The following is a 288,358-nucleotide window of genomic DNA, read 5'->3' as shown; positions in this document are numbered from 1 at the left end:
TAATATTATTTCAACGTTAACGTTGACGACAAACTGATAATTAAAAAAAAAACTATATATATATATGCTAATGAGCGGTTACTTACCTAATAATTACAGTATATTATATTACAACATTTTTCTTAGCTCGTATTCTTATTTGCCCGAACAAATCTAGCAGTCGATTCTCGACTAGCTAGACATTTGAAACTTTTAAAATATATCAGAACACGATGCTGATGCAGAATTGAATTCATTTTCAGTTAATTCTGTTATGTATGAAAAAATATTTATTGGTTGCTAGGATCCTAGGGTCCTAGCAACTAAATTATAATATATACGAGCGTTACTATGGAAATCAATATTACATATCAAGTATATTTTTTTTAGATCGTTTAAGCTAGTCAAGTCAAGTTTATATGGTTCAACAGAATTTAAAAACGTTATACCTACATAAAAAGTTCTTTTTATCTTGTAATTATTTGTATTATTTTCCTTTTCTTTGGCCATATGTTATGAATCCTACATGGCCCAAGGTTTATTGTGAAGATTTTTTATCACCAACACTTCTTGAATATGTGTGTATACATTTTTATTATTTTCATAGCAATCTATATTTGAATGATTTTCCTGGTTAAGATTTCCTCAAACACTGACAATAAAAACAGTATTTTTATTTCTATATAGTCAATAGCTTTTTTAATTACAATGCCAAATCTACAGAGTATTGAAAAGAATTTGTTGTGTATAATTTATATTATGCATACAGTATAACCCCTATTTTACGTTTTTTAAGAAACTGGAAAAAAAAACCTAATTGGAGGGAAAATGTAAAAGGGGGGTATTGAAAAAAAGAACATTAAAATTTTACGTTTCTAAAAAAATAGCGTTTTATTAAAAAACAACATTCAATTTAAATTTTTATTAAAAAAATCATGTACATATGTATACTAGTTTGTTGCATTTTTGTTTTTTTGTTTTGTCATTCTCTTTCTACTGTATAAACATTTAAAAGTGTCATCTTGGATATCAGCAAAGTTTGTAAAGTAGGTTTTTAAACCCTCGGTGAACCTCATTGCTTCTTCTTTTGTTGGAATATCAACCTCGTCTTCATCAGACAGTTCTTCAGAAGCGCGCGTAACTCGCATATTTTTAATATTTCCGACGTAAATCGCGGGAAATAAAAACGTAAATGCGGGTATTAAATGTACTGAAATACATCGGGACCGAAAAAATTACACGCAATTGCCGGGAAAACGTGAATACCGGGCACGTAAAAACGAGGTTATACTGTATTTAACTATAAATTCTAATGGTTTTAAGTTTTGTACTTTTCCATTTGAGTCGTTTTTTGTGACCCGGGTTTCGCCTCTCGGCATCTTCAGGTGCTGTGTATAGGTACTCACCAAAAGGCAAACACACACTGACAACGAAAAATATTTTTGAATAATTCATAGCTGCATGTGTTTTATATTTATTTAAAAAAAAACATCATTTTTTCTAAAAAGTACTTGAAATTTTATTTTATTTTATTTTATTTTATTTATTATTTTTTTCCGGTTACTAATACCACTGAGTATATAAATACTTTGAAATAATTTATTTTTAGTGAATATCGGCGTCAATTCGATTTTCATTAAATTGTTTATGCATATTATTAGAATTATTAACGAACTTATTCGACAATATTCCAAGGTGGATACGTTGTCTGCTTTTCCAAAAAATAAATTGTTTTAGAAGTTAACTAGTTAGCAAGTAAATTCGAGAGTTGAAACTTATACCTTTTTACACAATTACATTCTATTCCACAAACAACAATAAACCTGCCAACTCCAATTTTTAGACACAATATAAGTTGTGTGGCTCACTAAAATATTCCAAGTGCCTACATATTTCAATTATTGAAAATAGGATCTTTAGTTATTTTGACATTTGAAGTTGAAGTATTGTTGTTTGTAAGTCAAATGTATCAGTGATTCTCAAATTATGTACATTTTATAAATCATAAAATTTAGTTTTTTTATTACCAGATCTAGCAGTTTTTAATGGTATTTAAATCACAAATTTTTCATGTCGACTGCTTCATCTATAAACCAGCTAACTGCACTTTTGACCAAAAATGAAATTTTTATGGCATTTTGTTATGAAGCATGTTTTCTATGCTCACACAAAATTTAAAATTCGTAAACTTATAAATAAATGTGTTATCATTCTTTTCACAAAGGTAGGTGCCAAATTTCCAATATTATAAATGGAACAACTCCGCTCTTTATATAATTTTTCTTTACACATAAAGGAGAAGCTAAAATAGTACATATTATATTAATTCATAGTGCAGATTATTTGTAAAAATAAATTATATTCCAAATTTATTTTGGAATTGTTAAATTCCACTCGATAGTTAAATTATTACGTTTTTCTCCTTCCTGAACAATTTGCCCAAGTGGAGTTAGTGGGTTTGCGGATTAAACAGTCGATATGGCGTATGGCGTATGGCGTGAATTCTAGTGTTAGACACCTGAAATAGCTTAAAACTTGTTGTAAATAGAACTGCTAACCACAACTTACAACTTTACTATACCGATTTATTTTGTTTTTGGCACGTCATGTTGCCAATAATGGTATTAATGGTCAGTAGATCACTCTGCATGGGTGCCACGTGCAGGCTCTTACCATGTCCATTATTTACGAACCGGGTTTACTAGGATCAAAAACAATAATTTGATAAAGTGAAGATAATTCGATGATCCTTCAAACTGCGAATAGGGCGCCGAGACACGTTTACGGAACATGTGATTATTTGTCCGCTCGTTCCAACCATTTGCACCATATGTTTGAAGCCAATTATGCGACCATCACAGTGGTCAAAGCATAGTTGGGAAATGTTTAAAAGCATATCTCGCATGGGCATAAGAGTCACTCAGTGACTCACTCTAGGACACGATGCACGAACCTGTAAATGAAAACCACACAGTTGGTTGAAACATAAATATTTCGAAGGCAATAGTTATGATAAACTGCTTCAAAAATGTTCTCCCGATGTGTCTTAAACATAATCAAACAATATGTGCTACCAGTGCAACATGGTGAATGAATATGAATGCTCCAACTACCGGAGGCATTAAGTGACTATCGCAGTAGTCAAAGCATGGTTGGAAAGAGTCTATATTATGCATCTCTCGCAGAGACACGACAAAAAAATACGGCTTATTCAGGCTTAAATAAAGCAAATGTATCAACGACAATAAATAAATAAATTATGTTAATCGCATGAAAAACTTTTAGGGGCACAAATTATGTTCATCTATGTTCACGTAGTTGGTACAATGAGGTTTTGCGAAAATGATTTGTAAATTTCAAGGGTGTCTGGAGCGTCGATCGCGTATCGATTGTTCGTGCGGCTGAATAATTAGACGTAGGCCACAATTCAACGAAGACAACAATCAAAAGGGCCGCCTTGAAGCGTAACAAAGCCCTTATAACGGCTCCCATCACGTTCTGAAAGGTTACACATATCATACAAACGTATTTTACTTATCAGTCCATTATTTGACGTAGAAGTTATTCTGCCACACAATACTCGTTACTTGAACACACAAAATAGCCTCAGATATCTAGCTTTGTCTATGGCCTATTGGTTTTCCCCATTTAAAATTAAAACATTTAAACAATGTCAATTGAATATCAATAAAACTCACTCAACTAATACTATTTAAAAATAGAACAATTCACTTTTCTATGTTATAATCACTAAAATTGATATTGTGAAGTTTTATGTGTATAATCTGCTTATTTAACTTCGTTTAGTTTTTATTTTCTTTTTATGGAGTGACCAGGAGAATACCTAACAACGTGATTAGTAAGGATCCGAGAGTAAAGAACCCGTTTCTAAAATTGTGGATCCTTTGAACGACCTCTCTTGCTTTAGGTTTCCACGCAAATACGGCGTGTGTCTGAACTGATTACGGTGTGGGCATTCCAAATATTTCAATATGAGATACATATGTTTGAAAGAGTCCCGACTTTGCAAGTGTTCCGTGGATCATGTGGTGGAGTCGTGTAGCATGTATGCCTTTTCCGAGGAGTTTCAACTATATACCAGGCAAAACCGGAGGCTGTTGCGTGAATTAATGCCTTACTGATAATATTGTGATCGTGACTTGTTGTGTGATCTTGTGTTTGTTGTTTTGTTTTCTAGTGTAATTTTCTTTCTGAACTAAATATTTCTTTTACTGTCATATTATATGCATATAGTATTATTCGTTAATTTTATAGCCAACCACTCTTCAACTACAACTGATGCCACAATAGCGACCGGATTACCTGGAGAGACTTATTGTTTTGCATAGCCTCCAGGGAATGCGAATCAGAGGAAGAGCGTCGACGTGCTGGGGCAATCTAGTGAAAGAGCTTACTACGAGCAGCATTCGCTCTGCCTTAAGGCTATAACTTCAGTTGAGGCATGGTCTCGGAGCCCCCGGAAATTATCATCATCAAAAAAACAGAGACCCCGGAAACAGAAAATCCCACAACCGAAGTTTCCGAGTCACTGGAAACTGAAACTCCGGCAACACGTAAGACCGAAAACACAGAATCCCCGGAGATCAAATCTGCAATAACCGCTGAAACAGAAACAAAGACCCCGGAACCGGAAACCCCGACATCCGAAGCAACAGAGACCACAGAAACGGAAACCCCGACAACACCGGAAATCGAAAATGCTGAGACCCCGGAAAGCAAACCGCTGCCGGAGGCTGACAACAGCAGCGAAGACGACGAGAACATGTATACTACACCGGAACCGGACTATACCACCCCGGAACTGGACTTACCTGAGTCACAAGATGACAAATGGGAACTTGTCTCCAGAAAAAAACAGACGACGACAGAGGAGGATGACTATGAGCCTCCCAACAGAACACAACAGATCCACAACAATTTCAAAATCATGAGAGAAAAACGATATAAAAGTCAAGACGAACATTACCTAAGGTATGAGAAAACATACATAAAAGAGGAAAGACACCATATCGACTCCAAAGGCTACTGGACCTCAGAATGTTCCCTAACAATGAAACTTCTCCAAGAATACGAAGAAGAAGTAAACACCCGCCTACTTAAACTAGGCAAAAACCCAGATGAAGCTCCGAAAAAGAAGAAAGAAATACCGAAGAAGACGAAGAAAAACACAGGAAGAAAGAAGAATAATCGCCGATGAGCAACCACCTACGGAAGAGAAGATTGGAAGATCCATGTCGCGAAACATGGAAGCTGTGTCAGTCGGCGGACGCTGCCGAATGAAGAGTGCTCCAAGCTTACTCTTATAAGAATTAATTTTTGAAATTGCAAAATTTTAAAAAATTGAATATTTTTATATACAACACTTGGACTTGAAGACAGCAGCCTCGCCCGGTCCTCATCAAGAACCGGGAAACTCACATCGCCACCCGAATGGATTGTACGGAGGAACAACACTTGACCTTGGAGGCTGCTGCATCCCCCGGCCCTCATCAAGGACCGGAGACTAACATCACCACGTCGAATCACGCGAATCCTTGCCAGCGACCTAATAATAGAGATGAAGGGGATGAGGCTAACTGCCGGAGTGCCCCATAAAACACCAAAGGAAGATCAAAAGTCAAGTCAAGAGGCATGGTCTAAAAAGATCGTGGCTAGGCGATGCGCGGATTGTGCAAATTACGCGTGCCGAACGAAATATAATTTGTCATATAAATCCAACATGCGTCCATTTAATGTTCTGTTTATTGTTCTATTAGTAACAATAATAATATATTCATTGACATTTTTTCTTTTTCAAGTAAACGGGTAACGTTTTTCGTCATCTTTACACGATTTAAGAATACCCCCGTCGCCATCACGAAACAAATTGACGTGTTCACAGCTTGACGTTCGCTCTCCGATTGCCAGCGAGTCCAAAATTTCGTCGCACCTATAGTTGAAAATTATTTGCCGTTTCACTGAAGTACCGTCTTAAGAGAAGCAGAGGACCGATATGCGTAGAGTCTTGGTATTAATAAGAATCGTTTATTTTTGTTTATCTCCGTGTTCCCCTCTCTCATGGGCACTGTTATTATAAAATCTCTGTATACTCAGTCAAAGCACACTTGAGTGCGTGGAGACCTCATTTTTGAGTATCTGCTCCTGAGACATTCCCAGATGCTACACATCCAAACGTAGGGCCTCGTGATGTGCTCAATTAAGACTGAGTGTGGTGCGGAGCGGGTTGGTTTAGACTTTAGAGGGAAGTTAGTCTTGGTCGCTCCGAAGATAACTGAATGTCAAAGTGATCATTATCTTCAGCCATGAAGGAAAAACCAGTAAGACTGTTCACTGTACCCTCTCACTAATTTTCTTTAAGGCTTGCTCGCCTTTCATTCTCTTGAAGCTCGTAGGTCACTTCTGCTTTTAAAGCATCTTTCCCTGCTCTCACGGTGTATAGTTCCCAATCCTATTATTCCGGAAAATTTGAATTTTTATGCACCCGTCAATTACATGCGTGGTCGCAGCCATGACCTATTTTGGGTGAAAGCTGTTTCCTCATGCCAGGCTCACCAGGCACCAATAGCGAGGGCTGTGTGGCTGGTCAATGCACTCCCTAGAGATGTAGATATTTGTATTTTTCTTGAATTATTATTGTTTTTTTATTTTATTTCTTTTGCTTTGTTTTGTTCTTTACTAAGTTGATTTACCTGTACTTTTTATTTTAAATGTCATGTTTTGAACGTCTTGAATTAACAATTTTTATTGTGCTCAATGCGTCTTTTTCAAATAAATATGGTAAACTTTTGTTGCTTTATGCATACTTACTTGGGAAATGTTAATTTTAAATAAAATTTGTAATTTTATACAAAAGTTTTCAGGACCCAAAAGAATTATAATAATATTTTATTAATTATTCCCATTAATCGTACTTCTACTATTGTACGTTGATGACACTTTAATAATTATGTTTTGACAGCCAGTTGCGGATGATTCCTCAACTGAACCCGTGCGAGTGCACATGTGATTTTTTTTAATTCTCTGATATGACAAATAAAACAACTCAAATATTAGTATTACATATAATATAATATATTTCACGGCCAAACCTGTCTACACTGCCTTTAGTAAGTATTTGCCTAATGATTTATTGATATATTCAACCAAGCGCTCGCTCTGCTTGAAAATGTTAAAGATATTTCGGCCGGGACCGGTCAAAACGAGGCGAGAGCTTTTTACTTAAACATTCCAGCCACTTACTTATTCGCCTCAGTTCACAAATAAGTCAATGGCATGATGATAATATTAAGAAACAAGCGCCATTACGTTGAAGTTTTACTAATAATTATTTCATTTTCGTCGATACTTCATGACTGACGATCGCGACCTAGATGACCGTTTGTAATTCAGCACCAAGCAAAGCCTATATCAGAAGTAAACCCTTGGCAGTTCATCTGGAGGAAACTTGTCATCTCTAACCTTTTGGTTTTATTTAATTATTCTTGAATAACAACTATAAATTACGTTTGGTTGTTAAGACGATACATCAGTGAAACGGAAAATAATTTTCAACTATAGGCGCGACGAAATTTTGGACTCGCTGGCATTCGGAGAGCGAACGTCGAGGTGTCAATACGTAAATTTGTTTCGTGATGGCGACGGGGGTATCAATTCTTAAATCGTGTAATGATGACTAAAAACGTTACCCATTTACTTGAAAAAGAAAAAGAAAACATGTCAATGAATATATTATTGTACTAATAGAACGATAAACAGAACATTAAATGGACGCATGTTGGATTTATATGACAAATTATATTTCGTTCGGCATGCGTCATTTCCACCCGCGACCCGCAATCCGCGCATCGTCTAGCCACGATCTTTTTAGACCATGCCTCAACTGAGGTATCGCCTTAAGGGGACGCTCTACAGAATTGCCCTTGAGAATTGAAAATATGGTTTTTTTACATGTGGTCCGGAATTGTTGCTCTACTGGTAATATTCAAAGGTCGCCGACAATGCTTTGGTCTAAAGTAAATAATGATCTCTCATAACATAACACTGTCAACGTGAATAAAATATGGGGTGACCAAAAAATGATATCTTCTAATATACGTAAATGTTACTAAATTCAATTTGTTAATCATCTGTTTGGTGGGAAATATTGTAACCAATATGATGGATAGCCACGATATAAACTTAATAATATATTAATAACGTTTTAACCAGAAATTGTCCGAGAGCTAAACATACGAAGGATGTTGAAATACATATCTACCTACATTTTTATTTCATGTGCTATCCAAAAAACATTATTATTGAATAGTATTTATTTTGAATGTGTAAGACCTATTACATAATTATTAAAAAAATAGGTACACATTGTTTAATTCTAATGCATATTTTTAAAAAAAAGTGTAATATAGTGATGTCTGTTTATTATAAAAAGAAAGTGACTTTTTATTAAAAGAAATGAAAATATAATTAATTATATTTTCATTTCTTTTAAAATGGAATTCTACCATTTACTTGGTTACTACTGCTAACTCAATTAATGACTTTTTATTACTTACCCGATTAGTTTAATTAATTTAGTCTGACACTTTTACAAACAAGTAACGCAATTTTACTTTTATAAAAATAGGTAGGTACAATAATTATTGTTGGTAAGTAAAGCCACTGCAAGAAATAATTTATATAAAAAATTATTATTAACGTAGAGACACCCACACATTTTTTTATTCAAAGCTAGCGTCGCTGAGAAGATAGCAAAGTTACCGACCAGGGCTGTCGAAGACTAATTACTTATTTTTATGATGTGTTTTTAATTGTGTGCAATTTGGCGGAAAAATATAATATATAGATACAGTTGCTTACCATTCGGGTATCCAATGACCTGGGTTTTGTTTAATCTTTTGCAGACATCCTACAGTTTTATTTTTTATCTTGCCCATCTCACGTAAGGATATCTGATATTATAAAAGTTACATAGTACAACAGTGTTTAAATCTAATATGTAATTGTACAGGTTTAATTAAAAACTATAACAAAATTAACATTTTAATGATTTACAGATTTTCCTATGCTATATCAACTTAATATCAATTTTAATGAGACAAGATACATATTACGATATATCCAAAATACACATCATCAGATAATATGTGAAATATTTTGATAAGCAAAAAAATAAGAACAATACAAAAATAACATAACATAATCAGCCAGTCTTTTCATAATTATTTTAGATAAATATTGTATGCCGTTTGACGCTTGGAATTATGTAATTATTCCATCTGTTCAGTAAGCTATTTTTAACTTTAAATTTGTAACTTTTTAAAACGTAAAATTAGATTGATATTATTTTGACAGCCCTGTATTCGTTCGGCCGGCTTTAGGTTAAGTCGCATACATGTTATGTTTGAAGGGAATAATAATAATAATAATGATATTCATTCGCCCGAGAATTGTAATTAATAATTATTGCGTTTCTTAAAATAAATCCCCGATGGTTAGAGGTTTTTGAGGTTAGACTGAATTAAAATGACGTCCTTTCAGCTCTGAGATCATTCTCTGAATGAACTATGAATGACCTTGTTCCTGTTCATCGGGCTCTTAAGGTAACGCATCAGTGAAACGGCAAATAATTTTCAACTGTAGGCGCGACGAAATTTTGGACTCGCTCGCATTCAGTGAGAGACCGTCGAGCTAGAAACACGTCACTTTGCTTCGTGATGGCGACGGGCCAATTAATTCTTAAATCGTGTAAAGATGACTAAAAACGTTACCCATTTACTTTAAAAAGAAAACATGCCAATGAATATATTATTATTGTTACTAATAGAACAATAAACAGAACATAAAATGGACGCATGTTGGATTTATATGACAAATAATATTTCGTTTGACAGGCGTCATTTGCACCCGCGACCCGCAATCCGCGCATCGCCTAGCAACGATTTTTTTAGACCGTGCCTCAACTGAGGTATCGCCTTAACTCGTGATGCTAGGTTATAAACCTTTTTTAATTCACTCACTTTTCAATGTGTATGTTTAGTACTAATACATAAATAACTGAATATCTTCGTTTTATGTAATCTGAAATTACATTTTTAATTAAATATAGCTTTTTATGCACATTTTTTTTATTTTCAAGATATTTTCAAATTATATATGTTCAATAAAGAATGTTACATTCTCAAATCCTGTGAAGTATTCGTTGCATAAAAAATATAGTTTATTAAATTATTATCAAGTGCAAGTATGTAATAACTAAATTTAAGAGAGATCCAGGCGGCGGCTAGGATTCATAACCCATTATTGGTAAGTACCTCGATTCAAACCACGAAATATTAACGCAATTTGTAAAGCGCTTCAGTTGTATGAATACGAGTTAATTTCGTCGTAATTAGGTAGGCAATTGGTGAAACTTGCTAATAGATTGCGCGCTCGTGTCCCGCCCGGCATCGTATTTTTTCAATGATTTTTTTTCAGTAGGTAAGTATAGTATCCTCCACATAGCTTTGCAATTGTACACAGTGACAAGATTTGTGTGTAATACGCACTGCGTAATAGAGTATTAGTAAATACCAGACGCCTGATTGGTTAACTTCATCAAATAATTCAAAATAATTTAAAAAATCTATTCCAAATTGCAAGGTTACGTGGAGGGTGGTCTATATATTATATCTGAGATGTTTTTAAATTATATATATTTTTATTGTTGTAATTATTAATGTTTTTTGACATTTTCCTGATTATTTACAAACAATAATGCTTTTATATTTTTTTCAACTATCAGAACATTAAAAAAAAAAATTTTTTACTTTTCTGCAGCTATTTACGTGTACCTACTTGAAATCCTCAAATTCAAAGATTATTTTCGACGAATCACCGGAATATCCATGCGAAACGGAGATGGTGCTGAAATGTCAGTTGCAATCCCACATCACAAGCAGGATTGGGGACAAGAGAGAACGAATGAAAAGAGCATTTCAACATGACAAAGTGACGATCGTATCCCGGCCTCTGTGTGACAAAGGAATGACCAAAAGGGTGGATCCAAGAGTCAAATTGAATAAAACTACCTCAAAGAATTCATCAGTCAAAAGTTAAAACCAGACTTCTATGTATCTCAAAAAGAGCATTGATAAATCTACATTGAAAAGATATTGTGTTCAAATTAATTAATGATCATTTATATACAGGTAGGTATTAATTTATTATAAATAACCACCATAGTTTTGAAACAAGTGCTTTGTAAACTCTGCGATATTTACATTTTTGTATAATACCCCGTCATCGTAGATATAACCAATTCAAAAACGAATCTAAAAATTCAAACAACGATTATTCACGCTCAAAAAATCATGTCAGCTAGACTGTTAAAACCAATGTACAACCGCTTTCTAATTAAACCTATCTGTACATTTCGTTTGATTGAATCCAAATGTTTATTAGAAGTATTATTTTTTTTATTCTATGATACATTAGTTTTTAAAATTCAAATAAACACTACCTAATTCAAGCCATAGTAAATAATAGGCAATAAATATTCGTTTATCTGTAAACTATCTAAAAGTATGCCATTAAACCATACATAATTTTAGATATTTTATAGATAGGAGAATATGTTTGGGCCCATATGCTCAGCGTAGGTCAAAATGGAGCTTTTGAATGGGCTTCAATAATTATATGGGCTTCAAAATTATATAAATAGATCATCTACAACGTTTAAGGAATGTCCAGGGTTATGCTCTGAAAATACTATAAAAGAGCATGTGGGCCGTTAATGAATTTTAAAAAACCAACCAACACTATCTGTAATATTTATTCCTAATTCAATGAAAACAAATACGTATGACAGAAAAAGTGTGCACTATTTTTGTCGCATCCCCCATAGCATACCTAAACTATTATGGTTTGGTTTAGGCAGGGTTTAAATGAATTTTAAAAACTAACTAGCACCATCTGAAAGTTATATTATTGGTTCAATGGAAACAAATCAGTATGACTGACAAAGTTTTGCGTGCACCTTTATGTAAAATTTTAACAGCTTACCTCCACCCCTCACCACTGCTATGATAGCTATGTTAAGTACTGAAGTAGAGCAAAGTTATGGTAACCAAAAATATTTTATATTTCAGTCAGAATATCCACTAAATACACTTTTTATTTTGGCCGTTCCTTGTTCATAAAATAAAATATCAAAATATAAATATTACTTTATCCCGTTTCGATTTTAAAGTACGACTACTATCATACTATAAAACTATAGGTACTCGATATCATTTAGGATGGCAGATACCTGGAATAAGCATGCTGTCCCGCTTTGACATTTCTCTAGCCAGTACTAAAGTACACGTGATATCTGATATCTACATTTTTCAGTACCACATAACATTATAGGTACATGCGTCGTGATATTTTTACTTCAACGGCTTTTATTGTTTATGTTTAGTCTTCTTATACAGTGTTCTAATAATATTTTCAATTATAATAATTACAAGATAAAAAGAACTTTTTATATACAACGTTTTTAAATTTTCTGTTGAATCATATAAACTTGACTTGACTAGCTTAAACGATCAAAAAAATTGTGTTTGATAGATATAATACTGAAATGTCATTTTGACATGTCATATTGATTTCCATAGTAACGCACTTATATATTAATAATTTAGTTGGTAGGACCCCAGACCCTAGCAACCAATAATGGTATAAAATAATGGTATGGAAATAACTGTTCTTTCGAAACAGAATTAACTGCGAATGAATTCAATTCTACTTAAAGATGGCTAAAAGTATTTAAAAAAAATTATTGGCATCGTGTTCTGATATATTCTGAAAGTTTCGAATGTCTAGCTAGTCGGGAAGTTAGTTAAAAATCGATTGCAAGATTTGTACCGGATAAATAATAATACGAGCTAAGAAAAACGTTGTAAAAATCAAGTTATTAACAAGTTTAACTTCTTGATTGACGTGTTTATTGGTGGGGCATACGTCATAAATACGTAGATACAATGGTACATACACCAAAAGACAGGGACACCATGTAATAATATTTAGTACATGACATAAATTATGATGACACAGGATGGAACGGATATTTACTACTGTAAGAGAAAGGTTGATAAGATAAAATATATACCTAATTCAATATTATAATAACGTGTTAGGTGGTCAATTTTGTAGTGTCAATTTTTAATTTGCATGTAAATTAAATTTAAGATGTCGCCAATCAGATAAAATGTCAATGAACTGGACAACCGCTTGACAAAATGCCGTCATACATTGCTACCCAAGGGGCACTAAACGCCCACAGAAACGGCCTAAAACCCGCTGGATAGACGAACTCTTAAAATTCGATATATGTATGTGGCAGCGAAGAATTAGGGACCGAGAAGAGTGGAGAGAGCAGTGGCGAAGACTCCATACTAGGCGATTATTTAAAGCCTACCTTCTTAAGAAAAATATATTTTAATTGCATATTGACATAGGTATTTGTATACTGAATCACTTCATTATTTTGTGTTCTATTAAAATAATTTATTTTTCCAAGGAGAGATGTCGTATATGTAGGAATGTATTACAGTATTACACAGTGTCATGTTATTTTATAACATAACACACTAAGCCAAGGAAGTCTTTACGAGGGCAACACTACGCAAAAGTACGACCGGATCACGCCTGCGCACGGGATAGTTTGTACGGAGTTCGTGATACGATTTCCGGCGCTAAACGAGATAGCGGGCTTTGTACATGAAGGTGAAGCAGGAGTCGAGCTCTCAGTCTTGATCGTTCGAAGGAAGCAGACGTCTTGGCCAGTTCCGAGCCTCGGACCCGGGGGCACAGGGCTTTCGATTTCCTGACGTTTTGGAGACGTGGACGATGGCCATCCGAAGGACGTCCCCCCCACGCCAGGAGATCGGAGGAACTCCACGGTCCCCACACGTTGACATAATTAAATGAAAAGCAAGTAGAGAAATTTCAACAAATGTATATTAATAAATGAGATAACTTGCGGGCTACAGTGTATAAAAATGTATAATTACTCAAGTGAATCACGAGCACCTAATGCGATATAATATTTAAACAAATTAGAACAAAAACCCAAAAGCTAGGTCGAAACAAAGACTAATTCGGTGGACCTTAACATAAAAGAACAATAAATACCAATTACACAAAAGGATCTTCAGCCTCTTTGCTGCCCTCGATTCCTTCCAGGACGGAATCGAGGAGTGCGTCTTCAAACGTGTGGGGACCGTGGAGTTCCTCCGATCTCCTGGCGTGGGGGGGACGTCCTTCGGATGGCCATCGTCCACGTCTCCAAAACGTCAGGAAATCGAAAGCCCTGTGCCCCCGGGTCCGAGGCTTGGAACTGGCCAAGACGTCTGCTTCCTTCAAACGATCAAGACTGAGAGATCGACTCCTGCTTCGCCTTCATGTACAAAGCCCGCTATCTCATTTAGCACCGGAAATCGTATCACGAACTCCGTACAAACTATCCCGTGCGCAGGCGTGATCCGGTCGTACTTTTGCGTAGTGTTGCCCTCGTAAAGACTTCCTTGGCTTAGTGTGTTATGTTATAAAATAACATGACAACAGTTACAAAACAATCTGCAAAGGTATAAAAAATATACCACAGCGCGCCATATATCTTGACGTAAATAAAGGTCCGATTATGTGTGAAATAATTCTGAATTTTTTTCGTATGGACTTTACGTTTCGTAACCTTCGCAAGTCTGTCGAATTGTATGAAATAAGGTAAGCTCCTCTCGCAGAGCCTAAAACATTCGCGCATAATATTGTTGTCATGACTGCGCTCTTTGTCCAAAATTATTAATAATTAGATAATTTAAAAAAATAATTTCTACGGCGTTTAATCGAATATTAATAAATACGTTGTTTCTAAAAATGAAAAAAATTTTATCTCATGATTTTTGATGGGTATAAATGTGTTGAAAAATACGTAATCTAAGCACACCGCTCATTTTTATGTCGTCAGTGAGTTTTTGAAGTTTCATTGAATTAGTGTGTCGTTGTCATTTATTAATGTATTCATTAGTAGTAAATATCGTATTGTCTTCTTATTTCTCTATAGTCTTAGTATAGTATACCTGACAAGTGTGCTCTTTCTATCAGATGTCGACAGCTTACCTCTTTCCAAAAGTCACCCTTCGCCACTGGGAGAGAGCCAGGGTGGCCTTCATCGAGCAGTGATTCGACTGCGGTTAATGATGAAATTATATATAAATTATTTCTATATTATTTTATTAATAATTCAACTGTCTAGTGGTCAACATCTACTACTTGTACTCCACCCCCTTTTAAGCTGACGTCCAGTATGAACCATCAATCATCCGTGAGGCTTCTTTTCTGACCAAACCCTGTCCTCGACCCTTCTTGTAAATACCTACACACAAACCCCTTCACGAACATTCTATTTTCGCTGAACTTCGATAAATATTTATCCGGTCTCCATGTTTATCCGATACAATGTATCTAATATACATGGAGACTTATCCCTATAAGCTGTTTAGTAGTTTCTTTTTCTTGCTGGGCATAGAGAAAACTCTTTTACATATTACATACCTAAACCAATGAGAATCAAAAAAACAAGCACCCCTAAAAGGGATTTTTAAAATGGCGTATGAGAGGCATTAGCCTTATTAAGTTTAATATTATATTATTTCATACGATTTTCAATGGGAAATATGCATTAAATGACCGGACAATCAGCGAAATAAAAAATTAGCTAGTATCAATAACAGTATTTGTACCCAGATACATTAAATTCGGTACCTACACTAATGCGATGGCAATGGATTAACACAATTCTGATATCAAATTTTGTTTATATTTGAGTTTGGGAATGGGACAACTGGGCGCGAGGCGATTGGACGCCGCACTGTCGAATGAAATAAATAGACTTGTTATTAGATTAGAATTAGATCTTATACAGAAAGTATAAGAGGAATTTCTTTAATAATTTTGTTGCTAGGACCCCAGACCCCTAGCAACCAATAATGGTGTTGTAATAACTTTTCATACAAAACAGAATTAACTGAAAATTAATTCAATTCTACTTAAATATGGCTAAAAGTATTAAAAAAATGCGTTGGCATTGTGTTCTGATATATTCTAAAAGTTTCAAATGTCTAGCTAGTCGGGAAGTTAGTTAAAAATCGATTGCAAGATTTGTACCGGACAAATAAGAATACGATCTAAGAAAAACGTTGTAAAAAAATAACTAGCACTACGATCGAAGTTTACAGTTTTATGTCACGGCCTGACTATAGTGAAAGATTAGTTCTTGTGAGCAGTGTGTCAGGTAAAGTGATTAAGAATAAAGTGTAGTGACTACAAAAACAAATTCACAAGGTTAATAATTATTAGTACAATATTTTTATGTTGTTTTAAATTGTTTTAATATTGTTTTAAATTTTACAGCGTACGGCGCAGAAGCTTTAAATCAGTAAGATATTATTGTCCATCGTCCATTCATTGTTCAGATACATTATTCGCTGAAGCTCAGAAGACTCAAAAAGGTTATTTTTTATAGTAAATAGCAAGCTTGCTGAAGATAAGAAAACAGCTGATGATCCTCGAGGTGAGATTAATCCAACGTGATCTCAACAAGATTAATTTTCAAAAGCTTAATGTGTTATATTTTAACTATATTTTAACTATATTTTAACCACACTATCGTGATAAAAGTAACATCTACAAAAATAATTATGGTGATAAATTAAGTTTTTATAGATAATATCATCAATCAGTGGTCGATAACCTAGATAGGCTTAAGTGCCATATAATTATTATTTTGAAAATTTTACATTCCGTGTGAAACTAAAATCCAACTTTTATAAATTTGTTGACCATAATAATACACAATTTATAAACTGTAATAAACACATCATAAAAATTCAATATTGAAATATATGTGACCCCATTGAGGTTCATCTATTGAAGAAATATTTGGTTCATAGTTTGAAATAAGAATAATTATTAATTCAAATGAAATAATCGTTCATTACCTATGTTTTTAAAAGACTGTCATAAAACAATTGAAGTACCTACTGACACACGTGCTAATTCTAAACAAAAACAACACTATAATTATTTTCCTTTTAACACCTTCTCAAACGAGTATTTTCCGACTAACTTTCTTCAAGGCATGCTCGTCTTTCATTCTCTTGAAGCTCGTAGGTCACTTCTGCTCTTAAAGCATTTTTCCCTGCTCTCACGTGGTATCGTTTTCAATCCCGATATTCTAGAAAATTTGAATTTTTTCGCACCCATCAATTACATGCGTGGTCTCAGCCAAGACCTATTTTGGGTGAAAGCTGTTTCCTCATGTCTTTATATATCTCTTATGTCTCTATATCTTCTATTATGTCTCTATATCTTTCCGCATGAGGGCTGTGCGGCTGGTCAATACACTCCCTAGAGATGTAGATATTTTTGGCGATCCATTATATATTCTGTTTTTTTAATTCTATTTTATTGTTTAATTTGTATTTTTTTTTAATTATTGTTGTATTTTTTATTTTATTTCTTTTGTATAAAACTATTTTTGCTTTGTTTTTTTACTGATTACTTGAAATTTTTATTCTAAATATCATGTTGTGAACGACCTGACTTAATAATTTGTTATGTACTCAACGTGTCTTTTTCAAATAAATAAAATAAAAAATAAACACGTTCCTTTTTCTCCTCATCTGAAGAAACTATATTGTTTTCCCAATCTTGTTGTTGTAATAGAAATTGTCGAATTTGTTTTGGTCTTGACAGTTTTTAGACCAGAAATCTCTTATTGAAACGTTTGACTCTCACTGCATACACATAATATGTCAAAATATGATTATAATTTTGTGTAAATCCTAGGTACTCGTCCGATTTCAGCAGAACATAAATATGTCACTAGGAAAATAATTAGAATTATCCAATCTACAATAACTATCTAGAATTTTAAAATCGACACACCATCAAATGGTAACCGATACGCATGACGGGAAATTTTGCTAATCTTGAAAGTACTTTATATATAGGTACCTACTTATTAAAAAAATAAATAATCATCATTTTCTAAAGTCTAGACTAGACCCTGCCAACAAAATACTTTCCGCATGCAATGGGTTGCCGATCACTGGATTAGTTCATAAATTTAGATATATTTATTTAGTTATTTCGAAAAGGTACTCCACACTTTTACATAATTCTGTTTCGAGTTGAGTTTAATTTAATATAGAAATTCCATTATAGTTCACATTATTTCTGAAATAAAATACCAAGTATTTAATATTCTGGTAAATAAAATGGCTAAAGCACGTAAAGCTATTGCATTATTATATTTTCTCGGAAAACTTAATTTTCATTTAATTATGCTGAATCGCACGGGAATATAGCTAATTTACTAGTAACTGGTAAGTAGATACCAAATTATACAGTACACGAAAACTTATTTTAAATACGTACTATCTAAAAAGTGGCATATAAAATATTATTCAAAAATTCTCCCACAAAATAAATAATATACCTATTGTATTCCATAAAATAGAATGTAACTACAAATAAATTATTAAACATAAAATTATCATAGACATCTACCGATAGTTGGCGTAACTTTAATGAAAAGTTTACATTAATTAAAAATAGTTTTCCCGGAAATCAAACCATGCCATCTGTTGGTGTAAAATTTTGCTAATATTTTTAAATGAAACCGAAATAATAATAATTATTTTCTAATAAATATTACATACATAATATTATTATATCAAGAGTATAGGTATTTTTTATTTTTTTTAGTTTAAAAAAAATAACACAATATGCATAATAATAATGAAATAATTATAATTTTTACCCACTGGTACTACCGTATGGGTGCAAAACATCGTTGCAACAAAGGTTGAAATATTATTAACAGTAAAACAATGTATATAATGATAGATGTTGGACAAAACGTGCAGAGATCGGTCAATAAATAAATAGGCAAGGGAGTAAACGAAAGTGTTATATATCATACAAAGCGTCTTCGAAGTGGAGGTGGGTAGGCAATACTAATCAAAGAACAGATCATTGGTCATCCAATCGCGTTCCAGAGATAGTTAATACGATACAAGAAGAAGCGCGACCAAGAGTTCGCTGGATTAACGAGATCATCAATTTTAATGGAAGTACGTGGAAACAAAACACTGAAGTCCGAGAGCATTGTGAACATCAAGAAAAGGTCACATTTTTTTTTTGTTTTTTGTATTTCGTGGATAGATCTGGATGGTGTGATTTGTCCAGAGATTATCTATTCATCGAGCGATATAGACTGCATATCTCCAAATCGAGGTCTATATGCATCTTATTAGGTCCGAATTTTTACCTGTTTATTAATTTTTGGATCTCTGCGTATTATGTCCAACATTTAACTTTAGGTAAGTATATAAATAAATTCATGTTAGGTACCTACCAATAATTAAAAACATTCGGGATTTCGTCCAGCACCCAGTACCTAAGTAGTTTATCAATCAAACTACTGAAACATTTATACTTAGCAGATAACTTACATAATATTTTGTTTTTAATTTCATACTATCTTAAAATACGCATTTATGCATAATAATATACATGTTTAAGCTTTATTATAATATTAAGTCGATAAAACGCTGAAATATAATGTAATTTTCATTCTAACATCTAACATTATTTTTAATATTTGTTGTAAATATAAATAAGTACCCGTGTATAGACAATAAATTAATTGATTATGCACATCTTTAAGTTTTAGCGAGGGAAAACTTATTTTCTTTTAATAAACATCATAAGGCATAATAATTATTCTCAATCTATATTAAAAATGTGTCAAGTGCGAAATGTATAAGGTACAACTACTGAGAAGATAGAAGCATATTAAACTGACTTGCTTACTTACTCCAACAAATCGTAACGTACGTCTATTCCTTTGCGCATTTAATTCAACTGTGCGGCGTCCAATCCTCCCGGAGGCCAATTGGGTCGGTGTCGAATTGGGTCGGCGTCCAATTGGGCCGGCGTCCGATTGTACCGGCGGCCAATTACCGGAGGCCAATCGGCGGAGGCCAGTTCGCGGTGCCAAATCGTCCTAGACCCGTACCAGTGGCACCACCACAGTAAGAATAAAGCGCGCCGGGTCGGAGACTTTTTTCCAGGCCGAAGCATGCTCAGGTAATTCTTCAAACAATTCTCATGAATATGTAACACACAATATTTGAGAATCACGTAAATATTGACAATTATATCACGGGCGTAAATATACGAAATAATCGATTAGACAGTCCACTTATATACCCCGTTTACATTAATTCAACAGATGTCTAATTTCGTTTTAAAATTTATAAAACCGAAATCAACATTAATTATTATAATACGTATTTTGACTGGCCTTCCGTTCGTTAAATATTTCATCAGCAAAAAATTCTGGGTCATTAATTTTAATATTGAAAAGATGAGTGGTGTAGGTGTTCCTTATTTCAATTATATTTTTATTTGATATTACCTACATCCAACTGCTAAGTTTAGTTTTTTTTATATCGATATATGATTGATTAATAAATACAGAACTGTTTTTCTTCTTCTTTGCCCATATCCGCCCCTTAACTGGAGCATATGGACACCACGCGGCGCCTCCAAGAATTCCTGTCGCTTGCCAGTCTTCTTGCTTCGTTCCAGGTCAAACCAGCATCCCGTAGCTCCGCCGTATGCACTCTGTAGATTGTATTTAGCGGCCTTCCAGGACGCCGGAATCCGGTCGGCTTGAAGAACAGGCAAGCCAGGTTAAAGTTCTCTTCTGGCATCCGCAGCACGTGGCCGAGCCAGGTCCAACGTCGCCTCTTCACTTTCAGCGTGATGAGAGGCTGCTTGGTGCGTTCTTTTATCTCCTCGTTGCTCATAAAGTCATACCACTGCACACCCAGTATTCGTCGCAAACATCTGTTTTCGAAGCTCAGTATACGATTGCTCTGAGCCTTCGTAAGGTGCCATAATTCGCTACCGTAAAGCAGCACCGTCAGAATGCAAGCGTCGAATAGGCGGCATTCGGTTTTGACCGAGTACAATCGTGAGTCCCAGACATTTCGCATCGAGTTGAATGTTGCTCCAGCCATTCCCATTCGGATAGTAAGCTCTTTCTGCAAAATGCCATCTCCCGTGATGTGTACCCCCAATTACTTGAAGCTGTCGACGCTCTCGATGTTTTGTCCATCGCTAATCAGAGGGAAATCTGGATCAGGACAGGTACTATTGCACAAGAAGTTGGTTTTCTTCGCGTTGATTCTCAAACCAACGCGAGAGGAGTTGTTATGCAACCTGTCGGTTGTCTCTTGAATGCCCTCGATTGAGTTTTTACGGTTATTTATTTATTGTTTCGTTTTAATATCACATTACAGCGTGTCTTTATTATTTTGATAGTTTTCTACCTATTACGGACAAACACAGTATGCGAGGAACGATTATTCAATTTAGAGATTATTTGTGAACAACTTGATTGAATGGTTTGATATTGACTACTCTTTAGTCCTTATGTTGTGGCTTCATTATTGACTGAAATCGTCAGTTTTATTTTATTTCAATGGATGTTACTATAGTGGGAGGTACTAAAAACATTATAAATAATAATCGCTCCAGGACTTTTATCATTTTGGCAATACACCGCTGGTTAGTAGCAGTGGCGAAGACTCCATACTAGGCGATTATTTAAAGCCTACCTACTTAAGAAAAATAGTTTTTATTTTCATATTGACGTATTTATATAATCACAAATAATAATATATTCAATATGCCCAAATACATAATATATCGTATAATTGTCATAATTTTACGATCTTTTCCTTTATTTCAATAAGCACCATCTATGGCATCTCTCGAAAGTTTAAAAAAATAAAGCACACCGCGTTTCGCTTCATATATTGTATAGGATTATTTTGGCGTGAATCGTCGGGTTTTTCAATATGAAGTTTTTTTCTCATAATTTTAAAATGTCTGGCGTCCCGTCAAAATAATTAATAAGAAGATAATTTAAAAAATAATCTATGGGATTCAATCACATAAATATGTATTGATCTTTGTTAAAAATATAAAATAATTTATCTCGTGATTTTTATTTATCTACTAGTTCACTCATTAGACAATTTATATATCTGATATTGTACCTATTTAAGTCTGTGTTTTAAATATAGAAGTATTTTAAAATGTCTAGTTTTACGGGTTAAATTATAAATTGTTATGGAACATAATATATACACAACAACGGATATTTTCAAAGATGATAGGTAATATATTTTGGGCGTATGTTACGTTTATAAATGTTTAGGAAAATACATAAGTAATTCAAACTAATTGCTTATTTTTATAAACTAATTATAACAAACCAATTAAGCTTTTGAAATTTCTTCGTTTTAGCGTACCTATTCATCAGTAGTAATATTGGGTTATCTTCTTATTTCCCGTAAATATATCTGACAAGCATGGTGACTCCCACAGCCTACCTCTTTCAAAAAGTCACCGTTCGCCACTGGTTAGTAGTAGTCATTGAATGAAAACATTGATTAACCACGTTACGTTTCAGTAATTGTGGAAAACCATTCATGAATATTTTATTCAAACATCTACTAAATATTTTACTAAAACTATTTGTAGTACGTATGCGAGATATATTTTGTCACGATCAAATTTTATTAAGTAGTTTGTCGTTATACAGAGCGTATTGAATTATATGAATTGTATTATCTGATAAGGTATCACATAAATAATGTATAAGGTGAATTGGATTCTGTTTTCAGACTAAATGATATTATTATTTAAAATTGGTAGACAGGATTTTATAAAAAAAAAAAAACACAGATTCACTTAAGAATTTCATTTAGTGTTTTCATTCAACTGTGGTCGTATTATATTAACATATAATTGACAATAATTATTCACTGAGAGTAAAGAGGCGACTTTGGAACTGCCCTAGCCATGTGCTGCGGATTCCAGAAGAGAACTTCAAATTGGCTTACCTGTTCTTCAAACCAACCATATGCCGGTGTCCTGGAAGGTCGCTAAATATTATATATAGCAGCGATTTCCAAACTGGGAGGCGCGGAGTGTTGCAAAGGGAGGCGCAAAAAGTTTAACACAAATGTATCCACAGGTTTGCAGTTTGCAAGTGCATATTTTATACAATGGCCGCTTTAAGCTTCAATATTGGGACCATACCTAAAATAAAATTTGATATAAATAAAATGGATTTCAAGTTATACACATTTATATTTTTATAAAAATCGATGTTTTTTTAAATAAACATAAAAAATATTAAAACTATAAATTAGTCAAAAATCTACACGTCGAAAATTGAAAACTTAATAAACTAAATTTTAATAAGAAATATGACCATAAAATACCATGTAATAATAAGATGTGACCCTGCAATGAATTCACATTTTATTACATTTTTTTACAAATTGTAAGTTTATCTTTGAAAAAAAAAATCTTTTTAATGTTTTCAGATACATATTTTTATTAATTAATACAGTTTAAATTGTAAATTATCAAAAAAAATCTCAAATTGCAAGCTTCGTATTTTTCCGCTAGGTTCTCTGTTGGCATATAGGATCCCCCTTAATATATTACTTACCATAATTGAAAATAGTAAACACTTTGACTCCATTTTGTCGGTGGCTTTGTTGAAAATTATACGGCTAATATTGTCTTTTATTTTTAATCACACTATCTTTATAATTATGACTTTCCTACAGGATTATTGACCTTACGGCTACCGTGCCCATGTCCAAACACTCACAGTAATGAACACCTAGTATACGAGTTTCTGTTATCAGATTCAACATCTAATGGTTGTAGTGTGAAATGGCTTTAAAGTTTGTTCAATAGCTTGATCCAATGTTCTAATTTTTCTCCGAACTGAAAAAAATCAGCTAAATTCTTTGCAGTCAATGCTGGTTCTTCTGAATCACCGTTTTTACGTTTAAACGATCTTAATACACTCGAAATAGAAAGCGAGTGTATCAATAATAATTAAAATCACTATTTTTATACATACATAATAATATAATATATTATTGTCAAAAAGTCTTTTTTAACAGCATCTTTCCTGGCTGCGTTAACTTTAGCGTTAGCTTCTAACTTATTGTTACGATTATAATACCTCAATACATAAATATAATAAACTACCGTCGATAGCCGCCTTGTGTATAGAATAGACCCACAGGGATCGATACATTTTCTTTCGAAATGATGCCTCTAATCGTAGGTCTCGGGTTTGAATCCGGGGTCTGACAAATTCACACGTTGTTTTTTCAATTCAAGTTTGACCCAAAGCATGAATATAATAGGTTGAGCAAGTGGCTAACATTTATTTCTCGAAAACAATAATCAGTAAGAAACCTCTTCATAGAGCGGCCCATTTTTTTTTTTACCACGTTTTTCTTAGCTCGTATTCTTGTTTGTCCGGTGGTTGTTTGTCCAGTACAAATCTTGCAATCGATTTTTAACTAACTTCACGACTAGCTAGACATTTGAAACTTTTAGAATATATCAGAACACGATGCTAATGCATTATTTTAATACTTTTAGCCATCCTTAAGTAGAATTAAATTCATTTTCAGTTAATTCTGTTTTGTATGAAAAGTTATTTCGGAAGAAATCCGTAATCCATTCCACTATTATTGGTTGCTAGGGACTGGGGTCCTAGCAACTAAATTATTAATATATACGTGCGTTACTATGGAAATCAATATGAAATGTCAAAATGACATTTCAGTATTATTTCTACCAAGTACAATTTTTTTTGATCGTTTAAGCTAGTCAAGTCAAGTTTATATGATTCAACAGAAAATTTTAAAACGTTGTATTTATATAAATAGTTCTTTTTATCTTGTAATTATTATTATTTTTATGCCCCGAGCGATGATATAATAAAAATTAATAATATAATTCTTTCGCCTCTGTCGATATACATTATATAAAACCTATTGTTTACCGAATAATAGGATAACGTATTTTTAACTCGGCCGGAATTACTACGTCGAACGTAGTTAAACCTACTGAAGGAAATATATCCCGGATATAACCAAAAAGGACTCCCCTTAATTGGGGTGGGTAGCAAAAAGTATTTTCGGAACTAGAGCATGACCTTATCATCTTCAAACTGTTTTCCTTACCATTTTATTTACACATGGATTCGGGATAAAATAAATGTTCGTTTTGAGATGCTACAAATAAAATTCTTTACGTTCAACAAATAAATATTATAATCAAATAAGTAAGGGAACCGAATGTTGGATAGGTTGTTTATACTGGATACTCGACTTTCTAAAAAAAATCAACGGAGTTATTTAGCTTATTAGCGCCTGTACACATGCATGTATTTAATGGCAGAAATAGTGCGTATTTTAAACTATCGTGACAATAACTGTTTACACATAAAAGTGCTGATTGTCTCTCTAATCTCATTCTTCAAGAATTTAGAGTAAGCGAGGCGCGATGTTGTTATTTTAAAGTACTATTTAACAGGACGTATTGAAAATCTGTTAACCTCAAATTGAGGGTACTGTTCGGTTATGAGGAATACAGCGGAAAACACGTTTTTAAAATACCCGATATACTGGATTATTTGATAGTTTGGGTAAGTTTAGGTTAGGGTAGGTTGGGTTGGGTTGGGTTAGGTTAGGTTGGGTTGGGTTAGGTTAGGTTGGGTTTGGTTAGGTTACCCTAATAAATAATCCAGTATATCGGGTATTTTAAAAATGTGTTTTCCGCTGTATTCCTCATAACCGAACAGTACCAAATTGAGTAGTTCGTTTTTTTACCCGCAGGTTCACCATTATCGTTCTACTGCGCAGGCGCAAATCTTACATGGGTATTAAAATTAAGAAGCTTCCAAACTATTTTGATTCATACACGCAATCTTGACAACTGCAGGATAATACATGTTTATCCATAAATTTTCTTACTATGAACAGTAAATCAATGCACGTGTAAACGGGGTATTATGCATTATGATATGCATAATATACTGGTTATAATTAAAGTAGGCCAAGAGATCCAGTAGGCAAAAAAATATTCAAGACGCCGAAACTCGATCACGATAATAAATTTGTATGTTTTTTTTTTCAGGCAATAACTATTGTAAAATGCTTTTCCTTTATCGTTACGATTACGTTATATCCTTTATTTTAACTTTGTGTGGATTAAATCTATTTTTCTTTCAAAATTTCACATTACTTTCCTTTAATACACAAAAAATAGCTCTCATAGATAAAACCTCCAATGGTCTGGTTATGATAAAGGAATTTTCTATTTGCAGCTCAGAAAACTAATAAAAAAAGCTGACGGATGTGATGTGAGTGTATAATTTTCAATTGACTTCTTAGATCACATATTGTATAGTTCCGTCAAAGAATCTTGAAAGAGCTGTCAAACAAAAACGTTTGAAAACCACTGATATACACAAAGGGTGCTGATTTGATTTTTCCAAATACGATAAAAGGTACCTACGTAATAATATAATCGTGCGTCTTAATGAATTGATTGTCCTCAGGTACGCGCATAGGTCCTGGAATCCAGGCAGTCTCCTTATTCTGATTATCCTGGCTAATAATGGGAAGGGACATATTTTTTTGTTTCGTTTTAAAATACCTCAAATACTTTAAGAGAAATGAATATAACAGTATTTTTTATTAAAATAATCATTATATATATAATATATATATATATATTTATATTCTTTATAACATTACGGCAGGCCAAGAAGCCCAATGACAGTAGTGTATTTAGTAATAGAAGTGAGACATTCAGGCTTTGACAAAATCACATAAATATAATTATTATTCGACCGTGTTTAGGAAAAAAGGCGTAACCCTCACAGAACAAATTTTACAGGAGAGGCAAAAAACGTTTTTTGAATGATTTTAGTTTAATATTTTTTTTAAAATAGGCACAGACATTAGGTGCATGATGGTTGATGATTTGGTGTAATATATTTTCGTTCTAATAATAATTAAAGAAGTTATTACAGAAAAATCATTAAAACTGAGGGTAAATGCTTTTTTCCTTAGAATAAAACTTAATACATCTCAATTAAAACCTGAATTTAGACAATATAATTCGGCATTTGCGGCTTACTTCCTTTTTATAGAACGTGTATTTAGTTGTATACATTGGTAATATATAATAAAAGCACTTTTCGAAAAATCGAGGGTTACGTCCTTTTTCCTAAACGCAGTCGTATTGTAACCTCACCGGGAATCGAACTCGGCAGCCTCCAGACGAAAGGCCAGCCATACGCACTAGACCGTGAGTATAAATTTTTCTAAGAGCTACTAATATTGAAACCTTGATCATTTCATACACTGATAATCGGCACCCGAATAATCGAGAATTTCCAAAAATAATAATTTTATATTCTTTCATAATTATTATTGAAATAATTCTGTCGTTACAGCATAGTTTAACATAGTCGATTTTAAAATTTGGACCGCCCCCGTGTAATACATTTATTGTTTGCAACTTGTAAGGCATAATAATATTATAATGTATGAACTCAAATCTGACTTGACTCATAAAAATATTTCAACAGCAAATCGAACACAGTCAACATTTTAATTAACACATTTGATGCATGGTCAAAAACATTACGAAATAAACCAAACTAGATCCAGTCTCTTCTAGTCTTTGGTTATACAGGTGACTGACACTTGATTATTAAAAACTGTACACGATATAGTAGAGGTCATTTGCTTTAAATAAGTCATATTAATAAAATTTACCATCGCTTTAGTATAGCTATAGCAAATATTGTTCAATTTTGTATAATTTTCCAAAAAAAAATCCTCTATCATATTTGTTCACTCAATACAGCAATATTATGGAAATCAAAAGAAAAGCATTATTATAATTTATATACCTCCGCTACCTGGAAAACATTTTTATATTTAAAAATCTCTTATAAAAAATATTCCGATTTTGATCTCCCAGACAATTAATGGGTTAATTAACGTGCGCTTCAATAATTCTTCCACTACATTAATTATTACGTAGTAAGTAAAAAAGGATTCGTCATTTTTTATATTGATTTTTTGTGCGTGCGGTGTATTTTGATATTGGGCATGTTCTTCAAAAACATATTCTTATAAAAGAGTATTTTGCGATATCGACCCGGATAGTCCAATTTTGAAATACACTTTTTTTACTAAACACTCGATGACGGATTTTCAAAACAAATTAATGTCGCGATACTGTCATTAGTTGCAAATTAAATTATACGTTCAGGATCATGGCCCCCACATCCTGATACGGCCCCCCAGGCCATAATGTTTGGCCTGGGGGGCCGACCTACCTATCGCTAAGGCTAAGGGCAGTGTGATGTTCTACAGTAATGTTCCCCAACTGGTATTCCGTGGAACCCCAAGGTTCCGCGAGGTAAAATTAGGGGTATTTCGTCTATTTTTAGCGATAATTTGTATTTTTAAATAAACCTAGAATTATTGAGTTGTCGGCACTTGGCATCATAAATTATGAAGCATTCATTGATCACGGCTCCCTTTTGTTTTAGTCAAGTAACTTGCAAACCTTCATCATATTGGAAAAATAGTCATTGTCATTAGTTAGGATATACAGTAAAAATAACTATAAAATAAAATTTTACACTTAAATTGTCATTTATTTATTTCAATCATCATAATATTACACTTAGTTGCATCGCATAGTCATTTTAAATGGTAGTATTCTTTAAGTAAAATAGCTCCGCAGGCGACTTTCTTTCAATATTAAAGCAAATCTGTGGTGTATGGTTATCTTACTTAACTGGTCGAATCACCACGCTAGGCCCCCTTTACGCCCGGGTCCCTAGGCTAGAGCCCTGTCAGCCCCCCCCCCCCTCCCTTTTGTGGGGGCCATGTTCAGGATGCTGTCTTAAAATAATGTAGAGTAATGGGGAAAAATATCATAGAGCAAAGTTCCACATTTACTTACATTATGAAGAAGTACCGAGCAATTACTATGCCATGAAAATTATTTTTTGGTTTATTTAATATATTATACTGGCATAATTGATGCATGCGCCGCAACCACAGCATATATGCACTGCACGCCACTGATATATACATATTATATTCTTTTTTAATACTACAACAGGCCACTATGCCCAATAACAGTAGTCTAGTAAACAGTAGTAGAGGTGAAACATCAAACACCCAGGTTTTGAAAAATTCACATAAATCTATTGTGACCTCACCGGGAATCGAACCGAAAGCCTAGGCACCACTAAGATCTAGGGTGACTTCTCCTCGTTAGCTATCCTAGATATATATTATACCTAATACGCAAAGTTGCTAAGGTAATTAAATTTTATTTCCAATTACATAATACAACCAATTAATGGAGGAGGTAATAATATATCGTGTTTTGACTTGATTAGTAACCAGTTGGTCTTTCTACCCTTATGGTCTTACTATATACCTACTATTTTACATAATATATTACTCCATTATGTGCTATTAAGTCCATTAAGAAGTCCGTAACTAATTAGTTGGTCTCAATTACAACCACCTAAACATGTATTGGGTTTCATGGTTATAGGTAATCATAATGCCTCTAGCGAGAAAACTTCAATAATATACAATATTTTACTGATAATTGTCATTTTAAATAATCAATACGCATCTAAAACATTAAAATACTTTTTTTAATTTAAAAATAAACTTATAATTTAAAAAAAAAACCTATTAACGGCCCACGTGCTCGTCGTAGGTCAAAATTGAGTTTTTATTGGATTTTCAAACTATGATCCTGGACACTCCTTAAATGTTGTAGATAATCTATTTATATAATTTTGAAGCCCTACTATCCTTTATAGTTATTTTAAACATTTGATGACTGCATAAAGTATTTTTGTTACATAAAATAGTATTCTTTTAAACCTCTCGCTCTAATGTTTAAGAATATAGTCATATTTCGGTACATAACTGTGCAGTGGTGTTAAGATTTTTTACGTTTATTAATTTTTAAACGCATTTATAAAACCATTAGTATAATTTATTACGAGATAATTTTTGTAAAATATTCACGATAAAAAATTATATTCATAATCTCTGTGATCCCAAATTTGACAAGAATTAGGCATTTTATTATTCAAAAAATTGGCAAGATTAACATATTTCAAGATAATTCTAAAGATAGTAATTATAAGGTATGTCTTTGACCATTCAAGTGTGATAAACATCATATGAATAATGATTGCTTTATCATAATTATTGACCTAAGAATAAGGTAGTGTTTTTTTGAAATACGCCATTTCTTTTGTCATTCCCTAGTGGTTAAGCTACAACATGCGGCCGTAGCCATGAATTGACAAACTATAATTAAAGTAGGGAGTAAAATTATGTTAACGCGCGTGTTTGAACATGTACCTAACCGAATTTTTTTTTATTTTTTTTTTAAACGGTACATGTTCAAACACGCGCGTCAATATCATTTTACTCCCTACTTCAATTATAGTTTGTCAATTTATGGCTACGGCCGTATGTTGTAGCTTAACCACTGGGGAATGACAAAAGAAATGGCGTATTTCAAAAAAACACTACCTTATTCTTAGGTCAATAATTATTATAAAGCAATCATTATTCATAAGATGTTTATCACACTTGAATGGTCAAAGACATTGCTTATAATAAATATCTTTAGAATCATCTTCAAATGTGTTAATCTTGCCGATTTTTTGAATAATAAAATGCCTAATTCTTGTCATATTTGGGATCACAGAGATTATCAATATAATTTTTTATCGTGAATATTTTACAAAAATTATCTCGTAATAAATTATACTAATGGTTTCATAAATGCGTTTAAAAATTAATAAATGTAAAAAATCGTAACACCACTGCACAGTTATGTACCGAAATATGACTATATTCTAAAACATTAGAGCGAGAGGTTTAAAAGAACACTATTTTATGTAACAAAAATACTTTATGCAGTCATCAAATGTTTAAAATAACTATAAAGGATAATAAGGCTTCAAAATTATATAAATAGATTATCTTCAACGTTTAAGGAGTGTTCAGGATCATGGTTTGAAAATACAATAAAAACTCAATTTTGATCTTCGACGAGCATGTCCCCCCGTAAGTATAAATGTCTGTTCTTTAAATTAATTCACCTTAATAATACCTTTAATTACCGTATTCCAATTTTACCACGTTTTTATTAGCTCGTATTCTTGTTTGTCCAGTACTAATTTTTTCTTGTGTGTCCAGTACATATTTTTCTTGTTTGTCCAAGACTTTTATTGGACGATTGAAGATTTTTAACTAACTTCCCGACTAGCTAGACATTTGAAACTTTTAGAATATATCAGAACACGACGACAATTTAAGTAGAATTTTCAGTTAATTCTTTTTTGTATGGAAAGTTATTATTCTTGGTTGCTGAGGTGGTCCTAGCAACAAAATTATTAATATATACGTGCGTTACTATGGAAATCAATATGAAATGTCAAAATGACATTTAAGTATTCTATATTTATTCAGTATTTCTATCAAGTACAATAAAAAGTTTCTATTAATACATAGAATTGTCAAGTTTATATGATTCAACAGAAAATTTAAAAACTTGGTATAGGTATAAAAAAGTTCTTTTTATCTTGTAATTATTTATCTGTTTGTTTTATTTTCATGTTACTTATCTATTCTAAGGACCCAATGGGTTGGACAGATGGCTGAAAATAGTTCCATGTAAAAAAAAAAAGTCTGTTAAGCGGGATGCTTCTACCTACCAGAGGCACTTAGCGGGAAAATACGAATCTTGTAATTTGAGACATTTTTTTGATAATAATTTACAATATCAACTGTATTAATTAATACATATGTATCTAAAAACATTAAAAAGAAAAATATTTTTCTTTAAGTCAAAGATAAACTTGGGTAAAAAAATCTAAATTTGTTACATAATATTTAAGTCCACAGTTACGATATTATTACACAATATTTTATGGTTATATTTATTATTAAAATTTAGTTTATTAAGTTTCAATTTTTCCTCCTACAGATTTTTGGCTAAGTCATAGTTTTAATATTTTTATTTTTATTTTAAAAAAAACATCTATTTTTATTAAAATATAAATGTGTATAATTTGAAAACCTTTTTATTTATAATATTTTTTTCATATTATGAAATCTTATTTAGTATGGTCCCAATATTTAGGCTCGTAAAAGTAAGTAAAGTATGATTTTCACACACAAGAGCAGCATATGAACCTTAACAGAGTGGAGATTATATCAAGAGATTATTTTGAAATGGTGAAATGGTTGTTAGCCATTTGCCAGCTCAGGGGTACAGAGAACACTGTCACTAAATAAAAACATTAATGTCAGGGGAGCAAAACATTTATATCATGTTATATACTGTTTCCTTAAGCACGACAGTTTTAATTATTACAACAGTCCCGTGGGGCTGCATCTTGGGACAAGGACGTGAGACACGAAAAACTTTTCATTCCGATTCTAATAGCTTTAACAATCTCACAAAAAAGTTGCAATATTGGACCATATTTGATTGAAAATCAACAAGCTGGCGTAAGTATGTCAGCAATAAAATAAATGTACCATACGATATTTAAGTTTTCAAATTAGTATACATTTCTAGTCGTTTGGATTATTCTGTTAGTTATGAATATGTAAATTAATGGCAATGATTTATTTTTTTTAATTCTCCATACTCCTCTCTCCCATGTGCGCTTTTTAATTATGTCTCAGTAAACTTAGTCAAAGTACACTTGAGTGCGTGGTGGTCTCTGTCTTGGGCATTTGCTCCTGAGACATTCGCAGACTGTCCCAGACAAACAACAAACTGCTGATTATTCACAACCAAACGTAGGACCTCGTGATACGCTTTATTAAGACCGAGTGTAGTGTGGATCGGTTGGTTTGGAGGGAACTATTAGATACTTAGTTACGAAACATTAAAATGTTTTACAATATTTTGGTCTCGTGAAAACCATACAACATGTCCATAGTAATAATTATGACTTACTTTTACAAAAAAAATCTGGTTTTTAGATATTCTTAGTTATGTAAAAATCTAGTATTTATATCCGATATAGCATTTTTGGTGAATGACAGTTGGCAAGACTAATTATTAATCCATAGAGACTGTTACATCAAGTCTAATATACTGGGCACATTTTTTATTGATAGACAATTAATCAGAGGGTTGGAGCGGACCTTTTTTGAGTTGCTCCGCTCCAGCTACTCTCCGGGACCTAATACTTGCTCCAGCTACACTCTAGGATCTACTATGCTCTGGGTAAAATGTTTATTATGTATTATATGTATACAAATGTTTTTTTTTTTAAAAAAAGTAGTTTTAAAATAAGGTTCTTTATTGGTCATTTTCGTTATTAACCCATAGCTTACGGGCCGCATAAAATTGTGTTTTTACTAATTACTTTTCAAATGCAAATTAACACGTTAATTACAAAATTAATTAAAAGGGGGCCCGTAAGCATTGTGTTAATACAAATAAAAAAAACATACAGCAAATCGTCTTTCATTATCTTCCTGATATGTCAAAAAAGTGAGGTTATTTATCACTATGCAGTGTTGCCGTATTTAAAATAATTCCAGTGTTGCAAAGTGTCAAATATAATATTTTCATTGGATTTTAGGACGAAAATTTTATAATAAAAAAACATCTGGACCAGTGGAGCACTACAAATTGCTCGGTGCTCCCGGTAAAACCCTATTGCTCCACTCCTCAGAGTTCCGCTCCATCATTCTGCTATTAATTCTTAGAGGAGATATTTTTACAAAAAGGTGGCTGTATTCTTAGCGGCGGCCCTGGATGAATGTTTTCAAAAAAAACCAATCTCGTGAATATAAATAAAACTAACATAACTTTATCAAGCTTTCTTTCGGTTTTATAATATAGAATCTAATTTTTTTATGTGAATAGACAATTTTAAAAATACGGCATAGCATGCCTATACATGGTGTATTATTTATTTTGTACAGGCTTCGGAAAACAACGCAAAGGTTGCAGTGTCGCTAAAGCCTTCGGCCCGGGCAGACGTAGTCGTTTTGACGTTAACATGGGTTGAATGTTTGCGTTTCCCATTACTTAGTACGGGTGTTTATTTTATCTCCCGAACATAACAACGTATTTTTGGAAACGGGCCGTTCTCGTGTGGGATAAATAGACGCGAACGTTTTTAGTGTGCGGTGTGTGAAATATAATAATCTCTGCGGAAATACAGCCTTATAATAATAAATATACGTTTAACTATAAACTATTATTGCGAGTGTTGTTTATTTACTTGTAATAAGTATACATAATATTATCTATGATATCTGGAGTATAGTGTTTAAAATAAGAATCAACTAAATTGTGAAGGATTCTTTAATAATTGTTTTGTTTTTGGTAATGGTAATTTTATTTTATCATTCTTCTTTTAATGCCACTTAGGTACGATTTATCTTCAAATTTCCAACCAGTAGTTGCTTATTTGTTACTTACCTACATGATAACTTCAATTCAATCAATTAGACCAGTAATGAGAAACCTTTTTTCCCAATGTTTAAATTAAATACTAAGAACTCATTATCCAAATCGATTATTTTACAAAACAATATTGTCGTATTCATTTTTTGATATATTATTATTTTTAAGAAGACCTAAGGTGGGCAGTAAAAAAATATCTCGTATGCCACATGTGGCCCGCGGGCCGCAGGTTTCTCACCACTAAACTAAACATTGTAAGCTTAAAAAAATCTTCTCATAATTGAGGGTCGTAACGACACTGAGATCCAGTGATTTTTTTAAGCTACTATTCCTTTGCTTTGTTCTCTCCTGAAGGCTTCCCAAAACCACTGATCTCTTCAGATTCTCCGGTCAATGATGAGCAATATATACAAAAAATCAGAACACATCTTAAACAAAGTACGATCAATAGCCCTTCCTATATTTTGAGTCTGTAGAAGGCTGATTTTTTGTCCAAAAATTGTTTCAAATTCGAAATGTCCCAAGCAATTCAGACCATTCGAGCATAGTTGGGTCACGTGACCGGCTTATCGTAGAAGTTGAGTTTCGATAAATATGACGACGCCAGGCTCATCAAAGAGATTGTAAACCTAAAATGATTATAGCGACGTCGCTTGCAAGTTTCTGCGCTCAAACACGTGTAGCTTTTGGGAAGCACTGGCAGTTAGAGCCGTTTCACACGGGACACTTGTGTCAAGCCACCGCAGATGCATTTATACATAACTGAATGGGCACGTTCAGACGGAGACACACGAGTGTCGCGTTCATTTATATGTAAATGCAGCATCTCGACACACCGGTGGCTGGACACAGGTGTCCCGTGTGAAACGGCTCTTAATATTCACGTACCTATCTTATTCGTAACACAATACTAGACTATATAGTGTTTTAAATAGACAGATTTTTGTGTTTCTTGGTAGTCTGGATTTAATAGGATTTAAGAAATCTATGTAGACCATTATAAAGTCATGTTAATGCTTATAATAATTGACCATATTCATTACTAATATTAATTGTGTTTACTGGGAAAGAACAAAAATATTAATAATTTTTATCTATAATTTAAAAATCCGTAAGTACCTATTTTAAATTAACAAGAGTTTAGTTTACTAAATGTTATGTAACTACTTGTTTTAAATATTAGATAAATATGTACATCCGTTCTCTCTGCATTTATTTTTTTTTTATCTTCCTTGTCAATAAAAAGATATCTCTTGTACATAAATCTACTGACAACGCAAATATTACGGTGAATTCACAATAAATGCTTTGTTCTTATTTTGAATAAAGATATTCAGAAAATCACAATTTCCGTTCAAAAAATATAGAACTATTATTTTATGAATCATTCAGATTTGTTGCCATTTGCTCAACATTTTACGCTAATGCTCTGGAACTGTTTATAAAAAAATAGTCATCGAAAAATCAAGTACGCGAATTAATTGATATAAGAAAGAAAAAAAATATAATTTGATTTACACATTATATTCACATAATTTCAACCATTATCAGACCAATTGGCCATTCTGATTTAGTTGATACGATAGTAAATTATCCTACCTTTCGAAATATCATACATAACTAAGATACAAAATATACCAAACAATAATACTGAAATGTCAAAAATCTTGTTTGTAATTAATATTAGTTTATAGCTGCCATATTTCCGTACGCCCACGTACATAATATTACTAATTTTCTATGGCTACCAACTCAGCGACACTAAAAACGATCCAAAGTATACATTAAGTTTTATAATACTTAGAGTTTATAAGAAACTAATCATAGTACTAACTTTTTTACTCCAGATATTATAGCATCTTCTTGGTCGTTTTCTAATGGCTGAGGATCGTAACCACCTTTAAATTTTGTCATCTTTTGAGAGACGAAAACTCTCCACCCCTTTCGATCCTGTGCTTCTCTCAAGGCAGAATGAATGCTGCTCCCAATCAGCTCCTTTACTTGGTGGCTATTCTTCTACTTCGCCTCTCCTGGAGGCCAACCAAAACTATGTCCTATAAAGTATGTCCAAAAAACTGCATAATGCGATATAATTTCGAGAGCAGTTCCTTTATTTTCATTCTTTTCGGCGGCAACACCATATCTCAAAGATATCAATTGCCTTCCGCTCCCTTGCCTTCATTATATAATAATATGTATGACATAAACCTGTTGATGTTGCAGATAAACATTTATAAGCTATATGTATAGATAGCAATTAAAACCAGTGACCCGTTTAATATATAGATTATCTATGAAACCGAAATAAAATATATTTTATTTGTAGTTAACTATCCAGACTAATTTTCTTTAAAACGAATCATACATTTACAAAGGCTGTCAAAGCTCTGTAATACAATACTAGAAATAGCTCAAAGAAAATTCCGAGCTTCGTTCGGGAAGTTAAGATTCGTTTAAGCCAGAATTATATACCGCATGAAAGTTAGTGAAAATCAAAGTGCTGAGTTTATTATTATCGATCCCGGAAAGCTTTTAAGGATTAACACTAAGCGGGAGCTTTTGGATTCAATATGGCGAGAAATCATACACTTTCATGGTGAGCTATTATAATCTATCTATTAATAATTAATGTTATTGTCTTAAAATATTTAATTGGTTAGGGATTCAACTAATCTATCTTAGTGTTATGTGTATCTTTTTACATTGTATTTCACGTACGTTAATTTCAATTTAATTTAAAGTTCATTCAACGTTTAAGTTACTTACATTATTATACTAGGTAGCTTAGTTGAATTTAAAAATGCACGGTCACCATATTATTTAAATACGCCACATTTATCAGATAATATTAAATTTTAATGAACACTTTAGTAAATGGTTAAATTATGTACGATAACTATAGAGCAAGTAGCTCCATTGTAGCTGTCCGGATGCCAATCGGAAATTAATCATGACATTTTAATTTTGTATCAATGAATTTGATATATTTTTTGGATATTTTAATATCTACTATACCTTGTCGTCCGAGGGCTACACACACCATTGCTTGGCGTGGGCCTATTATGTATTGCAATACCGAATGAAAATACTAATACCAGTATTTTCTATTGAATACCTTTATTACCAAATACCGGTATTCATGAAATATATGGGAAAAAACAGAAGTATCTACCAATAAATATAAATATTTTATTTATAAATCTCTTTAAAATATTAATATTTTATAGCATTTGCCATTGCTGGCGTTGAAAGGTGACGGAAGTAAACCAGACATCGCGTAATCCGACAAAAAAATACAGTCATGTTAAACCTTCTACGTTAATTAATACATATTGTTTTCACTTTCAACACCGAATATATCGGTATTATCTGATTTTTAAATACCGATATTGCTATCCCTAGGGCCTATGCAACTATACAGCTTAAATTTTTCCATAAATAAAAAATTACAACTGCAGTATGTATATACGTTGCATCTGAGCCAAAAACCTATATCCATATTTTTAACAGCTGTTTTCATTATAGTATCTATTACAAAATACTACTATGTTATTGAGTAAAATAACCTTGGTAATTTTTCCTTTAAATAATATGTTTTTTAAGCCACAATTAATACCACAGACACATTAGAAATAGTAGGTACTCGTACTCACCGCAACTAAAAATAAAATTATTGGGTTTTTTTTGCCTGACCACATTACCACATTTTATTTTTAACGATCTGATGGTTATGTATCCACTATATTGCCGGCGGCCGACGACGTATATTTTTTCTTCATTGCTTAAGTAGTTATTTAAAATATTTTTAAGGTATGTCACATAAAGCAGAATTCTCTGAACAAATATGAGAAAAGATTTGATTCTTTGCTAACTTCTTGGGAGGTTTTGTATTCTGTTCATGGCAGATAATTTATTTTTATTTTACTTTAACGGCCCACGTACTCCGCGTAGGTCAAAATGGAGCTTTTATGGTATTTTCAAAGCATGATCTTGGACATTCCTTAAACGTTGTAGATAATCTATTTATATAATTTTGAAGCCTTATTATCCTTTATATTTATTTTAAACATTTGATGACTGCATAAAGTATTTTTATTACATAAAATAGTATTCTTTTAAACCTCTCGATCTAATGTTTTAGAATATAGTCATATTTCAGTACATCCATGTGAAGTGGTGTTAAATTTTTTTACATTTATTAGTTTTGAAACGCATTTATAAAACCATTAGTAAAATTTATGTTGACATTTTTATAGTGAAATATTTACGATAAAAAATTATATTGATAATCTCTGTGATCCCAAATTTGACAAGAATTAGGCATTTTATTATTCAAAAAATGGGCCAAGATTAACATATTTGAGGATAATTCTAAAGACACTGATTATAAGCTATGTCTTTGACCATTCAAGTGTGATAAACATCCGACGAATATATTTATAATAATTATTAAACTAAGAATAAGGTAGTATTTTTTTGAAATACGCCATTTCTTTTGGCATTTCCCAGTGGTTAAGCTACAACATACGGCCGTAGCCATAAATTGACAAACTATAACTGAAGTAGGGAGTAAAATCATGTTAACGCGCGTGTTTGAACATGTACCTAACCGAAAAAAAAATTTTACTTGTGTCTTTTATAATTTAACCCTAGTGACATAATATTTAAACAGCTATTTAATACATCTTATTGATAATTTTAATTTTAAAAAAGTTGTTAAATCAATTTAAAAACATTAAAACGTTTGTTTTAAATTTTAAAAAATAGTGTCCATGAGCGAGAACGTGCTTAGCCAAAAATGAATCACTAAGAGCACGTTCCAGAATCATACTTAGGCGCGTAATTCTCTAAAATACGCGCCTATCTTTATGATACCGATATCGGTAACTTAGGTTACGTCACCTACAGTATCCATACATAATAATGTGTTGAATATCAGGTAGCAAATCTATGGTAAAGGGCAGAAACCCAGTACGAAACCATTTAAAACACGGCAAGACAGTCAAGCTAAATTAGCAACTCTGGATGGTGTTTATTGCCAAGTTAATTCAGATAATTCTGCATCGCACTCTAAATACTCGTATCACAAGTAGTAACACACTGCCATTTAACAGAAATGCACCTACTGCAGTGGTTTTCAAACTGTTTCGTCTCGTACGCCCTTCATGTCTAAATACAGATTAATTGTATGGGGTCAGCCCACTGTTTTTCACATAGTTTCTCAAATCTTGGAATCAAACTATTCACACCTAGGCCGCCAGTGGCATCTTACTCAAAATTACTTTTAGTTTCAGATTTGATGTATTTACCCTGCTTCTTCATTATGTTCTTAATTTAAACGTATAGGTACATGAAAATATTCTTTAAAATGTGATAAACACATAGTACGTACCGGTAGTCACAGAAGTACCCGACCTAACGTATAGATATCAGTTGTTTGAAAATAATGAACACGATAGAAAGTACCAATCTTATAAAGCCTAAGTTTGAATTTTGACGACGCTACGTTGTTCATTAAGGTGACGCATCAGTGAAACGCCAAATAATTTTCAACTGTACGCGCGACGAAATTTTGGACTCGCTGCCATTCACTGAGAGAATGTTGACCCGGGAACACGTCACTTTGCTGCGTGATGGCGACGGGTCAATTAATTCTAAAATCGTGTAAAGATGACTAAAAACGTTACCCATTTACTTTAAAAAGAAAACATGTCAATGAATATATTATTATTGTTACTAATAGAACAATAAACAGAACATAAAATGGACGTATGTTGGATTTATATGACAATTAATATTTCGTTTGACAGGCGTCATTTTCACCCGCCACCCGCAATCCGCGCATCGCCTAGCGACGATCTTTTTAGACCGTGCCTCAACTAATGCATGGCCTTAATTATTTGTCAGCCATCAACAGTGAACACTCTCAGTGAATTTGTAAACATGGAAAAAATTGGTCATAGTTATATAATACAACACTTTCATTTGAAAGGCTTCAGTCCAACCGATATCAAAGCGGCGCTAGATTCTACTCTGGGGGTGTCTGCTCATTTGTTTACAACAGTAACATATTGGGTGGCTGAGTTTAAACGAGCTCGGACGAGCTGCCAAGACGAAGATCGCAGTGGTCGACCAAATGAAGTGACCACGCCAGAAATGGTGACGATAATCCACAAAATGGTATTGGATGAACGTCGACTGAAATTGCGTGAGCTAGCATATATGGTAGGCAGTTCAAAAAGTGCTGTACATCACATATTGACTGACAATTTGGACATGAGAAAACTGTGCGCAAGGTGGGTGCCGCGATTACTCACAATGGAACAAAAACAGCATCGTGAGGATGTTTCAATCGAGTGTTTGGCAAAGATTCACAGCAATAAAGCAGAGTTTTTGCATCTATTCATAACGATGAATGAAACATGGGTCCATCACTTTACACCTAAGACAAAAGAACAGTCAAAACAATCGACTAAAAGGGGAGAATCGGCTCCAAAGAAGGCGAAGACAGTTTCATCTGCGGGCAAGGTCATGGCGTCAGTTTTTTTGGGATGCGCGTGGGTAATTTTCATTGATTATCTTCAGAAAGGAAAATCAATCAACGGCGTGTATTATGTAAACTTATTGCAGCATTTGAGTGATGAAATCAATATAAAACAACCTCATTTGGCGAAAAAGAAAGTTTCGTTTCATCAGGACAATTCATCAGTTCACACATCCGTTATCGCGATGGCCAAAATCAATGAGTTAAAGTTCGAATTGCTTCCTCACGCACCCTATTCGCCAGATTTAGCCCCCTCAGATTATTTTCTGTTTCCAAACTTGAAAAAATGGCTCGGTGGTAAAAGATTTGCCAACAATGAAGAGGTGGAGTCTGCGGTTGATGGCTATTTTTAGGATCTCGACGATTCTCACTATAAACAGGGTATCGAAGCTATTGAACATCGCTGGGAAAAGTGTATCGATCTAAAAGGAGACTATGTAGAGAAATAAAAATATTTTTTCCCAATTTTCTTGTGTTTTCTTTGTTAGGTCGGGTACTTCTGGGACTACCCTCGTATATCGTTAGAGCCTTGGAAAAACAATTGTGTCGATTCTTAATGTAAGATAGGTGCTGTTCAAAAACTTTTTTTTATCCTGAAAAAGAAGCATTGGAGGGCACAAACGGGTTCGATAATAGAATCTATCAGCACGTTATAGTTATTTTGCTGCGCACAGTTTGAATACCACTGGCCTACAGAATCATAAGATACAAAACTAATTAATCATAATTTCCCTACTTGATAAAATTAATCAATATTGCATAGCGATTAATCCGGTCTGCGAGTAGTTCAACTTTATATTAATTAAACTAAATAAACAACATTTTATTACTAAGTTAAAGTTTACTTTGCTATGAAAATATATCTATATAAATTTTAAGTAGGTAAACAATCTCAGACCAGTACTATCATATGCTGAAATTCGAGAACAAATGCTTGCGGCGAATACTGTATGAATTAAAATAGTATTAGAAGGCGAACCATACAGCCTCTCGGCACATTTAAGGTGAAGATCAAGGCCATCTATAGTCAGGCTACGGCACTAAATTGCAATTACCGATAATAATTCTAGTTATTACTTAACTTTGAATGTAATGCAGTAACATTTTTGCAGTAATTGATGATTTTTGATTGCATGTTCTGTTCATATTAATTGACGTATTTCTATTTTTTTAATGAAATATTCATTAAACGAAATGACAATATAATATATTATATTAAATTGTACATGCTGTTTTAAGTCAATAGCTATTTCGGTTGTAGCATCATTATGAAGACTATAAAAATAAACGATTTGTGTACGATTATTTGGTATACCTACAACTTTTAAAACGATACGGAATAATCTCTCTCCCTCTCTCTTTCACCCTGGGACTATTCAAGAACAGTCCTTACTTACTCGGAAACCTTATTAATTTAAAACATTTAATTTAATTTTCCTCAGGCCATTATATATTATTTCCGCGAATCTGAGCATTTCCATACCCTATAAAAATAATACAATGGTATTTTATCAAGTAAATTATGGCTCAATTAAGTCAGATTCAATCAAATTAACATTTTCTACCAACAGTTTACCATATTGCATTCGAAATATTAGCAATAATAATAATAGCACTACGATCAAAATTCTCAATTTCCTTTTCGGGCCTTGATAAAGATACGATGGCTTGGTCGCATGGTACAAATTTAAGCCTAGCCTGCCTTTTCTTCAAACTAACAAACCTGTATCCACCATCCGGAAGGCCACTTAAATGGCATCCGCAGGTTGTATACGGCATGCAACGGTGTACTTCTATAACCTGGGAAAACTCAGATAGTATGGCGAGAGACTAGGATTTTTGGAGACACCACGTGGTGTCCATATGGTTAACCTAAAATTCGAATATGTACAAAGAAGCTTTTTGACAATCAAAACATTTCATTTAATTGAATACACTCAAATATATTGTTAGGTACAGCAAAACATAATGGCACATTTATTCAGAATTCAATTTTCTGATTTCATTTGAAAGAATCATATTCGAAGGGAAATCTCATCACTCAAGTAAAAGAAAATAATAAAACGATCGTTTTTCTCTATCTACTTTATTTATGTTTTGTTCATGAAATGAAAAAAAAATATATAGAGATTATAATATGTACGTATAAAATAATAAAACTCCACTGATATGATTTTATTTATTGAAAGTGATTTTTAGAAAATAATAAAAATAAATAGGTATGAAATTTTCAGTAACTACTAGTACTACGTAGGTACGTTTTAATTTCATCCATAATATATATATACTATATCATATAGCATATTTTAACATTAGGTCTCATTTGTTATTCCCGGCGCACAGCATTACCTAAGCCTAAATTTATCAGAGCATGGAGCTAGGTAAATTAATAATATTATTTGATACGTCCACCTTATCTTGGATGTACCTCCCCTCCCACATATCATTTTCTTAATTTTGGTTTAATTATACAATATATTAAGTTAATATCCAGAAGAAAGGATACGTAAAGCGTTGAAAATAAAATCAAATCGATAAAGAATTCCTGTTTTCAGAAATGTTTTTTATTATTGTATGACCTCCATATTATTTTATTATTTACAGGATCATCTTTGATGTGTTGATGATCTGCTGCCTTCCAACTGTCCTGGCTTCTCTCAATACAAACCTTACTCGAGAGCAAAATATCGCCGTGCCTCAAGATGACTGCAAATCCATCATAAAATATCAAAAACTTACAATCTCGTATAAAGATGCTGAATGTATTAGCAATACAACAGAAATTGGAGAAACAGTTCTATCTTGCCGGAAGGGGCTGGATAACAATTGGACGAAAAATGTTAAGTAAGTTAAAATACGTATACCTATAGAGCCTATAGCTATTATCTCAATAGAGGTTAGACGTTTAACATGGTCATAGTACACTAACTGATGATAACGTCTTTGCTAAATTTCTATCGCCGTATTTATCAGATTTCCACGAAAATTTTAAATAAATGCCGCCAAATGAAGAGACAGACAAAAGGTTATTAAATCACATGAGCTATACAATGTACAATATAAATATTATACAAAGTGTTTATAGCTGACGGTTTAATATACATTATATATAGATTCGTCGAAATTGGGTGTGTTACGCTTTTTTTGCGAAATCGGGTGGCCATTGAAGTAATTCCCTTATTGCTAGTTTTAAAGGTTATCTCATTGCGATGAGAGTATTACATAATATATGAAACAAGTAACCTAATATATTCTTATATATATATATATATATATATATTTTAGTAACGAAGGGGGGAGGTAGGCTGTTAACATCCGACGCAAATAATTAATAGTTGAAACATTGAAATAAGACTTCAACAATGTGTTGTTTCTTAGTTTTAAAATTCAATTAAACCCTGCCTAATCGGAACCAAATAATAATCAATAATATTAATTGTATATCTAGTGTAGATATTTTATAGATAGAATATTTTTAATCGATTATGCTTTAGAGTTGGCAGAGCTTAATGAATGTCAAATAACTAACCAACATCATCTGTAATATTATGTATTCATAAAATAAATTACCAACCAAAACGTAAATAATGTTATAACCCGTTTACACGTGCGTGGATTTACTGCTGACAGTATGTATTGTCGCGGCCATACAAAAAAAAGTGCACGTATAAACACGTATTATCATGCAAGTTGCAAGATTTTGTGCATGGATCAAAAAAAATCAGTAGATTCTAAATTTTCACACGACAATAATTGTAAACTGTGCGATATTTGCGCTTGCGCAATAGAACTATAGTAGCCAACCTGCCAGGAAAAAACCAATTACACCGCGCAGAGACTCGTTTTGACGTTTATTGATTTCCACGTCCTGTCAAATAGCACCATACAATGACAACATTGCGTCTCGCTTACTCTTGAAGAATTGGATTGGTGAAACTGTCACCACTTTTACGTGTAAACAGTTTAAAATACACACTATCGGCGCATGTAAATCCATGCATGTGTACAGGCGCCATAAGTTTTTTTTAGTTTTATTTTATTTCCATTAGTAGATGAATTTGTTTTAAAAAAATACATTGAACCTTAAAATTAGGTACTATTTAAAACAAACATGCCTACTTGTGTTTATTTAATCGATTAATCATAGTTCCGTTTTCTAGTTGACGGAAGTGTCTTAATAAAAAGAAACTAATGTTTTTCTTTGACTAAATGGAAGCTTTTTTGTTTGTATTATTCTCATAATGGATATAAATTAAACAAATGAAACTCTGAATAATTGACTGTTTTTCTTTTGTTTCAGTGTCGAAATACATTCGTTAAAAGTGTCAGAATGGCCGTCAAAATGCTTTCCTCTCGTTCAGATATTCCATCAATTTCCACAGATAACTAATTTATCGATTTTGAATTCATCAATAACCAAGTTCAGCTTTGATTTTGCGGCGACAGCTCGTCACATAAAGGTTAAAATATTCTTCAATATAAATATTATATTATTATTCAATGTTGTGTAGAAAATGGAGAAAATTCAACACACACCTTCCCGGAAAAGACTGCCTCAATACGAGGAAGGTACCTATGTGTGAATAAAATGAAATTACTATTTCCGCTCCACAGCGAAGTATAATAATATAGGCCTCTCATAAAACGCAGCATCTGAAGTTCTACAACACATATCTACATGAATACAAACAAAACTAATTTGAAGGTGATTGAAAACTGAAGTCATCATTTAGAATAATAAGGGTACATTATTTTAAATCTTAGTTCAAGTCTTTACAGTAGATATCATTGTCATATTCTGCTAACGTGTACGCTTAGACAACTCCATACAATTCAAATCGTTCTGGCTATTATAAATATTTGGTTGAAAATTGATAAAAAAATATTTACAATGCAATAGGGGTGCTTATGTAAAATTCTTGTTCTTATATTTGATCATTTTAAAATGTAAATACTCTTACTTTAATATGTAAGTCAATGGTCTTCACAGAGTGGAAGTTATTTCAACATAGTTTTTACGAGACGTGGTTAGTACACATTATTTTATTCTCTGTGTCCGAACGTACACACCAGTACACACCATAGAGGTATGTACACACCTAAATTGCAAAAACAACATGTGAATGCGATCCAATGGTGGAACAGTAATTCGCAACACACATACCCCATTAATATACTACAGATACAGTGGTACTTACAGTACACATTTACTCCGTTTACAGATACTGTATAATATACAGAGTAGAGGTAAGCTGTGAAAATCTGACAAAAATTGTGCACAGTAAACTTTGTCAGTCATACATTTTTTTCTGACCATGTCCGATCCTAATAAAATCGTATGAGCCTCCACAGAGTGGATATTTTGTATTAACAGGTTTTATTTTTACGAGAAATGGATGTCAGCCATTTGCTCAGCTTATTAGGTACATACAAAAACAATATGTGTTCTTTCCAGACCCAGGATTCGAACCTGGGACCAACGGCTAGAGTTGGGTTTCGGGAATTTCCCGACAGGAATTCTCGAGAAATTGTCGAGATTTCCCATCCCGAAAATTGAAATTTTTAACATTTCGGGAAATCTCTTCTCGGGATTCGGGATTTCTTTATTATCAAATATTAAATGAAAAACGATTTTCTATATGAAAAAAGTGGACATATAACACAAAACGTTCAAAGACTGATCGGGGTATTTAACATAATTAAGCCAACGTCGACTCAAAATGAGCGGAATTTTTGCAACATCACGGAATTCTGTGTCGCAAAGCGTAGGTACGCGATTGTCAGATGCAGCGATTGACAGTCTGTGTTTTTTGAAATACCATTTTAATAAGTAATGTTTTGAATTATTTTTGTTTTTCTACTTCTATTTTGTTTGTCTTCTTACATAAATAAAAAAATAAAAAAAATTGGCACTTGTCTGTTTTTACACTGATTTTAGGATTTTTACAGGTTTTTTTAAAATTTCCCGATATCTCGAGAATTCTTTTCTGGAAATTCTGAATCTCGAGAATTAAAAATTTCATCATTTCGGGAAATCCCGAATCTCGACATTGAGATTTTCTCGGGAAATACCCAACTCTACCCACGGCGCTATAGGCTGGCGCTTAAACCGCGCGGCCATCGTGGATATATATTTTTGTTTTCATTAAACCAGATGATATTGGCACCCCATTATTATTTAACCCTAATGTTATATTTTTATTGTGTTCACAGTATCTACAGCTAAATTATCTCTACAATTGGACAATCGAAGATGGATTTCTTTCACATTTTCCACACCTGGAAGAACTTGACCTGCGTGGAAATTTATTTAAGAGTATCAATCCAGACATATTGAGTTCATCGCCAAATTTAACAAGGATATATCTTTCTAGTAAGTATAATCCCGAAATAAGAAAGTTGCTATTATCCCAGTCGAGACGATTTTCAAAGAGCGTCTGGGCTAAAAAGCGGAACGTCCTGCAAAAATCGGGAAGTCTGGCAATGCTGGCCAGTGGGTACATGTTAAGTACAAAAATAATCCTTTTGGGGACCCATAAGGACAATATTCGGAAGAGGGTTTTTCTTAACTGTTTTCCCTCGAAAGACTTGTTTGAAAAGCGAAGGTAAATGTAAATTCAACAGCTCAATACTTAGCTAGATTACATGCGGGAAAGGGCATTAATGTACTCACAAGACCCAATCCTGGAAATAATAGTCAGGAAACCGAGGTCTGCCTGTCAGACCTCACAAGGTCTCAGTTAAAAGAAAAAGTAGAGGGGAAAAAAACGATAGAATCACAATTTACACGAGTCAAAAGATGGATTGTCCCTGAAAGATAGGATAACTTAGGCACATAAGCTGTACTCATTTTCACATAATCAAACTTGAGCCACTTTTTATCCGATGTAGAGATATTATACTTGAACTGTGCACACATTTTGTATATATATTACTCCCAATTAGGGATTCCAATCCCGGGATCCCGAGCTATTTTCGATACCTATGAATCCCGGGATTGATAAACATAATCCCGGGATTTCGGGATTGATTTTTTTATCAATTTTTATGGAAAATAAAATAAAAGCAAAAATATAACAGAAAAAAATACTTTTAATAAAAAATAACTACATTAGAAATACACTTAGTTTGAATGAAGTTTGATTTATACCCATGTGTAGGTTGCCGATTCATTTTATTTTTTCACATAAATTATTAAAAATGGAAAGATTGGAAAAAAACAATGCTTCGCACTTTTAACAAAGTAATTCCACCATGATATCATACGTTTTACGGCAGTTTCATATTTGGCTGACTAATTAGATTTATGAAGCGGAAAGGCCATAAGTACGCCATGATTATTTGCTTTACTATTTTAAATCTCGCTAATCCATTCATTAAGTCTTTACTATCAGCAACAGCAATCTCCTATTAAATTCACATTATTATTTATATTACAATATTTTTTACTCCATTAAACTTGTGAATTTCCAAGATTGAACGTGTACAATATTAACAATAAATGTCTTAAATAGTATAATTTATACTAGATTTATTTTTGACCGATTTTATCAACGTTATTTGTAAATATAATTTTTTTATATTAACAATGGAAAAAATGCCAATCCCGGGACCAGTCCCGGGATCCCAGGATTGTCAAATTGTAATCCCGAAATCCCGGGATCAGAATTTTGGCTCGGGATTGGATTCCCTACTCCCAATAATAGTTGTATCAATTAAGTAAGTATTCAGCACAATAATATGTTACACACTTTTCTCATAAACTATACATACATACTTACCATTTACCCTTGATCGTGGTAAATCTAAATCAATATTTATAAAGTGGTAAGTTGGCGATAATATTAGTTTATGAAGTAACTCGTTTGATTACCTCAAGTTTACATTTCTTATCATGAACAATGTTTTGTTCGACTTTTTCAATTGTCTACATACCCGTTTTTCCAAGGACAGTGACTTTATAATAATAAATATTTTGTAGATATGCAAACGTATAAATTTAAATATTGATACTGCATTAACAACATTTTGCAGAAATACTTGAACTATATAAATACCCACTAATGTCGGTTAAGTATTTTATGGCATAGTTACGGTGACAAAATATGAGAATAAATGACATGACTCAACAATTTTGACAATATAATTCTGGAGTGTAAACAATTAAAGAGGAAAATAAAATTATCTTACATTGTCACCGTTAACAGCGATGTGGAAACATGTTTCAGAAAAATAAAACAGACATTTTGGAATCCGTGAAAATCTGGAATCTAAAGTGTTTTCTCAGAATATAAAAAGCCAGACGTACAAAACACAGGCTGTGACCAGTCGTCTTATATAATATAACAGAATATTATGTTATCGGTTACAAGTTTTTTAACAGTTTTTTGATAATATACAAACGCAAGACCCCGATAGCTATATTTCAAGATCAATAGTGGTATATATGTCAGAACCACAATCAACGAAGATTTTTTCTACTAAAATGGACTGCTCGTATTCAAAAAAATACTTGGGGCGACCAGCCAATATTTTTGATGCGAAGCCGTCTAAGCGTAAAGCATTGACAGATCCACATTGCGGCGATTCAATAGCATAGCCCAGGATTCGGATCAAATCGGAAGATAGTCGTGGAGAATAGACTGGACTGGGCACGGTGGAAGCCAGGGCCTACCCCAGGCTGTCGTGGCACGTGTGACGAATGACGTGAAATTAAAACGATTGCAGTAGTATATTAGTCATTTTGTGTTTTGATATTAATTGTTAATTAACAACTATACTATTATTTCCATCGTCATCATCTTCAGTCAAAGTTAAATAAAAGGTGAATCAACGCCTGGTTGCGCTTTTCGCAGTGGACTGTAACTTGAAGATGCTTGTGGATTACGGATCTAGGGGGGTTTAAACAGGATGCCAGGCACTGACCTTTTATGTTGAGAGGGCTGACGCTGGAGCTGGTTCGGTATTCACGCACTCACTCACTGGTAAACTGACGGTTTCTCGCAGTTTCACTTGTGTTTAGGGATAAATGATGACAAGTGCAGGATTAATGATAGATACGACGTTCGCTCACAACGTATCAGATTTAGCGCAACGACGTCGAACAAATGCGTTTTGGATGAGTTACTCTATGGTTAATATTGGTTTAGCTTTAACAAGCCTATGCACGTCCGCTGTATTGAACTAACTGAATGTAACTCACAATCATGGTTGACTCATGACCCGTAACTGCTGGTCGCCTGGTCTTGCGATAATAACTGTGATTTTTGATAGGTAGGAAAAAAGGAATGGGGGCCACCATAATTGGCCCAACCAACGCCTATACTAGCTTCTTCCACTCTTCTCGGTTCCTTCTAGTTCTTTGCTACCAAGTATATTCGCTAAACCTAGTGAGTTTATCCATCCAGCGGACCTAATGAATCTCTGTGCTCATTTAATATCCTTTGGGTATCGTCACTGTATAATGACATTTATTTCGCGTTCCGTTTTAGCTTGGGTTGACAGGAACCTGATGTGGTTTGATGGTGTTTTCCTTTCTTCGTCTCCTTACCAAAGACTAGACTTTTGTGCAACTCCTGAGTAGTATTCACATGTGTTACGTTTATAGTCCGTCATCTTGAAGGTAATTGTCAGGTGATTTACCTTCAAGGATGTATTTAGACTAAATGGCGAGAAGATGATCGGGAAACATATGAAAGGTGGGTACATATTCCTGTGACCGGCTGATGCCCCACACTTGGGTTTATCAAGTTAAAGTAATTAGGTAGGCATTGCATCATAATATATGGCTATTGTTTATTAACCCTTATTAACTTGCAAAGTTTGGTAGATATAACATACTCTGAAACTTGGGAGATCGTATAACAGTTCGTCCAGTCGCCGAGCAAAATATATAAACCATTGCCATTTCACCAACTTGGCGATTGTGGTACTTTTTAGTTATGCCCAAAATGCACCTTTCAATGCCACGTTACGCTACACGTAGTCTTTTGATTACTTCTATAATTAGAATCCTCGAGGCTTTATCAAAATTTACGAAGCTTAAATTACTGACTTCTGACGTAAATTTGACATCACTTTCCACTATTGATGTTAAGAAAACTTTTCCTGCAATTCCCCATTTTCTTGCGTTCATAAAAATGTTTTGCCCAAATATTGAAAATATTCAGTTTCCACATAAGCAGCTGCAACGTGTTATGGGCGGTGTTGAACAACCAAACACCGAAATCACATTTTTGTTTGACGTTTATTAGGTCACAACGCGTCGTAGAGAATTAGAATGGCCGTGGTCCACAAACCGGTGTTAATTTTCCTAATTAAAAGGATTGACCAAAATAACCTGTCAACACAATTCGATAAGATAACGAAAAATCTCGCTACTTGTTAATTCTCTATCCAATCAATATATTATCCATACTCTCGGCTAATACATAATATTATTTAAATTTGTTTTATGTTTAGGGTATATTATAGAAACATTTTCATGTTTGTTTTAATGATGGAAATGTTTTTTTTTTCATTATGACTTAAGGCGAAGTCTTCACTGAGCCTTTTTTAAAGAGGCACCTAGCGGAAAAATACGAATTTTAAGTCAAAGATAAACTTACAATTGTAAAAAATTTAATAAAATGTGAATTTGTTAAATCGGACCGCACCCTGTTATTACATATATTTTATGGTCATATTTAATATTAAAAATTAGTTTATTAAGTTTTCTAAGCATCACCTAACCGATTTTTGGCTAATTCATAGTTTTAATATTTTTTACAAGAAAAAGGATTTCAAGTTATACACATTTATATGTTTTATAAAATTCGATGTTTTTTAAAATAGATATAAAAAATATTAACACTATGAATTAGTCAAATATCTCTTAGGTGATGCTTATAAAACTTAATAAACTAAATTTTAATAATAAATATGACCATGAAATATATGTAATAATAGGGTGCGGTCCGATACAACAAATTCACATTTTATTACATTTTTTACAATTGTAAGTTTGTCTTTGACTTAAAATAAAAAATATTTTTCTTTTAAATGTTTTCAGATACATATTTATTCATTAATATAGTTGGAATTGTAAATTATCAAAAAAATGTCTCAAATTGCAAGCTTCGTATTTTTCCGCTAGGCGCCTCTTTAAAAAAGGCTCAGTGAAGACATCGCCTTAACCAAACCAGTCGTGCATGATTTATTTTGTTTACAAACAATATTTTCAAAATATGCTAATTTGTAAATTAAATATCTGAGTACAATATGTGGATATAAATAATTTAGTACTACATGAACGAATTGTAAATAATAATATTATCTTATGCAAAAATAATAATAAATAAAGCTTGTATTTTTAGGTCGGCATAGGTTGTTATTTTTGGCAAGTATTTATAATAAATTTCAAACCAAGTATTTACGGTGGTTGATAAATAATACATTGTTGATTGTTTATAATTTATAATATAACATACATAATTCTGAAAACACTCATAAGAAAATATAGCCACATTGGAGAGCACTTATGAGCAGGTATTATTAATAAGTTAATAAGGTCGATAGTTAAAATTTGGTAATGCACCTGGCGCGATACCCAAGAGACGCAGATTCAATAATTAGAAAGGTACATTCTTAAAATCCTGTGAATTATTCGTTGAATAAAATAAATACTTAGTTAATTATAATTTATATATTTTATAATTCAAATATGAACTTTTATAATTAAATAATGACGTGAACTTTTGTCTCGACTGAAAAAATTAATACTTATTACGCTAATTATCGTAAGATAATTACTACATACATACATAATTATTATCAACTTTGACAATTTAATATTCATTACTTACCATTTATTTCATTTGACATTATTTCAATATATTATTTGCCATATTTGAATAACCATGTCGTTCCTTTTTCATACAAGGTACTTGAAAGAGTTAATTACATTCGCATTTATAGTGATATTGAAATATTTCCTCAATTACAATTTGTATATGAAGTGTACAGTTAATTATATAATTTACTCGATGCATGTCTTTAATTGTCTTTATAGCCAGAATTAGTAGTAGTGCTCTTACGTTGTTTTGTTGTTTAGTATTTCGCGTGGTGTTTGGAGGTCAATTTCGTGATTATGTTGTCTACACAGAGCTCCGATAGCCCAATACTCGTTTTCTAGTATTGTCACACACTGTCGATCAGTGTGTGTCAGATCACACTCTTTGTGATGTGTAGCGGTCACATTAATAGCAGTAATCGTTTTTAAATTTAAATCTATTTAGATTTATGTTCTCAGTGCTCCATGGCCTGCTATATACCATATTACATTTTGTGCCATATACCTATTGATAAAATACCATTTAGTCAAATATAATAACTCAAGAAACAGGCAAGGGAGGACCGGGGTAAACTACCCTAAATTAATAGAGTAAACTTCAGTACTTAGGGATGTAATGAATGCATAAAAAGTTTTTCAACCTTCTGCAACATTGACCTGGCGTTGTGAACGTACATAGTATTAAATCAAACGTGAAGAAAATTTCCGTCGGTTGCAATACAAATTGATTGTACAAATATTTGAATTATATCCACGACCATTATAGTTGGATTATTTGCTCTAGGACTTAATGAATGAAACTTAGGAATAATGGAATGTTTTTGTGTTTACTCTTAACAATGTTGCACAATACGTGTGTGTCTGTTTTGTCATTAAATAATCGTTGCCAATAAAACATGCCAAATTGAGGACAATATTAATTTCTTATCTGACAATGGAGACAATGAAATAAAAGCGAAATGATGTTTGCGCATCTAGACTAATAATAAAATCAATAGGTACCTATCCGTGATTTCAAATGTTTCTACTATTTCTCTAATATTATGAGTCAATATCAAACTATAATTTTAAAGTTTACTTTACATCGCATCACTATAATATTCAATCCTAAGAGGATCATACGGGCCTCCATAGAGTGGAGATGGTATTAATATTTTTTTGTTTTTGCGAGAAATGGATGTTAGCCACTTGCTCAACGTAATATGTCTATGCTCTTGGTTAAAACACACATTGACAAATAACATGTGAATTAGCCAGATCCGCAATTCGAACCCGGGGTCCACGATATTATACGCCGACACGTTATCGCTCGGCCATCGTGTGCATAGGTGGAAAATTCACCGAATCTATTTTACTGTTTTTAGGTAAATGTGCTTATTTTTTATTTAGTTCAAATGATCTTAGCCAGCGCTCGAAATTGACTGGAACACACCGGAGCTCCTGTTCGTGATATCCTCGAAATTATCGCTCCGTCTCGTGGAAAAATAAAAGTTGCATTACAATAATTCGTGAATTATTAAAAAGTAATATAATTATTTACATATTTAAATATAATTTTTAAAGTTTCCACGAAACTTATCGGAATCATATTAAAAAATATTTTTTATGACGTGACGTAAACCTCAATTATTGTCATCTACCTTGCCGATTATGCCCAAATCTTGCATGACACAAAACTGACTAGTTAAACCGTCTAATTTTGACAGGTATATAACAAAAAATCGAATACATACACTATTTTTATATAATGCTTTCATATAATTATTACATAATATTTTGAGAAAATTATCGAGCGCTCCGGTTCGTAAAATTTTCCATTTCGAAGGCTGATCTTAGCAATACATAATGAAAATTTACGGCAAATAATTAAACCAGACATTCCCGTTTATAATTGACTTTCCAGTGAGAATTATTCGATTTTATGACCCGTTAAAGAAGGTTTTGATTACTTCTTTGTTGAATTATAAAGAAAACACATTTTTACATTGCATTAACTCAAAACCTTAAAATTTTGAGATGTTTCCCTATAGAAGTAGGGTATCGATTTTTTTGCCAATTTGCAGGGAGTATAAAAAGACAATCCATCACGATGAGTAAATAAACAGCCAATAATACTACAATTTTTTTGACAACTGAAAAAAATCATGTAAAATTTGTTCAAAATCGTTTATAGCACTCAAGTATGTAATCATAATGAGAATATTAAAAATGGTGACGCGGTTGCGTATGACGTAAAAAAATCGGAATGCCAATTGAGCGATCTTAATATTTGTGGAGTTTACCAACTTAAGCGTTTGTAAAATAATTTCAAATCTCATAAAAGAATTAATAACGTATAAGACTCTATTTGTTGTACCTACAAGTTCTCTGTTTTATTCCCAATTTAAGAATGACGTTTAAAATAACATTCTTTTATGGTATTAAGATAATTAATTATGTGCTCAAAGACAAAAGACAGGGCAACATAGAGGCTGAGCCCCAAAGGATATCAAAAATTCTTTATTTTCGACCTTTATAGAGTACGTGGACCCTTAAAACTTTTCAACAATAAAAGTTCGACGTATTTCCAGTCCAAGGGTTTGAACATAATTAATTAATCCGGATGTTGTCACAGCATTTTTCTCAACCGTTATTAACTAGCTGAACGGCTTAGTTGGGAGTTAAAAGACAGACGTCACAATTAATTGTTTACTTGGGTCTGACCTTCACATAACCTAATTACTTACATAAGTCTCTTTAACTGTACTAACTAACTAGGAATACATATCTCTCCTAGCGATGTTATTGAAGTTATACGTCTTTAGGCGCGTTTGGAAAATCAGATCAGAGTGTATTTTTGGCGTGTGACATGTAACACGTAATTTATTTTTTCACACAAAAAAAAACACAGTCGATTGGATTCGAACCAACGATTGTTCGGTTATTAGCCGAACGCATAACCATATTACGCCACAGAATGATACTGCAATCGTGACGATTATGCAGTATATAGTTTAGAATTGTTCCGTTGCCAATTTATTATTGTCGGCCATTTGCAATTTCATACGTAAACAAACTATTAAACGTCATAGTGGCAGTTGTTACTTACAAAAATAAAAACAACGATAAATAATTATATAATTTAGTAATATAACTTAAAGTGTATAGAAATAAACCAACGGCGTTCCAATAAGCGGTCCTTTTTCTTGAGTGTGTAATTTAACAAGATAATTAAGAGCTAGTCGAAGAATTTAGTTTATCACATTTTTTTTTGTTACGCCAAAGAAGTATAACTTCTAACGCGCGTACATAAGTACACACACCGATTTTTTCTCTTTTAATAGTAATATATTAATAATTAAGTAAATTAATATTTTAATAATTACTGAATATAACTACACAAAATTTGTTTTACCGAAATTAAATTCTTATAAAAAACATCTAGGTATATCAGAAAAAATCCCAGAACCGAATGGGAATCGAACACACATCTTTCACTGTAAAAATGGCGTCTTGCCAAGCCCTACAAAAAGGCAGAGGTAATTTTCGTGCCTTCATCGATGTAGCTTTTGAACGACCTCATTTAAACATCGCCAGTACAAGCTATACCTCAAAACCCTACTTATCGGAATTCAGGACATCGCCGTAACTTTTGGCGAGAACATTCGCACGCCTTGTAATATGCTTATCGTATAAGTATATTATAAAAATACAATATTATAATTTCTTAGACGAGACCTGTATTTAAATGTCGCAAGCAACAAAGTTCACTAGGATATCAACAAAATGTCGCTTCGGCACATATTGTCGATGAGATGCTTTTTTATTCGTTTCGGCTAGCCACATGACGTCACTGTATCGGCATGCCCTCGCCTGTGCGCATGGAAAAAAGCTGCAACATTGCGCCCAGTTTTGATTTATAACTATACCTCGATACGATTTTCAATGTGCGACCGTACTCATATAAATTGCAATCGGTAACAACCGTTTCATTTTTTTTTTTTTTTAATAATTATTAATAACCATGTGCCTTTGCTTTTTCGTACAAGGTGGTTGTTAGTAATTTTGAGCAATCACAAACACCCTGGCTTTGAGAGGAAAACACATTAATGTTTTTATCATGACCGGGAATCGAACCCCGAACTCTCGGGTGGAAGGCCAGCGCCTTACCCACTGCACCACGAGAGCGCGGAATTTGAAACACATTGCGTAGTTATTAGTAACAATTATTCACATGAATCATAGACGAATCGACTTTTCAATAAATAAATAGAAAGTACACATCCGAAAAGGTGAAAAATGTGAGTTCAAGTCAACTCCGTCCATCTTTTTCTAGGCTTTTTCTATGTTTTTTGATATTTTTTTTTAAATATATAATATTATATTATTATCGTCGCAAAATTATTCGATTTTAATCATTGCTAGTGTGGCTCTCATGGTGCAGTGCATAAGGCGCTGGCCTTCCACTTTTCTGAGTTCTGGGTTTGATTCCCGGCGAGGACACAATATTTATGTGTTTTTCTCAAAGTTTGAGTGTTTGTGATTGTTCAAAATTACTACCTAACCACCTTGTACAAAAAAGCAAGGACATGGTTATTAATAATTCTAAAAAAACCATTGCTAGTATAGTAAGTTGAGTGGTATTCGTTTTCACATATTCAATAATTGTTGAGGCAAATGCTGTTAACCATTAAACTATCAATCCGTCTATGACCCATGTGAATAATAGTGTTACTCTATCTGAAATATTTTAAATTCCGCAAATTTGTAATTTAAACCACGGTGATGATTTTACAGCTGGCGTCAGATGTAATTCATATTATTTTAGCTATAACATCCCTGCACTCGGTAATAATAAAATATTCATTTGTTTTTATTCAATATGAATATAAAAATGTAAATAAGTAGTATATTCACTAGATTTGAGATTGTATGAATCTTTTTACTGAGAATACAAAAAAAAATGTTTATAACGTTAAATGGACAGATGTTTTGACGCCAGTTAACTTTGTGCATATTTGTCATTCATACGTATTTTACATTACATTTAAAGATGGTGTTAGTTAATTTTTAAAATTCAATTAAACTCTGCGAAAACCATAACATAAATTGATAATAGTCAAAAAATACTCGCCTATCCATAAAATATTTAAAAATATGCAATTAAATCATTTATATAACTTTGAGTATTTTATAGACAGAATATTATTTTTTTATCTAATATAGTTTGGTTTAGGCTGGGTTTAAATCATAGCTTAGGCAGGACTTAAAAATGTACCAGCAATATGTGTAATATGTATTCTTAATCTAACGAAAACAAATAAGTATTAACGGCCCACGTGCTCATCGTAGGACAAAATTGAGTTTTTATTGTATTTTCAAACCATGATCCTGGACACTCCTTAAACGTTGTAGATAATCCATTTATATAATTTTGAAGCCTTATTATCCTTTATAGTTTTTTTAAACATTTGATGACTGCATAAAGTATTTTTGTTTCATAAAATAGTATTCTTTTAAACCTCTCGCTCTAATGTTTTAGAATATAGTCATATTTCGGTACATAACTGTGCAGTGGTGTTAAGATTTTTTAGATTTATTAATTTTTAAACGCATTTATAAAACCATTAGTATAATTTATTACGAGATAATTTTTGTAAAATATTCACGATAAAAAATTATATTGATAATCTCTGTGATCCCAAATTTGACAAGAATTAGGCATTTTATTATTCAAAAAATCGGCAAGATTAACACATTTGAAGATGATTCTAAAGATACTTAATATAAGCTATGTCTTTAACCATTCAAATGTGATAAACATCTTATGAATAATGATTGCTTTATAATAATTATTGACCTAAGAATAAGGTAGTGTTTTTTTGAAATACGCCATTTCTTTTGTCTACCTTACCTTTTATCTTACCTATCAGACAAATTATTCGCAAATCTGCACGTGTCATTTCTGTTCATTAAGAAGTCGTCGAAAAGCAACGGAAGTAAACTAGATATTGCGAACCCGACAAAATCAGTGTGCTGATTTTTTAAAGGAAAGATATGTTCGTTATTACTAAGTTTAGGTAGCTATTTATATATATTCCAAATGATTCTACCCGGTTTGCAGCCCTTAGAGTAACTGCCGCCCCCAAGCGATGCTCAATCTGCCTACCCCTACGTGACGTCACTGATACCAAATGTGGTCTTAGTTCAATAAAAACAAATACGTATGACTAACAAAGCTTAATGTGCACTATTTATAGCGGATCTTAATAGCCTACCTCCACCCTTCGCTACTGGTATTTGGTTATGTGATTCATTCTCGCTGTCTCCAGAAGAATGCATCAATAAATGTGAACTAATTGTGTAAGTATAATAGTAAACTCACACTTTAAAAAAATTCTAGATAATCGCTGGAACTGTACTCACGAAGGAATCCAATGGATGAACGAACTGAACACAACCTCGGAGCTTTTGGCCTTGTCGAGAATCGCCGACTACAGGAACCTTACATGCCAAGGAAGCATGTATCCGGGGAAACCCTTACATGTAGTCATGGATATTCTAAAGGTTGAATTCCAATACTCTTACCGTATTATATATTAAATTTATTGAATGCATTATTATACAAAAATAAAATAGATTATTATATCACGTAATTTTTGCTGTTATGATTTTTACTGTTTTTACTGTTATGATTTATCTAATTCTATTTCGACCACTGCAACTTTTATGGTACCATCTTTGGAAAGTCGACGTTCTATATCTGATCAATATTTTCTTTTTAAAATTATCAATGGTTTTGTTGACTCACCAAACCTACTCGAAAGGGTGGGTTTCCATTGTCCATCAAGATTTACGCGAAACCAAACTTTGTACCAGTCATAGCAGTTCTAATTATGCACAAAACTCTTTTATTCGGCGCTCTTGTTTAAATTATAATATGTATTTCTCCACCGTTGATCCTTTTAATAATTCACCTGTTCCATTTAAACGCGCTATCTCGTATTTTGTATAAATAGATATATATACTTATATATATTTTTATGTTACTTTTTTATACTTATATAATTTAATTATTCATTATTCTTCCTCAGTTTTCTCATGTAATTTTCTTATTTAATTTCTTTATATTTGTGTCGCTGAGTTTCTAAACCCGCTATAACACTTTTTCATTATGTTGAGAAAATCAATAAAAACTTTTTGCACTAAAAAGGTTTTTGAATGTTTCAGTAGTGTTATAGCGGGTATTGATAGACTCATTGATTTTGTTTCATAAATGACAGTTTATTGTAGCGGATTTTGAAAGAGACGATAAAATTTTCATGTAGAGATTTTAATAACGAATCCATCGATATAATATATACCTTAATTATTTCAAAAAAGTGTCATAGCGGGTTTTGAAACTCAGAAACACATTTATGGTATTTCTCTATCTTAAGGCTTAACTATATTATAATGTATACATGGAAACTTTGCTGGTTGCAATAACTTTTCATTATTATATATTAAATTTTTTTAATCAATATGTAACTGTTTGTTTCTTTAATAAATAAAATAAAAAATAGATAAAAAAAAGTAATCTATATAGTATACTATCGATCAGGTCTGTTTAAAACAGTGCTTCTTAACTGTGTCCGGAAACTTGTACGTGTGCAGTTCCCCGTATCACACTTCACCGTGAAATGGTGTATCGGAAATATATGGTCGTATATTAAAGACCGTCCAACCTCTTTGGGTCGTATAATACTGAGATAAAATTCATTATTTGTTAGGTTAGGTTAGGTTAAGTTCTGTTATGTTATGTTAGGTACATTATTTTCTGCAGTGCTCCACGAACAACGCGTAATTTTTTCATCTCAGTGCTAGTTTGTATCTCTTTCCGATAAGAAAGCTTACGGCGAACTGTGTTACGGTGAAATGTAATACGTACAATTTACGTGTAACTTTTCCTTACTAGGTCTCCAAGAAATAATCTCAAAATCTTTCACACAAAATTGAAGCTTTTCAAGTGTTTATTATCTTGAAAAAACAAATAAAATTATGAATGTAGTGGCCGAATAATAACTATCAAATTCATCTATTGTTTATAAAAATATCAAGTTACTTTGCAGCGATGCATTCCCACTGAATGTATTTTCTAGTAAACAACATACATATCGTCAGCGAAATTAGAGACGGTGTAGTATTACATTTATAACAATACTTAATTAGTATTACGGCGTATTGAGCTGAGTAAACGTTTTCCATAGTATTTGCTTACAACTATAATAACATAATATCATAGCGCATTATAACATTACTATATTAGTTGAATAATCAGTTTTATCGTAGTGTCATATTTTATAACAAATAATATTTCATTTCACTATTCGATTTAAAACGCTGATGCTTATACTTAGTCTAATGTAATTGTATACCTATTATATTTTATATTGTGTAAATTTTGTGTTGACGTGTTACTTTGGTATTGTATAAATAAGGGAAAACAATTCAACACAATGTCACTCAAATCAAGTCACTCGACTCAGAGTAATTAGCAAGTAACTATCATTGTATAAATACGCTGCTAAATAAATCTCACCATACGACATCGAAGACTTCGTCATTACTATCATCCTCTACCTACGCATCGACACCACACTGGAGTGACCTCAACAGTGGCGACCAACCGCCGACATGAATGACATTTTCACACGATATATTAATAAAAATAATCATTTTAAAAGCTTTTCTTTGTAAGATGTTTGTAACCAGTAGGGTAGGTAGTCGTAAAGTGATATATGTTGACATTATATACTAAATTGGATAGATATATTATAATAAAAAATTTTATTACTATTTTAGACTCTACGAGAAGAATGTCCCCCGCGATGTTCCTGCCACCTGACAAACCTAGTGCGGAATCCTGAAAGTGTCCTCATTCCCGTCAGTACAGCTGACTGCCGTTACCAAGGATTGCTTGAGCTTCCTGCGAAGATACCCAACATCACGACTATCCTATTGCTACATGGAAATAATGTGAGATATTCATTCCCATACCTGGTCTATGTATATGTAGTTTATTGTATGGTTAGCAAAAAAAATCATCTGTTGCCATGTTTATATTAATATTGTAAGGACATCACAATACAGGTGTTAATCATCCAAAGGGGAGGGGATCTGCTTGTCAGTCTTACAGATAACCATAATTCATACTGACAAATTATTATTAAGAATTCACTAGACAGTGTTATTTTCTTTCAATGATTTATTATTTATCAGTTTGGCGCAGTATTCCCATATCATGAAAAATTTAAACTTTTCGTGATAAATTTAATGAATCAAAAGTAGAAGACGAAATATTAATTTTTCTTTTTAATTATGAGAAAACAAAATTTCATAACATTGTATACACGTCATGGGCCCCACATCGTGAAGCGGGCCCCCAGGCTAGGATCTTTGGCGGCCCCCCTACCTATCGCAACCTCGATATCGAGATAAATCGAGATTCTCGAGATAAATCCAGGATTTGGATAAAGGCAGTGGGACGCTCTAAAGTAGCGTTTTCCAAATGGTGTACGCGGTAAAATTAATGTGTATGTTTAGTGTTTTATTGTATATTTTAATACATCCATTTGAATTGTGGAGATGTCGAGTATTGATACACAATTAAAAATTGTTTCGTACAACCACATAACTTTAAATAATAATATTACTGAAGGAAAATAGCCCCGCTACTATATAAGCGAATGTTTGATGTGTGTTTATCTCACTTATCTGGTCGTCTCACCTCGCCGGGCCCCCAGGCTAGAGCCCTGTCAGTCCCCCCCCCCCCCCTTGTGGGGGCCATTGTACACGTACATAATGAGAAAGTCGCCTGCAGCGCAATTTTGTTTGGTGTCTTTTTGTCAGCATTTAAACATGTGTATTCGCGCGATTACAAATCTTTTTAAATTTTCGATTATTGTTTATCAATACCCGGCCCAGTAATTTTGGTCTGAATTTGTTACTATTCTTAATATCGTACCGTCAGCAGATAATTTAAAATCACTAATTTTTGACTGCTTAGATTTTTTTGTTAATTACGTTCTTAATTTGAATTGACCTTCTTTAGATCAACCTAACGGTAGTGTGATATTCAGTACACTAACAGATTCTTCTGTCTCATACCTTTAGTCATAATTATTAAATAAGATACGAGTAACCTACGTTCTTAGCATCCGTGATGGACGAGTGGTAACGTGTCCGCTTATGAAGTCGTGGGTTTAGGGTTCAAATTACAGTTATATGTAGTTTTTGAACATAATATTATGTCGACCCAGAATATGGACCAGATAGGTTGTGAAAGTGGCTAACATCCATAACAAAAATCTGTAAAAAAAAAATATACCTATCTCTACTTAATATTGGAAATCTTTAGAAATTCTGTATTATTATTCACTACAACAATCATTTTCAAACGGATTCTCAACATGGTTTCAGATAACTGATGTGAAACCACTGTCAGAGAACTTGGCTTACAGACGTGTCTCAGACGTGTACCTGGACGACAACATGGTCAGTAGTGTACAACCTTTGGAAGGAGCGGACTTCATGCATACTTTTAGAGTTTTCAGCCTAAGAGGAAATAATTTGACACAGGTAGATAGTCCTTGACACAGTGAATATGGTAATGGGGTGAGCCAAGGAGTGAGGAAGAAGTATGAACTTTTTGCACTACAGTGTTTTTATTATGTTTTCTTATATAAAGTTTTCTCAGTGCAAATACCAAAGTAAAATGGCAACCTGGTTTTGACGTAATAATATAATACTAGCAGAGCCAGCTGGCGGTCGCCAGTCTGTCTCGCTAGGTCCTGCAGACGGCTTGGCGGTGTTGGATACAAATATAATTGTGAAGTACGCATAGACAGCGCTATAGTTATCCCTACGGGATGGATTTTCATTCACCTCAGACAGTTTGACATTTCGCCGATTTGTCAGTTTTGCGATTCGCAAGTCGCCACTGCCAATATTTGGGGTGATATAAGTATGTAGTCTATTCTGGAGTCTGGCCTTCACAATATCGTCTGACATCACCTCAGGCTGATAGGCTTAGCAGAACAGCTGGCAATCGCCGATTGCTACCACTGACATTTTAATTGAATATAATATGTTTATATATTGCACTTTTTCATTCATACTTATTTGTTTTCGTTGAACTAAGAATACATATTATTACACTCAGGTTGTTGAGTTTTTTTATAATTCATTAAGCCCCGTCTAAACCAAACAATATTTTTTTATCTATTAAATATCCAAAATGATGTATGATTTAATGGCATAATTAAAAATATTTTATAGACATATGCGTATTATGGCTTGGTTTTCCCAGAGTTTAATTGAATTTTAAAAACACATCTGTAAATAATTGTAGTCTTAGTTCAATGTAAACAAATACGTATAACTGACAAAGTTTAGTCTGTACTATCTATGGTGGATCCACCCCACCTACACCCATCGCCATTGCAGGATAGTCTAATTTTTCATACATTTAGATTATTGCGTTATAATACCTACGTTTTATTTATTCAATGGGGGAAGACCTCCGCCTTGGGTTTCTGCTCCTGAGACATTACAGGCGTAAAAACTGCTGATGCTTCACATCTAAACGTAGGGCCTCGTGATACGCTCGATTAAAACCGAGTGTGGTGCGGGGTGGGTTGTTTTGAAGATTTCATAGTTTGTATTGTTTAAATATATATTTTTTTAGCTTAAGATAATAGTCATAGAGAATATAGATGATTCAAATGTGTCTTATGGGATATTTTTTTAACATTTTTTTTAATCCACAGATATTCGGTAATAATCGTATTTTTAATGGATAAATCAAGTCAGGTATTATTTAATTGTGAAACGAATAACAATGACACACTCTAAAACACAGTTTCTGAAACTTTTCGCTCACTACCTCTTACTCAAAGATTTTTTTAACGCCGGTGTTAAATCAATGTATTAACAATACTAACTTTGTTCCTTAGATTGTGACAGGAGTCTCAAAATTTAAAATTTGGCGTAGGCACTTTTTAATAACTTTTAGATTAGTTTTTATTGAAGACTGAATAATACGCGATAATTATAATGTAACATTCTTTATACTATAATTAAAACAATATATTAATTATTATGCTTGTTTGACAGCTGCCAGTGTACGCCTTCGACAACGCTTTCCAACACAATCAGAACATCGCGCATGTCTACCTTGGAAAGAACCCTTGGCGCTGTGATTGCCACTTCACTCCCCGTTTCCAGGATCTTATCTCCAAATATCAGGAGCTGATGGCAGATATTCACGATATCACCTGTGTCAAGACTGATATTCCTGAAATACTTAATGTCCAGGTAGTCATGATACTTTAAATGGTCTAAAAATACCTAGTAGAAAAATAAAATACACTAAATACAATATACCAAGTAGAGGGCAGTGGTTGTACCAAATGCCATTGGCGATGACTCATCTCTAAGGATAATTTAAAGCCTACTTAAACAAAAATATTTGTATCACATTATCAGTAACATACTAACAGAAGCACCGGATACGTAATATAATGTAATAGTACCTAATTGTAACAAAATGCGCTTTTTGTATATTTACCAACAATTTTCAAGCGTTCAAATGCTGTAATAATCCATTCGTAAATGTATATTTTTTTATAGAATATGTTAACATCTACCGGAAAATTATAGTAAGAGATTGGCAAATCGCACTAAAGTTGAAGACTTTTCATTATCACTCAAATAATTAAAAATTGGACCATTTCAAAAATCATATTATAAGCAACACACTAACAGAGGCACCGGATACGTAATATAATGTAATAGTACCTAATTGTAACAAAATGCGCTTTTTGTATATTTACCAACAATTTTTAAGCGTTCAAATGCTGTAATAATCCATTCGTAAATGTTTATTTTTTAATAGAATATGTTGACATCTACCGGAAAATTATAGTAAGAGATTGGCAAATCGCACTAAAGTTGAAGACTTTTCATTATCACTCAAATAATTAAAAATTGGATCATTTCAAAAAACAAAAAAATCTGCGCACTTTATTTTAGATTTTTTTTTAAATTTAATTAAAATATTTTCTCTTTTGGTACAGGACTAAATTAAATTTTAAAAACTAACGAATACCATATATTTTCTTAATTCTACGATATCTTTCTACGTTGATAGCAGCGCTCGAAATATAAAATTTTACAAACCGGAACGCTCGATAATTTTCCGAAAATATTAACATATTTATCTAATTACAACGTTTTTCTTAGCTCGTATTCTTATTTGTCCGGTGGTTCTTTGTCCGGTACAAATTTTGCAATCGAAATTAGAACAACATTTGAAACTTTTAGAATATATCAGAACACGATGCCAATGCATTTTTTTAATACTTTTAGCCATCTTTAAGTAGAAATGAATTCATTTTCAGTTAATTCTGTTTTGTATGAAAAGTTATTTCGACACCATTATTGGTTGCTAGGGGTCTTGGGTCCTAGCAACTAAATTATTAATATATACGTCCGTTACTATGGAAATCAATATGACATGTCAACTACAAATTTTTTGATCGTTTAAGCTAGTCAAGTCAAGTTTATATGATTCAACAGAAAATTTAATATATAAAAAGTTCTATTTATCTTGTAATTATTTTATGTATATTTTATTAAATTAAGTATGCATTTTTTGTCAGATAAATGCTATACACAAGTCAAATTATTTTAATAATCTCCGTAATTTCATGAACCAGAGCTGCGCTCCGGTGCACTCCAGCCCATTCCGAGCCCGGGTAAACAGTAGTGTATATCTATTCATATGTAGTAATATTATTATGATCTTTTTAAGTCATATAAGTATGACTAACTACTTCCAAAAGTTACTCTTCGCCACTTGCAAAAAAATAGTAGATGAAAGAAAATTACACTGACACTACAATGTGGAAGCCAACGGAAAACAAAGACATTACTGTATTTCCAAAACAAACAATATAATATTATTTTAGATGGCTTTATTCGATGTATTTCCTATTATTGCTCGCATAACAAGAATACAATATACACTTATATTTGCTTTACTCATATCTATAAATATTAGATTTTCTTATATGTCATATTATGAAAAAGTTTTTCTTCTCTTTCTAGGTAACTACGGTATCGCGAAGCACCATCTGTCGCCAGGCCGAAGCAACATTACAACCGATCGATATTTTGAACGTTGTGTTAGCGAGTCTCATTATTTTCATACTGGGAAAACTGGCCTACGATTATTACTGCTTCAAAAAGACTGGGAAATTGCCTTGGATCGTTTCTAAAATGCCATAGATAGACACACAGATACTCGATAACTATCATGTTAATTATTATTACCTACTCTGTAGTATTATAATATTATATTAATAATTCAAATAAGATTATTTTGTATTAAGTATTAATTCATATTATTAAGTATATTAATCACTATCAGTATTATTGTAAAATTATAATAAATTATTTAATTAGTAATTATTTATGTTTCATATTTATATCTCTAGCACTCTAGCGGATCTAAGAATTCAATTTTCAATTTCAATTTCAATTTTCAATTTTAATTCATTTTACATATTGTGGACATTACAAATTATAAGTTTAAGACGTTCACAACATGACATTTAGAAACAAAGAAATATTATTAAAACAGTAGGTATTATTTAATACTGTAATTATGCAATATTAAGTTATTCTACAGTATAAATGTGTAAATACAAAAAAATATGAAGTATATAGGTACAAGGAAGTACACCGGATGAGTTAAGCAGACCCTATTTTAAGAATTTATAAAATAACATCCACCTATACTCATTCTCACGTAGATGGAATATATCAACATCCGAAGCAATTTGGTTGAACAGAGTTATTGCCCTCCCAATTGGCATCACCAATGGCAGGTTAGTTCTGCTCCTCGGGAGAACAAACAACTGATGCTCCCGATTTCTAAGATAGTTATCAGGGACATACAAGTCAATATTACCAAGAATGGCTGAGTTCTCATTCACACCACGTATTAGTCGAAAAAAATACGTGGCCAAATATTGATATCTTCTAGCACTTAAACTACAGTATGTAAGCATACCTAAGAGAAAATCAGTTGGATAAAGCCACGGATAGTATCCATATAACCTCAAATAAAGGAGTCTCAAAAATTTCTTTTGAACTCGCTCCACCATAAGGTCATATTTCAACAGATGCGGGGCCCAAACAATCGACCCACTCTCAAGCCGGCTTGTCACTAAGGAATTATAAAGAATTTTTAATACAGTAACATCCGAAGAAGAGAATCCATGTATGAGTGGCAACACTGGCAACCCCCTGGAAGAATAATTTATCTTTAAATATTATATATGTATTGATATTTTACTATTCACAAAAATGGTATTCATAAAAGATCATTTTTTGTTTCATCCACAGAACAGATTAATAAATTGAATTCAGATAGGCTAAACGTCAATACACTGACACAGGGTTTTGAATGTGTTAGTGTCCTACGGAAATGAAACAAGCATTATAGACGTGCAATAGTGTGTCTTGCAATCTTCAAATACACCAATATTGAATAAGCGTCATTGCGTACACCGAAAACAGTTGTCAAAACAAAGGACTGATTTGGAATGACGTATTCTTGAGACGTGCTTGTTTATCCCATAGTATTAATATTATCTCATATTCTTCCACACTCGAGATCGGTTGCGTGTTACTCCACACCCGTTAGGTATTTCAGTTCCCATTAGTGCTGTGTTCCCTGGTTTTTACGTGTATATGGACACTTTACATAATTCATTGACTATAATAAAACAAATATTATTATATACAATACTGAAATACCAATACGTGCTTATTTCAAAATGTAATTCTTCCTAGAGGTTTTCTTTGGCGTAGATGACGCAAACGATTCATCAGAGAATTTAAAAGGGGGCCTCGAAACGATTCAAATTAGTCATTATTAAATTATAGCAAAATCTTTGACAAAAGCGTATTTCTCACAATTTGAGTACCTATAAAATATTACCCAAAGAAAAACAAAATCCCTGCAACTAATATAAAAAATGTCTATAACATAGGCACTCACACCGATACATACTTGTACAAAGAAAAACTAAACCACTAATACTATTATGGTTCATCGCTGTAATCTTCAATAATAATTGGATAGGGTAGGATATTGGCATCTCCCGTCAAGTCCGAGAGCGAAGATTACTATGAGTCAACTCGAAAATGGTTCCAGCCTCTTTAGACCCCCAGAGGAGACATCCCCAAATTCGGGGGTGTGACAATATTAATTATGATACATTGTCATTTTTGCTGGAAGTTGGAAGTTATGATTTTAATTTTTTATCGTGGGGTAACTAAAGTCCCTAAGCCCACCTCACCCAGGTCACCTCCTTAGATCCGTATATGCCTAGGGGCGGCAGAAAAAAATTTGAATGTTAACATTATATTATATGGGTACATTATAATGACAAAAGTAAATACTCTGTGATGCCCTGAATTTTTTTTATCGCGTCGCTATTTTTCGTAAGTTATCGGCTATTGTTGGCCTGCTTCATTCAGCTGTATGAGAAAGCCGATTCCTTTCCCCTCTTTTAATTTAATACCTCTATGGTATATGCCATATAATTATATTCTCTAAAACAAGGTTCAATGTAATAAACCAGATTTATTATCAACGCGGTAAGTAATATTCAATTCACCTAAAAAATTTGTAGGTTATATTGTGATTTAATTTCGTTCCTCGGGGAACCCAATGCAAAACTTGTGTGTGTGCTTGATCTCAGCTAGGGATTCCAATCCCTATGTAATTTTCGATACCTATGAATCCCGTGATTGGTAAACATAATCCCGAAACTTTCGGGATTGAGTTTTATTATCAATTTTTATTCAAAATTAAATTAAAATTAAAATATGACAGAAAAAATACTTTTAATAACATACAAATACATTTGAAATAAACCGAGTTTGTATAAAGTTTGATTTATTACCCATGTGTTGATAATTCATTTTATTTTTTCACATAAATTAATAAAAATGAGAAAGATTGTACCTAACCGAATTTTTTTTTATTTTTTTTTAAACGGTACATGTTCAAACACGCGCGTCAATATCATTTTACTCCCTTCTTTAATTATAGTTTGTCAATTTATGGCTACGGCCGTATATTGTAGCTTAACCACTGGGGAATGACAAAAGAAATGGCGTATTTCAAAAAAACACTACCTTATTCTTAGGTCAATAATTATTATAAAGCAATCATTATTCATGAGATGTTTATCACACTTGAATGGCCAAAGACATAGCTTATAATAAGTATCTTTAGAATCATCTTAAAATGTGTTAATCTTGCCGATTTTTTGAATAATAAAATGCCTAATTCTTGTCAAATTTGGGATCACAGAGATAATCAATATAATTTTTTATCGTGAATATTTTACAAAAATTATCTCGTAATAAATTATACTAATAATTTTATAAATGCGTTTAAAAATTAATAAATGTAAAAAATCTTAGCACCACTGCACAGTTATGTACCGAAATATGACTATATTCTAAAACATTAGAGCGAGAGGTTTAAAAGAATACTATTTTATGTAACAAAAATACTTTATGCAGTAATCAAATGTTTAAAATAACTATAAAGGATAATAAGGCTTCAAAATTATATAAATAGATTATCTACAATGTTTAAGGAGTGTCCAGTATCCTGGTTTGAAAATACAATAAAAACTCAATTTTGACCTTCGACGAGCATGTCCCCCCTTAAATAGTATAAATTATACAAAATTTATTTTTGACTGATTTTATCAATGTTATTTGTACCTATATATAGAAATTTTATATTAACTATTGAAAAAAAATGCCAATCCCGGGATCGTCAAATCGTAATCCTGAAATCCCGGGATCAAGATTTTGGCTCGGGATTGGATTCACTAATCTCAGCTAATGGCGGACGTATTCAGGGCTGGTCCTAGCAATTGCTGATTGAACGATGAAGGGCACGAGTAATATTTTAATCCCATCAACAAACGGTTGAGGAGAAGGGGTGGGCTATTTAACAGTGCGCATAGTTTAATATGATAAACTATTTTTCTAAATCTCATTATTTATGTATTATAACAATAATTTATCACACATTTTGATATTATAACAAAACCAGTTATCTAATTAAGATGATATTTTTCTTGGTTTTGAATGAGATGCCTCCTTTATAATCGAGACCTTAATCTAGATCTGAGACTGCGTATGGTTTATTATTATGACGTTCCTTCAATTCTTTTATATGGTATAATAGACATATTATGGACGTTAAACTAAGAGATGTCACTGAGAGTTGATGCTGTCGAGATGTAGCTGTATACACGCATCCTTAGAATTTCTTAGACTGACCGGGTGACAAATGTTGACGTTCTCAATGGAATAGGAATTGAGTATTAAACCTAGAAAACTACAGTACCATGGCCACATTATGAGAGGACAAAAGTACAGCATTCCCCAACTTGTCATTCAAGACACGATCAATGGTATGCGTAGCAGTTGACGACGCCGCATTTCGTGGCTAAAGAACTACCGTGATTGGTACGAGTGCAACTCCACTGAACTATTCCGGGTAGCAGAAGGTAAAGATTGTCCTGATGATGGCCGACCTCCGCAAGGGATGGCACGATAAGAAGAATAAAATTTTTCAAAAAAAAAAAAAAATTAAATCTCTTGATAATTCTACGATAATTGAATTATTTATGTTCACAGCTGTTTTGGCCGATGAACCCATCCTCAGAAAGACACAAAGATAATACTTATATCTAATACAGTCAACATAATATTATCTTAGTGTTATTCTAAAGATAGGTTTGTAGCCCGGAACAACTGTCGTCATAAATAACTCTATATTGTTAAATTAACCGAAAACTTTTGTCAATAAATAGGAACAATATTGTTCTGTACCTACTGCATCTCCGATGATTTGAGTGAGCTCAGCTTCAGTGAGCTCATTATGACTATTTTTTGCTGAATTTCAAGAAACATGTTCTGCAGTTTTTTCAAAAATTTTATAATTCTACTGCACAAGAATCATTGTTTTAAATGTTTTAATACTCAAATATTTCATTAAAATTAAAAATCAACTTTTACCTTTAGTTAAATTATATTCTATTGTTTATTGCGACGCTCGGTCACTTACTTATACTTAGCCCACGAAGTTCGATTGGGCTATATCGGTACAATCGCCCTCAGACCGGACCTAGTCATATTAGTTTATAAATGCCGATATCACTGCCAATGAACCCTAATAATGGCCAATCACTAATCGTAAATGACAGACAAACAAAATTAATGAGCATTAAAGTGCATTTTAATCCATTTCAGCCTAGCCTTACTCATAAAAGTGTTATCTACCTTTATGCCTTTGTCATAAACTGATTTATAGTCATTCCATTCGTGACTCCAGGTGTAAATAAATCATCTATTATAATGCTCCGCTTTACTTATGTCCGCCGGCCTCCTAATCTTACTCAAATAACCCAACCAGACAATCCAATGTCACTTTTTAACCGTTAGTTAGAAGCAGTTGGAAATAGTTTTAACCCAACTCAACTCACGCAGGCGCGCCTAGAAAAGTGGAAAGGTGGAAAATTTCTTTTATTATTACCGTGATATTTCATCCACCATGGTATGGAAATAATTTGTAATGGTTTTTTTCGTTTCTGTAGGGAACCCGAAGACCCAATTCCTTGTTCGCGCGTATGAAAATTAAATTTTAAAAAACTTAAATGATCTGATAGCATCTCTTGGTCTTAAGACTGTACATCAGTTGAGGCACGGTCTAAAAAGATCGTGGCTAGGCGATGCGCGGATTGCGGGTCGCGGTTGCAAATGACGCATGCCAAACGAAATATAATTTGTCATATACATCCAACATACGTCCATTTTATGTTCTGTTTAGTGTTCTATTAGTAACAATAATAATATATTCATTGACATTTTTTCTTTTTAAAGTAAATGGGTAACGTGTTTAGTCATCTTTACACGATTTAAGAATTAATACACCCGTCGCCATCACGAACACGACGTGTTTCCAGCTCGACATTCTTTCTCAGAATGCGAGCGAGTCCAAAATTTCGTCGCGCCTATAGTTGAAAATTATTCGCCGTTTCACTGATGTATCACCTTATGATTCCCTGATAATTATAAAAACAGTGCCCGTTACCTACCCAGCTGACAGAACATTCTTCGATTTCTTCAGCGCATTTTCACCACTAATTGTTCATTGTTATGACCATGGCTCCCACAAAGGTGGGAATAATAGGGCTCTAGTCCGAAAACCCTGCGTGGCGACCACCTAAGTGAGATTATACACATCACAAATGTATTCTACGTTACGAGGCTGTGAAGTATTTTAAATACGTGGTTGTGCGTTGCAATGACATTATGATTGATAATATACTTACGAGTATATGATAACTCCCTTATACGATTTGGGAATCACTACCGAAGAGCATCACACTACCCTTAACCTTAGAGGGCCCTCCAAAAATTCGATGTGGGAGCTATGGTCATGATGACTGTTATTTGAACTCTGGTGTGTAGTGGTGAATTCAAATTGTATCATCATTAACGACCATATACAAAAAGTCTTTCGAATCACGATTAAATATCGCCAAACACTGCGATGAAATGTCCATCCAGGTGGGTTTTTGGTCGATAGTTCACAATCGCGGCATCCGACAACTTTATTTCTTTTGCTGATAGCCACGTTTAAACTCTTATAAATAAACGGTCTTTAACGCTGGTACAGTCCCTGTGAATTGTATCTATCAGTGCAACAAGCCACTGTTGAGTGATTAAAATAATAATAGAGTTTTGGACGTTTTGGTTCAATACTTCAAAATATCTCTCGGATTGTAAAAAAATCTGTAAGTATACGTTTTTGAAAATTACTGTCAATGCAAAGGAAAACCAGTACTGATAAAATGCGGGAAGAAAAGTTGATACCTATGACGATGACGTATGTATAAATTCTAAATAGCAACTAATAAAAACTTATGCACGACTCATCTTATTCTCAGTGAAACGGCAAATAATTTTTAACTATAGGTGCGACGAAATTTTGGACTCGCTGGCAATCGGAGTACGAACGTCGAGCTGTGAACACGTCAATTTGTTTCGTGATGGCGACGGGGTTATTAATTTTTAAATCGCGTAAAGATGACGTTACCCATTTACTCGAAAAAGAAAACATGTCAATGAATATATTATTATTGTTACTAATAGAACAATAAACAGAACATTAAATGGACGCATGTTGGATTTATATGACAAATTATATTTCGTTCGGCACGCGTCATTTGCACAATCCGCGCATCGCCTAGCCACGATCTTTTTAGACCATGCCTCAACTGAGGTATAGCCTTCTTCTCCTTCCAGGGCGCTACATCCCGGGGTGGGATTTGGCCTCCTCCACAACCGCTCTCCACTCACTCCGGTCTCTCGCCACACTTCTCCAGTTACCGGGTCTTCATATATGAAGCCAGTCCACTTCTACGGCATCAGCCCATCTCCTTCTTAGACGGCCTCTGGGTCTCTTCCGTTGGGGTAGCCACTTCATCATGATCCTTGGCGCTATAACTTCAGACATTCTCTCCACATGTCCCGCCCATCGTAGTCTTTGGGACTTACAGTATCTTATGATTGTTTGCTGTTCAATCAGCTCTTCCAACTCTTGGTTCATTTTTATTCTGTAGTTCCCATTTTCCAACATGGGTCCAAAGATTTTTCGGAGTATTTTGCGCTCGAAGACAGCTAATTTGTTTTCCTCGTTTGAGTTAAGTACCAAGTCTCACAGCCATAAGTGACCACTGGCCTTATAATTGTTTTATAGCCTTAACTACAATATATTTCCTTTTTCTGTCGATTTGTTAAGAATACTGTTTTTTTTAAAACTATATTTGTTGTTTTATTTATATATGTATGTATAAGTATTAAATAAACAGATCCATATTAAACAAACCAGAATGAAAAAGTTACAATTAATTAATAATTGTTTCACATATCTATTTAAAACATCTGTAGATATTGCGGTTTCTTTGTCATGATCAATAAATAATATGACATTATTATTGTGAAAAAAATAACCTAATAAAACAGTTCATAATAATGTATCCCTAGCGAAACAATTTTTATATGGAGTGGATTATGAGAGTATAATCCATGTATAATGAGTTTGATCAGCTGTCATATAAAATTGCGAAATTAATAATATGGAAAAAAACGTTATATTGAAGACGCTTTTCCAATTTTACGACGGATAATCGTTATATTCTAAATGTGAGGATGTAAATTAATTAAATAAAAAGGTTTCTGATAATTTTCCGGCTTCAGAAATAAATAATAATTTAAATTTGATCAGTTTTCTTTTATCTTCCGTGCCCAATTAATAGACATACAAAAATAATGTCCGTCCTTCGTCGATTGGTAATATTATTGTGTTTGTTTTTGATCGCTACGGAAAATTTAATTGTGAATGGTTTTCGAATCAAGAGAGTTATTGGCGGAAATTATGTGGAAATTGGTAAATAATAATAATATTTTGTTATATTATATTTCATCTCAATAATTATCGACCATTTACGTTCTTTGGAAGGGAAATCCATTTTTCCTATTGCATGTTCGATTTTTTAAGTTAATTTGGATGAATTTAGTTAACATACAACGAAAATCCATTCACTTCATGAGCCATTAGATTGAATAAATTTTGTTATAAAATAGTTTTACAATAAGAAACTCTTTCTCTAATATATATATATGCACAATTCAGTTGGGTGACGCAAGGGGTCGTCTATATATAACATCACGCCCAAAGATAGGATGTGATATAATTGCATGATGTATATTTCGATATTATAAAGAGACGTCACAAAATATAAACTCATTTTTTCCGATAATGTAATTTTCTGTGAAAATATCATACTGTTATACTAATAAAATATATAAATATAAAAAAAATATATTATACTTATCGATCATTTTCAATGAATTGTTTTTATAATTGGCGAAGGGTGGTGATAGGCTGTGAAGATCCGCCGTAAAAGTGCACATTAAACTTTATTAAGCATAACTTTATTAAACATATTATGTATTTGTTTTTATTGAACTAAGACTACAATTTACAGATTTTATAGGTTAGTTTTTAAAAATATATTAAACCCTGCCTAAACCAAACCATAATAGTTTTGGAACATTTTGGGCGATACGATAAAATTGTGCACACTTTTTCATTCATACTTATTTGTTTTCGTAGGATTAAGAATACAAGTACACATATTGTTAGTTCATTTTTTTAATAAAACTATATTCCATCCACAAAATATCCAAAGTTATGTACGATTTAATTGCATAATTTTAGATATTTTATAGATAGACAAGTATTTTTTGACTATTATCTATTATGGTTTGGTTTTCGCAGGGTTTAATTGAAATTTAAATACTATCCAATACCATCTGTAAATTGTAGTCTTATTTCAATGAAAACAAAAACGTATGACTGTCAAAGTTTAGTGTGCACCATTTATAGCGGATCTTAACAGCCTGTCTTCACCTTTCGCCACTGCCTTGTGGGGGCCATGATCTTGGCACAGAATGAAAATCCATTAACTACATGAACCACTGGTTTGGACAATGTATGTTGTAGAAATTTTTAACAATACTTACTCCGGGAAAAATCCACTAAAATAATAATATTAAATCAAACTCACGAAATATCTTTTTATTTTAGGGAGCTATCCCATTTTTGTGTCCATAAAGAGTACATCCACCGGCGAGCATCTGTGCGGAGGAACTCTGATCAGACAGGACTTGGTATTAACAGCCGCGCACTGCGTACAAAATTCATCTCCTTCAAATTTCTCAGTGCATTTGGACAATGCTTTAACAACTATCGATAAAAATGCAGAACTAAATAGCACTAAAATGGCGGGAGTTTTAAAAAATATCATGCATCCTGATTACAGCGAGTAAGTGATTTCAAATAAAGAAATTTTTCGTCATTATCCATTGTTTATTTTATATATTCTTCGCATACAATACTTCGCCACCTAAATTGACAATATATATTTTAGTAAAAAAAAATATCACTATTTATTTTTGTAATGTTTTTTTTTTCGTTTTACATTATTTTCGCAATTATTTCGCAAAGCTATTTCGTGTACCTAATTTTTTACTTCTTTTGAATTTTGTTACATAACTAATGTATTTGGATTCTCTTAATCTTGTTTCATACCGGTCACATAGCGAAAATATTTTTTCAATATATGCTGCGAAGTATTGTGGACGAAAAATGGTCACAGACCCAAATAGTATACCGATTTTGAGTGATAATCAGTGGTGAGTAGTGGAGGTAGGCTGTTATATGCGATATAAATAGTGCACACTAAATTTTGTCAGTGATTCTTATTAATTTTAATTGTACTAAGAATAAATTGTAGATGATATTGGTTAGTTTTTTCAAATACATAACACCCCGCCTATAACCAAACTGTTATGAATAAAAATATTCTTATATCTATTAAGTATTAAAATCATGTAAGTATGAGCTAATGGCATAATTTTAGATATTTTATATCAAATATAGACGAATATTTTTTTACTATTATCTATTATGGCGTGGTTTACGCAGTTTAATTGAATGTCGAAAACTAACTGACACTATCTGCAATTTGTGGCTTTAGTTCAATGTAAACAAATATAAATATTATTGAAAATGCTGTGTGCACTATTTATGTCGAGTTTTAACAGCCTACCTCTACCCTTTGTCACTGAGTGATTGCTATAATTCCTATGTAGTTTATAGCTACCTTGCGATATCGGCAATATGAGTGCCGTTGAAAAATCCGCATTCGCAGGAATCACAGGATACCTATTCGCATAAAGATATTAGTCATAAACCACATATCTCATTTCGGACATAATAATATGTCCGAAATGATGATCCTTTTTAGCTTTAGTTTGGCGCAATATCGATAACAAATTTGAAATGAATTACACTATTAAAAATGTCTAATTAAACGAAAAATTCATTTCTTAAAAAAATAACATACTTACCTAGTAATATCTCAAATATTCGTATTCTTTAAGCAATGTGTGATGTTAGAGACGGCACACACTCGTACCGCAAGTTGCTGCAATCTGATATAAGCGACTGCGGTGTTGCATTGAAAATTAAATGTCTCATTTAAAACACAATAATAATATATAGTTTGAATAATTAAAGCACTTATCGTGTGATGTATCGGCAAATAAATTAATAGCGAATGAAAATAATAAGAAATTTCCTTTTTTCCCTCGACTGAAAAAATACTTTTTTATTATAACACTCATTACCTCTCGAGTCCACATTTACTCTGATAATAACCAATAATTGAATTGAAAATAAATATTTATAACGATGAGTAGAAGCGCCTAGTTTCAAAAACCCCTAAAACGATTTTTGAAAATTTTTGAGTTGGATATGGATTTAGATGGATATTTTTGTTACCTATATGATGGCCAAAGATTGAACTTTAAAAAACGCAAAAAACTGCCAATACATATGATCAAAAATTAAGGTGAAATTCAAAACCCGCTAAACTGGTTGGGTGTGCTTTTTAAATACCCCTAAAATGGAAAGCCAAAATACTATTTAGAATATAATGAATTAAAAAAATAAATACGTTAAGTTCGCAGATTTAATAGATATGATTTTTTCTCATTTTTCTAAAAACTAACTAAAATCGTTTTTCTCATTTTTCTCAGAACTACCTAAAACCGTTTTAGGGGCTTTTGAAACTAGGCGCTTCAGTAAATGTATAACACATTATTTAACCATATAATCTTTTTAGGAGCACGCAGGCACATGATATAGCAATAATGAAACTTAATAAAACTTTTCTGGACGTCGAATGGGACTACGAAAATTTGCTACCACAAAGTTCATTTGGCCTTTCGGGTAAGGATTTAACTCGTTGACATATTTAGGCCCAATGGGAAGATTTGTTTTATTAATTTTTTTCCCTGCCCTTTTCACACAAGCAATCCTATACGATATATACGTTTATATTTTATTTATCGATTTTTTTCCTATATAGATGTTCTCGCTCGGCCATATTTTGCGGTAGATACGAGCCGCAAAATGTAATGGCGGATTGATTAATAATAAGTACCTAATTCACGTCAAATACACCCCAGTGAAATATACTGTATAATATATATCTATTGTATTTTTTAAATCGTTTTAAATTTATATTTTAAATAAAATGTTAAATTTATTGATAATCATCGATCTTACGAATTTCATCATGGGTAAAATAGACATGAGTTTTTGACAATTTCAATAACGGTAAACTGAGTAGATATCCCCATCCCCATCCGACCATGTCCGATCCTGATAGGATCATATGGGCCTCCACAGAGTGGAGGTTTGTATTGACAGATTTTGTTTTTTACGATAAATGGATGTCAGCCACTTGCCCAAACTATTAGGTCCATACCCCTACACCCACAAATTGAAAAACAATATGTGTACTTGCCAGACCCAGGATTCGAACCTGGGACACACGGCTTTATAGTCCAACGCTTAAGCCGCGCGGCCACCGTGGGTGTATATATATATATATATACTATGCAAATAACTGTATCTGGACACACCACCTTGATTTTCTTTTACCATAATAGTTTAAAGGGAACAGCATATTTTATGACGGCATTTTGGACAATGATAACAAAATTCTATACATTTCGTCAGCATTCGTTATCTGGGGGGAGAACGAGCAGAATTAGGCAACATATTCGAAAACACCTCAATAATATATAGAACGCACTGAAAAGGATATTACCTACTCCTACATAATAGTAATAATATTCTTTAAAATAACGGCAGGAGTACAGGAAAAAATATCTTTCTCGCATCTCCCAATTGTTCTTCGTGATAACATATTAATTATATACATATAAAAAGTAGCCGCAAGCTTTAGCGACCACACTACACAGGTATGTGCGGCAACTTGCGGATGGTACGTGGGTGCTGACCTTACAACGCGTCTCTTGTCAATGAAATTTAGTGTCTTATACCGTGTCAATTCCTTCAAAATATTCCAACTAGTTACATAAATTGTTTACCCCTGTCTTATATATTTTGCAGGTGATTGCAATATTTATGGATATGGATCGACTGAAATGAATTCAAATCAGACTTACAACCCCCTTAAAGTTGCAGCCGTACATTTGATTTCTTCTGGAGAATGCATTGAACTGTTGGGACAGTATATTGCACCAAAGCCTAATAGTGGGATGATCTGTGCATTAGGAAATCAAACTGATGCCTGTCAGGTAAAAAATATTATCCTCTCATATTTCATCAACCAAAATGTCATGAGCTTGATTTCATAGCGCAAATACCAAGTTTAACGGACGGAAGCGGAGGTCGGAGTCATGGGTATGTACATATAAGTGGTTGATGCCCACCACAGGTCGCCACTAATACGTTTGAAGCTATAATGTAATAAGATAAGAGTCAGAGAGCTCAAGAGTCCAGTGACGTCCCGTGAGGGTAGGCAGATTAAGCGTCGCTTGGGGGCGGCAGTTACTCGAAGGGCGGTAAATCGAAATAGAAATAGGTACCCAAACTTAGTAATAACGGAAATATCTTTCCATTAAAAAATTCAGCTCACTTGTTGGAAATAAAATGTATTAATTAACATAGAAGGTTTAACAGGACTGTAATTTTTTGGTAGGGTTAGCGATGTCTAGTTTACTTCTGTTGTCTTTGGACGTCACGTCTTTGATGACCAGCAATGACTCGTGCAAATTTGCGAATTATAGGTAGGTACATACTTATCTAATTAATTTATCCAAATACTTTTGCCAGTCATCGCGAATTTTGAATTTTAAATGTATCTGAAACCGTGGACGCGGAATACTGTCTATTGAGGTAGAGATGGCATTTAAATTAGCGGTATATATTTTGTTAGTAACGTATACATACAACACATTAATTTTATTCTTATATATTTGCGTCATGAAAGGATGATAGAAAATACTGTATAAAAAAAATTGCGCGACATGTGGTCTAGGAACGTCACTGCTCAAGACCATCTAATAGTTCCGATCATAGTGCTATTTATTGTTTATACTTTGAATGCAATTCGGTAACCTCTCCGCAGTACCTTAATGAAGATTGTCGATCACCTATTTCGTTCGTACTAATTAACATGCTAACATTTTTTCCAATATAAAAAATAATAATCATTTATTTACAAATAGCCTACCGTATTGCATTCGAATTATAAACAATAATTAACACTATGATCATAATCATGGCCCTCACAAGGGGGGGGGGGCTGACAGGACTCTAGCCTGGGGGCCCGGGCTTAGAGGGGGCCCGGCGTGGCAAGCCGACCAGTTAAATGAGAAATACACCACAAATTTGCTCTAATAGTAAAAAAAGTCTTTCCTGAATTATTAACATTTAAAAACATGTGCCTGTGCGATATAATTTGATGTGATATTTTGATTGATATAATTAAATGCTAATTCACCCGTAGAATTTTGTTATATAATTATTTTGTGTGTTTTCTGGCGAATATATGGCGAAGGGTTCCATGTTACTTGGGTACCTACCCAGGGCTCGAAATGGACCGGAACGCACCGGGGCGCCGTTCCGGGTCGTAATATCGGCAACATTGTCGTTCAATCTCATGGAAAAAATAATTTTACCATTTGAGCTAGAATGGTCATAATATAACAAAGAATCATACACTTATTTTTTATAAAACACATAAAATTATATAATTATGTTAATATTTTCATAAAATTACCGAGCGCTCCGGTTCGTAAAATTCTCCATTTCGAGTGCTGTACCTACCACAAAATGAGGTCGCGAGTGCTACATAATTTATGCTGAGTGCCGACAACTCAATAAATCAACTGGATTTATTTAAAAATCGGTAAAAATACACGGAATACCCTTAACCCTAGGGTTCCGTGGAAACCATTTGAGGAACACTGCTTTAAAAAATCACACTGCCCTTACCTTAGCGATAGGTAGGGGGGCCCGCCATAGATTCTAGCCTGGGGGCCCGCTTTAGGATGTGGGGGCCATGATCGTAACACACAATTTCGTACTGCAGCATGGCCTGACTATTTTTTAGAGGGCATTAGGTAAAACTACAATACATTAGGTATCCGCTCACTAGTGATATGTGAACGTCGTGTTATGTGTAGATTTTGATCAACAGGTTGTCAATGACATGAGAAATTGATATATACCTACTGCGAAAATACCATACCTGAAGATACAGCAAGATGAAACTGTTAACCTAAAAATTCTCAACGTGGAAATGACAAATTTCTGACAATATTATTCTATTTAATATACTCCACCAATTTAAAAAAATCTATCGTCCCACCATGAACTGCATTTATTTTGAGTTCCTCTGGATGACCAATTTGGTAGCCGCTATTAATTTCACAAATAGACTATCGCCGCCCTAGGTTTAGACTAGAAGTGAGTAGGAAATACTGTCATCAGTTTGTGTACTCAAGTTTCGGATGAAACTACTCATACTCAGTATGTGTGGCCGAATAAACTTATTCCAAAAAACTTGTGCTGATGTCATCGCGAGTCGCTGTTCTGTGCACTCGCTAGTTGGTAGACTTTCAACACTATTGACATTAAATGCGCGAAATAGCACTTGAATATAGGTATATTTTAATTTATTAGTCTATTGCGTTCGAATGTTTGAATAATAGGTCATAAATTTTGTGTCGCAGCACAGTGGTGAGATGACGCACAGGCTTAGGCTTGTTATACGACCGCTCAAAACATGTTTAAAATTAAAAAAACACTGTTATTAATTTTTGTTAACAAGAATATTGTAACCTAACAGAAAAACAACTCATAAATTTAAAATGTGTTTAAAATTTTGTAATAAATGGGACTTTTCAACTAGCGGAGCTCAGCGTATTTTTAGCGATTCTATTGAAGCCGATACACAGTCTGAGTTCCCTGAGCCGATACGTATTTCAAATACTAATATGGAGTTGGTTTTAGTTTCAGTTGAGTATGAAACTTTTGTCGCATACGCACGCCAAACGCTCTATATAGTATTCCAAATACTAGTAAGTATTTTGGAACAAGTTTCTATACTAAGTATTTTTTTATACTGGTAGTAAGTATACTTAGTCTTCAAAATCGACCAGTTTTCCCATCTCTAGTTTAGATGCTAATGCGAAATTAAACTACACCGAACATACCGTACATATTTTAAAAAGGTATTTTAGTGTTTTAGGTATCTATTCACTAAATAAACTAAAATTAATTTCTCGTATCATAATAGATGTTTAATATATTTTTATGATCATTGGTGTATTCATTTATTATCATATTAAACATGTCAATAAGGTGTAAAAATATGATCTTTAAAATAACCTAGATCAATCACTAATGTTAAACGTTTACTTTGTAGGGTGATTCTGGCTCTCCGATGATGTGCAATGGTATACTGGAAGGAGTCGTCAGCTATGGAATGGGATGTGGAGTAGTTAACCTGCCAGGAGTCTATACGAGAATAGCATATCATCTGCAATGGATCAGATCAGTGATGGAATCTACCAGCACACAAGAAGTATCTCCATGCCCACAAACCAAAAAGGCTGTAATTCCAACATATAAGCCAATTAAAATACAACTTATGGCTAGAGGACCTATAATTATGAGGGACTCACCATATCTTAAAATATATATAGGAGAAAACATATTGCCATAAGAGTTTTTTAAAGTGTATTACTATATTGTGTCATTCTCTTTGTGTTGCCATTTGTTTCATAGGTACCTCAATATGATTGGTCTGATTAGGTACACCTATCAGTGTTGCCATCTTTTCAAGGTTGAATTATAGTACTGAGCCTCCAAAATTATAGTATTTGGGGTAAAAATATAGTACGCGTTGTCATCTGTTGAAAATGTATAGTTTTTCTGTTTCTCAGAAAAAAATAACGGAGAATTTGAGAAACTCCGAGACCCCTTTTTTATTTAGGTACCTATTTCGAACAAAAATGCTTACCGAAGAATTCAAGAAATTTCATTTTAAACCAAAGTCAAAGGATTTTTTTACGTTTTTCGAGCAATTTTTTTTCCAAGTTCTCCAAATCTACTTATATTGCGGAATTATAGCACTTTTCACCAATTTATCCAACGGAAATATCGAAATTTTAGTGCTGTTTACATATTTTTTTCCAATATTCAAAATTATAGTATTTTGGGCGTACTATACCTGTTTTATATCGTACATAGTACGCGGACCAAAATTATAGTACAGATACTATAATTATAGTACGGTTGGCAACACTGACACCTGGGTGAAATGACACAAGTCTTTCTTATTTATTTATTGGAATAACTGTTATTCCATGACTAAGTTACAACTCTTTTTTGGTCTGCTACGTAGTTAGTAAAAATATATTATTACATAATCAATAAAAACCTTATTTAAAAATGCTCTCTTGTAAATTTGCAAAATGTCAATAATGCCCTTTTGTTTTCCCCAAAGAGATTGAAAACATATCTTTGGGTTTCGCCCTCTCAAATTATAGTGACATTTTAAATTATTCATGTTGTATACTTTTTACTACTTTTTCTGCTGTGCCAACATTTTTATTTTTGTGTACATTTTGAGACGAAATTAGGTGCTCAATTTCTTAATGTGAATTCTCTATCTACCAAAGGCTTACCTAGCGGCAGAATATGATACTTACAGTTCATTCATAATTATGATTTTATTACATTTTAATATACTTATACCTTAAAAACATTAAAGAGAAAAATAAATATTTTTAAAGTCAAAGCAGATAAACTTACAATTTAAAAAATAGGTACATAATGTGCATGCGCTATTTACACATTCTTTTTTGATAAGCCTGTATTTTTAATTAGATATAAAACATATTAAAATTATGAAGAATTCAAAAATCTTTTCAAACCCTTGATGATAAACATAAAACAATATCATGTAATAATAAGATGAGATCCTTTAACAAACAATCATTTTATTTATTGTGCCTAAGTTTATCTTTCACTTTAAAAAATATTTATTTGTCTTTTTAATGTTTTTAGTTATAATAATATATTGATTCATTTAATTATCATTACAATAATTGGCTCTACAATCCTGTGTGGTTCATAAGATTTTTTTCCCAAGAAATCGATGATAGCCACCAGCTCAACCTACTAGATCCAAGCTCTGGATCCAAACACATATTGAAGAGACCCTCGACTTGCCAAGTAGATATGTTACCACTCAGCTATCGTCGATTTAATTCAATTACTACTACTACTACTACTTCTCTACTTCACCATGTTCGATTCTTTGAGGATCATATGGGCCACCACAGAGTGGAGGTTGTATTGACAGATTTTGTTTTTACGAGAAATGGATGTTAGCTACATGCTAAACCTAACTGGTCCATACTCTGGTTCCAAACACAAATTGAAAAACAATAATTATGTGTATTTGCCAGACCCAGGATTCTACCTATGATTTATAAATAATAATATAATAAATAAAAACAAATAAATTGTATTTTCAAGGTATTTATTGCATCCTTTCAACACATGAAAATCACTTTATATTATACTTTTTTTCCAACAGAGGATAATATTATAACTATAATAAAGTACAATAAATACATAACATTTTATAATTTTATTTCAATAATAATTATATAAAATTACGATATAGTCCTCGTAAATCAAAATATTATTCAATGCTGTGAAAATTTACTTTTTGTCTTCACTTTCCTATGTCTATACAACCAGTAACTTTATGTGACACAACTGCCCCAAGTAAAAACACTGTAGGTACACACAACATAACAAATGCAAAAACATTATTATTAGATTACTACTTGTCTGACGTCTCTAAATCTGCACTATAAAAAGTACTTGTGCAGTAAAGAAAATTAAAGACAGAACTGTGATGGCATAGTCGCTAGAACTTTCGCAAACTTTTTGTTAGACGCAGTCATTCTTATCTATAATTTAAAAAAATATATTTCAATTGACAAATTTTATTTAGGTTAAGTCAATAATTATTTTCTCGGGTGCGTTACCTTAAAAGATTGTGCGCGCGCACAGCTTAGAAAGAACACTGTGTCAATCTATGCGATACACCAAGACGTAGAAGAAAACGTTCTATAGAGGTGGAGCCAAAAGATATAAAAATTAAGCAACTAAAATATATCCCATGTCTACTAATTTTCATACTATCTGTGAAGAGATAGAGGAGCAATTCATTGAGCTTGTATAGAAAAATAGCAGTCACGATAAACTAAAATTTGCTTTACCTACACTGTATGTATATCTAAAAATACAATAAAAATAATTTGTTTCTAAAATTACTTATACAGTGTTTATATTTGGAGCAGCCGAATAGGTGTAGATATATCTAAACATTGTTTTATAATATGAAGACAATAAAAACAATACTTGCAGGCTTTTGCAATTTATATTAAATGAACCACATTTGTAACAAAAATTCATAGTTTCGAAAAATGTGTAAATAAAATATATTTTCAAAAAAATAACTTTTTGCAACTGTAATAACAGAGAGCCAGACTAAACTGTGAAATGCAAAATGGCAAAAATGTACCACAGACCATAAAAGCAATGAAAAACATCTTTTAAGTAGCATACTGAAAATTCCATTTACCTACTAGGAAATCAATCTTTCTGTACAAAATTAAAATCATAAAATTAGGCAACAGGTCATATTTCATTAATATAGCAATTGATAGATGGCACCACTTTTTACAGTGCATACATAGACAATATAATTGAAAATGGCTGATTAAGTTTACAACAATATGATAATTAAAAAGATATATAATATATAATTGTAATAAATTGCAGCAAAGTATACACATTACAAACATCCTTCAAAAACATCAATAAAATGTTATTTTCCATAGATTTAACTACTTAACACCATATCCACTAAAATTTAAACTAAAGACTTATTAACAATATGTATGTATTTTTAACAAGGAATTCGCATTTTCGTTTTCTCACAATATACATATTAGCGTGTGCTGCATTCTCACGTGTTGATTTATGTTGAATAATAATTGAATGTCAATTGATAAGTGGGAACCACATTTCAACAAAGTTGATCAACTTGCAAGTTGAATTGAACGAAGTAGAAGTCTTTTCCACTTTTTGTCGATTCAACAGTTCAAGTCAGTTGGTTGCCTCACATTAGTACGTAAAATTTGTTCCAATTTGCATGCGATTAAGTTATTTGTCATACATCACAGAGTATTATTGTATTAAGTATGGTATCTTCATCCAAAAAAGTATCAAAGTGGTCAAACAAAATGACGTTAACGAACTAACAAATCGCCATCCCGGTTATGACTTTCAATTCAACTTAAATTGATATATGGGATCATTCCTTTCAATTTCTTTTTCAACATTCAACATAAAGTTGAGCAATGAAATTCAACTGTGAGAATATGGCATTAGTAAGTTGAAAAAACATCTCTAGTGGTTTAACCCAATTGTTTTTAAAACAGCCAATGAGATAATAAATTCATTTTATTTTATACTCGATCAAGGTAAAATAATTATAAAACTGAGAAATGTCATTCAATATATTATTTTGTTCACACAACAGAGGTAATTACTATATATCACATCAAATATTTGACAATTTTATTAAATTTAAGCATGAAAGCCAAAAATTGGTGTACTTCTATTATTGCAAATACAGCATTTTGTATGCATTGACCTCCTTAGCACATTATACATTTTAATTCATAAAGAATGATGAGTCGTCTAGTCACAAAACCTGCTCTGAACATTTTGCAAAATCCGCTTTGGACATCTTAAAACCACCTTTTTTATAAAAAATCTACATGACATTTTATTGCGAATTTGAGTTTTTGTTGCCACCGCTTTTTATCACATTTTCTTAAGTATAAAAATTCGCCTGAGAAGGTTTTGTGACTTGACGACTCAAATATGTAAATACATTAATAAATAATGAATTCTCCTATGTTGAAATAAGTGACAAAATATTTTTCACCATTATAATATTATGTTAAAATCAAAGCTATATTTTTTTCTTTGTATCCGAAATAATGATTCATCCAAAACAAGCAAAAATTCTAAGTATGACAAAACTTAATAAATCTCAATTACTTCTTGTCAATTACAATTTCTATTATGATTTTTTTCTATAAGTTTCAAAAAAATCTTACATAGAATCCTGCCAAGGCGATGTAAAAACATTATAAATTAGAAACATAATTTTGTACTTAACATTATATACAATTTTATGTACATTTTAAACTATGCAGTTAGAAAATATTTAGATTCTTCATTTATGAAATTGTAGAATTTGTAATTAGAAGTTTTCAATAAGTAAAATACAAAGAGCAGTCCTGAAGTGAAAGCAATTTTCCGTCATATGCTTTATCGGAGCAAGAGGGACCAGGTTCTCTCTTAAACATTTATCTTCTTAAAATTAATATCCTCTCAGACGTTTTACAGCAGGCATGGGCAATATTTTTTTGTCTGCTGCCGTGGACCTCAAAAATGAGATGAGTCGAGGCCAATAGTAACAATATCAATATTAAGAATATCAATTTTGAAACGAATATATTTTCACAATTTGAAATATACATGAAGCCATATCAGACTTTCATGATATTTCAGCGATTCCCAACCTTTTTTTGTTACGTAACAATTGCAAGATTTTATAAAATCTCAGAACTAATAATATGCATGTAAAATAACAGGTATTTTGTGACATACTTAAGCAAAGCCTTTAAGCAAAATCAAAATACCACTTGTACTGTTTTATAGTCTCAAATTATATGTAACAATTATTCGTTACCTACTACATTTCATTATGTCACTTTTTGTCAAATTTTGATAACCTACACATTTCTTAATGTGTTTTTTGACCATTACCAATAAAACTCTTGCTAATTCAATAATAACTATGGCGCAATATTTAACCAAACCAAATTTTCAAAATGCTACATTGTTTTAAATTAGGTCACATGAAACAGTTTTTTCGCAAACTTTTGCAAAATCTCTCTTAGACAAAATGGTTGGGAATTACCGATATCAAAGCAAACATTTCTTTAAAAAAAAAAAATTAATAACTATTTTCTAGTAAGTTAACATGACCCATCAAGAATAATATATCAGACTAGACATCTTAGATTGTTTATACAAACAGTATATTGAAGTATTCGTATCAAATATTACACATTAAAAAAATTAAGCTAATAATTATACCAAAAACCGAAACATATATAATATAAAAAACACTATCAGTCATAAACATAATATCTGTACGATATGCTTAACTATACCTAACTGATTCCAAAAAAAAAATTGATTTGCTAAACATGATTTTTGATATTTATGATACTTAAATCAGTGCAACTTCCAGGATAATCTTCTACAGCCCAGAACGTATTCTTTAGCAATAATATGTCGAAAAATGAATAAAATTATATTGTTGAAAAAACTGTTGGTATTTAACTTGACATTCGTAAAAAGAATGGTTGTTTTTCACTGATTTAATTGACTACAAAAATATCACCTAATTATTAAAGAAAATCTTAACATTATGAATAGGCCTGGCCATATAACATTTATTTTAAGAATTATGCATCATTAACGAAACTAATTAGCACTCTCATGGTATGTGTAAACATCATGCGTGAGTGTGTGTTAGGATAGGTCATAACCTCATGTGTAATCAATAATATAGCAACACAATGAAGTACAAACAGCGTCTACTTATTATGCACCGACAAGCAACGGCATGAAAGGACACCTTTCCTAAAACACATAGGTACATGATGTAGACAGTTCGAGATTTTGTCACTGTTTCCACGAAACCATAAGAAATTCCACTTATTCCCTTATTCCCTGCATAGCTACCGCACATGCTGGCTTTTTTACGGATGACGTATTTTCATTCAAGTTTTTGAAGTATGAAATTTGTTTGGTGAAACGTGAACTACATCAAAACAAAAGTAAAGGTGTGTACCTGAAAAATTGACCACAGTGGACACAACACGCACAGACAGATTCTGATGAATTTATTATAAAAATTTACTCACTGCAATATTGAAAAAAATAATAATACCTAACCATGAATGTGTAATTGACAATAATTACGAGGTAGTTCATAGTGTGTCCAAAGCAAGTGTTCAACCAATCTGTACCCACATACACATACGTAACACGGACTCTCCATGTAAGTGAAATCCAAAAAAAAAAGATAGACGTGTGCTAGGCATAATGCAAAAAGATCACATAAGAAGAAAACGGATAAGAAAACAGACATGTGTAAAACTGATTTAATGAAAATGGGCTAGACATGACGTCCATTGATTGGATCACCGCTGGATAGATGCCGTCATAAATTCGTATCCAAGATGCACTACACCGCCAAAAAATCGGCAAGATAGACAAATTCATCATGAGCAGTTGAAATATGCCCAATTAAAAGACAGGAACTAGCGGAGATCTTCATCCAGCAGTGGATCTACCCCAGCTGACGATCATGTTACTATAGTATGGAGCTCCATTATCGAAACATGGGACGTGTATAAGGTAGGTAATTTGTGTGTTCCTCTTCAATAGATAACCAAGAATCACACTGGATTGTTTAGTCCAACATTATGATGATGATTACTAGATTAATTCAGAATATCAAGGAATAAACCGTAGCTGCAAAAATATACAGTCATTCAAAAACCCAATACAATGAATCTTAAAAAGAGTATTTAAAAATGTGATTTATCATTATTCAATTTTAAGTTCTCCATTTGTTTCCACGATTGGCACTCATTTTTTTATCATTATTTTTCTGTTACAATAAACCCAACCCAACCCAAACCAAGCCCCATTAATACCAACATAGTTAATTCGAAATTTTCACGAAAATTCATTAAATCTATTTTAGTGAAACAAAAAAACTTGTTTTCGAATTTTAATGTTTTTTGCCATACATTTTGTATTTCGTTAGTAGATTTTTTTTCGATTCTCTGCCCCGTCGATTTTGAATTAACAAAGTTTTACTGTATTGAACAATATTGGTAAAGAGTAGAATATGATAATCACTCTTGGTGTACAATCTATAAAATTATAAGACACAGATCTTTATTGCCGACTTATATCTACAAAGCCCCCAACAAAACAATGAAAACCTTATGATTGGTTTAATATCGGAGAGTAAGCAATAGCCAATGAAATCACTTGTTTTAAATACATTAGGCTCATTTGAAATTGACTATTCGTAATATGGAATAAAAATAAAAGCATCTACAAATCAAACCTTAAAGTTATAGGCAATTCTTAGAGCAACAGAAATACAAAATAAAATTTGTTATAATTTGTTCTATACCAAAATGATCTATAAAAACATAATTATGCAATATTTTATTGTAGATATTAAATACTGAGAGGCTTCTCTCTTCGGCTGATATCAATGACTATACCCCTTTCATCCCCCATACAGCGATTATGAAACCTTCAAACTAAAATACACAAATACAAAATGAAACAATTGAATAGTCATTTTCACAATCAAATAATTCTCACCGGTTTCATTCTAAATTTTCAACAATGTATTCTTTTATGACCATGAAAACCACGACTTAGCTTCCTGCGAAGGGCTTTTGGGCGTGATGGGAGTGGCTGGAGAGCTCGGACCCTTAGATGATGAAGCCAGACTTGGGGTTTTAGGAGTAGCTTCTCCACTTTGTCCACTCTCTGTAGCTGATTCAAGAGCGATTTTTACCTAAAATAAAGAAAAAATCATACCAATTAAATACGTTAAGAAATTAACAAATCATTCACATAAATATGAAGTCAAACCTTAAGGGGAGTAAGGGAATCTAATATAATGTAGTAATTTATGATGAATATAATATTGGTATAATATTGAGTAGGGTAACGGAGATAAAAGATTTGGGAGTATTGTATGATGCAAAGTTCACTTTCAATCAGCATATTCTTGACATCAGTACTAGATCTAGCAAAATGCTTGGTTTTGTAATGAGGGTTTCAAAATCATTCGAAAACATCCGAGTGCTACGTACATTATACGTATCATTTGTGTTGAGTATTCTTGAATATGCCAGCATTATTTGGAGTCCTAATAGGTCCCATCCACACAATTAAGTTGGATCGAGTCCACAATAGATTTCTTAGATTTCTCTACTTAAGAACATACAGGTTCTTTCCTTATGATAATGACAATAAAATGAATTTCCCGACCCGTTTTCTTCTGAGTATGCTATCAATGCAATTCCTGTCTACCTGAAGAGTGATTGTTCTTTTAAAGCATTTCTTTTTACTTCTTCGTGGGTTCATTTACAATCCGTATATACTGGCAAATATTAATTTTCATGTTCCCACCAATATCACTCGTAGCTCCACGGTCTTCAAGATACCTCGTCGCAGGACAGATGTTATGTTTCATGATGTTGTGTATCGTGCAATTAGCTTATTTGATGGCACCATAAAGGTTGATTTGTTTTTTATTAACTATATAATGTTTGTGGACGTATTAAATAGGCTAAATTTATAATTGTATAAATTATCATATTTCATTAATATTTACACATGCTGTCTTTTTATTGTTATTTGTAATTAAGATATTTTTATACATTTGTATTTATTAAGTATTATGGCGCATTGGCCAATAGCTGTAATGCCGTAATACTCTTTTTTATAAATAAATAAATAAATATTTTTGATGAAGGGAATAGAGCAGAGGACGGGGAAGTTGACGAAAGTATGACATCACACAAAGTAATGAAATATAAACTCATTTTTTTTGATCAATCATTTTTAACGAATTTGCTTTACAACAAATGGGGGGAGTACAAAAAAATTACATAATGTAGACAGGCGGGTATAAGAGAATTTGTTTTACAACAAATGGTGGGAGTACAAAAAAATTACGTAATGTAGACAGGCGGGTATAAGAGAATTTGTTTTACAACAAATGGGGGAGTACAAAAAAATTACATAATGTAGACAGGCGGGTATAAGAGAATTTTGTTTTACAACAAATGGAGGGAGTACAAAAAAATTACATAATGTAGACAGGCGGGTATAAGAGAATTTATTTTACAACAAATGGGGGGAGTACAAAAAAATTACGTAATGTAGACAGGTGGGTATAAGATTTTGTGTCGAAGTAACAATGGAGGGATAAGTGTCAAAATTACTGAAAATCGTGTGTCATTCATGGACAAGATAAAAACATCTGAAGTACAAAATGTAGCCTCAGAATAACCAGACATAATTTTATTATTCCAAACTGTAAGGCTAGGATACGGATTTTTCATCAAAATTTGATAGGATAAATTAATACAAAAAAACTAACCTTATCATTAGTTTTGATATGCATTTCTTCCTCGTACGTTCTGACATCTTCAAGTGTCATATCCACCCAATCGTCAAGCCAAGCGAAAGCCTGACGATGACCAAGCAGTAAGATATCTCTGATGCACTAAAATAATTTAAAAAATACACTTTTATTTACAAATTATGCTCATTGCATTTTTGTTTAAAAAAATATGTTAGGTACCATATTCGATTCTAAGCGGAGCATATGGCCCTGCTTACTGTGGAAGTTGTATAAGGAAAGTTGTTAGCCATTCACCCAATCCATTAAGTCGAAATACACATTGAACACCAAACATGCATTTTTTTATCAGCAGCGGATACGAACGTACGACCCACAGTTTCTTAATTATACAAAAACGGCCACTCTACACACTAAAGACATTGTTTTTTTGGGCTTTGCCGACTTTATTATGATTTTGCTTACTGTATGGCACGAACTTAGCGTGAGCTCGCGTAACATGATGGTAATGTGTTTCTAGCATAAAATATAAGAGAAATCCAAACTATAAATAAAAGGAACCAATGGATAAAGATGCAATTAAGAGCACACAATATAATAGAGGTAGCCAAGCTGATGAAATCGCAACAGGTTGCATTTGCTGCTCAGCAACTGGACAACAGCTGGACAAATGATCATACAGGGATAAGTAGCACTAAACAACCGTATGACATTCCTAAATCGTACTGGATTGATGAACTCATTCGGCAGATGTGTGTGACAATGAAAAACTAGAGGTTGCGAAGAGTGGAAGGAACTAGGGATATCCAGTTGTGGGTCAACCTCTGCTGGTTTCGGAATAAGAGTAGAATAGAGAAGAACCAAGAATATAGAATCAAGCTTACTCTTTGGATGAAGTCTTCGACCTTGGTCTGCAGTCCCCATACTTCAAATCGAGCATCGACGAGCTTATAGGAGCACATGATTGGATTCTGCGCGTCTCGCCATCCCTCAACGAGAGGCCCCCGTCCGGTTTTAGCTGACTTGTAAAATTTTGGATCCTCTTCTTCATTGTAGTGCTTTGGATTTAGGTCATCGTACGCAATGTCAACAAAATCTACTTCTCTAAGGGCTAGCCGTTCCTCTGATAAATTTAGGCACTGTAATTGTATGACAAAAATGATATAAACTAATATGCATTACATTAATAAACTATTTCTTTCTATTCAACAAATAATTCACAAGATTTGAAATGCATTATTTGAAGACACCTCAGGAACATACTCATTAGAAAAAATATGACACTGGACAGGACTCGAACCTGTACCCATCGGATTCCGGCCAATTGAGCCACCAGCGTCCTACTTAATTAGAAAGAAATTAACCATTACATAGTCATGTAACTGAAGCACTTCACTAATATTGGCAATAATTCAATTATTAGCAAGTTTCAAGTATTTTGAGACTAAAATTTGGAGATTCCTGATGCTGACTAGCAATCCAGGTAAGTATGTATGTACCAATTATTGATACCTAAAAATTAAAATAATAAAAAAATGATCTGCCATGTATTTAGAAAATATTAATATCATAGTTAATGCTATAAAATTATCATTTTTTTTATTTAATACCGTTTTAATACCGGTTTAAGCCGGCTCTCACATCAGAACTCGCCTCGTGTGCCGCACAGCCATAAATCAAAACTTCCGAGACCGGCGACCCAGTGTTGCATGTCACAACCTAGCTTATCTACCTAGCGACACTCGCGCGTAATCTCTTGAAACGTCAAAATATACTCTAGTTAGACGTCAATCGCCATTACGCAAATATGTCGGCAGACGCGGAAACAGCGATTATTATGTATTGGTACTGCAGAAATTTAAGTAAGAGACGAAAATATTGGATTCATCCATCAATTAGGCATATATCAATGCACAGTACATTCTAACGTCTAGATAAAATGACCGATGGGAGCGGTTTGCGCAAGTGCGCAGGCTAGCTCATGACGGCAGAGCCAATATCGACAAGTAGGAAAGTCGCATGCAACAAGGTTGATTTGCAACAGCGAGATGTTTTTTTCAAACCAACTGTCGCATGCGACCAATCTGCGGAGCTCCATTTGGCAACATGTGAATAACGATGATGTCACATCGACGTTTTCAACATGTTGCTAAAAAGGCGAGTTCTGAGGTGAGAGCTAGCTAAGAATGTTAGATCCTTCATTATAGAAAAAACATTATATTGAAAAATCTTAGAAACACACATATTTGAAAAGACACTTATTTAATTACAAAATTGTCTCCCGATTGATGGAATTCGAAGTATGTATTTATCTCAATTACATTAATATGGACGAAGCATCTGGAAAAAAAAATGACACTCACTTTTTTGTCGGGTCTGCCGAATGGCATAATCTGTTCTAACGCCATTACAATAAAGGTGATATTGCTATAAATTCCCGATGCTTTTTGTTGGGTCTGCCGAATGGTTCGGTTCGAACGGGTTCGCTCAAACGAACATTGATACTAGAAACACTGTTCTAACACCATTACAATAAAGGTGATATTGCTATAAATTCTCGATGCGTGATATCGCATAATGGATATTGCGTGACGTCTACCTATGCACGTGCGAATGTCGCTATGAGTGAATTCACTTGCTAGCTACTGTACTGAGTGCGTCGTCCATTAATAATGTCATTGACTTATCACAATTAAAATGAACTTATTAGAAATAATTCTCATGAATTATAGATGGATCAAACAGAAGGTTAGATGTGAAAACACTCATTCAAAAAGTGAAAGGCGTAAGTTCGAGTCCCACTTGTCCAACTTTTTTTCAATAATTATTTTCCAATGTTTCTGAAGTTTTTCAAAATTGTGTTTTTTCTATTATAAAATTGTGTTTGGTTCATTTCAATTAATAATTTTTTTAAATGTTACTTACGTTATCCGTAGATCCATTATTGTTTTCATATTTTGTTTGTATTGATATACTAAATTTCGGTATAAATGAACACTGAAATCAATAAAAATATTTCATCAACACATAGTTTATTACAAATTACTACACCTAAACTACTCAATGTTGCTTACAATGTAAATTTATAAGTATTCCAATATTATTATTTAAATATACGTATTCAAATTTTTTTCACAACCATTAAACAAGAACTATACTAACCGTGTATTCTAATGATGCAGGAGACGGATCATGAAAATAAAGAAAACAATTAATTACTCAATATTTTATTGTTTTAACTAAAAAAGGAACCTACAGCTTCAGTTACATTGAAACAGTAGCCGACATGACCATGCTTTAGAGCCAACAACCGGAAATGTATGTTCAGATTGTATGGGGCAAAGTTCTGTCACTGGTTGGGTTATTCAATGCCAAACCTGAACAATAGTAATTTTTTCTCTCAACAAACTCATAAACTTCACATAGAAATTAGTGATTCGGACGATTTTGTATTGTGAAACGAGTTTGGGTTATATGACTGGAAAACACTAAGGCTTCGGCCACATAGGTAGGTGCTTCGCTAGTGCTGAGCTAAGTGCTATACTTGTCTGTACTTATACTTAGGTACAAATTCATTTGACATTTGGGAGCGCTAAAGTCAACAACGATATGCCACTCTCAAAACTAACCAGAAAGCTATTTATCACAGAGAATTTAAGTTTAAAATTTCGAAAGTCTCAAATTCGAACTTGTTGGGTGCATAATGTCAATTCATCCCATGCGTCATTATTCATAACCTCAAATGTTTGACGTTTGTCATACTGAAGAAACATTCGCCATCTTGCAAAATCACTAGGTGACACAAAAAAAAATAACCAACACGTTTGTTCGCCGGGAAACTCACTAGATGACTAATAATCACGTAGCGAGGCGCGAAGTGTGCAGTGTGGTCATGGCGATAATATAGTGTGCGTCCGTTCGCTAGGATATATCATCTAGCATGTAGCCACCAAGCAAGGCACCTGCCTATGTGGCCTTAGCCTAAGTAAAACATGTTCGCCGTTACAAAAGTTTCTGATTTCTAGAATACTATGAGCTTCATTAGGCTATATTTAGAAAAAATATATAAATGCGGTATTCTGCGATATCTGGCCAAAAAATCGAACACGTTGATTCAGACTAGGTGGAGCAGGTCGAGCGACTTGGAGTGATGTCACGCTGACCGTTTAATCGGGTTACCTGCAATGCAAGAATAAGAGCTCCAACGCAGGTTTTGTGGCAGGGTAGTGTTTGTTTTCCTACCAACCGTCTGGTCAGTCGGCCCAAGTATGGTCAGGTTGGATATAAGTGTATAAATGTAACCTTAGGCAGGTATACATTAATATTTCAATTTTAATTGAAAAACTATTATATGCATTTAAGCCAGAAATAGCCAGAATATAGCTAGAAATCTATAGCTAGAAATGCAGCCATTGTTACGGACAGATGTCACAAAATGGATAAAAGGAGAAGTAGCATACAATTTCAGTATGTAGCTCTATCCATTGTTATTTTATAAATTTTAAAATATCCTAATCTATTTTGATTGTTTGGGTAATTTTAATACAATATTATGTAAATCTTCACTTCTAGAATTAAATACTTAGCTTAGATTTAATAAAAAAAAACTATTTTAATATACCTGTTATTGTGAAAGGGTAGAAGTTCCAGGCTTTCTCGGTGACATAAAATATTTTCGGTATGAGCGACTGAACCCAGTACGGCAGACGGCTGTAAATCACGAAAAGAACACAATTTTACTTTACTATAATTGACTAGGTATTGCCAAATATTACTTCAATATTAAAATTAGAGTAAAGGTTCCCAAGACATGAATCGTGAATCGAATGGGGTTGAATGGGGTTACAAACTAAATATCGTCACTGTTCTGGCAGAAGACACTAATTCGAAAAAATGACATATTGAGTTAGTTATACCAAAATGTTCCTTATTTCAAACTTTACCGTCTGGAAACCTTCTTAATAAATAAAAAGTCTTTATTTTAAAGTCATCCTTTTTACGATTACTTAATAAACTCACATGATAGACCATTTCAAACATTTTAACAACTTCAAAGTCAAATTACTCAAAACTAGTATTCTCCAGTTAGTGTGTTCTGCCAGAATAGAGACGATATATAACTAAAAAAACTATTGACTGATGCAAAATTCAATATAATCAGTGTCTAGACTAGATGTTTGAATATCATACTATCATAATATATGGACCTTTATTAGATGAAATTTTAAACTTAAATCCTATATCTATTTTATACAAAACATTTTTATATGTCACTCAACTGAATTTCCAATAGAAAAACAGTAAAGTACAACCAAACGCAATATTTTCTAATGCGATAATAATAATATAGTAATTGCGAATTCACATGTAAACAGACAAAATGAGAGACCGTCTGGAGTCTATCAATCTAGGCAAAATTTAATTTTACGATTATTTTTATGTTTTTTCTTCGCCCTATTAAAATGTGGGGCGGGACGCAAATTATTTGACGAATGCATAAGGGGATCGCGACTGTGAAAAGATTGAGAACGAGTGAATTATTCATTAAAAATGTCAATAACATGGAATAACATAAACTTGGACAATTGGTGGATCAAGTACTGTGAAATTAACGTTCAGCAGAATCACAGTTATCCAGACTAATTTGGGATGAAGATAATCCAGATAACGTTAAACCCAGATAATCGGAAAAAAAAATATCAAACTGCCCATCTTCGAACAAAGTAAAAATAATGTGCTCATTTGGAGTAATGATGCTTCATTAACTCTCCAAAACGAACAGGCATCTATATTTTCAACAATATAAATAGTTTTATTAGCAGTTCGCGAGTGGAGAACTACAAGGTTCAAAGTGTTTGTCCTTGGAGAAACAAAAGTAACAATGAGGCAGCTTAGAATACTACTTCATTGTTGGGTTTGTTTTTTCAAGGACGAACACTTAGAACCTTGTAGTATTCGGCTCGCGAGTTGTCATCATCCATAATGGATAAATTACACTAGCGGACTCGTTGACTGTCTGGCACAATCAAAATATGTCACATTGAACCAGGTCAAAGTGTCTTAAGTGAAATAGAAATGGGTAAATGTGCCGCAGAGGTGGACATGAGATTTTACAACTTTCTTTTTAGACCAAACCAAACCTAACCTAACCTAATCTAACCTACCCCAACCTAATATTACCTCATATAATCTTAGTTTGTGATAATGGTGTATCAAGATGTATGAAAATTTCAAATTTTCAATTAACGATTATTGGATTGAAAAGCCGATGCGCCGACAGAAAAAGGTATTTATCATAATTGTCTACATGAAATAAACTGTTTTCGTAAAAAAAAAAATATAAAAGCTCATGTCCACTTTTGCGGCACAATTACCTAGAAATGTTTCAGTTATTGTCACATCAACAATTATTGAGAATAGTCAAAAATATTTAAATTATTGATATTATCACCAACATTAACGGCCCACATGCTCAGCGTAAGTCAAAATTGAGTTTTTATAGTATTTTCAAACCATGATCCTGGACATTCCTTAAACATTGTAGATAATCTATTTATATAATTTTGAAGCCTTATTATCCTTTATATTTATTTTAAACATTTGATGACTGCATAAAGTATTTTTGTTACATAAAATAGTATTCTTTTAAACCTCTCGCTCTAATGTTTTAGAATATAGTCATATTTCGGTACATGAATGTGCAGTGGTGTTAAAATTTTTTACATTTATTAATTTTTAAACGCATTTATAAAACTATTAGTATAATTTATTACGAGATAATTTTAGTAAAATATTCACGATAAAAAATTATATTGATAATCTCTGTGATCCCAAATTTGACAAGAAATAGGCATTTTATTATTCAAAAAATCGGCAAGATTAACACATTTGAAGGTAATTCTAAAGATACCAATTATAAGCTATGTTTTTGTAGGTAGTGTTTTTTTGAAATACGCCATTTCTTTTGTCATTCCCCAGTGGTTAAGCTACAACATACGGCCGTAGCCATAAATTGACAAACTATAATTGAAGTAGGGAGTAAAATGATATTGACGCGCGTGTTTGAACATGTACCGTTTAAAAAAAAATTTAAAAAAAAACGGTTAGGTACATGTTCAAACACGCGCGTTAACATAATTTTACTCCCTACTTAAATTATAGTTTGTCAATTTATGGCTACGGCCGTATGTTGTAGCTTAACCACTGGGGAATGACAAAAGAAATGGCGTATTTCAAAAAAACACTACCTTATTCTTAGGTCAATCTATATATATAAAACAAAGTCGGGTTAGTTACACCATTTATAACTCAAGAACAGCTGGACAGATTTTTATAATCTTTGTTTTGTTGGATTTGTCTCCGCCCGGAATAGCAGAATAACTATTAAAACATCGGATAAATCACGGAAAAAATAAATTATGAAGAAAATTAATTTTCTCATACATTTTGACATTTTCGAACAATGAACGCGCATCGAAAATAAAAGAAAATCACAAAAAATTTAAATCCATATACAACGATACATGACAGAAAGAATAAACAAGAAACAAACAAACAAATGAAAGGCGTTGTGTATTATCTATCCTTTGACAGTTGATTCAGTTCAGCCTCAGACAATCCCGAAAGACTGTTGTATACTCCGGCGAATTTTGGAGGAAGTTGTCCTGCCTGAATCTTTTTTACTTCTTCGACAGCGTCCAAAAATAAAGCCAAGGATAAAATTACATGATCTCATTGCTGGTATTGCTCATTATTTACCTACCAATTTCAAAAACCATCATTCGAACTTCATTCGACAATCGATCTACGTGAATAATCGAGCCGATTACCAGCTAGGTGCGCAAATAGCTATTTCGATCGTGATTTTCAAACGGTAAGTTGCCTTCGAAGATGTTCACTTTGTGAGGTTATCAAATTCGTGATTGTGTGTGCATCGATAACTGCTTCATTATGTAATTTTGAATTATGTGATTAATTTTCCAGTGTTTATCATTTGATGATTCGTCAAAATGCTGACAACTATTTACTGCGACTTCATCGATTGCTTAAAATCGAGACGGAGCGCCTCACCTTCATTCGGTTGAACCAAGCCAAACTGCGATCAGAGGAGTATATTCATTTACGCGATGCAATCAGCACCGTAGGAGATGCAGCTAATGTTGGTCGATTGACTATTCTATCGGCGATGTACATTGGCAGCCCACGTCATATGCATGAATATGCGCAAGATGCAATGACATATGTTCGTCATTACGGTCGTCCAGATCTATTCATCACCTTTACATGAAATCCGAAATGAATAGAAATTGTTCAACTGCTACTCCCCGGACAAACATCAAGTGATCGGCACGACATCACCGCACGTGTGTTTAAACAAAAAATCCTGTCACTGATGAACTACATTGTTAATCATCGCATCTTTGTGGATACTCGATGCTGGATGTATTCGATTGAATGACAAAAACGAAGCTTGCCGCATGCACACATTCTTATTTGATAAGTCGAAAGAATTCGACCAGACCAAAAAGATGACATCATATGTGCCGAGATTCCTGATCCCGAAACCGATCCAGACCTGCATGATGTTGTAATTACTTACATGATTCATGGACAGTGTGGCGCCATCAACCCCCAATCACCGTGCATGGTCGACGGCAAGTGTTCCAAGCGTTATCCATGAAGTTTAACGGCGGAGACTATCACTGCCAATGACGGTTATCCACTGTATCGGCGTCGATCACCCAATGATAACGGTAGAACTATCACAACGAAAATGAAGTGAAACGATATCGTGGTCGACAACACTTGGATTGTTCCGTATTCGCCACTTTTTTCCAAAACATTCAAGGCGCATTGCAACGTGGAGTTTTTCAATTCAGTGAAGTCCATCAAATACATCTGCAAATATGTCACCAAAGGCAGCGATATTGTAGTTTTTGGCGTTCAAACTCCCAATACCAACGATGAAATCACGCACTATCAAGTTGATCGATATGTGAGCTGCAATGAAGCAATTTGGCGTATTCTCTCATTCCCCATTCATGAACGTCATCCCACTGCTGTACATTTGGCGGTGCATCTGGAGAATGGTCAACAAGTTTATTTCAACGCATCGAATGTTGCTCAACATGCTGAAATATCTCCAGCGCCAACATTGACCAGTTACTTTTCGATTTGCCAAAGTGATCCGTTTTCACGAACGTTGTTCTACTCTAAGATGCCACGTTATTAAACTTGGAACGCTTCATCGAAGAAATTTCAACGTCGGAAGCAAGGCGATGCGGTTCCTGATCATCCGGATGTGCATTCTACTGATGCTCTTGGTCGCATTTACACAGTTCATCCGAAGAATGGCGAATGATTCTACTTGCGGTTGTTGCTGGTAAATGTTCGTGGGCCGACATCATTTGAATCACTTCGAACTGTCAATGGTGTAGTGTGCCCAACATTTTGTGCTGCATTTCAAAAGCTCAATTTGCTTGAAAATGATACTCATTGGGACATGACAATTGCTAAAGCATTTGTTTCTGCATCTCCAAGTCAGATACGCACATTATTTGCTATCATTATTTCGACATGCTTCCCATCAAATCCACCTGAGCTGTGGAACAAGTACAAGGATGACATGTCAGAAGACATTTTACATCGAATTCGTGTCAGTTCAGAGAATCCCGATCTCGAAGTGAATGAGGAAATACATAACCAGGCTTTGCTTTTGATCGAAGACATGTGTTATCTCATGTGCGGCAGTTTGTTAGTCAAGTTAGGAATGCCAACGCCTGATCGTGGAATGAATGACGCTTTCAATCGAGAATTGGAACGTGAACATGAATATGATTGAGATGCATTGAACCAATCAGTTCGAACGAATGTACCACTGTTCAACCCCCAACAGAAGGAAGTGTACGATACGTTAATGAAGGCAATTGATGATGAAAATGGTGGCTTATTTTTCCTCGATGCGCCCGGTAGAACTGGGAAGACATTCCTCATGTTCATGATTTCGCCACTCACGTGCGAGATCCGAAATTAATGTAGCAGTTGCTTCTTCCGGGATACCGGCCACGTTGCTAGGAAGATGCTGAACGGCTCATTCAGCGTTGAAATTGCCGATATACCTTCAAACGACTCAAAAACCGACATGCAACATTGCGAAACACTCAGCAATGGCCAAAGGTTTGGAAGCAAGTAAAATCATCACCTGGTATGAGTGCACAATGGCGCACAAACGCGCATTGGAAGCACTCAATCGAACTATGAAAGATCTGCGATCAAGATGTTTTGGAGGCGCAATGATTCTACTATCTGGTGATTTCCGCCAAACACTACCAGTCATTCCGAGATCGACCGCTGCCGATGAAATAAACCCTTGCCTCAAATCATCGACTCTGTGGCGCTATGTGAAGAAACTTCAGCTGTCGACAAACATGCGTTGCATTGCTAAACGATCCATCTGCCGAAGATTTCTCCAAGCAATTGCTGACTATCGGTAACGGCCGTGTTCCTGTCGACGAATCGAATGGATAGATTTCATTTCCGCTGAATTTTTGCAATTTCGTCTCAACGAAGGACGACCTCATCAACAAAGTGTTCCCAAACATCATTGCTAACCACGATCAACAAATCACAAGGCCAATCCTTGAGTGTTTGTGGCCTGAATCTTGAAAATGAATGTTTCTCTCACGGTCAATTGTACGTAGTATGATCACGTGTCGGCAAACCATCCACTTTGTTCGTTCTCGCACTTGACAACAAAACGAAAAATGTCGTATAGCACAAGTTACTTCAATGAAGCGATTTGACCCGAGTGCAACCCATCCACCAAATAGTTTAACAGAAAGTAGTGCAACAATGCTACGCGAATCATATCTATTCATTTCAATAAAGCAAATGCCTTGCTGCCACGTGAATTACATTAATTTCAATGTAATTAAAATACTTTTCATTTTGATTTGATTTTTGCACATTTATTGAACTTAATTAATTTTGAGTATTCATAAAAACTGAATTAAATTCAGCTAATAAGTTAACACAAGATTTCTTGATTCAGAGGCGGTACGAAGTTCGCCGGGTCAGCTAGTAATTATTATAAAGCAATCATTATTCATAAGATGTTTATCACACTTGAATGGTCAAAGACATAGCTTATAATAAGTATCTTTAGAATCATCTTCAAATGTGTTAATCTTGCCGATTTTTTGAATAATAAAATGCCTAATTCTTGTCAAATTTGGGATCACAGAGATTATCAATATAATTTTTTATCGTGAATATTTTACAAAAATTATCTCGTAATAAATTATACTAATGGTTTCATAAATGCGTTTAAAAATTAATAAACGTAAAAAATCTTAACACCACTGCACAGTTATGTACCGAAATATGACTATATTCTAAAACATTAGAGCGAGAGGTTTAAAAGAATACTATTTTATGTAACAAAAATACTTTATGCAGTCATCAAATGTTTAAAATAACTATAAAGGATAATAAGGCTTCAAAATTATATAAATAGATTATCTACAACGTTTAAGGAGTGTCCAGGATCATGGTTTGAAAATACAATAAAAACTCAATTTTGACCTACGACGAGCACGTGGGCCGTTATACATTTGAACAAACAATAACCAGAAACATAACTAGAGAAATCCTAAATCAATTGGAACTCGAACCAGCTACTAGGCGATTAGCTTTACCAATTAAGCCATTGGCTCAAACACTATTCATTAACGATGCATCTTTTTTTTTTTTGAACAAGTACAGTTGGAAGGCACTCTGTTTACCTGGACAGATGAATCCTCTTCTCAGTGAATTGCCCTTTTCCGTGTTCAGGTTCTAAGCACTCCGCATTAGCCACCACTTCCACTCCTTCTCCGTGATCTGATTGCTCATTGCTATGCCGAGCAATCATATAAAGCTGACCAATACGATACTGGAAAAAAGTATAATAAATACACGTAATTAAATTGAATACTTCAATAATATAATACGCTATATGGCCGCGCGGCTTAAGCGTTCGACTATAACGCCGTCGGTCCCAGGTTCGAATCCTGGGTCTGGCAAGTAAACATATTGTTTTTCAATTTGTGTGTGTCAGGGTATGGACCTAATAGGTCGAGCAAGTGGCTGACATCCATTTCTCGTAAAAAAACAAAATCTGTCAATACAAACCTCTACTCTGTGGAGGCCCATATGATCCTATTAGGATCGGACATGGTCGAAAGAAAGAAAGTTTATATTATTATACGTAGATATTTAACCTTTAATAACAAAGCAAAGGGTCAATGAATTTAATGATACTAAGTATTATAACAAACTACATTGGCAATTATTTCGATAAAGGTATTAAATTTAAACTAAGTATTACACTAGGCATATTCCTCCAGTGGAATCGTATTAAGACATTATTTTATGAAATATTTAAAAATGAATCTAAATTATTACGAAAGATTATTTTTGAAGTTAATATATTTTTCATTCCCGCTTTTTTAACAAAATGAACCTCGTGGTTAACAGTAATACTATTTTTAACAAACCTCTTCTACTGTTATTGGCATACATATCCTAAATTCTTTCGTTAGAACCATCTTCAGTTATGAAACGTTGATGCTATTTTTTTTCTGATGAGAATTGTTACATTAATTTATTGGTCAATTCTGACAGATGAAATTTTTGACTGACATAAATTTCAGCGGCTTGCAGTGTTGCCATATTTTGAAAGTGGAAAGTACAGAGCCTCCAAAATTATAGTATTTGGGGATAAAATATAGTACGCGTTGTCATCTGTTGAAAATGTATAGGTTTTTTTTTTCTCAGAAAAAAATAATGGACAATTTAGTAGAATGTGTAGCGCCGCGGGCCGCAGGTTCCCAATTTTTCATAGTCGGCTCGTTTTTTTTTAGAAGAAATATTTCACCGCGGGCCGCATGTTCCCTATTTTTCATGGTCGGCTCGTTTTTTCAGGAGAAAAAAAATTCAGATTCCCGAATTTTCAAAGACGGCTCGTTTTTAGAGAATGAAGTTTTACGGAATTTTGTAGAATGAAGAAATATCAGTAGATTCCAGAAAATATCAGTAGATTCTTCAGTATATTGTCAAAATTATCAAAAAATATCAGTAGACATGGCAATTGCGAAATTATAGTACTTTTTACATATTTTTTTCCGGAATTCAAAATTATAGTATTTTTGGCGTACTATACCTATTTTATATCGTACATAGTACGCGGACCAAAATTATAGTACAAATACTATAGTTATAGTACGGTTGGCAGCACTGGCGGCTTGCCATAATCTGGACTACCACAGACAACGTGATTGATGCGATGCAAATATAAACGTACAAGGAATACATAATAGAACTTCGCTATTTTGTACCTATAGCAGAAAATATTCTTTAATCACATTTAATAGGAAGTGGTTTTTGGCTTTTGTTGTTTGAAATATTTTATTAATACACCTAACATGTTGAAAAAATATTTTTGAATTTGTTGAAAGAAAAAAAGCTAACTTATTAATATTTTTAACAGATGATAACATTAATATTATTGACAATGAAAGTAAATTGTTTCATGTTTGACAGATAGTTTAAAATCTAATCTGCATTGTTATTAATTTTATTGGTTTCAACGTTTCCTTACAACACACACACAAACTTCAACGTTCACAAAGAAAAATGGCTGAAGAAGAAGATCCCAAAGAATATAGATGGGAGACCGGATACGAGAAGACTTGGTATTTGTTAATATATTTTTTTAGGTTATTGTATGTATGAAAAACTGTTTCAATTTAACCCAAAAATAAATATTACCTACCATAGTATTGATAAACGAACCAAATAATAATAATACCCCGGTAATAGTATGCTTGAAGCATAGAAGCATATTATATACGTAGAAGTAGCTGTTAGTGAGTAATATCTCATTGTTGTTAAACTAATGGAACAGTAGAACTCACTTCGAGTAAAAACTAAATACTACTAATTATTAATAAGATAGAAATGCGAACGCCAGTCGCCATACACCAAGACTTTGACGGCAGTTTTGACTCATGGCTTAATCAGGAGCAACACAATAAACGCAAGAAATACAAAGCCCCCTGAATGTCCTCAAATATGACCAAAATTGAATGTGCGTTCCGTTTATGTGACAAAGTTTATTGCATGTTATAATAAAGACGTACTTATTGACAATAGCATAGTCCTCTCCACACTCATGAATTGTACCTTCTCACAACCACACCCAGAAGGTAAATGCACTTACCATTATTTGTGTTCTCTGGAAAAATAATAACTCTTTCATGCTCCTGACATTTGGGAGCGCTCAAGTCAACAACGTTATGTCACTCTCAAAACTAACCAGAAAGCTACTTCTCACAGAGAATTTAAGTTAAAAATTTCGAAAGTCTCAAATTTGAACTTGTTGGGTGCATTATGTCAATTCATCCCATGCGTCATTATATATGGTGTTTGATGTTTGTCTTACTGAAGAAACATCCACCATCTTGCAAAATCCATAGATAATGGCAAAATCACTAGGTGACACAAAAAAAATAATAGTGTGCGTCCGTTCGTTAGTATATGTCACGTAGCACGTAGCCACCAAGAAAGTCACCTGCCTATGTGGCCTTAGCCTTAGGGTTTTGTAACAAATTAAATCATGGCGAGCAGCTAATAAATTAGTATGGTGTGTGATATTACGGAGTGGTAGCTTTACGATATATTTACATAATATTCCATAATATAGACCCATTAAGAACACGTATAGTTAAGTAAATTTTACAATGCATTTGCACAATAATAACATACTATAGTAATTTATCGAATATTTCTGGAGACACTCCGTAACTACAGAATCTATGAACCATACCCCACTGCTAAATATCAACTACACCAGTTGCACCATTTGAAATGTATTGTGTTTTCAAAACTTATCGGTTTCATAATTTCCCCCTGATTGTAAATTTCATCTTGTTAGGGAGGCGATCAAAGAGGATGACGATGGTCTCCTCGAAGCGTCCGTTGCGGACATCGTGCAGCGGGAGAAGCGGCGGCGGATGGCCGAGCGGCAAGGTAGACCGCGACTGGGGATGATGCGCTACATGTATCTAATCATTGACGGTTCAGAAGCCATGGCGTCGCAAGATCTCAAGCCCACTAGGTTTCTCTGTACTTTAAAGGTAAATATGTCAAAGTTCACCATAAATCATTCAAGTGTTACTTGATTCAAAATGCATCCGATTAAAATCTCAAATTGGATTAATTACTCAGTTATTAATTTCGTTGCAATTAATCAATTAACAATGCCTGTTTCCCTGACCTACTCTGTAAAATGATTATGCCATCTGACTCAGCCAATGTTGATAAATTCGTTCATATTTACATATTTATTATACTTATATATATATATTTCATATTCTTTCCAGCTTCTCCAAGAATTTGTTGAAGAATTCTTCGATCAAAACCCTCTAAGTCAACTAGGTGTTGTGGTAATGCGAAATAAAAGAGCCGAGAGGGTCAGTCCACTTGGCGGCAACGCCCGAAGACATGTCCGCTCACTTCAAGGGTAATTTACTTTATTTTTTATTGGCTACAGTTACACGATCTAACCTGATCCCATGGAGATCGTTAACAGGGTTTTTTGTTAGATAACTCACCTAACCTAGGGGTCGGCAAACACAAGAGAAGCCAAATATATGAGTACCACAACGATTTATAATTTTCTCATGAGCTATAGGTGTTTCAATGCTGGATGAAGGTCTCCATTGGTCTCTTTCACTTCACCCTGTGAACTTATCAATTCGTTGATTATGTTGTCTTCAAAACAGTATTTGATGTCAAAGCAAAATAATATATTACTTTCATTTCACCAATATTATATTGATGAATTACCCCATACACTGTGCTTAGCGTGTAAACATCCCCAAACAAAACAACTCTATGTTGCAATGGGCATTTAGTTATACCCAAAATCAATTAAAATCAATTTTTTCCACAGTTAATAAAATTATTATATTCTAAAATAATCATAATAACATAATAACAAACTCATCTGAAATGTATCATTATTTTTTTTATAGCTTGAATAATTCTCTACTGGTGGGAGAACCTTCGCTACAGAACGCACTAGAGATGTGTTTGCGTCAATTGCGTGCGTTGCCCGAGCACGCATGCAGAGAAATACTAATTATTAGCGCCAGCCTTACCACATGTGATCCTACCGATATACACCACACCATACAGGTCTAAATTTCAACATTAACTTTTTCATACTTTAATTGGATGCATGCATTTATAGGTAAAACTACAGTCGAGCACGGTTATTACGATCACGGATATAGCGAGATCTCGGATGTAACGAGAAAACATTCGTTGACATTTTAGTTTATGATATTCTCCATACATTTATTCACTTTTATAACGAGCTACTTATCGGGTATACCAAGCAAAACTGTTAATGTGTCGAGCAATAAAATCTGACCGGACAGGATGCCGCCGGGATCGAATTACGTTTATGATACTAGTTAAGTGTCTAAGTTCCTACCTAATTGGTGTTTTCACCGACAATATTGAAAAAGTTTCCACGCATATAGTTGAAATTGCTTGTAAAAAATCCAAGGTTTGTGAAGTCAGTGGGCACCTACCAGCGTTCATTACAATAAACAACTTCTTTTGTAGTTTATGAATACCATGCTTGTTTCGGGGAAAAATTCTAATTGTGTATTTTTGTTTGAATTGCGACTTTTTGTGTTATGTTAGCGGAATTTGAAACATCTCGGATAGCGTAGTTTTCAGAAATAAGTTTTATGACCCATAGACAGATTGATAGTTTAAAGGATAAGAGCAGTCACCTAAATATAAAATGATATAAGTTCAAAATCTACTCGCACAGTTCTAGTCACACCAATTCAATAATGTATAGTTACACTAGCACCAGTACAGGTTCTATCCCCATCATAACCTCCGGTCAACTTCATGTATGACAGCAAAAACATCCATGGAAGGCATATTGGTAGCAGGTTTCGACACTATGAATTTCTCCATTCTCGCATCGGGGAGACTGTTTTACCATTCAAATTGCTATAATGGAATCAGTTATTATAATTGAACAATAACAGATCAAGCAACATTTTCAACAATGGGAACTGATAACAAAAGCTTAAAAATAAATGAGGAACAACTGTTCAATTGTCTCATGTAAATGTTTTAAACCATAGAGAAAATTGTTGATATAATTTAAAAAATCATTAAAACAAAATATTAATTTGTTTTCAGTCACTAAAAGTAGATAATATCAGATGTTCCGTTATTGGACTAGCGGCTGAAGTACGAGTATGCAAACATTTGTGCCAAGAAACCACAGGAGTATACGGGGTATGTATGAGTATGGTTTACTGAATTTACTAATTTTTTTTCCATATCTGTCTTTCATATTATTACGGACATATTAAATTAATATAAACTACACATTCCATATTATGAAAACCTAATTTTTTATTTAAATCACTTGAACTACCAATTAAACTTTTAAGCACTTTAGTATAATTGGGGTAATAGTAACATATAAAGAAAAAACTGTTTTCATATCACCATATACATACTTATTTATACAATTAACCTTTTTTATGCCTCACGATATTACTATGGCATCTGACTTACTATGGTATTTAACAGGCCGCAGATTTTTAATGTCACACGTTGAATATAGAACACAGCTCTTACTAAAATCGCTAATTTACCGATATATCGATAATTTGTGGCTTAGTATTTCATAATTATTCAAACAGATGTCATTGTGTATTTAATTTTTTTGATTTTGCAAATCAATCGACAGTGGCTGGTAATTTGAGTTTAAAGTCGGACGAAATAACTCGTGAAATTTGTATGTGCGGCTTTCGACCACGGCCACATAGAGCAAGAAAACTCCATGAAGGCATAGCACCGGTTAAAAGATGTAACGACTTTATATGATTATATGATTTATAGCCTTTACATTCCTAATATTGAAGACTCCATAAACTTTTGTATATAAAATATTGATGCCATTGTATCTATATTGAATGTTTTGACCTGACTTGTCATCTTGTATACACTTAAAACATTAGTAACCATAAAGGTTTTCCACACACAACGACCACCCAACATAGCCAAAAATAAGAGAAAGTTGCAGATTTGGTGCTCAATGCCGAAACTGTTTGGACATTAGAATGTCATACATGGAAAATGCACTGTTGTTGCACACCTATCACTCCAACAATGGTACGCACAGAGAATGGTGGTGCGACCAACCACATGTCATGATACTCGTGATTAGACATATGTTCTTTCTCTGCCAAATTGACAGTCATGACACCTGCACATTTTTTCACACACAAACTGCCCCTGCATTGAAAATCAAACGACTTCTTGTTACATGTAGTAACGTTTAGTGATCGTCAAATTGAATCATTTGAAGTACATGAGATATTTTCCAATGTAGCAACTTTACCATATATTTGTATTGCCAGGTTATACTGGACGACTGCCATTTTCGTGCACAGCTTCTGGCCCATGTGTACCCTCCCGCGCATGCTCGCCCGACCTCTGCTTGCCTAGTAAAAATGGGATTCCCCCACTCGGGTCCTGTCCAACCTGGCGAAGATGATGATGACTCTAAAGAACCTCTTCTTACCGTGTGTATGTGGTGAGTCAAACGACATTCATTAAATTAAATATTTTCTAAGCTTACTGCATGAACTGACCAAGTGATATTTTGGTAAAACCTGAGAGCGTAATGCAGAGATGACTTAATAATAATAATAAACTCATTGCATGTTCTGTCTTGCTTACACTAAGAGCGGAATGCAGAAACACTGTCCTTAGTTAAGATCATTTTTATTGAAAATAATACCATATTTAAAAATTCTCGTTAGGTAAATTAGGTAAATTATATTATAATTGTTAAACGATGACAACTGCATTTTATAAATGCAATAACTATAAATACATATTAATATTTAATTATAATACTCTTATGTTTCCGTTATAAGTCATTATACGTGATTCCACAGGCACCACAAGATTTTTTTTAACATGGTAACACTAGCATCAAGTGTCATTCTTCATCTGGTGTTTTGTATTTCTGCGGGCTGGCGTATAAAAATAAAATAATATTCTGCAAGTACATGCCAAACGAATTAACACTATCAATATCCATATTGAGATACATTGTTAAATGAATTTGAGTGTATGGACTGTGTTATAGACATGCGAATTTATTTTGACAGCAGCTGTCAGTGGTAAATGGTAATACAGAAGGGGGCGTGTTCATAACAAAAGTAGTCTATGGTTAAGGATTCCTTAACTCTATACTCAGGATTGTCTATAGTTAAGTCATGCTTTTCGGCGACTTATCCTTAGGAACGAAATCTTAGATTGTGCATTCCGCTCTAAGGCATTCTAATAGGAATAATATAATGCAAAAAAAAACTAAACGACACAGAATCAATATGCATAAATTTATTCCAAACATAATCTCTACCACCACTCTTGCCAAGAACATAATAACATCATATGAACTCACACAGATACTAAAAGGCCACAGACCACTGAAAGTCTATCTAAAAAGATTTAAATTGAGGGACGATGACTGCTTTCCATGTGATGGTTACACGTCTCAAACTTTGTGACATGTGATCAACGATTGCCCAATACTAGAAGCGATGGGCTATAGACAACAGAATCATGAAATACTAAACAACAAAATAACAGAAGAACACTACACAAAATATCTGATTCTGACCACAAAGAATATGAGAGACATAAATGTAGAAACATAATTACATAACTGCACACTTAACCTAAAAACTGTAATCGAACATTTTTTTTTATATCATAACCACAAATGCAAATATGTAATTAACGCAATGCAATTACTTCTGTGAACCACCGTGTACGAAAAACAAGGGCATGGTTATTTAAAAAAGCAAGAATAATGTATGTTTTTCTCAAACTAGGTCACCGGCAATTTTTTTATAAATGTTTATTTTGCATATAAGTGTTTATATTGAAGAAAAACAACCCCACATACAAATATATAGATTTAATATACATATAAAAAAAATGTTCTGCAAGTTTAGTATTTAATATATTTTATCAATGAATAGGTACTTTATTTTCTTTATTTCCTATTTTTTTCATTTACTTAAAAAATTATCGTTGTTAGTGTTATTATTATATAAAATCACTGAAATTAATAAATACCTTAAAAATATAAGTTTTCTTGAAAAATTGTGTGTCTGTGTTTGTGGGGAGGGGGTGTAAATTTACCGCACCGGGTGACACCAACCCTAGTTACGCCACTGCTCAGATGCGTTGATGATCCGCACATACAATAGAAAAATTAGATGGAACGCTGGTCACGGTGTCAACATCATTAATTAGACATCTCTCTTTTCTCCTGTACAGAATATTGATTTCCACTTGTGACTTACCATTCTTGTAGTTTTATGAACAAAATGATATTGTGATTTGATATTTTGTGAACTCCGTGAGTGTGATCCATTATCATGTAAATAATGAACATTTTATTTCAGTCATCTGGAAGATGTCGAAGAGCCTAGTCGTGTATCGAGTGGCGGCCATCTTTGCCCGCAGTGCCGCAGTCGATACTGTGAACTGCCTGCACAATGCAGAACGTGTGATCTCACTTTAGCCTCCGCACCACATTTAGCAAGGTTAGATTATATCGTCGGTGTTTTGTAAAAAGGGCGAATCAACCATTTTGGCGAAATCGAGATTTTAATGAAAATACAATATGTACCCCACTAGCTTTGTTGTGTAAAAACGGCGAATTTGTATCTCTAGAGGAAAGTACTTAAAAACGATAATTGACTAAAATTAAGAATAAAAAGCGAATGTGACATATTAGGCTTTTTAAAATATTATATAATAATGCCTATTATAATGACAGTATTCTTTCTAAGCTTTATTATAAACTTATTTATAATCATCCACAGGTAATAAACAAATAAATGTCAAAAGTTAAAAATCCTCCTGTAAAATAGCATTTTGGTTAATTTGCCCTTTTTACAAAACACCGACGATATTATGTAAAAATTTATACCTTTTTGTTAATTCGAATTTTACTAATTATGAATTATAAATAGTATTTTGACAACATTATAGAATTCCTTCATATTTGCTAATAATTATGTTATCAATTTCTAGGTCGTATCATCACTTATTCCCTGTTGACGCATTCCTGGAGGTGCCATTTACAAAACAAGTGGAATATTGCTTTTCCTGTATGAAATTATTTGAAGATATAGATAAATTTGTAAGTATACACTCTTTGCCCTATACTGCCCGAATTTATACCCCTAAAGTTGAATGAATTTATTTCTCAGGTTCCGTATCTAAAACAATTATTTTCTACCTCTGCTTCTGCTACCCCTTATGTGTTGTCACAAATCATATTTTGCATTGTAGGAAATCTGTCTGAAGTATTTAATGATAACTATCAGTTTAACGCCCATGATGCCCAAGCGGATAACATGTGATATGGTTAAAAAAAAAAAACAGTTGACATGTCTTAACACTTCCTCATTGACCTAAAAATTTCGTGGTTAAAACCACATCTCGAAGGATACTTTATGAATAAACAAAAACCATTTTTTTTATATCATTTGTGTCGGTACATACTATGCTAGTCTAACTATTTTGTTGTGGTTACCAATACTGTTATATCAGAAATATCTTTAAAAATTAAATATAGAATGGCTAAACAAAATTTTATTGTAAAAAAATTATACTATTCTTCTGCAACATCTTCTTGGATACGTGAAGGAAGCGCTGTTGTCGGCTAAATGGGAGGAGCTTGTTAGTTTATAATGGAAGTGCGGTTAAAAATGGGAGGAACATGTTAGTTCACAGTTTTAACACATAGCCTAAAAGATGTTGCCGTACTATAAGTATATCAGCTATTCTTTGATCACTGTTAAATATTTTTTTTAGCACAGTATATTACATTATTTGCACTTTCACTATGATTGAATAGAATATTTTGTCCATTTATTAGTTTCATGAATATGTCATACAACTTGATTCTTTTATCAACATTGCTCAGAATCCTTTTTTTCCCTTCAGGTTTATCAATGCGGCGCGTGCAGGCGCCATTTTTGCTGTGACTGTGATCTCTTTGTTCATGACAGTTTACACGCCTGTCCAGGATGCGCATCTCTCCCTGCTAATGCTGCCAGCATGCCCGAATCAAATTCACAGCAGATTATCAATATAGACTAATTGCAGAAAAATGAAAAAACCTCTCTTGTTATTTATTGTATTTTGGAAATAATCTCTGAAACCCAAAAATATTTGTAAGAATAAAGATTTATTATAAAAAAATTGTTTCATTTTAAAATCTTCTTACCGTACCAAAATGCATGTTGAATTTTCCAACGTGGTGATCCAAGAGCCTGGGTCTGTTAATATGTCCTATCTCCACTCTGTAATGGTCCATACTATACTCTATTTAAGAGCAAAGATGTTAAAGAAAACCTTGTATAGAGATGGAGCCTAAATGTATGAAAGTGAAGTTAAAAAAGAGACCTCTAATTTTCATACAAACTCTCAGGATTAACCTCCTTGTTTTAACAAAAATATTTATAAAAAAACACTTACACCAAATTGAAACTTGCTTCAATTATTTTTGTAATGAAATCGCAAAATGCTCCATCTGGGAAAAGTTTCAACATCTTTAAAACATTGTAATTTACTTTATTTTATTATGTACTAATTGTTTACAAAATATAAAGTTTGTTATCTATTATTACATGTTAAAATTAAAGAATTCTTGTTTATGGTTTTTTGAATTCATAATATTATTTATTTTTATTAGCACAATAATATGCTTTGTGATCAGAACATTTTTCTTTTTTGTTATCTATGACTTTTTGATTCATTTTGTTTTTATTTCGAATCTGCAGTAAAATTTAGGGAGTTATTTATAAAAAAAGCTAAATCTTTACAATATTATTGCACAATGGCTGATGAATTTCGTCACATACGAAAGACGGTAAATACATAATATTTTATAAATAAGATTTTCAAATGTAATTACATAGTTCATAATAATATGGTATGAGTAAACACTTTTTTTTTCTAGAGACTGAGAACTGTATCATGGTGGAGAAAAAGAGAAGAGAAAATTGAAAAAGATGATGAAGAGGCATACAACGTGTACAAAACAAACTACCTAAAGGCTTCGAAAGAACACTATAAGCAACATATTAAAAGAAGTACTTAAATGGCAATTATCTGTCGCTAAAATTTAATACTCATGTCTACATAATTTGTCCCTCAAACACATATTATTATGTACTATCATAATCTTGTAGTTTAAATTATGTATAAGATATAATAATACCACCATAAGTAAGGTACACTCATTGATTTACCATCTAAGATAGGTTTTTAGCTAGACGTAGTACTAAGATTAAGTGTAGACAATTATTCTGACATGATTTGGGTTACGCCATCTCCACCCGCCATGTATATGCAGCCGCAATTTGTGTATGGCCGCCTTCCGTGATGCTATAAACGTGTCAGAATGAAAAGATTTTAGTGCCGCACTTCCTTGTCCCGAACGACGCTGCACACTACATCCTAGTGCTTAAAGAAATAGTTTTAGAAAATCTTTAATGACATGATGTGTAGCTCACCGTGTTTTACGACATACATGTTTTAAAACAATTTCTATATGTGATCAATACATACAGTTGAATGATAAAAATCATCATGTAATGCCGAGTACTCATTAGGGAGTCGTAACTGTGACCGCTACAGATACAGTAACCAGTATGGACGCCAAATAATTGGTTCGCCAGCCTAATAAATAATTATTTTGCATCTAGAGTTGGTTACAGTTACGGCTCGCTAATGAGTACAGCATTACTGTTTCCTGACAAAGTGTTTTTGGATTTATGTGGTTTACAAGATAGAATTACGATATTATACCCATTTGAAGGCGAATTCAAACACAATTGGATAAATTAAAATTTCAAAATAAATTATTTTTTCTTGCATTCTAATACCTGGCATAGAGCAGAGACGGCGATCTTTTTATTCTTACGTGCCAAAAAGAGGGTTTTTACCATTTCCTGTAAAAGAGTTTTGGAACTGTGAGGTTTACAAGATAGAATGACAGATTGATATTTACATACATTTTACAAACTATCATAAATGATCGCCATGTAAACACTGAATCTTTTGAAGTGCGGTAAATTAACATATTATATCGACTTTGGAAAGGAAAAAGGGTAATCCACACAACTCAAATTTTACAGGAGGCACAAAAATGTTTTTGTTATGGTTTTCATTCAAATTTAAAATACAAAAAAAATATACCTTGAAGTGCATTATAATAAATAATTTGGTTTTTATATAGGTACTAACTTTTTATAAAAAACCAACAAAAATTATGGTTCAGTAAGTCGTTTTTCCCACGTCAATTCCTTCCTCTTTTTTTTTTAATTGATAGTTAAGTTTAGACAATAAATCGGCATTTGCAGCTTACATACTTTGGACACAAAGTGTATTTATTTGAGTACATTGTTATTATGCAATAAAACCTATTTTGAAAAAACTGAGGGTTATGCCCTTTTTCCTTTCTAGAGTCGATATGGATTTCGACGGATCTCCATCATATAGTAGAAACTGTGTTTTACTTTTCACCTTTATGTTTATTTGCAGTGAAGACACGATTGAATTGTTTAATTGGTCTGATTGGCCCTCAGTGGTATCAAGAGCTGTCTAATACTCAGAGGCAATGTGCGGATAATTTAAAGACAGCTGTCCATTTGGACATCGGAAAAGGCACTCCGGAGAGAACCCAAGCGCTATTGTCGGAGTTAGGAATAGCGTCACCATTAAGCGATATTTGTATCGCAACAGCTCTGAATAAAAGTGAAGAGAATGCCATGATATTCCTATGGGAGCTATATAAAACCATCTTTAAAGAGGACCCACGGACATTGTTAAAAAGTAATTATTCCATTACATACTAATGAGTAATGACAACTTGCATATGAGCCTATCAGTTTCAGATTCTGTAAGTACTTTTCCGTCGTATAATATCAATCGAGCTCTGTTCGTTAATGAAATAGAATTAACCAGTGGTTGATTAAAAGTTGCTCATATTCATCATCTGGCATTTTTTTATATTTCACGACTAACTATTATATTACTTATATTGCTTCTGTTTGAATTTTTGAGTGTTTGATTACCTTCTCCAGCCCTGTATTAAACAGTTGACAGGCAAGAGAGTTCTGATCGAATCCTTACATTCGTTGGCTGATTTTATATTATGCAAATGTATAATAAATTTGTCATAAGTTTTAAAAGGGTGCCTCTAACATAGAATAAATTATTAATGCATACCAAAATCGTCAATGGTAATTTAATATTTTAAGGTTTTTGTTTTTATTTTAAGTCATCGTTTTCTCGAGGTGAATCGAGTTATTTTCATTACTAAATACTTTTATGATTATGAATTTTATGACATCTTTGTCGGCATTTTTTTTTACTTTAAACCAAAAACTGATATTATGCCCATATTAAATTTAAGACAATTTTTTCTTAAAATTTGATGTGCAGCAAAGACATGTTTTTGTATCCATGTAGGTAACTACCTTACTTAGTCAAATAAAAATATATAAACTTAATAGTTATTAGATTTTGTGTAACAATTTTTTGACATTGAATACCTACTTAAATAGTGAAAAAATATTTATTTATTCTGAGCATACAATTAATGTGAAGGATGGAAGAGAATATTTTATATAAAAAGATTAGGTATGTAGAGTCCGTATTCTTTATGCTGGCGTGCGGTTTCCCACCAGCTTCAGTATCTTCACACTGCATTCCCTCTTGTTCCCTCCCATTGAAAACTTGTAACAGTCGAATGCGATGACACAATGCTTTCCATCTGCAAGCGCTTGACGTGAATGCCAGCATAAAGAATATGGACTCTATTAGTTAGTTATATAGTTTGGCAATATTCTTGTTGGTATTTTAATATTTTTAATTTGTAAAAAATTAGCGAATTTATGAAAAAGCAATGCAAATAAAACTAAATTTTATACAAATAAAAAAATTGGAATTAATGGTTTTATTTTGTTTTATATCTTGGGGGCCTCCAACACCCTAAACGCGTTACTGCCAGTTTCCAGTTTTGTCAGACATTTAAATCATTCTTATTATTTGAATACGTGTATTAAATAAGGCTCTAAGTACCAAAAAGTAGTATTGCCTGTAGTTGCAAAATACCGAGTCATTGCAGTAAAATTTCATGAAGCAGACCTTTAGAAAAATGTAGTTTTACAGTGTGAAGCAATCACGGCAGCTTCTATAATTTTAGGTATTTAGAACTCGCAAGTGTCAATACACCATCGTCAGCTATTTTATATTGAATGCCGTTGACCATTGCAATGCTACTTACATCATTATAAATAAAACACGCCAACGGACTTACAACGTCGACAGGTTTAATTATTTTGCTGTATTTTTTTGACTTGCTTGAGGCACTTAGACTATAGTTGAAGTTATTGGCGTTGGTATGTAGAACATTTTTCTATGAAAATGTCAGTTTTTATTTTTTTGGTGCTTAGCGCCTTAATTAATACACGTATTCATTTGATCAGGGATTTTCAGTTCATAATGTTTCATACAATTTCAGCCTATTGATGGTGTCAGTATACCTCAATGTTTGTGATATTTTTCCACGATTTATCATAGGGTAAATAAAACTTGATCAGTGGTCGACTTCATGTTTTGATACCTGCCTATTGTACATAGTATGTATACAATCATAAGATACAATATATAAATTATTGGTTCATAGCTTATTCACTGGAGTCCAGATTGTTATTGTCGTCAATATTTTATCTCGGCTTGGACACTACCATCGAGGAATTCGAGAGAAGAACGCTGTATGTGCCTCCGGTGAAAAAAGCGAAAGCACCTCATATTAAGACCAGGAAAAGACGCAAGAGAATCCCATTGTCCTCGTCTCCATATTTGACGCCGTTGCCATGCGTGCCAAAAATTGCATCGGTGTCTTACAGCAAGCCTCGAAGAATCAAAAAACCACTACCACTTCCAGATTTAAACGTAATTAGTGCAATTTTATAGATTTACCACCATCATAATATTTTTCTAACAATTGCAATTCAAAATTTAATCAATGATTTCTTATTGAATACATCGAAGTTTTCAGACCAAAATGACATTAGTTATAAAATAATTATTTGTTTTTAAGCATTATTTGATTGAATATGTTAGTGTATGGCCTGAATGGACAGCGTCTGACGGGGCGTGAGCGGTGTGCGCAAGTCAAACGTACAACTGTATATGAAATGTTCGTAGACAATGTTTTTTTTTGTTATGCATTTGAGTTGCGCACGCCGATCACGCCCCGCCGATCGCTGTCCACTAAGACGTACACTATGGATATAATATTTATTTTTATGAGATAAATTTTTGAAGTTATACTTCTTTAGGCGCGTTTGGAAAATCTGATCAGAGTGTATTTTTGGCGTGTGACATGTAACACATTATTTATTTTTTCACACAAAAATAAACGCACTCGATTGGATTCAAACCACCAATTGTTCGGTTATCAGCCGAACGCACTACCTTTATGCCACAGTATGATACTGCAATCGTGAAGATTATACAGTATAATATTATAGTTTATAATTATTCCGTTGCCTAAGCAGCGAATTTATTATTGTCGGCCATTTGCAATTCCTTACGTAAACAAACTATTAAACGTCATAGTGGCAGTTGTTACTTTAAAAATAAAAACGATAAATAATTATATAATTTAGTAATATAAGTTAAAGTGTATAGAAATAAACCAACGGCATTCCAATAAGCGGTCCTTTTTCTTGAGTGTGTTTTGTTTTTGTTTTGTTACGCCAAAGAAGTATAACTTCTAAGTACACACACCGACTTTTTTTTTATGTGCCAGCCACAGGCATCTGTAGGATGATTTATCACACTCATTATTGGGCCGGGCCGGTCACCAATTTCGCTCTAGCAAGCGCAGGTGACTTCGCGTGATTTCATTTTCGTAAACTTGACGATATTTGTTATGACTTTGGATTGGTCAATTTAGTCACACATATCAGTCATACAGTCTCATCTTATCAGCAAGTTCGCGTATTATGACACAGTGCATACAAAAACTTTTATTTTGCCAGCCTATCTTTAGTTACTTTAAAGAGATATTCTCAGCCTAAGTTGCAGTCACATACAAAAGAGCCATGCCAGTCACTCCATATAGGAAAATACACAGTACACGTGCTCGCCGGTGCTGAAAAAGAACATAAAAGCTACCGGTAAAGGAAGTAATCCAGTTTTTTCCCCTGACATGGTGATTTTACATATGCGAAGATCGCAACCGAATTGAGTGCATACATTCAAATGACAATGATTTAGTAATAGAATAATAGAGTTAATTGATGTACTTATGCGATGATTGCATAGTAGGTAGTAGGTATACGCATCATTGAATCATTTTGATTCTGTAACAATTGTTTATCTCGAATTCTTTGAACCCCAAGAAAAAAAAAAGTCACAAAACTAATTAGTCATTGTGTATCTGTATTAAGGCGAAGTCTTCACTGAGCCTTTTTTAACATGTTGATCGCCATGGGGGTCACCGGTGACCGGCATTGGATTACGTTAAGGGGGCCATGGGGGTCACCGGTGACCGGCAAAGAAGACCTGCCTTAGAGTTGTTTTACAGCGCCGGCGGGCACGCGCGCAGTGCATTTTTCAATACGCGGTGACCGGCATGGCCCTTCTGTATATTACTGCCACTTGGCCTGAAAATATATCTTCCCAGTCACAAAATATAGGCTCACTAATGTAAAGAATGTACATAATGAAAAAAAAAGTTTTCCTTTTAAATTGTAAATGTGTTTTTATTGATATAAAAATAAAAATTAAATAGATTTAAAAATGTGTTATAAAAATAATGTTAATATAAAATAAATGTGTTATTAAAATAATGTTATAAAAAATATGTAAATAATAAAAAAATAGAATTACAAAAATGATTATAAGGTATGTATAGGTACATATATTTCCAGTTTATGTCTACCCAATTTGAAAACTTTTATTCCGTATTTGTGCCTTTTCTGTTTATTATACTATCTAAATCTAAATATAATTCGACCGCGAAATGGCACCATGCTCTCGTCAACACATATTGACAGGTGACCGGCGATATGGCCGGCCCGGCGCAATAGAATAAATTAACTTGTTGGCGCCGCGACGGACACATGTGGCCGGCACATCATAAAAACCAATATTTACGTAAAAAATCATCAAAATGGAAAAAAAACATTATATTCTTTCATAACCTATCAAATAATACCTTAGAAACAAATAATCATTTTTTAACTATTTTATGTAAAACTAGTTGGCGATCAATGTGTTAAAGAGGCACCTAGCGGAAAAATACGAAGCTTGCAATTTGAGACATTTTTTTGATAATTTACAATTTCAACTGTTTTAATGAATAAATATGTATCTGAAAACATTAAAAATAAAAAATATTTTTCTTTAAACATAAAGATCTTTAAAGATAAACTTATTGTAAAAAATATAATAAAATGTGAATTTGTTGAATCGGACCGCACCCTATTATATATATATATATTATGGTCATATTTATTATTAAAATTTATTTTATTAAGTTTTCTAAGCATCACCTAAGAGATTTTTGACTAATTCATAGTTTTAATATTTTTTATATCTATTTTAAAAAACATCGAATTTTATAAAAAATATAAATGTGTATAACTTGAAATCCTTTTTCTTGTAAAAGATTTTTAAATTTTAAATTGTAAATTATCAAAAAAATGTCACAAATTGCAAGCTTCGTATTTTTCCACTAGGTGCCTCTTTAAAAAAGGCTCAGTGAAGACTTCGCCTTAAGTTCATTCCGCAGCATCTCAATTATTATGATAAGAGCTCATACGCACTTGCGGCAGGCCTCATCGCGGCTAGCCGCAGCGGCCTGCCGCATATCGTTTTTTGTATGCGGCAGGCCGCTGCGGCCTGCCGCAAGTGCGTATGGGCACTAAGAGTGAAAATGCTAATTTACTTTTATTTTATAATCCTAAAAATATTGATTTTATTCTAGGAGTTTAGAGAAATAATCGAATCAGATGATAAATTAAGAGCTTTGATTGAGAGAACTAGTCGTGCTCCGAGCAACATTGAAAGTTCATATGCACGCTCCGACAATAAAATAATATATTCAAGCAAAGGTGACTAGTTTTAATATTGCTACTATACTTCTTTATTTCCACTCCAAACTTGAGTATAATAACGATAATATGAACAAGGATGGCCTGGAAAATCTAATAGTCAATTAGACCAAAATTAAATTATACTTACATAATATGTGGAACATTCCAAAAAATGTTTTTTCAACACAAAGTCTTCTACAATTTCTGTGATTATATTTGAAGTGTATGTCCATGTAGGTACCTACATATACCGGTAATATATACTTCACCCATTATTCCGCTGGGCCAATCCACGCTGCATAATATGAACCTTCACACTGTAGATGTATCTTGGCAGACTTTTGTTGTTAGTCTTTCACTGAACAACACATTGTGACGTGTGGGTTAGGCCGAGCCGTTGGATTCAAACTCGACCCATCTATCAGGATCTTATATACATATTTCATTGGTCTGCGCAAATTCATTCATTGACTCGTATGGTAGCAGGGTGTAGACAACGACATAGAAATGTCCACAGAAATAAGACCACTATCATGTCAACATAGAATGATATTTTCAAGAAAATAGCTACCACTGCACTGGTAAAGCCTCAATCTATCCAAGCGTGTGCTCAAGTCCAATTTACTGCAAATTTTTTTTAGATATAGCTCTGATATATTTCTAAAAATTATGTATATTTAATAAAGAATGCTCCATTCTTAAATATTGTATATTATTCGCTTGACTTGAAAAATATTTATTTTTATTTTCGAGTTTTAGATGAAAACAAAGTAATTTCGAAACCTAACGAGGCTCAACCGAAATCTCAATTGACGCCTGAAAAGGTGCCAAGCGCTGCTGCAAGTGATAAAAATTTTGAAGATTCGACTGAAAAAATCTTCCAACTCTTCGGTGATGACGATGATGACTGCGAGTGTGTTAGGTGGTTGGTATTATTTTAGGCAATAAGGGGTCGTCCATATATGACGTCACATGCTAATAAGAGAGAATGAGTCTGTGACTATTTAATAATGTGACAAAAGGGATGATAGTAGGATAAGTAGGAAATAAGTGTAAACTGAATTTTTTCTGAAATATTCTTATTCCAACCGTCCAGATGTCGATTATTTTCAACAAATTTAATTTATAGCCAATTTAGATAGAATAGAATATTTTGTGATGAAATGTGACAATATGGAGAGGGGATCCAAAATACCCAAAAACGTTTGACGTCATATTACGGGCAAGCATAATAAAACCACTGCACCTACATCATGGCCCGCACCATGGGGGACTAACAGGGCTCTAGCCAGGGGAGCAGGGCTCAGGGGGGACCAGATAAGTGAGATAAATATAAATCACAAATTTGCTCTAATATAAAAAACGTAAAAATTTTACGTAACCTATCAGGTCCATACTCTGGGGCCAAACACTCAACTAAAAACAACATGTGATTTTTTTCGCCTTACCCGGGGTTCAAACCTGGGACCTACTGCATCACTGGCTGACACATTACCCGCTCGCGGCCATCATTGGCGTCCATCGTGGTAGTCTGGCCATCTAGTCATAAAATATTACGAAATAGGTAGGTAAATTCTATCCACGGGTCCTTTGAACAGAATTTAATTAATAAAATGATCTATCCACTTTCAGGTATCCTGCAATCATAGAGTATTTTAAGCAAATGAGGAATGAATCCATAGCACAACCCCTGATTGTTGTTGATTCTCCCCAAGTTGATACCCCCCAAGTTGATACCCCCCAAGTTGATTCCCCCCAAGTTGATTCACCCCAAGTTGATTCAATTGAGCGTGAAATATTCCCAGGAGACTCTTACAAGATTCCACACTTTCGCTCTGACATGAGTTTATCTATGATTGCAAATGATAATTCGTCATCTAACACTCGACTCAAAACCATTGGAAATTCTTTTAGAGATAATCATAATGCTTCAACATGGCAGGTAAATATTCCTCACATCTTAATTAAATAATAAATTTACAGTAAGCCAATAATTGAAACAAGGAAAACGCACGCGTTTTCCGAGCAGATCCAATTTTTTAATTAAAACTTGATGACAAATGGCCAAAACAAGATGGCAGCCTTAATTTCAATTTGCTATAACTATCATCCGATTTAATTAATTTTCAATTTAGGCGTGTAAGTTAAACTTGATTTATGTTGTAATAATATTTTTTTTTTTTTTTCGACCATGTCCGATCCTGATAGGATCATATGGGCCTCCACAGGGTGGAGGTTTGTATTGACAGATTTTGTTTTTTACGAGAAATGGATGTCAGCCACTTGCTCAACCTATTAGGTCCATACCCTGACACACACAAATTGAAAAACAACATGTGTACTTGCCAGACCCAGGATTCGAACCTGGGACCCACGGCTTTATAGTCCAACGCTTATGCCGCTCGGCCACCGTGGGCGTCAAAATAATAATTGGAACCAAATAAAATACCAAGATGGCGGCCAATTGTTGTATTGTTGTATTACACATATAACAATCAGTAATAATTTATTTAAGTATTAGATTCTAGTGTACTCAACAACAAACTTATATACCTACTATGAATAAATAGACTGTTTCGTTTTTAATTCCTCACTCGCACTTGACATTTGTTGCAAATGCATTATTTTTGATGAGTTTCTTTCAAAATATCAAAAATCGAGATGGAAGTCTATTAAATTATTGGTAACAACGATGTAGTTTAAATGATAATTTAACAAATAAATATACATGATTAATTATAACTACCTAGTCATGTTATGGTACCTATTAACTGTTAATTGTTGATGCAAATATAAGTATATTACATTGAAGAAGGAGAAATCATATTTAGTACTTTTTGAGTTCATTTTTGGTGATGCACAGTGGAATCTATTTAGCAGCAATGTTCATAATACCTCAACTATCAATAAAATTTTAACGATATCTTACTAGCTTATCCAACAAATATTCGTAAATACCTTAATTCAAAGAATTCTTTTTTTTTACCATGTCCGATCCTAATAAGATCATAATGGGCCTCCATAGAGTGGAGGTTTGTATTAACAGATTTTTGTTTTTACGATGGATATTAGCCACTTGCTCAACGTATTAGGTTCATACTCTGACTCAAACACAAACTGAAAAACAATATATGTACTTGCCAGACCCGGGATTCGAACCTGGGACCCATGGCATTATAGGCTGACGCTTAAGCCGCTCGGCCATTGTGGACGATAATAGCTATATCAATAGTTAAATATTATTATGATATAGATAGTAGATATAGAAAAATTGACGATTATTGATTTTATGTTTGGTAGTGATAAATTCAACTTATGAGCTTTTTTTTCCAGGGTCATCAAGATTCATCACCCCATTCCAATACTGCTATAACTCGTCCTTATGTCCTGCTAAGGGTATAACATGTTCCATATTTATTGATACCAATTCATTTTATAAACCCCTAAATCCCCCGTAGACTATCAAATTTGTAACTTTGAAACGAGATGATCGCCGAATGCTCGACTGGTAGGTACATCTTTGCCCAACACAACACAAGACATAATTCTATGAAAAAACAAAAGAAAAATACTGAAATGCCCGTGTGCCTTGAACACGGAATGATAATATTCAGTAGTCCCTGAGCCCCTGAATTGCCGCCGAGACGCATGTCAAAAACACTGAGACTCCATCTTTCGCACCAAGTCTGCATACAGCATACCTGCTGATATTTTAATAGTGCGTCATTCTTAACGATAAACAATGTGCATGTGACAAAGAATCACAAAATTACATTTATGTTCATCAAACGTTGGTTTTAATGTTTTTTTTTCTATCGTATTTTATTTTCAAACTAGAACAATATGCGTATTTCTATTAGCTGATCCCTTCTTGCATTAAATCCATGAAAAATAAAATTGGACATTTTAACATTAATTATTTATAACACTTAAATAATCGGTTTCTGTAAATGGTTAGATTCTTAAACATTTTTTTCGTGTGATTTTGTGGAATTATAGACCCACTTACTTGGATTTGCCCCTGTTAAAATATACATAGGATAATATTATGGTCGTCATATTTTTTGTCTTATCGGTTTTTATTATTAGACACCTCATATTCAATTAATTTAAGCTTAAACAAACCCCTAATATACCCCCCTCAATATCAATAAACCCCTTCTTAAGTTTTCATTAAACTCGTAATATTACTGCCAGCCAGTTAATCTTGCAACTTCCAAATTCATTCATATTTCTAGACTATGTTTCATAATAATAATTTATTCTTCGTCTCTACCGTAGATTTTACTAACGGAACAAGCTGCAAAGGGATATTTATTAGCGCAGCTTCCTGATGTTTATAAAGTTCCAATACTGAAAGAATGGGCTAGGAAACGAGTAAAAGGAGATTATACGCAAGAAGAGTGCAGTATGTTGACTTTATTTTTAATATTACGTTCATTAATTACTTGTTAATGGTATTAACTGACAATAATTCTTGGTGTAATGACATTGTAATAATCTATTCAGTATCACTTTACTTCCCAATGGAGTTTTCCTCGAAGCTTTATAAAGAATTAATCCACGATTTGATCAGTGCAAAACAAATTTGAGAGTAAACAAACGCAGATTAATAAACCATTTCTTTTATTCAACGAATAATTTATAAGATTTGACAATGTAACATTCTATATATTGAACATACATAATTTGAAAACACCTCAGATATTTATTTTATTATACCTACTAGAAAAAATCTCATTTGAAAAATACAACCCCCGACAGGATTTGAACCTGTATGACCACTGGATATCACGGCAATTATTTTAATTAAGCCACGGCAATTAAGCTAACATACCTACTCATAATAATATAGCATTACATTTTGTTATTAGAGGCCATAACGCGACAGCAGAAGATTAATTGGGACTTTCTTCATATGAACAAGATAAAAATGGCAATTCCCGAATTGCCCTTTTCGGTAAAGGAATTGGATGCAATGACATGGGATCACCGAAATTCCATTAACGATATGGTAATCAATAGAATATATTATTATTAATCACTTATTTAATTAATATAATTTAGATTTATTCCTCATTTATCGATTTACCCTTGTCAGAAAATTCATTAGCGATAACCATAACAAAGAAATAGCAATTAGAACTACAAAATAAGAGCTACATAAAAAAATATGTTCATTATTATCCAGTAAATTGATCCCCCTTTTGAAATTATGCCAAAGGTGTTGGCTGCGTCGCAAACAATTAATATTAACATAAACATTTTATTAATATAATATTATGAATGTCCAAAATTAGGCATAAGCTTTGTAACAAACATTTTACCAGGTCACATAATTCTGAGAAAGCGCTCCTCAGCTATATGAAGCCGTGCTATCAAAGCGTGCGCTGGGAAAAGAAATATAATCAGCCTGGCTGCTTCATCTTAATTCTCTAATTTATTAAGCGTAGCAGAGGACGGCGCCGAATTTCGTGGCTTAAGAACCTCCGTGATTGGTACGAGTGCAGCTGCACTGAACTGTTCCGGGTAGCAGACAACAAAGCTAAGATCGCCTTTGATGGTGGCCGACCTTCGCTAGGGGATGGCACAATAAGAAGAATTTATTTAGTTATTGTAAATTATACGCTGTCTATATTCATCTGAAAAATAAACCGTTCTCGTCTAAACAATATGTTATATAGTACGCATATGTAGATCATAAAGACTGACGTGCCCGTGTAAAGGTTGAAAATTTTGAGATATCTTTGAGAGCTAAGACTAAATGATCTGTCAACTTTATAGTAAAGATGTATATACTATTAGTTTTATTTATCTTATCTATCCTAAAATACATCGCCCTAAAATACATATCCTATAATAAATCGACATTTGCAAGATTATATACGGGCCATCCGCATATGACGTCACTCGATTTTGGCTATTTTTAATCCCCCCCCCCTGATCGTCATATAATCTTTTACCCCAATTTAAATATATTTCCATGAACTGCAATCATAAGTTTAGTATGGCACACGGTTCTAAACCACATACGGTTTCAGTGTATAGATGGCCTCCAAGACAGTCATAATTTATTTGCCAAAATACAATCACAATTTTGTTAGGTTTCGTTAAAATAGTCATTAAACTGAATTATCTTTTCACAGGTGGCATCAATTCATAAAAAATTTTATAAGAAGCTGGAGAGAAAATTCATAAATGCCACTCGTCTATGGTGGTCCTCTATGTACATAGAGAAATTTCCAAATGAAAAATTTAGGTGAAGTATTTCGTTTTCTTTCTATATTATTTTCGATATAAAAAATTCTCGAACAAACGAATGAGGCTATTCAAAATCCACATGTGTATGAAATCTTAAAAACTCGCCAAACTACTGACAAAATGTACATTTTTTTTAACCATCTCCGACCCTAAGAAGATCATATGGAAGACCTTCACAGAGTGTAGGTTGTATGAACTGATTTTTGTGTTTACGTGAAATAGATGTTAGCCACTTGCTCAACCTAGTAGGTCCATAATCTGACTCCAAACACATATTGAAAAACAAAATATTGGTGTTTTGCCAGATCAGCATCTGTAACATATCTTCTTGATTTAATTACTTATCTACAAAGAACTTACTACTGAGTCAAGTTGTCCGAATTATCATAATTTTCGACGAACTAAGACAATATCAGTTCACGACATAATTGAAAATGTGTTAATTTCCTTATTCCAGAGATATGTTCTATGCGTACATACCTTCCAAAGATGGATTTTTCTTGAAATCGGGATGGTAATCTAAGGTTTTATAAAAGTAATAATTGCTGCCTGCATCTTATTTTATAAATGATTTTTTAGAAATTTACTGTCTTTTGGGAATGTAATAAAATACAATATGAAGTTTTCTTTTTTTTTATCTCTTATAAAATAATTACATTGTACAAAATTGATAATGTATATATCTTATAATATTCCTTTATTGCATTGAAAATATTTTTGTGTCTATCTAAATCTAAATGTTGCAAAACTGTAACATCATGCAAAAGAATCATAATAATAATTATTGTTTTAATTTATTGAACTATTACAATATAATAAGATTTTTTTAACCATCTTGTAAGAAAATAAATGTAGGGCATTGTCAAAAAACATTTTGCATAAAATGTAACGCACCCTTCACAATGGCCCAAGCCCATTAATGTGTGTTGAAATACTAACATTGTGTCGATAGATAGCAAACAATTATTACTGGCCAATGTGAATGTTGCCCCTTTACAATGGTAAGCACCACGTGACCGCAAACATTTTCTGACTTGGACCATTGTGTGACCCAGCATAAGACAAACATACGAAATCTTCCAATGTCAAACTAGAAATGTGTTTTTCTTCAAATAAATCAAATTGCATTAATAAAGTATGATGGTAAAACAGTATTCTAGGCATTGAAAAAGGTAATATTAGATAATTTACACAGATGGTGTTGGGATGTTGAGACAATATGCAGTAAAATAATTAATATCAATATCTTTTTCATGAAATAACACTAAAATACAAGTATGAGTAAGTAATAAAATAGCATGTACTTATAATAGTATTACATAATATGTATACAGATATGGTCAAAACATGATACGATACAAACATTGATGTACAAAACAAAATATTAAAATTATTTACCAGGCACAATCTAAAATAAAAATTATGTGATATCTATATTTCTAACGCTAACTTATTGATAAACAGAAATTCTTTGTTGGCTTAAAGAAATTCACCCTTGTAACAATCATATTAATTACTAAATATGCTATTTCACAATAAGTATACATGTAGGTACATATTATTATCTAAAATATCACATTTCCACTGGTCTAAGGCGTAAAGTCCTGATTTTGCTAATGCGTTCAATGTGTAGAATTTATGTAAACCGTATCTACATTTTGTATGTGATTTCGCATAGACATGACTCAAAAGACTTGAAAACATATTTTAATACTACAACAAGCCATGAGGCCCAATGACAGTAGTGTAATTAGTAATAGAAGTGAAACAATCACAAAAATATTGTAACCTCACTGGGAATCAAACCCGGAGCCCTCATATGAAAGGCCAGCGCCTTATGGACGGGACTACGAGGGCCGTGCATAGTCCACATAAGTGAAATGTCACCATACTGGTAGGTATACACATTAAATATGACATAACAGCTAGATATAAGTCAAATGAATATTTACAAAATGCGGCACTATGAAAATTATGTGACCATTCCAACGTAGTGTATTTTAACTAAATCAATTTTCTCACAAATCAATGCACGTGACTGTGTACCACGGCTGCTATTTTCAATATATATATAGATGTAGGTAGTTACCTACTTAGAGCTGGATTTAGACATGAAGTTGCCCTAGGCATATACGGATTGGGGCCCAAGAAACGTAATGTAAACTGTTAAAAGGTAATTTTAAAAAAGGTTTTTTCATAGTATTATGTATTGCTTTTTTATTCACAACACAACTTATTTCCAACATTTCAGAATTTATTGACATTAAAGCAGGTGAACTTAATCGACTTTTGCCAATAATTTCATGTGGAAAAATGACCTTCCACCTTTGCAATTATTCGCAGGTATAGAAAATATCTTAAAGCAATACAATCCTTTGTAAATATACTTAGAATTGGGCTCATCTAGAAGTTCCCACATTTGTACAATTTTTAGCTGTTCAACATCGACTTGAATTAACTATAAAATTGTACTAAAGGCTCATTTACACGAGTCACTGAGGATGATCCTCCTCAGGGAATTGGATTCAGGCATTCACTTTTTGTTTACACGTGTCACTGAAAGTAAAATACTCGATTCATTCCAAAATGGCGTCAAATGAAATAGCGAACACATAAATCACAGAAACAGCAACCAAGAACCACAAAACAACACTTTGTTTATTACAATCAGTATGTACTATCAAATATGATGTGGACTGCAGGATCATCTATTTAACCGGTTTGTTTTAAAATATTCAAAATGACAGTTTACGTGTACCTATGTAAATATTATGACAGATTGATTTCAATAACTTGAAAGTAAGTAGGTACCTACCCACCTACTTTTGTTAAGCTTGGCGGGAAAGCGGCTGTTTCCTCTGCCTAAATATTTTGTTTATGGATATTTTTCAATTTTTTTTTCTAACTCCGGGGCACCTACTAATTCAGGTGTCAGGCTATAACCTCTTTAGTCCTATGGTAAATCCAACCCTGTACCTATTTACTTATCTTTTAATAACAAAGCCAATTGAAACATTCATATTATGTTTGACAGTTTGTAAATATTTTTATAGGCACATGTTTGTCTTTCCTTAGACTAAAAATAATACCATTGACTTTTATTATGTTCCCACATAACGTTGTGTCATTCATTACTAAATGAATATATTGAACATAGGTACATAATTTAAAAACACCTCAGATATTATATAATATATATAAGCATGGACGCCGCCAGGATTTGGTGTAAGGTGGTGCATGTAAGAAAATTCATATTCTTATTCCTCCATTTGCTTGCATTGCAACCATACTGCCGGTGCCCATGTATATAAGGGTGGAAGTAGGCTGTGGACATCCGACATAAATAGAGCACATTAAACAGTCAAACTTATTTGTTTTCATTGCACTAAAAATACGAATTACAGATATTGTTGGTAAGTTTTTAAAATTCAATTAAACCCTGCCTACCGAACCATAAAAGATAAAACATTTCAGTCATGCAACCTTTACACTCATCTACGAACTTTCTTCAGTTGATAGGTAAATAATTTAATATTGTAGAATATTTCTTTCCAACAATAAGGAAACGGACAAGGACAGAACACATGTTGTGCAATCTATCTATGTTGCAAGCTTCCGTGTGTGAAATTACCTCAAGGCAAGATTTTTGTCATAATAATGTACTTAACATTCCTTAGGTGTGTACTAAATATTCACTTTTAGACATTATTGAAAATTGCTAATTAAAAGCATGTTGACAAACTTCAAAAAATTAGATTAACTTAAACATTCGATAATACTAACTATATTCATTGAGTCGAATGCATGTCGAATATCACACCTAAGGACAATTTTATTAATCTTAAGTAATATTTCATAAAATACAGCAAAATACTCTAGTAACATTCTGTTTTGCGTTACGTGGGAGTTGCCTCTGACCTGTTCCGATTTCTCCATAAAAAGTTTGGCTGATGGAAATATTGCTCGATTTGAAACAAGCTTCTGTTCTTCGTTTCTGGTAAAACCAAATACAAAAAGAGTGTCCCGAGAAAGGATGAAATTCCAAATATGAAAAACATTCCTTGGTAACCCATACTGCTGATGATAGCCGGGAACAGTTTAGTTATCACGAATATTGAAAAATTAAAAAACATGAATATATAGCCACCACACATCCCTCTTATCTTGGCGGGCAGTAACTCTCCCACCATAATACCAGGCAACATCATAAAACCGACTGTATTTGATGAGATATATACCAACAAACTGATGGCCTTAATCCAGAAATCAATCCTAGTGTTTTCCCCTTGTCTGAAGATTAAAAATATGCCTAAGCATATAGATGCAACCGTAGAACCTACTCCAGATATGATACACAAAGTTCTTCGATTCATGTTATAAAGCAGGAAACAGCCTATCACACTTGCCACCAGTCTGATGACAGCTGTCATTATGGCAGCTATTAAACCGTTCAATGTGTCGCCAACCACCACTTGAATTATGTCAACGGCATAGAATATTACGACGTAGGTTCCAGAAAATATTTGCAGCATATTAAAGACATTAATAATAAGGAGCGGTTTCATTGCGTTTGGCCGTCTAATTGTTGCAAAAAATGAGTCTTTTCTGATCTCCTGTTGTTCTCTCTCCTTTACACTTGCACTTAATATCTGATGCAGCTCCTTTTTTGCCTGAAAATATAAAAAAAAAACATAACTTTTAAATAAAAAATTTAACTGAGTTGGATTCGAACTCCGATCTTTTACTGTGCAGATGAGTACTCTTATCCATTGAGCTATCACCCTTTTATGATTAATACCAATTATCACTAATAACTACATTCTCTCACGTAGATTCTTCATGTTCCGCCAAATGAAAATCAATCAACTTTGTAATTAATCAAGGTATATAAATGGTATTACAAAATAAATAATAATTTACTTATTCGCAAGTCCAAAAATGTCAATAATAAAAATTATTTAACACCTGACGTCAGCTAAAATTAAATCCATAGTATCATTACTTACCAAACGGATTACGGCGGAATTTGAAGTACCTAAGTTAGCCCAGAATAATAGTAATAATTGGTTAAAATCATAAATAGATCGACGGCTCAATGAATACAAGCACTCACCCAGACAGTGAAATATGTATGTTCGAGTTGCATGTTTCTAGAATTCTCTCTATTAAACATTTTTTTGAAATGTTTTAAAATTAGATAGTGTTGACTGTTCACTTCTGATGAAAGGACATTGTTTTATTAAACACAATAATATTAAGGCTATACCTCAGTTGAGGCATAGTCCACAAAGATCGTGGCTAGGCGATGCGCGGATTGCGGGTCGCGGGTGCAAATGACGCATGCCGAACGAAATATAATTTGTCATATAAATCCAACATGCGTCCATTTAATGTTCTGTTTATTGTTCTATTAGTAACGATAATAATATATTCATTGACATATTTTCTTTTTCAAGTAAATGGGCAACGTTTTCAGTCATCTTTACACGATTTAAGAATTAATACCCCCGTCGCCATCACGAAACAAATTGACGTGTTCCCAGCTCGACGTTCGCTCTCCGAATGCCAGCAAGTCCAAAATTTCATTGCGCCTATAGTTGAAAATTATTTGCCGTTTCACTGATGTATCGTCTTAAGTAGTACTTATTCCACTTAGTTTAATACTAATAAAGACCGATTTTGTCTGCTTCAATGGGACAATTTCAACTGATTTTATATAATTTACAATATTACAGCTATTGCACTATCAAATTTTAAAGATAAAATTGTTTATCAACAATATTAATACTATCAACCGAAGGTACTTGATGGAATTTGAATTTAAATTCTAATTAAGTCCATTAGAATAAAATTATTTATTGAAAATTTGGACAGTAATTAAACAAAATTCTAGAATCAAAAATAAGTCAACTAAATGTACCTAACTTTTCAGAAAACATTACAGTACGGACCTACAAACTTATCTGAAGAATGGTATGGGGGAGCCACTGTCGAAAACTACCCAATAAGACTCGTAACTGGACAAAATCTGATATTCAAATGACATTTTCAAAATGGCGTCCTATGGTAGTTCCATTTTTGGCCATTCTGTTATGGGTTGGAGTTTTTAAAAGATATTATTAATTAAAATTAATGTTGTCCTTTATTTTCCATTCTCTGCGACACGCGCTAGAGTAAGATAAAAGGTCTACATAATACTTTTGAGTCAGTTTCCAAAAGTATCGCTGGCAAATCCTGGTGAATCGCTTCACGTAGCATCGATAATCTGCGAGTTCGTGTTGCTAAATTTGCTATTTTTTGTGTTAAACATAAAGTCAGTGGTATATATTTTTAGTTAATTAAGTAGGAAAGGTGGTTCTGCGTGTTGTATTAAAATATGGTAGCCGTACTGATAAGCAAGAAGATGGTATTACGTTTCATAGGTAAGTTGATACATGTTCGTGACAATTTATTTGTATATTATTATTTATTTTAATATCAGTGACCTAGTGTTTCTTTAAAATAACTTAAATTATGGATATCTTTACCTAATGGTTGCATTTTGACCGCTTAAAAATACTATATAACGTAAAAAAATAGAAAATTATATTTTAATTCTGAGCGTCTAGTGCGAGCACTAGCGAAATGGTCTATGGTCTCGAACATTTGTAGGCGAATGCGTTCGCTCGCCCACAAACCAAACGCACGGCACGTAGCTTCATTTAGCAATGCAACGGTGGCGTCTAGATGTATCTATAGTCTATGATACTAGTATAAAGTTTGAATATGACTACAATATGTGTTTCTTGTTAGAAGTCCAACCGAAGAGTGTTTTTTATATTACCGGATAGCCAATAGGCAGGAATAATATTGATGATGCCAGAAACCAAAAATGAAACACGATTGAACATGTAAAATAATGAACTCATTGTTTCCAGCCCAGCTGAAGCTACTGAAATGTTGACTCACTATAGTTACGTAATTTGAATGGCACATAACAATTCTACAAATAAGTTTATAGGTCTGTAATAGAATGTAAATACTATCTTATACAGATTATTATAATATTCAATATTGAATAAAAAAAGGGCATTCAAATTCAATGGTGTTGGAGGATAATACAAAATTATCTATGAGTCTCATTGATGTAACATACTGATGAGTCTACAACTTTATTCAATGAAATAAGTTTACAATGAATAGTGGCATGCAATATTATTATTATTTAATTAGAAGTTCATTCTGTCAATTTGAGCAGAAATACACTGATTGAAATCACTTTATTACATGAATTGTGTTGCCTCACCCCACACGTTATGATTTTCTAGAGTCTAGATCAGGGTTGGGGAACCTGTGGTCTCGTAGACCACCAAATTCATTTTTTAGCTCGTTATTACATAATTTTTCAGCTTTTTTATAAAATAATGTACATTTTTAAGTTTCTTGAACTGCGGTAAATAGTAGAATACAGTGTGAAAAGTTTTCCCAGTCCTGGTCTAGGCAAGTAGTTTAGCTTTATCCGTTTCATGAAAAGAAATAATCATATTGGTGATATTAAGAAAGGAATCTTCACCCAACGGAGACGATATCCTCCGCTTAGAAGTGTTAATGATAATTCAACTTTTTTTAAAGAACTGATGTCCAATTGGATAGATTGGCAGAATGGCTAACAACTAATTCTCGTAAACGAAAATTCTGTTAATATAATCTCCACTCTGTGGATGTCCAAATGCTCCTATTAGGTGCATAAATGGTAAGCTACCTTTTTTATTTACAAATAGAAAAACGTTATATAAAATGATTTTACACACAAAGGTCCATGGACTGTAATCTAATGTTAGGTATTAAATTTGTATAACTTTGTACACAAAGTGGTTATATCGTGTTTCACACATAAATAACGTAACAATATAATACAGTAACGTGAAAACTACTCCAAACTAACTTTTTAATTGTATTATATTACTAATTGTACTAATTTAATCATCAGTGCCTCAAATAGATACTACCAGATCGTAGAAGCACCAAATAGTTTCAAGAACTCTGGCTGTGTCATTTGTATAAATAAAATTCCTAAATATAACGTGAATCATTCATTGTTATCTACTTTACAAAAGCTACTTCAAATTGATATTAGTTAATTAAGTATAAAATGTGTATCCTCACCAAGGCGTAATCACCTCTTAGCCACATAACAGCAGCCTGCGCCCTCGTCAGCCTTGAGTTCCTCGCCAGCCAGTGCGGAGTCTCTGGCATCCAACATAGCATGAGAAAGCCAAGCACGGGTAAGACAAGAGATGATGTCGCTACCCATCGCCAGTGCAACGGCCCAAGTGAATACACCAGCAATATTCCCAGTGAATAACTCACGAAGGGAGTGCCTGATAATATTCCTCTCATCTTCGGATCTGACATCTCACCAAGATATACCTGGTTAAAATAAAATATCCATTCAAGAATTTTCTTTTTGATAGACTATTTCCATCATCAGCAGAGGATATTCTTAACGGTTATCACTTTAGCACGTTTCTGTTATTTCCATCCATACAAATTAGCACGGATGGTATTCTTTACACCAGGTGATACACCCCTGTTACAGGCGGGCTTCTCCCGGTGTAAAATAATCATTTAGTAGCTCAAGTTGAAACGTAACCCTGACCTCTAGAAACGGCTTCATAAAACATCTAATCTGATTCCTTGCTCAACCACGTAAGTATTTTTTATTTATAAGTAAGGGCCTTCGTCCGGTGTGTGAAAATGACATATTGGGCGGAGGTGTAATTAAGATAAATTTAATTTAATTTAAAAAGTATAAATGATGATGGATGAAAGCGATAATTTTAAGACTAAATATAAGGATTCAAAAATAATAAATTTTGCCGCGCTTGCCGGCAACGTAAAAATCCCTGCGGGCCTGCGCCGAGGTGGTCCTCGTGATTCGTCAAATCAAAATCAGGCGATAAAATTTGGCCAATCACGAGAGTCCTTTTTGTTGGACGGCGTAGGTACGCGAGATTTGAAAAAAGAAAAGAAAAGTGAGTAAGCGTCCCCTTTCCGATAGGGTAGGACCTGCGAAACTTATTGTTAAAACAAAATATGTAAACGTTTAAAGAAAATGTATAATAGAAGAAGACCACGTTACGAGCACGAAAGACCGTGTTTTATTTACACTCCAACCGTTTGAATTTTTCTTTTTTTGTGAATCCGGGGTTCGATGGACACCTGAGCTAGCCGCTGAAACCCCGGGGATCTCACAGGGATAGTCAACCTTACCTACCGCCCGCTTTTGTGTCTCTGTCAGTAGTAAAATTTCTAACCGCCCACCGGTTCCACAGTAATGGCGATTTATATAGTAGGGAAGTAACTTTACTTTATAAAATTTATAAAGCAGAGTTACAGCAAGTTAAACCATATAATAATAATTACTTACCAAATACTTTATGTCAGACTATCGCTAAGTTTGTCAAAATAAATCTTTATAAAACAATATTTATACTTTGCATACATAAAAGCATGAAGTCTGATGAAATTACAATTTTATGAAAACATAATGAAAATGTTTTTACCGCCCACCATGAAAGCTGGAACGCCCACTAGTGGGACCAGGTTGACTACCCCTGCTTTACACTAAACGGCTAGCGAGGGCTTTCTCTAATTATTCATAATATGGCAAACAATTAGGTTGGTAGACATGTCAGTCAAATTCGGATATATTCGTAATGCTGAACACAAGCGGAAAAAGCCGAATGAGTGCCATCTAGTTGGCAATGAGCCGAACACAAGAATTTTGTATTGACACGTCAGACATATCAACATAACCTACAATTTTCTTAGTCATGTCATGTCATTGCGATTGCAGCAAAACAGTCGGATCTTGCGTCTCAATTCTCAATATGTAAGTATCGTATTCTATCTTGCTCTAAAATAGTTAACACGGTTATGAATGGTTGTGTTAAAAAACATCACACCAGGCAGTTCCTATTCCGGGATAATTAACTGTCCGAATACGATACAACATATTAAACAGTTTTTTAATGATTTTGGAGTAAAAGTGATATGTTTACAGGTACTGCAGGTACAGATTTTATTCTCAGAAAAAATAGTTTACTTTTTAAATAAAATTTGGTAAAATCATCACAATATTATAATATAGTATTATCAAAATGATTTACCCCAACCATGAAGGCATGACGTGATGTGAACAACCATTTACCCAAAAAGACCATGATTAAAAATTGGTTTTATTTTTTCACTATTTTACATTTAATTAATCACCTGAGATGTTGCTCCCGCAATTCCCACAGAGTACCCGCAAGCCAGTCTCCCGACAAAAAGTAATGGTAGATTAGGCGTCACAGCGATCAGTATCCAGCCGATGACGAGTGGAAGAATGGACACTTGCAACGTCCGAAGGCGGCCAATCTTCTCCATCAGCGGGCCCGCCATCATAGAGCCGAGCGGTGTGGCCACTGAATGTATACTAGCTTCAAAATAGATATTTATTAGACATACTGTTACACCCCCTAATGGTCCCCATTTAGGGATGTCTCTGTGGATCTAGAGAGGCCCGAACCATTATCAAGCCGACACATAGTAAGGGTTGATTGCGAAAATAAATAATAATAAAACCCCCAATGCTGTAAATTCAAATACGTCAAAAATAAAAGTTACTGGCAATATTGCATTTTGTGGACCGCACGCAGCGCAAAATTATTGCGGCGGCGGGATCGACAAGTAAAGGATCTTGATTTGTTGACTGCCAAGTCCAGGACACAGGCGATAAAAATCATACCGCCAGGAAATGAGAAAATGCATCTCATTTGATATCACATTTGGAGGGAGATATCAATACTATGTACAAAAAAAAAGTAATGTGAACATTTGATCAAGATTTTTTACTTTCCCATTGAAGATAGTATTTAAATAAATACTGACGCTCTCTTCTTCTCTGTGTGCATGTCTGATAGGTACCTACTTCATATAGCACTAACAATAGGTACCTTTCTTATCGCCAGTGTCACAAGAAAACTATTAATGTGACAACAGTTACTCACCAATCCATGATCCCATTTCTATGTCTACATTCATTGTGGAATTCTCTGCATAGAGTTGTGGCAGAAGTATAGCTGAATAGCCGATAGGTTCACCAGCACTGCCTGCCACAATTAAGATAGACAATGTTACGATACACTGAAAAGAAAATACACCAGTAAATAATAACTAAATGGGTACAAACAAATCAGTAGGTATGTAACTAAATATTTATAATTAAAAAGAAACTAATGGAATCTAGATGCAGAATGTATAGAAGATGATGCCATAAAAAAATATCCGCAATGTATTGAAAAACAAGGTAACCTAGCCTAGCGAACAACTTGCTAGATAATCAGGATAAAAAACAGCATGTATTGTTTTTCTGGTGTACATATTTGGTTTGAAACTCGGCTGTAAATATTTATACAAAAATAATAAATAAGCCTATAATTATCTTAATATTAATAAAAAAAATATCAATTATTGTGGATTATTTGTATATAAATAGGTATACATTATTTAATGTTAATAAATGTATGCATGTGAAAAAAGTACGTTATATAGGTGTAAAGATAAGTAGGGTTTTTCACCATGCCCGATCCTAAGAAGATCATAATATATGGGATCATATCAGAGTGGAAGGTTTTTATTGTCATTTTTTTTATGAAAAATGGATTTTAGCCATTTGCTCAACCTATTAGGTCCACACTCGTGACTCCAAACAAACATTGAAATACAATATTATGTGTATTTGTCAGACCCAGGATTCGAACCTGCGACCTATGACATTATTATGTTATAATCTGTAAATTATTAAAAAAAAGATAAGTTACTATGTTCAATCATAAGCGGAGTATAAGAGCCTCCACAGGGTGGCGGTTGTATTATCAGATTTTTGTTTTTACGAGAAATATACGTTGCCATTTACTCAACCTATTAAGTCCATGCTCTCGGTCCGAACGTACCTTGAAAAAACAATATTTTTGTAATTTCACAGACCCGGGATTCATATCTGAGGCAGACTTTATTAATCGTCACGTTACCGCTCAACCATCGTGGGCGCACAATCAGTAAAACTCTGGTAATCGTATAACGTATATTTAACCTGACCACCTAAAAATTCTTACACAGTCACTTTGTGATTTGATTAATGATTAGATACCTGGTGTAGAACTCCTTTAGAAGACGAGTATTTAGTTTTGAGCGGTTCAGGAAGAGATCCCATGGAGCCCAACTCCTTCAAAAACTCTCTAAGAGATTCTTTTCGATTCCTTTTGGACGTCTCCCCTCCATCCGACATTGGTACGATTCGTGGTACCTTTTCTGGTGTAGGCAGCATCGCCTCAGCTGCAGCATCACTGCAATAAATTATAAAACAAAGGTTTCAATGACAGTGTTGCAGTACCTACCAAATAAAATAATACCGAGCCAAGAGGCTGTGGAGAATAGATTCAATATTTTTATGGTTACTGTTAAAATTAAAAAACCACCAACAGTTGAAATACGTTACAATACTTTTAATATCCACCGTTGATATTAGATACCAGTGACAAAGGGTGACTTTTGGAATGAGGTAGACTCTAGAGATCAGAGAAAAAGAACACACTTGTCAGGTATTCTTACAAGAAATAAGAAGATAATACGATATTACAACTAATGAATAAGTACATACTGATTCAATGAAATTTCAATAGCTCACTGACGACATAGAATTAAGCAATGAATTTAAATTATTTGTTTTCCTACACATTTATACACATCAAAAATCATTAGATAAAATTATTTTTTGTTTTTAAAAACAATCTATATTTATTTAGTATAAGTATTGTGATTGAATGCCGTAGAAATTATTTTATTAAATTATCTAATTATTAACTATTTTAATAATATATTATTATATTATACGCAAAGATTTAGGCTTACACATTAGAGCCTATCATTTTGTATGCAATGCTCCAGACATCCTGAGGTCACGTGACATAAAGTCCATACAGAAAAAAACATCACTTTTCCCGGCAAATAATTAGACAAATTTGTTAAAGACAGATGGCATATTGTTTTAAACCTTTAACTGCCGTGGTGTAATCTGTATTTATTTATAATACATTCCTACTTTCTAACATATACGACAGATGTCGTTGGCAGATTAAATTATTTTTATTTAATAAAGTGTACGTCAATAATAATATGCAATTAAATATCTTTTTTATTAAAAAGGTAAGCTTTAAATAATTGCCTGTTAGATGCCACATATTTTGTAGTACTGTAATAATTTTTTATTGTGTGAGGGAATTATCAGAGCGGGACAGCATGTTTATTCCAGCTAACTGCCATTCTAAATCGGATCGAGTATACCTTTTATATTTTTATTTAATTAGTTACAAAAATAGTAGTACCTAACTACCTAATAATTAGTTTGGTGATATTTAAGGCCGTTATATTTACTATTAACATTTTTATTATCTCCCATAACTAGTTCGTCGGATCTAGATTTATTTATGCAGAGGCTATAAATATTTTATAGTATGTGTACATCAGGATTCGAAATGTACCGGAACACAACGGAGCACCGTTCTGGTTCTTGAAATCGGAAAAATTATCATTCCGACTCGTGGAAAAATTAATTTGACCATCTGAGGTAGAAATGCCGTTTAAAAAAAAATCTAATGAGATGTCCGGGATTCCAGCGGCTAGCTCAGGTATCCATCGAACCCCGGATTCACAAAAAATAAAGGATTTATATATGTTGGTAAAATTCAATAAAACACTAAGTCTTTCTCGTGCGGTCTTAGCGTTATATATTTTAATATTTGGTTGGACAACGTTACTTTATAGTCCATTACATATTTTGTTTTTACAATTAGTTACGCAGGTCCGTACACGGTTTACAAAAGACGCTTACTGACTTTCTTTTTCTTTTTCAAATTCCCCGTACCCACGCCGTCCAGCAAAAAGGACCCTCGTGATTGGCCAAATTTTATCGCGTGATGATTTTGATTTGACGAATCACGAGGACCACCCCGGCGCAGGCGCATGGAGATTTTAAAGTTGCCAGCAAGCGCGGCAAAATTTATTATATATGAATACTTATATTTAGTCTTAAAATTATCTCTCTCATCCATCATCATTTATACTTTTTAAATCAAATTAAATTTATCTTAATTACACCTCCGCCCAGTATGTGATTTTCACACACCGGACGAAGGCCTTTACTTATGAATAAAAAAAATTTACGTAGTTGAGCAAGGAATCAGATTAGATGTTTTATGAAGCCGTTTCTAGAGGTCAGGGTTACGTTTCGACTTATGATTACTAAATGATTATTTTACACCGGGAGAAGCCCGCCTGTAACAGGGGTGTATCACTAACACACTTATTTTTTATAAAATATACATAAAATTAGATAAATATCTGTGTTAATATTTTCGGAAAATTATCGAGCGCTCCGGTTGGTAAAATTTTCTATTTTAAGCACTGGACTGTGCATTATATGGCCCCCACATCCTGAAGCGGGCCCCCAGACCAGGATCTTTGTCGGGGCCCCCTACCTATCGCAGGGTTAAAGGCAGTGTGACCCTCTTGTAAAGCGTTTTCCTTAATTAAGAGTATTCAGTCTATTTTTAGCGATTATTTGTATTATTTTGTATTGGAGTTGTCGAATATCGCAAAACACAATAATCAAAAATTCCATCACTTAACCATATATTTTTAAATTGTAATACTCTTAAAGTAAAATAATTTCACAGGCGACTTTTACCATTAGAAAAAAAATGTGATGTGTGTTTATCTCACTTATAGAGCCCTGTTAGCCCTCCCCTTGTGGGGGCCATGGTGCAGTAATTATTAATTTGAACATAAAATATATCATAATATATATTTTTATATTCAATTGCGACCTCGCTCAATGCCAAAAAAAAACTCGACTACAAATCGCAGTCCTTAGTTCCCAATGAATACGACAAAATATTCATCAGAATCACCTCCGCCTTGCGCTACTAAGAATTTTCCAGGGTTTTTGCAAGGCGGTTTCATAGGCCCTGGCCGAATTTAAATTAGCAATACCCGATGCGGGTAGAAGAACAGTTTTCAATAAGGCATATTCTCTCAGCCGGCACAATTTTCATTTGACTAGCATCAAGTAGAGTAGTTTGCGTGCCAAAGTCCTTAAGAAACCTCGATAGTAAATGCGAGGTATCCATAAAGGCATCTAGAAAAAAAAAAAAAAAAAGACCTCGCTCAATGCCATAGCTGAAAAACCATATGACTTCTATGTTTATGTAATATTTATATTTGTCTAATAATTATACACGATGGTAAATGCTTTACGAGGTAAGTAGGCAACAGTGTTGCCATATTTTTCTATGCTGAATATAGTAGAAAGGCGTAAAAATTATAGTATTTCTGTAAAAAATATAGTACAGGAACATTTTTCGGCTCGAATCCTTTAAAATTATAGTATTTTGGCATATTCGGCGTAAAATTATAGTATTTTACATTTTTTGCAGAATAAAAATATTATAATATTGTACTATAATTATAGTACGGTTGGCAACCAGCGCTCGGAATGGAGCGGAACGCCCCGGAGCGCCGTTCCTGTTCGTGGGATTTCCAAGGATGGCGTTCCTGTTCGTTAAAACCTCGAAAATGGCGTACCGGTTCGTAAAATATCCGACGGACAGCGAGTCGTCTAGTAAAATCCTCAAGCGTCATACTTAATATTATTACGTTCCGGGTTATCTTTAAAATTTACGAAAATGAATTGATAGGTACAAAAACATAAATATTTTTTTTATTAAAAATTATTTTACTGGTTTAGAACCACTGAATTTTCTATGACCCGTACATAATGTACTTAAGTTTTTTTGGAATACTGATAGAGTAAATGTAAGACAACGTATTTGAGAACCAACCTTTTTCAAGACAATACTGTTTTCAACGAATTTGGCATTGAATGCACTAATAGACAGACCCTTTTGCGTCAATGGTGATAAAACAATAAAGTTGTATACAAAGAAATGCACTGGGTAAGATTTATTGCATTGTCGCACATTATGGGACAATAATGTATTTTGAAAAAAAAATGTTTTTATGATTTTTAAGGAAAGGTTGGAAGCTATTTTACATTGGAATGTAGATTTACTGTAGTATTAATTTATAAAACGAGACATTTATTTTTTTGCAAGTTCATACATATTATTTTAATACAGTTAAGGTACATGCATAAATATAGTGAGTTAATAACGTAATAGTTATAATGCACACTGGAACTTTTAAATTTTTAAATGAAACACATTAAATACATGTATTATCTTTACTCTATAAATGACTTAATTAATTTGCTAAATATTGCACAAAAATAACATAGTAAAAATAGTGTGAATAAAACTACGTGCCCTACCTAAGTATCTACCGAGATAGGTATACTATATCTGTCCTACCGAGGGTTGAAATTCTTGAGCACGTTTATGGTAGCCAATTGTTTTTTGTAATGAAACTTTAAATTTTGTATCGAGACAACCATAATTGACCGAATTGTCCATTTATCATATTATTATGTTAGCGAAATTTACATGGGTTTGACGCATTCATAGTTTTTGTATTTCATAATGCAATCGGGGTCGTTCATTGGTCGTTTATCAGTGACGTCCCGTGGGGGTAGGCAGATTGAGCGTCGCTTGGGGGCGGCAGATACTCGAAGGGCGGCAAAGCGAGGAGAATTATTTGGTATTATATAGAAATAGCTACCTATATTAGTTATATTATAACCAGAGCGTTGGAGATGTTTTTTTTATCCAGTACTTACTAGAGTACATATTTTAGTATGATGTCACCACGCTTCGCGAGGAATTTTTGTTTTATTTTTGACTGCTCGGTTTCGTATACAAATGCCAATAAAAAATATTTTTACTACTCTTGGCACGTAGACACATTATGAATGATAAATGTAAAACACCAAAAACCCATAATAAATCAGTCATAATATAATAATATAATGTCATTTACTCAGATTAAAGAGTTACTTTCATAACAGTGATATTATGTAGGTATACGCGCAAAAGCCGTCGCGCCATAGGAGGCGCCGAACAAGCGACGTAGGTAGGTATTGAAACAAAATAATATTACCTATATAGATTTTAACGTTGGTGACGAAACAAGGAAAATTATGGTAGAGATTTATATTATGTAGGTACATGCTTCCGTATTTTTTAATTTATCCAAATAGTTTTGCCAGTCTCTCCCGAGATTTAAAAGTTGACGGATGTACCTATTGCAAAATAGATATTCATAATGATTATTAATCCATTGACATTTGTCATAATCAATTAGTATTCGTGCATATAATAGTATTTACATTAAGTACCAGCTAATTGTAATAAAAATGTACACTAGTAGGTACCTACCTAGATTATATCGTATTTATCGTGCTGTGAATAACAATACCTTCTTTTAAGTCATTTTTTTGTAAACATATTTTGTGCTGATAATAGTGTGGATTTGGGTATTTTATTTCAATCATCAACGGTTGAGTGTTGAGACTATTAATCAATAGTGTATTTATGATTAAAAATAGGTTTATATTAAAGAGGAAAATTATTATGTTTACATATTGTAGGGTACAATAATAGCATAGAAAAAATGGTGTAAAAATATTACGTCTGCGTAGATATTACTAAATGGTACAGACCAAATGTGTCCGACATATCAACCAAATGGGATCTCAGACTCTGGTGATTTGGGTAAGTGTTTAACTAATATTATATTTATTCGCTTATTTATTTATTAATATCTAAATTTTTTTTTTATGATTCAGCTTAGTGGTAGGTATATATTTTGTTAGTAATGTATCCATCCATACCATGCCCCCCCACAAGGGGAGGCTGACAGGGCTCTAGCCTGGGTCCCGGGCTCGATAAGTGAAATAAACACATATCACAAATTTTCTCTAATAGCAAAAAATTCGCCTGCGGCGCTATTTTCTTCAATAATATTAATATTTAAAATTATGTGGTTGTACAATTCAAATGGGTGTATTAAAATATACAAAACAACACTAAATATACACATCAATTTTAACGCGTACACCATTTGGAAAACATTACTGTAGAGCGTCACACTGCCTTTATCCTTAGCGATAGGTAGGGGGGCTGCCAAAGATCCTAGCCTGGGGGCCCGCTTCAGGATGCGGGGGCCATGCTTCATACAACACATTTCTTAGATATTGGAGTAATGAAAGGATGATAAAAAAAATGGGGCGGCATTTTGACGCTGCCTAGGGGCGGCATTTTGTCTAGGGACGTCACTGTCGTTTATCAATATTTAACCCAATGCTTACGGGCCCTTTTGACTAATTTTGTAATTAACGTGTTAATTTGCATTTGAAAAGTAATTAGCAAAAACACAATTTTGTGCGGCCCGTAAACATTGGGGGTTAAGTTATATGCAGCCAATGATAAGCGTTTTCATCAGAAGAAGCGACAAAATTAGACTCCTTATTTTTCCAAATTTAATCATTTTAAGTTGTGTTTTTTTGGTTTCCCATTACCTAACCCCCATGCTTTGCTGCTCTACACTAATTTATTTTTTATATTTCTTACATTATTGATGAATTGATGAAGTTCAGCGGAAATACTTTGCAGTGAAAAACTAAGTAGGTACCGAGAGAGATGGAATAAAATAAGGGAGGCCTTCATCCAGCACTGGATCGACCGAGGTTGATGGGTTGGGTTCTAAATAATTATTATTGCATACATGAAAAAACCTAACTATTGCAGCTGCTTTGCTAAATTTTTAAATTTCCGAAAAACTTGTGCTCTGACATCGTTTAAAAACTCTTTGTAGGTACTTAATAGCTTAAATTGTTGTTTAATAATTTCTAAGGGGGTAAAATATTTCATATTAAATAGTAAATACAGTCATGCATTTCCTTGTGACCAGAACATACGTATTTGCTGTTTTACCTACCTACTCAACGTTACGGAATCGCCAGATAATAATTATTTATCCTAATCTATTATAATATTTTACATTGAGTGACAAAAAAAAATATCATTTCCTCATATATTTTTATTGTTTTAATTTTATATGGATATTTTTCGGGTTGAATGAACTGTGGTTTTGATGGTTAAACTAACAAAATAATACATTTAATAACTTAAATCAAATAATTCCATAATTAATATAGATACATATTCGTGCACATCGTATGCATGTTAAAATTTTTTGTATTGTTTAAGGTACAATACGAAATAAAAATATTTAAATAAATCAATCAGAATCCAACGGGATAAATATATGAAAAATTTCCCTGTATATAACAATTTCTATAACATTGGAAACCTATTAGAATAAATTATCCTACATGTCCACATGATGTATATATTTGTTTTTTTCTAAAAATATGTACAGGTACAGTGTAGGTCTACACTTCTGAGGTTGTTTAAAATGATTCATATTTAATAAAGAATGCTACATTTGTAAAACTTGCGTATTAGATATTTTTTTAATTAATTTATTAAAAACCATTCCCTTGCTTTTTCGTATACGATGGATTTTAATTTGATTAAAAAATAGTTTTCTTAATCAAAATATTTCGAATTTACGAAAAATCAGAGCTTTGAAAAAAGCGGCATGTATTTTGTTTAAGCCGAAGTATCTTCACTCATATTTCTATCCACTCTTAGTTGCATATTTTTATTCAAACTGCTAAAGAAACCAATGGGAAATTGTGATTAGTTTGTCTATTATTTCATGTATTTTAATAATGTTTCCCACTCCAATTAGATTCATATACGTTTAGTTATTTATATTTGTATAATTATTAATGTATTTTTTAGAAAACGATTTCGTAAACTAAAATGACTATATTTGAATGTTACCACTAATTGTTATAGCCGATAGCGTATTGGGAGAAGATGATGATGAAAAAAGTACATCATGTAAAACTAAAAGATATTTTTATGTTACAGATATTATTATATCTAATATCACACATTTTTGGAAAATTGTCGAGCGTTCCTGTTCGTGAATTTTTCCATTTCGAGCACTGTTGGCAACACTGGTAGGCATTATTATTTGACACCATTTTTATTATCGCAGTTATGTTATCAAATAAACAAAGGCTTTCATTAGATATTTCATAAAAATATATGGCATTTCTAAGATATCTAGCACACAATTAATATTTTTAAATGAAATTATTATAAAACCACAAAAAATACTCAATGAAAATAAAATTCTATCCATACCAACAATGACGGAAATGACAATTTTTTTCCGTATCCACGTTGGCGAACAATGCCATCGCGTACTTAAATGAAATCGTGCGGTAATATTCGCCTCGAGGTGCTCTACGAGAAAAAAAAGTTCAACGACTTTTAATCGTCTGATTTGCATGACACTGCATCAGCGGCATTAAACATACAGCGGCAATAATAATGTTATTGATGCATCTTTTAAATAAGGAAAAACAAATTTGCAAAACATAACCATGCTATTTTTTATAATAAATATTTATGTATTTTTGTTTTTAAAAAAGCGCGGCCTCTCAAAAAATCCACTGTCTGAGATAACTTTGTAATAAATTGGCCCTTTGTCAAAAAATATATCAGCGGTCTTATATCAGTAATTATGGCGTCAACAGGCGCGCACATAAGGGGTTCGGGGTCCGGACCGCCCTCCCCAGAAACGGAAAATAAAACAAATTATTTATATACTTAAATGAAACATTACTAATTCTACGAAAATCCGGATGATTTAGCTGTTCAAAAACACCCTTCTCAAAGGATTGGCCCTAATCATCTCGGCATTATAATATGACACGCAAGGCCTGTGGTCTCTGGAAGATCCGTGGCTCTCATAAATTGGAGCAACCATCTGGGGCATCCAATGTTTACTTTAATATTCCGGTTTTGTGCTGTCTAACTAAAGGGTACGACAGCGCCGACGACACAAACGGACACTAACCACATTTCGTGATAGCTTATAGGTACCCTAATAGGCCATCCATGGACTGAAACCGTATGCGATTTCGAACCGTGTGCCATACTTAGGTTATCTTTTCGTTTCATGGAAATATATTTTCACAAAGTATATTATAAGCATCTGATCGTATCCGTTTATAGTTTATACCATACACTTCCACTTACAAATTTAGTGAAAATATAATATTTTCATGAACAAAAATCATAAGTTTAGTAGGTATGGCACACGGATCTAAACCGCATACGGTTTCAGTCCATGGATGCAGGGCTCGAAATGGACCGGAGCGCACCGGAGCGCCGTTCCTGTTCGTGAAATCGGTAAAATTATCGCTCCTTCTCGTGGAAAAAATAATTTGTCCGAATGAGCTAGATAAGGCCATATAATAGATAATCGAATACACTTATTTTTTTATAAAAACACATACAAATTGATAACTATGTGAATATCTTCAGAAAACTGTCGACCGCTCCGGTTCGTAAATTTTTCCATTTCGATCGCTGCATGGATGGCCTCTAAGTAAAAACCTGCAGGCCAGGTGTTTATCGCTAGACACAAATTCCGTAGTGTCTTCGTATGGGGAATATACATAGAAAAGTGCGTTATTCCGCGGTTGAAGCGACGATAAGTTATAAATAGTAGACGAAGACTGTGAAAGTTAGTAGTACCTGCGCATCTATTCTATACACAAGACTGATTTCGGCCGCTACGGCAGCTATCTAAGGTAGGTTTGTATCGAAGTATTAGCACTTATTGTAACAATTACAATAAGTGCTAATACTTCGATACAAACATACCCTAGATAGCTGCCGTAGCGGCCGAAAGCAGTATTGTGTATATAGAATAGATGCGCAGCTAGATTTCGTTAACCCCCCCCCCCCTCCCGTAACTTTACAGACCGATAAAAAAATCAAAATAACCCTCCCAAGCTATTCTTCTATGTGTGCACCTGATTCTCAACTTTTACTTTTTAACACGATCACTCAATAAGTAAATACTGTTGAGTAATGCATATTATAGTTTAAGAATGTTAATTATGTTGCTAGTGGCGCAAGCATGATTTATTGCTTATTGGTCCAATCTTTGGCCCAATCCCTAATTTATCAATCTATTAAAATGTCGTTAGCCAACCGCTACGTTATACCTACTGGCATTAATTATTGTGTTGAAATTGTCCCTATCTACTTATTAGTTATTTTATTACTAATTGTAATGCTAGTGTTTCGTCACAGAACAGATTAATAAATAAAATTCCGATAGGCTATTCACTACATTTTGACTCAGGGTTTTGAATATGTGAGTGTTCTACGAAAATGAACCACACATTATAAAAGTGCAATAGTGTGTGTTGCAACCTTCAAATATACCAATATTGAATAAGCGCCAGTGCATAAACCGAGAGCAGTTGTCAGAATGAAGGAAGGCGTATTCTTGACACGCGTTTAAGTTTATCCCATATTCTTCCACACTCAAGATCGGTTGCCTGTTACTCCACACCCGTCAGGTATTTCAGTTCCCATTATTTCTGAGTTCCCTGGGTGGCGTATATTGTTATCGTGAAATGTTGTATCGGATATATATGGCCGTATATTAAAGACCGTCCAACCTCTTTGGGCCGCATTAGTACTAGGATATAAAAGTCATGTCTAAATAAAACACGGTTCTTGTCGGTTTACATTTTACAGGAAGCCAGCAGCAAACAATTTTTGAAAATAACCGATATACTGGATTATTTCTTAGGTTAGATTAGGTTAGGTTTTCATTCTTGAATTTTGCCAAAATCAGCAATGAAAACTGAATTAATGTTCATATTGAATCTAATAAAATTGGAGACCACCGTATTTTTTTTTAAACATGTCCGATCCTAATAGGATTATATTATGGGCCTCTACAGAGTGGAGGTTTGTATTAACAGATTTTTGTTTTTACGAGAAATGGACGTCAGCCACTTGCTCAACCTATTAGGTCCAAACTCTGACTCATACACAAATTGAAAAACAATATTGTGTAATTGCCAGACCCAGGATTCGAACCTGGGACCCAGGACACTACAGGCCAAAGCTTAAGCCGCGCGACCACCGTGGGTATAGTATACGGTCATTCCTTTCCGATAAGAAAGCATACGGTGAACTGTGCCACGGTGAAATGTTTTACGTAGAATTTACATGTAACCCATTGTTATGCTTATTGTGACAAAAAATATTTTTGTAATACTGGTGGGTGTCAAGCCAATGTCCCTGGTATTTTTAATCGCTTCTCCCAACAACAACAAAAATCTTAATTCAACCGTAAATCTCACATTTTACGGGATAGCGGTCTCAGAAAAATATCCATATCATCAGGGCCGGTCTTGGGGCGATTGGACCCAATCAGGTATTGCACAGTCGTGACGCAATTAAATAATTTTTAAAAAAAACGATAAGTTAACAATGGTTTTGAGACACGAGAACCTTGTGTAGTAAAAACATATAAATCTCGGGAATCGAGGACCTACACGCCTTAAGGTTTTCACGAACTGGTTCTTTGTTCCGATTATTTCAAGCCCTACGGCCTACCCAATAGTCATCGCGAAATTAATCTAATAATAATTATCGTTATATTCTACTCGTTGCGACTAAATACCCATCGGCCATCATATATGTATTAAAAAATAATTACATATAGGTAGGTATAACCTACCTACAACACGGAAGCAGTGACGTCCCGTGGGGGTAGGCAGATTGAGCGTCGCTTGGGGGTGAAAGTTACTCGAAGGGCGGCAAATCGAGGAGAATCATTTTAAATTTATTACATAGACATAAAAGGTTTAACAGGACTGTATTTTTTTTGTCGGGTTCGCGATTTCTAGTTTATTTCCGTTGCTCTTTGACTTCTTTAGTGACCAGAAACGACACGTGCACTGATATAAAAAATGGGGCGGCATTTTGTCTCGGGGCGTCACTGCACGGAGGCCAAGTTAACAACATACCTAATCTAATAATTATTATTAGTATTAAAATGTCATTCCTACGCTACCTACATGCCAGTGCTCAATGGGATGCATATTATGAATAATTATGATTGTGGTATTAATAATCATTATCTGTAGCTGAACAACTTAATGAAGTACCTACCTAATTACCAATGGTTTGATTTTTTTTCTGCGTTCATAGAGACGTTCTTTCAAATGAAAATCATACATTTCCCACCTTCAGTTTGGTCAAACCCCATAATTTAATTGGCTGAAAACAATTCCATACTAATCAGTCGATTCCTCATTGGCTGCATACCATTTAATACCAATATTCTGACCAATGAATGGCTCCTAATGCTTTACGAATTATCAAAAAATAATATGTGTGAATTTAACTAAATGCCTATCCTATACTGTAAATCAATGGTAATAACGGTTATTAATTGAAAATATTTTATTTATCTTTGTGTCTGAAATCAATATTTTTTTCACTTAAAATCGCTTTTTTCGACATGTAGATTGATTTTAGATAAGTAATCAATAATATGATTAAATTATTGATAATCAATTATAATTAATTACAAATTTAAATAGGATGACTCAGAAGCTACGTAGGTGTTTATATTATTAAATTGTTTTTTTTTTCAATGCTTTGTATTTCTTTAAAGTGACTCAAATAAAGTTGTCGGTGCCATTGAAATTTGGAGCATGTCGTTTTTGAAATTATACTTCTTTTGGCGCGTTTGGGAAATTAGATCAGAGTGTATTTTTGGCGTGTGACATGTAGCACATAATTTATTTTTTCACACGAAAAAAAACGCACTCGATTGGATTGATTCGAACCACCGATTGTTCGGTTATCAGCCGAACGCTCTACCTTTACGCCACAGTATGATACTGCAATCGTGACGATTATACAGTATAATATTATAGTTAAGAATTGTTCCGTTGCCTAGGCAGCGAATTTATTATTGTCGGCCATTTGCAATTCCTTACGTAAACAAACTATTAAACGTCATAGTGGCAGTTGTTACTTTAAAAATAAAAACAACGATAAATAATTATATAATTTAGTAATATAAGTAAAGTGTATAGAAATAAACCAACAGCATTCCAATAAATCGTCCTTTTTCTTGAGTGTGTAATTTAACAAGATAATTAAGAACTAGTCAAAGAATCTAGTCTATCACAAGTTTTGTTTTTGTTTTGTTACGCCAAAGAAGTACAACTTCTAACGCGCGTACATAAGTACACACACCGATTTTTCTTCATTGAAATGAAGGTATATCGTCTTGGTCAAAACAGAATGTGAGTAATAAATAAATACTAATCTATTGGTAGATTTAACGATTGACCTATTTTATTGTTAGTATTTCAATTCACAATAATATCCTCTTATCTAAAGGAAATTCAACAAAAACTGCCATCCTACTATTATTAAATACAGCAATATTAGTCCATACTAGTTACTGTATCTGCAACGGCCACAGGTTACAACTCGCTAATGAGTGCCCGGCTTAAAATAAATACTTAAATAATTTTCACGATGCATATTTACTTAGTTTACTTATATACGTTATTATCTTATTGGCGAACAACAAACAAAAAAAATATTAACACAAAATACTTAAACGCGGGTAATCATTAGTGAGTCGTAACTGTGACTGTTCCAGATACTGTAACTAGAGGTGAGTTGAAAATACTGTCACTAATTTGTGTACTCAAGTTTCGGATGAAACTACCCATACTCAGTATGTGTGGCCCAATAAACTTATTCCAAAAAACTTTGATAATAATTTGAGAAAACGTGATGATATCATAAATAGGTCATGAATTTTGTGTCGCAGCACAGCACATTCCCTCATGGTGAGATGACGCACAGGCTTGTTCTTGTTATGAGTGTTATGAACGCTCAAAACATATTGTTTAAAATAAAAATAAATCATTTTTATTCATTTTATGAACAAGAATATTATAACCTAACAGAAAAACGACTCATAAATTTAAAATGTGTTTAAAATTTTATAATAAATGGGACATTTCGAAAAGCAGAGCTCAGAGTATTTTTAGCGATTCTATTTAAGCCGATATTTCAAATACTAATATGGAGTTAGTTTTAGTTCCAGTTGAGTATGAGACTTATATCGCATACGCACGCCAAACGCTCTATATAGTATTCCAAATACTAGTAAGTATTTTGGAACAAGTTTCGATACTAAGTATTTTTTTATACTGGTAGTAAGTATACTTAGTCTTCAAAATCAACCAGTTTTCCCACCTCTAACTGTAACCAACTCTAGATGTGACTAATTATGTACGAGGGTGGGTCAATAATTCCTTAGAAAAAAGCATTAAAACACTTTTTATTTTTGTATTTTTTTTTTATTTCTCAACATAATCTCCTTAGAGTGGTTAGACGTTTCTCAATTTTTTTTAAACCGTCAGAAAAATAAGTTTTCGGAAGGTCCTCAAAATAAGCATTTGTCCGATCGATGACTTCTTCATTTGAAAAAAAACGTTGTCCACTTAGCCATTTTTTTAAGTTTGGGAAAAGGAAAAAGTCACTGGGGGCTAAATCTGGCGAATACGGTGGGTGGTCGACCAATTCGAACTTCAATTCTTCAATTTTAGCCATTGATCGTAAACATGTGTGAACACGGGCATTGTCCTGATGAAAGAGGATTTTTTTCCTGTTTAAATGAGGCCGTTTTTCTTCAATTTTGTTTTTTAGCTGGTCCAATAAAGATGCATAATAATCCCCTGTTATTTTTTTTCCTTTTTCCAAATAGTCAACGAAAATAATTTCACGTGCATCCCAAAATACAGTAACCATAACCTTACCAGCTGATTTTACGGTTTTCGCCTTCTTTGGACATGGTTTGCCTTCGCAATCCACTGCTTTGACTGTTCTTTCGTCTCGGGAGTATAGTGGTGTATCCATGTTTCATCTACAGTCACAAAGCGACGAAAAAATTCATCCGGATTGCGTTGCATGAGCGACAACAGGGCTTTAGAGGCCACCACCCTATTGCGTTTATTGTCGACTGTGAGCAAACGCGGCACCCATCTTGCAGAAATATTTTTCATGCCCAATTTGTCATGTAAAATAGAAATGACGCTACCTTTTGAGATCCCTGTAACCTCAATTATCTCACTCAACTTTAATCTTCGGTCACATAACACCATATCGTGGATTTTATTGATCATTTCTGGTGTAGTCACCTCTACAGGACGTCCTGAGCGTGGTTCATCCTTTGTTGATGTACGACCACGTTTAAATTCATTTAACCAGTTATAAATAGTTGCAAGTGAAGGATCAGATATGCCGTGAACTAAATCCAACTCATTTTTTATTTCCTTTGCTGTTAACCCTTTTATATTAAAATGTTTAATAACAGCTCTAAACTCAATTTTCTCCATTTTCCATTTTTCCATTTTCCACAAGCAAATTTTTTTTTTAAATGTACGAGAAACACACAACAACCCGACCGATCTGATTGAAACTTTGCAGCATACTGAATCGGTAGTGCCGCTGCATGAAAACAAACCGCTTACAGTACAATTCGCGCCACCTGTCGGCTTTTCTAAGGACTTATTGACCCACCCTCGTATTAGGCTTGCGAACTAATTATTTGGCGTCCATACTAGTTACTGTATCTGTGGGTCTATTCTATACTTATCGACAGCTAAGGTGATAACGTGATAAATATTATCAAACTTAGGTTAGGTTTGAATCAAAGTATTAGTACTTATTGTAACAATTATAATAAGTTGGTTGTATTGTTGCAATAAGCGCTATATTTTAACAGCAGCAAGAGAGATGCTGTTAAAATATAGCATTTATTGCAACAATTACAAACATCTTACTGTAATTATTACAATAAGTGCTAATACTTTGATTCAAACCTACCCTAAGTTTGAAAATATTTATCACTTTAGCGGTCGATAGCTATAGAATAGACCCACTGCAACGGCCACAGTTACTCTTCGCTAATGAGTACCCGGTTCCATATTTCACTGAAAATGTTGCAAATAGTTTAATACGTTATCATCGTCAATCAGCATTTAAGTGGGGAAAATATCGAATGAGACGATACTGACGATAAAGTGTCGATACCTGATATCGGTATTGTATCGGAAGAAAAGTATCGACGCTTTTTTGACGGCCCTTGTCCATCCCTAGTTGCGATACACTGGTATAGAATGGTTGCAGTCGAATATAATTATTAATACGTTCATTATTGATCTATTGTAGCCCCACATTGCATTACATAGTTGTACCGAATAAATTAATTGCACAGTTATTTCAATAATACCTAAATGGAATTATGAATATTAATTATTATAATATTTTATGAGGTACGAGAATATACAAGTAATGTACAGTGCTCGAAATAGAAATTCTTACGAACCGAAGCGCTGAATAATCATTCAAAAATATCAAATTATGTTAAATATTTTTCGGATATCATAAGGGCGATATGTCTAGTAATCAGGGTTTCATTTATACTTGAAGGGGCTCTGCGCTAATACACATTACCCCCCCCAATACAACATTAAAATGTATTTTTTTTTAAATGGGTACCTACTCATTTTGCAAAATCACTTATTTTTCGTCAATTTTCTTAGAATTGGGCTCTTATCTTCAAAATTCTAGAAGCTCGTACATTTGTGTATTCCTTCGCTGTTAGGTTCTTTTGTGATTTCAAATTATTTTTCAGGTTCCGGAGACCCACTAATTTAAGGTCCTGGACCTGTAGCCCCATTAGCCCATTTTGTTAATACATCTGAAGTCCGAATAGCCTATATTATATTATAGACCTTGTAGGACTAATCATTAATGTACACTTTGTCAGCGCCGCAGGCCAATTTTTTCCCACGAATCAGTTCTTACAACTTTAAAAACTACATACCTACATGCAATATTATCTCAATAACATAAAACGGAACGCAATTTTCAAAGAAGCTACGAGCCGGCACGGTATCTTTTAGAACTTCACGAACAGGAACGGCGCTCCGGTGCGTTCCGGTCTATTTCGAGTCCTAGTAATGTATAAACCCCTTCATAAATTACGTTTTAGTAAATTTTAGCTAAATATAGAATTTATATTTCGTAACTAGATCTGTCATACAGAGTATGATTTTGGGTTGAATAACGACAATAATAATACAACTATGTGTACACAGTTACAATATATATTATCTATACACTATTATAAAAAATACCTATTGAAAAAAAATTACTTAAATATGCAGAAAGCAGATACAATAGTTTTAGCATATTGTATAACTATATTGACTACCTACGAAGCAAATAACCATATGACAAGTTTTCAAAAACTGACTTCTTTCGAAACTTTCACGTTTTCGGTACCTACCTACCTACCTACCTAATCAAAATTTAGATTCAGAGAAGTAAAATTACTAATTGTAATGCTAGGGTTTCGTCACAGAACAGATTAATAAATAAAATTCCGATAGGCTATACCCCAGTACACTACATTTTGAAGCAGAGTTTTGAATATGTGAGTGTCCTATGAAAATGAAATACACATTATAGACGTGCAATAGTGTGTGTTGCAACCTTCAAATACACCAATATTGCATGAGCGTCAGTATATAAACCGAGAGCAGTTGTCAGAACGAAGGACAAGCTTAGAATTACATATTCTTGACACGTGTTTAAGTTGATTACAGATTCTTCCACACTCGAGATGGGTTGTCTGTAACTCCACACCCGTTAGGTATTTCAGTTCCCATTAATTCTGTGATTCCTGGTTCTGAAATATTATGGTCAGTCCATTAAATGTATATTTTAATAAACTTATTTATATCTTTTACACAATGCGATCTGTCATTTATTATTATTACAGGTACTTTCTTCTCTTCAAATGCGTGCCATTCAAAATCATCTCGCGTGCCATAGGTTCGCCATCCCTGATCTATACCTAGCGCTACTGCTCTATAAATAATATTATTATTGTAGCTATTACAATAATTGGATTATTATTGTTTTATAATTTGTAGTAAATAATTATTTTATCTCAGTCGAAACTTTTATGACATTCGAAACGATAAGTGAATTTAATGATAAACCCCGACTAGGGAATCCAATCCCGAGCCAAAATTCTGATCCCGGGATTATAATTTGACAATCCCGGGATCCCGGGACTGGTCCCGGGATTGGCATTGTTTTCCATTGATAATATAACAATTTTATATTTACACATAACATTGATAAAATCGGTCAAAAATAAATCTAGTATAATTTATATTATTTAAGACATTTATTGTTAATATTGTATATCTACGTTCAATCTTGAAAATGCATTAGTTTAATGGAGTAAATAATATTAAATATATATGTATATAAATAATAATGTGAATTTAATATGAGATTGCTGTTTATGAAAGTAAAGACTTTATGAATGGATTAGCGAGATTTAAAATAGTAAAGCAACTACCTAATCATGGCGTACTTATGGCCTTTCCGCTTCATAAATCTAATTAGTCAGCCCAATATGAATCTGCCGTAAAACATATGAGATCATGGTGGAATTACTTTGTTAAAAGTGCGAAGCATTGTTTTTTTCCAATCTTTCTCATTTTTAATAATTTATGTGAAAAAATAAATTGAATCGGCAACTTACACATGGGTATAAATCAAACTTCATTCAAACTCAGTTTATTTCTAATGTAGTTATTTTTTATTAAAAGTATTTTTTCTGTTATATTTTCGCTTTTATTTTATGTTCCATAAAAATTGATAAAAAAATCAATCCCGAAATCCCGGGATTATGTTTATCAATCCCGGGATTCATAGGTATCGAAAATAGCTCGGGATCCCGGGATTGGAATCCCTAACCCCGACGATATAATTAAGTGTCTTGAGTTTTCTGGCTCATATAATAAATTATAAGTAGTAAAAGCTGTGTTTGTCTATGTTTGTCGGTGTCTTTGTTAATAATATGATAAACTCTAAAGTATATTAGGTATAGACACATAGCCCTGGCAATTTTCTAGGTGATACAAGATCTAATACTGTAGATTCATTTGTTTATCTAGGGTTCCTTGTCAGTTGTCACAAACACTAATAACACAAGCGACAACATACATCGCCGGATCACCCTCGCCAACAGGTGCTATTTTGGTCTCTGAAGGCTTCTAAATAATAACAGTACACTCTAAGGCCTTGTCCACATGGCGCGTTTTGACTCGCGCGTAAAAACTCTCGCGCATTCCAAGTAGATGTGACCCATTGAACCGTCCACATCTTAGACTATAGATACATCTAGATGCCACCCATTGCATTGCTAAATGAAGCTGTGTGCCGTGCGTTTAGTTTGTGGGCGAGCGAACGCATTCGTATACAAATGCTTGAGACCGTAGACTATTTCTGTAGTGCTCGCCCAATGTGCTCGCACTAGACGCTCAGAATTAAAATATAATTTTCTATTTTTATACGTCATATAGTATTTTTAAGCGATCAAAATGCAACCATTAGGTAAAGATATCCATAATTTAAGTTATTTTAAAGAAGCACTAGGTCTCTGATATTAAAATATATAATAATATACTTACAAATAAATTATCACGAACATGTATCAACTTACCTATGAAACGTAATACCATCTTCTTGCTTATCAGTACGGTTACCACATTTTAATACAACACACAAAACTTAAGGGGGGACATGCTCGTCGAAGGTCAAAATTGAGTTTTTATTGTATATTCAAACCATGATCCTGGACACTCCTTAAACGTTGTAGATGATCTATTTATATAATTTTGAAGCCTTTTTATCCTTTATAGTTATTTTAAACATTTGATGACTGCATGAAGTATTTTTGTTACATAAAATAGTATTCTTTTAAACCTCTCGCTCTAATGTTTTAGAATATAGTCATATTTCGGTACATAACTGTGCAGTGGTGTTAAGATTTTTTACATTTATTAGTTTTTAAACGCATTTATAAAACCATTAGCATAATTTATTACGAGATAATTTTTGTAAAATATTCACGATAAAAAATTATATTGATAATCTCTGTGATCCCAAATTTGACAAGAATTAGGCATTTTATTATTCAAAAAATCGGCAAGATTAACACATTTCAAGATGATTCGAAAGATATTTATTATAAGCTAAGTCTTTGACCATTCAAGTGTGATAAACATCTTATGAATAATGATTGCTTTATAATAATTATTGACCTAAGAATAAGGTAGTGTTTTTTTGAAATACGCCATTTCTTTTGTCATTCCCTAGTGGTTAAGCTACAACATACAGCCGTAGCCATAAATTGACAAACTATAATTGAAGTAGGGAGTAAAATGATATCAACGCGCGTGTTTGAACATGTACCGTTTAAAAAAAAATAAAAATAAAATCGGTTAGGTACATGTTCAAACACGCGCGTTAACATAATTTTACTCCCTACTTTAATTATAGTTTGTCATTTTATGGCTACGGCCGTATTCTGTAGCTTAACCACTAGGGAATGACAAAAGAAATGGCTTATTTAAAAAAAACACTACCTTCTTCTTAGGTCAATAATTATTATAAAGCAATCATTATTCATAAGATTTTTATCACACTTGAATGGTCAGAGACATAACTTATAATAAATATCTTTAGAATCATCTTCAAATGTGTTATTTTTGCCGATTTTTTGAATAATAAAATGCCTAATTCTTGTCAAATTTGGGATCACAGAGATTATCAAAATAATTTTTTATCGTGAATATTTTACAAAAATTATCTCGTAATAAATTATACTAATGGTTTTATAAATGCGTTTAAAAGTTAATAAATGTAAAAAAATTTTAACACCACTGCACAGTTCTGTACCGAAATATGACTATATTCTAAAACATTAGAGCGAGAGGTTTAAAAGAATACTATTTTATGTAACAAAAATACTTCATGCAGTCATCAAATGTTTAAAATAACTATAAAGGATAATAAGGCTTCAAAATTATATAAATAGATTATCTACAACGTTTAAGGAGTGTCCAGGATCATGGTTTGAAAATACAATAAAAACTCAATTTTGACCTTCGACGAGCATGTCCCCCCTTAATTAACTAAAAATATTTACCACTGACTTTATGTTAAACTCAAAAAATATCAATTTTAGCAACACGCGCTCGCAGGTTATCGACGCTTAGCTATGCAACAAACTAAGATTTGGCGGCGACACCACAGCAAATCATCTCACACATCTGTAAACCTTTTATCTTACTCTAGCACGTGTCGCAGGATTATAAGGGTGCCGAATACTTTCTCACTCGCACTTATGCATCGTTTTTGTTCAGGCCTTGGTCCACATGTAAGCGCCGCGTGCCACTGCTCATGCACGGTCGAGATACAGGTGACCTCATGGAGCTGTCCACATGCAGTCACGGCGTATCGCGGCGAGACACGCGCCATGTGGACAAGGCCTAAAGGAAAATCAAAACGACCTTATAGAAAACTTTCCTGCGCCCAGTATTTTAACGTACCTATGGATCATAATGCTGGGCACTCAGCAAACAGGATGCGATAAATATGGATATCTTTGAGAGGAGAGTTTTGAGAAAAATCACTGATATTGTTCAAAGTGGTATTTGGAGGTCAATGTATAATGAGGATCTGTACACACTTTATAGGGGCGAAAAGATCGCGTAGCATATGAAAATGCAGAGATTGTACTGGATAGAATGCCGGAGTATATAGGTACCACACAGATTCACATTTTTAGTTACTTACTTAAATCGATTTTTTTAAATTAAATATCAAATTCATTAAAACTATTAAAAATAAAAATCTCTGTGTGACATTTTAGATTCGTTAACGAGCGCACGTTTTATACCTGTTGTATTAATAATCTTTAAATTTTAAAATATGTATTTTACGTTTGTAATATTTTCAAATACATAGCTACAGAAAATTGTATTAAAATGGATACTTCGCATCCTATCGCAAGATGCCTCTAAATTGAAATATCTCAACCTTAAAATTGCGCAGATTGTGATTTCTTCTACTGCGCAAGAATTACACAGGGTAAATTTAATTATTGCCACCGTTATTATTTCCGACTGCTCTTACTTGAAGCCAATTGCATCGTTTTCTCTCACTCGGCGTTGCCTAACTACATCATATTATTTTCTGTCAAAACTATCGAACTTCACGCTTATGTGGAAAGTATGTTTATAGTAGGTAGTAATTATTATAAATGATAAACAGTGACGTACCGTGGGGGTAGACAGATTGAGCGTCGCTTGGGGGCGGCAGTTACTCAAAGGGCGGCAAATCAAGGATAATCATTAGGTATATAATATAGAAATAGATACTTATCTAAACTTAGTAATAACGGAAATATCTTTCCATTAAAAAATTCAGCTCTCTGGTTGGAAACAAAATGTATTAATGAACATACAAGGTTTAACCGGACTGCTTTTTTGTCGGGTTTGCGATGTCTAGTTTACTTCCATTGTCCTTGGAGGTCACGCCCTTGATGACCAGCAATGGGATGTGCAGATTTCTGAATTATTGGTAGGTACATACATACCTAATTTAACATGGATCCAAATATGTTTGCCAGTCACTCGCGTGTTTTGGAAGTCGTCAAGTGTATTTTTAAATGTACATATCTGAAACCGTGGACTCGCAATATTGTCTATTGATGGAGAGATGGCATTTAAATTAGATTTAGTGGTATAAATTTTGTTAGTAATGTATCTATACCACACATTTCTTAGATATTTTAGTCATGAAAGGATGATAAAAATTACTGTAAATACAAATATATATAAAAATGGGGCACCATTTTGGTGCTGCCTAGGGACGGCATTTTTTCTAGGGCGTCACTGATTATAAAATATTGCTTTATAAAATATTATAGGATTGGCTTCGATGATCTATCTTTTGTAGAACTTCTAGGAGAACTACAATGTATTAAATAGTTTAAAATGTTGATACATACGCGTCTAGTACAAGTATTAATTATACTTGTACTAGACTAGACGCTATAGCTTTAATTATGTAAATGTTACACGCTGTGGCCACGGTGGCCGCGCGGCTTAAGCGTTGGACTATCACGCCGTGGGTCCCAGGTTCGAATCCTGGGTTTGGCAAGTACACATATTATTTTTCAATTTGTGTCTGTCAGGGTATGGACCTAATAGGTTGAGCAAGTGGCTGACATCCATTTCTCGTAAAAAACAAAAATCTGTTAATACAAACCTCTACTCTGTGGAGACCCATATGATCCTATTAGGACCGGACATGGTCGAAAGAAGAAGAAGAAGAAGTTATAAGTTTATAACTTATAAGTCAACCTATAAGGGCAAATGTACATTTAAATAATTTATTTTATCGTGTTCTCAAGTCTTCATTTAAGATATAAATAAAGAACTCGTTTTGACACAACCAGGCATTTTCTTGTTTGCCTTAATAAAATGTGCATTTTATTTTACCGCGATTAAAAATGGCAACCGTACTAAAAAGGCCAAAACCTTGGACGCAAATCCTTAAGATATATAATAAACATCACCTTCCTGAATGTACAGGTACAATTTAGTATGGAATTTATGTAGATTCACCCTTTTTAAACATTATAATGATAATGTTTAACTGAATACTACCAGAAATGCAGGGCTCGAAATGGACCGGAGCGCCGCTCTGGTTCATAAAATCCACAAAATTATCGCTCCGTCTTGTGGAAAAAATAATTTTACTGTCTGAGCTAGATAATATGCCATATAACAAAGAAATCGAAACCCACTTATTTTTAATTACTTAACTATTTTTTTATTCGACGAATAATTCACAAGATTTAAAAATGTTACATTCTAATTATTATTATAACGGATCGAACCTGCATCTGGCGGGGTGTCCTATTTTTTTCAAAAAGATTTTTTCAATTGGTTATTGGTGTTTTCAAAATTATGTATGTACACTTATTTTTATAAAATATATATAAAATTAGATAACTTTGTTAGTATTTTCGTAAAATAATCAAGTGCTCCGGTTCGTAAAATTTTCCATTTCGAGCACTGCTCAAAAATATAATATTTAAAAATAACAACAACAACTTAGCATGTCACTTGCCGAAACTAATGTTCTATCTCTCGTTGACGATGAGAGCATCTCTATATAAAAAAAACTCGGCGCTTTGTGCCTCGTGCGGGGGGGGCTCCGCCCCACTTGGCCCCTCAGATGATGGTTACTTAAATCCTGACGGCCAAAATTATTAAACATGGAACATGCTTTGCCTACTGATTCTCTGAATGCTGGTTGTCCAAATTCTAAAGAAAATTTATTTGTCAAAGTAACCGAATCCAAAGGTTTCAAAAAATTTTCCTTCTCTGAAAATTATGTACTTACAATAATAAAACTAAAGAAGTAATAATAACAGACGAACAATACGTCGCACAGAATGTAGGCTACTGAACGTAAAATGAAAACAATCGGCGCGCGTAAGTAATCGGGGCGGGCGCGAGTCGCGGCGGACTGCGCGGGCGGGGTCCGCGTCTATAGTTAGTTATTCTACGTCTATTTTTCGTAACGCTTTTGCGTTAGAGGTCATGAGTAAAACATGTTCCATGTTAAAATATACTATAGGTCAGGGATGGCCAGTGCATCGATCGCGAAGGTATTTTTGGTCGATCGCGGACATAATAATAATAATATTGTACTATTTCTTGTTCAACGAGTCAAAACTACTCGATGTTCCAGCTCTTAAAATCCGCTAGTTCTTATCTCTTCTGTTACATCTCTTACATAAGAACACAAGTTATGAGAACTTTGAAGAAATTCTACAGGAAAACATTAATAAAACAAATAATGTAAATTCCTATCCTTGCAATTTGACGAGTCGGTAGATTACACGGATATTACACAACTATGCGTTTTTATTCGATTGGGTTTTAAACATATGTTTGCTTCAGAATTGTTATTAACAGTTTTACCAATGGAGGAACGATCCAAAAGAGAAGATATATTTAATGCATTTAAGTCGAATATTAATCGTACTCGATTTCCTATTCATCTAGTATCGGTAACGACTGATGGAGTTGGAGCGATAGAGAATCATGTTGGGCTTATTACTTAATGTAAAAATGAGGCAACAGTACCCACTTTTATCAGTTATAAATATTCTAAAAATATTTTTATACATATATTATCTGTCTATTTATTTATTAATATATGTAGAATAAAATAATCATTTGTAATGTAAGTAAGTAAATATGTATTATACATATAAATATGTATTAAATATGTATTTGTAATGTAAGTAAATATCATTTGATCTAATTTTATGCGAGGTAATCAGGCAAAGAGGCGTATCGGTATAGTAAATAGTGCAAAGTTATAAAACATTATACATTACTCTATCAGAGGTAAAGCGGTCCGGTCTATGACAGAGGTGGAGAACTTATTAAGAGGTGACAGAAAACTGACAAAATCAATCAAGTACTTTTTTAGCTGTTTCTTAAAAAAATCTTAATTACGATCAGCTTCTCCCCCCAACATTGAATACAACTGCGTTTGAGTCTGTTTTTGCGTCAGATCAGTTTTTTCACTGAAAATAAATATGCCTCCAGAGTACCGGGGAATTTTACACATTTGCTAAATGTTACGTATCCCGAATTGCGGGTAGTTATGCGTCGTCCCAGTTGAAGCTCTACAACTTTTCTTCCATACGCCAGCAGACTTTCCGTGCATGCGTGACACACGTGATATAGGTTCGCTGGCCTAGGTCGATTAAAGTGCCACCGACTTGACGCCAAGACAACTGGATGACGGACGTCTGGGTACCGCACAGTTGAGTGAAATACGTGAGTTAAAAATGTGTGTACATATTATTTCTTCGAGTGTTTCAACCATATGAGCAACATCCAGTCGGCAATCGAGCCAAATCGTTTTATTCCTAAGCGGGTGAGAGGAGAATTATTTTTGTTTAATTACCACAGATTAAAAACACCACTACCGGTCAACATCGAGCCCTGATCTTCAAATATATCTTATTAATCCAGTCCACATGAGTACATTCGTCATGGCGTCTAACTTTGGCGGCCCCACCTACCTATCACTAAGGTAAAAGGCAGTGTGACGCTCTACAGTAGCGTTTCCAAAATTCTACAAGGAAATATCATTTGAGTACCTATCTATATCAATCATTATACTACATCAAAGTGCAAACACAACCACATGTTTAAAATATTTAATTTATAAAACGCATGTGACTTTTTTTACTATCAGAGTGAAGTTGTGATATGTGTGATCACTTAGCTGGTCGTCCCACCACGCTGGGCCCTCCCTATACCCGGGCCTCTAGACTACAGTCCTGTCAACCCCCACATTGTGGGGGCCAAGACGTTCGACCGCGATCACTCGATATTGAAATGGCGTAGGTACTTTACTTTACTCAAAACAAATTAAAACGTACGTTAGACGTACTAACTTAAGTGTTTCAGACTAAGTTCTAATTAATTAATAATTAATCTATTTACTTATTAATTAATCTGGGTACATATTAAAGAGGTATTCAGGTTTCAATGTTATCACTGTTTTATCAGGTTATCGGTGTTATCACGTCATCTTTGTGTTATCATTTATCAACTTTACATTGAGCCATTTAAATCAAATTACTTATACTTATGAATAATGTTTATTTTTCTTCTGTACAATTCCGGGAATAAAATGTTTCTGCAACAATGTAATTCTGTAAAAAAAAAATCTTCTGGCAAAGGGCGATTGTTTGGCTGTACATATTCAAATACAATATAAATTTAAAAGATATTATGACACCTCTTTTACACTTATGTCAGCCCTTATGGCTATCTAATGCTCGACCAAAACTCGCCATCTCTCACGGCGCTTTTTTCTCTCAAGGCAGTCAAGTCTGCCCCCAGTAAACCAGATCCCTTCAGCCGACGCTCTTCTTCCACTTCGTTTTCCCTTAGTGCTCGGCCATAGTGATTTGGCGGGCGCGGCGCGGCGAAACTCAAACGTATAACCGTTTGTATTATGCCCCAAAAAAGACACTCTCTACGAACATTTTACACACGGTTATACGTTTGAGTTTCGCAAGACGCCGCCCCTGCGCAACCACTACGTTCTTGCACTTAATGTCTATCAGTCTTTATAGTTGACTGCCATTACTGTTCTTTCGTGCATCACAAGGGGTGGAATCGTAGTAGAAATTGCCTATCATTTACGAAAATTTCTTTATTGTCTTCCCAATCAGATTCATATACAAAAATTGGCGTACGAAATAAAAGTAGGCGAAAGGGTGTCACGTACGTAGAGAATTGACCGCAGGACAGAAAGTGATCGCTGAAATTACAGGCGTTGCCAATAATCTCTTTCCATCTAACTAAAGCGAACCCGGGCCGATTTGTAATGTAGATTCCATCAGTTGCTATCTTGAAGGCGGGCCAGTGACGTCCCGTGGGGGTAGGCAGATTGAGCGCCGCTTGGGGACGGCAAATCGAGGAGAACCATTAGGTATATTACATAGAAATAGGTAAGTACCTAAACTTAGTACCTAGTAATGAAAATATCCTTTGATTTAAAAAAAAATCAGCTCACTAGTTGGAAACAAATGTATTAAGGCCATGCATTAGTTGAGGCACGGTCTAAAAAGATCGTTGCTAGGCGATGTGCGGATTGCGGGTCGCGGGTGCAAAAGACGCCTGTCAAACGAAATATTATTTCTCATATAAATCCAACATACGTCCATTTTATGTTCTGTTTATTATTCTATTAGTAACAATAATAATATATTCATTGACATGTTTTCTTTTTAAAGTAAATGGGTAACGTTTTTAGTCATCTTTACACGATTTTAGAATTAATTGGCCCGTCGCCATCACGCAGCAAAGTGACGTATGTCTGACTCGCCGTTCTCTCAATGAATGCGAAGCGAGTACAAAATTTCGTCGCGCGTACAGTTGAAAATTATTTGGCGTTTCACTGATGCGTCACCTTAAGAATTAACATAAAAGGTTTAACAGAACTGTATTTTTTGTCGGTTTACCGATGTCTAATTTACTTCTGTTGTCCTTGGACGTCACGTCCTTGATGACCAGCAATGACACATGCAGATTTGCGAATTATACTTGAATTGTATGTAGGTACATAGGTACTTACCTAGATCGCGTGTTTTGAATTTTGTTAGTAATGTATCCATACAACACATTTCTATTGGGGTCATATAAGGATGATAAAAAATACTGCATAAAAATGGGGCGGCATTTTGTCTAGGGACGTCTCTGAGGCGGGTGCCCTCGCAGCCTTCAACGCCAACGCCACTAGAGATAACTCTTCTCTCCAGGGCTGTTCAGATCTCTTCTTAGCATGCGGCCGAACAATTATTGGAGAACACATCTCTCTGGAATGCAGAGTATCCTCCGCCAACACCACATTATCATGTCGAACTTCTCTACTAATGGATTGAAGCCCATGTTTCAACACCGTGTAGGAAGATTGAAAATATCATCGTTTTAACGAGTCTGTATTTTTAGATTCATCACCAACATTGTGGTGATGATATTTTACAACGTTTTTCTTAGCTCGTATTCTTATTTGTCCGGTGGTTCTTTGTCCGGTACAAATCTTACAATCGATTTTTAACTAACTTCCCGATTACCTAGACATTTGAAACTTTTAGAATATATATGAACACGATGCCAATACATTTTTTTAATACTTTTAGCCATCTTTAAGTAGAATTGAATTCCTTTTCAGTTAATTCTGTTTTGTATGAAAAGTTATTTCGACACCATTATCGGTTGCTAGGGGTCTGGGGTCCTAGCAACTAAATTATTAATATATACGTGCGTTACTATGGAAATCAATATGACATGTTGAGTACATTTTTTTTGATCGTTTAAGCTAGTCAAGTCAAGTTCATATGGTTCAACAGAAAATTTAAAAACGTTGTATATAAAAAGTTCGTTTTATCTTGTAATAATTATTTAATATAAGAATTCTTAATAAGAACGTTAGTAAGTAAGTATGCGAAGAATTTGTTTTGAATGAATTTAATATCAGCTGTTATATCGTTATCAAAAGCCTTATCAATACTTTTTGTTGTTTTTATTTTGGATAATATTGTATGTTAGACATATTATTATTTTTTAAATTGCGTGTAAACTACCTACTCGGGTAAAAATGAAAGACGCGTGAACAAATTTTCTTTTTTGCGGAGACGTCTCATGATCAATGATCAGTATCACAATCATAATAAAGATAAATTAGTGCTGATTCAGAATCATCGTGCCAGCATTATAATGAAAAAATAATGACACACTATTAATTATATCTACCACGAACGTAAATAAAATTTATTTGAATAGAGATTTTTTTAAATCTTTTTACTACAATATATCTACGAAGATAAATATTTATCTATGTATATCATTCAACTGATCAGATGACGCGCATAGATATCAAAAAGTGGATAAGTTTTTTAGAAATGTTTTACAATACAAATATAAATGGCAGAGTTCTTTTGCCAATACCATCTGTAAGGGATCTTGGCATTACGTTTGACAGTAAGCTGTCATTTAGTGGCCATATATATCATTCTATCATTTGTAAAAAGGCGCTACAAAATGTTGGGGCTTCGTCTTACTGTATTAAAAATCTTTTATAATTCCTTAGTTAGAAGCCGGCTTGAGAGTGGGTCGATTGTTTGGGCCCGCATCATTGAAATATGACCTCATGGTGGAGCGAGTGCAAAAGAAATTTCTGAGACTCCTTTATTTGAGGTTATATGGATACTATCCGTGGCTCTGTCCAACTGGCTTTCTCTTAGGTATGCTTACATAGGTACCGTAGTTTATATTTAAATTTAAATTTGAGTTAACCGTCTATAAAAAATAATATGGTAATCATTGATAAGAAGTAAATGACACGCGTTTTAGTTTTTGTCTAGGGACGTAGTTGGGTTCTTACCTATCCCACTATATTTATTTGGAACACCGTGACAACACCTTTATACGAGTAAGTTTGAAAACCACTGGAGTATGGTAGATTTTTAATTGTCTTTTTTCGTCCGCCTTATGTTTAATCGTGCTGTCATTTTTGCTGCTTAATAATTATAGTAGATAAGTACTTAATTTTTAAATTATGTAATAAAAATAAAATAAAATTGTATAACATTATAATATTATCTATAGTAAGTAGTTAAGGCTATCAGCTGAGGCATGGTCTAAAAAGATCGTGACTAGGCGATGCGTGGATTGTGCAAATGACGCGTGCCGAACGAAATATAAATTGTCATAAAAATCCGACATGCGTCCATTTAATATTATGTTTATTGTTATATTACTAATAATAATATTAAATTCAGTGACATGTTTTCTTTTTTAAGTACATACGTAAAGTTTTTTAGTCATCTTTACACGATTTAAAAAATATTTTCATCCGACGCCATGACAAAACAAATCGACATGCAGACACCTGTCGATCTCCGAATGGCAACGCGGCCGAAATTTCGTTCCACATACAGTTGAAAATTATTTGCTGTTTCACTTATGTACGCTCTTAATAAATATAATTTAATAATGAACAATCCAGGTTTCTTATAAAATATCTGTCTAACTAAACTCTAAACGAACGAAAGCAACCCGGCCATTCGGGCCATTCGGGCCATTGTTAAATATATCTATGTAATTACATGATAAGAATAAAAATAACATAGATTGCCATCTGATATACCGATCTGAATTATCGATTTTACAATAAAATAAAAAGGTTCTCTATTGACAAATGCGGGTTTCGGAAGTAAATAATGGTAAGGAACAAAATATGACCGTGAAAGGATACAGTCTACCGATTATTCAATAATATCAAGTGTCATATTATTTCTTTTAGAAACCAAATTCAAAAAAATTGTAAGGTTTTCTCTGCGTTCTGCTGAAAATAGCCAAGCCGCAAAAAAATATTCTTGAAATAAAATACTATTTACTTACGAGAGAGATAGACGAGTATTTTTTGACTATTATGCATTATGGCTTGGTTTTCGCAGGGCTTAATTGAATTTTAAAAGCTAACCAGCACCATCAGTAAATTGTAGTCTTAGTTCAATGAAAAAAAATATGTATGACTAATAAAGTTTAATGTGCACTATTTATGTCAGATCTTAACAGCCTACCTCCACCCTTCGTCACTGATGTCTAGACGGGAACATAGTAGGTATGATTTTTATATATAAATGTAATTATCCGCAACACCTGTGTCCTGTGCAGCCCGCGTACAATAATAATTAAGAAATGGATAAAGTGGACATACTGATGAAAAGGTGCAGCATCACTCAGCGGTGAGCGGTAGAGGTGGGCTGAAGGTTCGACATAAATAGTACACACTAAACTTTTCCAATCATACTTATTTGTTTTCATTGAACTAAGAATATAATTTGCAAATGATGCTGGTTAATTTTTAAACTTAAATTAAACCCTCCCTAACCAAACCGCAATAATTTAGGGATGATATAGGCGACCCGATAGTCTAAACTAAACTAAATAGTGCACATTTTTTTCAGTCATACTTAATTGTTTTCGTTGAATTAAGAATACATATTGCAGATAATTTTGGTTAGATTTTAAAAATTCATTAAGCCCTGCCTACCCAAACCATAATCGGTAAGAAAAACATTATTATATCTATAAAATACATAAATAATGATGTACCTATGGTGTAATGGCATAATTTTGGATAAACAAATAGGTATAATAATATGGTTTGGATTAAGCAGGGTATAATTGAATTTTAAAAACTAACAAATACTATCTACATTTTGTCGTTTTCGTTCAATTAAAAAAACAAATACGTTTGACTGAGTTTAGTGTGCACTGTTTATGTCGGATCTTAACAATCTACCTCCACCCTTCGCCACTGTAGGTTTGAAATGAATGAGTTAAACATTCGTAATTTAGTGGGACGCAACCTTGTGATGCAGAGCATTCATTTTGCTACATATACGAAGTTTTTTTTAATTATTAATAACCATGTCCTTGCTTTTTCGTCCAAGGTGGTTGTTAGTAATTTTAAACAATCACAAACACCTAGGCTTTGAGAAAAACACATAAATATTGTGTCTTCACCGGGATCGAACCCAGAACTCTCGGGTGGAAGGCCAGTTGCTATAAATGAAGTTATAAATAATTTACGCCATACCTTCAATGAAATTGAGGCCATAGCAGTGGCACACTCAGGATTTCATATTGGGAGGAGCCCAAGGAGGAGAATGTAAATTAGACCCATAGGCTCTTTTTCTTCTTCATATATTTTTTTTTACATATTTTCACAATACACGGCGCTATATTTGTACTGTTTCTCATAATTTTTATTACACTGGAGGCATAGTGGCGGTAACCGTTAAGCGTGTCATCAGCGACTGATAACACGCTCGTACACAGCGACGGATTGGAAGTGCAAGTGAAGATTGAGCCCTCAGGCTAGGATGGCCCCCTACCTACTACTAAGATTAAAGGCAGTGTGAAACACTACATTAATGTTTTTCAAATTGTGTTTTAGTTCAAATGAAGTGAATTATTGGCGATTTTTTAATACATCTACCTTAATAATGGAGCTGTCGAGTATCGACATATAATAATCAGAAAATATATTGCACAATTAAATAATATTAAATGTCCATGGTCATGAAGTATAATAGCGCCGCAGGCGACTTTCTTTTTTACTTTTTTTTTTTTTAGAATTATTAATAACCATGTCCTTGCTTTTTCGTACAAGGTGGTTGTTAGTATTTTTGAACAATCACGAACACCCAGGCTTTGAGAAAAACACATAAATGTTTTTGTCATGACCGGGAATCGAACCCAGAACTCTCGGGTGGAAGGCCAGCGCCTTACCCACTGCACCACGAGAGCCGCCTTCTTTTTCACTATTAAAGCTAATTTCTGGAGTGTATTTATCTCACTTATCTGGTCAACCTGACACGCTGGGCCCCCCACAGCCCGGGCCCTCAGGCTAGAGCCCTGTTAGCCCTCCCCAGCCATGACCTACACCACTCCGGAATTCGGGTGGACACCGAGAATTTTTTGACAGTTCCATTAGGGATTGGGTATCTAAAATAACCCGACATTAGTGTTTCGAAATTTTTGTGTTAGAAATTAAAATCTAAGATTTTTTTCTAAAAAGGTTGCTGGAGAATTACAAATCATTTTTTGCCGCGTTTTTATTTGTCAACTCTAAGCACAAGGTATAGTTTATTGGCTTTCAATTTCAATGTTTAAAATCATTCTGATAATTTTCATGTTTGGGGGGTGCCAGGGCCCCTTGCACCCCCCCCCCCCCGGTTCCGCCACTGGGCCATAGTACCTACTCATTTTTGCAGTTCCTATTATATTCATTCGGTCAATTTATTTTTGAAACCAAGCGATAGTTTCACATACATTAATTCAGAAGCGGGGGGAATAATTAATTTGGTAATTTAATGAAGTCGCGTAACTTACATATTTAATGAATAAATTTCTGATTAATTACGTCTCCGTGACATTCGAAGCAACTATAGCTGGTATATTATATATAATTGGAAAAATAAAGTACTTATCTATATCATCAATCATCATGTTTGCTGCATATGCTGTGTGTATGTATTTTGAAATACCTTTTTTACTAATTTGTTCTATTAAGTTAGGCATAAAATGTAATTCCTACACTCAGATTTAGTTAAATACACAGGTGGAGTATTTCTATGGAGAGATTACTTGTAAATAGTTTGCCAAAGAATTTAAATAATTATAAGAATCGACGATGCTAAACACATTGTATTACCTACAATGTATTTCCATTATTTCTAAAGGAATGAACTATTCTACAGCCGTGTCAATAATATTGTAAAAATATGCCCATGACTATTAGGCCTCTCCCGATAGTCTAAATTACGTAATTATTAGGTGTAACCAACCATATCACCTAACCGTCAACAATAAGCGTACGTACGTCCAAAATTCCTTGATTAACTGTCAAAATGTTCAACATGTACTTAGCACGTAAGAATTGTATTTAATTATAATAATAGTATGTCAGAGAAGTGATTTGCCGAATAAAAGAGACGAAAGCCAAAGGAATTTAATAATAGGAATAATAAGGAGTATGTAAGGGAAGGATGGCAACACTGCTAGTCAGCTAGGCTCGCCATTTAAAAAGGGAACATCGGCCCCACATCTCGGAGCGCACACACACTTGCTCACTGGCACCCGACGCGTTCGCACGCCTTTCTCGCCTACTACCGACCGCTTTCTTACATCGACCAGACCTCGCTCTCGCACGCATAACCCGCACGAATTATCAGACTGGAAAGTTCTTTTCAGAATATTCAGCTGAAGTTACGTTGCCAATTCGATCTACGCGCCGCGCCTTTCTCCGCACTAAAATCATTCATAGAATCAGACCCCGTGATAGTAAATTGAAAAGTTCTTTTCAGAATATTCAATTGAAACCGCGGCTTAGGGCTGTACTCGAAGGATTTTCGTATTGATATCGTTACTCAATCGAGAGATCTCCTGTATACCGCCTGAGATTCTACTTTTATTAACACCTAAAATCATTCACGCCGCGACATTAGTTACCGGAAATAGATTCTTCATACGCTGAGCATACCGCGAGTTCCGACCGGCTTCATCTCGAGTTTTCTGCGAGTCCAGCGGCTGACCAAAGACAGGCCTGAATTGGAGGGATCATCACCAAGTGTAAATAAAATACGGAAGTGTGCTCCCGGCTAGTTCCGGCTTGCCAACAAGTGCCACAGTTCTCGCGGGACCTCCGGATTACGCCGCCTGGGATTCAGGGCTCAAAGCTAAGTCTCTATTGCCATTTTTGTTCATATATCTCACTGTATTTCATCTTGCATTTCACCGTATCTTACATTGTCTTCAATTTTTATTTAAATAATTTTTACCTACTTACCAAATAAAATCTTTCAAACGTACAAAAGGCACAGAGGCTTCACCTACCTGCTTTTCGTAACAATAGACTCGCTCGCTCCGCTTGACCCTTTTTCTCCGCCGGCCAACATATACCGATAGATTCCCAGAAATTTAGCTCGCCGACGAGACCCCCTTTTCCAGCCCCTAAGGTCTCATACCTACTTAGCAGCCAGCCTTTGAGCAAGTTCCACCTACCTACCAACTACACATCCACTCTCCCCCCACCTACCTACCGCTAGACCCCCCTACCTATCGACAGCCAACATTGCGCAATACCGACTCCTACAATTTTTCTTCTCTTATACTCCTAAAATCTGTTCTCCTACATTTATAATTTTATAATTTACATATAGCTTTACATATATTTCTCTATATATAGTTTTTGCAACCTAGAATTGCGCAATTCAGAATTGCGCAATCTCAAACCTAGACTTGTAAGACTAGTTTCAAGACCCCCTTAAAATCAGCTCTCCTACATTTATATTTTTTATATTCTTATAGCTTTACTTACATTTCTTTCTATATATAGTTTTTCAACCTGGAATTGCGCAGTTCAGAATTGCGCAATTTCAAACCTAGACCTGTAGGACTAGTTTGGAGACCCCCCTACAACCTGCACACCTACATCTATACTTCTATAATTCTATAGCCTCACATATATTCTTTCTATATATAGTTTTTTTTTTTTTTTTTTTTTTTTTTTTTTTTTTTCTTTTTTTTTTTCTCTTTCTCTTTGCAAGACTAGTTAGACTTGTAAGACTAGTTTCAAGACCCCCTTAAAATCAGCTCTCCTACATTTATATTTTTTATATTCTTATAGCTTTACTTACATTTCTTTCTATATATAGTTTTTCAACCTGGAATTGCGCAATTCAGAATTGCTCAATTTCTAACCTAGACCCGTAGGACTAGTTTGGAGACCCCCCTACAACCTGCACACCCACTTCTATAATTCTATAGCCTCACATATATTCTTTCTATATATAGTTTTTTCTTTGCAACCTAGAATTGCGCAATTCAGAATTGCGCAATTTCAAACCTAGACTTGTAGGATCCACCTCAAGACCCCTCTAATCTGTTCTCCTCTTTATACTCCTATAGCTTTAAATATACTCCTCTTATATAGTTTTTCTTTCAACCTCTCAGCTCACAAATTGCGCAATTAAATTCCCCCAAACAGTAGGTGTTACAGGAATTGCGCAATACCAACAAACCGATAAACCGATATTACCGATAAACTTTCTCCCTCTTAATATGGCCCCCAAAAAACTGAACATCACGGAAGATGTCTCAATCGGGACACTCACGGACAGGATAGTAAAAGACATAAGTGCAAAGGAAATAGTAGGCCTACAGCTCATCCTGCACATTATGCAATTGTGCAAGGAATTCATCTCCAAAATGCCCAAAACAAAAAACAACCAGCCTATCAACCTACAACCCATTCAACGACAGACCAGAAGCAACTCCAAAACAAAGACCCAGGCTCAAATACCCAACACTCAGGAAACCATTGGCGTTGACTCAGACTCAGATTCGGAAACAGACCCAGGCATAGACCCAACCATTAAAGAGGCCTTAAAAGAGGATTACAAAGAACTGAGTATGATCTATGAAGATAGAGACAACGAGGCAAGCACATCAACATCAACATCACGCAACTCTTCCACATCTCACGATACATCCACCAGCAGCTCCCCCCCAACCCACCTAACCACTCCCCAGAAACAGACCAACTCCCCCAAACCTCCACAAAAACTCACCCCCCCCCCAGCACAAACACAAACACCAACCACCAAAACACAAACACTACCTAAAACCTCGACACCCACGACCACTACCAACACACGACAATACACCAAGCCTCCCCCGCCGATCTTTCTTCACGAAAAATCAGACTGGCCCACGGTACTAAAAGATATTCAACTGCAAGCAATTGTAACAAAAGAAACCGTAAACCAAGCAGAGAAAGTCAAGATAACTTTCCTTGACCCTCTAAACTACAAAAAGACAGCCCAAATCCTGGATCACAAAAAGATCGCCTGGCACACTTACGATCTTGAGGAGGACAAAGTCTTAAAAGTAGTGATAAAAGGAATCTGCGAAACCACAAATGAAGACATCCTATCGGATGAACTTAAAAGACTAGGCTACCCGGTGAAAGAGGTCGTAAGAATGAAGAAGAGCCAAACCCACATTCCCTTGCCAATGATTCTACTAAGCTTAGAGAAAAGCGACGCCGGAAAAGAAATATTCAACCTGGACTCCCTTCTCACAATGAGAATCAAAGTGGAATCCATGAGACCAAAAACAGAGAAGGGACAATGCCACAGATGCCAACAATTCGGCCATGCCAATAGAAACTGCCACGCACCGCCCAGGTGCGTTAAGTGCGGAGACGGGCATTTCACAGCAGTGTGCAAACGCACAAGAGAATCAGGTCCGGCTACATGTGCCAATTGCGGAGGCCCCCACCCTGCAAACTACAGGGGTTGCCCGGCCAACCCCAATAATAAAAAACCCGTTAGCAAATTCCAAGGACAAAGAGCCCAAAGGCATGGGCCTCGCCAAGAACAAGAACCCAGACATGCAAGTACATGGAACAGACCGCCCATGCAACAAAACATACACGCTCACAGAACAGAGCCCACAAAGCCCACATGGCGCAAACCAGCATATCATCAAGCCCCAATGCCTCACTGGCCCTCAGAAAGGTCACAATGGTCTCAGCCTACTCAGATAGGACCACAGTGGCCATCGCTCACCCAGGCCTACCCGAGCAAACGTCCCCTGCTTCCGACACCCCCAGCATACCAAATGAATAAGCAAAGAGGGCACGACGACCCACAGGCATCCGCACTAAGAATCCTATGCAAAGGCATGGAAGACCTAATTAAGCAAGCCTCAGCCTCACTAGCACCCTTAGGAAACTAGTAGACGACCCAATAGCTCCCTCACAGCGACTTCCCTCTCAATCTTCCAATGTCTTCCAAAATAAAACCCACATCCCTCCAGATAGCCTTCTGGAATGCACAAGGCTCCGTCCACAGAGACAAACGGGAGATCATCCACTTCCTCGAAGAGCATGACATAGACATCCTCCTGGTCAACGAGACGTGGCTTAAACCTCACCTAACAGTAAAATTCCCTAACTACTCCATCTACAGGACGGACAGACTATCAGACAAGGGAGGCGGCACAGCTGTCATCATCAAATCCATGATTGATCACTGCCCCTCAAACCGACCGTCAGTAGCTACCCCGTCCTTCACCCCTAACATTGAGGAGACCACGGTCCTGGTAAACACCAAAAACTATGGTCTCATCCAATTCACGTCCATCTACAACCCCACCAACAAAAATCCCACCCCCCAGGAATTCCACGACTTATTAGACCCGCTCTTTCCCACCTCAGTAATAGCTGGCGATTTTAACGCCAAGCACCGGCTTTGGAACTGCCCGCGCAGCGACTCAAGAGGTAATAAAATAGTTAAATTCACTCAGGACACTCAGTCCATCGTGGTGGCTCCCTCAGAAACCACCCTTCGCAGAATAGGGCAACCATTTAACGTTCTAGACTTCGCTATCCTCAGGAACACTAGCTACATACCAATAATCCGCGCACTAGACGAGCTTAACTCAGACCACAAACCCATACTACTGTACCTGGGAGACCCAGTAGATCCATTCGCAACACTGCCAGACTCCACCAGATACAAAGTATCTTGGGAAGACTTCGGCTCATACCTGGAGGAACATCTCACACCCCGCACACTTCTCACTAACGAATCAGAAATAGACTCCGCCATAGCAGACCTAACGGCTACTATCCAGGAGGCACTCAAAGCTGCCTCAACCCCCATTAGCCCAGACACCAAACACAGACTCGACCTTCCAAAACCAATCAGACTCCTCATAACTGAGAGAAACAGAACTAGAAAACTCGGTCAGGATACGGGCGATCCTGCTGTCATCTCTTTGGCCAAAAAGCTAAAGAAGAAAGTCAGAAAAGAGATCAGGAACTTTTCCGAGGAAACTTGGGTTAAAAAACTCCAGGACCTAGTAAAGGGCAGCCACCCCTACTGGTCACTATCTAAAATCCTGAGGACCAAAAAGTGTCCAATAACGCCACTAACTGGGCCAAGTGGCCCAGTTTACACCACCCAAGGCAAATGCGAACTGTTCGCGAACAGTATTGAGGATCAATTCACTCCAAATCCAATAGCAGACTCAGACGCGGATTCTGACTCAGACTCACACACGGATACAGATTCAGATTCAGAATCAGATTCTGACTCTGACCCTCAATACAACAACGAAAGACAACGCATAAAATCAATTAATAGAGAAGCCAGAGCCTTAGTAAATGCAACACCTAGTCCTCCACCGTCACCAATGATAGCCGTCTCTATAGACGAAACAGAAATACTAATCAAGCGACTTAGAAACCGCAAAGCCCCTGGCCTAGACGGAATTAGCAACCGTACCCTCAAAATGCTCCCAGACACTGGCGTTGAGTACCTCACCAATATACTCAACTCCTGCTTAGATCAGCACTATTTCCCTGATTCATGGAAAAATGCCGATATCATCCTTCTGCCAAAACCTGGCAAGAACTTAAAGCTCCCAGAGAACCACAGGCCAATTAGCTTACTCCCAACAATGAGTAAAATACTAGAAAGAGCAATAAAATCAAGACTTCAAATCATTATAGATGAGAAAAATCTTATACCAGATGTACAGCATGGTTTTAGAAAAGGCCACTCCACATTACACCAGCTGTTACGCACCACAGAATACATTAAAGATGCATTCAACCACCACAAATTCACCGTAGGACTGTTCCTGGACATAGCGAAGGCATTCGACAAGGTGTGGATCGAGGGATTGATTGTCAAGCTCTCCAGAGCGGAAGTTGACCTACCGATGATCAAGATCCTAAACTCCTTCCTAACCCGGAGACAGTTCTCTTGTCAAATACCACGGTATCAAATCCTCCATTAGATATGCTAAAGCAGGGGTCCCCCAAGGATCCGTACTAGCACCCATTTTATATAACTTATACACCAGAGATATACCTATCCCAACCAACACCACCGCAAGATCCTGCATAGTCGCACAATACGCAGATGACACAGCAATCCTAGCTAGATCAATCAGACTTAACCAAGCCACTAAATTAGTCCAGTTAGCAGCCAATAAAATAGCTAAATGGTGCAACAAGTGGCGCATCAAAGTAAACGCCAGCAAAAGCGCAGCAATTATTTTCCGCCACAAATATGATAGACACTGCAAAAACAGAAATAGCCTAGTCATGGACAAGAAGACTATCCCATGGTCTGACTCAGTTAAGTACTTAGGACTCCACCTAGATCAGCATCTTACTTTCACTAAACATATCAACTCCAAAAATAGAGAAGCTAGAATAATCAAAGCCAGACTACTCCCAATGCTAGGCAGCCGCAGTAAAGTCTCAACGAGAGGCAAACTGCTATTACACTCAGCAATAATTAGACCTATAATGACGTATGCATGCCCCATATGGGCACACGGTAGCCCAAACCTCACCAAAAAACTCCAAGTAGTACAAAACGTAGTCCTAAGAGCAATTACAGGCGCCCCAAACTACGTTCGAGGCACAACCCTGCACAGAGACCTAGAAGTGGAAACGCTAGAAGAGCACATTGGCAAACTGACTACAAAGTTTTATGCATCGCTAGACAATCACCCAAACCCAACTATTAAAAGCCTTAAGGATTATGACGAAAACACCATTATGGAACACGACAGACCCAGGACCATACTAAGAAGGCTGAAAACAGGTCCCAACAAGACAAAACAGATTCGACCCAAAAAAAGAAAACCGAACTAACTACCATTTCTTTTACAGATCCAAAGCTGCCCATATGCTTTCATCCCTAGCTGCCATGACCTGACCAACTCAAGCCAAATCCGCCCTCAAAACCAGAGCGAGCGATTGAGGGTCATCCAAAACGCAAGGACTATAATCGGACGGGGAACCAACCACAACCTTCTCCTTCCTTTTACTAACCTGTTCTTTTTACAATAAAGTTTACAGATACAAATCACAGCGGCAGGGTTTTTGGCCGGGAGTGTCTCACAAACACTCCCGGAGTTTTTCACCCCACCGCGGCTCAAATTTTGATGAGCAATCATGATGGGCCTAACATCCCAATACGACTGGTTATCGTTTGTTTGCCGTTTTTCTGTTCTTCTTCTTCGACTTCATTCGCTTGGACTGGTGTGGTGTACGCTTCGAAACGAACATGACAGGCCTCCTGAGATGGCGTGCTGGCGAGCCCGCTAAAACTGGATGGGACAGTGAGCTGGCGCGGCGTACTCACAACGATGAACTCCGCCCCGTGCATGATTCCGATGTCCCGATGCTACACTCAAACTCCTCCTCCTCTGACGTCTCCAAGCAAAAAGGCAATACCGCCGCTGGCCTTTGGCGGTTGATGATCGGCTGATGGGCGGAAACTCGGGCGGTAGTGACGGGGGTCCGGGCGGGGGCTCGAGTGTGAATGCCTAAAAAAACTTATATCTATCATTAGTTAAAAACCTTCTCATTTTTAACTAAGAGCTTAAAATTAAAATCATTATTAAACAACACCCCTTGCCATATAGAGGATCGAATAACCTCACCCGAGTCTCCTCAAGACTCGAACGGGTCTCCTCAAGACCCCGAAATAAACGGGTCTCCTCAAGTCCCGGAGTAAAATCGCACACGTAAACTCAGAGAAACCTTCACCAGCGACCAGAAAAATAGAGACGAAGGGGATAATGCTTAACGCAGTGAGCCCCATAACCACTGAAGGATGATCCAAAGTCAAGTCAAGTCACATCTCGGAGAGAACGAAACTAAAATTAAGAGCATAAAACATTTGGAAGTGAGGAAACATGAGTAATCTAAGAATATAAATCGACCAAAATAAAACGAGTTTCATTAATTAATCCTACCATGAAACAGATTTCAATTTAGTTTAATTTTTGTGAATCCCGGGTTCCACTAACACCCTGAGCTAGCACTAAACTAGGGATATCTCAGTACCTATGTGGATTTCACCCAATCATGGTATTCGAATCCACAATTCACTGTTTAGGAGACAAGCTTGTGTGGATATAATATGCAATAGGCATTTTCTTCTACCAATCACCACCATGGTGTAACAAACGAAATGCACGAGAGCAGTGTTTCTCAACCGGTGGTCCGCATATGTTTGGCGTCCAAATGCATATGCTAAAAGTTCCAATAAAATCGTCAAAACGCGCGCACTTGCAGGGGTGTTTTTGTTCTTAAAATAATGACGAAATCAACCGCGATCAGACGTCATTATACGTTACTATATTAATAATATTATTTAGTTCAGTGTTAGCGGTCCGCAAAAGGTTTCCCCTATTTTAGTGGTCCGCATGTGTAAAAAGGTTGAGAACCTACATCTGATTCATAATTTGACTAAACTTCTATAATAAATAACTGATTGATAAATTTTGGAAAACATTTTTTAACACCAGTGTTATTTAAACTTCGCCCGATAACACCGTTTTTTTTTCTTGAAGGCTCAACAGTCGGAACTGAAATACACAACGGGTAAGCGATAGCAGGTAGCCGACTCGAGTAAGGAAGAATCCGGGTTATATTTACACACGTGTCTAGAATACGTTTTATGTCGAATACTGAAAACTGCTCTCGGTTTATGCATTTACCTACGCTCATTTAATGTTTGTTTATTACACACACTACTGCACGTGCATAATGCGTGCTTCATTTTCGTAAGACACTCACACATTCAAAAGCCTGGCTTCACCATGCGGCGTATTGAATAAAGCCTATTGGTATTCTATTTATTATCTGTTCTGTGGTCGACGCCCTCACTCTGAAAAATGCTCTTACACTCTACACTGAATGAGAAGATTTTTTTTTTTGGCGAAATAGTTCAAAATAAAAACTGTTCGTACTCGATTCTGAATACAATTTAATTTCGGAAAAAAACCGACAATAATGCAAGAAAATAATTACAAGATAAAAAGAACTTTTTATATACAACATTTTTAAATTTTCTGTTGAATCATATAAACTTGACTTGACTATCTTTAACGATCAAAAAAAATTGTACTTGATAGAAATAATACTGAAATGTCATTTTGACATTTCATATTGATTTCCATAATAACGCACGTATATATTAATACTTTAGTTGCTAGGACCCAGACCCTAGCAACCAATAATGGTGTCGAAATAACTTTTCATATAAAACAGAATTAACTGAAAATTAAGTCAGTTCTACTTAAAGATGGCTAAAAGTATTTAAAAAATGCATTGGCATCGTGTTCTGATATATTCTAAAAGTTTAAAAGGTCTAGCTAGTCGGGAAGTTAGTTAAAAATCGATTGCAAGATTTGTACCGGACAAAGAACCACCGGACAAATAAGAATACGATCTAAGAAAAACGTTGTAAAAATGGAACGAAAAACTGAAAAAAGAAGAATTTTTTGCGAAATACCTACCTAAAAAAATAGGCCACCGCAAAAAAATATTTACACCCTAAATTCGCCGTGAAACGGAAACACAACATGCACTAAAATGTTTTGACTGATTGTCTTAATTTTTTAGTGTTTAGGTGAGATCAAAAATGTATTGTGATAAACAAAAACTTAACAGCAAAAATAGGTAAGAAAAAGATCAAAATACACTCACTCGTTGGCTTCAATATCTGGCAGCATTTTCCGACGACTTATTTTACAACTTACACTTGTTTGTTTTACTCATAACCAGTAAAATATAACAAAAACAGTATTTTAATTATTATTCTTTTAATACCTACACAGAATTTAATTAAAAAATATCAAGTATAACATATTATTTTATATCAAAAATAATTTAATTAATAAATTATTCTAATATATTATAATCGATTAAGATTAAAGTGTCAAATAATACTTCGCTATCATATTGTGTTGGCATTTTTCTCTATGGCGTATTGAGCACGAATAAATTTGAATTTCGAATTCTATTGTCATTCACTCTATAAATAATAATATGTAAGACATTGATTGTCATAATATTATTATGTTTATTATGACAACACTAAATCAACACACACTATTCAGCGTCCACTCTGCGCGGCTTATAATAATCGACTCATGCGGTTCGAATCACTGAAAGCAACACAAAAATTGATAGCGCTCAGTGACGTACTACCACTAGGCACACCGACGCATTTATTCTATACACAAGGCTGCTATCGGCGGCTATAGAGGGTAGTTTATCATAATATTTATGTACCTATTGAAATATTATAATTGTTACAATAAGTTAGCCATCTAATCTGTCAAAACTGCCTATCTTGTGCACTTTTTGACAGTTCAGACGGTTAACTTATTGTAACAATTAAGAGCATACTTCAGTGAAACGGTAAATAATTTTCAACTATAGGTGCGACGAAATTTCGGACTCGGTGCCAATCGGAGAGCGATAGTCGAGCTGTGAACACATAAATTTGTTTTGTAATGGCGTCGGAGGAATTAATTCTTAAATCGTGTAAATATGACTAAAAAACGTTACCCATTTACTTGAAAAAGAAAACATGTCTATGAATATATTATTATTACTAATAGAACAATAAACATAACATTAAATGGACGCATGTCGACTTTTTATGACAAATTACGTTTTGTTCTGCACGCGTCGTTTTCCCAATCTTTGCTCGAAATGGGCTCGAAATGGAACGGAACGCACCGGAGCGCCGTTTCGGCTCGTGAAATTTGTAAAATTATCGCTCCGTCTCGTGGAAAAAATATGTTGACCGTCTGAGCTATATAGGCCATAGAATAGAAAATCTGACACACTCATTTTTATAAAATACACATATGATTTGATGACTATGTAAATATCTTCAGAAAATTTGTCGAGCGCTCCGGTTCGTAAACTTTTCCATTTCGAGCGCTGACCGTGCCCCAGCTGAAGTATAGCCTTAACCGCCTCAATACATACATATGATAAACCTACTCTCGATAGCCGCCTATAGCCGCTCATAGCAGCCTTATAGAATAGATGCGCAAGAGACTGTCAAAAACATCAAACCGTCCAGCCCGTAAGAAAAATTATGAAAACTAAAAAAACGCATTGAATTGCCTGGAAAAAAGAAGTGTGAGATCAAATTCGTCATTAAATCAATTAAAATATCATAAGTTTCTGGGCAGCACAATATGCGAGAAGTACATAATTATTGAAAAAATGCTCATATTATGTAAATTGTTCTACGATGTGAAAATAATACGATTTCCTAGTCAGAATAAAACACAAATAATTAGTCTATATTTTTTTTACATTAATAAGGATAAATAATTATAATAGGATATTATATTATTATTAATAGGAATAAATTTGTATCACAATATTCATTTAAGTCATTTAAATATTCTGACCAAATTGAACGAGATAATTAAGACGATACATCAGTGAAACGGCAAATAATTTTCAACTATAGGCGCGACGAAATTTTGGACTCGTCGGAGAGAGAACGTCGAGCTGGGAACACGTCAATTTGTTTCGTGATCGCGACGGGGGTATTAATTCTAAAATCGTGTAAAGATGACTAAAAACGTTACCCATTTACTTGAAAAAGAAAACATGTCAATGAATATATTATTATTGTTACTAATAGAGCAATAAACAGAACATTAAATGGACGAATGTTGGATTTATATGACAAATTATATTTCGTTCGGCATGCGTCATTTGCACCCGCGACCCGCAATCCGCGCATCGCCTAGCCACAATCTTTTTAGACCATGCTTCAACTGAGGTATAGCCTTAAGTAAAACATGGGGTTAATACCCACGAATTCTTCTTACATTTAACCAATTTTTGTACTAATATTGAGAGTAAACCAGTAGAGAGGGTGGTCCATGTAAATGCCTCGGTTGCCACCTACTATTTTCGTAAATATTTTCAAATACTATTTTTCGACCCCGGTGCTCCTACTAATTTAGAGCCCTGGACTTCGCCTGCACTTCGTCGTAACACATATCAAAACATTACTCGTTGCTCGCGGAGCATTACAGACATTAATGAGATTCAATAAGAACATTACTTTGATATTGCTTGGTATTCATATATTTGATAGGTACGTACAGTGACGTCCCGTGGGGGTAGGCAGATTGAGCGTCGCTTGGGGGCGGCAGTTACTGGAAGGGCGGCAGATCGAGGTGAATCTTTTGGTTTATATAGAAATAGCTACCTAAACTGAGTACTTAATAACGAAAATATATTTTCTTTAAAAAATTCAGTACACTGGTTGGAAATATATTAATTAACATAAAAAGTTTTAACGTTTTATTTTTTGTCGGGTTCGCGATGTCTAGTTTACTTCCGTTGCCCTTCGACGTCTTTGATGACCAGAAACGACACCAGCACGGATGAGACATAATTTTGTATAAAAAATGGAGCGGCATTATGGCACTGCCCAGCGGCGGCATTTTGTCTAGGGACGTCACTGGGTACGTATGATTTCACATACTTGTTAACCTAGTTTTGAATCATTTAGAATTTCATATACCTACATATTATGTACTGATATGAATTAAGGGTACCTAAATAGGATCTACTAGGACATAATATCATATTATATATAATAATATAAGACTATTGGGAGTATAAAATACGGGAAACGGGAAATCGGTAAGAGCAAGGAGAAAGTTAGTTTTCAGGACTTGAGTTTCAATTCTCTGACCTAGCTCACGCGCCATCCAAATTCTGTAAATATTACTTGCTGTATGTACTTATGGCCGAGAAAGTTCCTGAAGTATGAAATATAAAGTTGGACGCCACTCCCGAAGGAGACAATGTCAGATGCAACAAAAGCTGTGGAAGGCTAATTTAAATAAAAGACTGCAGTAGTGGATAATAAATATATAAATATAATTCTCTGGTATGCAAACAAGGTACATCTGACATGGTAATAATACAAAACACGAGGTTTAAATGGAATTTAAGTAGAATGGAACGATAAGCTAGGGTGAAATATAAATAATTAAACTGGCCACGACGTCCGGATACCGAATATCACTAGTACATGGATATAATTAATAATATTGTATTGCTAATTTACTTACCTACCTATTATATTCTGTCTTTCCCTTGTATTCCGGTGGTTTTATGATGAATTTTTAAGTGTCTTATATAAACATAAATTTGATATCAATACTATACGGCCATATATATCTCCGATATAACAACTCGCGGTGAACTGTGATACGACTATAATGACTACACTTTAAAAAAAAATTAATCAACAACGAATAAGAAAATTCCACCATGAATAATTAATGTATCTTGACTATTGGTATTGATACGCCACTGGCATACGACTTATTTCACCAACATCTTACAACTTGTACTTATGTCATTATTTTTATCTCACGTGTCTCTAAAACAGCGAATGTCAACCTTCAATGCGCATGTGTCCATAATAATTATTATTCTAAAATGGTGCCTAATTATATTCTGAAGTTTGTTAGTGGACTGCGTGTATTTTTAATTGTACCTACCCATACGAAAGTGATCCGAAATCAAAATAATCCAGACAATCGAGGTTTCACTGTGTATGAATAAGTGACAGCTAGAACCCAGATATTATATAAATTAATTAATAATAATAAAGTATATTGGAATAATTCTAGTGTCATCATGGGCGATTCGGAGTTGTATTGGCATTGTTTGCAACAATGTATATTACGACATTTTTCAACAATACAAATCAGGCCTCGAAATGGCTGGAGCGCACCGGAGCGCAGTTCCGATTCATAAAATCCCCACAATTTTCGCTCCTTCTCATGGAAAATTTAATTTGACCATATTACCAAAAAGATCTAACACACTTGTTTTTGTATACACATAAAATTAGATAACTCTGTTAATATTTTTTGTAAAATGGAGCACTCCGGTTCGTATTTTTTTTAATTTCAAGCGCTGATACCAATACAGCTGCGAATGACTTTTACTGTAGTGTCACTCTAGTACAGGGTTGACGAACCTTTTTACGTACACGTGCCAAAATTTCCCAAATAATATTTTTCGACTGTCTGACGTGCGTGTAGTTTTTCATGACGAAAAAAATAGTTTTTAAGAATTCTATTAAAAAAGTTTAAAAATTACAATAGTTTACTTCTTGATATTCTATCTTTCATCGTATTTCTAGCCGAAGACATATCTTTTATTCTTTGATTTGTTTTTCCTTGTTTTCAAATTAGTCAAAGAGATCGTGGAAACATTTAAACCACTCTTCTTTCATATTATATTCTCCATCATTGAACGGTTTTCGATTGAATATTTTTATTTTTAATTCCCCGATCCTAACGACCGACCTATGCAATTGTATATTTTACATTAAACATAATGATTATTCTTGAAAAGGATTTGCCTGCAATTTTTTATACAATGCTATTAATTTGTCATTTATGCATGAATTTCGTCGTTTCCGTTTGCGCATTGATTGGTTAACATAATATGAAAAACCGAAAAAAATACGCATGGCTATGTTTTTTTATATTATAAGTAGATAAATACTTATATATTTATTTGTAAAACTTTTTTTATAAAAAAAATCATTTTTTAAATACATACACGTAAATAATTTCTTTTCTCTTCAAAATGAAAGTAATTATGATCCCAGTGTACAAAATAGACTTTGAAGCAGTGTCATATTTATTGGATACAGGACTTTAAATCCCAGAGATGAAATCCACATGATCGTTCCATCTTGTAGAAAAAAATAATATTTGCGTTTGTGAAAAAATTGTGGTAAATTCACTTACTTTATATATAGGTACTCACATATTGTTTTTAAAATTTATACGAAACTTGTTGGAATCATGGTAAAAAAAATAATATCTATGTCGTTCGTAAACCTCGATTTTCCTTTCCAATCCAATCGGCTTTCTCCGATATTTTGTTGCACGTCCAAAATCAATGTCGAGAGTTTTTTCTTAGCCTTCCTTTAAAAAATTAATGTCCTTTCGATTTATTTTTAATCAATATTTTTGTGAACGGTGTAGCTAATATTATAAAATATAAACATCGTTATTAATTATCATCATTCTGAGATTTAGGGCCCCACGTCCGTTGGGAAGCAATACTTTAGCTATATCACTTCGTGGGAAGCAGTACGCAGCGATAGTCTCAGGTGGTGTATTGGCGCCGCAGGCTCATTATTTGAAATACGCGCGTTAGCGTCAGTGTTACCGCAACACTATTGGAAAATCTAAATCAAATAGTTCAGCGATAAATCAATAGTGTGCTTTAACTATGACGTTGTCGCGCTGAGTTTTAAATGCTTTCACATAAAACAAATTTAACCGTGTGCAGTAGGCGGCAATGTTCATTGCTGATAACTGGCTCAATTTTGATTGCTTCATTTCATTCTGCTATAAGATTGCAGAAATTCCCTTCCCAAATAAAACACTCCGTACTTCAATAATATTATCTACAATTCTACAACGTGATATCTAACCAAACTAATCTTTCTAAATAGCACGCTTTAAAATTGTTATATAATACATTACTAAATTGATTGCATTTTGCACTGTTTCTCTATCATTTTACAATTCTCGCAGAACCTCCGATACAGCTCACCGAACGTGGTTGGGAAACACTGCTCTAATGGATGATGAATAAAATAAACATACAAACAAAAGGTGAACGAAAAACCTGAAATAATAAAAAAACAACAAATTTGAATTTAAAACTATTCTTCGGCTTAAGACATTATTTGCGTGACAACAACAATAACAAATAATAATTTATTTTAGTCGTTGCATTTCTCAGCTGCATTAAGACTCGTTTAAGACTGATGCAATCTCACACTTCAGTGCGTTATAAATGTACTAATTGCTACTAATGTATACATAATAAATAGCGAGGGCCATGAAATCATAGTAATGACAATTTATTATGTTAGTGTAGAATAGATATTATCGAAATAATATGTACTTTTTTTTTTAAATAACTGCCTCCAGCATCTGCAAAAAATATCAAATAGGTATGGTGTAATATTATAATCATAAAAAGATTTTTGGAGGTTCCGATTCCGTTTCGGCTTTATCAAGATTCAGAATCAAGGGTGTCGGTCCCGATTTCAGTTCTAAAAATAAAATTAAGAAGTTTCAGAGTTCGGTTCCGTTTCCGTTTCCAACTCTTTGCTGTTGTCTGGTTACAATATGACATAAATTATACGTATTATATTTCGCCGTAGCACCGCTCTACGTGAACTGAGGTGGAGTGAACCCTTTCATAGGCTGTTCGACACCCAAATCATTCGCGTCACGATATTCTCAGTCATGATGTTTTGAAGTGGTGACGAATAAAAAGTAGTAATATTCCATTTACCTAAATAATTTGTATCTTTCTGTTTCTGGGGGGGGTGGACCCATAGTAGTTAATATAATTATTGAAGTGACACATTATTGTTAAAAAATAAGTAAGTACTTATATGAAATTAAAAAAATGCTGGTGGCAGAATTTGAATTTCTGTCAGTGATAAAACTGCCAGTGGCATAGCTAAGAGTGGGCGACGATGCATTCGCCCCGGACGCAGATCGAATTGGGGCGCAGAAGTGATGATTCGGTTGACGTGCTACAATATTTCGATGTCGAGGACCAGAGATAATTATTAATTAATAAATAATATTCAAAATCGACCAACCAAGACTTAAGGCCAATGCTTCTCGTTCTTCGTTGTAAAGGTTTTTCCAAGCAGTATGCACATACCTGGAAAAAATCTGTTAATATTTCAAATATTTTTTTCAAAATATGCACATCTAAATAGCACAGTTGGTACGATACCATATTAAATTTAATAGTTGTGTAGTAAAAAAAAAAGCAAACATGTAAGTCAAGTTTTCGTATTTATTGAGAAAACTAGTGACATCGATATCAAGAGATGAAAACCCTTATTTTTAGCCTTTTTTTCTTATTTGTCGTTTTCTCTTTGAAATAAAAAAATATATTTTATTTTTCCCATTGCATTTAGATAGGTATTGATCGATTAAAATATGTTTAAAGCATTAATTTGATAACGTATTATAATGAATTTCTATGCGTCTCCCCCTCGATATTGACGTGCAGCTAATAATGGCGCGTGCCCTCTATTCCGAGGATGTTTCCTTCTTCGTGCTATTATAAACCCTAAAATCAACAAACATCAGTGCAGTATTCTCAGTACAAAACGGAAATGTCAACCTGAAGTGACCAAATTATGAGGTAAACAATACTTCTTATGATTACAAATTTCTACATTGTTTTAAACAATAATTATTCGTAAGTAGTTTGTATTATATTAAAAAAACATTGTTAATTGATTTTTTAGTATATTTGTCGAGTTATTATATTTATTTTAAAATTTTACCGTTTTCCGTTTATCAAAAAGTATACAATATAATTTTTATACTTACCAATTTTTTGTTCAGTTCTAGGGGGCCGTACAATAATTTAAAACACTTATATTATAGTTAAGTACATATAATTATAATCTGTATTACTTAAATCTTTTTATGGTACCTAACCAAAAACAGCTCAACTTAATGCTTATACGTAGAATATGTATATTTTTTTTTACTTTAGGGAGTGGTGCTAAAGTACGTTGATATACCCTGAAAACACGTATTATGATTATAATTAACTAAGCATCAATTACCAATTCTAACACTTACAATTAGTATTAAAAAACTAAATGTTACAAATATCTGATCAAAAGGTCTCAGAATTCACTTTGCTGTCGCAAACAGTAAAAATAGGTGCTTTGAATGAATGCCAATTTTATTTTAGCACACACGCTGTGATAACATTTTTGCCTACTGATTGCCTAGATATCATACTTCTAAAGTAATAAAGGTATATATATCAAATTATTGATAACAAACGCAAAAGAAAGTTTGTTATTACAAAAAATATATTATACTAGCTGAAGTACCCGGCTTCGCACAGGGTCGCTTCGTGGTTATATTTATCTTAGATATTTGAAAAATAATAAGAGGTAATTATTTTTTTAATATTAAAATATCTGTGTAATACAATATGGCAATATGAAAATAATTCTAATAGGAGTAAAGGTCAAACATAAGAACACTAAATTAAAATCGAATCCAAAATATGAAAACGTTATTAATGTTATTAATGTGTATTAAAAAAAATCAAAATTGGATGGAACAAACAAACAACAAACTTTGTATGTTATATAATAATAATTTAGAAACCTTCGTAAGTGTGCGCACACAACTGACAAAAGTTTCATCGCAATCGGATGAATGGTATAGGAACGCATACGAATAGTAGAAGAAGATGATTTTCTAATTCAGAAATCTTCGTGGGCATGCGCATGACAACTCACCAAAGTTTCATTGCAATCGGATTAATAGTATAGGAACGCATACGAATAGAAGAAGAAGAAGATGGTTGTACTAATTCAAAAACCTTCGCGGGCATGCGCACAACAACTGGTCAAAATTTCATCACAATCGGATGAATGGCATAAGAACGCATACAAATAGAAAAAGATGGTTGTACTAATTCAGAAACCTTTGGGGGCGTGCGCACAACAACTGGTCAAATGTCATCACAATCGGATGAATGGCATAAGAATGCATACAAATAGAAGAAGAAAAAGATGATATTACTAATTCAGAAACCTTTGCGGGCAAGGGCACAACACTTGATCAAAATGTCATTGCAATCGAATAAATGGTATAGGAACGCATACGAATAGAAGTAGAAGATGATTTTCTAATTCAGAAATCATCGTGGGCATGCGCACGACAACTCACCAAAGTTTCATTGCAATCGGATGAATGGTGTAGGTAGGCATTCGAATAGAAGAAGAAGATGATGGTTGTACTAATTCAGAAACCTTCGCAGGCGTGCGCACGACAACTCACCAAATTTTCATTGCAATCGGATGAATGGTATAGGAACGCATACGAATAGAAGAAGAAGAAGATGGTTGTACTAATTCAGAACTTTTTGCGGGCGTGCTCACAACAACTGGTCAAAATTTCATCGCAATCGGATGAATGGTATAAAAACGCATACAAATAAAAGAAGATAGAATAGAAGAAAAAGAAAATAGTTGTAACAATTCAGAAACATTTGCGGCGTGAGCACAACACTTGATCAAAATTTCATTGCAATCGGATGAATGGTATAGGAACGCATACGAATAGAAGATAGAATAGAAGAAGAAGATGGTTGTACTAATTCAGAAACCTTCGCGGGTGTTGGCACAATTACTGACGAAAATTTTATTGCAATCGGATGAATGGAATAGAAACGCATATGAATAGAAAAAGAAGAAGAAGAAGAAGAAGATTGTTGTGCGAATTCAAAAACCATTGCGGGTGTTACCACAACAACTGACGAAGGTTTCATCGCAATCGGATGAATGGTATAGGGACCATACGAATAAAAGAAGATATAATGAAGAAGAAGAAGAAGATGGTTGTACTAATTCAGAAACCTTTGCGGGTGTTGGCACAATTACTGACGAAAATTTTATTGCAATCGGATGAATGGAATAGGAACGCATACGAATAGAAGAATATAGAATAGAGGAAGAAGAAGAAGATGGTTGTACTAATTCAAAAACCATTGCGGGTGTTACCACAACAACTGACGAAGGTTTCATTGCAATCGGATGAATGGTATAGGGACCATACGAATAAAATAAGATAGAATGAAGAAGAAGAAGAAGATGATGATTTTTCTAATTCAGAAACCTTCATGGGTGTGCATGCAACCACTTACCAAAATTTCATTGCAATCGGATGAATGGTATAGGAACGCATACGGGACAGACACACAGACAGACAGACATACAGACAGACAGACATTCATTTTTATATATTAGTATAGCCTATACTCTTCCCGCAAGTGCAAGCAATAAGTTTACAAAGTTTTATCGCAATCGGATGAACGGTATGGCTGCGCATTAAATACGAACAAACAAACACACAAATATTAATTTTTATATATTAGATTATTATGTGGTCACTCGTCAGCACACGCGTCATAAGTGAAGGAGTTTACTTTATTGTTATGAGGTCCATTGGAACAATTTATTCAGCGATATCGTTGTGCGGCTGATTTTGGCATATTTGATTCGGCGAAACTGTACAGTCAATTAACACAAAACATAACGTAACATGAATTACATTGCGAATATGTACGTGTCTGAAGTCGTGAATAATTGTCGAGACCAAGGCCTGAACAAAAACGATGCATGATTGCGAGTGAGAAAGTATTCGGCACCCTTACAATCTCTGCGACACGCGCTAGAGTACGATAAAAGGTCGACATATATGTGAGCTAGTTTCCAAAAGTATCGCCATCAAATCGGGGCGAAACGCTTCACATAGCGTCGATAACTTGCGAGCTCGAGTTGCTAAAATTGATATTTTTTGTGTTAAACATAAAGTCAATGGTAAATTTTTTTAGTTAATTAAGTGATGGTTCTGGGCGGGTATGTTAGAACTTGCGAGTCGTATGGTCGAAAACCGTGTGGTATGACAAGTTAGTATCGCCCGTTTCATACCGTATACGATAACACCTATTTTTGAAGCCACTCGCTACGGACTATTTTAATTCGCGAGTGACTAGTTGGCAACATCGCCAAAACCGAGAAAATCGGTGTCTATGGTACAAGATGAAACGTCAAAAATGAAATGTCAAACGAAATCATTATTTTTGTTGGTTATGTTTGTGTATAATTCCTACAATATTCGATTGATTTAGTATAATATGATATAGATATATGTACGTAGAATATAACCTTACATAAATGTGAAACCATATAATATTATTACACTGTAAAACAAGATTTAACAAAATAAACACAGTGTCTTCAATAACATTTATTTTTATGTAGGTATTTATTCATTACAAACCATTATAAAACATTAACATAATTAATTGAACTCAAGATAACAGAGTATTAAGTAACATTGTGAATAGGTAATATAATAATTCGGCATCTTTATTGTTTATAAATTGGTAATGCCGTGTTCTTTCCGTCAGCGAACTCATTCATTTTGACGTTTTGATTTTCAAGGTCACTGTCACATACGAAACGAAATATCAAAATAAACATGGAAATCGGGTAGTAGGTACATGAATTCACGTCCTTCGTCGTGCAAAAGTAGCAAAAGAATGGAGAGGTTTCAATTAAGTGATCTTAATTGAAATGAGGTAGGTGAGGTTATGTCCGTCTCAACATTATACCTACCTACGACTTTTTAATTCTCCATGGATATAATATTATAAACGTAATAATGTGTCAAAATATAACATACATCTTCTATGTCTTTGATTAATTTTAATCTATACAACCATATTCATTTTTTCGCATTGTAAACTCTTCACGCTTGTAGGTAGGTAGTAACATTAAACTTAAGATACCTAATAAACCTATATGGCGTGAGAATTTGTAAAATATATCTCACAAGCTCTTTGTTTAATCGAAAATTACGTATAAATAGTGCATCACTGAGTGAAAAAGCATTTTGACATAAGTTAACATAATTATTTGATCTGTTTCGCGGATGATTACGTGATCCTAAAAGTGCCGCAAAAGTAACTATTTATGGGATTGACATATTTTACAATAATTGGGTGAACGATACAAATCTATAGCAATGCTTTGGCGAAATATAAAATAATAATATGTAGGTAATTATTCTCGCGAGCCCAATAATAAAATACTATCTTTTCGCAGCCTAACCTTTCACTTTTATTTGACAGTTGAAAACTAAACTGCGTTATCGGCGCGAGACATCAGTGCGCATGCTCACATACTCAACTCGTATGGGGGACTATGGTCACGAGTGCCCTTTGGTATGGGTAATATTGTCGACACAGATTATGACTAATTCAGGTAGTGATAAGTTTCGACATGCCTTATTTCGATAACCTTCGTCACTTTCGCGAATGACTACGATGTTTCACACGACTCGCAAGTTCTAACATAAGGCCCCTGTGTGTTGTCTTAAAATGTGGTAGCCGTACTGATAAGCAAGAAGATGGTATTACGTTTCATAGGTAAGTTGATACATGTTCGTGATAATTTATGTGTATTTTATTATATATTTTAATAAATTATATAATAATAAATTAAATAAAAATAAAATAACTTAAATTATGGATATCTTTACCTAATGGTTGCATTTTGACCGCTTAAAAATACTATATAACGTAAAAAAATAGAAAATTATATTTTAATTCTGAGTGTCTAGTGCGAGCACTTTGGGCGAGCACTGGCGAAATGGTCTATGATCTCGAACATTTGTAGACGAATGCGTTCGTTCGCCCACAAACCAAACGCAAGGCACTCGGCTTCATTTAGCAATGCAACGGGTGGCGTCTAGATGTATCTATAGTCTAAGGTCGAGACCGTTTTTCGTTAGGTACACATCTTCAGCCGGTTTTACTCTACTGCGTTATACCTACCGCACTATTTCACTTCAATGAAATCATCAAAATCACAAAATACAGATTCAATTATGCAGATACTCTTATAGTACGAGGGTGGGTCAATAATTCCTTAGAAAAAAGCATTAAAACAGTTTTTATTTTTGAATTTTTTTTTTATTTCTCAACATAATCTCCTTGGAGCTCAATACACTTGGTTAGACGTTTCTCAATTTTTTTTAAACCGTCAGAAAAATAAGTTTTCGGAAGGTCCTCAAAATAAGCATTTGTCCGATCGATGACTTCTTCATTTGAAAAAAAAACGTTGTCCACTTAGCCATTTTTTTAAGTTTGGGAAAAGGAAAAAGTCACTGGGGGGGCTAAATCTGGCGAATACGGTGGGTGGTCGACCAATTCGAACTTAAATTCTTCAATTTTAGCCATTGATCGTAAACATGTGTGAACACGGGCATTGTCCTGATGAAAGAGGATTTTTTTCCTGTTTAAATGAGGCCGTTTTTCTTCAATTTCGTTTTTTAGCTGGTCCAATAAAGATGCATAATAATCCCCTGTTATTGTTTTTCCTTTTTCCAAATAGTCAACGAAAATAATTCCACGTGCATCCCAAAATACAGTAGCCATAACCTTACCAGCTGATTTTACGGTTTTCGCCTTCTTTGGACATGGTTCGCCTTTCGCAATCCACTGCTTTGACTGTTCTTTCGTCTCGGGAGTATAGTGGTGTATCCATGTTTCATCTACAGTCACAAAGCGACGAAAAAATTCATCCGGATTGCGTTGCATGAGCGACAACAGGGCTTTAGAGGCCACCACCCTATTGCGTTTATTGTCGACTGTGAGCAAACGCGGCACCCATCTTGCAGAAACTTTTTTCATGCCCAATTTGTCATGTAACATAGAAATGACGCTACCTTTTGAGATCCCTGTAACCTCAATTATCTCACTCAACTTTAATCTTCGGTCACTTAACACCATATCGTGGATTTTATTGATCATTTCTGGTGTAGTCACCTCTACAGGACGTCCTGAGCGTGGTTCATCCTTTGTTGATGTACGACCACGTTTAAATTCATTTAACCAGTTATAAATAGTTGCAAGTGAAGGAGCAGATATGCCGTGAACTAAATCCAACTCATTTTTTATTTCCTTTGCTGTTAACCCTTTTATATTAAAATGTTTAATAACAGCTCTAAACTCAATTTTCTCCATTTTTGTAAACAAGCAAATTTTTTTTTAAATGTACGAAAATAAAAAACAACAACCCGACCAATCTGATTGAAACTTCGCAGCATACTGAATCGGTAGTGCCGCTGCATGAAAACAAACCGCTTACAGTACTAGTCGCGCCACCTGTCGGCTTTTCTAAGGACTTATTGACCCACCCTCGTATACATTAGAACAGTGATTACTAAATCTAATGAAACTTAATAAATGGGTAGTAAATTGACATTTATCAATACCCGCATTAAGTCGCGCTATAGCAATAATTATTATGAAATCGTGTAAAATGTTAACGAGGTCTAAAGTATAATTTCTCATAACAGGCAATAATTTCTAGTTAATAATATTACTCTACAATTAAATATTAAAAGATAACTCAAAGAAGACTAAACTTTTTACATTTTGTATGGGACATTTTTTGTAGTAAAATGGCTTACCTACTTACCTATGAGGTTAGTTGTCCCAAAAATCCTGCCAGCAAGACCTATTCCTTGTCGAAGTCACAACTTTACTATATTACGTCGTAAGGCACCGGCCCAGTCTTGAACCGATCGGGTCCAATCGAGCCTCGCGATATAGAAGGGCATACGCTCTAATAAAAAAGCGCAGCGGTAGATTAATGTTAGTTCTTAATTTAAGTCAAAGATTTGAGAACTGCGTGTATCTAATGAAGCTATTCAGAAAAAAATATTCAAAAACAATCAAAATTAGCTCATTGCCATCATGAAAGATGCAGTATAACATAAATTGTTAGATGAATAAAACGTGCTGTCAGGGCTCGAAATGGAACGGAACGCACCGGAGCGCCGTTCCGGCTCGTGAAATTTGTAAAATTATCGCTCCGTCTCGTGGAAAAAATATGTTGACCATCTGAGCTAGATAGGCCATAGAATAGAAAATCAGACACACTTATTTTTATAAAATACACATACAATTTGATGACTATGTAAATATCTTCAGAAAATTTGTCGAGCGCTCCGGTTCGTAAACTTTTCCATTTCGAGCGCTGCGTGCTGTAAGTAGGTACTTTGCTGTCATGAAACTTTATCTATCAATTAGTTGTTATACATTTACGACAACCGTTTTTGGAGGAAAAAAATACTAGGTATACTTAGGGGCCTCGATCATGTGCTCCAATCGGGCCTCGCACTTACTACCTAGGACCGGCCCTGGCAAGGCAAGGCGTTAGTAAAAAACCATCAACGAAACTTTTTTTGTACGCTGAAAATACGTGACGACCATGGATACGGTGGAACTGAAAATTTCTCGCAAGAATAGTTACAAACGCAATGAAAAATATAATTATATAATATAATACCTATGTATTGTATTCCGGAATCAACTGAGTTGCTCGCACCTGCTTACTAGCAATCGTTCGCGACCAATCCCACCCGATCGAGGCGCCCGCCATCGCAGGTGAAAGGTTCTAATCAGCGACGTCCCGTGGAGGCAGGCAGATTGAGAGTCGCTTGGAGGCGGCAGTTACTCGAAGGGCGGCAAATCAAGGAGAATCATTTGGTATTTATATATAAATAGGTAGCTAAAATTATTTTGTTTACAAGCCTACAATAATAGCATACTTAGTAAAATGGTGTGGAAATAATAAATCTGTACAAACCAAATGTGTGTAAAATACGAGCCACATATAACATCAGACTGATGATTTAGGTACTTATATTTATTCGCTTTTTATATCTAAATTTAATTTTGTATGTATTAGTGCTACCTATATATTTTGTTAGTAATGTATCCATATAAGAGATTTATTAGATATTGGAGTCATGAAAGGATGATAAAAATACTGTATTAAAATTGGGGCGGCATTTCGTCTAGGGATGTCACTGGTTCTAATCCCTTGTGTGGCAAATGAACACGTTGTTTTTCAATGTGTGTTTGGATACAAATACATAACTAATAGTTTGAGCAAATGGCAAATACAGAAAAAAACCTATAATAATATCTATATTTCTTCACCATTTTCCAGCACTCGAAATGAACCAGAATGCACCGAAGCACAGCTCCTATTCGTGAAATCCCCGTCATTATCGCCCGCCCGTCTCGTGGAAAATGAAATATTGCATTCCGGTTCGTGAATTTTATTATCGTAATAAAAAATATATAAGCTGTATTATGTGAGGACCAAATACCGTTTGTTCAATGCGTGCGTACTACCTGTGCTCCTGTATGGCTGTGAGACATGGCATCTGACTAAGCTCCAAAGATCTCGGCTTTTGAGCTTTGAGAATCGATGTCTCCCCCGAATCTTGGGGGTACATTGGTACGACCGCGTTCGTGAGCAGACACCGCAGCCTTCAGTGATTGACATAATCACGAAGAGACGTTTTACATGGCTGGGACATGTGTTCATGATGCCGCCAAAGAGTGCGACACTTCGTACCCTTTAGTTCCGTCGTCGTGGCCGGCCCTCCCTCACCCTGCAGCGGTGCTACAAAAGCGATCTATGCGCTGCAGGTCTGGAATGGCGGGAGGCGCAAGAGTTGGCGATGGATCGAGGAAAGTGGCGCAAACTTGTGCTTGCCTTATGCCCCAACGCTGGGTCGTGACAAGGTGAAAGAAAGAAGAAGAAGTAAAAAATATATAGGTATATTGATGACATGACATAAATCTCGATTTTCATCTGCGGCGCCAACATCAACAGGCTTAAAGACAGTTACTAGTACCTAGATAGTAGACAGGTATATTTCCATAGGTATATTACATACAACTATTAATTGTAATTATCATCATTACCTATCATATAAAAAATTATGAAGCGCTCCGGTTCGTAAAATCTTCGATTTCTAGCGCTGTCATTTCCGCTTCACGGCTATGGTGGGAGACGGCATGAGATGAATTTTTATTCAACCCTTATTTGGAGAGCGAAGCAAGATGGACAAAGATTCATGGTGATGTCATAACGTCACAAAAATAGTATTTGGAATATTGGAATTTTGGCGAGGGTGGCGAGGAATGAGAGCCAGTGTTGCCATATTTTTCTATGTTGATTAGAGTAAAAAAGGGTAAAAATTATAGTATTTCTGAAAAAAACTATAGTACAGGAACATTTTTCATCTCGAATCCTACAAAATTATAGTATTTTTTCATATTTGTGTAAAATTATAGTAGGGTAAGGTAAGGTTATTTGGCAGTATTTTGAGTAAATTAATGTAAAAAATGAGCACTTTAAAATAAAAAGTTTTATTCTTTTTAAGGAATGACATAAAGATTATAATGTTAAAAATCTATGAATAGAAGAAAATATTGATAAAGTTATTCGTTTAAACGTTATATTAAACTTATTAATGTGTCATCAATGACTAGGTAATTTGGCAATAGGATATTTAATTTGGCAATAGGGGGTTAGGTAATTTGGCACTATGATAAAGTATACAAATATTTAAAATATTATTTCGTTTATAACTACTATTCATCATTTTATCCGAATTCATGGATCCACTGCACTTATCACACATGAAAATATCTTCTTCTGTGGACTCGTATTGGCAGCGTACATGATAAGGAACATAGCAAAACGAACACTGAAACCATGATGTAATACTTGTATTTCTGATATCTGAGAGATACTGGGTATGAAAAATCTCAACCATTCTTCAAATAGTTCAGCATTTTATTAGAATTAGGCAAAAAAAAAAAAATGTTATGCTGAAAAAAAATAGCAAATGTGTGTAGTATAAACATGATAGGTAATTTGGCAATAGTCTTATTTAACTCAATTGTGATGAAATATCATTAAATATGTCGTAATACATATAACAGTATTTCATACTATCTAGAAATTTAATAAAATCGATAAAATTTTACCTTTGAAAAATATTATAACGGGCACTTATAATTTTGAAGTTAAAAAGTTAATATTTTCACACTATTAGCTAAGCAATCACAGCAAAATACTAAATGTTACATTCAAAATAGTTTCACAACAAAAAACTACGTTTATTTCTTAATTGCACTAGTATAAATTGATTTTAGTTGTAAAAGTCATGACATTACAGTAAATTAAATAAAACAGGTCTCCTTGAAATCAACAAAATACGTATGTTTCAACAAGACAAACGCTTTACTGTTTTTTACAAGCGAAGACGCGTGTGATAATCGCCGTCTGTAAATTATTTTAATATTATTAGATATTTTTCCATCTATCAGTGAGTCTTTGAAGCATATATAGCGATAGGTTATTTAGCAGTCATGTTTTCAAAAACTACTGCCAAATTACCTATACTGCCAAAATACCTTACCTTACCCTATTTGACATTTTTCACGGATTCAAAATTATAGTATTGTACTATAATTATAGTACGGTTGGCAACACTTCTAGGGCAGTGTTGCCATCTTTTTGACACCGAATTATAGTATGCGGACTTATAAATAATTATAGTATTTCGGCAAAAATTATAGTACGCGTTGTCATAATGTTGAAAATGTACCTATAGGATTTTTGCTTTTCACCAAAAAAAATAACGGAGAATTTGAAGAATTCCAAGACCTCTTTTTATTTATGTTACTCTTCCGACCAAAAATGCTTACCGATGAATTCAAGAAATTTCATTTCAAGCAAAGTCAAATTTTCCCTAATACCTATTCAAAATTATAGTATTTTGGGCGTACTATACCTCTTTTATATCGTACATAGTACACAGACGAAAATCATAGTACAAATCTATAATTATAATACGGTTGGCAAGAGAGACTAATAATTTATTTGAATCCCAGGCACAGCATTTTTATTGTATTTTGTTTTTGAAAAATTATTTTAATGTTTAACATTCTTTATGTATTTTTTTCTGTCTTTTGTGAGTAATATTTTCTATTAAATAAGTATTTATTTTAATTTAACTCGTTTGATTACAACCAGATCCTATTCAATTTAAATCTCATGTTGTGAACGTCCTGAATTCTGATTTGTTTGTATCGATAAATAATTACTGTGGCTATTTGATAGCCGAACGGTTCTTTCCTAGCACCATCAATCAGTGTTGCCAACCGTACTATAATTATAGTATTTGTACTATAATTTTCGTCTGCGTACTATGTACGATATAAAACAGGTATAGTACGCCCAAAGTACTATGATTTTGAAAAATCGGAAAAAAATTGCCAATGCAAGAAAAACAACGCCAAAATAATCCGTGAGAAGCAAAAAAAAAAATAATCCCCATGTCTAAAAAAAGGTGACGTTAATTACTTAACACAGCGATTTCCAAACTGGGAGGCGCGGAGTGTTGCAAAGGGAGGCCCGAAAAGTTTAACACAATTAATGTAGCCACATGTTTGCAGTTTGCAAATGCATAGTTTATAAAACGGCCGCTAGTTATAAACTACACAAAAAACAGTCCTATAAAAGGTTGTTTGCAAACCTTTCTGCAAATATGGAGACTAATTTTATAATCCCTCACTTCTATACTATTGTGAAGCGAAATGGCTATCTCGTAAAAAATGAAATAAAAGGATCAAATTAATCATAATGTTGAAATTTGAGGCAAATTTGTTAAGGAACGATAATTTTGTTGTAAAACTTGTCTATTTGGTTGAAATTTAAAAAAAATTTGAGTGAATAAATCAATCCAAGGACTACTAATGCATTCACTGATTTAAAACGACAAAGTGAAGGCATTCATAAAAAATTGGAGCTTAGGAAATCAAAATGACAAAAAAAAAGTTCGCCATGTCTCCACTGTTTAATGATTTCTACGCCAGATATATTGAAGCAAACAAAAATCTATTTACTGAGTTCTTGGTTAGTTTGCTAATGCACTTTTCACATTATTTTATTAATAGCAAAAAAGAAGCTGGCGCTGCTTTGTTTCGGAACTATTGAATATTTTAAATATGTGGTTGAAAAACCCTGACCCGGGGGGTCCGCTTCAGGATGTGGCGTCCATGATAGAATCCATTTGTCAATGAATGAAGATGAATTTGGATTGAGTACTATTGAAATTGATTGTGCTAATAAACAAGCACATTCGTCAAAAATTAATGTAATATAAGTAGTAAAACCTTGTTTATTTATTTTTTCATTTTTGTATTCGTAAGTAGGTACATTTTTGACTATTTAAAAAGGTGTCTGTATTATTTAATGAAATAAGGGGAGGGGAGGCGCCTAGATTAGATTTTTTTTTGAAGGGAGGCGTAAGTAAGGCGTAGTAACATAAAGTTTGGAAACCACCGACTTAATATTTGAATTTTGTCTAAAGAACAAGATGTTAATTACCCTTCATGGATATTTTGTCTAAAAAATAAGACGTAATTACCCCACGCTTAATTTTTTGAAAATGCAGAAAATTATTGGTCACTTAAGCCTCCCCCAAACCAAAGCGAATATTCGCAGCGAATTCGCAACGCCCTCGCTATCGCTGTCGCTACCGCTTGGATTTGATGCGAATTTCGCGTTTGGCCCCACACCAAAGCGTCAGCGACGCAGCCATAGACTAAATAATTTTATTTACGCGCCAGATTTAAAATTGTAAATATTATTAATATTTTACGCCAATTATTCTATAATTTTTATGAATTAAATATAAAAAATACACGTACACTATAGCGCTTTCAGAATTGCTACAACTTTTACCCACTTTGCGTAAAGTGTATTTTAATTATCTGAAACAAGGTGGCAGCATTGGATGCAGCCATAGACTAAATACATATACGAATGTCAAAGTGACAGTTGTGTGTTGACAAAATGTACACGTCTTCTGAATGCTTATTACACGCTGAAGATATAATGAGATGGCGTGCGACAAATTACATCGACATTTAATATAACCTTACTTTATGACAGGGCAAGATTGCCATGGCTCATAGGTAAGATAGATTTACTCAGTTTCATAACTGCACATATTATAAATAAGCATTTACCATGAAGGGTTAACAGGATTTGAAGGTAATATGCTATTGAAATAACATGTCTCCGTTATTTGAATTGTAGGTTTTGACTATTTTGCGTTTCTACGCAGAGGGAGCGTACCAAAAACGGGTAGGCCAAGTCTTCTGCGCAATGAGCCAGGCATCAGTAAGCAGATGCATAGGAAACGTGTCCGATGCTATAATAGCAGTGCTTAGTAATACTTACATACAGTCGCCATACAGCGCTGACAGTCTTTAGTGTTGTGTTGATACCCTCTGATCAATTTATACAATATTACAATGTACATGTCATGTAACTAGAGTAACTGCGCATAGACACAACAAGTAAATTACCTACTCAATAAGAATTTAACGGGAATATTATTTTGTGTCGGTAAAAATATTTTTTAATTTCAGACTTCAAGAAAGGGCAGGTTTCCCGAAAATCATTGGGTGCATTAACTGCACCCATGTGCGAATATACCCGTCATACTTGGAGACTTTCAAAAATGAGCGCAGGAAATTTTCTGTAAATGTAAAATTCGTAATAAAATCTATGTTGTTTCTGATACATTCATATTCATTACGTATAATATCATAACATGACATTTATTTTTATGCAGGTATCTGACATGGACATTCTGGCAGTGAGTGCCAGATTTCCTTTGAGTGTTTATGACCAATTCATATTTAATGGATCGTTGGTAAAAACTGAAATGAAACATCTACAGAACGACAAGAATTGGGAATTTTGTTCTATTAGGGAAGTATGTTAAACTTTACTTTACTATGGCAGTACCAGTAACAAATATTTTTGTTTGGTTTATATTCATCCGTATTTTGTATAGGTACTTCAAAGGAATCAAAATTTTGCATAGGTATGAATATGATATTTAATGAAACAGTTTTTTAATTATTTAAATCCTGATTTCTAATATTTTTACAACTTTCAGTCGAAAACATATTCAAATTAACAGACTGTGTATATTGAAATCATTCTAGTGCCACCATAGGCCAGCCAGACTCACTACACGGCTGCCCGCTGTTTGACCAGGGATGTGATTGAGTGTTTTTGGATAATGGACCACACCAGATCGCATAGCTACAGCAACAAGTGCAAGACCAACCGTGGCTATACATACAGTATACATGTATATATTAAATATAATTTATGTATATTTATTTATGGCTTATACACCGAAACAAAATATGTCACTTAACTGTACTTGAATATTTTTGCAGGATCATTCAATAAAAAATACTTGGTTTAGGTTAAGAAAGTTTTAATAATCATTTTTGCACAGAATACAAGAAAAATATTTATATAATTATTAGAATTACAATGAGCTTTAAAAGTAACACGATATTGTAATAAAATGGACAAATATGAAAAAAAATAACAATAAATTGTATATAGATAGGTAGACAGGGTTCAGATGATTCTGGCAGTGCAGGCGACTCATTTAGGTGTCAGTATTGTTACTTTCAAATGACAATAACACCGTTCCAATGTGATTCGGTCGTGCCAGAAGACTCTGTCCTTCCTCTATTTAGTAACCGGGCGTTTTACAACTTTAAATGAAAATTAAGTGGGTATATAGATAGTATATTTTTTCTAGTATAATATTATTTAATTAGGTGACTTTTTATTTCTTTATTACTTGAAATGGTGTTTACATGGTAGATGGATTATAATGGTTTTGAAATATAGTTATTTTTGTTAATTCTACTTTAACTGAGTCATTTACCTTGACAGCTGTTTCGGCACATAAACTCATTTTCGGAACATTCAACAATAATTTGTGATTATAAAAGAGCTACAGGTCACGTAGCAAATTAAATACGCTTAGTTAAATAATAAATACATACCAAATATTTTACAAAATACACCACATACATCCATCGAATATGGTATATAAAATACAGATTCAAGTATCAAATAATTCTTGGATAAATAGATGTTTATGTAAGTATATGTTTTTTTAAATACTTACATGATACTGTGTTGTATAACATTTAAATTTATATTTTTGATTTTGATTTACATACTTAAATGTACCTACATAAATTTGTAATGTACAGTAGGTACTTAATTACATTTTTAACATTAGGAAATTACCATTATTCGATTCTATCCACCCGCCATGTCTATAATCACCCCAACGCTGGATAGAAAGAGACATCACACAAAATTGGCTGTTTGATAATAAATGGTAGTTGAAAAATATTTTAGAGTATGATTATGTCCATAGAAACAGGTTTTAAGTCATTCATATTTGTCCGAATAATGTGTAGCAGAAAAATAGAAATTTTAAAAAGGGTCTATTCAGTATTCACCCCATTCTACGGCAAACATTTTTCTTAATAAAAATAGGTACATCAATAGAGGAATCATAAAATGGACCTTGGCCCTCGCCCACGCCTTATTCATCCTTGTATATTATATTATCACACTTAATGTTTTGGAAAATTCATTAACATTGTGCACAAATGCCACTTTTGTTGATTGACACTTCACTTAGTTGATCTCTTTGTTCACGTGAAGTACAATAAAAGTATGTAGCAGCGAAGAACTAGAGACCGAAAATAGTAGAAGGAGCTAGAAGAGGCTTTCATCTAGCAGTGGAATGACCCCGACTGATGTTGATGATGAAATATTATTTTATTCCTGTTAATGCCGGGGATTTCATTTTTAATTTCTTCTGGTGCTTTGTACCTACGTTGAAAGGTTGAAGATCTTTGCTAAAATTAAATTCATCACAAAGCATTAGTATATCTCCAACATCATTCAGGTAGGTATCCATGATGATAATATAATATTATGTACTTAGAGGAGGTACCTGACCTTTATATTTACATGCACATAAAATTATTAATCTTATTGCCTAATGCAGACCAAGATATACCTACCTACATAATGTTACATGAACAGAAGTTTAAGAACATCTCAATTAAGTTTAAAATGTTTGTAGGTAGGTATACAAATTAATGTGAAACAGAAAACATTGGTTATGTTAGGTAGGTACATGGAACATGTAGATATTATCTTGGTTCGCGGTCGGCACTGGGCAAAACCAGTTTATTAGCTCAATATACCTATACATAATGAAGGAAATATATACCTAGTAGGTATATAGGTACATAATATCGTTTTTGTGATTGAGGTCTCTTGAGATCAAAAAACAAACAACCTAGGTACCTATGTCCTACTGTAAATAACCCGATAGTAAGTAGTATGTAAGGTTTTTGGTCTAAAACCTTACAAAATACCACAATGACGACATGGAGTACCTACTTATCTACCTATATGTATATTATATCTTTAGCTACAATAGAAATGCTATGCTGCATAATGTTAGATGCAAAAAAATAATCTTAAAGACTACCTATCTAACCTAAAAAAATATTATCAACGAATATAAAATGGGTATTTACGTGACCGATACCGAATATGATTGAAGTAGGTATTGTAAATGATACCTAATTATAACATTATTGATATGACTGCTCGAAAGTCGAAACCAAAACGTCAAACGATCGCAATAAGTTAGAACTGTCAGTGCCCTAACAATCAAAGTTATAAAGTTTCTGTTATTAAAGGCTGTGCATGACGCAAATTAATAATATGTATTTTTTAAATATCGGGACCTTAGATTAAAGTTATTTATTTATAATAGCGTATTCATCCTGTCAAAAAACTTTACATACTTTGGTTAGACAAAGATAAAAGATATTATTATGACGACCTTCATACCATTTTCAACAATTTCCCTGCCAATTTCATCCCATATCTTATCTTTCTTTCTCATGTTTTGTAGTCACTGTCAGAGAAATTATAAAGGATTGGATATTTCCGGACCAACTCGATCAGCTGCTCAATGTCTTCGCCATTTTGATTTTACTAATTCCCTTGGCGAAATTGTCCGCCGCGAATAAATTCGCTGTCGACAGAGTTCCCGAAAATCGCAGCGAATATTCGCTGCAAATTCGCACTCAAGACGCAAGGCGGTCGCGCAAGCGTGCTTTGTCCCGTAAGCCAATACGAGCTTGATTGGCGAATAATTCGCTGCGAATATTCGCCGCGAATATTCGCTTTGGTTTGGGGGAGGCTTCGCGTACCATATTTTTTGCCGAAATACTATAATTTTTAAGGCACTGTACTATAATTCCACTTTCAAAATATGGCAACACTGCCACCAATATTCATACATTTTGTAGTTGCCAGCATTGCATTGCTCTAACCATAGACTAATGTACTAACTAGTACCAACAAAAAAATAACTAAATAACAAAACCACGTGCTGTCAGTTGTCAAAACTCAAAACGCAACTGATCGTTGACAAATTTGATAAAATGTCAGACTTGGAAGACGATAAGATCTCAGAATCTGAAAACGAGGATAACGTAGAAGAAAAAAATACCGCAGAAGAAGAAACACAAGATGACAGTGTTACGTGGAAAGATCTGGTCAGTGTTTTAGTTGCTATACTCGCTACTTCAAATTTATAAATGAAAATAGGCACTTCTTAACTCTTCAAACATTTTCAGGGATTAGTTGATGTTTTGATCGAAGCATGCGAACACTTGAAATGGAAGACTCCATCGAAAATTCAGCGCGAAGCTCTACCAGTTGCGTTGCAAGGAAAGGACATAATCGGTTTGGCAGAAACTGGCTCAGGAAAAACCGGTGCATTCGCCCTTCCTATCCTACAGGCACTGCTCCAGAACCCGCAAAGATATTTTGCCTTGGTTCTAACACCAACTCGAGAATTGGCCTTTCAAATATCTGAGCAATTTGAAGCGTTAGGTATGCTAACTATGAGTAACTAATACCTTCCTGATATACTGACTTGTTCTACTCCGGCGGAGACATCATACGCATTACTAACTTGTATATTAAGATACCATCACTATCTTCCCGTCAATACGGTGTTGCTGCGATTGAAGTATGAAAATTTTTAAAGAACTTTCGACATGACAGGACTGTACATTTTGAAACAATTAAAGTGACAAGAATTATTGCAATAGCAAGCATTACACGTATCATAGACGGAAAGCACTTCTATATTATTATTTCACTGTTATTTTGAAAACTCAACAGAATTCATAAAAAGAATAAAGCTGATTTATGAAAGTGTCACCCGAGCTATTGTGGCATGTATATTATAGTATACACCTTATAATATTAGCATAATTAATATTTAGATGCGCTTGCAAAATATTACCATTATGAAATATTGTAATTGCCTAGTTTGTCTATGACTCATAACTAGAATTTTATAAAGCTATATTATTTTTTACTTCATAATTTTCACCCCTTTAAGCCTCGGATTCACTATGGGACAAAATGTCCTGCAACATGACGCCCAACATTGAGTCTACGTGCTGGCGCAACATTGCATGCTGTCCCCCACCGTTGCACACAACATATGCGGCTTTTCTACGTGACGCGAGACATGTTGCACGTTGTCGCTTCACTTGTACCTTGTACTCACTAAGGGACAAAATATCCCACAACATGGCGTGCAACATTGAGTCTACGCGCCGCCCTAACGTTACGAACTGTTCCGTACGTTGTACACAACGTAGCGAGGCTTTTCTACGTGATCCGCGACATGTTGCATGTGTACGCTCCACGAGCGAGCGCAAGGGGGCAACCCATCGTCATTCGCGCGTAGGAATTGGCAAGTGCGATGGTATGGTCCAAACTGCGTGATAGGAAATTTGTATGAGTTTTCACACAAAAAGTGATATAATAAAATTAATTTAATAACAATATTAAAATATATCGAAACTCTAACGATGAAAAATAATTGTTATTTTTGTTGCCGAGAAAAAAAATCAATGAAAAAAACGTTTATTTTTATTTCGATTTTTTATGAATTATTTTGATTCATATTTATTAATAAAGCAATAATATTATCGACCACTGTATATTCGAAAATTAATATATCCATTATTTAATTTGATATTTTTTGTTCTATCCGTTACAGAAAAATAAATAAAATTTAAGTACTATTTTTAATTTTAGAACATAAAAATATTTACTTGATAGATAATAATATTATTCAAAAAAAATATAGTGATCAACATAACTCCGTGATACTATAGTGGAAGTCTAACTTCTTTATTACATTTTAGAGTGATAACACCATCTTTAGGTACCTATAATTAGTTGGATTGCAATAACTTGCGATGTTATTTTTATCTCCGTAAAATAAAGAAATTAAAATACCAATTTTCATAAGCTTACTATTTCTATGGTAATGACGACATTACTTACACAACTCAGCTTCACCGTTGAACGGAATGAGATGGGTGAATGGCTAACCATTCCTCTTAAAAACTGTTATATATCTGTTATAAACTGTCTATATAATTACACCTCTGTGGAAGCCCATATGCGTAGGGGTGGAAATGGTAGTTTCCATTCTTATATAGATACCTACCTATCTATTTATATATGGCACCCACCATGGCCGTGTTAGTATAGCACCACGTGTAGTCTCGGCGAATGTTGTTTTGATTAAATCTCACAAATTTGTATGATATGGACTGCCCAGACTACATTTAAATTGGTGACAATGTTTGCAGTTCAGGACGTGCGTAGAGTTTCAAATGTTTGTAACGTGCATTTATTTGTTAAGTGATATAAGTTTACAAGCTTATATAACTTATTTGTGTGCAGATTATCTTATTATGGAGTGGGTATTCTACAAAAAAATCATACAATATCTTCGGGCTATAATCCAAACAACTCTGTTCAGGTTCTCAATTTCATTAAATATATATATTTAAAAAGGTTTAAAAAGTTAAACAATGTTTTTCCCAACACTCACCTATTTGTACTTAGCTGAAGATTTTTCTTCCTGAAGAGTTTCTTTTTGCTGCTTAATGTATTGGTAAAATTCAACATATGAGTACACCCGATCCTCTTTTTGCACGGTTTCGAAATAACACGGTTTAAAAAAGTACCGATTATTTTATATTTACACTGATTTTTTTGCTTTAACACGGTTTAAAAAAACTAAAAAGAATAAAAATATTTATGTACATATTAATCAAAAAATTGCATTGCAATGGACCGCACGCCACCGGTGCATACATAAATGTTGTCACCGGATGCCAAGAAGATGCATTTTTAATTAAATACTTCTCCCCGCATACATGCTGTGTAATCAAACATAATACATACTTAACTTGTAATTTCTACTGAACCTACTATCTACTTGTATTCATCCTGAAGCAACCTCACCAATAAACACATTCCACCCGTATTCGTCCGGAGCCAAAAGGCAGTTTGTTATTGGTCCAGAAAACAGTCAAACTAATTTTGCTTTTTAATAATAATTAACAGTGAAGCATTTGGGGAGGAAGGTGTACATATCTGGTTCGATCCAGTTTCAGATGTGCATGCAAGATTTTGGGATAAATGCCCTATACCTATGGACAGAGAGTTCTAGCCAATATCCACAATCATTACATATTATATTTCCATTCAATTAAATGACAATAATTCTTTTCAGGTTCAAGCATAGGTGTAAAATGTGCAGTCATTGTTGGAGGAATGGATATGGTGGCGCAGGCTTTACTATTATCAAAGAAACCCCACATCATCATCGCTACCCCTGGCCGACTCGTAGATCATTTAGAAAATACAAAAGGATTTAACCTGAAAGCGATTAAATTTCTGGTAAACTCAACTTAAATATAGTTTTTATTTTCATTGTGTCTACTTCCATTGTGGATCTTGGCTTACCGCTAATAACTTGACCAATTAAACTGGTAAAATGTACCCTTGGCTATTATTACTATGGTTTGTAATCCCAGGATTCAGTTCTATTTCATATTAAAGTACTGAAATTCTAAAATTCCAGGTTTTTTTTATACTACATAATAGAGTCCGTATTCGTTATGCTGGCGTTCACATCACATCGTTCGTGGACGGAAAGCATTGTGTCATCGCGTTCGACTGTTGCAAGTTTTCAATGGGAGGGAACGAGAGAGAATGCAGTGTTAATGTGCTGAAGCAGGGGGCCACGCCAGCATAAAGAATACGGACTCTAGCTTACCTACATTTTACATATCGTCGCTTAAGAAACAACACCGTGGAAGTCAGTTAATTAAAATTTTCAGGGGAAACAAAAAACGTCTCAAAAAATTGAAAATTGATACCTTTTAACTTATTTTTTTTTGTGTTTAGTTAAAAAATGTTTTTTTTTTAACCAATAATTTCACTCCATCTGGTGAGATCCTGCGCCAATCTTCTTGATTCAGTCGCTTTCTTGATGGTGTCGTTTATAATAGACATGTAATGTTTGCAAAATTTTGTTTCTTCATTTTTAGGTTATGGATGAAGCTGACAGGATTCTCAACATGGATTTCGAAGTGGAGGTCGATAAAATATTGCGTGTGATACCGAAAGAAAGGCGAACTTACCTCTTCTCAGCAACAATGACGAAGAAAGTCCAAAAACTTCAAAGGGCTTCACTTCAAGATCCTGTTAAAGTTGAAGTGTCGACAAAATACCAGACAGTAGAAAAACTGCAGCAGTATTATGTGTTCATCCCAGTTAAATATAAGGTAGCAACTAGGTTATTGTAACTATTGTTGAATTTTTAACTCTTCAATTCATTGACACAATGGTTTTAACAGCAGATACTTAATCACCAGGCAATCTAATGCGACCGCCAAAGTATATAATAATTTCTGTACCTGAAAGCCACACACTTTTTTCAGGAAAACAATTTAAGATTTCTAATGTTGATGAACTTATGGCATTATCGTTTTAAGAAACTAAGGTTTCTGTTATGAACAGACTCAAAGTGTGATATAGGCCTGTTATAAAAACACAAGATATTCTAATCTCTAAATTCAATCATTCACCAACTAAATACTAACCAAGATGTTAATCTATTAGAATATCGTCGATTTTTGAGATTCACTGTAGGCTGCGTAAAATATTAAATTACTTGTTTTCTTCCAGGACGTATACCTTGTCCACATTCTGAATGAAATGGCTGGAAATTCATTCATAATCTTTTGCTCGACATGCAGTAACACACTTCGGACGGCTCTTCTTTTGAGGAATCTCGGTTTGTCTGCCGTTCCTCTCCACGGGCAGATGTCGCAAAATAAACGTTTGGCTGCTTTGAATAAATTTAAAGCAAAGAATCGATCTATTTTAATATCAACAGATGTTGCATCTAGGTATGATACTACATATTTCTAAATTTTTCTGAATTTGTCTTGTGAATATTTTAATTATCGTAAATACATACAAGAGAATCTTCTCATTTACCTAAATACATCCTAAATATATGAAGCTTAAGCTGAAAACTAAGTTAGTCACTCACAATCCCTAAAAACAATCCCTAAAAACAAACATCAATTGTTTTACACAATTTTCATATGTTTCTCGTTTGTTGTAGTTCAAACTGTAACATAACTTTCTTATTATTTAATATGTTGTATTGTTTTAGAGGTCTAGATATTCCTCATGTTGACGTCGTACTGAATTTCGACATACCGATGCACAGCAAAGATTACATTCACAGAGTTGGAAGGACGGCACGTGCAGGGCGTGCGGGAAAATCGGTCACATTTGTCACGCAAGTATGTTACCATTCCAAAACCAATGTACTTGAACACAATTAATAGCATATACTACAATAGTTATTGCTTGTTAAAAGTGTACTTACCTGTAGTCATAAACAAATATACTGTCGTAATGCATAATAACACTTATTTAAATAAGTGGGGTTATGCGTCAGTCAATTTTCAGGTAAATAAGAAAAAAAAGCATAATGATTAACAGGTGGTACTAGCGACTGCTATCAAATAATTACATTTTGTAAAGAGGAATCAAATAAATTAAAGTTTCAGGCAAATCAATATTGTTTTGAATACTGATTACCTATGCAAACACCAACCAAAGAGGAATGAATAATTTGCAAGCAATTAATTAATTGATAGAGAATTTTGTTGATTTCGTCGTTTAATTTTAACTAATTGAACTAAGTGTTGCCATGTCAATAATAAATAAATATTGTCCTAGGAATACTTTATCTGTACTGCGCACATTAAATTATAGAATTATATACTAATTAATTAATGTTAATAATTTACAGAAAATCATTATTTAAAAAATGGCAACAATTTTGATTAAAGAAAGAGACATTGCAAAGTTATTGGCTGTTTTGGAACCTGATCTGTGCCGGGAGGGAATGGGATGCCACACTGTCATATAGATGAAAAAATTTTATCAGTTTCTATCTACTACTTAGTAGTTTTAATTCATTTTACTCTTGACATGTTTTTTTATTGCGGATTGAGAATTACCATGCCTAATTCTTTCTATAAAAATAAAAAAAACACTTTTAGTTGGAACTTAAACATATGCAGATTAAATCATTATTTACATGTGCATATTTAAATACTCACCAACTATTAAATCATAATAATATAATTTAAAAAATAATGTTAATTATTTTATATATTTATATGAAGTACCTAACGTCTATTTATTTTGGAATTGCGTGGCGTCCAGTTGTCCCGGCGCCAAGTCGTCCTAGACCCGTGCCGTGCCCGAACATGTTCGTTTTGGCACAGAACAAATGTGATATATGCACAGGGATTATAATTAAAAGCCGGTTTATATATTGTAGTAATTGGACGATATACTAAAATTGAAATTATAAATATCTGACAAAAACTTTAAGTAGAACTAGTAAATGTAAATCATAAATAATTGTTATATTATACCATTTTTGTATGGTATATAATTGGGTTACTATGACTAATGATTCAATTAGCTTCAAATCATTTTGCACTGCAGGGATATTTGTAGAAAGCTTAAGTTATAATAGCGGCTGTACACGTGCATAATTTTACTGGCAGCAATAGTGCATATTTTTAACTATCGTGACAATAACTGTTTATATATAAAAGTGCTCACTCTCTCTCCAATCTCATTCTTCAAGAGAAAGAGAGACGCGATGTTGTCATTTTATGGTACTATTTAACAGGTAGTGAAAATCGGTTAACCTCAAAATTAGTATAGTTCATTTTTTTCCGGCAGGTTTGCCACTGTCGTTCTACTGCGCAGGCGCAGATCGAAAAAATCCCTACTGTCTCATGAAGATTCAGAAGCCTCCAAACTTTTTTGATTCATGCATGCAAGCAAGCTTGCAACTGCAGGATAATACATGTTTACCCATACATTTTCTTGTTATGGTCGTGATAATACTTACTGTCAACATTCCATGCATGTGTAAACGGGGTATAGAGTTCCTGAGATTTATTATACAATTTTTACTCATTATTTGTATGGAAAAATGCATAACAACATAAACGAAGAGCCCGCCGCCATTTACATTTTATTTATTTTATTATACAGCAGTCCTCACTATAGAGCATTTTATGAATTATTTTTCAGTATGACGTGGAGCTATACCAGAGAATTGAGCAATTGATTGGTAAACAGCTTCCGCTCTATAAATCTGAAGAGGCCGAAGTCATGATTTTACAAGAGCGGGTTGCTGAAGCACAGAGACTGACAAAAATTGTGAGTCAATCAGATATTTTCAGTGTTAAATATTTAATGTAAAAGATTTAAATTTTGACTATATAGCCAAATATGCCATCTAATCAAGGACCCAATTGATTTCATTCCTTGAATGACAATCATTATAATAGATTTTGTCGATTTCAACTTTAATGTATTTCATATTTTTACAGGAATTAAAAGAATTAAGCGAAAAAGGTGGACGCGGTAAGAAGAAAAGAGGTGGAGACGTTTCCGACGATGACACGGAAGAAGCCAGCGGCTTCAGAAAACGGATGAAGGGCGGCGGGGGAAGCAAATTCAAAGGCGGAAACAAAAAAAAACGATAGATGATGTGTTCTTCCGCAAGCAATTTATCAATACATCATTTTCTCATTTCATGTTGTAAAAATTTATTTGCTGTATTGTCACATAATAAATATTATTTTTTAAATAACTCTTGTTTACATTATTTTAATCATGCATTTCTTACCTTATTAAATCTTACCCGTGGCTCCTTGATATATTATTAATAGGGTGATTTATGTAGGGATGAAAATCTCATGATAGGGTGACTTGAAAAAACATGGAAATGACATTACCTAAAAATTTGAAAGAACATTGACCATCGCAATATACCTAATATGTGTAAGTATATTATAAGTAATTCTTAAGGAAAATAAATAAGACAATTGTTTTATCAATAACTTTAAAAATATATATATTATTAAATTATGTATTTAGTCTCTGTTTTGTTACACAATCATTTCCAGACACGAATAAATATATTAGAACCATTATATTTTTTTACCTTTTTTAAAGTAAGTGTTGATCGCAATAAATTTAATATTAGATCGCAATATTTTATAAAACAGAAATTACTCACTATGGAGTTCTATTTTAGTATGGTCGCCAGCCCATACAAACAGCATTACCTGTTGTTGTCGAAGGATAAAGGTTTTCTGACTCAGTTTTTTTCTACCAGGTATTACTCATGCATCCTTGGGCGAACGACGCCATCTTGGCAAGATGGCAGCCAATGACGATTTTTGGGAAATATTTCAATAACCATTTTCATTACAAAACTTTAATAAAGATCATTGAATTCTACACAAAAAAGATTTATTACATATTTTTGATAAGTTAACGGTTTTACCACAATTTGAGAAATTAATGTTGGACATTCGGCTGTTTTTTCACCTTTATTGAGAATGAAAGATGAAGGATAAAGGTTTTCTGACACAGTGTTATTCTACCGCGTATTACTCATGCACCCTTGGGGGAATGACGGCAAAATGGCAGCCAAAGACGATTTTTGAGAAATATTTCAATAAGAAATTAATTCGGCTGTTTTTTCACTTTTATTGAGAATGAAAGACAGGCATGTTTCGAAGTTACGCACCGGTAGGTATTCAGTTGAGGATCCAAGCCTCTTGATCCTACAAAATAATTAACCTTTTCCACTCGAAAAAATTTTTATAGGTACATACCACCCACTCGAGACTTTTTTCCGTAAAAAGCATAATTTCAATATAAAACATTTAATTGGTGAAAAAAATGTAAAATTTTTTTTTTTTTTTATTTCTATAAAATAGATTTATAATGAATATACTGTACTTATTTTTAGTTTATTTATAATTCTTCATTGTGTGGTATTTCACAAAGCAATCTCCAATATGTAATCCTGGCTTATCACAGAATCGTAATGAAATAGCGGTATGTAGATAAGTGGCTATAAATTGTAAATCGTCCATACATATAGTTATGTTATGACTGTAAATATGATCCAAATAATTTGCCTTCAAATACACTTGTAATATAAGCAGCCGTCTCGTAAATTTTCTAAATTAGTTTCGGGCTCATAACAACTCATTCCCAGTGCGGTACACATTATCAAAAGATTTCTCAAGAAATAATAAATCGATACGTAATAATTTTCATTTGACTCATTAGAGTATTTCACATTATATTTGTAAGGTTCTGAATCGGCATAATATAATAGTAAGTATTGTCATCAAAAACAGTCTATTCAAATATAAAACTGTAAACTATACGAGACGCCCCTGCGCAAGCGAGAACCAATAAAAAAAATAAACACTTCAAAATCATGCGTGACAAACAACTTCAGTTCACTCTAGTCTGGGAACGTTCAATAAATAAACTTTATGTGACAAAAAAACATTGCTTGCAAGCAAGCGACCTACGAATAAAAAAAGAGAAGATTCCGATAAAAATACTATGTAGAAATTACGCACGCAGTATTCTTTTGCCGACTTCTTTCTCAGATAAATGTAATAACCTATTATTATTCATTCTAACTTGATTGAAATCGCATTATAAAAATTGCTGAAAATATTACAAAAAATTACTTTATTGGCGTGCCGCCGCTACGGCGGCACTCGAGTAATACGGGAAACTTCTAATGCCGCCGATATGGCGGCACTCGAGTGTTAAGGGTTAAGGTTGGGCAAGTGATGATGCATATTACATTGCCTAAAGACCTTCATGTCGGTCAGAGAAACCATGCTTTGGAGGTAGAATAAACATTAATGACAATATTTATTACAAATGATATTTAGTAGAGTATACGATGTAGCGAATAATGTATGCCAAACCTCTTAAATAGAGATGGGCCGAATACAGCAGCATATTTAGATGATGCAATCGATCTGTCGGAAGATTTAAAGGGGGGCCTCGAAACGGTTCAAACCAGTCACAATTATCAAATTATACCAAAATCTGCCTTATACCAATTGCCTATAAAATAATACTCAAAGCATAACAAAATTCAGTACAAGTCAGTTATGGGGAAGCCAGCAGCAAACACATTTTAAAATAGACGATATACTGGATTATTTGTTAGGTTGGATTAGTTTAGGTTTTTCAATCTTGTATTCATGAATTTTGCCAAAGTCGGCTATGACAATTAACACGGTTCCGCCTGACTTCCCCATAACCGACGTGTATCCAAAATTCCTGTAACTAATGTCAAAAAAACCTATCGCAACTGTACTCAAAATCAATATTATTATATTGTATCACCCTGTCACTATGGGTGAGATGCATTGCTATTTTTACTAGGTATGTTAGTAGTTAAAATTTAGTTAAGCAAGGATTTTATTTTATCATTTGGAGCCAAAAACAATCAGTGCCTCGAGCCTCCAAGGTCTCTAAGCCCACCGCTGGCCGAACACATAGCTTATAGGCAGGGAATCACTGGGAGAATTCGAAAGGTACGATAGACTGACGAAATATTAAGGTTTGATAGAATTACGTGACAGTGAAGATCATGGAACTGAAAAGAGTAGATTGAGTTTAAGGAGGTCCTCATCTAGCAATGTATTGAAAAAGACAGAATTAAACATGATTATTTGTTTTATTTTAGCAATAGTCGAGAAAAAAGCTAAATGCTAACCTTAATTTCTCAAATTGTGATAAAACCATTTAATAGCGCTTATATACATGCATGGATTCACTTGCAGCAATAGTGTGTATTTTAAACTATCGCGATAATAACTGTTTACATGTAAAAGTGCTGACTGTCTCGCAATCCCATTCTTCAAGAGTAAGCGAGACATGATGTTGTCATTTTATAGTACTATTGGACAGGTAATGAGTAATTCAAAATGAGTCTCTGCGCAATGTAGTTCATTTTTTTTACCAGCAGGTTCGCCGCTATCGAAAAAAAAAACTGTAAAAATGTTTATTGAAATATTATCCAAAATTCGTTTTTGGCTGCCATTTTACCCGGCAGATTCATAATCGGCGGAAAAAACCTGAGACACAAACGGTCAAAAAAAACCTTCGTCTTTCGACAATATCAGGTCCCACCCTCTGGTGACCAGACTATTTTACTTATTCGGTATTTCACATTGATTTTAAATAGATTGAGATTTACGACATGTCTACATACTTTCACTTTCACTACCTTCAGTGTGAAAAAAATGCAATCATGGGTTTTGTAAAGCTCATTTTAGAGAAATGTCAATGTATGTAGTTTTACCTGAACACCAATCAAATGGTTGTATGTAACCAGTAAGCTAGATGAAAATTGAAAATGTTTGCCATTTTTAAATGCATAATTATTAATATATAAATAAAAATACATTACATCACAGTGTTCGATCCTAAGAGGATCTATGGGCCTCCATGGAGTGGAGGTTATATTAAACAATTTTTATTTTTACAAGAAATGGATGTTACCCACTTGCCCAAGCTATTAGGTCCATGCTCAGAGTTCAAACAACATGTGAATCTGTCAGACCCAGGATTCGAACCTGAGACCCAACACATTATAAGCCACCATGTTACTGCTCAATTAATAGTAGGCGTACAAATAGAAATAATATACATTCAACTATTGTTGATTATTACAGTTTATTACAGTTTTTTGTACTGTATCGACAATATTTTATTTACTCTAAGGCTGGTATTGCCCTCGAGATATCTTCAATTAAATAGTAACAAACAAGTTTTTTACAACCAATGAAGATTTCTTAAGGATGAAACGAAAAATTGATATAAATAATAAAGTATAGTATTCAACAATAATTGTTTATTTTAATAACAGTAAAAAAATATATTATAAATCAAAATAGGCAAATTTGTAATTTAACCCTGTTAAGGGAATATGCAGCTTAGACAATGTTGGCAAACAGCAAACGAATACAAGATAATTGATGAACGAGCGGTTGATGATGACGATAGTGATGGTGATGATGGATGAAAATCAAAACTCCTCCCCTCTAGTTTTGAGTATATCTTTTATTATACAAATAATAACCTTTTGTATAAAAGAAAAAAATATAACAAATAAAAACATCATTCAGGCGGAGATAAAAATCACAACACGTTTGATTTCAATTGTTATTTATTATTTCTATACAAATAGATCTGTACAGACTTTTTTTAAATTATTATTTATACCACTTTTCTCGATAAACTTTTTACAAAAGTGAAAACTATCAACAGTTTTGCGACGAGGCAGGATGTTCACGGGATCATTCTCCCGCTCTCCGAAGGAGAAAGAGAATCGTTCAATCGAATGTTTTGTACTGTTTGTTCGCTGCGTTCACTCAATCGACGAGAAAAACAATCCGCGGTCGAAGCCGGCCCGCGCCGCACCAAATACGCCCCCCCTTTCCCCCCCGCGGCCGTCTGACCGCCGCTCGATCCGCATGACAGAACACAACCCGAACCGACAGATAATCAAATCACAGATAATAATAAAAGGAAATCACAAGCGGCGTCGGGAAGCGGCGAGTGGAATGTCGCCGACGTATCTGTTTCCGCTCGGGCCGCTCAACTCTTAAAACGACTTAAAAATATTTAACTGTAGAATGTCTACAAAGATATCGATCGAGTGCCCCGCCGGCAATCAATGCAGGCGCACGCGCACGCGTCCACATTAAACCGATTAAAATGATCTATACAATATCACTTGCGGGATTGCGATCCTCACATGGAAAATGGAAATGCCACTCCAGCCGACCGCCCGACCGCCTCAGTTGAGGTCCCGGTCCTCTAAGTACTTGTACTCGAACGTGAAGCCTTCTTTTTTCCGCTGGCCCCACTTTTCGTAATCGAAATAGATGTATGTGCCCTGGAACCCAAAACGTACACGTGAGACATAAATAGATACGATTCACACAGTTTCAGAAGAAAGATGAATAAGTACATAACTGATACCTAGAATTTCTTAATTTTATATTTTTTTTTGGCCGCAGGAGCGGAAAGAAAAGGTATTGGCTTTCAATCTACACGGAATTTAAAAAAAAAAATTTATTGTAATTTTTTTTGGCCAGAAGATCTTAATAAATAATGAAATAATCAGTAAAAGGTAATTATGTAATAATGACAATTTCTCGAGAATTGTCCAGAAATGAAAAAGTCGACAAATCACAAGCTCTAGGTAAAGTAACTTCTAATTTATGAAAGTTCTATACTACTCCATGGGAATTCTATAGAATAATAGGCAACTCTCTCAAAATTTCTTAAATTAAATTCAACTTCACTCAAATACCCTCGGTCGACAGTATTAAAATCAAGTAGGTAACATGCAGTAGGTACTAATCATTATTACTTAAAAACATCCTACCAAGAAACCAATTTGGATTTATATTCCAGCCATTACAGCATGGCATCAGCGAGACAAGCTACAACAATATGACCTGTTATTAGAAAAAGCCTTCAACAAAGGTTCTATTGAGAAATAAAATAACCAATGTCTTTTTAAGATATTTGAATTACACTGATTGTATAGGTACATATTTAAGAAAACCAAAAAATGACATTTTTAATCCAGTTTCTGCACAGCCCTTGCAAACAACAAATGCATAAGGCAGTAATTTTTTTCTTAAAATATTGTATTTCATTTGGCATTTTCAACTTCACATCACAACATAACATGATTTAAATTTTTCTACAATGACTACCACAAAAAGAAAAAAAAAGTAACGATTTACTAATAAGTATACTTAATCAAACCTAGTCTCAGTTTATTAACTATAAAGCAAAAACCTCTTGTTTCCCATTAAAATAATTATATTTGTGAAATAGCAATGTGATTTTTAGGAAAAGTTAGAGTAACAATAAAGTCAGGCCCCATGGGGGTGGTGACTCACCGGTTGGGAGCCGCTGCTTTAGACCTGAACTTCCCAACCAGGCAACAAATGGAGCGGTTGGGAAGTGTGCCATAAAGTTTTATCCTTTTAATAATACGTGATATTTTTGTACATTTTTCATCCAAATTTGTTCTCGTATCAACTATTTGTTTAGCATTTTAACAGCATCGCTGCCTCCGGCTCCGATCGGAGCCGCGTCACCACTCATAGTCGGTGCCGCCGTATCCGATCAGAGCCGCCTGTATAGTAATTACGAAATTGTCATTATTTCACTGGCACTACCATTGAGTGATTTATTTCTTAGCTGACATCGTAGATGAATACGTTACCGATATTTTTCGCTAGTTGGTTTTTAATTTGTTTTTTTTATAGACATTTTTCGGCACTGTGTTTTATAAGGTCCTACTACATACCACTTATCATTATCACTTATCACATGTTCGGCAGTGGCAGCATTAGGTTATTTAGAATATTTTTCAGTATGATTTTATAAAGATAAAAAGTTTTTTAGTCAAGCACCAAAGAAAATATTAATTGGTATTCATATTAGTGTTACTCAAGTGGATTGCTTTGAAATTTGATACTTTTCATAACATGGTGAACACCAAATCTCATAAAATCAATTAGGGAACAATAAATTACCTTATCTCAGGCCATAAAAAAATCCATAAAATAAATTGCTTAACATAATAATATTTTCGAGCATTTTACAATATAGTCATCACTTGTTTTCATCTACCTTGACCTAATTCTTACGTTTTCGTGGATTGGCACATGGCGTTAATTCTATAGTATATACTAGGCAGCGAAACTGTTGCATATTACATATTGAGAGCTTTTGTGATAGATACAAATATTATTTCAAAGTGGGTAATCCATAGTTGAGCACTTTTTGTATGGTTATCTATTGTGTTGAAAATCCACTGTTTTGAGAAGTATGGGAATTTTAGGCCTGATTAAAAATTATGAAATCCTTATTTGAAAATACTAGCTATAGATATAGTTGAAACTCATCCATCTGATATGCAAAATATACTCAAGTCGAAAGTTTGAAAAAAAAATGGAATGGTGTCCTGTGACCTGAAAAAGGTTGGGAAGCACCGGAACTATACTAAGCAGAAATGTGCGGTGACTAAACAGATTATTAAAAAAAATTTCACAGATATAACATTTACAATCTGTTGTCATTCATATGTTGCAATGAAGTGAGCCGACCTGTTCATATTCTTCGTTGATGATTTTGGGTTCCTCGTGGCGCTGGAACCACATCATGTATTTAATATGAAACCTCCAACTCTGCTTCTTGAGAGCCTTAGCGGCCAGGTACTGCGCCTTAGTCCCCTCCATGTAGTAGAACACGAAGAACAGCGTGTCTGTCGTGAGCCTTTGGAAGTAGTCCAGCGTATCCATGTTCTGGATCATCACCTAAAGACAATATTCGATATCAGAAATCGCCAAACGCCATTTCATATGATACTACACCGTCAATTAATAACTTATTACAGTAGGAAATCATACCACTGTAATATTATAACAGTGATTCTAACTGAAGAACCGTTAGCAAGAATATTTTGTGTGCGTACATATCTGGCCAAACCAAGGCCTGAACAAAAACGATGCATAAGTGCGAGTGAGAAAGTATTCGGCACCCTTATAATCTTTGCGACACGCGCTAGAGTAAGATAAAAGATTTACAGACGTGGGAGATGGTTTGCTACGGTGTAGCCGCCAAAGCTTACCTTATTGCTTAACTAAGCGTCCATAACCGTGTTGCTAAAATTGCTATTTTTTGTGTTAAACATAAAGTCAGTGAATATTTTTAGTTAATTAAGTAGAGAAGATGGTTCTGTGTGTTGTATTAAAATGTGGTAGCCATACTGATAAGCAAGAAGATGGTATTACGTTTCATAGGTAAGTTGATACATGTTCGTGATAATTTATTTGTATATTATTATATATTTTAATATCAAATGACCGTGTTTCTTTAAAATAACTTAAATTATGGATATTTTTACCTAATGGTTGCATTTTGACCGCTTAAAAATACTATATAACGTAAAAAAAATAGAAAAATATATTTTAATTCTGAGCGTCTAGTGCGAGCAGTAGCGAAATGGTCTATGGTCTCGAACATTTGAATACGAATGCGTTCGCTCGCCCACAAACCAAACGCACGGCACGCAGCTTCATTTAGCAATGCAATGGGTGGTGTCTAGATGTATCTATGGTTTAAGGGCCAAACGGTTTATTGATATCTATTATGACAGATGAAGTCGTATGTATTTTATCCAGAGCTGAAAGTGGACCGAGCCCTGAGAATCCCTTAATTGTTTGGGAACCGGAATCCTTGATTAAGAATTTCAAAATTCCCAAACTGTTAACGAAATCCCTTAAAAAAGTCAGGGTTCTGAAAGTACTATTGTTTTCTATTTTTGTATTACTGATATTCTAGTTTCTGGTTCACTCATGCTGTAGAATTCCAAAACTTTTTTTTCTAATATGGTTGAATGCCTACTTAATACAGTGGCTCCAAACTGGTAACTATATCTTGGAAAACTTACTTGTTTTGAAATAAAAATAAAATATTCAAACCTCGATTTTCGATTCAATAGAACCAAACCCCATTCGGTTTTTCCACTCGAACTGAACCTTTAAAAAAATTAGGCATTTTAACAGCTCTAATTCTATCACAACAAACTAATCAACGAAAATGAGGAGATGAAGAGAAGACGGCAACACCCGACCTGATTGTAGTACGCAGGCGTAGGATAGATGTGTCGGGGCAGGTAGTTGCGCATCCTCTCAGTGTCGGAGGGATGCGGCAGGTGGGAGTAGGCGGTCTCCATTCGGCGAAACTGCATCTGGTGCTCTTTGTGCAGGGGCTCGGGACCTAATGGCGCCACGCCCATCAGCGGGGTGATGTTGGCGCACGCCAGAGGGGACGCAGCCGTCGCTCTCTCCAGACCCGCCCGCTCAACCGCCTCCGCCGCGATGCTCTTCAGCGAGTGAAGGGCCGGAACGGAAGGGGGCTGCGGGGGCGACTGGCGGGAGGGCCCGTTGGCCGTGAGGGGCCTGTTGGGCGGCAGAGGCAGGGGCAGAGGCGGTGCAGGGGGAGGGGAGGCGGGCGGCGAGTCGGCCACGGCTGCCGCGCCCGCCGCCGCACTCATCGATGTCGCCTGAAATAACAACACGGCCAATATTACTATCGGGCTGTTCGTTCACCTAGAACTATGAAGCCGCCAACATAAGAATGTTTACAGAAAGAAGCGGGCCAGTGAAAATTAAGCAAAAAGAAGTTTATATCCATGTCACTAAACATACATTCTGGTCCAAAATAAAGATCGGCAAATTTGGAAAACATTAATATGAAGCAGAAGATTAATTATTTATAGAACCATATTAATTCAACCCAGCAAAATGTATGCTCTCCCTTGTCCATAAGCATTATGTCTGTGAGGCTATAATCATACTAGTACATATTAGCAATAGTTGTACTATCAGGATATAAGTTTTTGATTAGATACATTGAACAATAAATGAGAAATAATATTTAACTTAAATTTTAACATATTTATTTTTAAAAATGTAACAAGTATATCTAAAAATTGTCTGAAGTTTGATACAAATTACAAATTGATGATAAATATTTACCTGGAGGTTGACAGATAACTGCGGCGTGGGATGCGACGGGTGTGAAGGGTGCTGCTGACTGCTTGGCAAATGATGTTGAGAAATGGGCCCGTTTTCAACTACATCTGAACAATCAAACACAACCATTAAATCTCACCTCACTTGTTTAATTACACTTCAACTCACAACAAAAACAAAACATTATGATGCAGACGCGCGTCCTCACCATCAATATTAATCAGAACCGACTTTCTTCATCGAAACGCGCACGATCCAAAACAACACTGAAAAATGATCAATGTCACAAAAATACTCATTGCCTAATGCTTGAATAATATTAAAGCAGGAAATGGTCCCAATTCATCTTTTGGCAGCGATCTTATTGCCCAACAAACAAAGTGTAACGTGACCTAACCTGTGTAGAAAAACTCTCACAACACATTTTCAATAACACACTCGTTCACCTGTCACCGTGACAACTGGCGATACTTCTCGATCACTGTTTTCACTGATCACTGATCACGATAATGAGGCTGCAATATTTGTCAATGTCAATAACAAAATCGATTCGTTTCAAAGCCCAAATGAGATATTTTTGTAAGAGAGAAAATGTTCAGTGTCCACGCAATGACAGTTGCTTTTGTCAAGACATCGGTGATGTACTTGGAAGCGGTCCAACAAGACTTGTTGACTGAATTGTTGGCCATTCGCCAGCTGTTTCTTCCATACGCCATTAAATAGATAGAAAAAGAAAATAAAGCCGTGGCGCATGTGTGCGACGGGGAGACAAAGAAGGTCGGTTCATTCATCGCTTCGAGTAAGTGTTGCCGCTTTTATAACACAGGTGGCGTCCTCATTTCTCAAATAATTTATTTTTGTTTTCTACGGGTTACTTTGGAAAGTTTCATCTCTTATTATTTAATAGACAAACTGAATAACTTTCTCATAACTTATTTATAGAAGCAGTATAATATTCTTTATCCTATTGTACTAAACTATATGTTATAAAACAAAACCTATTCATTATTATAAAACTTTCATATCATTATAACACAGTCTGTAATAAATTTGTCTTTTCATTGCATTAATATTTATGCATAATAAATTCAGCATTATGAAATTTCACAATTGAATGATTAAAGTTTATTATTTTTATAGGTAGGTATTATTTTAGTGATAAAAATGAAAATTTAAAAAAATTAAATATGTTAAGTGATCAATATTAAATGAGCCACAATTTTATTTTCACAGTGAAACCTTTCCAAAGTAACCGCTCTCAGTCTATTTAAAAATGTTTTCAGTACAAACGTGAATCTCGTAAGGAAACATTCCGCACTCGATAAAAATAGAACAGTTAAATTGGTCGGATATGTATGTAAAAATTTATGCATTTGCACATCAAAGTTTAAAGCATCATGTGTCACAGTAAATGATTTATATTTGACGATGACGGAGTAATAGTATTTTTTATTAAAGTGAAATTTTTTTTAATTCGAAGGACACTAAAAACACTAATAGAAACTGTATGTCAATATCTTTTCAAACAATGATCTTATTTATGTACTCAGATGATTTTGTAAGAAATATAAATAAAACATAATTAAATCAATAAATGACCTGTGATGACTGAACATAATAATAAAATAATCATAACCTCATTTCTGATAACAAAAAACTTTTCAAGTAAAAATGATTTTATGTATCGTCGTTGAAACTAGAAAATTGTGTAACTCCGTTTTAATCGAAAATTCACTTTGAATGCCATCTAGTGGCCGTTGATAATATCTATCCGTCTTGCAAATTTTGTAATTCCAGAAAAATTGTATCATTGTTAAATCATGGATGATTTCACTCCAAAACCATACATTTGTATAGGAAACCATAATGTTTTTTGTCTCTCCTGTAAAGTAGTGTTTTTGGAGTTACACAATTTTCTAGTTTCAACGACGGTATGTGAAACATAGTTTCTACTAAAGGAATATTGATAGAATTACTGAATCAAATTTCAAATCAAATCTGAATTACAACTTGCAACCGATTAATGATGGTAATCTACGGTCAGTTTTGTAGAAATGAAAAAGAGGGTCCCTTTAACCAATGCCGTCATTTTCAGATGACTTTCAGACCTTCTCTAAGTAAGTAGATACGCTAGAAGAAAATCCAACAGCCAATGAGAAACAAAAGCAAAACCAGCCAAACGATATAAAAACAATGCACCGATGAAATAAGCAAAACGTAATCTTAAAATGAATGAACAGGGTGAGACGGGATCGAACGACCGATTCGTCGGGCATGCAAAACCACAAAAAATAAAATATGGCAGGGAATAAAAACACTATTTATACATAGTTTACATTATTGGATAGGAGAGTAGTCTACTGATCCGACTGATTAAGAGCTACAATAGATCGATACAATCGATAGCAGTAATAATTTAGATGTGCAAATATTTAAAACAGGGAATGGCATTTGCGCAAAGGTGATTACAGCCACGGGCAAGAATGTGGCACTAGACAATTTGAATAATTGGCAACAATCGTGGACGGGCAGTAGTGGGCGACTCACTAGGGACGGCGTGCTGCTTGAGGGGCGCGCCAGCGGGCGGGACGTGGTGATGAATGTGGTGAGCGTGGTGCTCGCCGAGGGGCTGCTGGAGCTGGTGGTGAGGGAGCTGCGGCTGCACTGCTCCCACGTGGTTGGCCATGGCTGTCATGCATGCGTATTATCAGTCCCTCGTCTCCCCCGTCACATTTATTACACGACCCCCCCGAATGAATTTTAAAACTCTCCGGCGATGTCTACCGCCGACTACTGCATTACAGTGAAACGAGACTTTTTTTCTTAAGGAAATCTTCAAAAGATTTCAGTTATATAACAAGAATCATTGTAACTTCTTATTAAAATAAGAGTGCTTTAAAATCAACCGTACCAAAGAAAATTTTAGCAGGTATCATGGTTAATAAAAACTTTTTCAACACTGTAACAGGCTATAAAGCCCGATGACAGTACTGTAGTGAAACAGTAGTGCAGTAAAATAGAATCCGGAGCCCCCGAGAGAGCCCAGTGCTTTACGCACTAGACCACGAGGGCTGTCATCTAAATAGCACCGATCAGCGGTGACAATTTTTTTAATCTGAAGAAGTATCGATAATCACCCCCCCACCCCCCCTCTCCCAAGGTCCCGTAACAATAATTTTTAAACCATGAAACCCGATGACAATTTCTTATAATAATCCATTCAAATGGTAATAATATTATGTTGGATAGAGGATCGTTAGATAATTGAATTATATTTCAAAGTAAATTAGTCAAATAGAAGTAGATGACTTCACCTTATAAAGGATATGTTAGAAGCGACATAAACTCCCAATATAAACAGTTGCAATTCAAGTAGCATTAAAATTCATTAACTCATCCCAAATAAGATGTTGCAAGAAACCAAACTCAGATATGCCTACATCAAGGGTTTACCCAAACCCTAGTAAAGATTACTCATTACAATCAACTAATCCTGATCCAACAAATGAATGATGTTATTCATTAATTAAAATAAAACAAAATACTTATTCACATAATTCAATAATAATTAGAACCAGTTCTGTATCAGTTGAGAATGTCCTGCGGGACTATTCTATACAAAAGGCTGCTTTCGTCCGCTAAAACCGCTAACTAGGTTTGCGGTATGTTTGTATTGAATTATTAGCACGTATTGTAACAATTACAATTAGTTGATATTAATTGTTACAATAAATGCTATATTTTAACGGCATGCCCCTTGCCTGTGCTAAAATTTAGAGCATGAGTGGTAGAGAGAGCGAGAGAGAGAAACAGTTTCGACTGATTAAACGGCTAATTGATTGTTACAATTATAATATTTCAATACAAAATGTATGTAATAGATACTAACACATTATCACTTTAGCACGTTAGCGGTCGATAGTTGCCTTTTGTATAGAATAGACCTGCTGGTAATGATACGAAACCAGTAATGAGCAATATAAAATTATGTGGAATAAGTATTATATTATATTGTTTTATTTTAACATAGAAACATTAAACATCAATATTATTGGTACGGCTGTATAAAAATGTTGGGACTTTTTATATATTATCATAGAATGAAATATATATTATGTAATATACATAATTTTATATTCTTTATAACACTGCAACGTACCATGAGACCCAATAACAGTACTGTAATGAAACAGTAGTATAATTAGTAATAGAAGCGAAACAATCACAAACACCCACGCTTTGAGAAAACCACATAAATATATTGTGGCCTCGCCGGGAATCAAACCCAGAACCCCGGATGGCAGTCCAGCGCCTTACGCAATAGAACACGAGGGCTGACTTCAAACCTTAAATATTACTCTAATCTTGTAGGCATATCTGAGTAAATACACACACTAAAAAAACACTCTGAATGTTAATAAGCATTAAAATAGCGTATGTAAGTTTTTGTTATGAATCGTTAGTTTTATGATGCATACAATAAAATATGGATCCCGTAAATTATGAAGTATTTTCAACACAGTATAATATGATCCCATACTAAAAAACTACAATGAATATTTCATGAAAGCAAGTGAATTACCATAAATCATGAAATAAAATACAACAATATGAATCAAATTGTCACCAAAAGATTAAAACCATAGAGTATTTCGGTGAAAAGTGATATTTTATATAATGTGTTATCGGTTAGTATTCACCGGCATATAAATATTGTTTCGATCATCGGTGATCTCCTCATACCAACAGGAGTACCAAAATTTACATTTGAATTTGCGTAGTTATATTTATTGTCAACGGTGTGTAATGGGGGCAGAGAGGGAACAAAGTGTTGCGGGAAAGGGATGGTTGGTAGAAGTCCAAGTTATAGTCGAGTAGAGGTAGGAATTTATAATGGGAAAATTGTGAATAAAACAGGTCATATTTTTAATTCATTTTTAGAGATACTAAACTAGTGATTATTAAGGGGCCCGTAACCGAGCCACTTTTTACGGCAATTTGATACAGCAATTGTGTCGTCGTTAATGGTTCCCCAAAACACAACAATAGTAGTCTACGTTGCCGAAACTTTACATCTATTTCCCATGCTCTCTGGCAACATGGTTGGTCGCTATATGTAATATAATGATACGGCAATAATTGCTTGATAAATCTATTTCATTCTCGCTCTGCTCCATGTATGCGTCTCTATTTGACCTCACCCTAGCAACAATAAAAATATTGTATGTAGTGACAGCCGATTCGACAATACATTATTATAATTTTTCGCTGTGTCATTATTAATATTATTATGGTGTTATTACTAATCGTCAATTCATACTACGTACAAGAATAAATGAACAAACCACAGGGTATTTAAGCATATTAACGAGGTTTATTTACGTCTTGAACTATGGAACATGTAAGCCAAACTATATAATGATCAAAATATGAAAAGGACCAATTATCGAAGAGTTGAACACCCTGAATGTCCACCTCCTTCTCCACTCCTGTATGAATCTCCAGTTGGCAAAAATCGAAGAGTGGTGACAGTATAATGGTAATCAGTGTTGCTTTCTTCATAACCGTATCTACTTTCTTTTTTTTCGCACTAATTGTATATAACAAATACCTACTAAAAGTCAATTTTTGTCATTCTTGTAAAGTTTTTAAATAAATAATTATCAATAACTAATTTCTGGTTTATATTACTATATTATTTTTATATGTGTTTCACGTTTGTTTAAGTAGGACCCGATCCAAATCCTTATTTTATTTTAGATTTGTTTATGTGATTATATAGGACGAGATATGGTGCAGAAACTTCATTGCCGGCCGTTGTTGTCACGTGTACGCACAAAATACATCAGCCTTACTTGCCCGACACTGATGACGGGTCATCAGTGCAATCTGCAATTTTTGATGCTCGTTTACGGGCCCCTTTAGACATATAACCTATTCATACGATAAATGATTTTGATATTATTCACCATCTTTAGCAAAATTATTGTAAATTCTGAAAAATTGTTACTTTGACACAAAAGTATTAGGGAAATGGGTTAACTTCTGGTACTACTGGGGCTGTAAGAAGGTACGATTCTCAAGTGTGAAGAAATATAGGATAAACTTAAAACAAGTACTAAAGAATATGTTATTTTCAATATTTACGCCGCTATCATAATATGCAATAAAATATTGTTGCTAAACAAAACGCAGTCGATATAGGTAATATTTTAAGATATTGAGCAGGCTTTGTATTTCTTGAATTTTATGGCCTGAACATCATTATGTCATAAATCAAACCTGGCTTCAAAGTCTTGCCCTATGGCGACTGGCTTCCAGACTTATATCTTATTAATCTGTTCTGTGATATTGACAATAACTGTAACTCCTACAGAACTCATATTTAAAAAAGATCATATATGTTCATCAACACATGTTGTAAAAACAATATTAATATGTGGTGAATACAAAGTGATGGTCCATTTTAATCGTTAGAATTATGATTTTGGTATACAAATATTACTATCTCCTTAGTTTGAATACAAAATTTCATTAACCGTAAGCAGCATGTTGATAAAATGTGTGAAGCGGGGTTTAATTGAATTATCCCAGTGTTAACCACAATAAAAACATGTATGAAAAATAATGAGAAACTAATTTATGTCAGTTCCACAGTTTCATGTTAAAATAATTGAAATAGATCCTTCGGTAAAAAATATTTAGTTTGCTGCATTCAGTTATAGCTGTATTCGGATTAAAGTTTCCATAGTGGAGAACAAAATGTAACCGAATGTCATAACTGAACCGTAGGCTTACTGTGGAAAAGCATCAAGTCAGTTTGAAAACTCTACAGCGAAGTAGCGGTGGAATGCGTCTCAAAAATTGTGAGTGCCGGTTCAAATGGAGCAAATGGAGCAAATGGCAAACGTCACATGTTATTTGTTTGTCATGTACTCTAAACTCTATGGATTGGAGAAATGACTAAAAACTGTTGGAAATAAAAAATCAGTTAAGTATAATAAGCTCCACTATGCACAGGCACATATTATACTATGCATAAGAATGAACACTGGTTATCTACTTTTTCACTTTACAATTTTTCACAACTGTATAAACTTCTTGTCAAGAAAAAATCTTGGTAAAAATCTCTTGAAAAATAAGTGAACATGAAACTGCGGAGTGAACTTATATTGATGACATCACAGTGAAGTAAATAGGTGAGAGTGAACAATATTTACCGGCGTTGAAGGGATGCAGGGGCCCCGTGGGACTGAGGTTGTTGGCGGGCGGGGCGGCGTTGTGGTGCGCCTTGCTGGGCGTGGAGGAGACAAGCGTGGGCTTGGCGGGCACTTGGTGGGCCGGCATCGATATCGACAGGGAGAGGGGCAGAGAGAGAGAGGCGCCCGAGTTACTGTTGGGCAGGTTGTTGAGCAGGGGCACGGAGTTGTTGAGGAGAGAACTGGTGTGAGAGGCGGAGGCGGAGGCCGAGGTGGAAGTGGATATAGAGATGGAGTTGTTGGAGGTGACAGAGCTGGCGTTGCTGGTGTTATTGCTGGCGCTTATTGCTCGCACCGCCATCGGCTTCACCGGCTGCAATATGCAATATTTCAAATTAAAAATATTTAACTACCTACTATAAAAGAGGAAGTGATACACAAACATTTCATATCACAACTTACAGCACAGGGATCTCAGAAGATTTCAATCGTCTATCTCCAAAAACCGATAAGTCCACATGTAATCGAAATTACTGTATATATTCTAAATATCAAGCAATAACAAAAGATATAAAACAATATGTTCAATTTAATTTCCGTAGATGTATTGCGTATATGTATTCATCAGTTAATAAAAATGAACATAAATTATTCTAATTTGAAAATAAAAAATGACAGAAAAAGGAAACAATGTTGAAACTGATCATTTACGTTCAAAACAAAACACAAAATATTGAATTGTGGACTTGTTGGTTTTTGGAAATAGTGGTCTCGTTCATAATATAGCTGAATTGGTAATTATAGAAAAATAAAATGGCAACCTTTGTTAACAACTTGCTTTGGTTACTTACTTACAGTAAAAACAAAACAATGATTCGGTCCGTGGATTGTATGCGTACAAATACGTATTCCGTCCTCAGCGCTACGAGTACATCGACTGGCAGGTTATTAGTAGCATTACTATGGCTAAACACAAAAAAAAAAAAAAAAAAAAAACACTATGGCTAAACATCCGCACGCAGACTATCGACCAACCGATTCATTGTTTTGTTTTTACTGTACATACTGTTATTAGTGATTTTACATTGTAGTTCTGTATTTAAACAACAATGATATTCTAGTCACTATTGAATAAAACACTTTATTTAGACTTGTAAAACTAATGTACATCTTTTAAGATATAAATGAAGTCAGTTTTTTAAAAAAAATGAAGTCAGAAAATTTAAATACATCATTTTGAAGGCTTAACTTTCATACACATTCGGATTATGTATTGAATCTGTGTCTAACCCCACATACTCGTGGTATAGTGGCGGAGTACACACGTATCCACTTAACAAGTCGAGGGTCTCAGATGGAGTCAGGATTATTTTTATTACCTTCTTAAAATAAGTAATTTTTGATTTTTTAAGAAAAGTCATTTTCAATGACTGGCTCATGAAATAGTGTACTTTATTACGATTTATTGAATATTTTTGTATGCCAGGGACTCTGAAATCATTTCGAATTACGAAATGCAAATTAAAGGTATGGTTTTATATGAAAATAATGTTCAACGGACTCTTTTTTCGGGAAAATTTTGAATTACGGCGAATTTAGAATTATCAGTGTTCTTACTAACGAGGTTTTAGTGTAATTTATTATTTTACATAACTGTTGGTTGATTATTAAAACTAATGTTAACTGCGCACGGGCTAATGAGTAATGTAAATGACTTAGATCATATCATCACCGTTCAGGCAAAAGTCACCAACCCTAAAAACATAGTTTTGAGATATCGCAATTTGAAAGTTTGAAAATGCAGGAAAAATCAGATTTTATTGTTTTTAAGATTTTATCTACATTAAATTATTTTCTCATGTCTTCTTAATAATTTTTTTAATGTAGTTTTACTTTTTGATGCTAATTAAAACATTTGGAACGTTTTGAAGGAGGCAAGGTAGCTCAATTATGGTTTGGTGACTTGCTTGTTAATAATCTGAATGTTAGCCAAAAGAAGGATCAGTAAAACTCACCATCCATAGTATAGTGACTTTTGCTTGTATATTTATAACGAAGGATTTTTTTTTTTATATAGTCAATAATGTCTATTCACCTATAATGACTTTTGCTTGTTAAGATTTTATCGAAAGTCATTTAGTGAAAAACAAATAATTCGGATTTAAGCAAAATTTTACTAACTAATGTACCGTGGTGAGTTTTGCATCTTAAAGAACATAATTTTACGCTTCGGGTGACATACTCAACTCAAAACTACCATTTTCAGGGTTGGTGACTTTTGCCTGAACGGTGACGATATTATCTATGACACATACTGCCATAGGGCCAGTCTGGTAACGATGAATTCAGTAAAATTTAATACATTTACAGTCGACACAATTTTTTTTATATCAAATCGACATTTAGGACGAGGTATTGCTTTCGACATTAGTTGTATAACAATGAGATTTTGAAAAAATTCACTGCACTGGTGGAGATATCGTAAAGCCCATTTTCAGTTTACACTTACCTTTGCAGTAGTAAAACGAATAGGCCGACCAATGAAAGGCCCCCCATTGCCTTGTGGAATGTAAAAAACCGTGTACGCATCAATACAAACTTAAGTAAAAGCCTATCTATCCTATATGGTAAACCATCATCAAATAAAAGCTATTTTCAAAAAAAGTGAGGGTTTCTCCCATTTTCATTTTTGATTCGACCCATCTACTATGGAAAATGAGCTTCCGTGTAAAGCAATATTCTGATATAATTAGCATTGAAGATAATTCAAAAGCAAGTAAACATCACAATGAGTATACTTATAGATATCAATAAATAACAAAACATGCCCATGCGTACCTTAGAAATAATGTCTTCTAATTTCTTTTTCTTTTCCAAACATTCTATTGAATCGGTAGAATGATTGTGAACACCTAATCCGGGGGAGGCGATGGGACTCGTCCCTGAAAACAACAATTAAACTTTTATAAATTCCTTACAATATAATACATACATCAAAAGTCAGTAGAGAGAACCCAACATTAAATGAGCGCAATCATTTCTTAATAATGTGGTCTCTTTGTTTACTTTGATGTGAAGAAACATTCTGTAAATCATAGCATAGACTATGCGGAGGCCTAGACTTGAATAGACTACATTGATAATGACAAAACACATCAATTGCAATAAATGTTTGCTATTTGTAATCAAATATGAAATGGGATATCATTTTATCTGAAGAGTTAAAACAAACAAGCCGTTCATTGATTGCGATTGAAAATAGATTTATGTTTGGCACCAATTCGAATGTAAAAATAATATTTTAATCGAGTAAACAAAGCATAAAATGTTTTTTCATTGAACCAACAGCTGATGATAAAATTGATAACGAGACGGGTTATCTGTCATGTTATCAAACACTGATACAATGTCATATTCTGATTTATTTGATTTATTCGCAAGCACACAGTTGAATTTATTGGTCCATGCATATCTCGACTTGAATTGACTCTCGAAAGGGGCTTGAATATGTATTTTTATTCTTTAAGAATGAATATAGTATAGTAGAGTGAAAGGGGTGTGTTCTCACCGGAGGTCATGCTAGTGGGCGAGGTGGGGGAGACGTTGCTGTTGTTGCTGTCGGTGGTGACGGAGGAGGGCAGGCCGACGCCCGCTACTTCGATCTCGTCCAGGCCGATGATGTCATCGTAGATGTACTCGTTCTCGTTGAAGTCGGGGTCCTGCGATGAGTCCACATAGTATTCTACGTCGTCCTTGATTCGTCTTATCTGCAAAACAAAATCCACCTATCTTAACTTCACTTACCATTGTCTTTTTGAACGCCTCGCCATCGCCTCTCCCAACAACTCCACTCCACATACATTTTGTTAATATAGATTATAAATGTACCAACATAAATCACTTGCCGCCTGAATTTGGAACTAAAATTATTCCTAATCAGCATTTTTTCAAAAACTACTTCGAAAATTGAATTCTACCACTCTCCGAGGTGAGGAAATTAAAAATACTACTTTTGGTGTTGACGGTTGGATAAAACGAGTTTAAACGAAAAATCAAAATTAAAAATAAATTTCCATGTGCAAAAGAAAAAATGAGAATAATTAGTCATAAGTCAGAATAATAAAATTGAAAAATGAGTTGTATATAAACATAATCAAGAAAAGCAGTTATTTTCGACTTATCTTCCTTTTCATTTTCATTTTATAAGTATTGTCGACAAAGCTGAGTACTTCAAAAGTAATTTGTAGGGCGCCCAAATGAAAAATTTATATTTTTTTAAATTTAATTAATACAAAAGTGCGACATTCGTCACACGATATCCACGAATAAATGGATGATTTACGTTGGTACATCTATAGCTTATAAAGTTTCTCTCTATTTTACTAATTTACGTTTCCGTTTTTAGATGTGTTTGCAAGCAGAAAGGATACAAACATTGTAATAATATTGATATATAATATCATCAAGTCACTGTGGAATTTGAAAAATTTAGTAATGCAGTTAATAAACAGTGTTGATTGTCATCGAGATCCGCAATATTACACTGGTGATTGTCATTTAGTTTTAGCAATAAGTATTTTTTTTTCTTCGACAATGTCTGATCCTAATAAGATCATATCGTCTCTGTTCTGGCAGAACACACTATCTGGAGAATACTAGTTGTGAGTAATTTGACTTTGAAGTTGTTAAAATGTTTGAAATGGTCTATCATGTGAGTTTATTAAGGGGGGACATGCTCAGCGTAGGTCAAAATGGAGCATTTGTTCGATTTTCAAAGCATGATCCTGGACATACCTTAAACGTTGTAGATAATCTATTTATATGATTTTGAAGCCTTATTATCCTTTATATTTATTTTAAACATTTGATGACTGCATAAAGTATTTTTATTACAAAAAATAGTATTCTTTTAAACCTCTCGCTCTAATGTTTCAGAATATAGTCATATTTCAGTACATAAATGTGCAGTGGTGTAAAGATTTTTTACATTTATTAATTTTTAAACGCATTTATAAAACCATCAGTATAATTTATATCGACATTATTATAGTGAAATATTTACGATAAAAAATTATATTGATAATCTCTGTGATCCCAAATTTGACAAGAATTAGGCATTTTATTATTCAAAAAAATGGGCAAGATTAACACATTTGAAGATAATTCTAAAGATACTCATTATAAGCTATGTCTTTGACCATTCAAGTGTGATAAACATCCTACGAATAATGATTGCTTTATAATAATTATTGACCTAAGAATTTAACCTAGTGTTTTTTTGAAATACGCCATTTCTTTTCGCATTCCCCAGTGGTTAAGCTACAACATACGGCCGTAGCCATAAATTGACAAACTATAATTGAAGTAGGGAGTAAAATGATGTTAACGCGCGTGTTTGAACATGTACCGTTTAAAAAAAAAAAAAAAAACAGTTAGGTACATACGTACATAATGTCATTTTTCGAATTAGTGTCTTCTGCCAGAACAGTGACGATATAATATGGGCGTTTGTATTAACAGATTTTGTTTTTACGAGAAATGGATGTCAGCCACTTGCTCAACTTATTAGGTCCATACTCTGACTCCACACAAATTTAAAAACACTATGTGAACTTGCCGGACCCAGGATTTGAACCTAGGACCCACGACACTATAGGCCGACGCTTAAGCCGCACGGCCACCGTCGGTATATGTATTATATACCTTTATAAAGAGAAAACTCGCAAAGCAATACAAAAAAAAATACAAAATACAATAATAATTATAAAAAGTCATATTAAAGTATTATTTGAGAAACTGAAGACTTAAATTTTTTGAAATTGAAAAAGAGATTCAAATAACTTTAATCATCTCATAAGTTGTTTTACTTACTTATCCATAGCAAGGAAAAAAACAGATAGAAATTGTATTAATAAACAGAAAATGAATATGCAAACAATCATTGCCTCATATAAGAAGAGAACTGCTCAATAAATATGTTCCAATCAATAAAGCTTGTCATGTTATAATGGTTTTGACACAAAGTTTAAGTTAAACATTCTAGGATTCTAAAATAATTTAACAAGAACTTTGTTTTCGAAATCACTATAACGGAATTGTATTATGTAGCGATAAATAATATGAATATTCTCCAGAAGACGCAATGATTCCTTACTTAATGAACAAATTATACTACTTGATTGATGAAGGAATTTGAATTCAAATTCTAATTGATTCCTTACTTGCTTTGAAAGTAAATTTTTATGATAAATAATGCAAAATGCAATTTTATTATTATAAGCTAAACACAAAATAATTAGATAATAAATTAACTACAAATTATTATTTTTGAAAAAAATAATTAGATAGGTATATAATTTATGGCCATAATGGATGAGAAGCAGAATGTCCTGTTATGAAGCTTTGTCTCACAGGTTCGAATCCCACGTCTGCTAGATTCAAATTGTGTTTTTGGAACGAGTTGCATGGATCTAATATTTTGACCAAATGACGTACCATTTCTCATGAAAAAAACTGTTAAAAACCTCATCATCATCCATGCCGGCATATATAGCCAATGCTGATATGTGAATGGTACATTGTAATTTTAGCTCCTAAGCGGAGCATGATATGCACCATAGGATAACGTGAGGCTGGTAGTTTCAAGGAAAACTTCATTTTTACTTTGTTCTCAATGTTTTTCGTGATTCTGTAAGTACTTTTCTATAATATGTATATTCATAAAATATCAAATCCAATTCGGTTTTGTTAGTTAAGGGTATACTTCAGCTGAGGCATGATCTAAAAAGATTGTGCAAACGACGCGTGCAGAACAAAACATAATTTGTCCTAAAAATTCAACATGCATCCATTTAATGTCATGTTTATTGTTATATCGTCGCCGTAGATGTCAAGGGAGCCAGTCCACAAAATCATATTGCTAAGAAACAGGCACCCAAAGATTTTGTGTGACAAAGAAAAGTAACATTTTTTTATTGAACGTTTTTGTTTTTAAAGATATAACGGTGAAATTTTCAACATAGAATATACTTTGTGGTGTTATCTTTTTATTATTTTGTATAAATAACTAAAAAAAAATAGTATCTTAGAAGTTATGTGTGTTATATCCCTTGACCACTGAATATTGAAATGTACAAAAAATGTAGTCAAAAGAGTTTTGTGGCTTAAATCCATTGACCACTGCATCTTTGATGATTTTAAAATGCTTTTGTGTACTTTACTCATTTTCGCCAAATTTGTGGCTTGGCTCCCTTGACATCTACGGCGACGATATTAGAATAATAATAGTATATTCATTGACATGTTTTCTTTTTCAAGTAAATGGGTAATGTCATTTAGTCATCTTTACACGATTTAAGAATATATTCCTCTGACGCCGTCACAAAACAAATTGACGTGTTCACAGCTCGCTATCGCTCTCCGATTGGCAACGAGTCCAAAATTTCGTCGCACCGATTGTTGAAAATTATTTGCCATTTCACTGAAGTATGCTCTTAAATAGAATTAAACCGGAGGTTGATTGCAAAGTCGAAGTTCATCGGGTGTCATTTTTTATATTTTGTGACAAACTTTAAACATGATTTTTTATTAATTTAAATGACTTTAAGGACAATTTATTTTGCTATTAGTATATTTTATGTGCAGTCTTTTACCTTTCATGTGCTCGATGGTTTTTTGCAATTTGAATATGTAGATTACAGACTTAGAAACCGACAGTCTCACATAACCTAGGATGGCGGTTATATTAACAGGATTTTTTTCAAGAGGTATTTAATCATTCACAGAATTCATCGGGTCCTTGCTCAGGCAAATACACGTTAATAAAACAACATATCATCGGTCTATCTTTTAATCCTCATAAACCGAAAACAACTTTTCTTCAGAACTAATTGTTTTAATATTGAATTTTGAATTTAAAAAAAACAAACTGCAAAAATAAGAATGATTGCTGGTATTTACGAGGCATGCAGACTTTACTTTTGTACAAAATCTGTACTAAACTAATTTTAAGCAAAACAGGAATTAGGTCTCCGGCTCCGAGGTACAGATAAATGTTGTGATTAAATGTGTTATGGATGCAAGTATCTTACTAAGAGATAACTCTAGCCTAGTTAATAAAATCTCATTTCCAACCGAAATGGAATTTGACTTTTACAAGATAGACTGACGAAATGCTTTTTGTCAGACATGGGATTGCGACCCGCATCCAAAGCTTCGGAGACGTGCACTCTGCCTCTACCCCACCGTGGAGTTAATATGTAGCATTTCAAATATAGTGGGAGTTATTAAAAGTGAGAGGAATTTATAAATCGTGTTATAGATATTATTTTCTACATTTCATATTAGGTTAAATAAAATTAAGGATTATTAACGCTACAAGGGAAATATATTAATCGCAATGTGCTTAATCTAGTTATAAATAAGTCGAAGAAAATACCTTATCTACTTCTACGGACATATTGTCGAGCATTCTCAGGAGCGTCTCCAACTTTTTAATATGAAATCGATGTTTCTCCAATTTATTTTTAAGTTCCTCCATTCGATCCTGTTTGTCTTTATCTAGCCTCTTCTTCTTACTGACTAGAAACGATTCTATTTCAGATTCAAACTGGTCAACCTGGAATTTTAAAAAAATACATATATTATTAATCTAAAAGCATACTACTCTCCCGTCTCAATAATATTGCCAATGATTCGAACATTCCTATGTTTTTATAAAGAAGTACATATATCTTCATACCAGGATGGAATTGCATGGAAAAGACAACACTTCTAGAAATAAAATAAGTTGACATCAGAACGAGGCAGTTACTAAAAAAATGCTACATGTCCTTTAAATATCATAAATCCCGATAATTCATATTTTCTTGTAAATTTTCTCCACGTGCATATGTAGTAAAAAAAAAAAAAAGAGATTTTGAATGGTAATAATAGTCTGTATACATTTGAAAATTGTGCTTGCGCGATGGTACATATTTTTAAGTTGGTAAACTTTTAATCCAAGAAAAATATTTTTATTTGCCGATTATCAACTTTTATTTTGTGCCCTCCATGGGGAAAAGATTGCCAACTTCTGATCTAGATTATTGAGGTCTGCATACTTAAGGATCTATTTTATATCCATTAAAGCATTATACCATCTTTATTTTTTCAGTTTAGTTATACAGCACAGCTAACCATGTTTATAAATCGCTCATTAGTCCTTTCTATGCCGCAATTAGTTAATTGATAGTAATTAACATAAGAATTAGTGTAATTAGGGCGTCCAAAGACGCTTTGGGCACTTAACCGGTTAAACAATTGAAACATGCCAATTTTCTGTACCTACTTACTTCAGTATTTAGGCTAAAAACAAAGTTTAGGCAGAACACACTACACTATTTGCCTTACCACATATAAGGCAAATACCGTTAAAATGGCTTCGCAGCAGTGAATTCCATGCTTACTTTCCAATTCATTCCATCCTATTATAATTCATTTCTGTCACCGAGAGCTTCCAAAAACTTTCTGTCGCACTCAGATGCCAGCTGATTCATCAAAAGCATTTTTTATAGACTTCCAATTCTATCCATCAGCAATTTAATACTTGGCATAGCACAGGTTTGTGATGGAATAGATATAATTCTGGTTAACTTAGCTATGTTTTAAAAATCAATGGGATGGATAAAACGTCACTAAATTCAGACAGATTTTCAGTACCATAAGTGATTTGACTTTGGCACATTCACATATGAACCACCTTGTTTTATTTCTTATCAAAAATACGAGTATCGGATTGTTTACCTGGAGATTGAGGGCGTCTATTGAAGTAACGAGCCAACACGAGATTTCCTCCTTTTCCCTCTGCGCGGGATCAAGCTTCTGCGCCGCGCCAAGACCTTCTTTTGAATACGCTTTTGTCTTTGTTTCTCGTTCAACCACTTTGAACCTTTCCATTTGCTGAAAAAAACAAAGGAACAACATTAACTCCTGATATTCCTATTCTAACATTTCACTTAACATCAAAAAAAGAGCTAATTGTGATAAATATATCACATTAATCACGTTAAGTATTCTGGCGGTTAATTACTTAAAAAAGTTAACCGTCTAAACCGTCAAAAAGTGATATTTTTTAACAGTCCCTTTCTTGGCCGTGCTAACTTTGAGAATGAGACAAAATATGTCAATTTTACATATTGAGACGCAAGATCCGACTGTTTTATTGCAATCGCAATGACATGACTAATAAAATTGTAGGTTATGTTGATATGTCTGACGTGTCAATACAAAATTCAGCTCATTACCGACTAGATAGCGCTGGGTCGGCTTTATCCGCTTGTGTTCAGTCTTATCCGCTTGGGTTCGGTAGCACTAACACATCCGAATTTGACTGACATGTCTACCAATCTAAATTTTCGCCGTATTACGAATTAGAGATAGCCGCCACTAACCGTATAGTGTAAAGAATACCTTCCATGCTAATTTGGACGAATGAAAATAACGGAAACGTGCTGAAGTGATAACGATAAGAACATATGAGAAATAATGATTAAAATATGAAATAATCTTTTCAACAGATTCGGTGTCTACTTGGTAGTACTACATGATAATTTATAAAATTTGACAAAAAAAGGTGGCATTCACCACATACAAAAATTGTTTTACAACACGGGTTTCCCCCACATAGCAAACTTTATCAAGAACTCGAAGTGATACAAATTTTATAAAAGGTATAGGTAACCTAATTAAAGCAGGAATAAATAATAAATATATAACACTGAGATACACCATCTTATTATAACAGATAAAATCCTGTGTGTGAGAGGCGAAGGGAGATAAGTCTACAATGCTATTCATTTTTCAGGAGCACCAAAAGAGGATCGAGTTTTGCACAACTTTGTGACTTGTCTCCCTTTTCCTTTCATACACAGAATTCTCCCTAACAACAAACAGTGCAATGATAGGTATATTATAATCACATAAACGTCGATATCAAAAATAATTTCGAACTATCTTTTATCAACCTGTTATCTGCTGCAATTTACTCTCGACATTGTAATAAATAATTGGGTTAACTTGAAAAGAACACTAACCTAGCGAGGGTTGAGTGTTTTGTACAGGACTTCGAACCGGAACTGAACCGAAAACCGGAAAAACTGTTATTTTTGTCAGAATGAAAAAAAATATTTTTTTGGTTTGATACACACGCATTAACATGATCTTACTCCCCACATCAGTTATCGTTCAGTTGTCGTGATGCACTCGACATAATTCTCATAATTTATAACATATTATTTTAAAAATTTATGGCTACGGCCATGCAGTGCAGCATAACCATTGGTTTCAGAGCGTGGCGCCAGGCTATCATAAAAGTACCATAAAATGTTCTAAATTATGTTAGAAAATATTTTAACACAAATAAAAAAATTTATGATCAACCGGTTCTATGCCCTCAGCGAATTATCTCGCTCTATGAGGCCGTGATCAACAAGCCGCACATACAAATTTCACGAATTATCTCGTCCGACTTTAAACTCAAATTACTAGCCACTGTCGATTGATTTGCATAATCTGAAAAATTAAACACACAGTGACACCTGTTTGAATAATTATGAAATACTAAGCCACAAATCATCGGTATTACAGCGATTGTAGTAAGAGATTCTCTCTACATTCATCTCACAAAGCGACCCTGCGCGAAGCCGGGTACTTCAGCTAGTAGATTTATAAATATTTCTTCAACATTATTTGCTATTCGACTTAACGATGATTCTGGAAATAACTAAAATATGATGTGGATATTAACGGCAATACAAAATATTTATGAACCTGTATGACATAACTTTACATCGCAGAACGTAAAATATTAAGCAAATTTATCATTTCGTCGCTGTAGGATTGGTTTCCCGAATAGACCAAATGTTCAGGAGACGAAAAACAAATTTCATAATCCTATATTTAAATACATGGAGATATTTAAATTGTTATTTTTACAGCATATGAATGATGTATTCATTACCATTACAAAGTAATTTAAAGAAAGGGATGGTTCTCGTCCAATTAGATACAAAAATACATTCTGCATTAAGAGGTCGATTTCGACAAAAACAGATATTCGGTAAACCAATCCTATAGCGACGATTTATTAACCATATAAAATTAAAATTACCAAGATCGCTTGTAAAGATAGCCCCCTCTCGCATGGTCACAAGCAAGTGCATTTCTTGCATCACTTGCATCCTGCTCACACCTGTCACTTTGCTTGTGAGCTAACTAGGATAGGTTTAGTGAGTGAGAAGCGGAAAAACTGCAATGTTGATACGAACAAAAAGAAATCAAGGACTCATAAACTTCACACGATCAAGACAAAGATGGAAATACGTTCTGATAGCGGTGAATCTTTTGTATCAATCGGACGTTTGTATGATACAAACAGGTCTACGATATGTTGTGATAATTGTGGAAATATATCTTTAAAGATTGTTTCCAAAAGACACGGCATAATTATGGATGAAATGGAAAAATCTTTGTCATCATGGGTCGGTGACCAACATCAAAAAGATGTCCCTCTGAGTATTTCAATTATTCAAGTGAAGGCTCTTAGTTTGCACAAAGATTGGAAGGCTAGATTAAAAAAAGATTCTAACACGATTTTTCAAGCAAGTAACAGTTGGTTTAACAATTTTAAAATGAGGTTTTCTTTTCATAATATTAAATTCACTGGAGAATCGGCCGATGCGGATAAACATGCTGCAAATCCTCATTATCCAAAATTATTGAAGATGGAGAATATTCCTCTAGCCAAATATTTAATGTAGATGAGACAGGTTTATTTCAGAAAAAAAATGCCTAGACGTATATTCTTATCTAAGGAAGAATCAGTTGCCCCAGGGCATAAACCTTCTAAAAACCGATTGAAATTGCTTCTTGGTGGAAACTTAGCTGGTGATTTAAAACTGAAGCCAATGTTAATTTATCAAGCAGAAAATCCTAGAGCATTGAAAGGGAAAGATAAAGAATTGCTTACAGTCATTTGGTAATCAAATAAAAAAGCCTGGGTTACTGCGGTAATATTTAAAGATTGGTTCACTTTACATTTCATGCCAGCAGTTAAGCAATATTGTAAAGTTAATAATTTACCATTTAAAATAAGAAAAAGAAGAGTGGCAAACAGTTAACTCTTGATAACTTTTTAAGGGAAATACCCGCAAACCCCACTTAAACATGTCTCTTAAACGCCTCTTAAACATCTTATATTTACTTGATAAATAAATATTTTAAAATACACACAATTTAAATATTTTTTTACTTCCCTCTACTTTCGAACATTTAACATTCGCACACACTTTCAGGAACTAATTATGTGCGAAAGTCGAGGTCCTCCTGTAATTGGATTTAAAACGGTATATTATCTTTGCATTTTCGATGAATTGTTATAAATCAGGCATGCAAGGGACAATGTCTAGTAAATTTATAGTACACTATATCATTTTTACGGTTGTGTTTTGAGACCTAAAAACAAACCAAAACCTGACTACTTAACTGTAACCAGAAAAAAGTAGGTTGTTAGTTAGGTTTGAGTCAGTTACACGTGCATGGATTTACTTCTGGCATCACGTATTATCACAACCATGACAAGAAAATGCAAGTGTAAACACGTATTATCGTGTAAGTTGCAAAATTGCATACATGGATCAAAAAAGTTCAACAATTTCTAAATTTTCACGCGATAGCTGGAACTTGTGAGATATCTGCACCTGCGCAGTAGAACGACAGTGGCAAACCTGCCAAAAAAATACGAACTACACTGCGCATAGCATTTTGACATTCACCATTTTCACAACCTATCAAATAGCACCATACAATGACAACAACGCGTCTCGCTTACGCTTGAAGAATGAGATTGACGAGACAGTCAGCACTTTTGCGTGTAAACAGTTATTATCGCGATAGTTTAATTTACATACTATCGGTGCCATTTGATTCATGCACGTGTACAGGCACTACAATAGCACATTTACACGTGCATGGATTTACTACTGGCAGTATGGGGTCTTATGACTGCTCCTCCGCCCTCGCTCGCCGCTGTCAGCTGTCAGACGCCATTTCTGAATTTTATTATAGTGTTGCTATCTTTTTGTCATCGAATTATAGTATTTCGGCAAAAATTATAGTACGCCTTGTCATCTGTTGAAAATGTATAGGTTTTTTGTTTTTCTCAAATAAAATAACGGAGAATTCGAGAAATTCCGATGCTCTTTTTTATTTAAACACCTCTTACGACCAAAAATGCAAACCAGCTAATTCAATTAATTCCATTTTAAATCAAGCCAAGGACTTTTTTTTACCTGTTTGAAGTATTTTTTTTTCTCCGTAAGAGAAATTTTCTTCAGTAAGAAATTGTGGTACTGTGCACCAATTTATAGTAGGGAAATATCGAAATCTTAGTTCTTTTGCAATATTTTTTAATGTCGAAATTAAATCGTTACATTGAAAACACATTTTTTCCGATATTCAAAATTGTGGTATTTTGGGCGTACTATACTTTTTTAACTCTTTTACTCCCAGCTGATTTAGCCTAGCATATGCGAAAACTCCCAAGCGTTTTTTGACAAAAAATCGTCGATTTAGTTTTTTTTAAATAACTAATTCTACACATGTTTTAAAAATTTGAAACTTTTTTTGTGTGTTCTCAATGGTGTATAAAGCAATAATAAGTAATAATATTGATAGTTTACATCAATAAAACAAAAGAAAAAAATAATGTATCAATATTTATTTAGAAATGAACGGATAAAACTATGTTTGAACAACAAAACAAGTGTGACAACATTTTTTTATTTATAATTGATTTATCAAATTTTATAATATAATCTATCCTTATGTAGTAACAGAAAAAAAAATAAACAAATTATTATTTATCTATGAAATAGAATTTTTATAAAGTAATCAAAAAAAATCGTATAGTGTCCAAGGTATTCAAGAATATTATTCAATTCACGAAATCGCAAGAGAATTCGATATAGTATCGACGACTAACTGATATGGAATGAAGTAATTTCAAAAAATAAGTCTCAAAGCACTAAATCATTTATAATAATATTTATATTCATGTATTTTTTCACCATCTTACCAAAAGTACAGTGGCATCCATTGTTAGTTCAAAAATTACAAACTTCATTTTGTAATGTGATATATGAATCATAAAACAACTAAAAGAAATATCAGAATTTAAAATGTGTCATAAAAATAATGTTTTATTATTTTTATGACCCTCTTTGGTCTCAAGTTCGACAGCAGAGCAATTATGACTTGTGAGTTAATAGGGTGTGACATATTTATAAATAAAGACACTAAAATAAATGTTACTCACACTCAACACACAGTGAATATAATGATTCGTCTACACGAGACGAAATATGACGGGAAAAAATTTGGAATAAATCGTAAATTTAGTTCCAAACTTTCGGCCGATGGATCGGCCCAGATGGAGTTTTCGCATAGGTATGGTGGGCCGAAATATCGGCCCCGTGGGAGTAAAAGGGTTAATACACGGACCAAAATTATAGTGCAAGTACTATAATTATAGTTCAGTTGGCAACACTGCATTGTTTATAATTCAGAAATGGCGTCTGACAGATGGCAGCGCGCGACGGCGGAGTACTAGTCACATGCACCGCAGTATGTATTATCGCGGCCATAATAAGAAAATGCATCGGTAACACATATTATCGTGCAAGTTGCAAAACAGCAAACATGAACGAATTTTCACACAATAGTTGCAACTTACACGATATCTGCACATGCGCAGTAGAAACATAATGATAAACCTGGCGGAAAAAAATGCGAACTACACCGCGGAAAGCATTATGATTAGGCTTAGAATTTTTAGGTGCTAAAAAATGAATAATAGGTACCTAAAATATGTAGATATAATTGGAAAATATGTTATTAAAATTTCATAATTATGTACTAAAAAACAAAAATAGGTGCTAAAAATTTAAGCACCCACGATGGCCGCGTGGCTTAAGCGCCGGTCTATAGTGTCGAGGGTCCCGGGTTCGAATCCTGGGTCTGGCAAAGTACACATATTGTTTTTCAATTTGTGTATGAGTCAGAGTATAGACCTAATAGGTTGAGCAAGTGGCTGACCAGTGGCGGCCGGTGGTCTTCAGAATAGCATTTTCTGGTAGTGCGCAATGGTTCTACCTCCTATAAAGAGAAGATATTCTTCTTTCACCCTGTCACGACCCAGCATTGGGGCATAGGGCGAGCACAAGTTCGCGCCACTTCCCTCGGTCCATCGCCAACTCTTGCGCCTCCCGCCATGTCAGACCTGCAGCACGTAGGTCGCTTTTGTGGCACCGCTGCAGGGTGAGGGAGGGCCGGCCATGGCGACGGAACCCTTTATGAGATTGACGAGAGGTCAGAGCTTTCAATACCTCTAACTATGCGGAGTGCAGGGATCACTGAAGGGATATTACTAGGACATTTCCAAAGAGTCACGATCTTCAACAATGAGAATACGAAAACGAAGATGATTTATTATACTTAATTGATTGTAATTATATGGTGTGAATCAAATTATAATTAAATTTATATCGTTTATCCAAATAAAGACTAATGTGTTACCATTCAAAATTATTTTTCTCGTTGCTAAAATTGAATAGAATATAATTGAAATTCAAGTCTTGAAGATGCTTACGTATATTTTGATTCTGATATGGATAGAGGCTCACTATACAACGTAGGTGGCTCAATAATTGGACATGATTTGCGTCAATGAGATAAATTTTGCCACACTTCAGAGTGTTTGAGTTTAAATAAAATATCTCCACTCGGTAGATATTTTAAGCCATGTCAACAACTGCTGGATCACCAATTTTCTTTCCTGGGCGAAGTGAAGATAGATTTGTTTTAAAAATCGTCATATTTTAAAAAAAAATCCTAATGTATATAATGTATTTTGTATGGCTGTCTAGGACGAGCTAAATGCATTCTCGCAATGTTATCGGAAGGTGAAAAAATCGGCGACGTAAAATAATGTTCTAAAGTGGAATGCACAGCGTCTGCCTCCATCATAGTGTGCTTTTTTTCTAAATACAACTGTTTTATCACATTATTGTGGGATTTTGCGAAATTGCTCAATGCACTCCCAAGAACCGTGTTCCTATTTCGATAATTACAACCGTCCGATATCATTACAATTTCTACGGTTTGTTTGTTAATTGGTTGGGCAATTTCCTTAAATAGTCAATAATGCAAGATGTGAATACATTGGCCGTTGAATTACCATCTGCTTCTTGCCAAGCATAAAGAATTACATCTGCATCATTTATAGAACATAGATGGTAAAGTTGTGAGGTTGAAGTTTTTCTTTGTAATATGCGGATGACGCTAATCTTCGCTATCTTCGGACATAGCAAAATACTAGCAGATCCATGGTAATAACCATTCTTTTCCTGTTGGCACTTTCTTTGGCTTCACCCTTGGCAACATGACATTTGTCCTTTTTCTTTATGTGTAATTCATAATCTTCTTCGTTTACATTGCCGAGCTTGAGTCCGAAATTGAGGTAAGTTGGAATACTGTCACCAGTTTGTGTACTCAAGTTTCGGATGAAACTACCCATACTCAGTATGTGTTTCCCAATAAACTTATTCCAAAAAACTTGTGATGACATCATCGCGAGTCGCTGTTCTGTGCACTTGCCAGTTGGTAGACTTTCAAAACTATTGACATAAAATCTGCGCGAACGAGATAGCACTTGAATATAGGTATATTGTAATTTATTAGTCTATTGCGTTCGAATGTATGAATAATAGGTCATAAATTTTGTGTCGCAGCACAGTGGTGAAATGACGCACAGGCTTAGGCTTGTTATATGACCGCTCAAAACATGTTTAAAATCAAAAAAACATCACTGTTATTCATTTTTGTTAACAAGAATATTGTAACCTAACAGAAAAACAACTCATAAATTTAAAATGTGTTTTAATGGGACTTTTCAACAAGCGGAGCTCAGCGTATTATTAGCGATTCTATTGAAGCCGATACACAGTCTGAGTACCCTGAGCCGATACGTATTTCAAATACTAATATGGAGTTGGTTTTAGTTTCAGTTGAGTATGAAACTTTTGTCATCTACGCACCCCAAACACTCTATATAGTATTCCAAATACTAGTAAGTATTTTGGAACAAGTTTCTATATAAGTATTTTAGGTATTTTATTCTAAGTATTTTTTTATACTGGTAGTAAGTATACTTAGTCTTCAAAATCGACTAGTTTTCCCATCTCTAGTGTCTGAAACATAGATTAGTGGATTGAAATTTTATCATGTAGTATTTTACTAAAAACATTACGATTAACGGCATCTAGATTCAAACACCGTTCTTTATAAATGTTATGCATATTCATAATGGATAGAAAATTTGACTCCATATCCTACTTTCTATTAGAAGAAACTCAGAAGTGGTTAGGTACTAAATATATTAATTAGTTTTGGCCATTTCCTGACGTTCTTGATTTTATCGTGTCGATGTCTCTTCGAAAATGATACTTCATGTACCTACACTGCTTAGGGTACTGTTTGTTTTCTATATAGTTATTTGGAAGACGTATTATATCATTAGGTTTTGTCCATCATTTATAAATATCTGCTTTTATGCCAAGTATGTCATGGAAAAAAATCTGACACACTTTGTATTTTTCTCCTTTTTCATTTGGAAGGTAACTGTCGTGCCTATCCTGTTTTTTTTAGGCACAAACATGATATTGTAACCCAATGATACTCAACCTTTTTTTTCTTCGGGCCAAATAATTATATTTGTAAAGCACCGCGGGCCGCATCACTACTGGTGTGACGAAAAAAATCATGAAACCCCACCTTTTTTACAAAACATTTTTGAGATTTTAAAAATTATGCATGTTTTTTAAATCAATCGTGTACAATAGCAACACTCTTATACCAGATCTGATGTGGACCATAATGACTATCCTCTTCGGGTGTCACTAACTGTGCATCAAAGTCAAAACGAATCTCAAGATATACGAAATTCTTGATAATAAATGTGTTTCGGGCCGCACATAAAAGCTTAAAGGGCCGCATATGGCCCTCGGGCCGCAGGTTGAGTATCGCTGTTGTAACCCATTGTTTTCTTATATTTCGAGTGCATACAAGACCTTGGACATACGACTTTTTCTCGGGCCATGATTTAATAGCCCAAAAGAATTAAAATATTTTTTTTATACTGTTCGTAAGAAACATTTCCGCAAAGTAAAGAATATTAATCGCTTTTAGTGGTCATAATATGACTAAACGGCATAAGCGTTCTTCGTTCTTTCGGTATATCTTCTGTTTTTTTCCCCTTCAACAACTCAAGACTTCAACAAGTCCAGTATATAGACATTATGCACTATTCTTTACTTTTAATGTCCAAATTACGTGTGTATTAAAACAAAAAGAAAGACGACATTGATGAATAATACATGGAAATCATAAAAATAACTTACTCCAAAGTATTTTTTCAATAATATCTAGAATAACAGCTTATTTATATCACGAAAAACACAAATCTAGCAATTGATAGTTTATCGGCGCAACGTTAGCATATAACTCATTAGCTCCAATGTGCTGAGTGCGTGCACAATAAAACCTCCGATGCGACGAGTCAGCACATCGGAGATTTTAGCACTTTTAAATATGAGACACATCACATTAGCGGTTCAGTTTTTCGAAAATAACTTTAAACCAAAAAGTCATAGCACATTGGAGGTTTTTGTCAACGATGCAGAAAAAATCGTAGAATATTTCTGCATTAAAAACCAATTTTCGTAAAAATGGCACATTGGAGGTTTATTTTGTGCAATGACGATATACTGTTTATTTACCCACTGCCTACTCTTAATTACATTTTTACACAACCCAGGTTGCTCCACGATAACCTACCTATAGTATTTCTATCTTATTTCGTTAATCATTGAACTAAAGGTCATAATTACCGTTTCTATAAGTTTCCTATAGTCATAGAGGGTGGTTTTGTCTTTAATCTCCCCAGAGGTAATCCACGACTTAATTTGGTCGCGTAGCCTCTGCAATTTTTTAATCTCTTTCTTAAGGTCCGCCTCGTATTTTTCCTTCTGATTAGCGTTAGTAGCATTATGTACCTTCTGCCAAATATCTTCGAATGTTTCCACCCCTTCCGTAACCTTTTTTAAGCACCGGTCTATTTCAGCTGAAAAAAAATATGAACATACTATTTAAAACAAAGCACTCAAATTACATGTCAATATCCGTTCTATATTTAAATATATTCAAAACAACATTTTAGTCAGTGAATCCATGAACAGTTAGGGCAAAAAGCAGGACAATAATACTTGATAGGAAATGTACTCATGAATATTAAAATTATTTTCTTCGGGTTGGAAAATATAAAAACTATTCGCACGAAAGAAGGCTCGAAGGTATGATTCGTAATATCAGTAGTAATCGAAGGATGGCATCCACATCGAATACATTTCACCTGACATTTTGACGCGAGTACAGAGCCACTGACAACACCTGCCAAATCGGAGAATTCTGTATTAAATCTTATACGACGACCGCGACAAGAAGTATAGGCGGGTGACGACACGGTGCAGGATTCGATCGAGGGATAAAATTGAGATAAAGTCATTACAAACGAGGTTCGGGCCGCAAAATATATAGGACATTCCTTAACCTGACAGCAACACATCATCTCACCTTGTAGTTTTCGAGTAGCGGCCATGGCTATGTACACATGTAGAGAAATAATTCACACATATCCCAAACATACAAATTATTTATATTTAAAAATGCACAAATTTATATTGATAAACAGATGAACTACACTCATCTGAAGCTTTGTTCATTCAAGATGGCTACCAATAACCGCTTACACTCAATAACCCGATACTTCCGAATAACAATGGAAATATAACATAGACGTATACTCTCTTGCTTGTTAATTCAGATAAAATACAGTTCTCTTGAATTTGCGATGGCTTAAAACGAAATTTGAAAGATTTAGACGCGAATTATCCACAAAAGTTATTTTCGAGTACGTCGCGTACACTCATCAAAGTGCGCAGGCGCATTAAATGCCATGTTTATTTATTCAGTACGCGCCAGGTGTTTTGAATTTGACAATTTCTTTTTATAACTAAGTATTAAACAGTATTTTATTTTATGTAAATGAGCTTTATATTTTGATGTTACGTGTGAATATTTTTCAGAGCAGTCAAACAATGCAATATAAAGACAAGGAATATCCGTGACAAACGAGTACGATTCATAAATAATTTGTTGAAAAAAATATTCGTTGTGAATAGCAATACCAAAAATCACTATTTTATGGCTATAAAATATAAATAAATGCAAAAAAGTTAGACGTTATAATTGCAATTTTTTCATTTCCTACCAAAGAGATTAATAAATCCAATCTTTTTGTTTCATCCCTATTAGGTACAGTAATAGGTAATAACTCTCATGCGTTTCACAAAATGTGAAATTAGTAACTGAATTATTTCTTTTTCGTCGTTACATTACATATAATTAAAAAGTTATTATTACAAAACCTCTAAATGCATTTTTTGTTGCCAATGTCCGCTTTAAAATAGATATAGGGAAGCTAGACTACAACATAATATTGTTTGTTATTAAATTAAGATGAACAAGTAAAAAAAACTAATTACCTATGTAGGTACCTTTATTCAAAATGCTAAATTAAAAACATTGTTGGTTGTTTTATTATGCAGCACGTATTTTAACATTTTTCTTAACGTTAAATCATATTACGCTCATTTAGGATTACGTTTTACCCAAAAAAATCATGTTTTATTAATATCTACATTATATTTATAATGCCTGAGCTCCATTGGTACGCAAGTCAGACGATTGTCTTCGAACTTTTTAACGTAGAGCACCCTAAGTGCTCGTCCGTGGTGGTTTGACGGGCGCGGGCAACTCAAACGTATGAACATGTTTCGACGTGTCCGTAGACAATGCGCGGGGACGGGTGTTCGCGCGTGTTGTTTTGGCGCGTCTAGCTCGACGCAGGCAAGATCGTACATGCGGCGGGCTATTCCCAAACTGCGCGCATAGAGGTGTCCGCACTGAATGGACGGGCGCCGACGCGGGAAACGAGCGAGTAGCGGGTGTCTCAAACCATCATGAGCTTACCGCGCGCGTCTGGTGTGTTTGTGGTATTATTTTCACAAAGCATAGATAGTGCGAAGTGATGTAAAGTAGGTATACGTTTTATAACTTTGCACTTTTTACTACACTGATACGCATCTTTGCCTTATTACGTCGCATAAAATTATATCAAATGACATTCACTTGTATTAATATAATATGTAGTATTAAATAAATATATATTATGTAAAAATAATATCTTTAAATTTCAATAATTCTTAACGCACATATAATATTGTATACTTATCTTACATATATTTATAAAGGTAAGTACATAAAAAATGTTTTTTTTTGTCTATAATTATTCATTATTCTTTCTCACTTATCTCTTTATCTAATTTCGCTGTATTTAAATTATAATATGATTAACTATAATTATTATAATTTATATGGAAACTTTGCTTGTTGCAATATCTTTTTCTAGTCTATTTTATACATATTTGTAGTCTATGTAACTGTTTATTTTCCTTAATAAAAAAATATAAACATAATAAAAATAAAATATATTAAGTAGGTACATCATTTCCATCCTAGAGCCGGGGTGCAAAGTTATGAAGCGTACATTCTACACCTACATTCACACCATATGAACCGAAAGGTCTTTTTTAAACTTAAACTTACATATTATCCAATATATAATCAAATTATAAAATCGACTAAGGGTACTTGATGGAATTTGAATTTGAATTTAAATTCATAAATATAAATTTACCAAAATAAACAGGAATTAACTGTATCAGATGACAGTGTGTATTCACCATTGGTGGTGTTTGAAGATGCCAAAAGGCGATAGTAGGATCGCAAAAAATGACTCAAAAAGAATAGAAAAAAACTTAGATCAATTAGAATATACTTAAGTAATCAAATATTTTCTCATGTTACTCTTTTTCGAAAAACTTGTCTGGTTGTTCCCACAGTTTCTTGTATAAGTTATAAAATTCTTCTGTTAAATTAGTGCTTTCCATATTGATTTCATTGGCCCCATATTTTGCTGCAAAGTTTTGCCATTTCAAATAAAAGTTTTCCAGTAAAAACTTTTCCGTGTTTATGGTTTCCTATCCCTGATTTGACGCTGAAAACGACTGAACGCGCGCGGGCTACTACGGACACTCTACCCGTGCCCGTCCCCGCGCCTATTCTGCATCGTACACGCCCCATGACTACGGCCAAGCGCTAAGTGCTCTGACGTGGTGGGTTGGCGGGTGCGGGGCGGCGGCGGTGCGGGCAACTCAAACGTATGTACACGTCTCGACGTGTCCATAGACAATACGGGGGAACGCTTTTTTGACTCATTTGGGCTTAAGTTTTGACACATTAATCAGTTCAACATTCATTATAAATATCGAAAAATACTATTAACCTACAGAGCGATCAACACGAAGTCACTTTAATTTTGTTCAGGCAGACATATTGAAATCCGTATCACATGACCATCAGAGCAGCCGCTGATTGGCTTATTCATTTTAGGGGGATTTGAAATTCACACAAACTGTTTTAGGGGGTTTTGAAATTAACCCTAATTTTTGATAACAAATATTGAGGGTTTTATTTAGGCCTTTTTTGAAACTATAACTTTGTCCAACATATAGTGGAGAAAAACATATCTCTACATATATATCTAACTCAAAATTTTATGAAAACCGTTTAAGGGGCTTTTGAAACTAGGCGCTTCACTTAATGACCTTCATTAAAATTTAAATTAAAAATAATATGGGGCAGCATTTTGAAGAGAAGTAGATTTTACATAAATGTGTTATAATTAGATTTAATAATAATTATTAATACACAGATTAGTTTCATTCAATGGCTTTCAGAGTAGCAATGCAGTAGCGCACCCAGGGGGGGGGCCAGGGGGCCTTGGCCCCCCCCAAAATATGAAAATCATCAGAATGATTTTACATATTGAAATCGAAAGCCAATAAACTATACCTTGGGCTTAGACAAACAACACGGCAAAAAATGATTTGTAATTCTCCAGCACCCTTTTTAGTAATATTTCTTAGATTTTAATTTCTAATACAAAAAATTCGAAACACTAATGTCAGGTTTTTTTAGAAACCCTTTCCCTAATGAAATTCTCGGTGTCCACCCGAATTCCGGAGTGGTATAGGTCATGGCTGGGGAGGGTTGACAGGTCTAGCCTGGGGGCCCGGGCTGTGGGGGGCCCGGCGTGTCGGGTTGACCAGATAAGTGCGATAAACACATATCATAAATTAGCCTTAATAGTAAAAAAAGTCGCCTGCGGAGCTATTATACTTCATGACTATGAACATTTTAATTTATATAAATGTCCAATATATTTTCTGATTATTATGTGTCGACAGCTCCATTATTAAAGTAGATGACGTACTGAAAATCGCCAATAATTCACTGTATAAGTACCCTCAATTTGAACTAAAACACAATTTGAAAAACGTTAATGTAGTGTTTCACACTGCCTTTAATCTAAGCGGTGGATAGGGGGCCCGTCAAATACCCTAGCCCAGTGGTCGGCAAACTCATTAGTCAATAGAGCCAAATATCAACAGTACAACGATTGAGATTTCTTTTGAGAGCCAAATTTCTTAAACTTAAATTATATACGTAGGTAGTTTAGTTAAAGTCCTAATTAAATTATAGGTAGGTACACTGAATAAAACTGAATATCATACGTAATAATGATCTTATTTATTAATAAAAATTAAATTGTAAGTAAGGTATCCATACAATTGAATCATGACAATGACTGACAATTTCAATGTGAATAATGGCCTTGCATCTCCTTGTAAAGTTTGGGTAAGTCAGGTTCGTACGTTGTTGATTTAATTTTAAGCACGATTCCAGGTTCTCATCAATAAATCGATTTCTCAATTTACTCTTGATTTCCTCTCTTGGAAATCTTTTTACTAACCACAAAACTTGCAATATTAACATTGTTGAAAGATTTTATTCAGTACCTAATTAAATACAGAACTTTATTTTTCTTGACTCTTCTCCTTAGCTGCTTTCTTCCTTGCATCATCGACAGAATATTTAGCGCAAAATTACTAGTATTTAGTTGTAGTATCTCTCTAAACTTGAATGCGTCAATTTTTCCCGACACATAAATACAGGTCGGGAAGCCATTTAAGTTTTGAATAAACGCGAAGTCTCGGTATACTCAACATTACATTTACGGTTATCCTCTTCCATTTTCTTTGCTTCTTCTTTGTAGCCATGTCAAATATGACAGAGAGCATCTGTGGCAGAGCCGCACTCAAAGGGCCAAAGAGCCGCAGTTTGCCGACCACTGCCCTAGCCTGAGGGCCCGTTTCAGGATGTGGGGGCCATGGTGTAGGTACACCGAGTGCAATAGACAAAAGACCGATAAACGAGATATAGGGCTGTGTTGTATTGAGTAGGTTGTTTATAATTTAAAGGCAATAATACTTTTTTTGTCCATTTTCAATTAATATGTTGGAACCTAAATATGAAAATACCAAAAATTTGCAACATTCTGCGAAAAGAACGACTACACCCACTACGGTGGTGGTGTAAATCAAAAGAACATTTTTTTCGGTGGAATTCGGAATAAATATTGTATTGTTGTTTTAATTTAATAAAACGTAATTTTTTTTTAGTACTTATTCCACTTTTATTAAATAGATTAGGACCGGTTTCGTCCGCCTCAGAGGGACATTTTCAACTAGTTGAAAATGTCCCTATGTATATCGCCATGTATTGTGAAAATATGTAAAAATATTTATATGAAGAAGAAAAAGAGCCTATGGGACTAATTTACATTCTCCTTCTTGGGCCCCCCCCCAATAATAATTCCTGGGTGCGCCACTGTAGCAATGTATTTGGTACTAATAAAGGTTCCATATTGTAAAAAAGAGCTCGAAAGAATAGCCCAAAATTCACAATTTTAAACGTAGAAATCAAAAATATCACATGTAAGACAATTCCACAAGTTCCCCACCCCTGATCTTAACTACGTAATCAATTATTTATTTTATTATACAAACCATGAATCATCTGAATTTTAATAAATTTATAATTACTGTGGTCTGGTCAATGAACAAATTTCATTTCAATATCAATGTCGCAGCTCTTACCAAGTTTCCTAACGCTCTTTCCACATCATAGTGCGGCACCGTCACCGTACGGCAAAAAATCAGAATCGAATCAGCAACAAGTTCTTTTCTCACTTTAAGGTTTTTTCCATCATGAGCTCAGTTAGTGGTTGAGTGTTGTGCTGTTTGTACGATTTAAAACCATCTAATGTGAAAGCGTGCATTAGGTCACATACACCACTGAGTCATCGGTAGCAGTTCGGGCGCCGTGAATACAGTGGAAATGGACGGCTGCTATACGGCGCCGTTTCGGTTTGTAACCGTCGCCGTGTAATGTGAAAAGGGCCATGCTCTTCTTCACGCCACTGGAAGAATGTTGCCTTTCGATTTTTTTCCCGTACAATGTGAAAGGAGCGTTATAGTTTTTTTGTTATCCGGATGGCTGTTTCTGAAATTCATGGATATGATCCAGTAATTGGGCACAAAAAAATATAATGCGTGCTTGATCCAGTGACTTGGGCGGGTTGTAAAAAAAGTGTCAATGCGTTTCTTTCCATATCCCATTCTTCCGATACCATTATCAATATGACATCCCTTCACGCTAGGACAACCGGAAAGAACTAGAGTGGTATTCAGTGTTGCCATCTTTTCAAAGTGGAATTATAGTACGAGTACATAGCTTCTAAAATTATAGTATTTGGTGAAAAATTAAGTACACGTTGTCATCTGTTGACAATGTATAGGTTTTATGTTTCTCAGAAAAAAAGCGGAGAATTTGAGTAACTCCGAGACCCCTTTTTATTTAGGTACCTCTTCCGACCAAAAATGCGTACCGAAGAATTCAAGAAATGAAGGATTTTTTTTAAAAGTTTTTCGAGCTTTTTTTTCCAAGTTCTCCAAATCTTCTTATATTGCAAAATTATCATACTTTGCACCAATTTATCGAACGGAAATATCGAAATTTTAGTACTTTTTACATGTTTTTTCCGATATTCAAAATTATAGTATTTTGGGCGTACTATACCTGTTTTCTATCGTACATAGTACGCGGGCCAACATTATAGTACAAATACTATAATTATAGTACGGTTGGCAACACTGGTGGTATTTGGCGTTAGTAGGAGAGGACAAGGAAGAGTTGATTCTCAGTTATGAGGTTCTGTCAAAGAGGAATAAGAAGTCAATGAGAAGGCGTTTTCAAGTGCCAAAGGCAAAACTTGGTGTGTGAGTATTGATCTTTATGGGCAGCATACAATTTTTGGATAAAATTGAATTTAAAACCGAGTAACTGACAGTATTAAATTTATATAAAGTAGAACCTCAATTACCCAGAATTCCAGATACTGTATTATTGCCAATTGATTCTGTATATCATCCGGGAGTTGTGGGTTGTCGAGTGGTACGAGGTCGAAGATATGATCAGCGTTTGTTAGTAGCTGGGTAGAGATATCTGTGTCTGCGTGTTCTGTTTCCAGAAGACTGGAATTCAGAATTTCCATCATCAGGTTTTTCATTTCCGTCTTCCTTGTCTGGGGATCCGTGTGGTCAGGTTGCTGATCGGTTGGGTTGTCATCGTCAGTCGGGACAGTCTGCTCGTCGTTTTCAAGTTTTTGCTCGTCAGTGAGGTTTGCATGATTGTTGTGCATGTTTTGGTCATCCTCTTTTTTTCCCGGAGGGCAGCTTGTTCTTTTTCGTTGAGTTTGTACACAATCTCGTTGTAGTCTATGGTCTGGTCGTTGTTGCTTACGGGGCCTTGCGCAGGTTGCCTCGTCCTTTTCTTGGGTTCGGCTGACCGTGTGAGGGTCTCCGCGATGGAAGGGACCTGCTTTTGGTCTGTGCGATCCGTGCGCTCGTCTCTGTTAGGCGTGAGCACAGGTTACCTGAGGTCTGCAGGGTTGTCCGGTTTGGACATGTCATGTGGTACTTCGTCAGTTGCATGTTGTTCAGGTCATTTCGTTAAGTCTGTCAACAGCTGGATTGCTTCGTTCGGCTTCCGTGTGACCTGCCGCTGTTCCGGCTTGCAGTGTGTGGGAGGCGTAGCTTGAACCCGTCGGGTCGAGTGGGTGGTGCAATCCTGAGTTGAGCGGTTGCAATCCCGGTGTCTGGCGCTTTGGAACCCGCTGCTGAGGTTATGTCTGGGTGCTTCGATTCTAATTCTGTGGTACAGAGCGTGTTGCAATTTGAAGATCTGCTTCCCTAAGTCATCGTCCATGAGTGTGACCAGGACAAGAGGCATCGGTTGCTGGCTCCTGCCCCGAGTCATTCTCTGGACGCTGACAATGGGAAAGCCTCTGCGCAGTAGGTCGTTTTTGATGTCGTCCGTGTGCACGCCAAATGGAAAGCCTCTTATGACGACCGCAATCCGGTCATTTTCAAGTCTCGTGAATGCGGAAGGGTTTGCTTTCTTGGTGGGTGTGACTGGATGTGCTCGGTGTGTGCATTTCTGGTTGTTCCATGTATGTGTAGTGTGTCGTGTCGTCTGTCGAGGGGTTGTCGGTTCGTCGTCTTCGTGCTGGACAGCCCTCTTGTATGCGTATTCCGGTTCGGGAATATCATGAAGGCTAGCAGAAGGTTCTGCAAGCGCAGGCAATCACGTAGTGTCAGGTTTCTGATCCTTGCGAGGCTGTCGAGTTCATCAGTGAGTTTGGCCAGTGTCGTTTCTGTTGGCTCGAATTCCATGATGACGGTCTTCTGGTTTGTAGAGCGGAGGAAACAATTTGGTAATCGAGGAGTTTCGATTGTATCGGCCCTTTGGTCTTGTATGATGGCTTGCGGACGGCGGGTGAGAGCAGTAGGTAGTTCGTGAGAATTCAGGCTGCTCTATATCTCTGGTGGTGAAGTATTGAAGATCTGTAGGTAGGTAGATCTGGATGCGGTGTGGGTATCTGATTCAGAGGGTAGTATTGCTGATCGGGCGGAGCGATTGGCAGGTAAGGTTCGTGACGAGTGTCAGTCCGCAAGCTACCGGTCCGGTGGCTACTTTACTTTGGATAATGGCATACTCTTATGGGGCGCCGACTAATGGATATCCATCCCCGTTATATCTAGGTGCTGTCTCTTGGAGTGCCTTGTGGGTTTTTTAAAAAAGTTTATTGGGCCTCGGTGGCTTTGCGACCAGTCCGAGGCCCAATTCATGGTCTGGGGTTAATTATCTCGTGGTTTAGGTTGTAAGTTTGGCATATTCTTTACTCGTCCGTTGATTCCGATCGACTTCCGCACCTACACCGTTGGGTAGCAGCCCTCTTCGTCGTTGTTTCAGCTGCTGTCGTCTTCGCCTCTCGGTAGGCTGGTAATATATGTTTCTTCTGTGGCTGCGTGCAGCACAGGTGTTCAGGGATTGATGCAGTTCCCTCGAGTAGCAATTTATCTTTTTTGCTTTGCCCTTGGTCTTTGTGGTCTGGTATTTATTATTTTTTAATACCTAGCGTGGGTGGGTTCTGAGACTTGTACTTAGGTCAAGTGACAGAATGGCCACCATCTTTTGTTATTTATATTATACTCGAGGTAAGTTCGATCTCAGGGTGTCACAATGGGGTCCCGATTGCGGTCGCTAAGAAAGAGTGGATTGGTCAGTAGGGAAGTAGGGATGTGGAAAACTAGGTGGGCATCAGTAGAAGAACCTTTCTAGGCCGGTCGAATTATGTCTGTGCGTGTATGTCATACTGTAATAAGTGTGAAATTGTCGTGTTGGGATGGTTCGAGATGGAGCTGTAGAATTGCTTCGTGAGCTTGAGGATGTGGGTTTGGAGGGTTTCCAAGTTAAGATCGTTGTGTAGTGCTGTGTTCTTAATGAACCAAGGAGAGTTGGTGATAGCTCGTAGCGATTTGTTCTGTGTGATTTGTAGCTGGTTTAGAAACTTGAGACCTGCATATGGCCACTTGACTTGACTTTGGATAATCCTTGTTGCCGGGGTTCCCACACATACGTAGCTGATCCCCTTCATCTCTGGTACAATGTCTCTGGTAAAGGTTTCGCTGATTCGACGTGGTGATGTGATTTGTCCGGTCCTTGATGAGGGCCGGGAGATGCTCTGCCTCCAGGGTCAAGTGTTGATTTCTCTTCGAATCCATTCTGTGGCGATGTGAGTTTCCCGGTTCTTGAGGAGGACCGGGAGAGGCTGCTGTCTCCTGGTTCAAGTGTTGTATTAAAAACGATTTTCAAAAATAATAAGAGCCTGGCGCACTATTCGTTCGGCCACCGCTACCTCTTCTTTGCTTCGCGACGATCTATCTTGGGTTCCGTGGTTGGCTGCTTAACGTCGGCAATGGTGGTTCTTCTTTCTCGGCTTTCTTTTCTTCCACCCCTGTTGAGGGGTGTTTTCTTGTTCAGGCTCTGGTCTTCCGGTCAGTCCTTCCGGGATAAGGATGCCGTGATCAAGCATTTCGTTGATCGTTAGCTCGCGTATGCTGTGAATCATCTGCCTACTGTCTTCTTCGATGTCGCCTGTAGTATTTTGTTTTTGATTTGCTATTATCGTCAATATGGCCTGTCGGAATTGTTCGCCATCTAGGTCGTCTGCTTCTGGGTTGTCGTCTGTTTCCGGGGTTGTTTGTGTATTTCCGGTCGGTGATATATAAGGAGACCCTGTTGGAGTGAACACTCTCTCCTCGCCGTCGCTGCTGATGTCAGCATCCGGTATGTCCGGTGTCTCTGTTGTTGCAGTTAATGAAGTGACTGCAGTTTCGGTTTCCGGGGTCTCGCGTATCTCTATTATTTCGGTCGTCGGGATGTTGGGGGTGTCCACTTCCTGAGGCTCGAGTGTGTACGGGAGAGCGGCGTAGGAGATGGAGAAGTCTATTTCCGTGTAAGCCTCCGTGTGATGTATAGAATTCTCTGTGATGGGCTCGGTCTGGGTTTGCGTTGTTGACATCGTGTGGTTGCTTCGGATTGAGCTGAGGTGTGAGTCTCTGATCAGTCTCGGTGATTCGATCGTGATTCTGCGGTGAAGAGCGTACTGCAGTGTGTGAATCAGCTTCCTTCTGTCATTGTCAAGGAGACTGACCAGGACAAGAGGCATCGCATGCTGTCTCCTGCCCCAGGTCATCCTCCTGACGCTGATGATCGAGAAGCTCCTGATAACGACGGAAATCCGGTCGCTTTCATGTGCTGTGTAGGTGACAGGGTCTGTTTCCTTGATGGGTGGATGAGATGGTGGTCTGATGTATCGAGATGGTGATCTGTAGTGATGATGTTGTTGTCTGCTCCTGTTGGTCCATGTATGAGATTTGATACTGGCATTGTTTGACCTCCAGGAGTGTGGTCGGGCGGGTTCGTCAGTGAAAGTAGCTGCCTCGGCCTTATCTTGATACGCCGTCAAGAGCAGGAAGTGGAGCGTGAAAAGGTCCCGGAGTCTGGTCGGTTTGTATGTGGACAATCTGTTGATTTCGGCGTAAATTTTCTCCATAGTGAAGTCGGTATCGCTGTTGGTAGCGAGTAGGTATTTGTTTAGTCGTTTGGTCACTTGCGCTGTAGGTAGCAAGTAGGTATCTTGCTTGGTCGGCGGGTGAAATTTGCGTGTAGGTTTCTGGTCACTTGCGGCGGTGAAAGTAGGTATTTTTCTTGGTCGGCTGATTTTTGTGAGGTATCTCGAGGTAGACGGGGCATGCGTAGGTCATGATCGGTCTGTCTATTGCTGTGTATAATAGCAGCTTGCTGCGATAGGCAAGCTTGCTCCTATGTCCTATCATCGGTCTGAGCATGGCTAATACTATGTTGGCTTGGCGTTTTTTATCGCAAATGTGTTCAAAAAATGTAAGTCTTCTGTCTAACGTAAGACCAAGATATTTGACCGAATCGGTCCAAAGGATTTTAGTCTTGTTCATTACCAGGTGATCTATGGCGCGCTTTCGCTTTTCAGTGCGGCGCGCGAAGGAAACGGCTTTACTTTTGTCTGCATTTATTTTTATACGCCACTTATCGCACCAGGCGGAAACCTGGTCGGCCGACCTTTGGACTAATTCTGTAGCTCTGTTTCTCCTTATTGCTTTGGACAAGATGGCTGTATCGTCTGCATATTGTGCTAATATGCAAGAATCTGCTGATGTATCTACTGGTATTGGGATATCCCGAGTGTATAGGTTATACAGGGTCGGGGCAAGCACTGATCCTTGAGGAACTTTAGCGATTGCTGGTCTGATAGAGGATTTTGCTCCGTACAGTTTGACTGCGAAGCGTCTATTGGTGAGGAAATAATTCAGTATCCTGATTGTTGGCTGATTTATTTCGGCCTCTGAGAGCTTTACTACGAGTCCTTCGACCCAAACTTTATCAAAAGCTTTGGCAATATCTAAAAACAAGCCAACAGTGTAAGTGTGGTGATTAAAATCATCTGTAATGTATTCAGTGACACGTAGTAACTGGTGATTAATGGCGTGACCGGCCCTAAATCCATGTTGCTCGTCCGGAATGAGTTTTTTTCTCAAAGATAGTGATTTGAAGTCTGGAGTTTATGATTCTTTCAAGAATTTTGCTCATCGTAGGGAGGAAACTTATTGGCCTGTGGTTCTCGGGTAAGGTACGGTCTTTACCTGGCTTTGGAAATAGGATGATGTCCGCTAGTTTCCAGCTATCTGGAAAGTACTGTGACTCTAAACAGGCATTGATAATCCCTGTTAAGGCTAATACGCCTTTCTCTGGTAGTTTCTTTAGGGTGAGATTACTCACCCCGTCATTGCCTGGCGCTTTGCGATTTTCAAGTTGCTTAATTAGATATTCAATCTCTTGAGTAGAGGTTGGATCTATCCTGTCGTGTATTATTGCGCTGGCTCTATCCATAATTGAATTTACGTGACGAGTGATTGGTCTGTTACTGTAATCTATATCGTTAGGTGTAAATTGACCTTGGAGGCTGTCCGAAAATACCTCGAGTTTCTCCTCTGTGGTGTATACTGTCTTAGTATGTCTTTTCAGGGGGTTAATAGGGCACTTTGGCTACGTGCGGCGGGTACTTATAGGCAGTCATAGTGACAAGCTGCACGCCCGTTATGCAGTACCTGTCCATACTATTTACAATTGCAAATTCTAAAAAGTATTGTTTTCTAGTATTTCAATTAACCAAGCGAAAATCTCACGTACGGAAGTGTTTGTAGTATCAAAATTTTTGTCTTCAAAATTCTAACATATAAATTCACTTCACGTGATGTAAGTCTCGTCATGGTCGAGCAGCGCGAGTCACAATTTCGTACCTACAAGAGGGCCGCCCGTGGGCACCGTACACGGTAGCAATAAAAATTAAATTTATTAAATTACTAAACCATCTAAACTAAGTACATGTATATTTATTATGTCTAATTATTTTATAATTACTGAGCAAAAGTTAATCTTAGTCCTGAGCCATATATGGTTAGATATTTCGCAACCCTTTCTAGTAACGCAGGCTATGTTATTACACAGTCCACCGCGGTCTAAAAACGGTCACGTCATTACAAATTTCAGTTTGATCGGACGCGTGGAACGCGAGCTATCGTCTATGATTTTATTGTATGAAAATCTCGCGAATTCAGCGATTCGTGCGTGAAGGATGGGGCCGTACGCGTAAATGAGACAACTGCCGCAATATCGATCTGGAAACGCCGTTCTCAGAAAGCCGCGCTTCGGATCGCGAGAAAACCCGCGGGTCGATAGACGCGAATGCCGCCTCCCACATTGTCATGTTATTTACACATGACACACTGTAATTCATATGGCAACAAAATGGCAAAGGACAACATGAGTACGCGTGCACACCACGTTAGTTTCAAGGAGTTTGTAAACTATTTCCGGCGCTAAACAAGAAAGCGGCTTTTTAACATGAAGGCGCAGCGGGAGTCGCTCTCTCAGTTTTCATCGTTCGAACGAAGCAGACGTCTCTCTTAAGTTCCGAGCCAATGGAACCGGGGCCCATGGCTTCGATTTCCTGACGTTTTGGAGACGTTGATTATGGCCAACCGAAGGACGTCCCCCACAGGCCAGGAGATCACAGGAACCCCAGGGTCCCGACACGTTTGAAGACGCACTCCTCGATTCCGTCCTGGAAGGAATCGAGGACAGCGAAGAAGCTGAAGAGCATATGTGTATTTAGTATTCATTGTTACTTCCTTTACGTTACGGTCCACCGAACAAGCATTTGATTTCTATTCTAAAATTGTCTGAATATTGTATTACGTTAGGCGCTCGTGCCTTCGGCGAAATCGGCGATTTGATTAATTATACAACTTTATGCACTTTCGACCGCTAGTAAATTTTATATATATTAATTATACATCTGTTAAATTTCTTTACACGCGTTTTATTTAAATTATGTTTTATCAATATTTTCTCTATGCATTTCATAGAGTGGCTCTCAAATCCGAGATATTTACAATTGCATTTTTATGTCTTTTATTAATATAGGAACATACACGAATGAGTGAAGTAACCGGACAGGTAACTGAGGTTTTGGAGGTATTGTCAAACCACCCACGACCCTGCCTTCCCCCAGTCTCATGTTCTGCCGCGTTCCTATCCCATCTCCACGCTCCATACCCAGGCGCACCTGCCTGTATATCTCAAATCCAAGTCCTTTCCTACCCATCATAAATCCTACCCACCTTCCTTACCTACCTTTTCCTACATCACAATACCCCTCCCATAATCTTTTTCATTATATGACAACATGTATGAAAATTTAGTATGGAAACTGATGAAATGAAAATCGGGAAAAACTGGTTTCCTTGCAAAGAGCTTAGATTGTGTATGTTGATGTTTTGTATGGGCCTTGGACTCGGATAGATTTTCGGCTGATTTTAATCGGTACAATGTTATAATTAATCGACATCTAGATTTATCCTATGGTTTAAATTATGTTAATGTTATATTTCGAGGGTATACTGACAGAAAGCATTAAGTCATTAAAACAAGTTCTGAGATAATCGCAAAAAGGACTTTAACTTTTTTTTCAAAGCGTACTCCCACATAGATTTTTTTATGATTTAAAAACATTTTTTCTACATTATAAAGACTAACCTTTATGGCAAACACAATATACGACATGTTACAAGTCCTGTATTTTGTATACACAGAACGCATTAGGCCATTATCATGCTTTCTATCAGAATAAAAAAATAACAATATGATTTAATAATGTTTCTTTTTTCTCACCATTATATTCTATGAGTTTGTGCGTTTTACCAGGACGTAGAGCGTAAAATTGTACACATTTTGGCATTTAAAACAGAAAAACAGCAAAAACTGAGTTAATGCGATTGATTCTATACATTAACGCCTGTCTACATTCCACATACTGATAATACCTAATCATTGCCATACATAGGTCATTTTTTCATAGTACATCTCATCATGTTTAATTAAATTTAATTCTATCATTATCATTATTCGAAGTCCAATACATGATTATTCTATTCTTATTATTAATATACCTATCGCCTATTTATTAAACATCAAAATACCTATCACTATTATAGAAATACCTATTATTAACATCGAATTTAATTACTGCGTTATGTGTTTATTTGTCGTACTAGAATCTACGTTAATTTTGATTACTATTAGGTCGTCGCTATATACATTCTTACCATTACTCTTCTTGGTCCTTATGACCGACTTACATCATCCACAGTTTACCTTGAGAGGCGTTGGAACCTGTCAAAGCAAACTGCGGGACTTCTACATACATTTACATTTTTTTTTGAATTATTAATAACCATGTCCTTGCTTTTTCGTACAAGGTGGTTGTTAGTAATTTTGAACAATCAAAAACACCCAGGCTTTGAGAAAAACACATAAATGTTTTTGTCATGACCGGGAATCGAACCCAGAACTCTCGGGTGGAAGGCCAGCGCCTTACCCACTGCACCACGAGAGCCGCCTACATTTACATATTGCTCTGCTTTGTTGAGGGTCGTAGTCATATAACCGGTGGCACATTGACTACTTGGATCAGACTGGATCAGACCGAGCGGTTGGGTCAGCACTACTCCTTATGGGAGCACCCCGCAGGGGTCTACGAATTAGGTGCGCGACAAATCCCCCCCCAAAAACCGAACCCCGCAAGCGTCTGATCTCAATGCGCCAGCGGCCACCCTCATTCCGCATCGACAACAATTGACAATACATGCAAAACTAAATATAAAAATAAAGAGACACTACACATGCACATGGATAACAAAATATTTTTTTTTTAATTTGGACTTCACCCAGTGTCGGGACTATAGTCGGGACGAAAATATCGTATTGGCAAAAGATTATATAATGCAAATATTGATTAGATAAATATCATTCCCAGGTCGTTGGTGACAGATGTGGTTTGACTCCCCACCTCCTCACCAAGAATGCGTTACTGGGCGAGGTCGCACGCGGTACCTCTTCATCAATCGTTCGTCAAGGTTTGGTGGACAGTTTTCCCGTTGTGAGCCAAGCAACCCGTTGACAACATGCCGAGGAGCGTCCCCCAGTATGTTTGCGACATGACGTTGCATAAGAAGTAATTATATCTAATTGTTAGTGTACGCATGCACATAAGGAAAGTAATAAAAGAAAGAAACACATAAAAAGAAACCTAAAATGGACAACCACACACCCTGTTACGATGCCTGCCTCCACCCTTCATCGTCAATTTTCATCTTAAATTGGCAGAATACCAATCTATATCCTTCCTACATAATAAATTACTATCTCGTTAACCCGTTGATTGAAGTTACGTGTATGAGAGACATGACACGTTGCATATATACATATTTTGTAGGTAAGTACAAAGAATGAAGAATTGATTCTCGAAAGACCAATTCTGAGTATGTTTGAATTTTTATTCTATAGGCGTCGCGACGCCGGCCAACGTCGGATCGCCTTCATGAGTCTATTGTTTGTATTCAGTTTTGATAATTTCATATAATAATTTTCGACGGGGTGTTGTCCGTCGATGTGACAATTGGTGATACGTAATATTATGCTTTTTACTTCCGGATTTAAGATTAATAACCCCCTATTGTTCGTCTTCGGAGGTCGAGCGGGCTATCCCCTTCGGGCGTCGTTTCCCCGTGCGTCCCGCGAGTCGGAACTTCCGCTTGGGAGGCCTTGACTTGAAAGGCGCGTCGTCGAGGATGTCATCCAACGCGTTCTTCCGGTCCTCCCGGCTCCTGTCCCCGCCGGGCACGGTGGTGCCGACATCAGCCTCGGGCGCGTCTGAACACGCGAACCTTGGTGACGTATGTCTGTCGGTATCGTCGGTGCAGTCTTCCTGGCGATGCCCCCCTGATGCTGCGGGACGAATTCCATCGTCTTCGTCGTCAGACTCCAGGAGTCCTTCCATCTCATCTCCACTTCCGTAGAAGTTGGATTCTTGTCCTTCGTCTCCCGCGGTCGGGGTCGCTGGCGGCCCACTTGGTCAGGGGACGTCACCCAAGCTCGCGGGAGTGACGGCGGGCGGTACTAGTGGTGACGCCGGGCCGTCGGTTCTCTCGCTCGTCACCTCTGGTACTGTGGTTGCAGGGGGGAGGTATCGTCGGAGTTGGTCGACGTGGAACTTGTAAGGCCGCCGACGCTGGTTCACGAAGTATTGTGTGTGCCCCACCTTCATGATTATAGTATGGCGCCCGCTCCACTTCGCGTCGAGGCCAGCGCACGCGCCGGGCCTCTTCTTTGGGTGTTCCTTGGTGTACACCTTGTCACCCATCTCGAACGTCAGTGGACCGGTGGTAGGCTCGGTACTCCGGTTCCGGAAGTACGCCCCTTGGTTTGTTGATACCGCAGCGTTCATCTCATCCCTGTTCACACTCTGAGAAATGCACAAGATCACTTCGGCGGCCAACAGGCGTTTATAGCAACATTTGACAGATTAATATTTTTATTTCAAATATTTAAATTCCTAACTGAGGTGCCGTGCCACACTAACGATTAGGCAGCGTTCAGCAAGATGCAGGTACAGTAAAATTGAAATAAACGTGATTCGTTGCATTTGACACGATGCTCACCATCAAAAATTGAAGAATCTTTTAGAAGTCATCTTTAAAATTTCTAGACCAGACGAGAATTGAAAATCAAATTGAGAATATAATAAAATTTTTGCATTATTTTCCATGAAAAATCGTTTCGCCGATGTCTTTTGAATTATTAGTAGTTATAAGTAAAAATTACCCATTACTTTGCCATGTATGTAACAATAAAAATAAAATTATACTTTACACTGTTTTTGTCATCAAGTCGATATTTACTCTTGGTTTTTGACGGTCAGTAAACTTTCGCGGAGGACCTTTGTCTGATTTTCCGTTTCTATGACGACTCTGAAAATGAATCAACGTATTCAACGGCGCATATAGAATTAATCCTATGTGATTAAAACATGGAAAAAGCTACGATATTTCTATTAAATAATCGATACATTATAAAAAAAATATGATTATCCAATTTTAATTTATGATTATGATCTACAAAAAATGTTATGTTGTGATGATATAAATGATTTATTAATTAATTCATCATTTACGATTATTTCTTAAAACAGTTTTTTTCGATTATCTTGAAATATGACTCAAATCACATAGGAGGTATTTAATATACAGCGACCTTGTGCATACATATTCAATATTTGTGATTGTTGATCAGTCTGCATGTCCTTAAAATATTTTGACAGCGTCCAAAAATGTTCTGGGTTATCCATGAATAATCCATGAATAATAATAATAAGAAATTTCATTTTTAACCAGTCAAGGGATTTTTTTACGTTTTTCGAACAATTTTTTGAACAAGCTCTCCAAACTTCTTATATTGCGAAATTATAGTAAGTACTTTGTACCAATTTATCAAACGGAAATATCGAAATTTTAGTACTTTTTACACATTTTTTCTGATATTCAAAATTATAGTATTTTGGGCGTACTATACCTGTTTTATATCGTACATAGTACGCGGACCAAAATTATAGTACAAATACTATAATTATAGTATGGTTGGCAATACTGATACAGCGGCACCGAATATGGTGGCCTAGGCCAAAGCTATTAAGCTCCTTCTAGTAGAAAAGTTTTTCTATCACGAAAGAATAACATTAATTATTTACCCTTGTAGTCATTGGTTCAGACAGTCGTAATGGAAGATGTGTCCACATTTTGTTATTGATACCTAATCTGTTGCAGCGAAAAAACAGATCGCAAATACCGCATATCGTCATTACGATGAATCTGGAATAGATAGAAATGTTTCAATAATTAAGGTGTCCCAACATAACGATGGTTTTCTGCCTTGTTTTAGAGAGTCTGTTATAAGGAAATAAGCTTTGATTAATTTTAAAAATGAAAAATTTGATTTAGTTTTCAATAAAACAGCAAACTACCAAAGAGATAAATAAATGAATTGCAATTTTTATTTAGGGCATTTGAAAAAAGAACGTTTCTCAATAATAAACAAAAATATTAATCTATCAAATGTTGCTATAATTGCCTATAACAAAACTTGGAAAATGTATTGTGTTACAAAACCTCTAAATGAAAATTTTGTTGCCAATGTCCGCTTTAAAATAGATATAGGGAAGCTAGACTACAAAATAATATGCTCTCGCCAGTCTGCCTCGCTAGGTCTTGCAGACAGCTTTTCGTCATAGTGACTTGGTGTTTTTTTTTTTTTTTTTTTTTTTTTCTAGATGCCTTTATGGATACCTCGCATTTACTATCGAGGTTTCTTAAGGACTTTGGCACGCAAACTACTCTACTTGATGCTAGTCAAATGAAAATTGTGCCGGCTGAGAGAATATGCCTTATTGAAAACTGTTCTTTTACCCGCATCGGGTATTGCTAATTTGAATTCGGCCAGGGCCTATGATACCGCCTTGCAAAAACCCTGGAAAATTCTTAGTAGCGCAAGGCGGAGGTGATTCTGATGAATATTTTGTCGTATTCATTGGGAACTGAGGACTGCGATTTGTAGTCGAGTTTTTTCCCGTGGTAAAAGAAATGTCGCATTGGACTAATGTTCTAAGTATATACTTATCCTATCTTATATGATTGCAGTCACTGAATCTGAAAGGCATGAATCATCTTTACATGTCACCATTTATTATTTTTATTCTTTTTATTACATCAATACAGAAATTAAAAGGGGCATCTCTTCCGGCCTCGTTTGCCATGGTCCCCGGAAGGTCTCGAATGTCCGCATCTGCCATCTGTAATAAAAAGTTCACGTTACGTTACGTTCAGTTACGTCCTGGTCGCTTCCGTCGTCGCATGGACACTTTCCATCAGATGTTATTTTAAACCGGTGCAGGTATGCTCGCATGACTCCGTGACCTGTAAGAATCTGAGTCATCTCAAAACACAGTCCCTTATGCACCCTGACGTCTCGTGCTGCTAAAATTGAAGGTAAAAACTTTCGGGTCAACTCCCCTGTCGATGAGTTTATGTATCGTGAGTTCCATTCGTTTTTCACCATGTCTGAAATTGTAATTTTCGCGTAGCTCAGAGGAAATTTGTCATAAGCTACCGCGGTCTTGGGTTCAGAGGCACCATGCCGAGCCAATTTGTCAGCTCTTTCATTTCCTTCTATCCCGGTGTGTCCCCTTATCCACTTGAAGTGCACCTCGGGGTGGCGCCGTCTCAGTAGAGCGGACTCGCTGTGAATAGAAAAGACAATCGGATTAGTAGACAACGGATTTCCAATTGCTTGGATTGAGCTTTTGGAGTCCGAATAAATACAAATACTATGGTTTTCGGTGAGCTTTCGCTGAATTGGATCTGAGCCTGCCCACTCCAGAGCGCATTGGATGGCATAGAGTTCAGCCTGCATTACCGTACAATAGCTGGCAAGGCGGTACTTACGAGCCGCTATCTCACCGCCATTAATGTATGCCACAAACCCTGCACCAGTACCGCCATCAATTTTGCTCCCATCCGTGAAAATCGGCATGTTATTGCATTCGTTGCTTTCCAACGTTGCAGGATAAGAAACCACTTCAGAAAATAGTCTAGCCGGGTGTGGCAGCCTTCTATAGTCCACCGGTTTTTCGTAAAGCCTGTCGTCAGGCAGAAAACCTGCGAGGCCCTCCTCGCCCTTCTTAGCTCTGTAAATGAGAGCGATTTGTTTTAAACGTAAATCTAGAGGCATAAGTCCTGCTAGAGCTTGCGTTGAATTGAGCGAAGCCGTTCGGTAAGCTCTGCATATTCGTATCGCTAGTGCTCGCTGAACCGTATTGAGTTTTTTTGCTATGCTTTTCCGTTTGGCAGCTTCATGCCATATGCTGGCCGCATACGTGATCATAGGCTCAATAGCACAAGTGTAGAGAATTCGAAGAGCTTCAGAAGATACACCCCATGTGGGTTTGGCCATTCTTGCTAGTTTGAGCGAAGTCACCGCGGCTCTTTTGCAGATGCTGTCCGCATGCTTTGACCAATTTAGTTTGTCATCGATTACAACCCCTAAAAGTTTAAGATCCCTAGAAAAAGATAGAGGTTGCCCATTCATCACCAGCGAAGGCGGAGAGACGCGCCTCCTAGTAAAGAATAAGGCCTTCGTTTTCTCCGCGGAGAAAGACAGTTTGACCTTCCTTCCCCAGGCCTCGACGCTCTCCAGCACGCTGTTAGTCATGGATTCTAGAGAACCAAGTTCTTTGGATTCCATAATCAGCAATACATCATCAGCAAAGGCCTGTGCGTGTACACCTTCACGAAACGGCATAGAGAGAAGATCGTCGAGAACTATGTTCCACAGTACAGGGCCGCAAGACGAACCTTGTATGCATCCCTTTGATGTCTCTTTGGTAGCAGATGCTCCAGCATATTCGACGAAGACTTCTCGGTCGGATAGATAGTTTTTGATGAGCCTGAAAATGTTAGCGGGACAATTTTTAGATTTCAACTGTTGAAGAAGATATGGCCACCATGCGTTGTCAAACGCGCCTTTGATATCAAGAGATACCGCCACTACGAGCTGACCATCGCGGTTAGCCCCCCTGATTCTATCAATTGCTGCATGAAGCGCGTCTTCAGTACTCTTTTGAGAGGTGAAACCGTACTGGTATTCGCTGAGCAGATGTTTAGTCTGAAGTTTCCAGGAAACTCGATTAATAAATAATTTTTCGAGTACTTTACCGAACACGGGCAGCAATCCGTTGGGCCGATATGACGAGACGTTAGCGTAGTCGTCCTTTCCCGGCTTGGGAATGACCACCACTCTAGCTACTTTCCAGATTTTTGGAAAATGACCAATTCGCAAACAAGCATTATAAAGAGCGACAACTATGCTAGGAACAGTTAAGAATGAATTGAGACAGATATCCGCCGTGAAACTGTCGTGTCCCGGAGCTTTAGCTAGATTGAACAGCCTCATTGTTCTTTCGACCTCCTCGAGAGTGAAGTTCTCGTCGTCATCTTCCTCTGAAGGAATCGAGGCCGCATTTCGGATCAATGTCTGTTGCTCCGTTTCGTTTGCAATACTGTCGTCTGGAAAAAAATACGCAAGAAGAGCCTCTGCAGATTCGAGAGCCGAAGAGGTCATGCGACCGTTGATTGTCAGAGTTTCAGGCGGTTTGAACGCCTTACTTTTGAGCAATCTCTGAAGACTAGACCATACGTGACTTGGTGTTGGATTTTAATATAATAATTGTAAAGCGTGTATAGACGGCGCCATAGTTTTCCCTTCGGGATGGATTTTCATTCACGTCAGACAGTTGAAAATTTAGCTGATTTGTCAGTTTTACGATCTGCATGTTGTCACTGCCAATACAAATTTGGAGTCATGTGCGTAGTCTATTCTGGAGTCTGGCCTTCTCAATATCGTCTGACACCATTTCAGGTTGCTAGGCTTAGCAGAACAGCTGGCAATCGCCGATTGCTACCACTGTGATTTTAATTTTAAAATAACAATATATGTGTAGGTATGTGCATTTAAATATGATAAATAATTATACATTTCAATCGTGATTATCATAAATAGCGATCCAATATAACGCGAATATTAATCTCTTTCGGGTCCCATTTACATAATAGAAAAAGGTGAGCAGCATAAAAATAAATTTAAACATTATTTTGTTTCATTGTCTATAAAAAATAAATGCTTGGAGCCATAGAATAATATTTTAAAAATCATATTTTGATTTAAAAATTAACCTTAAACAATATAGTTTCCCGGTGCGGGACATTCATATCGAGACAAATATTGATAAATAATGAAGCAATACATACTATATCTGATAAGAATAGGAATTTATAAGACCTAAAGATGTGGAATCAGCTTAAAGAGGCCTCCATCGAGCCAGTGGATTGATACAGGTTGATGACGATAATGACGATATAAATTATTGATAAATATAGGAATTCATATGACTGACAGAAATTCAAACAACTTAGAGAGGCCTTCATCTACCAGTGGATTGATTCAGGCTCATAATGATAATGAAAATATAAATAGATATAATATAATATCACCGATTTTGATAAATACAGCAATTCAAATGACAGAAAGGAGTAGAATCAGGCTTGGGAGGCCTTTATCCAGCAGTAGATGGGTTCAGGTCAATGATTATAAGGACGATAGAAATAGGTATAATATAGTAGAAGAATCAGGTTGCGGAAGCCTTCATCCAGCAGTGGATTGATCCTGGTTGATGATGATGACGATATGAATATGTAGATAAATGTAATATCACCGATTTTTATAAATACAGAAATTCATATCACAGAAAGAAGTAGAATCAGGCTAAGGAAGTCTTTATTAAGCAGTGGATTGGTTCAGGTCGATGATGATGATGATGACGATATGAATATGTAAATAAATATAATATCACCGATTTTGATAAATACAGAAATTCATATGACAGAAAGGAGTAGAATCAGGCTAGCGAGGTCTTTATTAAGCAGTGGATTGGTTCAGGTCAATGATGACGATGATGATAATGATGATAATGACAATATGATTATATAGATAAATATAATATCACCGATTTTGATAAATACAGCAATTCATATGACAGAAAGGAGTAGAATCAAGCTAGGGAGGTCTTTATTAAGCAGTGGATTGGTTCAGGTCGATGATGATGATGATGACGATATGAATATGTAAATAAATATAATATCACCGATTTTGATAAATACAGAGATTCATATGACAGAAAGGAGTAGAATCAGGCTAGCGAGGTCTTTATTAAGCAGTGGATTGGTTCAGGTCAATGATAACGATGATGATAATGATGATAATGACGATATGATTATGTAGATAAATATAATATCACCGATTTTGATAAATACAGCAATTCATATGACAGAAAGGAGTAGAATCAAGCTAGGGAGGTCTTTATTAAGCAGTGGATTGGTTCAGGTCGATGATGATGATGATGATAACGATATGAATATGTAGATAAATATAATATCACCGATTTTGATAAATACAGCAATTCATATGACAGAAAGGAGTAGAATCAGGCTAGGGAGGTCTTTATTAAGCAGTGGATTGGTTCAGGTCGATGATGATGATAATGATAATGACGATATGAATATATAGATAAATATAATATCACCGATTTTGATAAATACAGAAATTCATATGACAAAAAAGAGTAGAATCAGTCTATGGAGGTCTTTATTAAGCAGAGGATTGATCCTGGTTGATGATGATGATGATGACATTATGAATATGTAGATAAATATAGTATCACCGATTTTGATAAATACAGCGATTAATATGACAGAAAGGAGTAGATTCGGGCTAGGGAGGCCATTATCCAGCAGTGGATTGGTTCAAGTCGATGATGATAAGATGGATAGAAATATGTATAATATCACAAATTCGTTAAACCAATAGTAGTAGAATCAGGTTGCGGAACTCTTCATCCAGCAGTGGATTGATCCTGGTTGATGATGATGATGATTATGATGACGATATGAATATGTAGATAAATAACATTAGAAATTCAATACTGTCAAGAATACAATCAACGTAGAGAGGCCTTCATCCAGCAGCGGATTTATTGAGGCTCGTGATAATAATGGCATTATATATAGATATGTAGAAAATAATAAAATATCACTGATTTTGATAAATATAACAATTCATGTGTAAGTAAGGAGTCAAATAAGGCTGAGGAGGCCTTCATCCAGCAGTGGATAGATCAAGATTGATGATGATAGGGACGATAAAATTAGGTAGATATTATACAATATGACACATTTTGATAACTATAACAATTCATATTAATTTCTTTCATTGTTTGCAATGGCAACTTTGTTAGTTTAATATGACTATATTGTGATCTATGGAAAAAAGTAGCCTAGGTAATTATTCAATAAAAAAAGAGTGCGTAAGGGTTCAAATAGACTATATGACGATCGGGCACATATATGCTAAGAGCGTTTTAGTGTCTATGATCAAAATATTGTATGAGAGCTATGACATCGTATTTACACTCTGTGACACCCTATGCCACAGGACGCCAACATAAGAAACGGGTTTTTTGACATATATATGACCGATCGTCATAGAGTGTATTTGAAGCATAACAGCCACAAAGAAGTATTTTAAAAAATCAAATTTGGAATATCATGTTATCTATGACATGGCGGACAGTGGCGGACAGTGGCGGACGCTGCTGTTGAAAGATAATTTACGTAGTGAATTGTACCAAGATTATGGTTTTCTCATCGGAAAAAAGTGCGTCAATGCCTACATTACGATATTTGAATAAAAATAATCGATTCCGTTTCTCAATTAAAGGATTAGAAGGTCTTAAGCGACGAAGATGTCATTCTGCTGTACGTTAAATGAAATATGGCGAATCGTATACGGTAGGTATATGAGAAAATATCGGATATAAACGTCACGTACCTGTAAAATCATTAAAAATTTCTGAAATGTGGTCAATTCAATCGGTAGCGCACATTTTGAAGTGAAGATGTAAAAATAACAATAAAATGTCGCTTAAATGGGCTGTTCGTGCGTTTTCCAAAATCTCGGATAATAATATATAGGAGACTAGCTGAGCCAGCTGGCGGTCGCCAGTCTGTCTCGCTAGGTCTTGCAGACGGCTTGGCGATATTGGATTTTAATATAATTGTGAAGTATGCATAGATGGCGCCATAGTTTTCCCTTCGGGATAGGTTTTTTATTCACGACAATTTGACATTTCGCTGATTTGTCATTTTTACGATTTGCAAATCGTCACTGCCAATATAAATTTGGACTCATATGCGTAGTCTATTCAGGAGTCTAGCCTTCAGAATATCGTCTAACACCACCTTAGGCTGCTATGCCCAGCAGAACAGCTGGCAATCACCGTTTGCTACCACTGACATTTTAATTTTAATACAATATATGTGTAGGTTTGTGCAGTTAAATATGCGAAATAAGTATACATCTCAATCATTCGAATATAAAGCAATATGTTATGTGATTATCATAAATAGCGATCCAATATAATGTAATATTAATCTCCTTCAGGTCCCATTGAGATAATAGAAGAAGGTTAGCATTGTAAAAAATAAATTTAAACATTATTTTGTTTCATTGTCTATAAAAAATAAATGGTTGCAGCCATAGAATAATATTTAAAAAATAAAAATTTGAATTAAAAATGAACCTTAAACAATATAGTTTCCCGGTGTGGGACATTCATATCGAGACAAATGTTGATAAATAATGAAGCAATACATATTATATTTGAGAGGAATAGAACAATTCTGATAAGAATAGGATTTTATAAGACCTAAAGATGTGGAATCAGCTTAAAGAGGCCTTCATCCAGCAGTGAATTGATACAGGTTGATGACGATATAAATGGGTAGGTATATAAAATCACAAATTTAAAAAATATAGCAATTTATATGACCAAATAGAGTAGAATTAGGTTGGGATAACCTTCATCCAGCAGTGGATTGATCTTGGTTGATGATGATAATGACGATATTACGAATGGGTAAATATAATTGCAACAATTTTGATAAATATAGCAATCATTTAACCGCTAGTAGTAGAATCAGGTTGCGGAACCCTTCATCCAGCAGTGGATTGGTTCTGGTTGATGATGATGATGATTAGGATGATGATAAGAATATGTAGATAAATATTATTAGCATTTTTAATAAATATAGAATTTCAATACTGTCAAGAATACAATCAACGTAGAAAGGCCTTCATCCAGCAGTGGATTTATTGAGGCTCGTGATAATAATGGCATTATATATAGATAGGTAGATAATAATGTCACTGATAAATATAGCAATTCAAATGACAGAAAGGAATAGAATCAGGCAAGGGAGGCCTTTATCCAGCAGTGGATTGGTTCAGGTCGATGTTGATACGGATGATAGAAATAGGTATAATATCACAAATTCGTTTAACCGCTAGTAGTAGAATCAGGTTGCGGAATCCTTCATCCAGCAGTGGATTGATCCTAGTTGATGATGATGATGATAACGATATGAGTATGTAGATAAATATAATATCACCGATTTTGATAAATACAGCAATTCAAATGACAGGAAGGAATAGAATCAGGCTAGGGAACCCTTCATCCAGCAGTGGATTGATCCTGGTTAATGATGATTATGATAACGATATGAATATACAGATAAATATAATATCACCGATTTTGATAAATACAGCAATTCAAATGACATAAAGCAGTAGAATCAGAATAGGGAGGCCTTTATCCAGCAGTGGATTGGTTCAGGTCAATGTTGATAAGGATGATATAAATAGGTATAATATCACAAATTCGTTTAACCGCTAGTAGTAGAATCAGGTTGCGGAACCCTTCATCCAGCAGTGGATTGATCCTTATTGATGATGATAACGATATCAATATATAGATAAATATAATATCACCGATGTTGATAAATACAGCAATTCAAATGACAGAGGGAGTAGAATCAGGGTAGGGAGGCCTTTATCCAGCAGTGGATTGTTTTAGGTCAATGATGATGATGACGATATGAATATGTAGATAAAAATAATATCACCGATTTTGATAAATACAGCAATTCAAATGACAGAAAGCAGTAGAATCAGGTTAGGGAGGCCTTTATCCAGCAGTGGATTGGTTCAGGTCGATGTTGATAACGAAGATAGAAATAGGCATACTATCACAAATTTAATTAACCGTTAGTAGTAGAATCAGGTTGCGGAACCCTTCATCCAGCAGTAGATTGATCCTGGTTGATGATGATTTAAATAATATGTATATTATAACACCAATTATTGTTGAATACCTTTTGAATATTTTTGGGTTATAATGAGCTAATTGAATGTATATAAGTTTCATTGGTTCAAAAAAAATTTCATTCAACAGTTGTACAAAAAAAAAAGTGACATCAAATTTTGAAATATTATTCCTTGGTATCGTTAAAACGCCGATATGTCGTGCGCCCGCGTTTTAATGAAACAGTTTTAATCGGAATTCGTATAAATGTTATTGTTTATTTGAATAATTATTGTTATCTATGGGTACTTGTTATAAATGTGAGTTATTATATAGTGCTGTGCATTTTTAAATCATTATGAGACGTAAATTATATCACCTGTCGTTTTTTACATAAACAACAAATGACGGATGGTAGTTTTTAAAAGTGATTTTTTGTGACTCTGTTAAGTTTTATAAAATTGTGCTCGCTTCGAATTATAGTCACTCGAATGGATCCGATAAGTAAATATGTGGTGAGTCAATTGAAATAATGTAGTTTAGTATACATAGCGTGATAAATACGTAGTGTCAAAAGACTTGATTTCCATCAGAGGTGTAGAAACTTAACTTAAAACAAAGAACTTAATTCATAAAAATTTAAATAAATCAGTTCTAATATGTTTATCGGTTAATCTTATTATGATTAGTTTGTGAAAATTGATTGAATATATCGGTTAAAACGCATTTTAAATTTAAAGCGGCCATCTTTGGTGAGTTGGTTTGAGTGTTGCAAACATTGTGAAAAAATAAATTCCCGACATAATCAGTTGTCAATAAAGTGGCGTGTCGCTGGAAAATGTATCGGGAAATGAACAAAAATCACCGACTTCGGTGGAATTTAACCAAGCGGCTGTCAACTATGGAAAACCGATTTTAAACGATCCGAGAACCGATTTTTTTTTGAACCCATCGGACATGACGAATAAGGCACACAATCGCTCGCCAAAACCCAGGAAAGCTGTAGGATAATAATATATACTTGGGAGATTAATAAATGAAAAAATACTAACTACCTATGTAGGTACCTTTATTCAAAATGCTAAGTTAAATACATTGGTTGTTTTATTATGCAATACGTACTTTGACATTTTTGTTAACGTTAAATCATATACGCTAATTAAGGATTACGTTTTGCCCAAAAAAATCATGTCATACTACTTATCTACATTATATTTATAATGCCTGTGCTCCATTGGTACGCAAGTCAGACGTGTGTCTTCGTACTTTGTATGTTCGCAGACATAATAAATTTACTCGCCGAGTTGCCAGAATTTGTAAAGAACACAAAATTTTAGGATTATTAGAAGACAGTAAGATGTTTTCGCTTTTGACAGTTCGTCTTGTTTACTCGTTCGTTGATCAGTAGCAGGGCGTAGACAAAATAGACTTTTGGCTCGCCAATGAAGCTTCTGCCAGATATAATTTTATTAGGTACAATAATAATTTTACAGTCGTGTACTTTGTCATGCCATTTTCTTAGCTCGCAGTATTGCTGATAGCAATTATTGTATGAAATACCGACAACCGGAATACTAAATTATTCTCTCGTTGATGTTATTGCTTTCTTTAAAAATTAAAATATGGGAGATTTAATAAATTTATATAAAAAAAATTAAGATTTATAAACTGCTAAGAAAACAATATGACATGCACATCAGGGAATTATGTCAAAACTTTGTGTCGGTAGGTATATTTCGTGCATGGGAACCATCGGCGAACTTACAGGTCGCGGTCTTTTGGCTTGCTAAATATTGTTCAGCCGCATAAGATATCGTAGGTATTTATTATCTATGATAATGGTGATCAGTGTTGCCAACCGTACTATAATTATAGTATCTGTACTATAATTTTGGTCCGCGTACTATACACGATATAAAACAGGTATAGTACGCCCAAAATGCTATAATTTTGAATATCGGATAAAATATGTAAAAAATACTAAAATTTCGATATTTCCGTTCGATAAATTGGTCCGAAATACTATAATCTCGCAGTATAAGAAGATTTGGAGAACTTGGAAAAAAAATGCTCGAAAAACGTAAAAAAATCCCTTGACTTTGGTTTGAAATGAAATTTCTTGAATTCTTCAGTAAGAATTTTTGGTCGGAAGAGGTACGTAAATAAAAAGGTCTTGGTGTTTCTCCAATTCTCCGTTAGTTTTTTCAAGAGAAACAAAAAACCTATACATTTTTCACAGATGACAACGCGTACTATACTTTTCCCCCAAATACTATAATTTTGGAGGCTCTGTACTATAATTCCACTTTGAAAAGATGGCAACACTGATGGTGCTACTATTGTCGAACAAGAACTTCTTGTCTACATGTTAAAACTGTGAACTAACAAGCTCCTCCTATGCAGTGAATCGTACTTTCGCTTCAAATGAAGAATGCCTAAAGTTATTTCATTTTACGCTTTCGTAGTGTACGGATATATAAATTTACGTAGGTAACTTAATGCTTTTTATAATAAGAATATATTATATAAAAGGTTAAGGGATGATATTAAATTTACTATTATTAAACTTTTGGTTTATTGCAAAGAAGAAAAGGAGTCGCATCTAAAAAGAGAGCCGATAAATTATTTTTAAACACGCGTTGCCGCCATAACAGGTATGCACTGAGAAGTCTTCCATATGTGACTTCTGGTTATCGACGAGATCTCGTAGTCGGACAGTAGTGCAAATCCACATGCATACTTGCTCTACATCTACAGCTCGCCAGTACAGTAGTATTAAAACTGTGCGCCACGACCAATGGTAATACTAGATAGGTATTAATTGTCAGGGCGTGAAATGACCGGAATGCAGCTACAGTTCATGATATCCCAAAGATTATTGCTCTGTCTTGCGGAATACTTAATTTGACTGAAGACAATATCACAAAAATTTAACACATTTACTTTTATAAAATTAGAAAAACATATTTTTGTAAAATTATTGAGCTCTACTCCGATTCGGAAAATTTTCCATTTCGAACATTGTTTAAAAAATATCATAATTTTAAACAATTTTAATTCTACACGGTGATACTCCCATCACAATGATGATAACATTATTACACCAGTTTGGGACATCTAATGCTTCCTCACAACAGTTTGAACTTCGAAAGGAATTCAAGGAAATGAACGTAACTGTAGTGATGTCCCGTGGGGTTAGTAGGTCATGTGTTGTTCGGCAGCGGCAAAAAAAGGAATACAAATAATACAACTATTAAGAATATATTCTGTCGAGATGACAATCGACAAGACGAGTCGATCATGATGTGCATATCAGAATTTTAAAAATCTTTACACAGATCCGTTTAGGATAGTGAAATAATGTAATAGAAACAAATACTTAATGACCTTCAATAAAATTTAAAACTAAAGATAATATGGGGCAGCATTTTGAAGGGAAGTCGTTGATACTAAGATTGAAATTTAAAAAACCATGCGGCAGAAAGCCGGACCACCCATCCCACTAATTTAATTTTGTAGGGCACCATGAAACGAAAAAGATTGGCCCAGTTGGTAAAACTTAAAATTGCACTGATTTTACATAAATGTGTTATAATTGGATTTAATATTAATTAAAACACAGATTAGTTTCATTAATTGGCTTTCAGAGTAGCAATGTATTTGGTACTAATAAAGTGTCCATATTGTAAAAAAGAACTTGAAAGAATAGCCCAAAATTCACATCTTTAAATGTAGAAATCAAAAATATCACATGTAAGACAATTCCGCAAGTGACCCCTGATCTGAACTACAAAAATCAATTAATTTTATTATACAAGCCATGAATCTTCTGAATTTTAATAAATTTATAATTACTGTGGTCTGGTGGATGAACAAATTTCATTTCAATATTAATGTCGCAGCTCTTACCAAGTTCCCTAATGCTCCTTCCACATCATAGGGTTTTGACCGTACGGCAAAAAATCCGAACCGAATCAGCAACAGTTCTTTTCTCACTATACGGTTTTTTTTCCATCATGAGCTCAGTTTGTGGTTGAGTGTTGTGCTGTTTGTACGATTTAAAACCATCTAATGTGAATGCGTGCATTAGGTCACATACACAACCGAGTCATCGGTAGCAGTTCGGCGTGAATACAGTGGAAATGGACGGCTGCTATACAGCGCCGTTTCGGTTTTTAACTATCGCCGTGTAATGTGAAAAGGACCATGCTCTCCTTCACGCCACTGGAAGAATGTTGCCTTTCGATTTTTTTCCGTACAATGTGAAAGGAGCGTTATAGTATTTTTTTTATCCAGTAGCAGTTCAGGCGCCGTGAATACAGTGGAAATGGACGGCTGCTATATGGCCCAGTTTCGGTTTTTAACTGTCGCCGTGTAATGTGAAAAGGACCATGCTCTTCTTCACGCCACTGGAAGAATGTTGCCTTTCGATTTTTTTCCGTACAATGTGAAAGGAGCGTTATAGTATTTTTTTATCCAGTAATTGGGCACAAAAAAATATAATGCGTGTTTGATCCAGTGGCTTGGGCGGGTTGTCAAGAAAGTGTCAATGTCTTTCTTTCCATATGATATAGATAGATCTTTAGAATTTAATATTTTTTTGTGAAAAAAAGGTTGGTGGAAAACAAGGTTCATTTGACACAGATACTTCCCCCCCCGATACCATTATCAATATGACA

At 34.5% G+C, this 288,358-nt stretch overlaps 8 protein-coding genes across 26 annotated transcripts; 5 read left to right on the top strand and 3 right to left on the bottom strand.

Annotated features, from left to right (window-relative positions):
* Window positions 1-34,054: 34,054 nt before the first annotated feature.
* Window positions 34,055-67,319, top strand: swi2 (Protein singed wings 2). Of its 10 annotated transcripts, none has more exons than XM_085944536.1 (10): window positions 34,055-34,220; window positions 36,827-37,096; window positions 43,649-43,888; window positions 45,345-45,504; window positions 47,258-47,417; window positions 59,257-59,420; window positions 61,698-61,871; window positions 63,315-63,473; window positions 65,010-65,210; window positions 67,005-67,319. In XM_085944536.1, the coding sequence occupies exons 2-10, from the start codon at window positions 37,071-37,073 to the stop codon at window positions 67,182-67,184; spliced, it is 1,464 nt and encodes a 487-aa protein (XP_085800662.1). In that variant the 5' UTR covers window positions 34,055-34,220; window positions 36,827-37,070; the 3' UTR covers window positions 67,185-67,319. The 10 variants fall into 10 exon arrangements, with proteins under 10 accessions (XP_085800662.1, XP_085800664.1, XP_085800660.1 ...); XM_085944538.1 differs by having other exon boundaries at window positions 36,724-37,096; XM_085944534.1 differs by having other exon boundaries at window positions 34,055-34,317.
* A 7,796-nt stretch (window positions 67,320-75,115) lies between these two features.
* Window positions 75,116-84,715, top strand: LOC147073883 (trypsin alpha-like). Its single transcript, XM_085944433.1, has 5 exons — window positions 75,116-75,453; window positions 76,657-76,894; window positions 78,758-78,864; window positions 80,056-80,243; window positions 83,381-84,715. Exons 1-5 carry the CDS (start codon window positions 75,336-75,338, stop codon window positions 83,678-83,680), a joined length of 951 nt encoding a protein of 316 aa, XP_085800559.1. The 5' UTR covers window positions 75,116-75,335; the 3' UTR covers window positions 83,681-84,715.
* A 4,788-nt stretch (window positions 84,716-89,503) lies between these two features.
* Window positions 89,504-106,014, bottom strand: rdgBbeta (cytoplasmic phosphatidylinositol transfer protein 1). The gene is made up of 8 exons (XM_085944435.1): window positions 105,853-106,014; window positions 105,100-105,248; window positions 97,938-98,026; window positions 96,479-96,486; window positions 96,242-96,313; window positions 94,201-94,455; window positions 93,335-93,460; window positions 89,504-91,738 (listed from the first exon to the last, which is right to left on the bottom strand). Exons 1-8 carry the CDS (start codon window positions 105,901-105,903, stop codon window positions 91,574-91,576), a joined length of 915 nt encoding a protein of 304 aa, XP_085800561.1. The 5' UTR covers window positions 105,904-106,014; the 3' UTR covers window positions 89,504-91,573.
* Window positions 106,015-106,864: 850 nt separating this feature from the next.
* Window positions 106,865-115,690, top strand: Ssl1 (general transcription factor IIH subunit 2 Ssl1). Its single transcript, XM_085944989.1, has 9 exons — window positions 106,865-107,049; window positions 108,291-108,492; window positions 108,739-108,878; window positions 109,393-109,555; window positions 110,588-110,686; window positions 111,820-111,995; window positions 113,887-114,027; window positions 114,521-114,629; window positions 115,439-115,690. Exons 1-9 carry the CDS (start codon window positions 106,991-106,993, stop codon window positions 115,592-115,594), a joined length of 1,245 nt encoding a protein of 414 aa, XP_085801115.1. The 5' UTR covers window positions 106,865-106,990; the 3' UTR covers window positions 115,595-115,690.
* Window positions 115,691-132,777: 17,087 nt separating this feature from the next.
* Window positions 132,778-213,465, bottom strand: LOC147073879 (facilitated trehalose transporter Tret1-like). 2 transcript variants are annotated; one of them, XM_085944957.1, is made up of 7 exons: window positions 185,730-185,788; window positions 185,487-185,609; window positions 142,052-142,247; window positions 140,910-141,045; window positions 140,131-140,339; window positions 138,022-138,285; window positions 132,778-134,546 (listed from the first exon to the last, which is right to left on the bottom strand). In XM_085944957.1, the coding sequence occupies exons 2-7, from the start codon at window positions 185,510-185,512 to the stop codon at window positions 133,773-133,775; spliced, it is 1,605 nt and encodes a 534-aa protein (XP_085801083.1). In that variant the 5' UTR covers window positions 185,513-185,609; window positions 185,730-185,788; the 3' UTR covers window positions 132,778-133,772. The 2 variants fall into 2 exon arrangements, with proteins under 2 accessions (XP_085801083.1, XP_085801081.1); XM_085944955.1 differs by lacking the exons at window positions 185,487-185,609; window positions 185,730-185,788 and adding an exon at window positions 213,185-213,465.
* LOC147073880 (uncharacterized) lies at window positions 206,150-207,619 on the top strand. Of its 2 annotated transcripts, none has more exons than XM_085944960.1 (4): window positions 206,150-206,303; window positions 206,763-206,874; window positions 206,969-207,112; window positions 207,348-207,619. In XM_085944960.1, the coding sequence occupies exons 1-4, from the start codon at window positions 206,293-206,295 to the stop codon at window positions 207,393-207,395; spliced, it is 315 nt and encodes a 104-aa protein (XP_085801086.1). In that variant the 5' UTR covers window positions 206,150-206,292; the 3' UTR covers window positions 207,396-207,619. The 2 variants fall into 2 exon arrangements, with proteins under 2 accessions (XP_085801086.1, XP_085801085.1); XM_085944959.1 differs by having other exon boundaries at window positions 206,162-206,303; window positions 206,763-206,880; window positions 207,348-207,618.
* On the top strand, window positions 210,652-218,347 carry pths (probable ATP-dependent RNA helicase DDX47). Its single transcript, XM_085944958.1, has 8 exons — window positions 210,652-210,812; window positions 210,894-211,152; window positions 213,872-214,038; window positions 214,692-214,928; window positions 215,332-215,555; window positions 215,828-215,960; window positions 217,783-217,911; window positions 218,085-218,347. Exons 1-8 carry the CDS (start codon window positions 210,699-210,701, stop codon window positions 218,238-218,240), a joined length of 1,419 nt encoding a protein of 472 aa, XP_085801084.1. The 5' UTR covers window positions 210,652-210,698; the 3' UTR covers window positions 218,241-218,347.
* A 4,287-nt stretch (window positions 218,348-222,634) lies between these two features.
* On the bottom strand, window positions 222,635-256,452 carry Not3 (CCR4-associated factor Not3). Of its 8 annotated transcripts, none has more exons than XM_085944995.1 (12): window positions 256,085-256,452; window positions 255,343-255,575; window positions 245,144-245,299; window positions 243,798-243,977; window positions 238,929-239,145; window positions 238,199-238,302; window positions 235,382-235,733; window positions 230,709-230,849; window positions 228,165-228,268; window positions 227,258-227,689; window positions 225,729-225,938; window positions 222,636-223,492 (listed from the first exon to the last, which is right to left on the bottom strand). In XM_085944995.1, the coding sequence occupies exons 1-12, from the start codon at window positions 256,107-256,109 to the stop codon at window positions 223,394-223,396; spliced, it is 2,253 nt and encodes a 750-aa protein (XP_085801121.1). In that variant the 5' UTR covers window positions 256,110-256,452; the 3' UTR covers window positions 222,636-223,393. The 8 variants fall into 8 exon arrangements, with proteins under 8 accessions (XP_085801127.1, XP_085801121.1, XP_085801123.1 ...); XM_085944997.1 differs by having other exon boundaries at window positions 238,929-239,127; XM_085944996.1 differs by having other exon boundaries at window positions 222,644-223,492; window positions 225,729-225,926.
* Between the last annotated feature and the right edge of the window lie 31,906 nt (window positions 256,453-288,358).

This window comes from Rhyacophila brunnea, unplaced genomic scaffold (genome assembly GCF_057557595.1).
Source record: "Rhyacophila brunnea isolate RB1 unplaced genomic scaffold, BYU_Rbru_1.0 scaffold_17, whole genome shotgun sequence".
Taxonomy (NCBI): domain Eukaryota; kingdom Metazoa; phylum Arthropoda; class Insecta; order Trichoptera; family Rhyacophilidae; genus Rhyacophila; species Rhyacophila brunnea.
The sequence above is the reverse complement of the archived record's forward strand: the minus strand, read 5'-3'. Positions and strand labels throughout refer to the sequence as shown.

Coding starts and splice junctions, on each gene's coding strand:
- swi2 (XM_085944536.1), top strand. CDS start 37,071: ATGGCGAGAAATCATACACTTTCATG. Junction 37,097..43,648: donor AGAAATCATACACTTTCATG/GTGAGCTATTAT, acceptor TATTATTTACAG/GATCATCTTTGATGTGTTGA. Junction 45,505..47,257: donor CGACAGCTCGTCACATAAAG/GTTAAAATATTC, acceptor TTGTGTTCACAG/TATCTACAGCTAAATTATCT.
- LOC147073883 (XM_085944433.1), top strand. CDS start 75,336: ATGTCCGTCCTTCGTCGATTGGTAATATTATTGTGTTTGTTTTTGATC. Junction 75,454..76,656: donor CGGAAATTATGTGGAAATTG/GTAAATAATAAT, acceptor TTTTTATTTTAG/GGAGCTATCCCATTTTTGTG. Junction 76,895..78,757: donor ATGCATCCTGATTACAGCGA/GTAAGTGATTTC, acceptor TAATCTTTTTAG/GAGCACGCAGGCACATGATA.
- rdgBbeta (XM_085944435.1), bottom strand. CDS start 105,903: ATGGTTCTAACGAAAGAATTTAGGATATGTATGCCAATAACAGTAGAA. Junction 98,027..105,099: donor AAGAGGATTCATCTGTCCAG/GTAAACAGAGTG, acceptor CGTGATTTACAG/CCGTCTGCCGTACTGGGTTC. Junction 93,461..94,200: donor TCGAAGACTTCATCCAAAGA/GTAAGCTTGATT, acceptor AAATTATTTTAG/TGCATCAGAGATATCTTACT.
- Ssl1 (XM_085944989.1), top strand. CDS start 106,991: ATGGCTGAAGAAGAAGATCCCAAAGAATATAGATGGGAGACCGGATAC. Junction 107,050..108,290: donor ACCGGATACGAGAAGACTTG/GTATTTGTTAAT, acceptor TCATCTTGTTAG/GGAGGCGATCAAAGAGGATG. Junction 108,493..108,738: donor GGTTTCTCTGTACTTTAAAG/GTAAATATGTCA, acceptor TATTCTTTCCAG/CTTCTCCAAGAATTTGTTGA.
- LOC147073880 (XM_085944959.1), top strand. Junction 206,881..206,968: donor GCAGGAAATTTTCTGTAAAT/GTAAAATTCGTA, acceptor ATTTTTATGCAG/GTATCTGACATGGACATTCT. Junction 207,113..207,347: donor AATTTTGTTCTATTAGGGAA/GTATGTTAAACT, acceptor AAATCATTCTAG/TGCCACCATAGGCCAGCCAG.
- pths (XM_085944958.1), top strand. CDS start 210,699: ATGTCAGACTTGGAAGACGATAAGATCTCAGAATCTGAAAACGAGGAT. Junction 214,039..214,691: donor TGAAAGCGATTAAATTTCTG/GTAAACTCAACT, acceptor CTTCATTTTTAG/GTTATGGATGAAGCTGACAG. Junction 215,556..215,827: donor TCAACAGATGTTGCATCTAG/GTATGATACTAC, acceptor GTATTGTTTTAG/AGGTCTAGATATTCCTCATG.
- LOC147073879 (XM_085944955.1), bottom strand. CDS start 213,261: ATGTTGAATTTTACCAATACATTAAGCAGCAAAAAGAAACTCTTCAGG. Junction 141,046..142,051: donor CTAAAGGAGTTCTACACCAG/GTATCTAATCAT, acceptor TTTTCTTTTCAG/TGTATCGTAACATTGTCTAT. Junction 138,286..140,130: donor TTGCGGGAGCAACATCTCAG/GTGATTAATTAA, acceptor TATTTTAACCAG/GTATATCTTGGTGAGATGTC.
- Not3 (XM_085944995.1), bottom strand. CDS start 256,109: ATGGCCGCTACTCGAAAACTACAAG. Junction 255,576..256,084: donor CGCTACTCGAAAACTACAAG/GTGAGATGATGT, acceptor ATTTTTTTTCAG/CTGAAATAGACCGGTGCTTA. Junction 228,269..230,708: donor CAAGCAGCACGCCGTCCCTA/GTGAGTCGCCCA, acceptor TTGATTGTTCAG/ATGTAGTTGAAAACGGGCCC.